This window comes from Synchiropus splendidus, chromosome 2 (assembly GCF_027744825.2).
Source record: "Synchiropus splendidus isolate RoL2022-P1 chromosome 2, RoL_Sspl_1.0, whole genome shotgun sequence".
NCBI classification, from domain to species: Eukaryota; Metazoa; Chordata; class Actinopteri; order Syngnathiformes; family Callionymidae; genus Synchiropus; species Synchiropus splendidus.
Genome location: NC_071335.1, coordinates 21,775,720 through 22,034,294, shown reverse-complemented (window position 1 = coordinate 22,034,294; position 258,575 = coordinate 21,775,720). Strand labels below are relative to the sequence as shown.

At 42.6% G+C, this 258,575-nt stretch overlaps 22 protein-coding genes across 37 annotated transcripts; 12 read left to right on the top strand and 10 right to left on the bottom strand.

The window, feature by feature from the left end:
* Positions 1–11,173: 11,173 nt before the first annotated feature.
* On the top strand, positions 11,174–38,489 carry fbxo41 (F-box protein 41). The gene is made up of 14 exons (XM_053856387.1): positions 11,174–11,667; positions 19,378–20,157; positions 20,272–20,501; positions 26,832–27,039; positions 29,747–29,820; positions 32,244–32,632; positions 33,468–33,706; positions 33,768–33,883; positions 33,950–34,102; positions 34,170–34,265; positions 34,338–34,456; positions 34,728–34,886; positions 35,000–35,115; positions 35,323–38,489. Exons 2-14 carry the CDS (start codon positions 19,609–19,611, stop codon positions 35,383–35,385), a joined length of 2,511 nt encoding a protein of 836 aa, XP_053712362.1. The 5' UTR covers positions 11,174–11,667; positions 19,378–19,608; the 3' UTR covers positions 35,386–38,489.
* An 809-nt stretch (positions 38,490–39,298) lies between these two features.
* On the bottom strand, positions 39,299–51,086 carry smox (spermine oxidase). 2 transcript variants are annotated; one of them, XM_053856389.1, is made up of 7 exons: positions 50,962–51,024; positions 47,287–47,516; positions 45,308–45,534; positions 44,662–44,835; positions 43,396–44,113; positions 41,544–41,704; positions 39,299–40,821 (listed from the first exon to the last, which is right to left on the bottom strand). In XM_053856389.1, the coding sequence occupies exons 2-7, from the start codon at positions 47,486–47,488 to the stop codon at positions 40,675–40,677; spliced, it is 1,629 nt and encodes a 542-aa protein (XP_053712364.1). In that variant the 5' UTR covers positions 47,489–47,516; positions 50,962–51,024; the 3' UTR covers positions 39,299–40,674. The 2 variants fall into 2 exon arrangements, with proteins under 2 accessions (XP_053712364.1, XP_053712363.1); XM_053856388.1 differs by having other exon boundaries at positions 39,300–40,821; positions 50,953–51,086.
* Positions 51,087–59,840: 8,754 nt separating this feature from the next.
* On the top strand, positions 59,841–78,074 carry rnf24 (ring finger protein 24). The gene is made up of 6 exons (XM_053855950.1): positions 59,841–60,150; positions 68,605–68,754; positions 70,372–70,414; positions 71,656–71,697; positions 74,749–74,828; positions 75,436–78,074. Exons 2-6 carry the CDS (start codon positions 68,612–68,614, stop codon positions 75,575–75,577), a joined length of 450 nt encoding a protein of 149 aa, XP_053711925.1. The 5' UTR covers positions 59,841–60,150; positions 68,605–68,611; the 3' UTR covers positions 75,578–78,074.
* Positions 78,075–81,807: 3,733 nt separating this feature from the next.
* ccdc86 (coiled-coil domain containing 86) lies at positions 81,808–84,571 on the bottom strand. Its single transcript, XM_053857099.1, has 4 exons — positions 84,001–84,571; positions 83,522–83,651; positions 83,371–83,445; positions 81,808–82,128 (listed from the first exon to the last, which is right to left on the bottom strand). The coding sequence occupies exons 1-4, from the start codon at positions 84,483–84,485 to the stop codon at positions 81,955–81,957; spliced, it is 864 nt and encodes a 287-aa protein (XP_053713074.1). The 5' UTR covers positions 84,486–84,571; the 3' UTR covers positions 81,808–81,954.
* A 595-nt stretch (positions 84,572–85,166) lies between these two features.
* On the top strand, positions 85,167–89,797 carry glb1 (galactosidase, beta 1). Its single transcript, XM_053857459.1, has 16 exons — positions 85,167–85,325; positions 85,901–86,070; positions 86,203–86,353; positions 86,494–86,554; positions 86,615–86,709; positions 86,774–86,954; positions 87,078–87,136; positions 87,219–87,340; positions 87,412–87,452; positions 87,529–87,641; positions 88,058–88,132; positions 88,206–88,295; positions 88,353–88,466; positions 88,531–88,662; positions 88,894–89,127; positions 89,292–89,797. The coding sequence occupies exons 1-16, from the start codon at positions 85,263–85,265 to the stop codon at positions 89,541–89,543; spliced, it is 1,953 nt and encodes a 650-aa protein (XP_053713434.1). The 5' UTR covers positions 85,167–85,262; the 3' UTR covers positions 89,544–89,797.
* A 217-nt stretch (positions 89,798–90,014) lies between these two features.
* Positions 90,015–93,861, top strand: cldnd1b (claudin domain containing 1b). 2 transcript variants are annotated; one of them, XM_053857460.1, is made up of 5 exons: positions 90,015–90,107; positions 90,335–90,804; positions 91,226–91,333; positions 91,446–91,583; positions 93,042–93,861. In XM_053857460.1, the coding sequence occupies exons 2-5, from the start codon at positions 90,522–90,524 to the stop codon at positions 93,260–93,262; spliced, it is 750 nt and encodes a 249-aa protein (XP_053713435.1). In that variant the 5' UTR covers positions 90,015–90,107; positions 90,335–90,521; the 3' UTR covers positions 93,263–93,861. The 2 variants fall into 2 exon arrangements, with proteins under 2 accessions (XP_053713435.1, XP_053713437.1); XM_053857462.1 differs by having other exon boundaries at positions 90,335–90,777; positions 93,042–93,859.
* Positions 93,862–94,260: 399 nt separating this feature from the next.
* On the bottom strand, positions 94,261–100,155 carry acy3.2 (aspartoacylase (aminocyclase) 3, tandem duplicate 2). Of its 2 annotated transcripts, none has more exons than XM_053856607.1 (7): positions 98,596–98,856; positions 96,596–96,824; positions 96,340–96,532; positions 95,722–95,812; positions 95,101–95,208; positions 94,916–95,028; positions 94,261–94,840 (listed from the first exon to the last, which is right to left on the bottom strand). In XM_053856607.1, exons 2-7 carry the CDS (start codon positions 96,820–96,822, stop codon positions 94,649–94,651), a joined length of 924 nt encoding a protein of 307 aa, XP_053712582.1. In that variant the 5' UTR covers positions 96,823–96,824; positions 98,596–98,856; the 3' UTR covers positions 94,261–94,648. The 2 variants fall into 2 exon arrangements, with proteins under 2 accessions (XP_053712582.1, XP_053712581.1); XM_053856606.1 differs by lacking the exon at positions 98,596–98,856 and adding an exon at positions 99,847–100,155 and having other exon boundaries at positions 94,308–94,840.
* Positions 100,156–100,580: 425 nt separating this feature from the next.
* On the bottom strand, positions 100,581–102,952 carry si:ch211-145b13.6 (erythroblast NAD(P)(+)--arginine ADP-ribosyltransferase). 2 transcript variants are annotated; one of them, XM_053856827.1, is made up of 4 exons: positions 102,894–102,952; positions 102,659–102,747; positions 101,484–102,154; positions 100,581–101,405 (listed from the first exon to the last, which is right to left on the bottom strand). In XM_053856827.1, exons 2-4 carry the CDS (start codon positions 102,737–102,739, stop codon positions 101,333–101,335), a joined length of 825 nt encoding a protein of 274 aa, XP_053712802.1. In that variant the 5' UTR covers positions 102,740–102,747; positions 102,894–102,952; the 3' UTR covers positions 100,581–101,332. The 2 variants fall into 2 exon arrangements, with proteins under 2 accessions (XP_053712802.1, XP_053712801.1); XM_053856826.1 differs by having other exon boundaries at positions 102,659–102,908.
* Positions 102,953–103,767: 815 nt separating this feature from the next.
* On the top strand, positions 103,768–111,077 carry primpol (primase and polymerase (DNA-directed)). Of its 2 annotated transcripts, none has more exons than XM_053855477.1 (15): positions 103,768–103,836; positions 104,118–104,309; positions 105,586–105,680; positions 105,760–105,898; positions 106,246–106,393; positions 106,543–106,615; positions 106,675–106,790; positions 106,861–107,023; positions 107,086–107,180; positions 108,087–108,173; positions 108,249–108,306; positions 108,735–108,811; positions 108,879–108,925; positions 108,990–109,202; positions 110,505–111,077. In XM_053855477.1, exons 2-14 carry the CDS (start codon positions 104,136–104,138, stop codon positions 109,197–109,199), a joined length of 1,482 nt encoding a protein of 493 aa, XP_053711452.1. In that variant the 5' UTR covers positions 103,768–103,836; positions 104,118–104,135; the 3' UTR covers positions 109,200–109,202; positions 110,505–111,077. The 2 variants fall into 2 exon arrangements, with proteins under 2 accessions (XP_053711452.1, XP_053711451.1); XM_053855476.1 differs by having other exon boundaries at positions 108,249–108,357; positions 110,505–111,075.
* Positions 109,273–151,335, bottom strand: acsl1a (acyl-CoA synthetase long chain family member 1a). Of its 8 annotated transcripts, none has more exons than XM_053855467.1 (21): positions 151,088–151,335; positions 117,122–117,334; positions 116,078–116,192; positions 115,950–116,014; positions 115,429–115,530; positions 115,160–115,259; positions 114,905–115,080; positions 114,750–114,782; positions 114,405–114,456; positions 114,266–114,339; positions 113,128–113,205; positions 112,593–112,727; positions 112,384–112,518; positions 111,859–111,954; positions 111,709–111,781; positions 111,543–111,631; positions 110,575–110,691; positions 110,370–110,513; positions 110,206–110,307; positions 110,076–110,147; positions 109,273–109,895 (listed from the first exon to the last, which is right to left on the bottom strand). In XM_053855467.1, exons 1-21 carry the CDS (start codon positions 151,145–151,147, stop codon positions 109,755–109,757), a joined length of 2,172 nt encoding a protein of 723 aa, XP_053711442.1. In that variant the 5' UTR covers positions 151,148–151,335; the 3' UTR covers positions 109,273–109,754. The 8 variants fall into 8 exon arrangements, with proteins under 8 accessions (XP_053711442.1, XP_053711444.1, XP_053711449.1 ...); XM_053855469.1 differs by lacking the exon at positions 113,128–113,205 and adding an exon at positions 112,964–113,041; XM_053855474.1 differs by having other exon boundaries at positions 151,002–151,134.
* helt (helt bHLH transcription factor) lies at positions 132,294–133,843 on the top strand. Its single transcript, XM_053855479.1, has 4 exons — positions 132,294–132,456; positions 132,955–133,059; positions 133,142–133,238; positions 133,395–133,843. The coding sequence occupies exons 1-4, from the start codon at positions 132,430–132,432 to the stop codon at positions 133,841–133,843; spliced, it is 678 nt and encodes a 225-aa protein (XP_053711454.1). The 5' UTR covers positions 132,294–132,429.
* A 3,810-nt stretch (positions 151,336–155,145) lies between the features above and the next one.
* On the top strand, positions 155,146–157,881 carry slc25a4 (solute carrier family 25 member 4). The gene is made up of 4 exons (XM_053857853.1): positions 155,146–155,341; positions 156,325–156,811; positions 156,874–157,014; positions 157,441–157,881. Exons 1-4 carry the CDS (start codon positions 155,231–155,233, stop codon positions 157,596–157,598), a joined length of 897 nt encoding a protein of 298 aa, XP_053713828.1. The 5' UTR covers positions 155,146–155,230; the 3' UTR covers positions 157,599–157,881.
* On the bottom strand, positions 157,445–162,935 carry cfap97 (cilia and flagella associated protein 97). 2 transcript variants are annotated; one of them, XM_053857851.1, is made up of 5 exons: positions 162,274–162,703; positions 161,280–162,109; positions 160,932–161,212; positions 158,830–158,989; positions 157,445–158,343 (listed from the first exon to the last, which is right to left on the bottom strand). In XM_053857851.1, exons 1-5 carry the CDS (start codon positions 162,318–162,320, stop codon positions 158,201–158,203), a joined length of 1,461 nt encoding a protein of 486 aa, XP_053713826.1. In that variant the 5' UTR covers positions 162,321–162,703; the 3' UTR covers positions 157,445–158,200. The 2 variants fall into 2 exon arrangements, with proteins under 2 accessions (XP_053713826.1, XP_053713827.1); XM_053857852.1 differs by lacking the exon at positions 162,274–162,703 and adding an exon at positions 162,793–162,935 and having other exon boundaries at positions 157,447–158,343.
* A 985-nt stretch (positions 162,936–163,920) lies between these two features.
* Positions 163,921–166,914, bottom strand: ufsp2 (ufm1-specific peptidase 2). The gene is made up of 12 exons (XM_053857024.1): positions 166,830–166,914; positions 166,580–166,667; positions 166,069–166,234; positions 165,939–166,002; positions 165,697–165,851; positions 165,437–165,629; positions 165,208–165,354; positions 164,976–165,140; positions 164,788–164,912; positions 164,644–164,720; positions 164,260–164,384; positions 163,921–164,189 (listed from the first exon to the last, which is right to left on the bottom strand). Exons 1-12 carry the CDS (start codon positions 166,830–166,832, stop codon positions 164,103–164,105), a joined length of 1,395 nt encoding a protein of 464 aa, XP_053712999.1. The 5' UTR covers positions 166,833–166,914; the 3' UTR covers positions 163,921–164,102.
* A 3,336-nt stretch (positions 166,915–170,250) lies between these two features.
* On the top strand, positions 170,251–180,640 carry gucy1a1 (guanylate cyclase 1 soluble subunit alpha 1). Its single transcript, XM_053855121.1, has 8 exons — positions 170,251–170,664; positions 170,746–170,804; positions 173,101–173,186; positions 173,253–173,947; positions 175,868–176,353; positions 177,050–177,193; positions 177,891–178,045; positions 179,580–180,640. Exons 1-8 carry the CDS (start codon positions 170,407–170,409, stop codon positions 179,710–179,712), a joined length of 2,016 nt encoding a protein of 671 aa, XP_053711096.1. The 5' UTR covers positions 170,251–170,406; the 3' UTR covers positions 179,713–180,640.
* Positions 180,641–181,279: 639 nt separating this feature from the next.
* gucy1b1 (guanylate cyclase 1 soluble subunit beta 1) lies at positions 181,280–195,566 on the top strand. Of its 2 annotated transcripts, XM_053855122.1 has the most exons (13): positions 181,280–181,411; positions 181,650–181,723; positions 184,401–184,501; positions 185,521–185,639; positions 186,722–186,919; positions 188,042–188,272; positions 188,359–188,475; positions 188,991–189,124; positions 189,804–190,001; positions 191,094–191,331; positions 192,481–192,621; positions 194,553–194,707; positions 194,778–195,566. In XM_053855122.1, exons 1-13 carry the CDS (start codon positions 181,409–181,411, stop codon positions 194,899–194,901), a joined length of 1,833 nt encoding a protein of 610 aa, XP_053711097.1. In that variant the 5' UTR covers positions 181,280–181,408; the 3' UTR covers positions 194,902–195,566. The 2 variants fall into 2 exon arrangements, with proteins under 2 accessions (XP_053711097.1, XP_053711098.1); XM_053855123.1 differs by lacking the exons at positions 194,553–194,707; positions 194,778–195,566 and adding an exon at positions 194,271–194,537.
* Positions 195,567–198,748: 3,182 nt separating this feature from the next.
* Positions 198,749–199,526, top strand: fabp2 (fatty acid binding protein 2, intestinal). The gene is made up of 3 exons (XM_053855125.1): positions 198,749–198,959; positions 199,151–199,258; positions 199,369–199,526. The coding sequence occupies exons 1-3, from the start codon at positions 198,795–198,797 to the stop codon at positions 199,417–199,419; spliced, it is 324 nt and encodes a 107-aa protein (XP_053711100.1). The 5' UTR covers positions 198,749–198,794; the 3' UTR covers positions 199,420–199,526.
* Positions 199,527–199,873: 347 nt separating this feature from the next.
* usp53b (ubiquitin specific peptidase 53b) lies at positions 199,874–221,736 on the bottom strand. 2 transcript variants are annotated; one of them, XM_053855119.1, is made up of 17 exons: positions 221,363–221,736; positions 218,377–218,552; positions 217,630–217,790; positions 217,473–217,565; positions 216,496–216,630; positions 216,163–216,276; positions 214,889–214,971; positions 214,404–214,509; positions 212,861–213,007; positions 212,398–212,547; positions 212,156–212,324; positions 209,525–209,635; positions 208,264–208,975; positions 207,966–208,027; positions 204,819–204,897; positions 203,922–204,754; positions 199,874–203,418 (listed from the first exon to the last, which is right to left on the bottom strand). In XM_053855119.1, the coding sequence occupies exons 2-17, from the start codon at positions 218,438–218,440 to the stop codon at positions 203,342–203,344; spliced, it is 3,096 nt and encodes a 1,031-aa protein (XP_053711094.1). In that variant the 5' UTR covers positions 218,441–218,552; positions 221,363–221,736; the 3' UTR covers positions 199,874–203,341. The 2 variants fall into 2 exon arrangements, with proteins under 2 accessions (XP_053711094.1, XP_053711095.1); XM_053855120.1 differs by having other exon boundaries at positions 221,466–221,736.
* Positions 221,737–223,289: 1,553 nt separating this feature from the next.
* Positions 223,290–230,579, bottom strand: myoz2b (myozenin 2b). The gene is made up of 6 exons (XM_053856781.1): positions 230,444–230,579; positions 229,651–229,763; positions 228,390–228,556; positions 228,204–228,297; positions 225,710–225,872; positions 223,290–225,643 (listed from the first exon to the last, which is right to left on the bottom strand). Exons 2-6 carry the CDS (start codon positions 229,730–229,732, stop codon positions 225,418–225,420), a joined length of 732 nt encoding a protein of 243 aa, XP_053712756.1. The 5' UTR covers positions 229,733–229,763; positions 230,444–230,579; the 3' UTR covers positions 223,290–225,417.
* Positions 230,580–231,283: 704 nt separating this feature from the next.
* synpo2b (synaptopodin 2b) lies at positions 231,284–242,796 on the bottom strand. The gene is made up of 4 exons (XM_053856753.1): positions 242,730–242,796; positions 239,096–239,683; positions 236,442–237,691; positions 231,284–233,205 (listed from the first exon to the last, which is right to left on the bottom strand). Exons 2-4 carry the CDS (start codon positions 239,658–239,660, stop codon positions 232,693–232,695), a joined length of 2,328 nt encoding a protein of 775 aa, XP_053712728.1. The 5' UTR covers positions 239,661–239,683; positions 242,730–242,796; the 3' UTR covers positions 231,284–232,692.
* Positions 242,797–244,657: 1,861 nt separating this feature from the next.
* LOC128754376 (solute carrier family 22 member 7-like) lies at positions 244,658–248,492 on the top strand. Its single transcript, XM_053856951.1, has 10 exons — positions 244,658–245,032; positions 245,103–245,206; positions 245,915–246,069; positions 246,513–246,681; positions 246,743–246,866; positions 246,937–247,046; positions 247,418–247,632; positions 247,708–247,816; positions 247,887–248,093; positions 248,408–248,492. The coding sequence occupies exons 1-10, from the start codon at positions 244,658–244,660 to the stop codon at positions 248,457–248,459; spliced, it is 1,620 nt and encodes a 539-aa protein (XP_053712926.1). The 3' UTR covers positions 248,460–248,492.
* An 838-nt stretch (positions 248,493–249,330) lies between these two features.
* Positions 249,331–257,622, top strand: LOC128753523 (solute carrier family 22 member 7-like). The gene is given in 18 exon segments (XM_053855307.1): positions 249,331–249,705; positions 249,772–249,875; positions 250,180–250,334; positions 251,093–251,261; positions 251,330–251,453; positions 251,527–251,636; positions 251,776–251,990; positions 252,293–252,401; positions 252,489–252,695; positions 254,404–254,794; positions 254,913–255,016; positions 255,075–255,229; positions 255,298–255,466; positions 256,349–256,490; positions 256,542–256,651; positions 256,719–256,933; positions 257,013–257,121; positions 257,412–257,622. Coding segments are annotated over 18 exon segments (3,174 nt in total).
* Positions 257,623–258,575: the final 953 nt, after the last annotated feature.

Genomic DNA, 258,575 nt, shown 5'->3' with positions numbered 1-258,575 from the left:
ACAAGGTTCGTGTCTGTAGACTTGTTGGTGACAGGGAAGGCCACGCTTTGTCATGTAAAACTCACTAGTTCTCCTTGTTCTCCAAGCATTGGAATAACTGCCGTAATCTCCGGACTATAAGCCGCTACTTTTTTCTCATGGTCTGAACCATGCAGCTTAAACATTGACGCAGCTAATATATGGGTTTTTAAAAGAGTGTCGTGCTGGTGTTTTATTGACCTGAAAGCGCTCAAAATGCGTTGTTTTTGCCCGCGTGTCTCCACCCACAGAGCCGATCTCCTGGAGGACCGGAGACAAGAAGCAGCAGCTGAGACCGGCTGTGGTGTCAGAACGTCGGGCATTTTGAGCTCTTTAATGTCAATAAAAGATGTGAGAAGTTCATGATTCAAGTTCAGAACATTGCCCAGTTTGTTTCATGATTCAGTCTCCAGGCTGGAGTCCGTTTTCAAAACTAGTCTCGAAGTGATACTCATGCATTTTTAAGAGCCACTGGCCTTTCTACGGTGCAGACAGCACCACTGCACCTGCGGCTTATGTATGAAGAAGATCTGTTTTCCTTCCTAGTGGGCGTAGCCTATATTGTGGTGCAATCTATCGTCCGGAATTTAGGGTGCTTACTTCTGCTGAGGTCCCACAGGGGTCTGCACACACTCCTCTATTCTTCTATCTCTACACAAACTCTCCTGTGTGTGTGGTATTTTTATATTTATCATTGCTTATCTCTGTTACCTTAAAGTAGGATATTATGTTTTTGGAATCCTGAATCTGAGTTCATTTTGAGCTCAATCATTTCTTTGTATCTTGGTGTCATGAAGAGCGTCATGAAGCAAAAATGTGCGCTCTTTCGCTTTCAACACGCATTCTGTGACCTTGTTCTGATTTTATGCAAAAGTAGATCCTTGAAGTTACCTTTTTATGTGGCATCCTCGTTGATGGTGACATATTTTCGAATCATTTCCGTTTCTAAAATCACTTATTAAAACCTGGAGGTGCCTAGAAATGACAGATATTCCCAGTCTCCTTGTTGTGAACACATGAATGAGGTGAAACTCGTTCCAAGGCTGGAGCTTTAAATAGTCAGCGGCTCTTTCTTGCCATGTTTGATTGAAAGGGATATTAATTATGCCAGAGAACAGAGAAGGTAATGATCACCTGACCACGGTTTCATTTCAAATTTTGCCCAAAAAAAACCTGGTTCCTCCTTCATGTCCGTCTTTGCCAAACACTCATTTTTAGTTGCCACAGTGTCGTACAGTGACCAATGAGGCCGACTGGTCTCTAAGTGATGCATCATTTATTTAACATGATAAGTTTGACAAATTTGACGCCATCATCTTTGCAACTTATTTTTCCGCTCATATATGAAACATATTTCTTGAGTTAATGAGCTCTGAAGTCAGCCAACTCTACGGAGGGGATGGTGGTGAACCCATGAAGGACAAGAGAATGAATATTTATTGCATATTGTGAAACAAAATGAAGCAGAAATCTGTCAGTAAACGTGTGAAGGCCTGAGCTAAAGCTACGTCGTGAATAGCCTAACATGCCAAGACCTCAAGAAAGTGAAAAAAATAAAATCCTATCGCTGTATGGTGGACCAGTGTGTCATGAAGAACAGCAGAACACTCGCAGTGGTTTGCTGGAGTCCTGAGAGAGGCTTAAAAATAAGAGTCCCAGTGACCCCCCCCCACCGCTCTCACCCTCCTGATTGCCTACTGACTTCCTAATGTAGTGGTAATGGCAGGTTGTGGCTTCTAACTGCTGATCAACTGCGAGTTCCCCGGTGGCGACAGTGGAGAGGAGCCATGCTGAGGTCTCACAACAGCAAGTCTGTTTGCAGGAGGATCCCTCCCATGTATTCCTTTGAAAGCTTTAAATCAGTTGTCTCTGATCTCAAGCCTGTTGAGAGTTTAGAAAACTGAGGAGACATGTTTAGCCCCCCTCTTTCTCTCCCCCTCCTTCCTTCCCCTCGGTCTCATTCTTGCCACTTTAAATGCTTCTTTCATATGTATGAGTCAGATCATCGGCGCACATTTAAAAATGAAACCACTTTCTCCGCCGTTAATTCCCTTGTCTCGTCGTCACATGAATTAACATTTAGGCGGGGGATTGGTAAATGTTAAAGAGGCGCAGTGGAGACCAAATATGATGGGAAAAAAAAGAATTTTGATGACCTTGACATCCTTTTTAGTGCTGAAAACTGGAGACAGTGATGGTCTCCAAAAGCCTGGTCCACTCATAGTGCTAAAAAAAAAAGGCCGATTTTTTTGACAGGTGAAGGATGTCACTGGTTTGCTGCATTTGCAACATTGCTTTTTGTATAAAAATCTCTTTTAAAAGTTCCAAACGAAACATAAACACATCATACAGTAGCAAAAAACAACAACTGTGGTTTGATAAATAATTTTCCATTTCATTTGGACAAGGCTAAAAATAGCTGGCTTTATCAGCATGAAAAAATATATTTATTGCCCCTTAAATCAAGTAATTTAACTAAGTTCTGTTTCCATATTTAATTGAATTACAGTCTCCCAGCAAAACATCTCACAGATAAGAAGATTGAAAAGACATATTGAAGCATTGGAGACCTCTTAACAAAATAAACCGACAGATTCACTGACCGGAGCTGCACATCACGCAATAAAACAAAATCACTTTTTATTCATGTTATTCTCCTCAGAAACAAAGAACAGAATTAGCGCAAAAACTGAAAAAAAAATCTCCATTTTGGGTACATTTTTGTTTCAATTCAAAGCAGCAGCACAGAGGAAAAGAGAGGGATTGTCAGCCTTGTTGTCATTAGTCACCGCTGGGACGCCGTCAGTCAAAGCTGCGGCGGCAGAGGGTCAACTTCCTGTTGACAAGATGTGTTTACAGCATCAGCATTGGACTCCCGCCATCTGTGTATATGTTCTTTAACACCTCTCGTCGCTCGGCAGGATTGATGCGTCCCGTATGTGTTAACCATTAACCGCCATGTTTGGGGGACACTCATAGTGACAGGATGACACACGTCTCCGCGCCTGTCGCAGGTTCTTTTTTCAACTCGCCTAAATGTTTCCTCAATGGCAGGACGCTGCGAGTAACCATTAACTCACTGAGCTGAGGGAGAGGGAACACAGTGTGGCCCCCCCCCAAAATCTCAGGCTGGAGAAATATTAACCTGATCTCAGCTGGGGCTCTTCCTCCATCCAGCCACAGATAAATGCAGAGACACTGATCCTTCCATCACCATCAGCTTCTTCTTCCTCCTACTCATCCTCTCTCTCTGTGTTTGTGTCTCTCTTGGCACCGCAGACGACGGCGTCTTGTAAAGGAGGCAGAGATTGATATGGAGAAAAGGTAGATGTGCTGCTTCCTGGCTGTGTGCGAGAAAAGGGGGTTATTTATGCTCTTTAAGGTTTATTTTTTTCACAGGAGTCAATGCTACTGCAATTTCAAAAAGTACACTGTGGAACCTGTACGACACCGCGTGACCGAGCCACTCGTAAGAGACCGGGACGGGGGCCATTCATTTTCCCGGGGGGCCACACCAGACAAGGATCTAGCCCCAGAGTTTACCTTGTAAATAACTTATTAATCATCTTATAATAATCTTATTTATCTGTCTATCTGTCTACCTGTCAAACAATTAGATAAGAAAAATGGCAAAGATAAGAAAAAATAAGAAGATATGTGTGCTTAAAAATTAATATGCTCAGAAAAAAATAAGGAAATAATAAGTTAGAACCTTCTATATGGAATATCAAGATATCAGGACACAATATTATGAAGGAGATAAAATAAATTTCAATCTGAACCAATAAATACAAGACAAATCCATTACAAAATTTGATTTTTGTCTGGAAAAAAAAACAATATTCTAATACAATATTGCAATGAGGCCATGAACAGAGATCAAATGTATGAGATGACATTTTGCATTTTGAATTTTATTTATTTTATTTAAAATGCATTTACAGATCAACATCCAACATCTTCAACAGCTGAGTCACAAACAATTCAGCAGAACATGAGGTGTTTTATGACTCAGCTTGCATCCATGCATGAGACACTTTTGACAAATGAACTTGTATTTTATTTCCCTGGTTGTCTATCTTGCTATCTAGATTCCTGGATTCAGGTTTAACTTGGGATCAACAAAGTAAAGCTGTCTTTCGTTGACATTTCCAAAAGGTTTTTAGTGAAATCCTCTTTATCCGTTTTGATGATATAAGCTCACTGGCAGAGGAAACAGCTATCATTATATCACTATACATTGTCATATATTTTCAATGTTCTCCAAAAAAATCAGATAAAGTCAGGTATTCTGTCAAAGAAAGCAAGTGCTCTTCTGTGACACGCAACAGCAGGAGTCAGAATGCGAATTCTGAAGTATTATATTTGTCAAAGAAGGACAGATTTCCGTTATTGATCCCCAGCTGGGAAAATGCCTATAGGAAGGCGCCGCTTCTGGACGCCTTCATGAGCACTTCAGCTTATACAAGCTCTTCAGCGTCAGTAGCTCTCAGCGAGCACTACAGTTAAAACTAGCATATTGATACTTTAGGCTCCAGCAAGACAAGCTAGCACTCCACCGTGGTCGGCAATTATCTAATGTAGCCCCATCTGCGCAGCGAGTGCTTCAGATGAAATTAACTCTTGTAATTACAACAGCCAGTTTGGCTTTGTTAGCGCCAGCATGAGTTTTCCATTCCAACAGTCGAAAACGTATGTTTGCAAGAACAATGGAGTGTCTTCGTATTCATCCAAGACATAATAATGACTACAAGGAAATGCTGACCCCTCAAGGTTAGGCATCCCTGTTGTTCGACCTTCACTGGCTTAAACTTCCTCTGACATTTGAGTTGGGTTTTCTCAAAATGATTTTCATGGTCGAAATTTCACTCTCCTTGGCGTCTTTCATTGTATTTCCAGCAAATACTTTTGTTTTCATTATACTCAGAGCAAGTTTTTTGTTTACCATGGAATTTGTTCCTTCACTCGCGCGCATTTAAATGCTGCTAAAATACACGATAGGGGGCGCTGTCCTGGATTTCCAACGTGCTGGACTCTTCCACACGTGTAAAAGCCACATCATCAGTGCTCATAAGTCTATAACGTTTTAATTCTGTTCTGTGTCACAGCAGCATCAGCAAAGATACTGAAGACATCAAAGACAGCCAAAAAACATCAAAGGACACCAAACAACATGGGAGACAGAATCACCCATTAGTGCGTGCTGTTACAGCATAATGCTTCTCTAAAGCTTTATTGACGGTACTCTGTGACATCATCAACAAGCGACAATCCGGATTCATTGTCTTGAGAAAATCCCTCCGTAAACCAAAGAAGAAGCGCTAGACCGAACCTTTACTGTCAATAATAGCAGCAGATTCAACAGAACTCCAATTTCATTATTCAGGTATCAAATATTGAAATGAGATTAATCGCGATTAATTTTCTAACCTCTAATTAATCAATAAAACCTTATTGAAAATGCACGCAAAGTATTTTGGAAATTTGAAATCAATTGAAGAATGAAGTAGAGATGGCAGTACTACAACGTAAGCAAGACGGTTCAGGGATAATCTTGCTGGCCAAGTTCAAAGGTCCCTCACTAGACTACTGAACAATGCTGTATATTGTTACCCCACCTTGCTTTGAGCTGCAAACAGGCCTGTTAGATGATCTGTGTTGTAAAGTATCGGCCTTGTTTGTGTACTCTGTCCCGCCTTCACTCACATTGTCATCAGTGGTTGCTGAGACTCTTGAGTCTTCTGTTTGGTTAACCACAGTTCAGTTCCTGGATTGGACCTTCGAATAGCTTTTCTGAATCATCGGAATTTAAATACACGGATGAAGAGTGTCGACCCTGAGCTGCGTTTGTCACGGGTCAAACATCCCTTTGGCTGTGAGTGTTCTCCACCAAGTTGCCATTACATCGACCCTCGGTTTCATCTGGTTTTCAGAATCAGAATCAAATTTATTGCCATGGTCAGTGGGGGGCCCACCAACTAGGAAAGTGTTTTGGAATAAAATAAAATAAAATAAAATAACAAGGCTGTTCACAAATTCAACAGTCTGACGGCCGGGGGGAAGAAGCCGGGAGGTGACGGAAGGTTCTGGTTTGGATGGACCGTAGCCTCCTGCCAGAGGGAAGAGGAACAAACTTCTTCTGGTTTCGATGGAAGATTCTCTGCTCGAGGAATCCAGAGTCTAGTCAATCGTTTCAGAACAAACCCTGCACAGATTCTGCTCTTCGGCAGAAATTTTGAATGATAAAAGCAGCCCGTTCTCAACCCTGAGTTTCTAGACGACGACTGAGCTGCGACCAGCCTCCCACCTGATTCCACCGCTTGTCTTTCCTCCAAACATTGTGCGAAATGTTTAGGTTCCATTCCAAAGCCCAGAGTTCCCAATAAAAAAAAGCCTTATGTTTCTGTTTACCTCCTCATCAAAGTGTCAGCTGTTTCGCCTTTCACCTCCTCATATTATCAATCCAACAAGATTTCTGATTCAGAAACGAATGAAGCCTGAAAAGCATGTTTGCACGAAGCATTGATTTTGCTGTGGCAGAGGTCTGCAAGTAAAGGCAACGGGAAACATGCGCTCAGTCCCATCTGAGGCTCTTTTCAGCGACTATATTAGCTCTCCTCTGACCTCTGCCTATTAATAACTGCAGCCTTGTGGATCATTTACATGAAAAAAGCCTAATTTAATATTAGCCGAGGACAATTTGTGGAGTCGGGATCAGAGGTCAGACTCTCAGCCTAACTGTTGAGTCTATTAACATGGAAATACACGGACCAACTAAAAGGCTGTTGTCATACCTACGGAGAACAGCCTAAATAAGTTGCTGTGAAAAATCACAAGGGCCATACTTGATAAGACATACTCGTGTTACCATGACAACGTCGATGGCTGAAGCTCAGAATGCAGAGATGTGGGTAATTGTTGTCGTTCTGATACACAGACTTGTGCTGTAAGATCTTTGTGTTGGTGTGCTCATATCAGCGCTTGTCAATCGTCTGCAACGCTCGCAGATCTGTATTTCGTTTTACGTTTCACACCTGACTCCCGGATCCACTTAACTCCTGCTCTTTGTAGAAGAATGAAATATGAAGGCTCCTCGCTTGTAATGCATCTGACTAGAAAACAGCCATTATTTCCCTTCATATCATGCTAATATCAATGCAATTTTACAACAATTTATTGCATTACGGCCCATTGACATTTTTTAAAAATAGATTTGCATAAATGAAATGAGCTGTATTTTAGTGTTTGCTGCTGAATTATGTCAAAAAGACTGTGAGCATTTTAAATGTGACGTGAATAACAACGTAATAGATGTACTGCTAATATCCCACTGAAATAATTCTGAGGCCTTTTAAAGTATCATTTTAGCACTGCAGAATTAATAATAACTTTAATTAACTATATTAAAAACAAGGTGAACGCAAAAGGTTTCCTTATAGAAATTATTGAGGTTATAATAACACTAGTTATTATTCTGTTTCGTCAGTGACAAACAAACATTTTTCATTTTAAAATTGAAATTATTCCATTTTTTTTATTTTATCTCAGCACTATTCTACCTAAAATTGATATTTTGTGCTTCATTACTTATTTATTTATTTATTTTTGCTGATGAAAACTGTAGTGCCTGACACCGTGAGAAGTGATGACTTATATTTCTCCGCATCGGAAAGCCTTATTGTTTCAGAATAGAAAGCCTTTTATTGTAATTCTATTCACGCAAGTCAAATCAATGTTGAAGATGCAGACAAACCTCAGCGTGTGCGCGTGCGCGCCTGTTTGGGACAGACAATTTAATGGTGCCCCCTGCTGTTCAAACATCCCATTACCTTCTCCTCGGTCATCTACAGACTATTGTAGGATTAAAAAAAGAAAAGATATATTCTTGAATGAGTCGTGAGGCAACAAGCGAGCGAAGACTGCGCGCACATACGAGCCGCTCAATTGATCTTTGTTACATTTCAGTCACACCTGCTGCTTGACGAGTCATTCCATCGTCGTCATGTGACTTGCCACCTGGTCCGTCCTCCTGTCGCTTTCCACCCCTCCATTTAGTTTGTCTTCCAACCTAAATTCCTAAAATAAAAGCCTTGGCCTGTTCAAAGGGCCACATTTATTGAACAGGTTCTTTTGCTGACCAATTATGTAGATGCAGAGTATGAACGTGTTTTTGTTTTCTTTCTGAGATTTAAAAAATAACATAAAATAAAATTCTTTTTTTTTTTTTAAATAGATTTTCTCCCTCCATGTACTTCCACTTCTGAGGTAATACCCAACAGTTTATTTATTATTGAATTAATGTAAAGCTTTCTAAAGTGTATGAAGTGTTTAGAACTCTTTCCAGGCAAAAATAAAAATAAAAATAAAAATACTTTAAATGACTGAAATATTGATATTGTATCTACTCATTTTATTGTCGTCTAATATTTATCTTCAATCCAAATGACATTATCATATCATATGTAGCTTTACATTACATAACTTTGACAAAAAAAACATATCATTTATAGCATGCTATTTGTCTTAGTATTTAGTCTCAAGACATTCAAGTACTTCAGAGAGTTGTATTGGCGCTAACAAACAGTTCTTGTTCAGTAAATCCATGTTTACCCGCTGGCTAACAGTTAACATGTTCATGGTCAAGTGTTGTCATGTCTCTGCGACATTTTATCTGGAAATTGAAGAGAGTATTCTCTGCACTCCACAGGTGTACTTATGCTGCCAGTCCCCAATTTGCTGTCCTCAGCCTGGAATTAATTCCAGAAAAGATGTGTCTGAGCTCATGTCACTGGGAAACAGTCGCAGTCGCTCCATCTGCGACCGCAACTGTCTGTGAAAAAATGTCTGTGTGTTGCAGAGATGCTTGTTCATTTTGTGTTGCAGCCATGTTTCCTCCTTCCTTGCCAGGTCTCTTTTGGTAAAACCACTTTAATCCCAACGAGACATTTGACCTGTTTAAATAAAGGTTATCATGATGATTGTAGATGAAATCTTTTCTTTAGAACTGATGATAATGGTGATGTCATGAAGTCAATGGCAAGTATTTTGTCCATGAAAGTCTCTGCAGCCTTTCTTCAAAACGTCCTTTGTTTTACAGTATCAATCGACTTTATTAAAATGTATCACCTCCCCCTCTTAACAAGAAAAGGAGACGTGCATCAGTCTCGCAGCGTGCTACCTGCTGCACTCATCCAGACGTGACAGCAGAAGACTGACACACAAAAGCTTTCAAAGGAGATTTAAACCAAACTGACATTCTCCCTTTGCCGGCAAAAACATTGGCAATCTTAGACCCAACACCTTTATTCATCCCTCCAATTCATATTTGTGAGGAATGAGTGACAAATGCATTGTCTGGTAATTACACAGCTCCGAACCCTCATTGTCCTGAGACTGACGAAGACGTGCTGTACTTGGGTTTTCGGCTCGAACGCGACACACTTCCAGCTGGATATTATTAGTCCCTGTTTGCTTAGCAACCACAACAAAAGTCCGATATACTCTGTGTCAGGAGGAGATTTTTTTAAATTATTATTAATGACAAAGAAGAGAGCACTAGTAACATGGCGTATGGCCCTGGTGCTACACGAGTCCAAAAATATCAGATGAAAAAGGTTTTGTTCCTAATAATCTACACGTCAGCTCACTGCCATCTACATTTCTTTTTTTATTTCGTCTTTCGCAGTCATGACCTGAGCGGTGCAGCAGGAACCAAAATGAGAGATTGATGTGGAACTTTTTAAGAGGTCTGAATGTTCTTATGCCACATTAAAATGTCAGCTGCTGATGGGAAATAAGTTTATAATAATTTGGCAATTTGCTGCCGCTGCCTTTCAGGGTAAGGTTTGAATGAATACGGTTTTAATGTGTTCCTCTACTTGGATTTCTTGGGTAAAAAGGTTGAGCATGTGTAATAACATGACATAACGGTGTAACATTCTCTAAGCTAACCTCCGAAAAATACACCAAAAAGCACATTTATTTTTAATAACTACACGCAAATTTGAGTTGGAATAAAATTGGAATGAAAACAGAGAACGCAAATTCGACGTCTGGAATTGGGACCCCATCTATTGTAGTTCTAAGGCTCGGCCAGTGAGTGGTGCTTCAACCAATATTGTGTGAAGCAGCTGCAGGAGAGCCGTGATGTTGCTCCTAAATCGTCGTCTCACTACTGAGCAGAGTTTCTTATATGAAGTCAGAAGGTCCAGCTGGAAGGTAGATTTAAGTGTAGCACTGCAAAGACTGACTGAACCATGGGTGAAAGTCATGACAGTGAACCAATAACTGATCAGTTACTCAGTGCTGCCGTGGTACAGGACTGTTCTATGTTGTGATGGAAGTAATATAGCAACTTAAAGGTGCCAATATAAAACTCTATCACATGCTCGACCGTGGCCCTCAAACTGAGGGTGATGCAAAGTCACGGTGCCACATGATACAGTTAAACACAGCAAATAAGTAAACTGGGACATAACATTAGAGAGAACAGGGAAAACTCTAACCTCTAATAACCACACGACACAGCAACACAACAACTACAGTTCTCCTTGGCTAAAAGCATTCTGGGAAATCCCCATTCCCTCTGCCACCACAACACGCTACAATATGTTGCTCCCTGCTTTATGTTGTGAGAAATATATATTCAGATTATGCTACTCATGACTCAACATATCGTGGGCTGGATTTGGACCCATGGTCTCCAGTTTGATCCCAGGCCTTGGGGGGGGAAGAAAAGCAGGAAATAAACATGTGATTTTAATGAAATAAAGTCATTAATTTCCAAGAAAAAAAGAAAGGCTGTCAGGAGCTGGATGGGTGGAGGAGGGACGTCTCAGCAGAAGTGTGGTCAGCTGCTGCCTGGTCCGACCACAGACCAGGGAAAACACATCCGCACACACGCCTGGGTCGGCACAGATGTTGTGCTGGGAGTCCTCCTGCGTCCCGGTCAGGGCCTTCGCCTCACTCCTCTCACAGGAAAACTTGGAGTCTCAACACATGTTCCACTCCACACTGATGGTTTCAACTGTCTAAGGCAACTGACTCCACAACTCACTCCCCTTTCACTCAGCCTCGTCTTCTCTGCTGCCTCCGCTTCACTTCCATCCACTTTCTGAGCCTGTTTCCTCCCTTTCTTCTCCTGCCTCCACCTACTTCCTTATTTCCCCCAGTTTCTCTTTTCCTCACATGTTCTTCTCTTTTGCTTCTCTTCATCCTTCTGCCGCTGCACAGCTCTCTGATCAAATCTTTCTCACATCCCCATTCTTCTCCTACGATCTCCTCTCTTCCTCCACTTGTTCCTCTTTTTCATCTCCCTCATCACTCCTTTTACTTTCTACCCTCCATCTCACCTTCTCTTCCTCCACCAACTTTAGTCTCCCCATCATGCGACCCCCTTTCCGCCCTGCTTCGCTCCTCTTTCACCTCCTCCAACCCCCTTCTCTCCGGTCCACAGCTCCTTTCTGAGCTCCTTCCTCCCATCCACCTATCTCCTCCTCCTCCTCTCCACCCCTCCCTCCTGTCTCACCTCCTCCTACTCCTCTCACTCCTCTGCAGGCCTGCTGCTGCAGAGTGAAGCGCCGTGACGTCACAGAGGGCTGGAGCGCCTCGTCCGTTTGGAGCCGAAAAAAATGGGGAGAAGATTTGGAGGTGAGTAACACGCACGCTTCTCTATATTCCAATCCAAACATGCGTGTCCCGCGGCCGTGCGCCTCTTTAAACCCGCGACGACGTAAACGTAGCTAATGTGCGTGAAGCTGTCGCAGTGAAAAAAGAGGCAGAAACGCAGCTCCTTCGGGAGGAAACAGCTGCCGCCGCCTTCTGCACCGTCACTCGCTGACCTCAAGCATTTTCACTCCCGAAACGCGAGGGGTCAAAGCGGCCGCGAGGATGGTCCGCTGGCTCGGCGGTCCACACCCACTTGCAGCCGGATCCATGTGCCGTGCGGCAGCGCTGCGCCTCGCTGCTTCTCTGACGCCGTTCGCTGTCAATTGATGATCAGAGGCATCGATTAGACTTGACACGCGCGCACCTGGTCAGTTCTGTGTTCGGAGCGAGTCAGACATGAGCCAGTGCAGGTGTCGTGTTGGAGAATACACATGCGCCATAACACGCCGTCCACTGGCGCTGACCGGAGGGTCTGGGTTTGTGTTGCTGGCCACCAGTGTCGTCAAAGAAGCGGTGTTTTATTCATATTTATCCCGAGGTGCAGGCGCGTGGGAATGTGTGGAGTCATCACAGGCGCACGTTTCTCATGACACTGACCTCAAGTTCCACGTAGGAGCCTTAAAAGGAGCAAAGTTGTTGTCATTGGTCAAGTGCGTGAGGGGCAAAAAAAGAAAACAAAAAGACAAAAAATGATTAAATAATGCGCAAATGAAAGAACAAAAATGGCAAAATAAGTATTTTAGATATTTCACATTGTTTGTTTATTAATTTCCTCATTTCTGCATGTATTTTACAAGACAAAAATAATTTACTCACGTTTTTATTTTGGCATTTATTTCTTAATGTATGTATTTGTTATTCTAATAATCATTTATTTATTTATTGTGTTTTTTTTCTGTTCCTCATAGACACGTGGCACAATATTGTGATGTTCATAGTGAGGCCAAGTCTCATCACAAAAGTCAACAACTCAACTTCGCAGTTGTATCAGAAGTAAAATAAACAAGCGCTGATATGAAGGGCAGTGAAATTAGTTTTTTGGTTGTTTATAAAATAAGAGATTTTAAATGTATGTTTTTGACATTAAAAGGAGCATTTTACGACAAATGAAAATAATTTTAAATGAAAGTAAAGTACAGTCAAAGAACTTGAAGTAAGACACTCCCTTGTTGTCTTGAACGCTGTTGGTTGAATGGCAAAATAAATTGGGGTCACACTGTCCTCCCTCGTCCACGACGTGAAGTCTCCTCCCAAACCTGAGCAGAAGTACAATGACTCCGTGGCATCGATTACAAACAGTTGTCGTGCAACATTGACCGAATCTTCTAAATGGTTTAAAAGCTTTCAAATATATTGGATGACATTGACATGCTGTCTCGTGTAATTGAATATTATTCCACCAGAGGATTTGTGACTGTCAGACACTGTCACACAGGACCCTCTTAGAATGATCCACACTCTTCTCTGTCGGTGACTAGACCTTCCTCTTCTCACACTGTCTGAAGGAGTGAATATAAATGTGCATTATACAAATGGCATGAAAGAAACATAGAAACAAACGCGTGTTTGTTAGCTTTTCACCTGCATTTCCCCTCCACTTATGAACCCCGCCTTCAGAAGCTCATTTATATTCTGCTATCTTATCTTCACTTGAATAATCCCTCTGAAGATGCACAGTCATGAATGGTGATGCTAATTCTGTGACACTAACCTGTGCGGCTACGTGTCCATGTAAAACACAGGCTTGACTTGGTGTTGCTGACGGTTTGCTCCACAACATCCTCCTGTGAGGAATTGTTAGTACGCATGGCAGCAGATAATTGTTTCAGTGAGACAGTGTCTGGATCAATATCAGGCGTCCAAGTCTGTCCATCAACTCCAGTCTCACTGCCACATCCTGACCTGCGGCAGTTGTGATTCTGTCGTCCTCTCGGTTGACCACGGGGTTCGAGTTGGACTGGGTTTCTTCGACTGATAACTCGTCTGTTTGGTAGCAAAGACGATGACTTCGAATGTTAAGTGACGGTCTGTTTGCTCTTAAAGGTCCAGTGAATACTCAGAACCAAAAGTGACTTTTGACAGGATGGTGTTAGTTAACAAACTATATATATGTATATATAGTGTCAACTGTCAAAAGGATATCCGGCCTTGAACACAAGGTAATATCATACAATCAATCCCATTTTTAAATGTTATTTTCTTAAATTATTCTTTACAAATTACGGTCTTATTTTTATTAGAAAAATATCAAACATGTTTCTGTTTCAAAAGCTCGCACTCTAAATGTAAGACTATTGACATTCAAAAATATTTACCTGCTGAACAGTCTGGCTCCGTGTATCTTTTAGTTTCGATTGGTTTTTCTTCATTGCGGCCCAGAATGAAGTCCATAAAATAGTTAATATAAAATAAATAATAGTAATAATAGTTAATAATAGTACTTAAAAATAGTACCCCCCCTCTTAAATTTCATTTTTATCCCTCAAAACAAGTCCTCCCTCCAATGGCATCACATACTGACAGCTGTCAAGAGGACTGTTTTGTCCCAGGGTGACTCGTAGGTCGACCTTCTGTGTTGCATATGTTGACACATTAGGCATCATCTCATCACACCGAGGCGGCAACACGTTGTGAGGGTGGAGAAATGTGGTGCAGCTCCTTTAGGTTCCAATTTTTCATCACAGCTTGATGTTACTCGGTACATACTGCATAGTATATAGTCTTGAACTTCATATTCACATCAATGAGTCCAACAAATCACTTCCCGTTTCTTGAAAGATTCATTGATTCTCCGGTATTAAACCCAGGACTCTAAATGGGAGGAGACTCAAACGTATGAACCTTGATCTGTAATTTTGGGCAGATGTTTCAGTACTGTATGAATCTGAAAGCATTTAATAGTACACATAATACATGATCTGAGGTTCTTTAAGTCTCTAGTCTGAATTAAACTATTGACAGTGTGAAAAAAATCCATTACTTCCTTCCTTATTCAGTCTTTACAGGAGCACATTTACTTCTTAACTTACTAAGATACTTCAATAGACAAGGTTGCTAATGTTGCATTGACGTTGCATCATCAGTGAGGTGATTTAAAGAGTGCATGAGCTCTTACTTGATCAAAGACGGTTTAACGTATATAAAATGATGTCTGCGTGTCTGACATTTCCATCTCCTCAGTGTGAGATGGAAAGTGTCGTGTCATCTCCTCAGACAGACTGCTCTTGAAGGAGGAGCAGCTCGCTCTGTTCGTCTTCATAGTGAAGCCTTCTGGAAAGATGTCAGGCCTCTTCAATCCGCCCGACGCGGTCAGCTGCTGTCACTCAAGGACACATTTTAGCACCAATTTATTAAGTTCACAGCGTGAGTCACATGCTGCGATCAAAAGGGTCTTTGTTTTTAGTGCCTCCTCCCCACTGGTGAGGATCAGGTCTTGGACTTGAATAAGCCCTCGGAGTCAGGATTCCAGGCCTTGCTGGATGGAGAGTGTGGCTTTGTGGATTGGCGGTGGAGATCCTCAGAATGAAAGTTAAACAGAACAGCTTGCTGGCGGAGAAAGTGTTGTGGATAATCGTGTCTCACCTCGACAAGGTCTGACGTCAGATGACTTTGTTCACGCTCGATGCTCAATATTTGAAAAACACTTGGCTCAGGAAACATTCCTGAAGTGAGAACGCTGGTGACATTGAGAGCTCAAGATCTAAATATATTTGAAGACTGACTTAGTATTTATACATATACATATGTATATCCATCCTGGTCTGAGCATTAACCACGAGCCATGATACTGAAGAGGAATCCTCCCAATAGCTTACAAACAGGAGATGGATCTCGTGTTTTGGCTGAAGAACTTGTCCCTCCCTTTTAGAAAGCTCAAAGCCAGCATGACTGACAGGGTTCACTGTCCTGCGGAGTGATACGTTAGTCGAACCTCTCCCTCACATCCAGATGGTCCTGAGTTTCAATGATTTTCAGGCGGTAACGTGTTTGTGTGAGGTTGCCTTTTGATGGACAGGTGACCTCACACCCATGAAGCTAAGGTCCTGCAACCCTGTCATGGAAATAAGTGTATGAGTGATGTGGCACGCAAGTGGGACGTTAAGATCGGTATTTGGTCAGCATTGTTTTTGGCCTGACCAAATTTATTGAGAGTCTAGTGTGCAGTGTCAACATTTATCGCACTAAGACATGAAACTCTGCTTGTGCTTCTTCTCTATTACCACCCTGCAGACGGTGACATCTGCCCGCCGAGCGTCCGTTCCACTTCCTGTCTGTTAGAATACCTCTCTTGGCAATTTTAAGCAGATGGGAATGCTGTCTGCACAATCCTCCTTCTGTAATAAGTGGGCAGTTCTCTCCACTTCTATTACTTCTCCTGCCTTCTAACAACGGTCCTGATGACTTGAGAGGATTTTCGGCGTAGCCTTCGACGCATGCCTGGGATTGTACTCCACATTTGGTTCCGTCTAGTCCCTCAGTTCCGCTTGATAGAGCAGATGGATGGTTCTTCATGGAGGATTGTCAGTTAGTCTTGACAGGATAGACACAACAGTTTCACCCGTCAGCCAAGGTGTTTCAGATGCTGTCCAGGTGAAGACTAGCTGAACATCTTGGCGGAGGAAAAGATTTGTGAGATGGATTTGCAGCTGAAGATTTAGAGCTTGTATGTGATTAGATGACAAACTCGGGCTGCAGAACAGAGACCAAGAACCTCTGTGAATGTCAGTCGTGGTTGGCATTCAGAATGCAGACCTAGTCTTTTTAAATCTTGAATTCCAAATACCTTGTTATTTCTGGGTTCCTGCCACCTAACCTTCCTTCCTGTGCTGTCCCACATGTATACTCATTTCAAATCAGGTCCACTCTAGTCACTCCTACTGAAAGCATCTTCATCTCTGTCACTACTGTCCTACAAAGCTTCTCCTTCACTATTGTTCCTACAGTCCCACTGTCACAGATCACCCCTGACAGTCGTCTCCACTTGTCTCACCCAGGCTGCAACTACGATTATTTTCGTTGTCGACTAATCCAAACCTTTGTTTTTGACCTATTTTGAATTTCTGTTTAACCTAACGTTGCTTGAATCATCTCACTGTGATACTCCGACACCATACATCGTAATCCAGGAACATGTATTAACCCTGTGAAGCATGAAGCATAAAACAGTTGACTGAGAGCTCCAGTTCTTTAAAACAGAGTTCTTTACTGGTCCTTGAGAAGAATTTAAAATCCTCAATATTCATACATGTATCTCATGTAAAATATCTGATCAACATCCACGTCAAAAGGTTTTATTTGAATAATAATGTAAGACGATGTGTTCAGTGTAGCTCCCGAGTTCTGTTCTGGTTATTATTAAGAGGAGGAGTGAGACCGACTCTTCACTACATCTACAACTTACAACAAGTTAGCTCCGTGCTAACCGACATGCTAGCTGTTAGCTCGAGGGTGTGTGGCGTCACAGACCAAACACGGAACACTCCCTCATCATTCTACCACGGTGTCGAAGGGGTTTGCTCATTCTTAAGACGTGTTATCTTCACAAACAAAACAAAGCCACACTTTTGAACACGACGACCCGTCGCCGCTCCAGAGAATGTGATAATTTCTCACTGCTTCTCAATAACAACCAGTTCTCGACGCCCGTCCTGCGGACCGTGTGTGTTTACATCAACAGCAACATGACGCATCGACGCACAGATTTTGACGTCGACGATTTTTTTTTTTTTTTGTCAACGTTATCGATGACGTCAATTAATCGTTGCAGCTCTAGTCCCACCATGCCTGCACTCTCTTCTTCAACAGATGCATGTACAGTTGAGAACCAGGCCAGAAATGTTACCTCGACCTTAGCCATCTAAAGGTTCTTGACCTCTTCGCTCCGTAACTGACTTCCAGATCTGTGACTGACCATTCTGTGTTTGTACCAGTTTAAAAGCTCAGACCAGAAAGACGCTTCCATGGTCATTCTTCATAATGGATCCATTTCCTGACTGCATTCCCTGGACAACCAGGAAATGTAAGTTGGCTGTCAGGAATATTTGAGTTGACTTAAGGTCTTGTGCCATAACCACTTAACCCCATGATCAATACAGTTCTCTCAGAGCTCTTAGCGATGAATGTCTCGCTGGAGAGGTCGCGGTTATTTCTTAGCTGTTGTCGGTTTCTGCACAACATCTACAATAGGTTAAAAATTCCTGAAGCCTCCAGGTCACCTAACTCTGCCATTGCAGTGCAGCGGAATATTAAAGAAGTTGCTAAATGTGGCAGTCAGCGTGGCCAGAGTACAGTGACGAACTTTTCACCTCACATGGCGAGTAGACTCTTTTGACTCCAGTGATATCCACTGTATTATTGTACTCCCTCTCCCTCTTCTGTCTCTCCTCTTCTGCATCGCAAAGCAGATGGATGTGTTGCTCGAATGCATGTCTTATGACACGGCTACAAAATTTCTTCCCACAATAAAAAAATTGAAAAAAAATAGAGAGACTGAACACTGCTGCATTGATGATTATATAATGTCTTCTGAATAACAGACGCTTGCATCACTTCAGCGTGTCAGTGCGACTGGTCAGGTCTTAACAAGTGGTGTATAAATACTGACATATGAAGCATTTTAGTGTCAGAATGTTTTTTTTTATATATATTTTCCGATTAGACTCAGAAGGACAAGATCATAAACAGGTACATTAGAGGGTCAGCTCATGTGGAGGAGTTTGGAGAGTAAAGCAGAGCAGATGGACATGTGGAGAAGAGAGACATGCGACATGGTGGATGAAGGACGTCCACATCCTTGAAGCAATGCGGTGATAAAAGAGGACATGAAGAGGATCCTTGTGACTCGGGAGGACGTGCAAGAGGCTGACTTGCTGTGGTTACTCCTGAAAGGAAATGCCAATTCACTCTACGTTGGTTTGTCTTTGTTGTTTAACAATCGTTTTAGACTGTCTATGGTTGCAGCACATCTTCACTCCTAATATATTGATGTTGAGAAAGTGGCCTTTTGCGTCCTGTCCTGACGCCAAAGGCGGCCTTCAGCATAGCATGTTGAAGCATTAGGTTTTCAGCGTTTCATGTAACAGAAGGACAGAGTTTGGGGTGAGGTGAAACAGGAGATGGGGTTCTTTTCCTTCTACATTAACAAGGTGTCAATTTCATCTGGATTGCTACAGAGGAAGGTAAAAGTTTTTTACTCCATTGAAATGAGCCAATGTGCACCTCGGAAGCAAAAGTCCACGCAAGTCCAAGCATGGCTTTGGAGGACCGTCTTTCCAGTTTGAATTGTTCTTGAAACTTGATTTATTGCCTAGGGAATATGGGCCTCTAAAATGTATTTTCAAATTCAGTCTTTTGCCGGTTGCTGGTCATCTGCCTCACAGTCGCACAGGTCGTAAACACCAGCATTTATTGTATTCCCAAAACTCTTAAAGTGTTGACTCAGCAAGTTGTTTTCCTCCCCGAGCTGATTATTTTCTTGCAAGTCTGTTAAAAAAAAAAAATCTCATAAATGTTGGCCCACTTCTCTGTCTTCTCTGCCGAGGATACTGTGACATGATCGGCGCAGTGTGTGTGAAATGGAGTTTTTGTGCTCTGTGAGGCTGAGTTTCTAAAAATAGTTTGAGTATGTCGGGACCTTTACTAAAAGCCTCCTTGCTTTTGTGACGAGTTACAAAAGTGTTTCCTCTGTTTCAGGTCATCATGTGGAAAGCTGCAAAAGGAGAAGGACCGGCTGACTGTTGGCAACATGTGTGACAGATGGGTGGCAGATCTCCCGCGGTCAGTGGGGCTTTATGCGCCTTTCCCCTGAAACACTGAAACCTGTTTCCACCATGAGAGGATCCTTCCGGTGCCTGGCGTCCGTGCCCTCATACTGGCACTGCTGTTGTGCCGCATAAGCGCCCGCTGCAGCAGTTGTGGCACGGAATGGCCTCTCTGGATCTGCCCTACCGCTGTCCTCGCTGTGGGGAGCACAAGCGCTTCCGAAGCCTGTCTTCTTTAAGAGCCCATTTGGAATACAACCACACCTACGAGACCCTTTACGTCCTCTCCAAATCCAATAGTGTGTGCGACGCTGCCGCGCTGCTGCCCCTAGTGGCGGAGGGTGCTTTGCTCACACCCGCCAACAACAACGACCCCTTCGAGCCCCTGCGACCCTCTGCCTTAAAGGAGCGGCACTTTCCATGTCGTGAGCTTCCATGTGCTGATGACTTGAGTCTGACCCCGGCTAATTCCAACGCTGCTGCGCGCTACATTCCAAATGTGGAGTTTCCCCTCGGGGAGTTCTTTATGAAGAAAGCCATGACGTCTGCAGACCCCGGTGCCCACGGGGGCCCCAGCACGGCCGTCGCGGTGGCAGCAAATGTCGCAGCAAGCGCAGTGGAGGCGGCTTATGAGGAGGGTTTGGCCCGACTGAAGGCCCGAGCGTTTGAGCGACTGGAGCTGGACGAACGACTGGAGAAGCTTTCTGAAGAGGTGAAATCATACACCAACCAGTCGCATGTATTCAAGTTTCCTGGGGAATTCTCTAGTCTCTAACTGGTTTGAGCTTGTGATATTCAGTTAACAATGTCTTCTCTGGCTCCGAAGGTGGAGCAGAAGATCGCGGCTCGTGTGGGCCGCCTGCAGGCCGAGCTGGAGAGGAAGAGTTCCGAGTTGGAGCGGGCCAAGCAAGAGAGCGAGCGTCTGAGTCAGGAGAAGCAGGATCTGGAGGACAAGGCCTCCGAGCTCTCCCGGCAGGTGGACGTCTCTGTGGAGATGCTGGCGAACTTGAAGCAGGACCTGGTCAACAAGGAGGCCGAGCTCACGCACAAGCAGCAGTAAGCCGTCGTGTCTGGGAGAGGCTTCTTGTGTGAAAGGACAACAGTCATTTTCTGGCCTGTTCGATAGTTCTGTCGCACCAAGGGGTTGCTGGTTTCAGTCTCACTTGGAGGCAAGTCATGTAGTGATTGTGAGTCAAGAGGAAATGCTTGTGTGTGCGGCTCACAGCAAAGTGGATCAATGTAATTGATGCACTGATAACAGTCATGCAATGCGTTGGAGCTTGGCGCCTGAATATTATGGGCTTTGACACCGCTGAATCCAGGTGAGATAGAGCATCTGAAACCAAGCCCGGTCTCATGAACGGCCTCTCTTACGATCGTGGTCTTCATCGTTGATCCAAACACACTCCTCCCCCTCACCCGATTCTCCTCTGTGATGCGATGTCAATCTCTAAGAGTCCTGCATGCGTGACCTTGTCAAAAGTCAAAGGTCGCTGCCTTTCTCTCGGTCTCCTCCCTTTATGAACCGCTGTGCAGCTTCATGAGCGGTTGAAGGTAGCGGCGCCAGGAATAGAGGCGTCAGTTGGATATAAATCACAGAGCAGTGAAGCACGATGTGGATGGATTTCAATCTGATGGCTGTTTGGATGTCTTCAAAGGGAGGCTCGGCTCACCAGCGCTCCCAGTTTACCCTTCTGGTGTTTGGATATTTCCAAGGCTTCTGCCTTTTTATTATTAAAAATGCACACACGCCTCAATCGGGGCATTAATATTAATGCTGAGTGTTGCTGCAATGAGGAGGAAGTATTTAATATTCCATTCACACTACCACTGGATGTACTGTATGTGTTCCAGTGATTCGCAAGGCTTTCCGCTCTTTATCTGCCAGGTCAGTCAGTGTTTTCTCTTTGTTATCAGACCAGGAAGGCTGCAGTTGGTGGCCCAATAAAACCTGGTTCTTATCACAGACGCACACAAAAAAGATGTTTGTGTGATAAACATAACTGTTGTGGTCCTGGTGGACAAGCTAGAGAAGCTGAAAAATGGCGGCATTTTTCTCCCAGGTTTGAGTCCCAGAGTTTGAAGCCTGGTGGGTCAGGTATTCTGCCATGTTGAAGACAAACAGTTGTGGGAAGTCGCTTTTTAAACCCTACTACTAGACTTGTGTTTACCTCTATGGAGGGATATCTCTGCGTTCGATATTTGAATACAAGAAACCAAATCGAATTTGAAAAAAAATGAAATGATTCTGAAAAATGATGTTTCGACGCCCTGTTGAATACGAAAAAAAAGTTTTCCATAGTATTTAAAAATGTTTTCAGTACAGCGTGAGAATTAATAGTTAGCAATATGAAGAAGTGTTTCGTGTTTGGTTTCAAATTGTATTTGTGAATTCAAAAGTTTTTTTCAGATTCGAAACTTTTTTTATTATACTGTACTTTTTTTCTTATTCACACCTTAATAACAGGGCATCAAAACATCATTTTTCGATTTTCTTTTTTCGAATTCAATTTGGTTCTTTTTCAAATTGTTTTTTTGTTTTCAAATCTAGATGGCAGAGATATCCCTCCATATACTTCTGCTCTGTTGCCACTCATCCCTCCGCACTCGTACGGTAAGACATGACTGGGTTTGGTTTTACCCTCACCCCTCAGGCCAGCGACGTCATGTTCCTCTAAATCTGCCATCATCCCGCTGGCAAAGTTGTGCCGCCTCCAGACCCGCACTGACTTCCTCGGCCTGTCTGAGTCTGGGGAGAAGCTGGCACTGGAACACTGGCACCATTCAGACTCTGAGGTGGAAAAAGAGCATCATACAAGCAAAATGTTTGCAGGGTGGATGACGAACTGACAGCCAGCGGCCCCGGAGCTGCTCCTGGCCTCAAACCTGCTTCCCTCTCACATTAGTGCAACTTTGCATTCTCACTTTAACAAGCTGTGCTGCAGGAGAAATGTAAAAAATGTGACTCACATAAAAGTGAGTTGCTATGCAACCAGAGGAATGGCTTGAAAGATGTATTTTCGCCAGCTGCAGCTTAATATGGCAACAGCATGCTGATCTACTTTGCGTCTCTTCTGTGGATTCTGCAAAAGCAGCATGAGTAATGAGTGACGGGGTCTTTTTCCTAGCTTCGCTCAGATTATTCTGCAGAAATATTCGATCACAATAAGCTCCATCCAGGAAGGCACTGCCACACACTGTGCCATTCGATCAATAACTGCTCCATTACCAAATTAATACTGTGTTTTTGTGATAGTACAGTTGCTCCCACACGATTCTGACGGGACTTTTTGTGGGTGGAATGATTACACATTACAGCTTGCTGATCGCACAGCAGCAAGCAAAAGTCTGATGGATGTTGAGCAGCGTCACAGTTTGAGCTTGTGAGTAGAAAACTTTTACTGAACTTCACAAATGTGTGCCATTGAAACCGATTCACATTAGAATCACGATTCTCACTTGCCAGGATTCAGAGTCAATTTAAAACGCCTCTAAATAAAAAAAAGTCTGCTGCCGACATTTTCTCGCTGCGTCGTGACGTCACTGCGCAGCCCATTCTGGAACACGTGCACAGAAATACCGAAACAAACACAGACGGGGAGGTGCGCCAGCCAGCTGGGTCTTCGCGAAAGGCTAGAGTTTGCCATCATTTCAGGTTTTACCGAATGTCCGGAAACACCGAGCTGGACGAGGCAAGTTCGCCAAACTAAGATCAAGTACGTTGACAACCCAAGTGGACGGGATCGTAGTTCAAGGCGTCGCCCGGAGACACGGATCAGTCAGTCACTGAGACAACTGCGCCACAGCTTTACCAAGAGAATAAGGGAACGGTCCCCAATTAAAAAGGCAACATGTTGAGCTAACTTTATTTTTTTAGAACCACTTATATTTTTGTTACTTAAGCAGTATGTGATATTGCTTTTATGCAGCAATTCCATCTAAGCATTTACAACCTTATAAATATGAGGGGAAAATCAAGAATATAATGTATGTAAATGTAATATGATGATCAAAAAAATAAGTCGAAAAAGTTGACTGAATCATGAGAGATCTATTTTTTTTACCCGGTTATCAAAGCAGCATCGACAGAAAATACTTCATTTTTCAAACCAGCTGATTTGGGCTGCAGGGGACATTAATGAACGCACACAGTATCCAAAGAAGCTGCAGCTCACCTCAGTAGAGTAACACAAGAGAATTTGAGGACCTACATGGTCATTCAGAATATTTCCAAAATATCATGTCAATATTTCCTAAGAATTCCACCAAAATCCCCCTCTGAGTTTTTTAGTTATTTTGATAAAGGCAGACGATCACATGACCTCCTTCCTTGCTACTGTTTCCTCCCAGTATTTTCCTTTCATTTCTGTCATCTGACTTCAGCTGTTTACTGCTGCAGTTCTTGATGTGTGTTTGGAAAGGTTTGTATGTGAAGCACAAACAAATGCGCCATGTTTCCTTCAGTCTTTTTCACTACAGAGACAAAACACTGTTCCAACGCAGGTGTGACAAACAAGCGACTCACAGCCTCTTCACCAGTTTTTTTTTCGGGTCGTGAATTTTTGAATTTATGACTCACAGTGATGACGATGAGAGGAAGCCGTCCGCAAACATTAATGTTGTCACTGCTCCTACAGCTTATCATTATCTTACCATCAAATCACGGTTCAGTCAGTCTGTGTGCAGACGAGGAACTTGTTCTCTTGCACTTTGATGCCTCATCTGCCCCTGCAGACATGTTTGTCACCTTGAGTTTCGGAGGTGAGGGCAAGCGGAAATCTGGATTGACTGCAGAGGTGTTTCACTCCCCTCTGCCGCTCAGGCACTTCTCTCTGGAACTTCCTGGATTACTCGTTGGTCGGGATGGGCGACAGCTTATCGTACCCGATATACCGCCGAACACAATCTCCACGATGACAATTCTGCATCTCACGATAAATTCAGTAAACACACGGCACATTTTCATTGGACTTGCATACGTGAACATGACGAGAGCATGACGCGCTTCCCGCTCTCCAGCTCCGCGGCATTTGACAGCCGAAACCAATTGTGGAGAGTGTGCTGGACTTTGGTTCACAATAGTTTTAAACTTGTTTTTAATATACAGAACCGTTGATAATGACACCTGTCAACTCTGCGTTTCTGGATCTGTGTTTATTTTATTAGATGGAGTGGTCTCGTCTGCTTTGGTTCACATCAACACATGCAGTCCCCTGCGTCCCCATTAGGGTTCACTGATCGCGGACACACTCTCACAGGCAGCGCTAATGCCAAAACCCGGCATCAGTTAGGGACCATCAACAAATTCTAAAGCGGTAAAAGTATTAGTGAAATCTTCAATAAGGCAATGGAAAACAACCATTTTAGGAGAGAGAATTGTGAAAAGATTTTTCATCACACAAGACAAAGGACTGACAGTTTGTATATTGATTTGGAGAATAGAATTTGACTAAATGATCATTTATTCACATTATTTCTCATATTTCTTCAATTGCATCTAGGAACTGTGTCCAGACTGGTCCATAGTTAAAGTCAACTGTTGAGAGACATGAGATACAGCTGACAGACGGCTCAATTTAACCCCTAACTGTAGTGTGTCCAACATGTATTTATGTATTTAATGTATTGGTTACGTAATCGCCAAAATTACATTTATCGCGATATTTTTTTTTTTTCCATATCGCCCATCCCTACATGTTGGGTTTTGATTGATTGTAATCCCTTTCCATCTGAATCAGTTCTCTGGATCTCTGAGACATGGAATTTTGCTGAAGGCAGACACGATGGAGGAGGCTGCGGTCATGGTAACAAATAGCGCTTCTCATTGTGAACTGGGTTGTTGGTCTGTGTGTGGTTTTGTTGACTGTCTGGTGTTCGGTTGGATTCCCAAGAAACTGGCACGGACAAGCACTCATCTGTCTGAGATGCCCTGAGAGCTGAATGATGAAAGAACGATCTGCCATCCACACACTCTCCTGTAATCTCTGCAACTCTCATGGTTGGCCCGCGAGCGCCCCCTAGAGGGCCGCTAAAAAAAATTTTGTTTTACACCTTTGGGCTGTGAGTCACTCAGTTTTAATACATGAGCCACATATGGTGGCAGTTGTCTGTCACAGAATTGACTTGACAGCTGCAAATCTGTGATAGTTAACAACAATGGAGGAGTTCTTGGAAAGAAAAATGATGGAGAAAGTGATGCCGCCCCCTCAACAGTTAAAATTGTTCATGAAAGCACCTGTTGAAGCAGTTTTGAAAATAGAACATTTTATGGCAATACTTCAAATTACACTTACTTATATCTTCGATGGAGTTTAAATAAAATATATCATATGTATGTTATGATATTTAGACATGGATTTATTATATTTATTTTATTCAGAATTGTAGTCAGTTTTATTCAGTTGTTTGTATCAAGTGTGTTTTTTTCTTTTTTTTTTCTTTAGTAAATTTGATGAATATGACTTGCACCTGCATTATACATGACTTCATTTTTCTACATTCTCGGAAAATCAATGAAAACAATCTTATTTTCATTCCCCACCTCCCAAAAACAAACAGAAAAAAACACTGAATGGAATGTAGCCAATCAAGAAGCAATAGAGAAACAATGAAGCGAAGAGGAAAATTTCAACATTGAGTAAATTGGTGACAGTAAAAAACAGTTTTTAATCATGAGAAGTAAATCTTTCCCCAATCTGCAGCCATTCTCACGCAGTCCATCTCTTCATCTCTTCATATCGGAATGCGCAACTTGAGTTCCGCTAGGTTTGTTTTGGGAGTTTTCCTTAAAAAAGCACCACGAAAACTGTCATGTTCATGTCCACCTCCATGGTGTGTTGTGGCCCCCGGTCCATACTTTGCCCAATCAACACCATAGGAGTGGTGAGCAGTAGGGATGTTACAGGCCTCTATTTACATTTTGAAGTGAAAACGCTCACCAGTACTCTGCAGGAAGATGAAAAGATAATTGTGCTAGAAACTATTTTTGTCTTTCTAACTAGCCTTTTAAGCTTTTTCAAGACGTTTTTTTTTTCACAATTTTTGCATCATTCTTGGCTGCAAAGGATTCTTTTTGTTATCCCAATATTGTAAAGATTATTAATAATTATATTACCTTGTTTGAGTAATATAATGATTGATTTATTTTCTGGGAAAAAAAGCTAATAAGCTAATAATAACAATAATTATACTAAGCTAATACTTCTCCAGTGAGACCTTGGATGAATCTAAAAGTCTGTCAAAAGATAATAATAATAAATGAATCACAAAATAATCTATCTATCTCAGTGAAATCCGTTGACCACTGAGGAGAGTGAGTGAGGAGCTGGCAGCCTGAACAGTTTCCGGCGTCGCTGACGCTGCTTGTGCCTCCCCTCTGCTCTTCAGGGAAGTGGCCCAGATCGACCAGTTCCTGCAGGAGACGGCGGCCCGTGAAGCCAACGCCAAAGTTCGGCTGCAGCAGTTCATCGAGGAGCTGCTCGACCGAGCCGACCGTGCAGAGAAGCAGCTGCAGATCATCAGCAGCTGTGGAACTACTCCAAACGGCAGCCTGGGACGCTGCAGCCTTCAGGCCACCAAGGGAAACGGGCACCAGGTGAGGAAGGCTTCTAGAACTAAGACCATTCTAGCTCCGTGTTGCTCTGAGTCGCTTCAGTAAGCAGTGACGCTCTGCTGCCGTGGCTTTCTGCGTCGCAGCAACGCCACAAAGATCTCAGACTTTACGACAAAGATGACCCGTTTTACTGAGCGAGTCTCTGAGCTGCCATGGAAACCAGCTCCCGCAGCTCCAGCAGGACTTGTGATCAGATGGATCACGCTGCAAACAAAATGGCCTTTTCCTTTTTAATTCTCTCTTTGGAAAGAGAGTGCGCCTGTGATCAGCGTTCTCCTCATGTGACCGCTTATGTAATCCCGCATGAATTATTGGGCCGTTTTTATTGGCAGCTGTTAACACGATGATGCTCTCATCAGACAGGCCACATCACCAATGACCCTAGCCTCCTCTAAATTTAGACTTCCTCTCCTCCGACTCCGTCTGCGCTGCGTCCGGGGACGGTGAATCATCAACGTGACAGGTGCCGGACTGGCAAATCACTTGGCACTTTGGACGACAGTTTGAGGGGAAACCCAACTCAGACACACACATCCACGTCAGCTCTTCATCATCTCCATCATCTCCAAAGAGACCGAATGACAGGAGTCGGAAGAAGTTGTTTGTTTGTGCTAAATCAACTCACTATTTATTCAGTCTTCCAACCAGAACCAAATCTGTGAAGTGTCTGCCTGTTAAATAACTAGTAGTCACAACTCTTCTTTCTCTTCCGGCTTCTCCCTTCAGGAGTGGCCACAGTGGATCCTCTTCCTCCATCTCACCCTGTCCTCTGCTTCCTCTTCTCTCAAACCTACAAACATCGTGTCCTCCTTCACCACCTCCATCAATCTCCTCTTTGGCCTTCCTCTCCACCTTCTGCCTGGCAGTTCCAACCTCAACATCTTCATCTACCAATGTACTGTCTCTCTCTCCTCTGTACATGTCCAAACCATCTCCATCTAGCCTCTCTGACTTTGTCTCCTAAACACCTGAGCACATGTGCTGTCCCTCTGATCCTATCCATCCTGCTCACTCCCAGAGAGAAGCTCAGCATCTTCATCTCTGCTACCTCCAGCTCTGCCTCCTGTCTTCTCCTCAGTGCCACTGTTTCCAAACCATCCAACATTGCTGGCGTCCCCACCCTTTTGGACACTTTCCCTTTCATCCTTGCCGACACCCTTTTGTCACACATCACACCTAGTATATGACAATGTTGGAAAAATCCAAGCAGAGACTGAGGTGCCATCAACTGCTTGATGCCTGTCCCAGGCTTCCAGCATGAGAGATGGTTATGGTGCCACAAACTGTCCAGAATGAATTCGAATGTGCTGAAACCAAACACTTGACTCCATTGTGATGCGGTAGTATCTTTGTTTGCGACTGAACCAGGTTGGAACGTCGGCGCCCAGAACAAATCTGCCCCAGAGAGATGGGAAACAGCTTTTTACTCCATAACATCCATCGATGAATGAGGCTTAATTAAGGCTGTAGCTCACTGCAGAACAAGCTGAATGATAATGGTCTCACTGTATCAACACCCAGAGGTGCATTCAGGAGCAACCGAATGCTAAGCTTTTAAACACTAATGGAAATGGGTTCGGGTTCAAATCCAGCTGGAGGCAGCTCTGCGTCTGTGTTAGATTCCTGTTTGTCTGCGTTTCCTCTGGTGGCTCTGGTTTCCTCCCACAGTCCAAACATGGATGTTTCTTGAGGAATTGTCTGATCGAGAGTGTGTACGTGTGTGTCCTACCTGTCGCCCTGTGTAGCTGGGATGGGCTCCACCCTCTGAAGCCCAAATAAGGCATCAATTGAAAGAAATTGAATGTGTTCAAATTCGTGGTGGGACTTTATTGACTTAACTTTGTTAGTGCAGGAGTTCCTGGTCCACTGATCACACTGATGCACAAGACAGCTAGGATGACAACAACAACAACAAACATGGAGGAATCCCTGAACAAAAGCAAACAAAAGCATCCGTTTGCTATTGTTCAGGGATGAATTATATATATTATATATTTATTATACAAACATTTTCAAGACATTAAAGGAGCTTTAGTTTGAATCAGGTTATATAAAAACTTGAATATAGCCACCATCGTGATTTATTGTGCTATTGTCAAAGTGATGCACTGTGTTTGGTGTCTCACCTTTATGTCCCTGCATGTATGTCTGATGCATTTCTGAGCCATGATTTGGTAAAATATTCATCACCTGTCTGAATCTATTTCAGTAGGTTAATTTAGGTTCCACTACTCCAGGACAAACTAGTTTGTTTTTTCTTGGTTTTTTTTTGTACAGGAAATGTGAAGTCTTTTTTTTATTATATTATATTTATTATATTATTATTTTTTTTTTTTTTATTATTATTTTTTTTTTTTTTTACAGTGAATGATTTTCCTGAGATAAGCAGAAATAAAGCTGTGGTATAAGGAGTGTTTGGATTTTATTTAGTATTGATTATAAAAAATAAAATAAAATATGATTTATAGATTTATTTATTTTTGCAAATCGATTCCACACTCATTATGTCTCTCGAGCCCCACCATCAGGATGGTAAGAGTTATACAGGGGATTTAAAAATTATTTTTTTGCAAATTGTTCTCAGATGTACGGGATGAAACTGTTAATAGATAACTTCTGGTTTTTCTTTTTTTTTAATTTCTTCCTGATTCTGAACTCTTTCTTCATGCAATTTCCCTTCTCCCTTCAGAGGAACTCCAGCATCTCTGGCAGCACCAGAGGAATGTACCAAGTGTCAGACCGTCGCTCCTCCCCCAGCACAGGGTGAGTGCCAGACTACTGCAACTGTAAAGTCAGCGAGGAGCCGCTCTCCACGATATCGTCTCCATAACTGGAAATAAAAGATAATGAGTCGGGTGTAGCATCAGCGCGCTCAGATTCTGGGGTCAGTTGTTGAGGGAGCTCTGTATGATCATGGAGAGAGACGCTGCTGGGATTTGGAGTCCGAGCGTCAGATAAATTGGTCCCACTTTATCGTGGCTCCGAGTGAAACGGCCTGGATTGAAACACAATCTGTCAGCTTTGTCAAGAGAACCAGCAGAATTGTTAACCTCTGTCTGCTGAGCTCCTCTGACCTCTGCTGTCCGGAGTGTCTGTGAGCTACAGTCAATGACAGCGTGGGGGACTGAAGGAAGGCTCTTCTGTCAGGACACATGGGTTTGTCTTCTGATGTGACGTGTGGCGATATCTTCATACCAGGACAGGCTGAGTCCTGCTTTCTTCCCCCGGAGCCCGCAACACTTGAACTCTTCCGTCAACAGTCAGGCTTTATAAATGACCTTTTGTTTCGCTTGACAACTCAAAAGTTATATTTCACTCAGACTTGTTTTAAAGAATTCCGTCAGTGTTCACCTGATAACTTGCATCAGCTGAACCGTTGGGAAAGTGTGTTTCAAGAAGTGAGCAAAGCGTCTCATCCACATTTAGACCTTGATCACGCAGCACTGTGATACGCAGAGAGCCTGCTGACAACTATTCCTGGCCTCGGGCTGGAGATGCTCTCAGACCCTCGCAGCCGTGGCTCCCAGTTGGTGTGTCAACATGGCTCCTGAGCGTGACGTCACGCTCGCCAGTGAATCACCCGTTCTCCCAGTGAGATGCCGGACTGTTCAGGTCCGCCTCATCCAATATTTACACCAAAATAAAACATTCCAGTCGATTAAATAGTAATTTATTATTACAAAAAAAGTGGTTATGAAATTGCACCTATATCTATTCTAGTCTCGTCTAGTCTAGTGTAATAACTTGAGAAATATATGTAATTTATGAAAAATATTAAATAAAAATGTTTATAATATTTTGAGTCATGTTAAACAATGTTTCCGCCTGTATTCCGTATATAAAGTATGGAAGCCTCATTTTAAGTGACCATGGAGTCACAATGTGACCTGGGATTTCCGTATCTTGTGTGTTTTAATTTTCTAAAATCAAGACCAAGTCATTTTTGGCACTCTGATTTCTTCTCTCAAACTAAATCCGTCCAAATGTCGGTTGTTGACTCCAAGTTGTGTGTGTGTGTGTGTGTGTGTGTGTGTCCTTGTATAGCTACATTTGTGGGTACCAATTCTTGGAAACACACCTTTTTGTGTTGGTTGAGCCTCATATTTGAGGTCATCATAGTTGAATTTAAGTTTGGTTTAGGTCCTAGTTAAGCTTGGCCATTTGTTTGGGTGGTTAGGTTTAGGCTGTGATTCTTGACAAAGCACTATCCCTGCGGAAACTCTGTGCCTTTGTGGGGACCTCTCAAGTTAAGCCTCAATTTGAGGATGAAGACTTAAGGCTGGTTTAGAGTCCTGGTTAGGGTCAGCCACTTGGTTTGGAGGGTTGAGTTTAGTGTCTTTAAACGACAATATGGTGTCATGATAGCGCCTCATTGTCCGTTCAGTATCATGGTTTTAACTCGACAAATTAAATCAGGCTGCGCTCAGAAAAACTTTGTTCTTTAATTCTCTTCAATCTGTCAGAGTTTACAGTGCAAACCAGGAAAATATTTTTAAACAGCTCTGGCTGCGATTGTGACTCACCCGTCAGTAGTTTTGTGGACGCTTGCCAAAGTGCCGTTGAACGCTGACACATGAGTGAATATTAATGATCTTGCATAACAGATGGATCGTCTTAAACCTTTGAGTTTTATATGCACTGACGACACTGACTCCTGAGCTTTGACTCCGACTGAGTAAGATAAGCGTCAAGTGTTGTGTGAGAAGGTCCTCCTGGATGTATTTTTCATGTGAGACATTGGTGCACGACTCATGCCGTTTCTCTGACGTAGATCTAGGATCAGATGGTATGTATCTGCATGCAGTTTTTTCTCTCTCATGCTCGCCGTTTTTTTTTTTTTTTTTAGTTCATTTACAAGTCTTGAGCGTAGGAGGTTTGAGAGAGAGAGAGAGAGAGAGAAGGATGGTTCATAGTCCTGATGGTTTGAAGCGAACACCTTCCAAGGCCAGAGATGAAGATGAGTCACAGAGGAGAGATACCGGACTCAGAAGGGTAGATGATGTGGATTAGGTAACCGTGACTGAAGGCCTTCTGAGGAAAGATGGCGCCCCCATGTGACAAATCTAGTGTCAGAGTTGCAAACTGTGAATTCCTTTTAAATAGGACACTTTAAGACTGCATTATAAATGCTTTACTTTAGAGGTAAAATATGAACGTAAAAACAAGCGTACTATCTTTGTCTGCAGGGCGTCGGGTCGGATCAAGTCGGTCTCTCAGGGTTCAGGAGGTTACGACAGTGACAGCGTGGAGATGCACCCGATGGACGAGTGTCCCGAGGCGCAGTACTACCCCATGCAGTGTCGGATGAGTGAGCCGGCGTACGAGCGCTCGCCCGGATGTGCTGGAGGCGGCTCCAGAAACTGGGGCCTCCGTAAGCAAGCCATTCAGAACTGGCAGCGGCGGCCCTACAGAAACAGCACCGAGGGCGAGGAGGGGGACGTGTCAGATGTGGGCTCGCGCACCACGGAGTCGGAGGTGGAGATGTGGGAGCAGGAGAGGAGAGCCGTGGCCGAGGTCCAGCAGTCGGCTGCCCCCCACCCTCACCACGGCAGAGCGGCCTATCGCCCGAGCGCAGGTACTGCACGCCTTCTGCTCGTGTTTGACCCGGTTTTTGTTAGTTGGTTACACTATACAGTGTCCCATTTGAAAATATATTATTATATATATTATTATAATCTACATCACAATTCTGAATTTCACCAAAGAATTTATTAAACACTGCTTCTTCAACAAGGAGTTTCTTCTATTTTTAATTTGAACTTTAGTCAATAATAATTCATTTCATTGGCAATAAGTTAATATTTTTACCAATCTATTTAAAATACTTTTACTAAATGTATATATTTGTGAATATACATCATTTTGATAATACATACATATTTGACTTAAATACATAAAATATACAATATATAATGAATATACATTTATACAGATAAACTGGAAATAATAATAATGGATATAATATCTGTACTGTCAATTATTATTTTTTACCTTTTTGTCTTTTTATTTCTCACATTCACTAGTGATTATTTTTTGTACAAATTTTTCAGATTATTGTTGATGTTTCAGATTATTGTTGATGTTGTTGACAGTGATTTCAATCACGCAATTTTTTAATTTAAAATGACTATTTATGAAAATTAATCTATATGCGGAAAGAGACGTTCAATAAATTAAATCAAAATATCGCTATGTACTTCAGTGATGAAAAGAAAAAAATATATGTGAGTTACAGTCGAAAATGCATGTAATAGATTATGGGTGAAAGTGACTTGTCTGTTGAAGTAAATGTGTGTTTTAGCACCCCTCACTGGTAGGAAATGAAACTACAGTAAACATGTTTTTTACAAGCCGCTTGCTGACAGTTTCCTGAGTGGCAAAGGTAATGTAAAAATATTTCACCCACACAGGTCGCTCAGAGGTCATCTACAACAAACCATGCCGTCATGAGAAGAGCCCGTCGAAATCTAGCGAGGTCATCAGTCCCGAGGTCCTGAAGATGCGGGCGGCTCTCTTCTGCATCTTCACGTACCTGGACACCAAAACCCTGCTGAGGACGGCAGAGGTCTGTCGGGACTGGAAGTTTGTGGCCCGTCACCCGGCTGTTTGGACCCGGGTGTTGGTGGAAAACGCCCGAATCTCCTCAAAGGTGAAGAGATGGCTCCAGCGTGAGGAAGGTTTTGTGGCTAACGCTTCTCGCCTGGTTCTAGTTCCTCAGCACTTTGTCTCAGTGGTGCACGCAGACACACTCGCTGATTCTCCAGAACCTGAAACCCCGACAGAGAGGGAAGAAGGAGAGCAAGGAGGACTATTTGAAAAGCACACGGTGAGAGACTTTCAGGACAACAATGATCAAACCCCAAGTGAATCTCTGCCGGGGTCTCTCCCTCAGTGGCTGTCTTGAGGAGGGTCTGGAGTCTTTGCTGAGGGCCACCGGCAGCAACCTTCTCATTCTGAAAGTTTCTCACTGTCCCAACCTGCTGACCGATCGCTCCCTGTGGCTGGCCAGCTGCTACTGCCGAGCGCTGCAGGCCGTCACCTACAGGTGCGTCGGCCTCCCAGGACCCGGATCTGATCTCACTCCGAGTCATGACTTTCCACATGTGTTGCAGGAGCGCCACCGATCCAGTCGGACAAGAAGTCATCTGGGCCCTTGGTGCGGGGTGCAGAGACATTATCTCACTACAGGTGGCGCCACTTCACCCATGGTACTGTGACATGGTACTGTCGCCACGATTGGCTGTTTAAAGTTGAATTGACTCTTTACTGTTGGATTCCAGCCAACAGCCTGCACGCTTCAGTAACCGATGCCTGCAGACGATTGGACGATGCTGGCCACACCTCCGCGCTCTGGGAGTGGGCGGGGCCGGGTGCGGCATCCAGGGACTGGCGTCTTTGGGTAAACACTTCAGACTCCTCAACTATTTATAAATAGTTATAAATTTCACTAAATACATTTTAATGTTGTCCAAAAGGAACTAATTTTCATATAAGTTTGAATGTATCTGCTTAGTTTTTTTCCCTTTATAGGTTGTAGCTTATTGTTTCATTGGAATTCTGTTTATTATTGTGAATTTAGAATCTTTTTTTTAATTCTGTCAGAACTGTAATGACAATATTTTTCACGTTTTATTCCGCGTTTATTTTGTATTTCTTCTCACTTCCTGCAGCCAGGAACTGCATGCGCCTGCAGGTGCTGGAGTTAGACCATGTCAGTGAAATCAACCAGGAGGTGGCAGCAGAGGTCTGCAGAGAGGGTCTGAAAGGCCTGGAGATGCTGGTCCTCACCTCCACCCCAGTGACCCCCAAAGCCTTGCTGCACTTCAACAGTGAGTCCCTGTTATTTATCCTCATGTTCTCTAAATGACTCTGAATGGATCAGCTGCCGACACATTCCCGCGTCAGAACGCCGTGAGTGCAACTGATCCTCGCATCCCCGCAGGTGTATGTCGCAACCTGAAGTCCATCGTGGTTCAGATCGGGATAGAAGACTACTTTGAGGACCCAAACAGTCCAGAAGCACGAAAGCTGTTCGACGAGATGGTGAACAAGCTTCAGGTGACGTCAGCTTTTTTCTGTCACTGTGGTGTTGGCATTCTTGAATCCAGTTCCTCAGCAGAATACGGAGCAGCAGAATCCCATGTTTTATTTCTGTCTGTGAGAGTCATAGGTTGTGTGCAGGACGTGAGGTATTAGTTCACGTCTGATAACGTAGGGTTTCGATCTCAATTGTTTCATGTGTTGACTTTATTCTCTCTATCCCAGGCTTTGAAGAAGAGACCAGGCTTTTCCAAAATCCTCCACGTGAAAGCAGACAGCCTGTGCTAACGTCTTTTGTTGACATATACATATATTGAATTTCATTCTGAAAGAAGAACTGGCTGTTCCCACAACGCTCACGTCCGCTCGGAGGAGACGCGATAAAGGGCTGACCAGCTACATTACACAGACAGGAAAGAGGGAAACCAGTGTTCTGTTCACGTGACGGAGAAAGGCAAAACTCTGGCACCTGAGACGCTTCTGTTGACTGGATCAAATGTGCTCAACTAGAGAAGCCGGAGTTCGGAGTCACGACTGTCAGTCCCGGTACCGACATGCTCATCATTCACACCCGGAATATTTCACTTGGCTCCAACGGACTGCTTTGATCCAGAACATGTCTCCGGCCCATCTGGAAGAAAGATCCTGATCACTGCGTTGTTTGTGTGCGTTCTCCCTTTGGAGACATGTTTCCCTCCACGGTGCCATTACGCAAGAAGCGCAGATGTTTGATGTTCCTGAGACGCCAGGGAGCAATGTTTTTACTATCGAGCGAGGTCTCCAGGTGCCGTTACAGTGTTTATATCGATCATGTGAATTTCATACTCGCGCATCCACAACAGTGCCATTCATAGAAGCTGATCTTCAGATATGGTGGACGGCTGCGGCGCCCCCTGCTGAGGCTTCCAGGCACCCACGACGCCCCAAGGCTTGGAAAGTGTCTCACCGCAAAGAAGCATCACCACTGTTTATAGAGCAGAAAACCCAGTGATCAGATTATCATCTTTCAACTGGGAATGAATTTCATTGCGATTATAAGTGTTTGTCAGGAAACAAAGGAGCGGACGACCGGCCCGAGGGTGGAGGACGAGTGCGTCCACTCGGTTCTGAGGAGCCCACGGAAAAGAACACTGACAAGTCGTGAGGCGAGTAGCTGAGCGAGTCCTGCCTTTGGAAGAACTTCTCAACGCTTCTCACACCCCACGTGGCACCATCTCTTGGGTCCCAGCGCGGATCCAACCCACAGCAGAATTAGCTTCTGGCACCAAACGCAACTGGGCTGCACTTGTCACACTACTCGCACCTGAGCAGTCGCTGGTTTCCTGCCACCAAAGCGTCTTCTCCTCCCCTCTCAAGTCTTTGTCTTGTTGAAGAATGATCCTGCACTGCAGTACAGCTTGGACCCACCTCTCATTCATGGCTTTCCTTCATTCCCACAAATATTTAGATTCTCACTGAAGGCATCAAAATTTTGAATGAACAAATGGAATTGTGTAGTAAGCAAAGACGTGTGTAATGACTCAAAACATGTTTTATATTTCAGATTCTTTCAAATCTGGTTACTAGTTTGCTCAGTCTTGGCTTCTCGCGATGAGCTGATTGAGGACGAGGGTTTGCAGCGCTGCCAACAAAGCTAGCTTGAGTCATCTAAAACATGAAACATATTTAGTGTTATTCTACGTTTTTTTCCTTGCTACGATTCCACACATCCTGCTTTGTATGTTTGATGTCTTCAGTCTGTATCTACAACGCGGAAAGTATTAGAAATGAAGAAAAACCGCTGACTCAGAAGGCGTGTCCAAACCTTTGGTCTGTACTGTGCGTCATGGTAAAATCCTGGCTCTCAATGGTTTACGGGCTGAGACTTGTCACCGGCACTTAGGTGTTTCACATTCAGCGTGATGCAACAAAAGTCGCTTTAAACCTTAAAGCTGAAAGCAGTAGTAACACTGTCGCACATGATCACGGGCCTAAAGTTAAATCAGTCGCTCTTTGTCGCAAAGATAGCGTGTACACATCCAGTCACAGTGAAGAAACACGGAAAATGAAAGTTCCAACATGTTATATCTAAGGGCTTGTTGGTTTGGTAGAGTTAGTGGTCCACTTGTGGAGACCACTCCCACAGACTCAGACGACTCCCCCAGAGTGAGACCACTCCCCCAGAGCCAGATCACTCCCGCAGACTCAGACCACTCCCGCAGAGTGAGACCACTGCCCCAGACTCAGACCACTCCTGCAGAGTCAGAGTGAGATCACTCCCCCTGAGGACCTACAGGTCAAACACACACCACTGGTGGCACACATCCAACTTGTGACCCCATTCATCACAGAGATCTGAACGCAAGGGTTCCTCGTCTATAGTCACCTCATCCCAGTCTGGACCTCCACGGACCCTCCTGACCGCACGCTGACTCTAGTCTCAAACGTCCCAGGCTCCATTGGATCTCTCACTTCCAATCAGCAAGGCTTTCTTGGCTGGTGTCTTTCCTTGTTCCACAAAACAAGGCACAATGTTCCCTGAGCTTTCTCTTACGGATAGCAGGCACAGTTCCGCCGGCCCCATCTAACACCCAGCTGACTTGTGGCACCATTCATACCAGATAAGTGAAACCCCAGTCTGGTGAACCCTTGCTTTCAGGCTGCCTGTGGCACCAAAAGAGCTGCCTTATCAGGGTTGTTACTAGCAACCACCCGTCCACTCTGTCTTGTCCTGCGGGTGTCGCCCATCCATGACGCCATTTGTAGCAAAGCCAGACCGGCCGGTTGCACAGGGAGTCACCTACCTGTCGAATGAAGGATCCAGGGAAGGACCTGCTGAACCAACTTGGGCCTCTATGGAGCCACTGGCTGGGGGTGGGAGGAGCCCAGCCAAGGACCAGGACACAGACATTGCTGGGGTGGGCGTCTTACCTCACAATATCGGAGCAATGGGAACCTCCATTCTCCAGTGCATTTCGAGATTATCACTACGAGAAGATGCAGTTTCCAATAATGCTGACTATCCATTTCATGACACTAGCTGCAGTTGCCACCATTCAAACAATACCCAGGACGAACTGCTCGGAGTGACGGAGGGGACGCTCGATGGACGCACTTGTAGAGTTTAGGTTGTTAGACAATCCTGCCTTTTGCTGTCCTGTACATACGGTTTGCATATAAAAAGAGGACCAACATGTGATGTGATATTATACTATGAAGTGTACAACAGCTTCAAAAGTTTACAAGTCTGTTTGAGTTTCTCTCCAAAGTTGAATGAAAGACAAGCGCAGTGAGGTTTTTGTCGGTGTCTTAGCTTCTTTATACTGAGTCCAATAGAGATGAACATACTAAGGAAGAGGGTAACAATGGTTACTCAGCTATTTATTTCTATAAAAAAAAAAAAACAAACAAACCGATGTGTAATACTGTTGGCATGTTTGTGTTGAAGCGTCAATCATTGAGTTGCCTTCATGTTCCGCTGCTGTGGCAAGATAATAGATGTTGAAGAGCTTTGGTTTGCCTGCAGAAGATTTCTCTTCTTTCATTCAGTCTGTTGTTGCACTAGTGAGAAAATACCTATATAGATATGAATATATATATATATAAATATATATTTCAGATGTTTATTATCAGAGTGTTGTTTTTAATGTCCCGCTATTTCTTTGGCAAAAAAAGATGCACTTTCTTTTGTGGTGGCGCCGGCGGAGAGGCTGGAGCAGATTCCCATTCACGGACTTTGTTGCGGGTCCACCTGTTGGTCTGTTTCGTGCACGCTGTCGCGTTTTCTGTGCAAACATTCTGTTGATGCTGATCAAGAGGAGAACCGTCTCAGTATATCATGAAGAGAGGGAGGATTTCCTCCACAAATATGGTCTAAAAGGCAAGATGTATAAACTCAGATTTATTCCATAAGACTTCATATTCATGTCTTGTTTTGAACTTCATTTCATTAAATTCAAAAAATGCTAATTTATTTAAATTAATATATTATTTCTTTAATTTATTTAATTCTTTTAAAATGTTTATATTTATCAATATTCATCACATGTGGATTTTTGGAAATTGAAATTCATTTGTCATTAAAGTAAAATATTTTATTAATAAATAAATTACAAATGAATGAAGTCCTGCGGGCTCAATCAACTTTAAATTGATTTCTTATTTTTTAATGATTGAATGAAAAAAAATATATATAATATTTGATTTTATATTCCATTACAGCCTATTCTTAATGTATATTTTCTTTGTAAATATATTTATTTTGAATATAATAATGGCATATAATAATATAATATACATGAAAATGTGCTGTATATGAGGGAAGAAATACATTTCAACATTTTGTGCCACTTTCCCAGCATGCCAGGGTCACAGAGGGGTGGAGCCTATCTCAGCTGCGATCAGAATTATACACTTGGTTTTAAAAGTGATATACACATGTCATTCATTCATTAAAGCACATTTATTTATCATGAAATGGAAGTGGAATTCTGACGTTGTGAGGGTTCGCTCTGGGATTTCCTCCCAGAAAGACTTGAAATTGTGTCCATCTCTAAGTAACAGGCAACCTGTGCCTGCCTCTCACCCTGTGTAGCTGGGATAGCTGTCTTCCATTGTGACCCTGGAGCAGCGATAAGGTGGCAGAATATAATATATACTGAATACATCATGTTTGTTTGGCCCCTTTGGAGACAAGAATCACTCATTTAAATGATTTCTTTCAACCATAAACCAACATGTAGAGCACAAATGATCATGATCTTTAAGGAACCAACACCAAAAGAGGAACAGGTGAAAATGCACAATTGAAGGGGTGAATAATGGCGGCCCACCGCTCGCCATGCGCTTCCTCTCATGTCCGATTGTACAAACGGTCCGTGTTCATTACCTCTGTACATACTCGCTGTATGAATGATTGTACTTCTGTTCATCCGAATAGTAACTGAAACATGTACCTCAGCTCTCCGAGCTCCAGCGGCCGCAGCGTCATCTCTCTGGGAGCGTCGAAGACTATTACAGAGTTCGATCGGAAGCGATCGTCCTCCTGCAACGACTGCAATAGATGGAAACCATTTTCACTCGTCATCGATTAAATTGCCAAAAAAAAATGTTTTATGGTCATTTTTTTTCCGAAGGCTGAGGAGGCACCGCTGTAGCAACAAAACTGTTTTATTCAGTTTAAACATCATTTTAGTATTGAGTTTAAAATAACAATATTAATACTTACAGAAGGCACTTACAAAAACCAAGTTAAATTACAGTTGTTATTGGAATTATCGACACGTGAACCACAGTGACATGAGACCACAGCACCATTGGCAACGTTGAACTGTACATCTGCAACAACATAAGACTGAGCTACACTACTGTACACACAGTTCCGTCGTCCTCAGCGGAGTAATGCCCTTGCTACCTGTGTAGCCACCAGAGTCACTCAAACAGATATTCAGGTTAAAAGGGGTCTCCGACCGGTCCTCAGAGGGCCGAAGTGTTTACGGACACTTGAATGGTGAGAAGCTCCTGATTGGTTGGAACAAAGACCTGCAACCACTGCGGCCCTTCAGTGGATCAGTTTGAGACCCAGTTAGAGGTTTTAGTTTACACATTAGGCTTTGTGGTGTCGTGCAAGTCCTGGTACAGTTCTATCAGGCGAGTGGCCTCCCGTTGTCCTGACAGCAAAGCACCATGGGTAGTGGAATAGTATTTTCTGTGGGTGGCTTCTCCGGCAAACAGGACCTGCAGGGGCTGAGAAGCAGATTCAGAACCAGTTTCAGTCATGATGTCATCGCAGTTGTTGTGCTCCATTCCCCTCACAGACCCTGTCCTCAGGCAGACGGCTCAGTTCGGGTCACCCTGCTCCTTCTGCCCGGTCATGTGAGCACACGCTGCGTCCCCTCCCCCGCCGCCACCTCACCTCATCAACAAAGCCTCAGGTTTCATCGTCTAGACTGCCGTGGAGGAAATAAAGACTTCCCCGCCCCAAACACCAGCTGGACTCTAGCTGCTGAGCTACACGGAGGTGACGGAACCGCTGTGTCCGCCAGATGCTGCCAGCGAGGTCAAGAACTGTCTTTAAAGGGGCCACGGGGAAGTTGGAGGAGGAGAGACGTCGCGAATGTCAACAAATGATGGGGGGGGTGTAGCCATGTTAGTGCTGCTGCAAACCATGTTGCAACTCGACCAACATCACTAAAATATAATAAAGTCTGTTTAACTTTTGATATAAAACTTGACCAACTCCAGATACTCACAACCTACCTCTCCACCCCACCTGCCTCAATCAAAGCCTTGTTCCTGGCGCTCGTGTTCCCAAACCAGTGAGTCACACAGACTGACTTGTGCGCCTATGTGAAGCTAAGCTAACACCAGTTGAGGTGAGGGGTCGCACCCTCCCCACCCATACGAGACACATATAGAACATGGGGCACGCTCAAATGACACGGCGGATCACAGACCGGGCCACTTACTGGAGCTTTGGTGCTGTCGGTGTAAGGCAGTGGCATGGACAGCCTCTCGAAGTCTCCTCCGCTGGAGCCCACCCTGGTGAAAGAGTAGGAGCCTCGGATGTAGGGGTTGCTGCCCCAGGAGGAGCGCAGGATCCTCCGAGGTTTGGGAATGTCTGGGTTTCCTAGGAGAGGAGCACAACAATCAGCACACGTGTCTCCATCTGAAGGCCCATGTGGAAGATCTCGCTGGTGATGAGGGGGGATCCAGGGTCTATCAATAACTGGGGACCATCTGTCAGTGCGCCGACACCAGCAGCTCCATATGTGATCAGGCCACAGCTGAGGGGATTAAAGCACGGTGACCTAAATGGGGATCCAGGCTCCATAGGAAGAGCTGACATCACACACAGCCTGTGTGTCGCTCTGACCTCAATCTGAGCGCAACTTTCTGGATTACCGTTGGAGGCTTCATCTTCATCTCACAGAGTAAATGGAGCTTGGACCGTGATCAGACCGGCGTCTATATCGTGGCTGACTGATGCCTTATTGATGATGGTTAAACCACTAACCTCTGCTTATCAGTTCCATCATTATTTCTGACAACATGCTGCGCAGATGTTACGTCACCCGCCCCCGCAATTGTCCGATATCACCAGTATCAAATTTAAGATCTTACATTTCAGCGACTACTACAGCAAGTGCTGGTACTACAGCTCCTGCTAATCTCGCAGCTGACCTTTAGACCAATAGATTATGTGGGAGACACAGATGAGGAGCATGACAGGTCTTTATAGACTGATCAAAGGTCACCTTCAGTCAGACCTAGTCATCTACTCCAACTCATGTCCAAACTCATGTCGTACATGATATAGCAGCAAAAACAATCCCTGCCATGAGAACGCGGCGTTTGTCAGTCGACACCGGTGTGTGACAGGTGTGGAGAGTTTGATGGACTTTGGTTCTTGATCACAGTTTTAAACTTATTTTTAATACAGGGAACCTTTGATAATGACATCTGTCCACTCTGAGTCTCTGGATCTGTGTTTATTTGTGTCCTCTGCCTTGGTTCATATCAACACAGACGCAGGTCTCCCGCTGCGCTGGTGGAACGCCATGGTGAAAATAGTTGGATATTGGACGGACCTCCACTCCGGTATTGGTGGCGACACACTCTCACAGTTAGTGCTAATGCTACAACCCAGTATCAATTAGGGACCATCAACAAATTCTGATTCCTATTAATACAGCAGACAGACGGCTCAATTTAACCCCTAAATAAAAACTGGCAGAGCAGTCTGTCAGACACCAGCGGCTTCTACCAGGGAAACACTGAATTTCTCATCTCTACACTTAGTTAACTGTTATATTTAAACATAGACAAATAATGATGTTGGAGACAAACTCAACTAACAAGTTTCAAGAGAGACTGTCACGTGTCTAACATAGAATGTAAATCTTTGTTTCATGATAATTGTCATTATTACAGATGCAATATTTATGTTGTCCGTATCGCCCATCCCTTGTGAGCAGGGACGGAACAAACTCAAGCTTTAGAAATTGCTGAGTCTTTCGTCACTTCCTGCCTGGTGACACATCAGCAGCGATGACTGCAATGAAGCGGCGCAGCCTTCCAGTGATACAACTTATCTCCAGAGCCTTAAAAGTTTTGGTGATCTGTCCTCGCCTGAAGGCAAACGGGGTTCATTTAAAACGCACTTACAGGCGAGGCTGGACCACAGACTGAAGTCTTTTGAGCAGACTTCCACTGCGCGCCTCCTGATGTCATTTTACAAGGCATGATGTAATGACTTCCAGCTTGTAAGCAGGATCACCTGAGCACCGCTCAAAGGTCAACATTGTGTTGGGTTCTGACCTGTAAATCGCCTCAGCAGCTCCGTGCAGATCTCGGCCACCGTTTCATCGTCGCAGCGCTCCATGTGGAGGGCCTCCTGCCCGCATATCCAGCCGCTCAGCATGTATCCGTAGCGCTCAGGAGGGTAAAGGACATCAAAGCTGCAGATCTTCTTGTACCACAGGTCCTCAGGGTAAACGGGCTGCTCCAGCTGGGCCTCGTCCTCCCACACGAACTGAATGCTGTTGCACTCGGGGCTCCAGAAGGGCTGGGCGAACTCCAGGAATATCTTGTCGGTGGTGCTGATGCCCAGCTTCTCGATGGCAAGCACCTTGTCCTCGGGCAGGGAGGGCGAGAACATGGCCTCGTGGTTCTGCTTCAGCAAACCCAGCGACGCCGTCACGATCACATGGTCCGCCGCGATCCACTCCTCGTCCTCACACTCCACGTAAACGGGCTGGCCCCGATGGTCGTACTGTCGACATCGGGGGTTGTCGTGGTTGTGGTTGTTCTCGTTGGTCTTCTGCTCCTGGCGGTTGGCCGAGTAGTTCCAGTGGATGCAGCGGACTGGTTTGTTAAGGCAGATGGTGCTGGACGGGATCTCCGTGGCCAGGAGCTCCACGATCTTCATGAAACCTCCAGGGATGACATAATGTGCCCCGGGGATCTCGGTCCACTCGCCGAACTCGCTGAGAGAGACCTCATCCATGCTGGGTGAGCTGCTTTCACAGCTCTCCACCTGAGACAGTGAAAACAGGACTGTGCTGGACTGAGAAGTTCCTTTCATCTTCACCAAAAATAATGTTTCAAAATAGGAAGTGGTTGCTTTTCATCACGCTGACACATCTGGTCACATGACCACCAACTGGCCCTTCTGACATGATAAAACACAACACACAACCAACTTTCAAGTGACTTGGATTACGTGTGTGATTCATTCCCTTCTTTATGGCCTCTTCTTCACGTCGGCTGCGTTTGTGCTGTAAGAGCTCTGTCATGCTACAGCCAGTAAGAATATTACTAATTTATAGATTAGATTTGATCATATTGATAAAATACATGTTGGTACGGAAGCTCTCACTAGGATTTCACAATTGAATCATTTATTTTTATACCACTGAATACATTGATGCCATTTCTTACTTTTGGATTTTGAGCATTAAACTGCATGTTTCATAAAAAGTAAGATAATTTAAGGGCACTGTGATGTCATCATAGGACTGCTGTATTTCCTCCCGGCTACCACAAAGACAGAAAAACGTCTTGGTTAAAAGTCTTGAGCCAAACCTTGAGGTATTGCTGTAGCATGGAGAGCTTGAGTTTCTTGGTGCTGTCAGAATCATCCGGATCCAACATGATCCTCTTGCGCACCACATCACGGGTGAAGATGCCGACGCTGTTCTGACTTTCTGCGCAAACAGGCTTCCCGTTCTGGAAGAACTCCTGCGTCAGCTCGTACACCTACAAGAGAGGAAAGTTCAAGTCAAGAATCACCAGGAAGAAAAAAGCAGAAGAAGGAACTGAGGGCATTGAAGGTCATCAAGACTTAAAAGAAATGCCTCTTCACCCAGCTCACTGAGGCGATTGTATAATGAAGAGAAGGGAAAGCCCAAATTCAAACAGCTTTCCCTCTGTCAGCCTTATGAATGTCAGAGTTTTGCTTTCTTTTGGTAATGATCTGATTCACACGCTGAAAATATAGACTGGGGTCTGACTTTTTATCGAGGTCAGCCAGTGATCAGATTTGGTGCAACAACCTTTTTCTTCATCTTGAAAACAGGCGTTTTACAGAATTGGGTCAGCCTTTCAAGAACACCGGTGACATACACTGCGAGAAAGTTTACAAAGCGAGTGAGACCATTCGCTCTTTCGCGGATGTCAAAACAGGATTGAGGAACTCAAGTGACCTGCAGCTGTTGCGAGTCTCCCTCACCTGATTGTAGAGGTCACTGAACTCTTCGACCAGGTCCTTGGGGATCCTCTTCCCAGCGTTGGTCTGGTAGTGAGCCACGCCATTTTTGGCGTACAGGCTGATGCGTCCGACACTCCTCTCTCCGTCAGTGGTGTCCTCGAGCAGCCCGTTGTCCTCGGCCAGGTGGTAGACTGGGTTTCCATTGGCACCATGAATCCAGGTAGCTCCTAGCTCCAACGTTGCTTTACCTACAAAAGGAAAAAAATACAGTCCATTTGAAATATCAGCTCAACCTCCTCATCAGTCCATACAAAAGACTGTTTCCATGTTCAGGTTGCTATGCTAATGTAACATGACAAGCTATGCAATCTTCGTTGTTTGCTGTCCGAACCCTACAACGCCACCCATGGGTCTGGCATGTGTACTACATCGTTTTACACACAGTTTTTTTTCTTTTAAATTATTTCTCTGAGCTAAAGTTAACATTTTCCAGTATTTACTGCAAAGAAACATGCGCCTGTATCGTAACATCGTAGCAAATAACTACAATTATTACTATTACTTGACAAAACGTGTCACATTGTGATCCTTTATGAAGCTTGAGAGTTTCTTTCAGAAAAAAATATATAATGTTTTCATTTTTGCTTGCTTGGTGCTGAAGAACTGTTTTGTTGACAGTGCGTCTCTATCTTGTTTTCAAGTGTCATGTTACATGTAACAAAAAATTCTATATTTGCTTTGAACTTTTTTTACTTTCAAAATATGGCATTTAAAAACGCTTTTCTCTTGTAATGTAATTCCTCTTGACATGAACGCTGAGGACAAATATTACTGGAGGGACGTAAAGATAATTAAGCCATTAAATCATTTTGTAATTAGAAAATAAATCTGACGCTATGAAGTTAATGATTTCAAGAATGAGGTCAACTCCATTAGACATCTGTGGTCCGATTGTCGTTGCTCCACTTAAACAGACTCCAAACGGTGAATGATTACGCAACATGAATGTATGTCCGTCGGCATTTACATAACAAACTCAATTATCGGTCAGTCTTTTATCAGCACAGCGTCCACGTGCCGCAACAGTGAGTCTGTGTCGGTGATGAGGTCAGATCTTCTCTGACGCCTCCGAGCTGATGAAATCAGCATCGGATCACCGTGATCCTGCGATGTAATAAGGCCTCAGCTGGGGAAACTGTCAACGTCACGCAAGCAAATCACAGAGAACGTAGCGCTAATCCGCCGCCCTGTTAAGTTCAGGATAAACAGGGGATGGTGAACAAAAATGCGCCAAAGCAGGCAGCTTGCTTGGAGGCGATGTTTCAAAGGCTATTTTTACGGATGCATCAGAGGAGCGCTCACAGTCCAGCAGCATGCATTCCCCCAGTGACACCACTGAGAACATTAAGCTACCATCCAACCACAGGTCACTCAAGAGACCATCCCTCCAGCTGCATGCAGTATATTGACTCCGAGGCATTTATTTCCCAGAATTTTCACCTTAAATATGTCATTCATTGAGTAATGACAAGACTAATATGTATACATTTTTGATACCGCTTCTCCTCACGTCTGCACCGGCCGGTGCTGCAGGGAAACGCTGATTTAAATGAGCAGAGAAACACGTTTGTATTGGAAAATGAGTGCGGCTAAGCATGTCATGCTCATTGCGACATGTAAGCCGCAGCTAACATGCATTTATCAGTCCAGTCGCTGCGAAAGGACAAGAGGATTGTGACGGCTGGGACACTCATTTTTGACTGTAATAAACTTAAATTCTACGGCGATAGTCTGCATTACAGTCACATGAAAATATATAGTTTCAAACTTCAGAGTCTTCAGACACCAAAAAATGATGTCCTGGACTGGAACACAATGGGAAGCTCAACAGGATCATGTGTTTTGAACACAGACACGCACCACCTTATTGCCGTGAAATATATTCAGTAATATCATAGTTAGAAACACACAGTTTGTGGAGAGCATGGTCATCATCTCACCGTGCTGAATACTGTTTACTCTCCCACCGATGTGGTCTGCCGCCTCTAGGACCGTGACATCCGTGAAGCCGTTTTTCAAGAGGAACTTGGTCGCAGCGAGTCCGGCCAAGCCGGCGCCGATCACTACTATTCGAGGCTGCGGACGAGTGCCACTACTGAGAGGATCATCAGTGCTGTCAGACGAAATTTCACAACTTTGCATGCCGTCCAAGCTACTTCTTCTCTGGAGTCTGCCGGGATAAGAAAAAAAAATCATGAGTTGATGGTGAACTGTTGCCTAAAAATGAACATACGATTCTGTGGTGGAAAGTAATTCCAAAAAAGCACATTTCTCTTCTTGTAATCAGATTAAAACGTCATGTGATCGAAAGTGCTGAGGACGTGTGTCAGCATGTCCTCTCTGCTGATGCGAGCACCAAAAGACACCTCGACATTTTGTTGTGTTCACTAAGCAAAAGCTAAAAATAGCCACTTGACACAACGAGACTGAATACTAAACATCAACAGGGATTCTGATGAATCTGACTCACTTCCTGTGCGAGAACATGTTCGGTACCCTGACCCACATCACGGTTTAAATAAATCGGTGAACTCGTGGATGTGGGTCGCCTTATGAAAATATAACAGGAAAATGTACTTTGAATTCTAAAATAGCCAGAAAAAAAGCTTAGACATTGAGCATCAGTACTGACATGATGAGAGCAAATCAGAGCAGGGGTCAAACTCAGTCACAGATAGGACCCAAGAGTCAACACAGTCTAGGGCACAACAGGACAGAGTGAACTCCCTGGAGCTGATGCTGATTTTTAATCCAATGAAAAAAACAAATCAGGTGATGTTAAACTGTTTTAGCTTTGACTCTCATGCTGTTGCACTGCATTACATATCACCTCAAAAGTTATTTTCACCCAGTATTACTGCCCCACATCAATTTTATCAGTATAAGCGGACACATTTTTAGCATTTGAAATATGATTGATCATTAGCTTGTAGTGGCAGTAGCTTGCTCACACTACACTCACAACAATGAAGAAGTAATAATAACTCTCGGAATGAGTACAATAAAGCTCCTCAGCAACAACATTCAGAGCCATTTTGAAAATAAACTATTGCAATGAAATTCCTACTGCTTTGGTTTACAATTGTTTTTCAATTTTAATGTTCAGCAGGATGTTCAAAAATATCAATACACTCAAACACGCAACTGACATTTTATGTGTACTAGATGGATACAGTACATAAATACTAGGATACACTTTTTTAGTATTAAGGTGCTAACCTCTACGATAGAAGAGAAGCCCACCAACCGCAGCTTTCAAAGGGAAGCGAAGACGATAGCCAAGCTAGAGATAACTACACAGCAGTTCACGTTTTTCCACGTATTATATTTAATATGTTTTCTATCTAATGTGAACATTTTGATGACAAATATTGCCATACATCTGTGTACTAAAAGCATCGCTCTACATCCTGATATATATAGCATCGTCACTCCTGGAACGAAACACGTCCTATTGCCAGACTCCAACCAATACACAGCGCTAATGCTTTGTTAATGATACCCTTTTTTTGTGGCAACGCTACTTTGACGGTGATGTCACTGCTACAGTTTTGTCATCTACGATTGAAGCTGAAGTGCGGTGGTAGCATCCAGTGACAGATTCCATTTCTACAAAGGTTTTTAATTCCCTGTCCTTGCATCACCTACATTTCCAACCAGAAAAACAGAAGCTCTCTTTATCCTGTCGTTTCTTGATTCTAAGAAACATCCGTAGAGGTCCTTGTCCCATGGCTTAGAGGTTACCTTCCCACCAACCCCCTCCCCAGTGACACGATAATCATTGAGCACTTTAGGTTTGTCTGTGTGTTTAATATTTGACCGTATGTGAACTTAAAGACAAAATACACAGGAGTCTCTGTTCACTGCCATTCTGAAAATATTCTCTTAATTTAGGCATACGGTGTACAAAGCCACACAGTGTTTCAGACATCAAGCATTTAGGTACACTTGCGAGGCAACATCAAGCGCTGTCTAAACACATGCAGCGGGGGAAAGTGCTTATTTAAGCACCCTAATTGAATTTAAAGTGGAGCAAATATAATTAAAATGGAGCAAAATCTTCAGATGAACCAAAGAGGCATACAATTATACAGACAGAGCAGGTGATATATGGATGCATTAACAGGAAAACAAACTGTAATTACACCTCAATATTATTATTAGCAGTTTTAACTTCTGCTTCTTAAGATACCGATGGTGTAGTAATGACATGACAGGTCACATGACTCAGTCAATGGCTTCTCCAGTTCATTCCGGTGTAGTTTCCTACAAATCCCAGGATGAGTCATGAACAGCCAACAATGCATTTCTATCGTCATCACAGATTTACGTGTGGGCCGGCCTTGGGCAGCTCAGGGTGGAGTGGAGTAAGGGGAGGGGGGGGGGTCCAACACTGACCTAGAAATGGCAATCTGCAGTGATCCTGCTGGTGATTCTTTTACAGAGCATGAATGGATGAACGCAAACATTCCATCATCTGTCTATCTACCGTCTGAATGTATTTTAAACTTGCATTTTCAGAAGGTTCACTGTGTCCTCAACCCTCGCTTGGCAACAAACCACACTAATCTAGTGGCTCCGTGCCAAACCCTCAGCATTCCTCACTGTTCAGTGGATTTTCCTCAAAGTGGGATGATGGAATGGAAAGAAAGCTTCTGCGAGATTCGTCATGCTGAAAGTGTAACTGCTCTTCAAATAACACTCAGATCTTTACACAGATAAATGGTTTGCTCGAGCTCTTTCATCTTCACCGGTGAAACAGCATCATTTCCGCACAATGGCAATGATTCTGTCGGACGTGACTTAGAGAACTAGCAGCGACGCCAGGAAAGATTTGAGGTTAATTACAGTGTGAGACTGAATCAATACCATTATATTTATTGAAAAGCTTTCTTCATTAACTAAATAAAATCATGGAAAACTAATGACTAAACTACACCTCACATATTCTTAACTGTTTACACATCAGCTGACAAATCCTATACAGCCATAGTCACTATTTGTACACGGAGAATGAACGGATATATAATGTAGTAGGAAGAAATGTTTACAAAACTGATGTTTTCACAGTTGTTTAGTGTGATTAAAAAACAACAACAGCATTATTATTAATATTATTAGATACACACTGGTGTTAGCGTGCAACGCCTCAATGGAGGATTTATTTAAAACAAGCTCATAAAAAGACTTTTGTTAGAGAGAGGCGCCGAAAAATGAGGTTGGAAAGAGAGACGCTGTGTAAGTTAAGTTGTCTGTTCAAGTTATGCTGAGGTTCGGAGGAGGAAACGAGCGCTATAAGTGCCACGTATATAACGGTGCAACGGCAGGTTTTCCTTTCAAACTTGGTGAAATAACCACATCAGTCGGTAAACAAGATGATGTGGAGCGTACAGCAAGAATACAATACACCAGTGTCACAACACACTGACAAAGCCGACTTGTGTAGAGTTTTACACACAACAACCGGACAACACAAAATAGCGGTGTAAGGAGCGCTTTGTTTACATGCAGCGCGCGCGGACAACAACCCCTCCGCCACATTTAAACCTCCTCATCACTGGATCAAACATCACTGGTTGTGTCGACGTGGCCGCTGGTGTTATTACCTGACTCACTTCTTCTTCAGTGGGGGAAGAAACCTCTCGGAGCTCCGTTCGTCTTCGTGTCGCTGCCTCTCGCACCGGCTCCGCTTTGTATTTATGCTGAGAAACCAGAAGCAGCCAGTTTGTCCCGTAGCCCCGCCCACTTGATGAATATGAATGAGGGGCTGGTGACGTCAGAGACAAGCCCACCAGTGAGTCTGCGCAGAAACTGAAGCGGCACATGTTGAGGAGGATACGAAGTGGATTGTTGTTATTTATTTATTTTTAAGAGAATTAAAACGAAAATCTTCATCTGTCATGTGGTTTTATTTCTTCACCTCCATCAGTGTAAATTAGTAAATTATAAAATACGCTTAATTATTATAATTTTTTGCTTCTTCAAGCTGCCAATTGCTAAAAACAGCATAGGGTGAATAAACAACAGATCTCAGCAGATCGGAGCATGTGAGTTTAACAGTTGATGTTTGCACCTGGGGTTGACACGAACTAATAGACTGACACTACCCGTCTACACAGACACAGAGCGCCACAGGAGGTCCTTTCTTCCTATGGCAATAAAACTCTACACTTAATCCGTGTAAAAATGTACTGTGAAATATTTTTGGAACGTTTATTTCATCTCAATATGTCTTTAATCTGTGTCTATTTTTTGCACATTGTACATATCCCACTTTCATGTCTTTATGTGCACTATGTGCATAGCCTTCTTCTCTTTGCTACATTGTTTGCTAAAGAGTATTTTGTATTTTATATTTTGTTGGTTACAGAACATCTTAAGTTACAAACAAAATTTCCCTATTGGTAAGGTTTTTCTGATTCTGATTTTGATTCTGAAAAAAAAATTGAATCTTCAGCAGGGCGAATTGGTTTGAACAGATTCTTTCAGATCAATTCTTTGAACACCTCAGATGGTCCTAAAAACTGGATTATTTTGGGACTGTGGAGGAATGTTTGTGTTGCCTGACCTCACAAATGCATGACAGTCTGTTGTAACCATTTTTAGTGCGGCACTAAAGGTTCAGCTCAGATTGTTCAGGTCATGACCATAATAGTAGTTGCCAATGCTGAAGACGACAGAGGTTTTAATCAGCCAGTAAAACACAACTGAGACTAATATCACGCAAGACTTTTAGTCTAGGTCATCGGAAATGTATGAAAATGCACTTAAAGAGAAGAGTCTAGAAATAGCTGCAGAGACCTACAAACACAGGATGGATTGTAGGGTTATTGCAAGGCACTCATGAACAAACGACCAATTTTATTTTTGCTCATCCTGTTAATGGATTTGGGATGAAACTAGTGGACCGAGAAGAGTCCACCACGAGAAGAGTCCAGTGAAAAAACAACCACACCGCTGATGTGAGGGTGGTACTGTGTTTAAAACTATTCAAGAGTGGTGAGACAGATTTCTATGACATTTTTTAACATTTTCATGATGATGATAAATAGAGGAAAACTAACAGGGAAACACAACTGCTCCTTTGAGAGAGCGGCAAAATGCAGCAGATCTCTGCAAGAGTCCAATTATAAGATTTGAGTGGATCTTATTTTGGAAGACAGCAGGTCGTTGTTGGGATGATCCCTTCACCGAAATAGGACAGGGCAAGAAGGGAGTCAATCGGGGAGATGGTGACGACTGACCCTTGGTCAAACATTTATGACATGTGAGAGGTGGGTCCCACCAATGAATGGTCTCCACCACTTCCTGTGGGGGGTGGCGGTGGGGGTGGGGGAGGCTGTAGCGGGCAGGCCAACACACCAAAGCAAACACAGCCTGTTCCTTCAAGGATTTCCTCTTGAACTTCAAACAAGCCTTGACGTCATTAATGAACAAACTGTAATACTTCGATTTGTTTTTTTTTTTTTTTGTTATGTTAAGACATTTTCTATATTTGAACCAAGAACTGACTTCACATACTCACTGTCACGTCTCTACTAGCTCTCTTTATTGTAATCTGGTGGAAATGCTTTATTAATAGACAGAATAAGACTTGTTGGTTGGATGTGTTTTGGTGGGGAAATCTCTGACATACAGTGCAGCTATACCATTTGGCATCTAGTTTAGCATCCTCGTGATGAAATCAGGACATATCACGTCATACCACCGAGATGCTATCGTATCACTCGACCATGAACCCACGCTTGGCTGCGCGTGTTTAGGCATCCTGTCTGTAAAGATCAAGAACAAGTGGAGGAACCTGGGAAGAGCTAGCGTGAGGAAAGCCAACAAAGTTCTGCACGGTGAGAGGGGAAGGCGTTCGCAGCAGGTGATGTCTCGCTCAGCCTGAGGAACTCTGACACATTTCTCCAGAATGTAGAGTACGAGTCGCAGTCCTAAGACTTGGACCGTCATCAGATCCACGATCAGCATGACTTGACTTTGTTCCACGTTTCACTTTGTCATTCCCTAAACTAAAGGTATGGCATGTGCTTCACCTATTATTCATTGTTGATGGTGTTGAAGTCCGTTTAATTCAGCGTAGTGAAGATGATCCAGTCTGCAGTGTTGCTCACACACACAGACCAGGGCCACGTTGTTGGTGGCACGAGCGAAGTAAAAAATATATATATAAGTAAAATAAATGGCGCACATATTTCTATCTACGCCACTTTATATTTTGAGGAGAATCACGGTAAAATGTATGAATTTAAAAAATACATGCACAAGAGACATACGTTGTACATGAACCAGAGACCTTGTGACACACAGGGATGTGCTTTAACCACTATACTGTGAGCCTTACAGCCTTATATATTTGTAGGTTGTAGCTCTTTTCAGCAACACAGTAAAACAATGTGGCTCTTAACCTCTGACTGGTTGGACAACCCTGCCATAAAGAAACATTATTTTTATTATTAGGTACGGGACCGTATTGCGCTTTTATATTACAGAAAACAATACCAGATTAATAACCTATTTATTGCTATTATTTCAGAAAAAAATATTGTAATTGTTTGAGACCTTTCAATGCCATTGAGACGCTCATGCTGGTTGACATTGTTGTACAGTGGCTAATGGTTTATCCATTTCAAACGGTTATGAAAGTAGGGGTTGGATAAACTGGAGCCGTTCTGATCTATAGAATATGAACTGGTCAGCCGGATGATTCAATAAACAAATCACTGGTCGTGTGTGGGTCTGGTCACATGCCCCTCTGCTGTCTTAATTACCACTCGCAGAGTGGCCCAGCTGAAAGGAGCAGCACATGCATATCCATGTGTTTGCCACATAAATAAAGCAGGGAGGAATGCCTGCGTGGGATTGGTGGAACAGTCGGAGCTGCTTGTTGATTTAACAGCACACAGAGAGACCTCACATTGTGAGTCTAGTCAGCACTGGGTTACTGTATTGTCCAGCAGTACCCACCTCCCTTTGGGGAAGAAAGTGGCTTTTATGGAGTGGTCACTTGGAGCGTAGACAGGACCCCAGTGAAGAGAGGAGTCAGTTCGCTGGCTACAACCGACCCTCGTGATCGTCGCGAGCGAGCTGAATCAATGCCTCGTCCGTCCAGCAGCAAAACCGTGAAAAACATCCAAAAGGTTCAAGTTTGTCAATGATCCTGCTGTGCTGCACAAGATTCCCAGGACTCGTCGTGACTTGGAATGAGATCTACTTCAACTGAAACGTGTTACTTTGCTTCCAACCACACGAATATATCAACTATTTTATATTGTGATGCTCCTTTATTAGTTCATGTCCTTTGACAAGTTGATAAAGCAGAGAAGATCCCTGCTGTCAATTTAAACAGCCCCTTACTCTATTTCACGACCTTTAGTGCACACTATCACGCCACTTGTTGCGCAATCTTCTTGGCCAGAAGTCTGAGGTTTCTGTTGTTGCAAACAAGGAACCCTGTCAGTGTTTTGGCCAAAACTATAACCCCCCATTCAAACCCACCTCCTCCTCCTCCTCGTCCTCCTCAAACCCCTCGTCCGCCTGCAAAAGTCATTCACGTTCACCAATCTACTTGTCATTCTTTCAATGGCAAAATTTACTTGTAGAGAAATATTACACAAACAACAAACGCTTTTTTGTTTTTTAATTCACCTCGTGGGGATGGAAAAGTCAAAGGCTGGTCTTTCTGAGCTGCTTTTCATTATCTGCCAATGGGTAACAGAAGTTCAAAAAATGTTTTGCTTGTTGATGCTGGACTATATTTACAGACGTTTTTTAAAATTTGTTTTTGAAATGACTAGCAAAATGGTTTATTGACAGTGTACTCATATAACCATAAATTGTGAGCAATGGTTTTTTTTCTGTTGCTTTTGTTTGTTTTTCAGCATCCACCCATGTATGACAGGAACCTTCTAAAATAGACCTGGTCAAAGCGAGGTCTGTGGGCCCCCTGTAGTCATTTCATTTGCTTGCTGATGTTTGACTTTATTAAAAAGCATATATATATATATATATATATATATATATATATATATATATATATATATGCTTTTTAATATATATATATATATATATATATATATATATATATATATATATATATATAACTAAGCAAATAGGTACAGGGTTGCTGCATTTGGTCAGGTCTAGGTTCAGTAACATTATGTGGTCAAAGAATGAGGTCAGCTGACTACCTGAATATACTGAACGACCAGGTTATTCCATCAAGGGATTTTTTCTTCCCTGATGGCACGGGCATATTCCAAGATGACAATGCCAGAATTCATCGGGCTCAAGTTGTGAAAGACTGGTTCAGGGAGCATGAGACGTCATTTTCACACATGGATTGGCCACCACAGAGTCCAGACCTGAACCCCGTTGAGAATCTTTGGGATGTGCTGGAGAAGGCTTTGCGCAGCAGTCAGACTCTACCATCATCAATGCAAGATTTTGGTGAAAAGCTTATCGAAACAATGCCACAGCGAATGCGTGCTGAAGGCGGTCCAACGAAATATTAGTTGACAGTGTAATTGAGAGTATGACCCTTTTTTTTGATGGCGACTTTTTTTTTTTTTTGGCCAGGCAGTGTATGCCAACTGTCATCATCAGCTAGAAAGGCACTGGGACAGCGCTCACCTTCGCCAAGCCACTTTTGATTTGACAATAAAGTTACCTACCTACCAATTATTTTCACCCAAGCTGTAATTTGGCAATATAATTGGTGTTAATTATATTACAAATGCAATTGGCTAAACTGGATTGCAGGTGGCACACACACACACTTTAGACCTGGAGCAAGACACGTGATGGCATGCAATAGAAATAGAAATAGAAAATCTCTTAGCAATTTCATCTAAATCGTTCCATTAATTTGGATGTGATAACTGGACAACAAACAGCCATGTATGTCTTCGTCTGACCTGCATGATCTGACAACAATCTTTGTACTATTACAGGAAAGCACCAAAAATAGTAGGGGAAGTCTGAGGGAAGTCATAACCACAGCATCCTATCTTATCCTGACAAAAGACAATAAGAAGTGACGGTCATACTAATCTTTATGAATGAGAACGTTGGTGTGGCTCATCCGGTGTCCCGACATGAATAGATGAAGAGGATGTTGCTTGCTGATTCATGTGCATCTACGGGAAATGTTTGGGGACAATAGGAGTGACCAAGGGTCTGAGCAGTCCTGGTGAGTGACATACATATTATTGCTTAATTTTATCTACAGACAGACAATGTATTGATTCATAAATTCATTCATTATTAATCCTAATTTTACTTTCATTGGACTTGAAAATCTCATAAATATCAATCGTTTTCTTCTTGTCTCATAGCGTAAGACCACCGCCTGCTACCTCTCACCCCGGCTCACTGGGCGAAGGGGGGGGCGGTCATAGGAGCTTGCACATCTCTAGTTTCAAAACATTCACTGCAGCTGCACAACCTTGCCATATCTAAATGTCACCTCCACTGCTGGAGACATGGATTCAGAATTAGAGTCCAGGCTTGTAAATGACTACATTGTTTAGCAGAGTGGCTGGAAGAAAGTCGAGAGAATATCAAGCAGATATGTTTCACCCTCTTGAGTCATCATTATACTGTTTGAGGTATCATGAACAGTGACAACCATAATGTAACAAAATAACTTCTATATTCAGTATCTCCCTCTCAGCTGCAAAACAATGTCCTTTTCCTTGGAGTCAGTTTGGTATGACCCTTAGAAAGAGAGTCAAGTTCAGACTTGTTTTCATCTCCATGTGAATTGTGCTGGCCTTTAAAGCTACACTACGACAACAGTCATTAAAACATTAGCCATGACAGCAGTTTTAACTCACAAAACCGTCATTTTAGAAAGGTCTCCATCTCATCTGAGATCATTTAAATTAATTTCAAGATGCGATGGTCTCTGCCGTATTCTCTATTTAGGTCACTGCCATGGTAGCATGTCTCTGTTTGAATATTAAGGACCGAACCACTTCAAATCTTCATCTGACTGCAGTGTTGTTTTATTGATTTGCTTTGCACAATTAGCCTGTGTCACTCTACTTTCCACAAAGCGTGAGTATTTTCAAACCTCAACTTTATCAGCACAAATAATGACATCTAGTGGTCGTAGTTCACAGAGCATTTTTTGGGGCGCTTGATCTATGGATATTTAACTGCAACAGAGCTTAAATATAAATCTGGTTTATCACGAAGTGAATCACATAGTCAGATAGTTGCTCACGAGGCCCATTTGGACCCCGAAAACGAGCACACGACTCGGAGAATCGCACCACTGAGCGCCGTTAGAGTCATTTAAAGGCCTTATGACGCTGACCTCGCTCAGCTCAATGTGTGATGCAGCCGCGTAACCTGTAGATGGCAGCAAACAGACAAAATGGCGACAGCTGACCAAAACCGTCACGTTATCATGAGTGAAAATATGAAGACTCCGCGGTGATAAATATTTAATTATAATTTACCAATTGCACCTTGTGTGAAACAAAATGATTCATAAACAGTGTGCGTTCGAAATATTTAAGTACACTGAGCTGATTTTAATTTAATTTAATTTTTTAAAGTTTTATTTTAGTAATGTAACCAAAAATAACACAAACTGTTGCTAAGTAACATCAACATATGATAACTTATCAACGTTAACACTGCAAAACTGAACCTGAAAAGAACCAATTCCTCAGTCATGTGGAAGGGATTTGACAGCCATACACCACACAAGTCAGTGCGTTTCGCTTAAAACATTTTATTCTCAATGCTTCCTACAACATCTAAAATAAAATTCCAATTGGATTATTTTATTTTTAATAATTTATTTTGTGTAAGTGGAACTCATTCAGTGCACCATAACTATTGGGACCAAGACAAAGGTGCTGTCTGAGAATGATTCAACATTACTGCCACTAACAGGCGCAGGAAGTGTGACATGGTGATAATAACTCTCTTCTCCGATTCTTTGGGAAGAATCCTTCCGTTCAGTGAGTACCAAGGAGGCAGCCTCCTCCTGCCATCCTATGGAAGGGAAGAAGGGCCGGTGCCAGTCATGTACCTAGTCTGCCATCCTTCAATGGCCCTTTGTGGAAGCTGCCATCCTTCCTCTTGGCCAACACCCAGCAGCCCATTCAGGAGTGTCACATGGCACCACCGCTCACGGACCATCTCACAATGGCGCCCTGTCATTCGCAGTTCATTGACATGCTCTTAAAGTGATGTGCAGTGGGGTATAGTCGTGCTCAACCGCCAGTCTCAAAGGAAATGAAGTGCCTGGCTGGGTGGCCAAAGTGTGGCTTCCTGGATACCGTATCCATATTTCTTAAGAGGAAGTGATGCAAAGAATAGTGGTGGGAGCTGGCAAAGACACTCAGGAACTGAGTTGAACACTTAAAAAAATCACTCACCAGACTGACACCATTTCAGTGAACTACTTAGCATTATGAGGCGCAAACAACTGAGACAATAATGCCAGATTTTTCAAACATTTATTTGTGGCCAAGCCCCGGCATGAGAAACAGTTGCATAGCTAGAATCCCTCTTATTCAATATTCAGGTACGTCATGCGCCTTGCTGTTCATCCTCACCCTCACCTTGCTGCACAAATCAGCGGTTTTGGACAAAATGTGAACTCACCAAACATCTGAATTAAGTTGACAATGTTCACTTTTACACACTAAATAGGCCTTAAGGATTTTGAAGATCTAAACTTTGCTCCAGTTTCTCTATTTTATTTGCAAAGCATCAGGATTTTCCCCAACTAAAACGGCATGGGTCATGAGTATGGTGGCTGAGAAGTGACTTTTGAAACACATATATAAACTCTTGGAACAACATATTGGCTAACTACTATTTTTTTCCTGAGTTTGTACATGTATTTCCAAGTTTGTAAAAGTAAATGGAATGGAAAACATATTTACGAACTGTGAAAACAAATCTACAAACTGCGAAACTGTTCTGTGGTGGTGACCCTCAACTGTTGGCTGGCAGGGGCTCCACGGTGATAAGGGGTTCGAGGGCGTATTGGTGGAGGAAAAAAATGATCATAAGCAAACGCTGTAGGTTTCCTAGAAATCGTCTGTTAACATCCGCTCTGACTGACCCCTCTCAGTTCCTTCAACCTCTTCCAGTAAGTGATCATTCTGTTGAATGGTGTGAGTCATCAGATGAGCTGAGGTGATGTGTGACCCACACCCCGAACAGATCAGAGAACCCATGAGAGGTATCTCTCCTGAGGAAGTAAGCTGTATCAATATTATGAACTGAAGGACTTTGCTCACTTGTTGAAGTTTTGTGTACTCCAACTTTCCAGGAGAACTATTTGGTGGTGGAGATTTGAGTATCTGTTGCGGGAGTTGCCAGTGATCGTGCAGTTTGACCCTTACACAACCGCAGCGGGGTCTAAATATAACCGTTCATTTGTGGGCGCACTAGCAATGGTCTACGTGACCATGTGCTCCATCCCCTCCCCTCCCCTCCCTCCCTCCTGCACTCCTCCGCCTGCATCACTCAAGACTTACAAACCTCCCGCGGCAGAACCAGCATCGCTCTCCGGGTCGCTTGGAGGAAGACGGCTGTGGGTCCCTCGGACAGAGAAGAAATCTAGACTCGGTTGCTTATTTGGACTCGGCTCCCCCCTGCCTCGGTTCTGATGAGGATCTCGTCCAACATGAGGACACCTTTCAGAAGCGGTTAAACCAAGCGATATTCACCGGCTCGTGCACTACATTCAATCCGGGTTTTTGGCTGGTTTTTGGGGCGAGACTACCCCCCTGGGAGCAGAGCTTCACGCCGGACTGGGATCGGAACTGGTGAGTAGGGTCCATCTCCGGCTGTCGGACATTAGCTGCTAACGTTATGTGATGCTTCAGTCACACGAAACGTGCGCTTTGTTTACGTTTTCGTCTTCGATTGTGCGGTTATGCAAGACGTTTTTGCGCGCAGACACGCAAGCACTGGGGCGGTTTGACCACTTGGGTCCGACGTAGAGATGAGCGGTCCCGCTAACTGACGCTATACCATCGGTTGCTACGGGTTAAGCTAGTAACGCGGCTAACTGGCGACTGGCCCACGCCCAGTCACGGTGTCCTGTCACACCCGCTGTGCCTTCACCAAACCCGCGGAACATGGTGCCTCACGGTGCCAGTGAAGTGCAGGTGATGTGTCACTAACCATTCAAATACTCACACGTGCATTCAGGTGATAGCGAGTGGACATTTCATTGATGCTTTAATGACAAGCCATGTCCGTGTACCGGTCCGGTTTGTCCTCTTCAGAAGTCTGTCATTTCATTTGTGGCCTCGTCACTGTCAAGCAGAACATTCATTGAATCAGAGCTTGTTAAACATCAGATAAGACTCTCTCACCAGAGGAAAATGGAAGTTACACAAAGTTAATGGCAACAATGAATGTCTTTTGTTTTTGTCTGAACCTGTTTAATTTATTAACGCTTGTGATTTTAGTTGGAAAAAGGTGCTAAAAATGTTGCTATAATCTGAAAAGAACTGCAGCCATGTTTCCAGGATTGTAGAACACAACACATTATTTACTTTTTATTTTAAATTAATGTTATAGCAGAAGTATTTCAATTTCAAGAATTTCCAGGAGCAGTCAGGAGAACAATCCTTAGGTTTTCTGCCCCATTTTAATGTATTTTATTTCTCAGACTGCCAGCTTTTGCTGTTCTTAATGAAGTCCAATTTGATAAGCAAAGGTATTATTGTTTTGATTACATCTATTTGTCATGTTTTTTTTTCCCCAATTGTTGAATGTATACTACCACAATATTTTTTTTTCCTATTCCACTATTCATTTCTCACCAAGCTTCTGTTTTGGTTGATGCTTGGCACTGCGATCAGAACAACCACAAAAATCTAAAAAAGTCCTTTTTTTTTGTTGAGGATGCTGGGGAATGTGCTCACCCACGTGAAATACTTTGCAGGAAAAAGAAAATATTCATGTGTAACCAATACTAAACTCGTATGAAAGAGAAACTGATAGAATGACTCAAAGCAAAACTCAAGATTAATGTCAAAAGTTTGTCAAATTGAGAGTGTCAACAGAAGTAGATGGGCGTCTTTTACAGTCTGCTGCTGCTTTTGCTTTCCTTTTGACAGTGCATTGCTAATGGATGTTGTGGCATTTGTAGAGTCCCTGTAAACTGACTTGAAGCAAGTCAGATACTCTGCTCACTCTAGCAAACTCATCAAGACTAATATTTCTCTCATAGTTTTGATAATATGTGTATCAGTTTGCTATGTTAACGTTGTGATCCTGTGACCTTCCCCTCATTTAGGAAAGTAAAGTGAATCTTTGGGCGGAAAGAAAAAGTTACAGGGCTGAGAGATGCATCAGAAAATGGGCAGTTATGATAAGAACGACATCTACTGTGAGTGTGGAAAGAGTTCGAATCATTATTTTCTTTCATTATGTCGAGGATTTGTCTTTTCAGTCAATGACACCTGGTCGCCTTTGTTCAGTAAGTTTTAATTCGCTGTCCCTAGAATACCAGTGTGTAAGTCTCGAATGTGATTCTTGTTTCTCTGTAAAAAAATAAGAGTATTTCTTTCAACTCCACAAAGAAGGTTTGCTTCTACCCAATGACACAGTGAGTGAGTTAAAGAGGCATAAGTTACTGTATTTACTGTGCATTATAATGTTCTTCTGGTGTGTTATTTAGCCATCATACAGCTGGTAGTTACATGTGTCAGGACTAAAGTGGCACTTATTTAGGAAGGTCTTCACAAAACGTAATCATACATTAACGTAATACTTTTTTTGCTTTGGAAAATTGAAAAATGTGACTATTTCCATTTCTTTGTTGTAACATACCACTGCTATGAGTCGTCCCTGCCACAGAAATTCCAACATTTGGAGAAAAACAACTTTAACCTGGTTGCCTCATGACTGCCAGTTCATTGACTGTATGGACAAGGACATGATGTCACAGCACTGTGTAAATACCAATTGTGTAATTTTCAAAAGAAGAGGAAATTACTGATCAGTGATGTGACAAAGTCAGAATGGCTCCATAGGTCCGGAAGCTCAGGTTTAGACAATGTCTCTCAAGCTTGGAAAAGTGTTGAGTAGCACAACCACTCCAGACTGCCAATCTGACCTACTTAACCTGGTTTCAAGATTAAGTTTATTTTCTAAATTATGCACTAAACACAAGCAATTAATCATTCTATATTGTGACCAACACAAAATCTGCTAACATATAAACACTTCCTCCCTGTGAGCCAGGCTTGCATATCATGAATTGATGCATGCATTGACTTGAATAACAGTCTTTATCGAACTGTAAAAAGAAAAACCTATAATCACGCTAGAATATTGGCTTCAACCCTTGTAAACATTGAATACAATTATCATTAACTGAAACAAAACCAGAGAAAGGAGCAAAGCCCTGCAGCAAATGGGAAAAAAATACTCCCAATTCTGGCCTCTGTGTTGAGGGAAACTCCGACACACTGGCCTTCTATTTCTTTCCGTGACTTGCCTGGGTTCTGTGTTAATATAGACTACAATGGAGTCCGTTTACCACACTGTTTCCACGACGACAGAGCCAGCCACGCTTGATTCTTGACACCACGGACAAAGGGAAAGTGATCAAATAAAGCTCAAACGTGAGATATGGGTCTGCCATTCCAGATAAACTTTGACTGGAGTTGAACTGCTCCTGCTTGGTCGTCAGACTGTTAGGTAGTGTTGTAGTCAAGTCTGAGACTGATCTTCAAATGAGCTGCAGTGGGTGCAGGCAGACATTGGTGAGCTTATCAGATGTCAGCTGAAACATCACCACCAGCACCAGTCTGACAAACAACAGCATGATGGCCTAAAAATGGTCTAAAACAGGGCGTCCAATTTCTCACGTTCAGGTCCCCCTCTAGCTGAAAGCCTGGTCGCTGGTCACGGCGCGATGACTCTGTGAGTGGGGTGGGTTGCCAGATTTTTCTACAGTGTTCTCTCGGATCTCACTTCAGCTCTGTGGGTTGCTTTTGTTTTTGGAATTGCAGCCTTTGCAATTGGAAGATCTGAGCCATCCTGTCTTCTATGGCGTTTCCATAGTGCCGGGGTGGTTGTGTCTGTGCCGTCACGTTTGGCTCAGTGTTGAAATGCCATTGTGAGAGCCCCTAAATATGGAATCACGGATTGGGTTTTAGTGCACTGCTGTTATCAAGGCCACCGAACTATCAAAGAGGTATGAGATATCTGCTGTCCAAGTAGGTCAGTAGGTAAACTGAATTCCAGACCTGGTGCCTCTGTTTTCAATCTGTTACCGGAGAAAAGTGACTTAACGTGGGGGTTTCATTTCAAATGTCATGCCATTATTGAAAACACAGGCATTTAGAAACGGCTAGGTTTCATCAACCGATTAGGTCAGCAAACACTTGTCACAATGACACAGATTTTCCCTCTTGGTCACGTACTTTGTTGGAGCCAGATGGTGTTGGTGTTCAGATTGTTTTCATACTGCAGTCCGACTTACTCACAGTCACATGACCATACACACCTTATTTATAGCCAGCGTGACACTGCACATTACCAACCACGAGGTGCTACTCCTGCTTGTAGTGAATTGTTCAGCCTTGCACGTGTCACTGAATGAGCGATGTAAATAACTGATCGATGCTTGGCGAAACATGAATCAGGACCTGGAACGTTCAGACTGGCTTTCTGGGCGACAGCTGTCTGTGTCAGTTGGTTCCCCTTGTTTGTGTCAGCTGGTATTACTGTCAGGGTCTACCAAGAGATGAAGGGATTTGTGAGCCAATAGAGCGCAAAAGTTAAATGCAATTACTCCCTTCAAGATACCTAATTTATTTAATTGTTGTTCATTTATTTAACTTGGATTCATAGTGAAACATGCATATAACAACACAAAGTTTATTTGTTACTCAGAACGATGCTGCTTCACTGCAAATATTTTGTTTTGACTCTGTATTAGTGTTGAAAGCATAATTTTCAAATGGCCGCTTGTCTAGCTCAAACTAGTAACCTGAACTAGTAATCTGAATCTGATGCTTTCTGGATGTTTCTCCATAGTGATGTGTTTGGATGAGTCACCAGTCTGGCCCACTTGAACTTGATCAACTATTTCCTGAATGTCTGCACGCGGGTTTGTTTCACTGTGTTGGCTCGAGTGTCAAAAGTGCAGTTGTGCTGCCAGCGGATAAATGATTCTCAACAAGTCACTCATTTGAAGCAAACAAGGCGTTAATTATTGGTGCATATAGTTGATGCGTTCTTATTTTGGTGTCCAGATCGACCGGTTTTCTTGGGCCTATTATGTCGGGCCACCATGTAACTATGGCGGTTGACTATTGATCATCTGGATCATGCCTTCCATTTGTCAAGGTTTTCACCCTCATGTTCATGGAATATGTTTCACATCAACTCTGTGTAAAGAGGAGTTCTCTGTGTGGCCTCTGAGGCCCTGGTGTTCATCCCACTCGCGCAGCGTATTAAATTTCAGATGTGAAATTCTGATGCAACTGGGGCTGCTTGTGGAAATTTCCACATCTCCTTTGGATTTCCGTCTCTTTTGGATGTCTCACAAGTGAAACAGTTGGGGCGGATGTTTGAGGCTGTACGTAGTCTGTCTTACTTTTTGGGGGAAATGAATGTTGAGTATGTTGAATAAACATATGTATAATAAAGCTGATACTAATAAATATGCAGATTTACTACACGGAGGAGCTGAAGTTTCATAGCAAAACAAAGTAGATGGGTGTCATAGAGGTCTTCTACAAGGTGCATCATGTGATCTGTACAGCTTCATGTCGGCCCTCTGTGTTTGTTCAGAAGTTGACTTGCTCTGCTTTAATCCTTCTCTGTCCGTTGGTAAATTTACGCAGGACGTTTACAGATTAATCGATTGTTCCGCCGAAAAAAGCAAAGTCCCTATTGTGGAACAATTGACCCCCGGCCACATTAGGAGTCAGGAAGTTCATCTGTCAGTCAAGGGCTGTTGCTCCGTCAATAAAGTGGACTGAAGAATTACAGTATGCAAATTCCGCAGCGACAAAGTTGGGTTAAAACGCCCAAAAACAGTCAGCAAATATAACCTAGCCTCTAGCTGGAGTGAACCTCCTTTGGTTTCCAAAACTTTTGTCTCAACTATCTATCTCTTTGCCTCATGAACTGGGGTTGATGGTGAGCACTTTCGGTCAGCTGGACATGTGATGGGTGAAGAATGGACTCACATGTCAAAGAAAAACATGCAGATACTCAACAACGGACTCTGAAGACAAACTATTATTCTATATATTTTGAGACACAGTGAACATTGTTTATTATTTTTATTGTTCAACATATCCATGTTGCTATTCACTTATTGTTGAGTTGAATCTTTTATATTTAAGAATATCTTTTATGTATCTTTTTTGTTTACTCATTTTCCTTCAATTTTCATTTTTTTAATAGAATGTTCACTTTTATATAATATACTTAATAGATCAAAGATGTAACAGAAAACCAGTGTTCCTTTTTGTTCGTATTTTGATTTAAACTTCTGTATTAATGAAAATTAACCCCAAGAAAACAATTGACAGTTGTGATCAGCTCCTTGTATAAGTACTATGTACTTATTTGGCCAACTGAGGGATGTGTTTTTAAACAGGATGAATGATTTACTGAACAGGATGTGCAAGCATCGGGGGGCTTGCGCTTCTTGATTCAACACCGATGCTGCCACTGACGGCTGCTTGTTTGAAAGGTAACTAATAACTTTCCTGTGTTTGTTTTCCCTCTTCAATTGTTAACCAGTAATAAGACAATTCACAATTATTTGACTTCCCGTGACCCACTTGTGACCCACTTGTGCCACCTCCAGTGTGTGTTGTCCCATTACCTTGATGATGATTCAGTCACTCAGCACTTCACCCACGTGACTTTAATGTGTCACGAATAATGGATTTTGGAGGGTTAAGTGGATTTACCCGTGATGTAAGTGAAAGCACATTGGAAGCAAACGTCTCATTTCTGATTTCTCAGTTTCTCTGTGTTGTAAAGTTACGCAGAAATATACAGGAGAAAATAGCAGAAAGGGGTCGGTATATTGAGAATTAAAAAAATACTTAGGTGAACTAAATAATATGAAGAAAATATGCAGCATTATTGGAAGAAAACCAGTGTGAAAAACACTGGATTTGATATTTCAAATGAAAATAGCAAATGAATTATTTAAAAGCGAGTCTTTTTTTTGTGGTTTAAAAAGCAAAATGATCATGGAGTTTGGTGAACTGTTTTTAGTTTGATTATGTAACTAGGTTCTCTCCCTTCTTGTTTTTTTTAATAGAAATCATGCACAATTACTGCAAACCAGTGCTGTTTTCGTCTGCGTCACATTTCTAACGAACAGGGAGTTCTATACATAGCTGAGTGGCTGATTACGTAATAGGCCGTGGCCTCTTGAAGATGTCGGGGAGGATGAGGTTGGAGTGAGAGAAGAGAAGATGAGATTCACAGCTGTCTGGCTGTTGAAATATTTACAGGAGAAAGACAAAATAGATAAACGCGCTGCTGTTTTGTTTTAGTGCAGCCAGTGTTTAGCACTTAAGAATTGAGATCAATTTTCACATGATTCTGGCTTTAAAGTTGGCTCCTGCTCAGATGATGACTCAGCTGTCAGGGATTTCAGTAGGAAGTGGAGAATCGGCTCAGCTTTTCATGGGTGAAGGTACCTGCCCATAATTGGCATTATCTTCTGAACCATTGTGTCGGAACCGTGCCAAAATACAAAGGCAGTGTTCTTTGATGTCTTTGCTTTTAGGAAGCTCAGAATTGGTACCTTCCTGCAGGGTGGCGTGCGACACTAAGTTGAGAGGCTCGCTCATCTGTTTGCATTTGAAGGAGTCATTTGCAATGGACACCTGCTGCTCAAGCTCCATGTCCATCAGGTGAGGTGAAGGTCAGATGACAATCCAGGCAGAGCGTTTTATTTCGATCCCATCTCCTGATGGACTGGTGGATCACATGGGAGAAAGGATAAGCTCATCCCCCGTCACCTTGGAGCGGCTGCAATGAGCCGCGAGATGGATGATATTAACCAAGTGTCAATGTGTAAAATGGCATCATGATGTGCTCATCAAAGTCACACCATGGTGTCGCTAAACTAAAGGCTTATCACAACACAAGAATAGTTATCTGCTGTAAAGGTCGTCCTTCATTTTACAGACTGTTCATGATTTGTTGCTTGTACTGTGTTCCAGATTGTTTTGTGGCTCATCTGTGCTGTAGAATATCAACATATAATATATATATACATATATATATATACATATAACATCAGCTTTTCTGGACAAGATCCAAGTTATGATCTATGCACCTTATCTTTCTTTTGTCTTTTGAACATAAAAAATATATGTATTTCCTGAAATGTGTATTTTCTGATCCAGCCTTTCATTCATTCCTTCAGTTATAAGGCTAAAAAGTGTTCTGTTCAACATTACATTTTCACCAAATGATCCGGTTACTTTGGATAGTTAAAAAGTAACTGGCCTGCTTTAAAAATATTTTTTTCTTTATTATATTATTATCATTTATTTATTGCGTTTTTTGTTAGTAGTCACTGTTTTGGAAAAACTTCATCGTGGCTTTTCACCCCCAAGATCATGAGGAATAGAAGAAGTGGTGGACACACCTCAGAAAATCCTTCCACCAGAGTGAATCCTGTCTCAGTCATGGTGGACAGAGGCATGTCCAGACTTGCCCCCACACTCAGGAGCACTTGAACAGAAGTCTTGTTGTAGGAACTAACCAGGACCATGTGCCTCATCCAGTGAAAGGTTTTATGAACCGACAGGATGTTTTGTTGTGGGAGTCATTCATCAAGTGAATAATCTTGGGTTGGGAAAGCGGATTTACACATTAGTCAGAGGGTGAATCATTGGTTTTTAGTTAACCAAGTGTTAGGATGGCTGCCTAATAACCTGTAAAAGTTAAATAGTTTAGACTGATTCTGTTAATCTTGAATGAGGACAGTATGTGCTTCAAAAGAAAGGTGCGTCCATTTTTAAGAAGTGATTGATGTTTATTTTTAATAGACCTTTTTGTTTTTCTAGTGTAAAGTAGTTGCATTTATATTGTCCCTTAGTTACTAGCCCTAAAATTACATTTGCCAAATTGTATTGTGCTTATGTTTTTTTTGGCTCAGGCGCTCTGGTTTTCTTCCCACAATTAAAAAAAAAAATCTGGAGGCCTCACGACTCCAGAGCACAAGTCAGTTGTTCCAACATGGCTGCATTTCTTGTTCCACACAGGGTATCCATGTGCTCTGGTTTGCCCGACTACAGCTTCAGGATGCCAAGTATAGGGTTCCAGAACCTTCCACTCAACATCTATATTGTGGTGTTTGGGACGGCCATCTTCGTCTTCATCCTCAGCCTCCTCTTCTGCTGCTTCTTGATACGGTAAGCTGCATGTGTTCTTCAGACATGAAGCCGATTACATAGTCATGCGACATTTCAGATGACTCTCTTGTAAAATCCACTCTTCAGAAATCGTCGATTATCCTATGCTCATCTAATATTTACTGAGATTCGTGAACACTATCAGAGAATCACTTAAAAAACACCATTATATTGTTGCTTAAAATGTTTTCAACCCACCAACTGCCCTGGCCTGATCGCCATCATGTGGTTTTACATTTGTTTGCTTCCATTCATGCAAATTAAATTCATTCAAATGAATTCAAATATATTTTTGTGTCTATACTATACTATAATATATAACTATAATACTGTCTAAGCATACCTGAAAGAGTGATTGCTTTTGTTTCCTCCTGCTTTTTTGTTTAGAGTGAAGTTACAATAGAATTTTAGCAGCTATCAAAACATAACATTTTACTTTCATGCGTGTAACTCTACATGTTGAAATGATGATGATTGTGGTGTATAAATGGAACTTCATGGATGTTCCTCTCTTTTGACTCAAATATATGAACATATAAAAATATGTTTTGAGGATGGATTATAGTGCAAGTCAAGGCGGTGCCTTCATAGGTCAAGAGGTCATGTTGATTGTTTCCTCATGAGGTCACATGGACTGCAATAGTGTTCCAAAAGCATGAAGATACCAAAGGTTAATGATGAAACAGTCCCCTCTCGCTAAAAAAAAAAAAAAAAAAAAAAAAAAAAAAAACATGAAAGATGTACACTAGAGCTCTGCCGACACGTGTGTACCATCCGTTATCATTCCCTTATCGACACGCGCAACTTTTCTCACAGTCGCAGGTCACCTGAAGGTGAATCCAAAAGTGAGTTTCATACATGATTTTCTTTTTTGAACATTAAGTAGTAGCTTGTATGAGCCATGTTGACAAACAATTCACAACAATGAAAACCAATGGGGGCCATATTCACAAGACATGGTTCAAACTGAGGTCAAGTGGACTTGCGGCGGTTCGTCCTGTTCCCTCAGAAATACAATAAGCAGACCTTGAGCAATGGCAGTCAATCCCCAATGACCCTTTGAACCCAAACCCCACACCCCTGGGAGTCTCCTCACCTGCTGACCTCTTTCCAAATGTCAGTTTCTCTGCTAGACTGTGCTGCTTGTTTTACAGATCCCTCTCACTCTGCTGCGAGAGGTTAAGGTTACTAATAATGGAGGTAAATCTCACAAATCTACAAATTTATTCTCTCTTTCTCCTTCTTTTCTACACATTTGAATGTATTGTAAACTGTGCTGCCTGCTGTCTCTGTGATATTTGTTGACATTAACTGAAGCGTTGAGACCCTTTTTTGTGACGTATTCAGCTGATGTGTAACCCGATGAATCGACTGTAGCCTAGCTGTCGCCGCTGCTTGTGTTAAGAAATGATCAGTGCTAACATTAGTCCTCCCACTTTGGTGCAGACATGCAGCCAACAAACAGGATGCATTTATTATCCACTGATTTGCAAATGACTCTGTACTTGTGTTGTTTCCTCTCCTTCACCAGGGTGTCTGAATGTCCTTAGACTCTGACATAATTGAATTGATGGCTCTTGTCTAATCGAAGAGATGTTTGTGTTTGCGTGTCCGCAGGGTACGACACCAGGCGCACAAAGAGCTCTATGCATACAAGCAAGTAAGTTCTTCACAGGATTTTTTATTCAAATTCAAACTCATTTACTGTTTCACAAACATTTAAATGTATTTGTATAAGGCACATCTATTAAGTGTTTTAAGTATGACAGGTGAAGGGGACTTTTTTTTAATTTTTTTTTCTCTTCTTTTTGCTTCTATCCCTCCCACTTGAACAAGGGCACATTCACTTAGACATTTGTTTACCTCAATGATGAAATAAAAGTAGTTTAGGACAGTGATAATAGTAATATCAGAGATATAAAGCCAAGAGATACGGAGGAAAGTAAGAATGGAATTTAGAGCTGCCCATGCAGAGTCATATATATTTGCTCACAACTTGGAAATTACTTTCTGTAGTCCATGAAGGCCTTTCATCATGGGGCTATATAGTCAATGTCCACCATCAAAGGAGATGAAATGTTTACGTCTGGATTTATTCATCAGATATGTATACTCATGATGAAAATGGTGGCAATGAAAATGATTGCAATTGCTTTAAATTTAACCAAACAAGTGGGACATTGACGCAAAAATGTTGCGATGCGCGTTGTTGTCTTCTTGAATCCTTGTGGATGTTTTGGAGTGTAACCAATTGACTTCTTGCAAGGAAGACCCATAGGGACCCTAGACAGTAGTGATGGGTAGATGAGGTATCATGAAACAGTATTGCAGGGGGGGATGAAACAGTGTCCACTAGATGGCACTCTTGGTTTAGAAATGATGTGAGATTTGATTGAATTCGTTGTTCAATTCCAAACATTTCACAGCAGACAGTGCCATCTGGTGGCCTCTGACAATCACAACACCGTTTCATGAAACCTCATCGACACTTCAATACTAAACAGGAACTCCAGTTTATAACAAAGTAATTGATGGTCGCCCTACTAAGAGATTAAATGTTTGGATTCCACAAATGATATGATGTAAAGCAGAACCAGTTTCTAATTTAGGGACCGAGTTTAAGTTGTGTATAATATAAAACGGAAGAAAAAGATAGAAAAGAAGGTCATTAAAGGTGATCAAGGTTTTTAAAAATGTTTTTTGAAAGAACTATAAGCTGGTTAGAGTGTAATTGGGATTTTTTTAACTCTTTGAGAGTGTTTTTCGAAAGGAAGAAAAGCTGCATAAGATTCAGTATAGTGTTTGAATTATGACACCCAAACACAGGTGTTACACCAGAGAACAGGACGATCACCTGTCATTTTTTAATAATGATACTAATTGATCCCTTATTCTCTGCAGGTCATTCAGAAGGAAAAAGTCAAAGAGCTAAATTTGCATGAGGTAAGCACCTATCTGTCGACGACACTTCCATATCACACATTTCTGGAAGACATCTCCGGGCAGAACGTTCTGTCATGTAATCTGATGGAGGGACACGCTGTGCTGGGTGATTCAGCCATGCGAACAATGCATCGGTGCCATTAACATCCCATCATTTTGTCCCTGTAATGTCGCTTGTTAGAAGAATGTGCCTGCACATGAGTCAGCTCTCATTAGACGAGATGAATTCTCTGAGGAAGGATTGCATGTGAGGTCAGGTGAACACAAAACCCATGGCTGTTATATAATGAAACTCAGGCGGGACATGTGATTTCTGCGTGTGTCCTTCTGTTTCAATGAGGTGCGTTTAAGCTGTACTCTCACTTCCTGTACCCCTCAAACGTGTCACCATGTCTTTTGGAAGGTTGTGTTTGGGTCACAAGTGACCTCTGCCCCCGATTACATAGCACTAAGGGCTGAATGTAGTTGGTAATGACAGTAGCTGCTGTCACATCTTTGTCGATGGAACCGTCGACCAGTCCGTGATGCTGAGCTGAGGGTGTGGAGTGGAGTCTGGACGTCGGCTATCTGATCTTCGTCCATAAACAACAGCACATTTACAACTGTCACAACAGGCCGCAGGCCTTTATTGTGTTATGTTTTTATCGAGAGCGACGGAGGGTGACGAAAGGTCCGGGTCAGTGGCGGGGAATTTTGTTTGGACAGATAGAACACCAACACGGTTCTGGTTGGATGACCTACATTTGAAGAATCCACAGTTTAGGGAAGACAACTTGTACAGATGTGTAGTCTGTCCAGTTGTTGTACATGGACTGTTTAATCCTGACCACAATCTGTTGTGCCTTGTAGTTCTCTGCAGTTATACGCTGACCATATAAAGCTGTTTATTTTCCCGGGGGGTTAGCTGGACAAATGTATGTTATGTTTGTATAATTACAATGAATTTTACTTGAAGAAAGGCAGAAAATTCTTCATGAAAAATCACGTGAGCCGTTTTAAATTGTAGTCTTCTTATCTCTATGCATTTTTTTTTTAAGTCAAGACATCATTGTGATTGAAAGGTCTATCGACCTTTAGGTAGGTGTTCCCATTCCAGAGTGGTGCTGCTGACCAAGTTCAGCCAGCATATATAAGGAAGGTTGTCCTCCCTCCGTCAGGGAAAAAGTGATGAAATTAAGAGTCAGGAAGCTTTTCCAGTTGAAAGTGTAGTGAATGTTCAATAGATGACCTGAAAAAGGACTTTCTCTCTGAAGCTAAAGCGGCGGGATATCTACTTTGAATTGATGGGAAAAGTCTTTTTCACTTTTAATAGGATCACCGAGGTAGACGTCTAAAATAGCTACCTCAAAAGGCCTGAGGCTTCACGCTGTTCCTTTCATGTCGAGGTGTCCATCCGCCTTGTTTTCTGATTTCATTTTGGAAATTGGGACTGGGTTGTAGGAAGAGGGATAAAGATGCATTCAAATCTTGTCTTAGGAAGTTTAAAAAGGTGATGCAGCGATGAATTCATCTTTTGTCACTTTGTTGCTATGGACACTTTTCTCTGTCTCTGTTTGAGGCAGAGCTTTTCATTCGTTGTCAGTGTGTAGCATAAGGCCATGTTGAAATGAGGCCACCGTAAAAGTAGCAGATGTGGAGTCTGTGTACTGTTGATGTACTTTGGATTGAACATTCAAAGTCGTAGCGTGTCTCAAACAGAAGTGGCCCAAATCAGGGGCTTGGAAAACAGTTGTATTTGACGTTGACCGAAAACCTGGAAGAAAGAGAAATTGATGCTGAAAGAAGGTGATGTTGCTTGAAGGGGAAAAACTGCATCCTGAAATATGTGTTGTACATATATTGTGATCATGGGCGGAAAGTACAGTTTAGTCATTTATTTTAATTGCAAAGTATAGAGTGCACTGGAATATTAGCCACACCCGCTAAATATAAGCAGGAAAATTGATCTTGTTCATCATAAGCCGTACCAGTCTAGAAGGTGCAGGTGCTGTAGAAAATTCAGTGGCTTTTAGAAATGCGTGAGGATCACTTCTAAACTAGTTTTGAAAACGTGGTCCAGCATGGAGACTGACTCATGAAACAAACTGGGCAATGTTCTGTACTTGAATCATGAACTCCTCAAATCCTTTATTGACATCAAAGCGCTCAAAATGTCCGTAGTTCCGACACCACAGCTGGTCTCAGCTGCTGCTTCTCATCTCCAGTCCTCCAGGAGATCGACTCTATGGACGGAGCTCCAGGCACGTGGGCGAAAACAGCGCATTTTGAGTGCTTTAAGGTTAATAAAACGCCTGTGATTTCATCACTTTGATGTAATGAGGCTCAATGTTTTGGCAGCACGGCCCTCTCTAGCCTGTAAAAATCCATTTTTTTAGGAACCTTATCGTGATCCCGGATGCCACCATGCGCATTGGAGTCCAGATAAATGAATTAGAATATGTTATGTGACTCTCACTATGGCATGTCTTCAGAAACGCGATGCAGAAGATGAGCTGTGTGACATTTTGGATGTCACCGAAACTATCACTGCAGAGATGTTGATGAAGCTACGGAAATGTTCACAGCTTTTACTCATAATCAGAAGCTTTGTCTGCGGTCGTCCATGTCCTTGTTGATCTGCAGCCCATGTCTGACTGTCGCTAGATTCTGGCGCCACGTTTCGACACAAGGTTGTGTTAAAGTGGGTTAAGGTTCGCAGCTACAGACTGGGCCTTTTGTATCCAGCTGTGATTTCATTTTCCTTGTTTAGCAGAAGATATCTGAGGTGTTGCTGACATGTGACTCATCAGGCCAAAGCAGGGACTTTCTAGAGGAATGAAATACTCTCCCTGGACACAGGGGAGGAACACATTGTGGTTCTGAAGAAGTGGATCAGGAGTTCGATAAAGAACCTCGACTTTGGAGAGCTTCCACTGAGCTACAGGATTCTCACGGTGGTTTTAAACAGCAAATATTTCACTGTAAACCAAAGTGTTTTATAATGTCATCCCTCATCTGGAATGTTAAGTCTTGCTTCCCACGATGGTGACTAAGGCTTCCACTCCCTTACAGATATGCGCCGTGTGTTTGGAAGAGTTCAAGCAGAAAGACGAGCTCGGGATTTGCCCATGCAAGCACGCCTTTCATCGGAAGTGAGTCGAAGCTTTTGTTGACTTTACCACTCGCCATCAGTGGCTAAAACTGGTGCCTAACAATGTCATGAAAAGTGAGTCTGAGCTCCGTGTGTGTGTGTGTGTGTGTGTTGGTGTCCTCATCTTCAGTGCTTAAAATGTAATGTAACTGAGAGCAAGGTGTGTAATCTGAGATACCCACGCGTGACATGATGGATTGCTCCCCCCCACACACACACACCCACCCTCACACACCCCTCATGTCACTTCAGCTGAGTTGTTTATAACAGCATGAACGCCTCCCCTGCCCTAGTTTCCCCTCCGCTCACTGGAGAAGTGGTCACTCATTGGCTCCACGGTATAAACACTGGGGTTAGTCTGGGTCCTGCTGTTTGCTGAGAAAAATATCACATTCCTAAATTTACGATTCATTAACAGTCTGACCGACTGGGAGGGTTGAACCCAAACATGAAACGTACTGTAGAGCTCCCTGCTTATTCCTGGCTGCAGTCAAAAAAAGTTCAGAGGTCACCGAACCGAAACCTTAACACATTTTTTCTAAATGAGAACTCAGCTCCACCTAAAAGAACCCAGCTCTTGTCTCATGACGTCGACTTTGATTTTCCAGGTGCCTCATCAAGTGGCTGGAGGTGAGGAAAGTCTGTCCTCTGTGCAACATGCCAGTGCTGCAGCTGGCACAACAGGCCAACAGCATGGACCCGGCGGTGCAGGTCCCGCAGCCCCTGCCGGGCATCGAGAACCTGGTGTAGCAGACTCTCTCGAGAGCACTGGGCAGGCGCTTGATGGTGCCAGGCCGCTCGTCCGACTGGAGCCGCCACCAGACCGGTAACACACCCTCATCGCTCCGCCGCTTCTCGGAAGGACAGTGACGCAGAACTTGGTCGAGAAGTTCCAGTGGTTTGAAACCAAAGCACTTTTCCCGGATGAGGAGGAAAACAAAAACACAAAGCCAAGAAATACAATACACTTCAGTCTAGTTTTCCTTTAACAAGCACTTTACGAAAAAAGAATCTAACCTTAAACGCTTGTGTAGCAGTGTTACGTATTTAAACATTAACTATGAACTCACAGCAGCTGCCGCGGGAAGGTGACACACATCGATGCACTCACACACTATAGTGTGGGGTCGTTGAATTGTCCCCGTGTTTGTGTTTATTTATTATTGTGTCGTAGCACAATGAAGGCGCCACCTACACACAGAAATCCTTTCAGCCCTGTTGCACTCATAGACTGTTCCGTAACATGAAATCCTAAATGTTCCTCTCTAGAAAGTAATACACATGTCTGACATAAACATGAGATGATTCAGTTTGTTGTCAGTCTGAAGGAGTCACAGTTGCAGCTATTTCTTTCTTGGGTGATATTTGCCGACACAATGAACAAACAGAGTCGAGATGACTCGGGCTCAATGAAGTGAGGAAGCAACCCTTTACACATGGCTTCAAGGATCTTCTCTAGTGTCTGATGGAAATCAAATTAGCATTTTAGCATTAGTATCTTCTTCTGCACATCCTCAGATCAAACCGAAAGAGCATTTTAACCAGAACAACATTCAAATTCCTCCCAGAAAGGACTCAGGTTCGCTCCCCTCTATGAGTTGCCTCAAGTTGGAGTTGAACCCATGACCTTCTAACCGTGAGGTCGAGCACTAACCATGACCCCGCCATGCAGCCTATATTATATAAATGACAGTTGCAGCTGTAATTTTCAACCAAAGTTTCTCAGATTAGCTGCTCAGACTCACCTGATTTTTTTTCCACAACAAAAACATGACCTGAATTTAGATCACCTTCATGTCTGTTTTTTTTTTCATCTTGAGTCCCCTTCATTCATGTTACAGATCTCCATTTAATATTCCAAAAAGGTCATTGAAGTGACGTTTGTAAGGTCAGAAGTCCTGAAGTACTGCTGCTCTATGTCTATCTCTTGACACATCTGTGGGATACATCACAAGTATTATCATCATTGGAAGGAAATACTGGTACACCTGCGATGCGAGACAGAAGTGCTCCTGTAAATATGTAAACACAAACACCTGGAGGTATCTTAATCTCCTGTGCAGTACATAACACATAGAGCATTGGTAATAAAAATGTAACTATTTTATATCCAAATTTACCAGAAACGCACTCGTTCCTTTGCTAAAAAAATGTTTTATATTTTACCGTGAGAACAATCCACTACTGAAACTGAGCAACCAGATTCATCTGAACTTCAGTCTTATGAGTCGAGTTCTTCCTGTTGAAGGTATGAAATTGGGTTGTAATAACATTTTTTGGCTTGTCAGAGCCTGAAGCTGTTCAATCTCGTTGTTCATCAGCCTTATACGACCCAAATGGTCGAGTCACTACTAATTCATTGTGTATAAACAGTACACAAAGTCCTTTTGTAATACATTTTGTGGCTATTCGTTCCCCACTGTTCATCTCTGCGTTCGAACCGTCTTAATTTGAGCATTGAATGTACGTTACGCAAGCGTGAGAGCACGTTGTTTTCACCAAGTGGCCACTTGTATCACGGCATCAGAACTAAAGCTGCGTGTTCATATATTGTTGACGCTATATGGAAGCCCTTTTATCTTGAGTGTTGTGTTTCAATGTTAACACTTGAATCCTCGTCCACTTTTCCACGTCGAAGTGCCAATATGAGTTCAAGTGTGTGCCAATCACGGAAGTTAAGACTCTCATTTTGGGATAAAACGGCGGATAAATGTAAGAAGCCTCGGCTATAAATGGAGTCATGATGACTTGTAGCTATTGACGTCAGTGCTGCTGTGAGAGATGATGATTAGACACAATCCTGTGGAACGTCACCACCAGCAACAGCCTTCAAGTACTCGCCCCAACTGGGAGTCGGCAGCAGCACAAAGTCCCATGGAATTTGACTCCTGATCTCCACCACTGCCTTCCCAAAGTGAACTTTCTTCCTGTCTTATTTATTTGTCGTGTCTCTGTCAAAAAATGAATTACCCCCATATACACACTTCTTTTTTTTTTAACACTGATTATGTTTGTGGAATTCCACAGACATTGTTTGTAAAACTAAGAATTCTGCAGCAGAATATTTTTGGAGATAATTGCTGTACAGTATTTGTAAGCTCTATTTTTGTATATTTGCTCTTCTAAGACAATAATGTGTGGATTTCCTTTTCCTTATTTTTGCTAATTTCATGTTGATTCATTGTAGAAAGAAATGTTGCATGTGACAGACTTGAACTGTAAATAAAGAAAAAGGTGTTGCCCTTAATGTGTTTTGATATTCTCTGTGTTTTGATGTGTATATTGAGCTGTGGAGTATAATTCACTTCATCTTGACTGTAGTTCTAACCTTGTAATCCCAACAATACCAACCTGCTGCCATCCCTCGACATGGCCAGTAGATAATCACCAGATCTTATTTGTTTTTCTTTTCTAATTCAACTGAATTTTTTTTACACACGACAGACAATGCTCCTGTTATTCACACGGGTAACACAAAATGAAAGTCTTTTAGTGCTACAAGTTCCATCCACTCCATTCATAATACATAAATAGACAATAAATCCCTTTTAAATGGAATAGATATGAAAAAATTAACATTTGTGTTGCAAAAGCCAAGAAAACCAAACCTTGGTCAGATCCCTACTGTCCAACATTTGAAGTCGTTCGTGAAAAGACAGAAAGCATTAAGATTATGAACCTTATTCAGGTCTCCATTTGTCCGCAATATTACTCCAAGATCGTTTATGAAAAATGGAAGACGAGGAACGACGAACAGGTTTAATATTTTAGATATAGATAGCTGGTGCTGGTTCAGTATAACAGCAGCACCTTGTGGCCGTTTCTCTAAGTGCAGGATGCATGTATTTAAACGTTAAAACTAACTTTAATGGAATGTCCTCATCCGTTTTCAGTACTTCAAGTGACTGACCAAAATATTTTTTCCTTTTTTTATGTTTATTTTTACCAAAATAATTCTGCCTTTGTTTATGATAGATGATGAAGTCACGAACCGTCTTTTAAAATCGAAATCTTCCCAGGTATTCGAACCTGTAGAGCCCCTGATCGATCACACCAAATTCCTTGAACCTATTTGTTACTCCAGTGGAACATCTGACGTCATTCCTACTGCCGACCGGACGAGTCGCGTTTGTGTGTTGTAGGATTTTCTCCTGCTGATGGATCGCTTGAGGAACTAGGCAGCTTCTCTCCGACTCAGTAAGATGATGACATATTTGTGAAATAAATCCAGACTACAATGTTGATGGAATTAGAGCTGAAAGACCTGTCTGTGTTATGCATTGAAAGTGGTATAAAATACATGGTTTGTGCAACAATTCACAACATCTCATGGCACACAGTATCATCTGGATCTGTCCGACCCATCCACACAACTTTTTTTTTGTGCAAGAGATTTGATTCAGACATAAATAACTTCATGGACCGCACCAGGAGTCTGTGTTGGCTCACGCAGTATATGAGAAGAGCACAAAGGCGAGGTGACACAAGACCAGGCCGCTCCAGCTGATGGTGCCAGCCTGTGTTGCTGCGCCGCTGGTGGTGCCGTTGGCCGCGGCTGTGACATTTGTTGTGACCTTGGCTGTGGTCTGGACCAGTGTGGCCTTTGCTGTAGAAGCTGCCTTGTCAGCAGTTGTGGCGACTCTGGCTGTGGAGGCCGCAGACGCAGCGGTGGAGGCAGCGGCGCTGGCTGTGGTGGCGGCTTGGGCTGTGGTGGGGGGTTGGGCCGAGGTGACGACTTGTGCCGGAGTCTCCTTCACTGACAGCGCTAGTGGACCGAGCAGATGCCGTTGAGAATGCAACTCTTATTTTGAAATCAGAACATGAAAAGTGCTCACCAATGAGTAGGAGATGAATCAGGGCCACCGACAGAAGCATTTTTAAGATTTTGGCTACAAAAAAACGAAGCAAAAGGCTGTAAGTTACACTGCAAATGTGAATTATTAGTCCAAGAATATACTAGTTACACTCCCAGATTCGTGTTTTTTGTTCCTCAAGCACAAGCAGATACCAGTATCCAATAATAGAATTTTATGATGATTTTATTTGTATTTTTTTGGAAATGCAGCACAGTTTATATTTGAGGTAACCCATTAATGCAGAAAATACTGGTAGAATCATATATCAAAGCATTCTTTAAATGTATCCATATTTAGTAAGGAGGGGAGAGTATGAGTGTACAGTTTATTCAGCGTTACATATCAAAATTGAAACATAAATAAATGTCAAGTTAAAAAAGTAAAAAGACATTGCTGGGTATGGATTAAATCCAGTAAGAAAAAAGATTGATTGATATTAATAATATTTTATGATAAACAAATTGTATACTATAAGTTTACTATGTGTTTATTTTTTAATTTAATTTTAAAAAATGATAAAGGGTCAACTTCCTCTGTAGAATGATTCTAAGCATTCTAATATTTTTTTTTAAATAATAATATTAAGAAAAAAAAAAGGAATTTTCAGTTAAAATTCTGCAAACTTACATCTGCTGGACGTGGGTCAGGTTCTGTGGCGGCTGTTCTGCTGGCGTCTTGTCTCTCTGTCGACTCACCTGGGCCTTTATACTCTCGATGACAAGTGCTGAAGATGCACCGGCCCATTCCTGTCCAAGCTGTCAGCTCCATGCTAAAAACGTTCTATTGACATTTTTCTGTCGAGCAATTACTCTTCAGACAACCAAAGCAAACAGGTTGATGACGGGAGGCTCCACAAAGGGGAGCTTTGTGTGTGACTAATTGATCGCCGAGCGGCCACTTTGGGTGTTTCCCATTAAATTTGCTTGATGATTCTGCCTTTTGTTTTTGTCGGACTCCTCTCACCTGTTGAGTGTTTAGGGAGAACACGCCTCAACCATCCTCCTTCAAGATCCAACTCCCTTCCTTTAATCTGTCTGACATCCGTCTCTCTTTACTTTTTCCGCTTGTCCCTTCGAGATCAATTTCCATTGATTTATCCCTTAAATTTCCTGTTGTGACTGGTAACATTTTTTTCACATATCAGTGCAAAACGATGAGCAAGATGTATGTTCTTCCTCTGTCTTTGGAACCATATGATCTCCTGCTATAAGCTAATATAAAAATAACGTCAAGCAGTGATGTTGTTTTTATAGAATTGAGCACCAGTCGGACAGTAAAGAACTAAATATGTAAGGGGAACAGTTGTCGCTTTATCAAAATGAAAGAGCTAAAAAACAACATGTTCAAACTGTTGTTTCACCCGGGATTTGAACCTGTCAATTCATCCATCCACGATGAACATGAAAGTAGTCCAGACAAAAAAAGATTATCAAGTTATTGGAAGCAGAAGATGAACTGTTAGGTGCCGTTTAATGTCTGCCAATATGTATATTGATTCATATTTTACAGGAGACATGCTGGCAGGCACTGTCTACACTCTTCTAGTGAAAATAAGATGAATAAAAAAGAAATAAGCAGCTCTTCCACACTCGCATCGTCCCACCCCAACACCTTTATATCCTTGTACCTTTAATGTCGATTCTTTCTTTTCTTTTTTTATTTAGATTTTTTTTTTAAGATTAACACATAATCCATCCTCATGTCTATCTATCCTTTTATTATTGATACGTGCCAAGTTAGCCGATGCTAACGCAAACATGCAAACTTACATACTGTAGATTCTCTTGACACCGTTTCTTTGCTAAATCTAACCGATGTTTGGAATGTTGTTGGAAAGAACATTGGCTCATTGAGAATGGAACATGGTGAACAGTTGACCCCCGCTGGGCATTTGCTCAGTCTCGCTCAGGTATCGATCAGTGTCATCAGTGTGCATTCAGCAGGCACCTGCTCCGTGACTCACCTCACTGATGCCACTGTGACATCAGCTCTAGGCGTGGCCACAGGTCAAACTGGCTCTGCTGTCCAATGATGGTGAGAAGGCAGCGTAATGATCATTTTAAAATCATGTAAGATAAGACAACAAAGCGTATGACTTCATCTTCTCATGCTCATTTAAGGCAACTTCCTCTGCAGTAAACAATCGACCTTTTTCATAGCGTTTATTGAAAATCACTCATAACCAGGCACAACAGCTCAAACACATCAGCGTCCCACTCTGTGGGATAATATATCTTCATGTAGTGAAGAGCTTGGTGAGATAACCTGTCTTCACGCGGACTCAGGGACGCGCTCTGTCGGCGCCTTCTTCTTCTTACTCTTGCTTTGTTTGTTGGCTGTGGGATTCTGGCTGTTGGATTTCTGCAGGATGGCCAGGGTGTCCCTCTTCTCAATCTTCCTCAGCTGCTTCTTCTTCATCCTCTTGATCTTGGACGTGTTCTTGATCTACGGATACATTCAGTCTGTCAAATTCCATCCATCACTTCAGCCTTTTTCATCCAACCAAAGCCTCCACTGACAGACTGGGGAAGCAATTCCATTTTTTTTAGTCGACTACCAGGATTTGGGCTTCAATCTTTTTCTGCTTTGAACAGATGGCGTCACATGACAGGGGTTTTTTTTTTGTGAAGATTAAATCCTGTCTTGGTTTTGCCCCAAGCAAATGAACTGCTGACCACATGTCCATCATCCGGCAGTGGGAAGACTCCCTTGTTGCTACTTAGATGAAGCCAACATCAACAATAGTTTTTATATCTGTGTCTTGATTTCTGACGCTCAGTAACCAAGACTGAAGGTGTCAGTGTTTCCTTTTGAAAACGTTCGAAAAAAAAAAGTATTTTGTTTGATGTGTGTAATGGTCACTTAATTTACATTTAGTATTAATAATATTTAAAGTAATATTCAATACTGATTCAATTTCAAATTGAAATTCCAGGAATATGACAGGGAAGTTGTTTAAATTCACATGGTGAAGGCGGATAAAAAAAGGAACCCAGCCCTAAAAACCAGTTGAATAGACATAAACTACTCTTTTATTTTGTCAGTAAATAACAGTGACATCAACCTTCCTGTTCCTCCCTCCGAAATGTATCATCGCTTCTTGGTATTATAGCTAAAGGTTAAGGTTAACTCTCTGTAGCAATACAATGCATGTGTAGAAACTACATCATCTTAGTTTAAGAATAATAATAATCACTATACTTACATGAAACACTGAGCATGAGAGCAAAACTCCTAAGAAGATATTTGGAAATAATTTGTGGTATGTGAGGTGTTTTGTTGACAGATGGATGTCGAGCTTCACTAGTAAGCAGTGACGTGTCGATGAGGTTTCATGAAACAGTGTCCTGATTTCCAGAGGCCACCAGATGGTACTGTCTGTATATTGTTTGGATTTGAACAACTAATTCAATGAAACATCACATCATTTCTAAACCAAGAGCACCATCTAGCGGCCTCTGAAAATCAGGACACAGTTTCATCAGTCCTGCAGTACTGTTTCATCATACCTCATCTACCCATTAATACTCATAAGAATAGCCTAGTATCCACACTGATCAGATGTTTAGATGCTTAACTTCCTGTTGGAGAATTCATAGGCAAGAGGGAGAAGAGAAGTCAACTAGTGCAGACAATTACCCCATGCACACCTGGGCTACATATATTGAGATGTAAACAAAGACATACCACTTGCACAATCTCAGCCTTGCGTTCATTCTCTGCTCTCCGCTTCAAGTGGAACTCTCTTCTTTTCCTCAGCTCCTATTGAAGCAGCAACAACAGGGGATGAACAAGACGGTGCCGTGATTCTGTCAAGTCAACGGTACCATCCACTGACTTCCTTCTGTCGGTCCTTTTCTGCTTTCAGCTGCATCGAGTACTGCTTCACCAGCTCCTTCTCTCGCTTGGCCTGCATCTTCTTTTCCCACGAGGAGCACAGTGGTTTGTCTCTGAGCAGCGAAGAAAACCTGGGGCCACGGAGAGATGTGTCATCACACGTGACATATTTTGAGAAAGAAAACACATCATCGTGTAATCGGAGGAGTTGGACAAATCACCACAAACCTAGTGGCACTGAGTATGTCTGAATAAAACTATTGTTCCGCTGTTCACTGCCAACATAAGGCTTTTTTGCTGAATCTGCGACTGTAGTCACTGGATACAGACGTCATCACTGCAACGTTCAGTCACATCTTCTCACGTGTCATTCGCATGGATGGTAAGATAATACGCGATCATTTAATAAATACGCGTCATTGAGATGAAATAAATTACATGGTGTTTATTCATTATTATTCAGTATAACTGCGTCATCACCTCTTCTTGTTGCGGTCCTTCCAAACTCTTCCAGATTTGGGTTTTCCCAGTGGAACAACAGGGGCTGGCTTCACTGTTTCCACACGAGCTTTCTTCTTGGGTTGTGTTTCAGGTAGAGGTTCGACAGGAGGGGTCTCTACCGGAGCAGCTGGTACGGACTCGAGGGGAGTAGCTGCAACTGTCGCCGGGGGAGAATCATCGCCTTTACCGGCCACCTCAGCTGTAGCACTTTCGGCTGGTTGTTCCTCGATCGGTCCCGGTTTCTCCTGTGTCTCTACATTCTGTTCCTCCTCGTCTTCTTTTCGCTCCTGGATGACAGACCTCCTGGTCCTCCGGCTCGGGGTCCGCACCGGGACTTCAGAGCCCAGCAGCGCAGCTGGAGTGCGCACTCTACGGCCACTGCGCGTCCGTCTCGTCTCCTCAATCTCCGGCCCCGGTTCCGAAACAACCTCTTCTTCTAAAACGGATCTCGACCGTCTCGACATAGCTGATGTTCTCAGGACATTCAACTTATTTCTCTACCCACGTGTGGCCAGCAACAAGCACACCGAGAGCTGTATTTCCGCTTTGGGCGGATGTAAACAACGCTTCAGTAATGTAGCGCCACCTACTGGATTGGTGGATACAATGTTCTAACAGCAGTGTGGGCTATTAAAAAAAACATTTTAGTCTGTATATATAAAACGGTACACACTGATCTATACTCTGCACAATAATGCACGCTATTTCACAATAAAATGCATGCATGCAACAGCAAGAGCAGCAAAATAAAGGACAACCAGAACGAATGTTTTCATTTTAGGATCACTGATCTAACGTTGTCTAAAAAGTTCAAATTTACAATTTAGGTAAGAAATGAAACACTGGTGGTTGATGTGTCTCACATAAAATGTATCCGAATATTAAGGAAATGAAATGTAGCAAAGAAGTCACGTTTAAAAATCAATTCCCAATGTATCCCAAACACAAGGTGAAATTGTGTTTGGGAATTGATTTTACAATTTAAATCTCAATAGAATACATGTTTTTTTTATAGAGGGAGTTTTGCAAAATATCCTTTAAGAATGCATCTTTAAGTCTTCATTTTCCAATGATCGCTTAGACGACAAACTTTGCGCTTAAAAAAAAAAAAAAAAAGTCACCTGACTTCACTTCCGCATCACGTGATACAGCCTCTCAAAGGCTGCAAGCAGACAATTCCTTCTATAAATGTAGCGTTTAAATCGTATATATCCCACAAAAGCCCCACCGTGGACTGAAAAATGTCTTCACTCACGAGTGGATGCAAAATTGTCATTTTGCTACAGATCCTTTTTGGGCAGTGTGTAAGTACTTCCTTATTGTTTGAAACTATTTGTGCGAACTGCTACAATATTACTTTCATCATTCAGAGTCGATTATGGGATTTGATAGTGCTTCTGCTCTCATAAAAACCTTTAGGTAAATCATTCCATACCTGCTTATAAGCTGTGATATAATGGAAATCATGTAAAGTAAAAGCGAATTTCTTGTCTTTTCAGGCCATGGTTGGTTCTGACGCATTCTGACGCATAAAAGAATACTTCCTGAAAGAACAAGTTAAACAACCCACGCATTATATTAACTTTTAGCTCAGAATTAGTATTGGGATTACTCTTTACCTTTGTTGGATATGTGGGCCATAAACTGCATGAGCATTAATTTAGCTGCAAGTTGCATTGATTCATGACATGTTGGTATTTGAAGGTAGTGTCGGCTTTCAGAGTTTCAGAGTCAATTTCACACATTGTCTGCTGATTTTTCCTAACCTATAAACAACAGCCTCTCTCTGAAGCCAGACCATCGCATGACAGTGTCATTGCAAACCACTAAGATTTGCCCGAAGATGATATTGTGAAGTTTATCATGTTATATCTTGCAGCTCTCTGATCCTCCTTCTTTCACGGTGGATTATCAAAATGACTGTTTTCGGAAGGATGGGGAGGAGTTTCGCTACATATCGGGGAGCATCCATTACAGCCGTATCCCCAGGATCTACTGGAAGGACCGGCTGCTCAAGATGTACATGGCTGGACTGAACACCATTCAGACGTAGGACTTTTTGACTTTCATCCGCTCTGTTTGTTGAGTCAGAAGCAGGAGTCGCGCAGGATGTTTGGCTTGGCCGTGAGCCGTGTAAAATCATTTATCGTAGAACAACATTGTGCATTCCATCATGAACAGGTATGTTCCCTGGAACTTCCACGAGGCGGTTCAAGGCAGCTACAAATTCACCGGAGACAGAGATATCGGACACTTCCTTCACCTCGCCAGGCAAATTGGACTGCTGGTTATCCTTCGCCCAGGCCCGTACATCTGTGCTGAGTGGGACATGGTGAGTGCAGGTGGAGAGATCTGGATTGCGTCATATGAATTTTAAATCTTTTTTTTTTCTGACAGACTCTGAAAAACAGCTAAGGTTTTGTACAATGAAGGTTGTCCCTCATGAGATAATGTTGTGTCCTGTGCCTGCAGGGTGGGCTGCCGTCATGGCTGCTCCAGAATAAAAACATTGTTCTCAGATCTTCAGATCCAGGTAAGATACAAAAAGAATGTCTTGTGAACGATTGATTCATCGCATTGATTTTACTCGCAGACTATACTGCTGCTGTGGACACATGGATGGGGAAGTTCCTTCCAATGATGAAGCCCTATCTCTACCAGAACGGAGGTCCGATCATCATGGTTCAGGTGGTCCATTTTCTCATTCATGCTGTTGTTCAGGAATTTATGTAACGGTGACAATCATCTGCAGGTGGAGAACGAATACGGCAGCTACTTCGCGTGTGACTACAACCACATGCGTCATCTCTCCAGTTTGTTTCGGACCCACCTGGGGGACGAGGTGATCCTGTTCACCACTGACGGTGCTGGGCTTGGCTTCCTCAAGTGCGGCACCATTCAGGGTCTTTATACAACTGTAGACTTTGGAGCAGGTGGGTGGTTTGACCAGTCAGAGGCTAAGAGCCACATTGTTTTACTGTGTTGCTGAGAAGAGCCACATCCTGTCTTAAGGCGTAATCTGGAGACATTTTTCTCATGTATCATTCTCCCTGAAGGTGCAAATGTGTCAGCAGCCTTTGCAGTCCAGAGACACGCTGAACCTCAAGGACCTCTGGTCAGTGGCTCATTCAGCATCTCCGCTCTTCTCCTGTTATGTGATGATGATGATGATGATGAGCGTTTTTGGGCGTCATCAGGTGAACTCTGAATACTACACTGGCTGGTTGGATCACTGGGGCTCCCGTCACGCCGTGGTCCCCACCGCAGCTGTGGTCAAGACACTGAACGAGATGCTGGCGCTGGGAGCTAATGTCAACATGTGATGACACACGCATCAGTGAGCGAATGAGCTGCGGAAAATGAATGAGTTTTGTTACACTTTGTCCTCAGGTACATGTTTATCGGAGGGACAAACTTTGGCTACTGGAATGGTGAGTAGAGCAGCACCAAAGATGTCGGTCTGGTTCTGTTTTACTCTCCATAATAAACTTGTTTTCAATCCTTGAGGTGCAAATTCACCGTTCAGCCCGCAGCCGACCAGCTATGACTACGACGCTCCGCTCACAGAGGCTGGAGACCTCACAGAGAAATACTTCGCCATCAGAGAAGTGATCAAAATGGTACAAAGACTGTTTCTGCATTGGAGCAACTAAACACCCCACTTCGCATATGTCACTATAAATACTCTGGTTATCTTGTCGCTGGACAGATTTTTCAACTTCAGTGTTTAAGGCATGTAATGTGTCGCCCCAAACTCGTTGCGCCCCCCACTCCCACATCGCAGTGCAACAGTTTGTGGCTATACATTAACTTTACATGTGTATTTGTCCCTTGCTTAAGTTGCATTTAGTGTGAACCTTTTTTTATTTTTACTTTTTTATGCCACTTTTTTGATTTATGTCTTTAAAACATTGCCATTTTAGCATTGTTTCTTACTCTTTTTCAGAGCAATTCCATCACCTCATTTTGACTATTTTATTTCCATTTAAATTTGATGCGTCACTGTGCCTGATAAGGTTTTTTTCTCTAAATACAGTATCGTAGAATACCAGACGGCCCAATACCACCTTCAACTCCAAAATATGCTTATGGAGCTGTTAAAATGAGCCAGGTAGGTTTGTTTTAAAGCACCGTATATGAAATTATATCCATCATATTTTAACGAAAACAACTGACTGTTGCAGCTTCAGACTGTGGCTGAAGCGTTGGATATTCTGTCCTACTCCGGGTCAGTGAAGAGCATGTATCCTCAGACCTTCACTGACCTCAACCAGGTGAGCTTTGATGTTTTGTATTTGTTGGCCTTTTTAAATGGTCTTTCTTCATTCAAGTTGTTCGGTTATATGTTGTACCGGACAACTCTGCCTTTTGACTGCGACGTTCCCACTCCTCTCTCCTCGCCGCTGAATGGCGTCCATGACCGTGCGTATGTGTCTGTGGATGGGGTGAGTTCGACCCTTGTCTAGTCTTTGAGTTGAGGTAGTGAGCTCAGGTGGGTTCCCTCTGCAGGTGGCTGTCGGTATTCTGGAGCGAGACAAAGCCCTGACCATCAATGTGATGGGGAAGAAGGGGAGTGAACTGGACCTGCTGGTGGAGAATATGGGTCGGATCAACTATGGAAAAAACATCAATGATTTCAAGGTTTTTATTGATTTCCCATTGCCCTAAACATGGTTGCAGCATCGACCCTTTCATGGTGGAAACCAACACACTGATGCAAAGACCAATTTATAGACTCCACAGTGCTCAGTGGGAAGATCAATGTCAGATGCAGTTCTCCAGGTCATCGCCTCCATGCTGCTGCTGTCGTCTTCTGTTGACCTCCTTTTTCTTTTACCTTATTTTTTTTTCACCTTCTGTGTTTTTGCTCAGGGTTTGGTGACCAATCTGACATTAGGGAAAGATGTCCTCAGTGGTTGGACAATTTTCAGCCTCAGTGTGGATGAAGCTGTGAGCCAAGGTCTGCTTGGACAAACCGTGTCTGGAGATGGGCAAAACCCTTCTAAATTTTCACTACCAACGTTCTACGGAGGAACTTTTACCATTCCGAGTGACATCCCAGATCTTCCTCAGGACTCCTACGTCAAGCTTCCTCAGTGGAGCAAGGTTTAGTATCATGGATGATTCACTGTTTAGATGTATCCCTGTGTACTGAAGTAGTTCATGTGTAAACGTGACAATGCCTCTCTTCTTGGATGCTTGCTGGTCATCACTGATGTTGACTCTGTGGTGTCCTCCAATCCTACTTTGCATTTTCTTTGTTTTTTTAGGGTCAGATTTGGATCAACGGCTTCAACCTGGGACGCTACTGGCCTTCAAGGGGTCCTCAAGTCACCCTGTTTGTCCCTGCCTCCATCCTCAGCACAAATGCACCCAACAATGTGACGGTCCTGGAGCTGGAAAATTCTCCATGCAGCTCTGGCCTGTGCACTGTTGAGTTCACCACCACACCCATCCTGAACGCAACGGCGCTGCCGCACCTCGCCCTGCACAGGAAACTGTTCAGAAAGTTGGATGTGTGATCGGGAAGCAGAAGAGCACAGATGCTGTCAACCTTAACTTAGAAAAGCCATTTTTTATGGGGAAACTGTGCCTCTGATATTTTTGTGATTGTATCATTTCTGCGTTTTGTCGAGGGAGCTTTATGCTTACAAAGAAAATACACAAATTTCAATGTTTCTAAACATAATCCATTTTTATCAGGAAATTACAGCATGCTTCGGGGAATTGTTGTGGGAATATTTTTTGTGCCAAGATTTTTTTGTTGCCGTCCAAAGTTGTGAATAAAAAAATATTTTTATTCTTTCCCTTTTTTTTGTTGTTTTTTGCTTTAGCGTGGTAAGATTTGAGAAATGTGTTTCTTGAAGTGCGAGTTCAGTTCTGTGAAGTATCTTACCAGTTTGACACGATGGATTAAGCTATACTTTATTGATAAAGACCAACACAGATCAATTGTGAGTTGCACTTCACATCCCGAGCGCGAGGGGCGCTAACGTATCTTTTCCATTTGGCGTTATTGACAGTAGAAGTAACCCGTTTGCACCATAGAAGAAGAGGCGGGGGCCCTACTGTGGTATTTAATCAAGGTAAGAAAGCAAATCTGACTTTATTAATTTAATTTTTTGGTCGACCACATATAAAAATGTGTGTAAGAGGATAAAATGTCGCTTTTAACTTGACCTGTTTTCGTGAACTGCTACAGCGTAGCTAAAGACTAGCTTCTGGCCTCAACGACATAGTTCGTTATGCTAAATAAAAGCCATACTACTAAACCTCTGTCGGTCATTTATGCATATTTTTTTCTTCTCTCGAGGTGTTGGACATCCATCGTTTTGTAAAATGCTCTTACCGATAACCGCCGAATGTAAATACTGTCTGGCACGACAGTAGTGAACGGAGATGCCTGAAGACGAGTCCTTTATTTGAACGGTGCAGCTCATCGTGTCAAAGCAGCAAATTTGGATTCAGTCACTTAAGGAACAAGTGAAACCACATACACCATGGTGGACAATCGCTACGCCACAGCCTTGGTCATCGGCTCGGTGTTGAGTCTGCTGGCCACCGTCTACCTCTCCGTGGCTGTGGGGACCCCCCACTGGTACCAGTACGACAGCCCGCCGGCCAAGCAGAGCAACAACGTCTCCGAGATCAGAGAGGAGTTTGCCAACAAGGAGCTGGATGAGAAAAGCTACATCGAAACCATGTTCCGACACCGCGGGACCCTCGGGCTGTGGTGGCGGTGCATCGTGATACCAGGCCAGTCGCACTGGTTCAAAGAGCCAGGTCTCACACATCTTTCGACCCTTGACTTCTCACACGGCTGTTCTAGAAACTGTAGCCTAGATTCAGTTGATCATTCCAGCATCCAGCTTCTCCGTACTTTGTTAAAATTGACATATTGTTTCCATTTAAACCGGATCCACGACGTAAACAGAAAAAGACAAACATTTGGAATGAGAATTAACAGCATGAAGTAATTTTTTAGTGCTATTTTTGTGCCTTTCAGATGCGTTTCAACTCAAGGATTAAGACTTAACTACAGTGACATATTATAGCAGTATGCTCTTTGAAGAATGTGTTTAGATGGATGTGTGCAGATAGATGTGTAGACCCTTCTGTTTCTCAAATGTGAAGTGTACTTTCCATAATATTTATTTTAAAACCATTATTCGTAAACCCTGTCTTTTTTTTTAACCATCTCTAGATCCTAAGATGGAGACACATTGTGTGAGCTTCACTCTCCCGCAGCAGTTTGCCACGAAATATAAGCAACCTGGAAACCACAACAGAGAAGAGGACCTGCTACGAACGTGTAAATATATACTTTCTTTCAATATATTTAGCAGGAAATATAAATGTAATTCTCCTCTAATGCGATTGGGTTTGAGTGTCTCAGTGAAACCTGTGGTGTGTTCTGTTTTCAGACTTGTGGCAGTGTCAGTTCCTGCTGCCGCTGGTGTCCCTGGCTCTGGTGTTCCTCAGTGGTCTGGTTGGAGTCTGTGCTTGCCTGTGCCGCAGCTTCACCCCCACTCTGGCTGTGGGAGTGTTGCACCTTCTGGCAGGTAAGACTGTAAATTACAGAGCTTTGACACCATAAACAACACTTGGAGGTTTTGTGTGATTCTGGTTCGGTGTCTGCCTTGAAATGATGATGTTTGGTGAAACAACCATCAAAAGATTAAAAACTTTGAAGATGTTTTTCTTCTGAACTGATTTTGTGGATGCTGTGTTTTAAAGTTGGCTGATAAGCAAGCAAGGTTTGTGAATATTTACTTGTATGAAATATTTTAAGCATGTAGTGGTAGTTGCAGTAGTAAGAGTTGGTCCTGTAGACTTAGAAGTGTGTAACCATAGCTGGATTATTTTATTCTATTGTTCTGATCCTGGAAACAAGATGGCAACTCTGAAGGTTTCAAATTGTGAATATTTATTATTTATAATTCAGAGATGAGACTTGTTGGTTTCAATCCTCTCTAGGGATGAGCGAGAACTTCTCCTACACAATATAGCATCAAAAACATTCTCCACGATGACAATTCTGCATCAATTCTCACTCGGCGTATTGGATTTCCATGGACATGACAAGACCGCAATGGCGCGTCACGCTCTCCAGCTCTGCGGCGTTTGACAGCTGACAGTTGTGGAGAGTGTGGTGGACTTTGGTTCACGGTCGTAGTTTTAAACTTATTTTTAATACAGGGAACCTTTGATAATGACACTGGTCGACTCTGAGTCTCTGGATCGATGTTTATTTTATTAGATGGAGTGGTCCTCATAGGTTCTCTGACGCGGTCGTCTGCCTTGGTTCACATCAACACATGCAGGTCTCTCGCTGCGCCGGCGCCTCACCGAAATACCCTGGTGAAAATGGTTGGCTTTTGGACGGACCTCCACTCCGGTGTTGGCGGTGGCGTCCTCTTCCACAGCCACTGACAGAGCTTATGCTGCAACCCAGCGTCAGTTAGGGACCATCAACAAATTCAGATTCATATTAATGAAATCTTCAAACGTGCCAATGAAAAACATTTGAGGAGACAGTTTTTCATCATGATTTTTCTTCAGTAGCATCTGGAAAATGTGTGGGTTCATAGTTAAAGTCAAGGCAAAGTCTATGTGAGATACATGGGGGACAGCAGACAGACGGCTCAATGGCAGAGCAGTCTGTCAGCAGTCTGTCTCTATCATCTCTACACTTAGTAACTACTATATTTAAACATAAACCAATGATGATGTTGGAGACAAACTCCAGTAATAAGTTTCATCATAAAACGGTTTCAAGAGAGACTGTAATGTGTCAATGCATGGAATAGGATGAAAATGTGTTGAATTATTGTTATCACCGAAATGACATTTTTTTTTCCCTATCACCATCCCTACTCCTCTCCTCTACCTGTTATCTCTACTGTTCCTCTCCAACCCATCTGGCCTCCCTGACTCGCCATGTGTTTTCCCTCTGCTGCACTCATTTCTAACCGTTGCCATGTATGGAGACTCAAGGCCTTCTGTGTTTGGCTCATCAGGTCTGTGCACTCTGGGCACTGTCTGCTGCTTCCTGGCCGGTGTGGACCTGCTTCACCAGGACCTGGTGCCGCCAGAGGGGCTGGAGTTCCCACTGGGCTGGTCACTCTACCTCGCCCTCATCTCCTTCCCCTTGCAGATGATGGCCGCCGCCTTGTTTCTGTGGGCGGCCAGAAGCCACAGCAAGAGCTACACTCGCATAACAGCATACAGAGTCGCTTAACCACAAACACTGTGCGTTCAGAAGAGCAGAATCACATTCTCACTACGGAGGATTGCAATAACATACTTTATATTGTAGCATTATTCTCACAACTCGGAGGGAAGGGTCTAAATGTCTAATCGGTTGCAGTAAGAGTCGGCCTTTTTATTTGTTGCCTTTTATTCATCACCTGCCTTTTGCTTTTTTATTGCACTTTCCTCTTGGTTGATTAAGTTTCACCAAATCATTTTTAGCAGTGTGAGTCATAGTGAGTCCCTGCATAGACACTTATGCAGCTTTGTCTTGCATGCCTTTAAAACGTGGTATCTTCTGTCCCTGTGTACATTTTGAGATGCGTGGCCACTTTCTCCTCCTCTATAGGTCGTGTTTGGTTCTTAAAAAAGCAATCAATTTGATGCCACTCATGCAAAACTGTGATGAGTTTTTAGGTCGACTGCTGCCGCTGAAAATGTTTGCAGCATTAATATTGCAGGTGGCGCTGCTTCTGAGTTGAGCTGAAGACAGGTCATTGAAAATGTGTTGGGGTTTTTTTTTATCTCAAGAAACATTGGCATACTTGAGGTTAACTTTTTATAAGCATCTCCAGCATGTTGTACTTCTGTAATAAAAACAAAAGTAGAAATGAAAATGCAGTTGTTTTTGATAGAGAATGTTCTTCTGATCAACTTGCTCTTATATAGGGATTTCTGTCATAGTTTCCCCACCAACCAGATACTTTCATCCTTTTTGGTCTCAAAAATATCTTAATTTCCCCTGATTCTCCCCTTACTTATTATAATTATTTAAAACAATTGTGTTCCTGAGAATGTTTTTTTCCACTCATATTACCACTCCTATTCACCATTATATTTGTTCACAAACTCTGTGCTGTCGTTGCCTTCATGTGCATCTTTTTTTCTGATGCAACAAAGCGACTCACAAGTCAAGTCAAATACGGCTTTTAATTTTCTTATTTTCACCCAATAATGATAAAATCTATAGATCTGAACTAGCAGTTGTTTTTCCATTTCATTACTGTTGCTTATGATATCACTCATTCCTGAAATAAAATTTAGATTAGATGGCCTTTATTAGTTCCTGTGAAAATCAAATCTTATTTCTAATTAGACAAATGACAAAAGAAAAAGAGGCCAAACCTTCACAGATTTATTCCTGTTATTGCATAGATCGGCTACAGCTGTGCGTCAAAAGTAATGAAATGAAATAGAATTGCACCTGTGATCAATAGTGGTTCCTGAGTTTACATTATAGCTTGGTCAGGTAAGACCAGGTGGCACTGAAGAGGTAGGTACCGCAGGTGGAACTCACTGGCAGGCTGACGCTTACATCTTCACCTGGCTTCACAGTGGTGGAGTCGCCTGATGTTTAACCATCTACACACATTCTTCACACTTGCACTCGCACAGCTGGGAAAGACACTGAGAGCTTCTGAGCCAGTGTGAAGGCCACTTTCTTCTCATAGTAGGCACATTCGTTGACAAAGAAGGGGTAGATCGGCTCGCCCTCGTAGGTCACCGTCTCCCCGGCGAAGGACTTGAAGATGGGGTCGCCGGCCTGCAGCAGCTTGAAGTCATTGTCCTGCAGAGAGATGGTTCAGATCTTGATACACAAGGGGAAGCAAAAGCGGGTTCACTGGATGCTTGTGTGTCCCACCTGTAGCTGAGGGTGAACAGCAGCTGTGATCTCTTGAGTCTCTGGGTCTCTGGGGTAATCCACGGCGCCGTCATGAACGTAGACTTCCACCTCACCTGCTTCAAAAGTGGTCCCTGGGGTGAAGGTCGGAGGTCATGAGGAACTTTTAATAAACAAGTGAAGTGCGCTAATGCTAGAGATCAGACCAGCGTTGAAACTCTGAAGCCATTCAAGCGTGAGGTCCACAGCTTCTTTCATCGCAGCGTAGATGTCCGCTCTGATGACACCGTTGGGTTGAGGCCCGACTTCTATCGCTGCACAGAACAAGACGACGGCCTATACTGAGTCACAGAGTCACGTGTTCGTCTCTGTTTGTACAATGTTTGGCAGTAACACAAGAAAAAGCACCATGTCAAGACAGATACCCCCATGTCCCTATGCACACACACAGTCTTGTACTTTAATCCTTGTTAGGACTTCTGGAGGGTTTTCATTGACATAATCCTCCCCCTGCTTCTCAACCTAACCAACCAAAGCAAATGGCTAACCTTAACCAGGACTCTGAACCAAGCACGACGAGTTCAGTTATTCTGAAGTTTGACCCCAAACTTTGGGCTTGTTAGGACCAGCAAAACTGAGGTGAAAAGGAGGTGTTTTTCCCCAAATTGGTCCAAACAAAAATGGATGAACCAAACAAGATGCAAACTAGTGAAAGTGTTCATAGTAGTTGCAGTAGCTGAAGCACTAGTGGCACAGTCCTAGTATTAGGGTTGCTGTTTCATATCCTCTATATAAAGAGTCACATCCAAAACTGCAGTGAAACTTACAGATGCCGTGTTTGCCCACCGACTCCAGCGAATAGGACTCGGTGGTGGAAGGAATCTGAATGATTCTCAGCGGTCCTGAGGTAGTTTTACTCTACAAAACAAACGCAGAATATGTTAATGACTTATTCTTTTCCACAATCCATGCACTTCAATTCATGGATAAAACCCTTATGAGCATAGTTTGTAGGTGGTTTTGACTTTCAAAATTGATAATACTATTAGTCCAAAATAAATGACAAACAAAAGTTACAATTCGGTGGTCAGCGATTCATATAAGTTTATGTAACATTTTCCAGAAACATTAATATGCATTTTTTTGTCTTTACTTTTTCTCACTACACTCAGTTTTTAAAATCCTAGTAAGAATAACTAGTAAGTGCTCCGTAGCACCACTGCCATCTGGTGTCCTGTCAGGTCATTGCACACGGACAATTGACATTTAGATGATCTAGTTCTAAAATATGTGTAGGACGGTGATGGTTGTTTACAAATAAGACAGAGTTTGGATACAAATGAGAGGCGCGAGAGAGGTATGTGCTGTATCGGCCTTTTGTAGAAGAATTTGCTGCTCGCTTCATTCAAATTAACTTGATAAAATAGACCAAAAAAACATCTCACCTGAATGTATTTACCGATGTGCAGCGCGATCACATCGCCATGATTCATGATGGCGGTTAGACCCATGTTGGCAGTGGTGTTGTGTAGGTCACAAACCAGGTCCATAGCTTCTGGACTGCCCTTTGGTCCCACCAGGCGGTTCAGCTCCTGAGCCCTCTTCAGCTCATAGGGGCTGGACTCTGAAGTAGGAGCGCTGGAACGTAGAACACACACTTCACCGTTTCCGTCCAGGCGCTCCAGAGCTTTTCAGTCTCACCTCAGCAACGACTTGGTGAAGCAGCGGTTGAGGTCCGTGTCGATGTATCTCCGACAGGCGTCCACAGCTCGGGGGTTTGACAAAATGGGGGTCACAGAAACAGAGCCCGTCTTCTCCACCTTCTTGTTCTGGAGTTCTCTGATGATGGAGATCCCAGACATCTCGTTGCCGTGCGTGCCGCCACAGATGGCGGCTCGGGTCAGCGGCTGGAATGTGACAGGCTCCATTGCTGATAGACAGAGAGAGGGTGGATGAAGGGTGGTCTCCTCCAACCTGTCTGAGATCAGGAGTTTAAATACATCCTGTTCACGTAGAGCTGGTCATCCTGCTGCGTTAAACACAGACCAGGAAGTTAGAAGCAATGTGTAACTAGGTGTCAGTCTGCTGAGGACAAGAGAGAAGGGCAAAGGTCAACCATTTTATTCAGGAATGAATCATCAAATCCGACCCAGTTGAACATCAACTATTTCTACCAGTCGCTGATGTTTCTCTTGCTCCTCCTCACTTGACCCCATTCACTCATCATTTGTGCTACAGATATTGTCATGTCAAATGTGCCTTTATTTTCATGTACTATTTTATAGTTAAATACTAGCATACTACAGCTACGTCTATGTCATAAAACACCTTGAAATGTACTTGTGCTGCAAAACCAGTTGTAAGCACAAACACTACCTTCCACTTTGCTGCTATTATTACAACAAATAATTGTTTAGTTTGAATTGACTCTCCTGCATAAGAAAGCTATAAGTTTAACTGCCAAAGTGACTGACAGGTTTGACATTGTTGGCTAACAATCGGATCGCCAAACTTGTTTGACATGTCTATTTTCACACATTCTATAAGTTGGAAGCGACGTGTCTGCCATGTTTGTCAGCTGCTTCATGTCAAGTTCGGTCCAGTGGAGGCTTTCACACTGGTCTGGCTGAGTTACTGAATCCACTGACTTTTGCCCCAAAAGATCTATCCTTGAGTCAACACATGGCAGCAGGCTCCCGGATGAACACTAGGATAGCTGGATGTGGTCTAGATGAGCAAGCAGGTATTTTAAATATCTGCAGGCATCGTCCTTGTACCGTGAAACAGCCCCGAGCAACTGTCGAACCAGTTTGAATGAAGGAGTACAATGGGGTCCAAGATAGATTGATGTAATGTTGTTCAGTTTATATTAGTGTTTAAGAAAAGATGCAGCATAAATGTGAAATTTTTAGACATTTTTTGTGCTTTAATGTGATGGTTAATTTGACTTTCTAAATATGTGTTCAGGGAGTATGTAAAAGGGCTTCAGAACTGAAGGAAATTTATCTATGGACTGATAATAAAGGAACCATCTCAGACATTAAAATATTTAATTGAAATAAATAAAGGTGAAGGTTGAGAAGAAAAAAAACTAATGTTTTTTCATAGCTGTAGACAGTTAATGCTACAAATAAAAGCAGAAATTTAGTCTATAACAATGAAAAACAAACAAAAAAAAGTGTGTTGGAACGTCTTCAGATCCATTTCTGAGTGATAAATAATGGTGTGATTTGTAAAGCAATAATAAAGGGAGGTTGAAAATGACATGAGGAGAGCACCGTCCTACATGGTCAGTTTCATGGTTTGACTTATGAGGGCTGGATAAATTGAGGCCAAGGGCTCCAGTGCAGAGGGTCATTAAAGTGAAACCCAAGATGTTCTTCATGCCGTAAACAAGAGTTTAAGAAATCCATCCATGTTGGGCCCTGGCAACTGTCTCCTCAGCCACAAATCATCCCTTCACTCTGCACTCTAGACACGGACTGGTTCTCCAGTCAGAGTGAGGCGCGCTGATCCTGGTGGAAGCTACAGCTTCCTTCCATGCGCCACACTTGGACCACATCTGCTTCAAATACTTGACAACAAATGCCGAGTGAACATCTCCTGTGTCCCGCGCATACACAACCCGATCCAGACAAAGTCCGGCACAAACACGACTGTTGTCAAACAAGAACAGCGGAACATTGCTCCAGTTGTCTTACCCTCCAGCGGTGAGGCAGAATTGACCTTTGAACTGCAGCAACCCGAGAGCTCCCCTACAACTCTGTGATCCAGCACATGGAGTAAAACATGTGGAGATGTGTTGCGTGCCTTTATGGTCACCGCCCAACCTCCTCAGGTTGTTCCGGTTGGAATCCAACACACACCTCGCTCTTCAAGTGGGATCAGCGGACCAGCTGTAGGCTCGAGTTGTGACTCCGCAGTGACGGATACAAAGACAAGTAAACAACGTTCAAGTAACCCACACTGGACCCCCAGCCCCCACTCTCCAAAAAAAAAAAAAAAGATTCTCTCCACAGCCACGTAACCATGTGACAGAGCTGCATCATGTAAAGTGTGTGGGAGGAGTTGGCTTGGGACGTTTTTTGTCTTTGGGCCTTACATTGTGTCTGCCAGTCGGCTTCAGTCTTCAATCATAGCAACATAATAACTGTTATTTTCAGACACTATATAAGGAGGTCATATCTCTATATCTTATCTGTCTCTGCTTGTAAAACAAGGCACTGACTAAATTCAGGTGGGGCTTCCTGTCGCCTTTGGTTCGACTGGACTATGCAAGCGGGTGACGGACCGGACCGGACCGGACCGGACTGGACTGGACCGGACCTAAAATTGATCAATATTCATGGCCCCCACCTGTTGGCTTGTAAACACAATATCTCCAAAACAAACACATAGGTGGAGCTGGTTGGAACTGACCTTCACCTTTATGAGTTCATTTGCATTTAAGAATGCTCTATACTGTAGTTCTCCTATTGATTTTCATTGACCACATGACCCGTTGTGTGACAAAACATACAATCGAATATCGCTGTAATAAATAATTGTTCATGCAGTGACAGAATTCATTCATGGTTTGGAGGGGTTCTTACTTCTTCGAGTTTGAAGGATACTACTGCCACCTGCTGCCCGGTTGTGCTCACTACACTTTAGATACGTAAACGACTGGTTCATAAAATACGTGTCGCACGACGTTTTAGGTTTTAAAGGAAATTATAGGCCGAGATCTGCTACTTCTGCTCATGGTAATTCACCTTGTAACTATCAAACATGGCATTTAATATAATGGTGTGTGTTTCGCTTCAGTTTCCATTCACTTTTGCTGAAGTTCTCAATCGCGAACCGAACTCTCACAGACACAGAGAGCCTGAAAAAACAGCAGCCCTGCAGCTCATAGTAATGCGAACATCAGCATGGATCGACGTGAATGTACCACATTAACAGTTTCTTACCTGACGCTCCTTCGCCGCTCCCTGAGGAGACGCGCTGAGCCCCATGTAGGCGGGTAATCCTCTCAGCTCAGCGGTGACCAGCGCTGCTAACCTCGCTCGCTGCTCACCGTCTCGCTTTCCAAGGTATTCTGTCCGAAACGAGTCTTTCTCGTTTGTGCTTCACCTGGCGGTTGGTATTCATTTCACACTGTCACCGCGCTGCGCTGTGGTGGACGCTGCCTCAAACCAAATGTTGTTGGTGAATGAAGGTGCAGCCATGTTGGAGGAGTTGCTCTGCTCTCAGCTCTCCTTTATGACACGGTGTGTTTGTACACGTTAGACCATGTGGGAAACCGGTACTGTCAACATCTCTTAAGTTTGTCACTTAGACGAGAGAACAAAGGGACAGTCTGACATTGACGCACACTCATAATTGACATAGTTTACGTCCTGGAGAGCAACAACAACTACAACTGTTATTTTCTTTTAACCTTTAATTATTGTTTAAATTAATTTATTATTGGTCCTTCTATAGGACCAATAATAAATGGTCCTATAGAAGGACCATTATATATATATATATATATATATATATATATATATATATATATATATATATATATATATATATATATATATAATGGTATAAGAATATTTGCCACAGGAAGCCATATTTTTCAATTACAATGAATTTGGTATATTATTATTAGTCAAATGATGGACCCATACATACATTTCAACTACGAAATATAGTTTATTTTGCAATAAATCACAATAACACACACACATAACATACTCACAATAAATCACGATGGTGGCTATATTCAAGTTTTTATACAACCTTATTAAAACTAAAGCTCGTTTAATGTCTTGAAAATATTTGTATAAGAATTTCAATTTTACAAGAATTTCAAGTCCATTCAGAGTGGTGGAAACCCTGGCCATTGTTTAGTGAAAAAAATTCCTGAACAAAAGCAAACAGCTGCTATATCAATGCTCTTTCATTTTGAAAATGGTTGTCAACACTCATAAACAGTCAATTAAATTTCATGTGTCTTTTCAACAGATCGGGAAAGAAATAATTCCATTTTTATTTCATTTTTCCACATTTATATATCAATTTAAAAGTAATGAATCTGTACATTATTTTTCAGAAAAATGTAGCTGCTTCACTCAAATATATTCACGTTTTAAACATATTGTAATTAAAGTTTGCAGTATAACCGCGTCTATCTTTACGTCCAGTGTCTAACACTGTATCATAATTCAACAATGCAACAATAAAGGCACAATTCTGGATCGAGAACCTAATGAACGGTCCCAAAACATACTGTATATTCAGAGAATATATTGTGAATTAAATGTTGAAAGACATTTGTTTTAAGGAAGAGAACAGCAATGTGAAGCTACAGAGAGACATTCTTGAGGTCTGGACGTGCCTCAGTTGGCCACACTATACCTGTACAGGTAGGTCATAGACGTGGTTCGACTTTGCCATCACTGTCACTCAGGTGGAATTTAAAAGCTGTGCAGCCAGCAGGAGAGAAAGAAGCCAGAGGGTGGAGACCTCCACTGCAGCGCTGGAAACAAAAACACGGAAAGATTAAGGCCTTTGGGTCCTCACACTGTCATGTTTAGGTTTTCTTTGCAGGTCTTACCCTGAGGTGAAGTAGCAGTTATGTGTGGTGGCGAGTTTGGAATGTTGAAGGACAATGTGTGTTTCCTCATCCACCTTCTCCTCTGCCGCAGTGAACTCCTCGGTGGGAGATATGAGAGCATCGTCTCCACACGTCGGGCAGATGTCCTGCAGGCTGGCCGAGAAACAGGTGGTGATGTTGAAGTAGACATCGTCGCCAATGTCTTCCTTCATCGACAGGTCCGTCCGAACCACGGTGAATCGCCCGAATCTGACCTTGGACCCTGTCTTGGCTCGGACCTGAGAGTCACTGATCATGTACACATTTTTACAAGTCTTTGGCTTCAACAGGTGGATAGCGTCCATCAGGAGGAAGTGAATGGACTTAAACTGGAAATCCTGCTGGTAGACGCTGGAGTTCACTCCCAGCTTCTCCACGGCATCGTTGAACCTCTTGGTGAATTTCTCGTCGACATGAAAGTAGGCCCACAGAGCCGCGGCGTGCTCCTTCAGCCCACCTGGGATGGGCTTTGCCAGGCTGGTGTTCCACGCTGTGAAGAAGTCCTGGTTGGCCTGCAGTTCCTTCTCCAATAATCCGGAGGAGATAAACTTTTTCATGGCTTTCTCACGACATCCCTGGTACAGGTCGTCCACCGCGTGTGGAGATAGATCCATCTGCTTGACAGCAGCCACCTTGAGTTCAGAGTAGGGCAAGAGATACTGTAATGCAAGGGATGTACTGTGCAGAATACATTTCCTACACATCACTAAAGTGCAAACCAGACATCACCAACATGCTGCCCACAGAAGTGAGTAGCCCACAAATTCAAATTTTCATGTCATAACCATCTTCTTATGTTTGATTATGATTGTTTTGTTGTTACACCATTGGTAAAACTCAGCAATGAGACCAGTATTTGAGAGGAATATCATTTATCATCCATTGTTTATCGTGACTGAACTGAGGGTAGTAGAGAAGCTCGCGGTTGCTAAAAGGTTGGTGACCTCTGGTGTAAACACTGGAGACTGACCACAGAAAATGAAGTCCACTCACTATTCTGAAACACATCTTAAGAGGAGGTTTGTGAATGAGGGTACTGGTTGTAATAGCTATACTGTTTTAGTCTAACAGGGTCTATCTGATAACATCATGGTGTTAAATCACATGTACTGAATTAGAAGAGGCTTCACACTTACTCTGTCAAGAGTTGTGGTGAGGAGAAGCACAACAGCCACCAGTGAACACGTCATCTTGGAAATTCGGACAGTTTCCTTCATCCGAGTATCTGAAGAGAAGTTGCAAAACAAATCACACATTTTTGTTCTGGACGCTCAAGCGCCGGCTTGTTTGGAATTCTTGCGGTTTCGCAAATAATCTTCAGTTGAATTTGAGCATTAATCACGCGCTCTGTACAAACAGCTGGATTCCTACCTGACCCCAGAGTTGTCTGCTACGCCCAGGGTGGGATCTGTTTCATGCTGCAGTGAGTTATCGGGCCCAGCAAATGATTCGCCTTTCCTGGGGAAGGAAACCTGGGCCCCTGGGGAAATCCCAGTCCTGTTGTTTGTCCTGCTACTGATTCTGTTTCACTGAGATCCAGCCCAACAATAAAAGCAAATCAAGAAGAGAGACACTGGTTTATTTGACTGTGAAATTGTCCATTTTTTTTTTTTTTTTTTTTGACAGACTTGAATTTCTTTCCCATTTTACTCAAAGGGCGTTGGGTCAATGACATCGCTGAAGCTGGGAATTGTGTTTTTATAACAGTTACCCAACACCACAGTGTCATCACCTGGCTGCTCCAAAACAACTGGTTTGTTTCTGACATTTACTTTAGAAATAAATTAACAGATATTTAACAGGGGAAGGATTTACAGTGCTGTTTCCTGTCTGTGGCACAGGGCCTCCATTCAAATGCCTCCGCAAACACAGGAAGTTAGTTCTCTGCAAAGAAAAAATTGAATTTTAAATTTGGAGGATTAGTCATTGGATTAATTCTGTTGTATTTTTTCCACAAAAGACCTGAAAATGTATAAGTCCATGAATAAGTTCACTAACAACTTAAATAGGTAAATAAATACAAGTAAATAAAGCGGTTTGGAGGTAAATTGACTTTAAATACACAGTTCATTTTACTGTTGCTTCCTTTGTGGTTTTCAGTAAATATGAAAACGCAACGTTAAGTTCTATAGAACTTTTTAAGTTGGATGTAAAATAAGGACCTTAGTTTGAAACCTTACCGGAAGTAAAATATCAATGTCTTCCGGGTTAAGCCAGACGCGCCAAAAGCGAAAACAAACAGTGACGTCAGCGAGTCCAGAGAGTCGAGTCGTCGTCGGAAGCGTTTTAATTTTTATTCTTAAAGCTCCTGCGGGTAAGTTATTGTTCAACTGAATTCAACTGATGCCAAATTGGTCTGCCTCCCAGACAGAAGGATTTTAGTCCAAGAACATGAATCACAATATTACTTTTTTTCGAAGACTGTTATAGAAAGTAGACAGAATTTAGTGTATGATATTGTGTCACCAGATGCATGTTATTACTTCCACAAAGTTCAGTGGTCTTTTATTCTGTATTATTTCACTTTTACATCTATGTATTTGTGTGTTTGGGAGTGACAGCAAGTCCACTTGTCTTTTACATTTTTATACCCAGGTCAGGCTGCAAGTGAGGATGGAGAGCTGGAGAGACCGACTGAAAAGGGTTGAGCAGCTCGCAGAGTGCTTCCAGCAGAAGCCTCTATCGAGCCGGTACCGACCTCGACTCTGGCTGTGCCAACCTTCCTCTGTGTGGAAACTTTTCCCTCGACAAAGTCTGGCTATCAGCTTCGCTCAGAGCTGCAAAGAGGTATCGTAAATTGTTATATTAATAAATGAAAATATGTCAAGTTATATCCACTGCAAAAACATCCACAAAATGCTATGTGATGGGTTACTCTTCATTATTTGTTTTTCAAAATTTGAAACATTTGTTTCTTAAAAAATTTTTGCTATACAGGCCTGTGTAAATACATGTATAATATCTGTATATAATGTGTTTCATGGTCGTACGATGAGGGCAAACCACCCAGAAAAGCTATTTCTCCGTCACCCTGTTGGTAGCTTGACTCTTAAATCAAAGCATAATGATTACAATATTCCAGGGCTGTACACTTATTACATTGGGTGGCTGCACTTGTACTAGCTAGCTAAACATTTCTGTAGCACAAAGACAAGAATTTTGGAGCACACACTGGTGCATGGTTTAAGACAGGGGCCACCTACCGTGACCCGCAGGGCTGCCGTTGGTTCGGTACACACTTAAACAATGGATGACAAATGATATTCCTCTCAAATACGTATCTCATTGGTGAGTTTTCACAATAATTACCAACAGTGTAACAAAAAAAATCTAGCAAAATTGAACATAATAAAATGGTTATTACATGAAAATAAAAGTTATTATTATTGTTTTTTTAACAGCCTGTGGGCTAGTCCCTTGGACCTGGTGCCCGTGGGCACCATGTTGGTGCCCCCTGGTTGAAGATGTTTATTACTCAAACTGTATTTGTAACTGATCATTAAAGCAGCTATGTGTAGTTTAAGAATATTTGCTTTTAGCGGCACCGCTGGTAAGTGAGTGTAATTGCAAGCTGTCGCGAGGGTGGGTCGCCGGTGCCGCCGCCCATCCTACGTTAATTTGTTGATGAGGAAAGACTGTGACAAAACAGCAAAAAATGTAACCACAGACGGCAATATACACAACACTGCCCAGCTTATATTTGCAATGGGAACATCTATCATTCAACATCAGGAATCGAACTCCGTCATGCAGTCAGTGAGGAGCGGCAGGATCGAGTGAGAGGCGCCACTCTCAGAACAGTTATATAGTTAGTTATATATTCCAAGGGTGCGTTTAACAGAGAACTGGAGGCTTTGACTATGGGATTTTTGACTGTTGAAACTGAAACCTGTCATCTCAGGAAATATGAAAATAATGTATTTATGTTTAAATGTTATGCATTCTTTCTTTAAAAAAAGCTGTGTGGAATTTTCTTTTCGATTTGGAAATAGAAAAGTAGTTGTCTTCACGTTTAATATCTTTCCACTGTTTTGCGATGACTCATGTGCCTCTTCCTCCTCAGTCTGTCCATGTTTTTGCACTTGAAAAGGAAAACACCTCTGCGGGTCAGAGGATCTTCCTGGTCACCAGTTACAGTGAGCTGTGGCATTACTACCGGTCAGTTACAACAGCAGCGTGTTCCTCTCAAAGAACGTTTCCTTCCTCATGGCTGTGCTTTGTGTTTCTTGGACCTCAGGACGTTCAGGCGGTCCCTGATGCACTGCTATGAGGTGATACCAGAGGGCGCTGTTTGTAAACTTTACTTTGACTTGGAGTTTCACAAACCGTCCAACAAAGATGCCGATGGGATTCAAATGGTGTCATTACTCATTCAGGTATCATGACAACACACTGGCTGAGAGTAGATGATCACCTTACTGTAGTTTATGTGGGCTTCTGTTTGGTTTACGGTTAAAATACAAAAGAAAATAAAGGTGCTGTATAGTGAATCACTCCAATGCTAAATGTTACAGAAATACAAGAGTTTGATCTTCTGCTTCTGCGAGCTTCTTCTTTTTTGTGTATTTATTTTAAATGTCAGAAAACGGATACTTTTGAGCCTCCAAAATCTGCTGGGGAAAATGATATTTTAAAAATAAACCACCATATCAAACCTTCAAGTCATCATGCATGGAAACGTCATGTTCCGGTTTGGACAACAGTGTGCTTTGACCTTTGGCAGTATGTTTGTGAGAAGCTGAAGACCATCTATGGGCTGGAATGTTCTGCCAGAGATGTCCTGAATCTTGACTCCAGCACTGAGGAGAAGTTCAGTCGGCACCTCATCTTCAATCTGCACGGCGCAGTTTTCAAAGACAATACACACGTTGGTATGTTTTGAGGCAAGCAAGCATCTGAATCGGCTTCTTTGAAGACGTTTCCATTCCGTCTAAACATCTTATCTCAAGGGTTTATATAATGTAAGATTAAATATATAAAAGTATAAATGATTTATTGAACCAAATTTATTCCCCCTCAGGCGGCTTCATTCATGCCATTCTGCAACAAGTCTTGAGTGACGGCAGAGTGGAAGGGTCAGCGGCTGCAAACAGGTTTGACTCAGATCCAGTGCTGCCTTTGTGTCCCCTTACAAACCAAGCTGCTCCAGCAGGAGCGATGAGCTCGCACCTTCGCAGGCTCCAGACAATAAGAGGCAAAAACAGGACGACTTGAGCTTCCTGCTGGTGAAGAATAAAGACGCTCGCGACGCTCTCTTCGTGGATCTCGGTGAGAAGAACCATCATCAATTATTGAAACTCAGCCGTCACGTTGATCCACGGGACTGTCTGATACACAGGCGTCTACACCAAGAATAGAAACTTCCGCTTGTATCGCTCATCAAAAGTGGGGAAGAACGCAGCGTTCGCTCTGGCTGAAGACAACAGGTTCATTCCCAAAGCCCAGAAGGGGATTTCAGCAGAGGAGAGCCTGTTTCTGTCATCTTTGGTCTGCAACATCAGGTGGGTCCATCAGTATCAGCATGGCTAAGGAACGGCTGGGGTAATAACACGTGTGTGTTCAGCTTCACAGGTCAGAGAATTCTGACCTGGGACGTTGAAGAGAGGAGGGAGGGGAAGACGATGAGGCCTGACCCTAAGAAGACAAATCCAAGTGACGGTATGATGAACTATTGGACTTCACAATGGAGGTTGCCACTGCAGCTCAGCCATCCTCCACTCCCAGAGAAAACCTGAGCATCTTCAGCTCTGCTGCTTCTGTCTCTGCTTCTAGTCTCAGTGTTAAGAGCTACTGCCTCTGAACCAGAGGTCTTTCAGCTCCGGTGTGGTGCGGTTTGAATACACCTGCTCAAACAGCCCATTTATGCTGACGTACAGATCCTTCTGCTGTCAGTTTTCTGTACGTTTCCACAAAGCTTACTGCCCAAATGCAGCAGTACCACTGGAAGCCGTAGGGGGCCAATGTTGCTATTACTACCCCCGTTACAGTAGCTCTAATGACACAGGAAGAAAACATAACACCGGCGGAAATTCGCCGTCCTCCAGAGGCCATATATTATATAACAGCCTTGCCGACCAGAGCCTCCTACAACTCTGCATCCTTTTCCTCTTTTGTGCAAGAGCCACATGATCAGTTCTTCTTCCACTGTTGTCATGTGGAGTTCGTCATAAACCTTTGACTCTGGGCTGCTCCCCCTGGTGGATATATCTGTGAACAGCAATACCAGTGCAAGGAACACATGGAAGCATGTGATCAGTGACACAATGTTGTTTGAAACAGTCGTCTCCACCATCATCTCTGTCTGTAACCCAGATTGTCTCCACGTACTCAGCTTGGATCCCTGCATCCTCCCTGTCATTCGCACACAAGCATCCTGTCCTGCGTTTATCGACTTCATTTCTGCTTCTTTCCTCCACCTTTCCATCTCCTCCCTCACTACAAATCACTGTGTCATCAGCAAACATCATAGTCCTTGGATACTCCTGTTGTAAATACTATCACGAAAAATATCAAATGGTTTGGTATCAACTTTGTTTCTTGTATATTTGGCTGGTAAATTCACAGATTTGCTGAGTGGCTGTGTGTCGTCTCCTCATCAAGAAGTGGACGACTTCGTCCTCACTCTGGTGAATAAAGACGGGATCCAAGGAAGTGAGTTTGAAACCTCTGATGCTAAATGAAGGGAGATTTTGTCGAAGACTAATCTAAAATCATTTTCACGCCCAGATATCCGGCGATGGAACTACTTTGCTGTGGAGCAGCTGCTTGTCTATGACATCGGCAGGTATCGCTGGTGTGAAAACGTCGGGCGCTTCCACAAGAGCAACAACATCATGTACGGCTTCCCAACCACAAATATCACCAAAGTTTTATCGCAGTACAAAATATTACGCCCCAAATATGCCGACCAAATATTTAACAGCCAGTGTGTTGCAGCATCATAACACAAGCAGATGCCATTTATGTAAATAACTGGTGTAAAAAAAGTGGTTCACTAGAAAGTGCTACACATTGAGAAAGTGTAAAAAATGTAATTAAAAACAAATATAAAAGACAAGAAAAAGAAAAATTACTCAAACAATTTATTTTAATAATTAAAAATAAAAGCAAATCCATTCCCTCCGGAGGCATTTGCAAATACATGATATTAAGTATATATATATATAGTATATATAAATAAATAATGTTATTAAAGAACCGTGTGTGTTTCAGGATCATTGTGGATCTGAAGAAGGAAGTTTGGTACCAGAAGTGTCACGACCCGGACTGCAGGAACTTCCGATCCTCAAGTGTGTTTTGTCTTCAAGTCAAATGATCCGTCTGAGGTCACTGACCTCTGAGCCCCTCTCTGCCCAGGTTACCCGCTGCCACAGGAGATCAGTGTGGGCTTCCTCCTGAGCCTGGTCAGTGGTCCACTCTCCTCCAGCTCAGCAGCAGCAGCAGCTTCTCACAGTTGTCCCTCCGTAGGATGAGGAGGACCAGGCCTATCTGATGGATGATGCTGGCAACATCGAGCCCAGTCAGAATCCAGGTGTCGGGCCGGAGAAGACTGACGACGGCTGGGGGGAGCAGCAGGATGACCTCGACTGTCTGGAGAGTCTCAACAGCTTTGAGCAAGATGACGGGATTTCTGACCAACTCCTGCTGGGATGTATGGCGGATTTTGACGCCCACTAGCAGGTGATCTCTTTACTTGTCTTTTAAACATCAACCCAAAAACGCTGGTCAACAAAGACGGTCCAGACGCTTCTTATCAGAGTTTATTAAGCTCAGTCAGAGCGCGACACCCAACCAAATTTCACGTTGGCTTATTTAAAATTCCCAAATAACAAAACAACACTAATATCACAGACGTCCTGCATGATCGGTAAAACAAGTCCTGTTTCCTGGCTCTTCAGGTACAAAGTGGTTCAATAAAAACACCCTCACGCTTCCAATCCAGCTTTGAAACAAGGGAATGCGGGACATAAAAATGGGACGTGACATTGCAGGTTTTAGCAAATACAATATTTACAGTAGGAGTATCACTTAAATATTAACTTAAATACACAACCAGAGCTTTAAAGAGCCAAAACTGGCGAGTCGGGTGTGAGACTCCAGGAGCTGTGGCGACACCTTCGGTTTATTGGCTGTATTTGAATGAATACAGCTGAATGGACTTGGTTTCGGGGGTCGTGGTTCATTACTCTGATGGAGGGGGGCGCCGTTGTGATGTTGGATCAGTGGTTGAAGTCACATTTTAATTTTGGCGTACAGTTCATCGATCTGCTCTCGGAAGCGGTTGAGCAGCTCGGACCGTTTGGCTTTCAGGGTAGGGGTGAGCAGGCCGTTCTGGACCGTGAACATTTCAGGGTGTAGCGCGATCTCTCGCACCTGTGAGGCACAGAGACATGAGACTTCAGCAGGGTTGGGGGTGACTCTGATGCTTCGTCGTCAGTAGGTGTGTCCAGGAGATCCTCTGCCTTCACCCTATGTTGCTGGGACGCGGGTTTGTGTTCACGTTTGAGGAGTCCTCCCCAAAAATATCAAAAACCCTCGGCCTTACTTTCTCACCTGCTCGAAAGACCTGAGTCCCGCCTCTTTGCCCAGCTGCAGAATGTCCTCCAGGATGTTGCTCTTCACCTCCTGCAACCCATCAGCATCAGCCAGCTCTCCACGTGCAGCACATGTTTTTCAGCCTCACCTTGTTCTTGCAGAGTTCAGTGTACGACCCTTCAATGCCTCTTTTCTTCGCCCAAATGGGCAGGAAGTCTGGATCGGGAACGACGACTCCCACCAGACAGGCCTGCGCACACCACACAACACAGTGTCAGAGCTGAGGAGACAAAATCCCTTGCAAATGGCCACCTTTAAGCTGTCGCCGTGAACAAAGATCTGGGCCACGGGGTCGCTGCGGTTGTAGATGGTTTCGATCTTCTCGGGGGCGATGTACTCTCCCTGCGCCAGCTTGAAGATGTGCTTCTTCCTGTCGATGATTTTCAGAGCACCGTTCTGTGGAAACACGAGCGGCGTCAGCCGCTGTCCACCGACTCTGCAGTCCAGTTCCACTCACAGGAAGCCACTTTCCAACGTCGCCAGTGTGCAGCCAGCCGTCCTTGTCCAGCGCTTCAGCAGTCCTCTCGGGGTCACCCAGGTACCCCTGAAACACATTTGGTCCTTTGACACAAACCTGGGGGTGAGAGAGTCATTAGTTATGCTGCAGCTTGCTGAGAGTGTGAAACTACCACCCTGATTTAGTAACTTTCAATTAAAAAAACAAAACAAAACATATATATATATATATATATATATATATATATATATATATATATATATATATATATATATATATATATTTACCATGGCAATGGTTGTCACCTTTGAAATAGTTCCTTTTACTTTAATTTCTTCACAAAACTGTTTTAACATTTTACGTTTTGTCTTCATGAGTTGACTTGCTTTTAAAAAAAAATCCACAATTTTTATTTATTTAAATATGTCAGCACAAATGTTAATTTTCTTGTATTCATAATATTTTGGTGCAATTCCTCCCCAAAATACTTTCAAGTTTTAGTTTTGCTTAAAAACTGTGACAGTGTTTGTATTTTTGTTGACTTAAATAATGTACATTTTTCAGTTATAAATACAAAAATATCCACATTGTGCTTCTTTCATTGTGTTTTAAAGGCACCAACACTTGTAGACATGGCAACAATATTAAATGAGAGTTTAACCCCCCCATGAACCTGGTTCACCAGTGATGGGTAGATGAGGTATCATGAAACAGTACTACAGGGTTGATAAAACTGCGTCCTAATGTTCAGAGGCCACTAGATGGCGCTGTATGTTTAGAAATGATGTGAGGCTTCATTGAATTAGTTGTTCAAGTCCAAACATTTTACAGCAGACAGCGCCATCTGGTGGCCTTTGAAAATCAGGACACTGTTTCATGAAGCCTCAACCCTACAATACTGTGTCACAAAGCCTCATCCACCCTTCACTACTGTGATATTTAGGGGCTTCCCTCCGTCACATTCTCACCTCTCCCTCTCCGTTGGCAGCCAGGTAGTTCATTTCTGCCACGTCCACCAGTTTGATGAGGTTGCAGGGCAGCGGTGGCCCCACGTGACCTTCAAAGAGAGAGACAAACATTCACGTCATCCCCACGATACCGCGAGCGAGGAGTCACACGTCGCCGCGTTGTTACCGGCGGTCCAGTCTCCAGGCAGCGACATGGAGCATCCAGCTGTACATTCCGTCTGACCGTAACCTTCGTAGAACTGAGCAGAGGCAGGCGTGGTGAGGCGGGAGTCACCACTGAGGCGCGACCGTGTGTGTGTGTGTGTGTGTGAATCACCTGACAGCCCAGAGCCGCTCGCAGGAAGGTGAGGATGGTGGGCGACACCGGGGCTGCTCCAGTGATCATCAGTCTGACCCGTCCCCCGAGGCTCGCCTGCAGGGACAGGAAGCAGCTCAGCACTAGGGCTGGAGGAATGACTGGCAGACAGGAAGACAGACAGGATGACAAACTGATGGGCAGAGAGACAGGAGGATGGATCAACGGATGGAAGGATGGGAAGACAGACAAACAAACTGGCAGACAGTTGGACGGACGGACTGGAAGATGGATGGACAGATGAAGGGACAGAAAGATGGACAAGGGGACGGGACAATGGACAGACAGAAAGACTGGTGGATGAATGGACAGACAGATGGGACAACGATCTGACTGACTGTAAGGCAGATGGACAGACAGACGAGAAGACAAACATGGAGACGATAAACAGAAGGTCGGGTGGATAAAGGGAAACATTCTTTATGTTTCAAATCACAGTTTACTTCAATGACACCAGGGGATTTAGCTTTTTTTTCCATTTGGTACCTGCACTTTCTTGAAGATGAGTTTGTCCCACAAGCTGTCCTGTCTCACCACGCCGCTCCGAAGCTCCGCCTCCTTCCTCCTGAAGGCAAAGTCCAGGACCCACCTCTTGAGCGGCGTGTTGGCTTGACTGAACACCTGAGGAGGAGGTCACATCAGGCAGGTCACCTGACCACTCTCAGTTGGAGGAGGAGGAGGAGGGGGGGCCTCACCTTATCAAACATGCGGTTGAGCAGCCGTGGCACCACAGGAAAGACGGTGGGCTGCAGCGTCTTCAGGTCGTCCATCAGCAGACGGATGTCTCCCTGGAAGTAGCCGATCCGAGCTCCGTGGATGAGCATCACGCCCTGAAGAGTTGTGGATTAACTTTAACAGTGTGACGTCAGTAGGTTGCTGTCATCAACATACACAGTGTCAAGGAAACACATTTCGTCAAGCATGACAGTGTTTTGATGTTAAAGAACATGCATCAGCACACAACTCTACTTCACTATTGAAGGTCATTTTTATGTTTTTCTATCCTCAACTGTTACCAATGTTTGGAACCCCTATATTGCGGTGTGACCGGCAGAGGTTCACGTACCTGCACCACCCTGTCAAACATGTGAGCGAGCGGCAGATAGGAAATATGAACGTCATGGAGGCTCAGCATGCAGTGCACCTGCAGAGGTGAACACACACACACGCACACGCACACACACACACACACACACATGCAGAGAGGCGGTCAGACACACTGCACGGTACCTCCACGACTCTCTCAAACATGTGGGCCAGGGGGAGGAAGGAGATGAGCACGTCGTCAGTGCTGGCCGACAGGGTGTTCTGGACGCACCCGGGAGGAAATCAGAGTGCAGTTACACAAAAAAAAGAGAAGGGAAAATGTGAAAGACCTTTTGCTCAGGAATGATGCGTTCAGGTTCTGCAGGAATCAGACAGTTTTCCAGTGCAGCTGAATTGTATGCGTGAAAAGTTCCGACAGTCCCTGAACACACCACCTGATAGCCATCGCTGGCTTTTCTGGCACAAGAAATGGGTCTTGATCAAAGGCGATTGTATTCAAATGTATCTGTGTAGTTTTTTCAGTTCGCCTCCTTCATCACCACAAATTCAGTGTTTTTTCTTTTTGAGCTGTTCAATCCCTCTGGCTCCTGGACCGTAGAGGAAGAGCAACAGAAGCTGACAGGTAGCGAGGAGCCGTTTCTGACTGTTATATTGAACTTTGTAGACAACTGAAGAGCTGCACTTTTGATCACTGGTGTGAGCCCAGACTAACTTAGCCACAATGCTAACAGTCGCTAACATGGAGGTAATGCTGTCTCTTTAAACTAACTAAACTAAATCTTATCTTCTCGTGAGAACTACGGATCAGAACGTCCTGAGTGAGGGAAGTTGAAGACAAATCTGTAGTTCATCGACACACAACTTCTCCATTGTAAACAAGGTTATTACACATTGTTTACTTTCGCTGCGTAGCTGAAGCTCACGCGGCAGCCTCACATCACCTAGTCCGCTCATAGTGCAGCGACTGGCTACATGCTAGCTTAGTCCAGCTATTAGCCACATTATCCAGGTCGTGTAGTTCGACTAAGAGAAATTCCAGTTACACTCCAGTAGTGGGTCGAGCCGTTTACATGCATTTTAAAAGTCCATACTTAGTCGGACTAATGCAATAATTTGGTTTTCTGGGCCATCATGTGACCAGCAGCTGAGGAAAATGGGTCTCAATCCTGGCTAGCAACAGCACCAAACACACCTGTGCCACTGCTGCGGCACCTTATTAGCCACGAATCCCCAGGCTACAGGGTCACGCCAGCGTGAGTGACTTATAAAGAGGCCTGAGCCAGGAGGAGCCTCGGCTGGAGCTACAGAGGATTGTCTTCACCTGGGTGACTTTCAGGAAGGCTGCCGTGTTGGCGATGACGTTTCCGTGTGTTAGCATGGCACCTTTGGGGCTCCCTGAAAGGAGGTTGAGCAGAAACATCAGGAGCCGTTCAGCTCCTCGAACACGTCTCACCCGTTACCTGTGGTGCCGGACGTGAAGCAGATCAGCGCCATGTCCTCGGGTTTAGGCGGCTGAAACCAAAGACTCAACATTAGCACCGAGGTTTGGCGAAGTGCTGACACAGCAGAACAGTTAGAAGAGTTAGCGCTCCATTTTGTTTTTTATTTTTTGTTGTTTCTACCGATCCCTAAAGCTTAGCGTCATCCAGAATAAGCATCAAGCTCTGTCACATCGGAAGACAACACTTGTGAGGGGACTTGAATTAAGTTTATGAAAACAGACAGCGCCATTTAGGCTTCTACTGTTGTTCCACACTCTGGCTGAGGGATGAGGGATCAAGGATTGAAGCTTGTGTGTGACTCACCAAGGGGGTCTGGTGGTAGGCTGCACCGATGGCCTGAAAACAGATGAACAGAAGAAGTCAGCCATTTTTCCCGTAAAGATAAACCCTCAAGTTAAACTGTAGGCAGTGCATCGCAGGGTTCAGGAGTCAGCAGAGCCTCCCGGGATCCGCCTCACCTCAAAGTCCTTCAGGCTGAGGACGTCCACCCCACACTCTTTCCCTCGAGCCACCAGCTCGCTGTCAAACGTCTCCATGACAACAATGGTCTTCACCATCTTCCCGTTTTCACGGACACAGTCCAGAATCATCCCGGCTTTTTGGGCCACGTCGCAGAAGACCGTGGTGATTTGGGCTGTAAGGCACGACAGTGGTTCAAACAGACGTCAACACCACCACGTGGTCATAATGGTGTATCCAGTGGGTGAGTCCACCTTTGTTGACGATGTAGGCGATGGCTTCGTCCCCGAGGGTGTCGTACAGTGGGACCGCCACTAGGGAGTAGGTGTAGCAGGCCAGTTCACAAATGGTCCACTGCAGGGGAAAATATGGTTCAACTTCAACTAGAAATACCTTCGGGTCAAATGTGCATTCATCCAATTTCTTGTTTTCAATTCTAGTTCTCAAAGTCAGCATGAAAATGGATCATTCCATCGTATTCCAAGCACCAAGAGCAGTCCACAACAACAAGGCTGAGTCAAACCTCTGGTCTGTTCTGAGAGAAGATTCCGATGAACTTGTCCCCGGACTGAGAGTGTCCCCGATGGAGGAGAGCAGATCCCACATGCTCTGCTCTGTCAGCCACCTGTGAGCACGAGATCACTCTGTCGTCAAACACTCCACTGAAGTGTCGCATTGTGGACGATTTTGAGGGTCAATTTGTTGATTTAATTTTTTTTTTGAAATATTTTCCGCCATCTCATAAACAAGTGCCTTCTTTTCAGCATGAATCTCACCACCATCTATATCCTGCCCATCTAATGTAAACATACCAAATGAAAATTTAACCACTTATTTTCAATACTTTAATTTTTAATTTCCATTTTTTTGATGATGGAAAACCAACACATTCATCAGGTATTTTTATCTTGGAATTTCACTCAACAAATGACCTATTGCTCCTTACGTTTTCCAAGAACACAAAGAAAAAAAAAAAGATACAAAAGATATGAAACATAACGGCAAATGTATTTGATGTCAAAAAACAAACTTCACAGGTCCTACCTCCTGGTACGTCTGCCATTCATACGGCTGGTTTGGTTTTCTCGACCCTAAACATGGTCCGTTGTCTGCACACGACAGGAAGTTGGGTTTTCATGATCAGAAAAACAAATGTGAAAAGTGAGTCCAACCTGACACGCGCAGCCCCCGCTGGAAAACCTGGTACATGGTCCGGGCGTCGCTGTAGTAGTAGGTCATCAGCTCGTCGCTGTCCGTCAGAACCGACCTCCGAACATGGCCCTCGCCCTGCAGGACCAACCACAGCAGCACTGAGGACGTGGAGCGTGGTGAGGCACCACAGCAGGCCTCCGCTCTGCCTCGGGTGGATGTTCACAATAAAGACATTTGGAAACAGCATCCCGCAGACAACAAGCAGTCATGTCCCGACATTCCACAGCTTGTAACCGATACTTATCTCATTCTGTCTCAGAGCTACTCTGGATAAATACACCAAAGAATTACCTGCAAAAAAATTGTGAACTAAGATGGTTTAAAATGACGACCACTCCTTTCTATTTTCATAAGAAAGAAAATAAGAAAATAAATAGTGTTGTGAAAGGAATTATTTTCATACTAATTTACAATTTAATTTTGAAATATAGCTGATAAAAATTAGAAATTTTATTAAAAAAAACATTTGAAATGTATTTTTTATTAAATTTCTTCATTTTATCAATTTTATTTATAATATATTTTAATGCATTTTACTGGTAAAGTTGTTGTATAATTAACAACAAATAAATCAGCCTAAATACATAGTGAAATAAAGGTTAGATCACTATATATATATATATATATATAGATTGTTGTTAATTATATTCATTTTAAAAATGAATTGAATTTTTCACATCGTAATCACAGTTATTTTTAGCCAATTTCTTTCTACTATAGTACCAGTAAAATGTATTAAAATAATATAAATAAAACAATAAATTACATACATTTCAAATTTATCTCCCACAATTACATGCATTTACGTGAAGCATATTAATAATCATTTTTATGTTTAAGAATGAAGCGTTTTCAAAATATAATATTTCAATAATTTGAAAAAAAAAACAAAAAAACTTTAAGATGCAGTTTATATCACATGGACGTTCAATAAATGCTCAGAGACCATCAAGTCAGAGTCTGTGGTTATGAAACGCATGGTCAGATAGATCTCTCTGACTCACTGGAATTTCCTGGGACTGCAGGCTGAGGTCGCAGGGAGGTTTGAGGGCTCTGGGTCGGGTGGTCAGCCAGTAGGTGGTGAGGGCGGCGAAAGCCCCCATCCCCAGCAGCGTGTTGGTGGGCAGCCCGCGCACATACTGCCGCAGCTCCTCCAGCTCTGGAATACGCAGCTGCCTCAGGACTTCCTGAGCCTGCATGACTGTCAAAGACGGACCCTGAGAGAGACGGCAGAGAGACCCACTTCAGCTCCAACACGTGGAACAGTTCGCTTCCCGCTCCCACAGTGAGGTTTGTGTTGACTCAGCAGGACGTCCTTTCATTTATGCGAGAGACAGTTGTTTGCTTTAGTTGTAAACTGTTTAAAACAGCGAGACTGAAGAGGCGGCGGATGGTGCCGTCTCCCTCTGGGCTCTGCTGCAGGGAACTCTGCTCCTCTGTATCAACCAAGCTTCACTTCACACCTCCTCACTTTGCTTCAAGCTTTTGGGGCTCAAGTCACCCACACCTCAACTGATAATGCAAGGTCAGCAGATTCAGGCCGGTTCTCGCAACTGTGGACCCTGCACTGAACCTGGTCCTGGTCTGCCTATGATGCAACATAACACAGGTCAGATCCAGAGTAAGGCTTCACTCTGGTGAAGGAACCACAGTCCTCCTACAATGAGAACAAAACACCCCCTGAAACACTGATGGGTAGAACTCTGGGAGGAAATCAGAGTACACCAAATCATCACAAAACACTTTACTTACTTTTGAAATGTGTTTGCTAACTAGCTTTAGCAACAACGAATTATCAACAAACAAAACTGTACTTCTAGTGTCACACCACTCGGGATGTTTCTGATAGTGGCACATTCATTCACGTCCAAAATGATAACGCAGTCATAACTTGTGATTTGACAGTTTAATTTGTACTTTTTTTGGGGGCGGAAATCCAAATATTTACGCGACAAACGGCGCTGTAAAAAGACACCACCTCACGGAGGAAAAACAAAGGTGACATTCAGGACACTTTCCAATGACAAACATTTGAATACCTGCCTAAAGTTCATGTCTTCATCACTGAAGATCAGGGGTCAGTAAAAAAAAAAAGGTTTGGTGTGAAAACTCCCCCTGAAAACGGCATCGGTGCAACAAAAGTGGCAGTTACTGAAGACATGAATGAGCTTTGTGTGCTTTTAAAGTCAGCCACTTTGAAGCTAGACGCTGTAAAAGATCACAGGCCTGAAGAATCATCCGTGGTTAACCCAACAAAGTGTTTGATCGTTGGCATGGCAACCGAAGAGTAAGGGTTTAACTGGGACACCATAGTTGATGTAGGTCAATATTTTAGTATTTCAAAAACCACAGAGGCCAGTTTCATTTATTTTATATTTATTTGTTTATATTTTCATTTATTTGCTATAATTTGATGTATATAATCAGTTCATGTTTAACATATTTTTAATCTGAAATAAGGTGCTTTTTGTATTCTTGATACTGTTTCAGTGAAAGTCTGACCACCACAAAGCCTTGTTTGATACATTGTTCAGACAGACACTAATCCAACTGAGATTACAATGTTTAAAAATGTATTTTTAGCCTTGAGTGTTTTGATTTTGACTGCCACACAAACAAAACATCAGTGTTTTGCCTTTTATAATATTTTTTTAAAATGTATTATTTTTTTGACCCGTAACAGTTTGAGCCATCTCAGCTGGAGTGTAGCACAGGCAAATCCATCAACAATAATAATAAAAGAAAAAAAATGAAAATAAAGGGGGACAAATGCGGCCCTTTGACTGTATTTATGTGGTCCTCCTAGAGTCAGAGTGAAACTATACAACTGACATTGTCTGACATTTTTGTCTTGTGCATTGTTTTTTGTTCATTATGATGCTACTGAAACTTTCTCCTTTGATTATTTTTCTTAATTGTTCGTCTTTTTTTTTTTGACTATTTGAGGAGTATTTCTTGTCTCTTAAAAACATCAGAATCGAAAGTATATTTTGAAATGTATGAGACACATTTAAAATCTTGAATATGGTTTAAATTAAATGTGGTTTTAATGTGGTTTACATTAAATAAAACACAACAAACCAGCATTTCTGTGCATTTTTAAAGTGTAATTACATAATTTCATCATTAAATTTCTCTTTATCCTCCTTTCTTTGCATTTGACGGCCATGTCACGGTCACAATATATAACCTGGACCCTTAGGAAATTCAACTGCCCACCACTGGTTTAGAAGAAAGGCAATATAAAATATTTATTTTTAATACACATAAAACACATGCAGATGAAATGAAAGCTGCGGCGAAGTAGAATATATTAATAACTAATTTCAATAAAGTCAAAAATATCATAAACAAATATGTCACAACTATACTAACATTAACATACTGACTCACAAAAAAGGGAACTTGACTAAGGACAAACAGAAGTGAGAGGCCGCACCAGGGTTAGTGTGAAAGGCAGCAGGTCTGGTCGGGCTTTAACTATTCCAGCAAATATATGAAGAGGGAAACAGTCAGCACATCCCTGAAGTGACCTGCAGTCACGTGAAGCACCACGCTGCTGCAGCAGGTAAAAACCACTCCTCAGACGACAGACTACAGACTTGCTTTCTTCCAACTCCAGGTTGGTTTCAGTCAACACGCCACGCTGCACTCGCATGACCCCAGAGAGGTAAGGCGACACCGTGCACGGAGGAACAAGAGGAAACAATCGCCTTCTCACCCGCTGCTATAATTAACCGTGAGCCCATGACAGAAGAAGCTGCTGCCAAATGGGACAAAAGTGTCAAACAAGCCACTTCTGTTTCCCGGGATTTTGACCACTTGGTTACTAAACAAGCAAAAAGATGACTTTAAAGTCTTAAAACCAACAGCTGTCAAGGACAACAGTGGCGACAAGGATCGTGTCAATAGTACTGAAGAGACAACACACCAGACAGTAGGAACTGCAATTATAAAATCCTAAATACTCACACGTCCTTGAGGTGAATGAAGCAGCAGGTGAATACAGGCTGTGTGTGTGTCTGTGAGAGAGTCAGGCCAAGAGAGCTGCAGGCGCTAACAGAAGGGGACTGGGTGACTTCTAATAGACCTCTGCAGTTCCCACAACTATGTATAGAAGAACCCGCCCCTTCCAAACAGAAACACAAGCACGAGGCTGCCGAGGCCAGGGAAGACAGAATGGACAGGTTGATAATATTCCACCCAGGTGAAAGTTCGAGCTCTGGAAAAAATGAATTTGTGCAATGGCTGCAACAGGTTCGGTCCAAAAGGTTCTTAGAATAAACCGCTTCAAACTCCTAAACCACTGCTGTAATCCAATAATGGAATGTTGGTACAATTAAGCGCAGAATTGTTGGAAAGTACTGTGTTCACTGTCGTGTTTGTGATTGAAAAGTAAACCAAGAAAAGAGTGTTCTTTAAATGTTCTCACTCAATATGCATGTCCTTGTGTTCTGCCGCATGTTGAGGGTGCCCTTTGGATTACAAAAGACAACCAGTCCAATGAAAACATCACAAGATTTGGGGGAGAAAATGATGACACTGACGCAAAACGGCACTGAAACATTTCCCCGTCCCTCAGTTTGGGAGGAAAAAGTTTAGTAACTCGATAATAACCCGCAACAGAAGCAGTATTTACAACACATGAAACATTTATATAAATTCGTCACGAAAATATTGATGCGTTCCAGCTGTGCTCGGAGCTGGGGAATTTACAGTTTATTTTACATATTTTTCTATTTACATATTTATCACCCAATGTAGGAGTTTCCAAGTGAGAAAATGGGACAATCCTCACCAACCTAAGTGTGCCATCCAAGATGGCTTCCGCAATTGTAAACAGGAAGTAGACGTGAAGTCAATTCAATACAGCAAAATAAATAAACACATGTTGTGAATTTGTGTTTCCTCTTCAACCCACGGGATTTTTAGTTGTTGTTTAGTTGTGTTTGAGTGGTATTCAGAGCGTGCATTTATCAAGAAGTTGCTTATATCTGAACAAGGCACGGGTGGTCATCACTGTCTTCTTCTCCAAATGGTCAGATTCCCAGGTCCGACTTCCTACTTCCAAGGTCACAGGAACACAGCATTTGCTCAGGCTGTCACTTGTTGATGATGTCACACTGAACACGGTTCATAGCTGTCAATACAGAGCAGTCAACAGGGCTTTACTCGACACCTGTGCAGTAATAGTTAAGCTCAGGGGTTCTTCACCTTTTTGATCTTAAGGCCCACCTTATCCAGAACAAGTGGGTCTGGAGCCCATTTAAAGAATAGAACAGATTCATTACTGTGATTTCTGATTTCAGATGGACTGATTTCATTTGTGTTCAATAACAATACAACACCTTGTGAAATGACATGAAACCATGTGATCAGTGAAGTCCAAACAGCAGCAGAACTAGGTGCAAGTCACGTTCTGCTGAGAAAATTGGAAAAACTGAAGGTCATGAATAAAGTTCTGAATAAAATAAATATACAAAAAAATGTCTAAATATTGTAAAATATTTTCTTTTTCATAAATAAACTCCAAAGAAGATAAGTGTAAATGAAAGTATTGCCATAAAATATTTCAATTAATTTTAAAAACTGCTCCAACAGGTGAACAGTTCTTACTGTTGGGGGCGCCATCATTTTCTTCATTGACCCGATTCAGCCTCTTACAGCAGGATCGGGTCAATGAAAAACTCAGCCATTTAGACTCTAGGTTTAGTGCTGACTAGGGATGGGAGATATGGACCAAAAAAAGATCGAGATAAATGTTGTAATTTCAGCAATAACGATAATTATCACGACAAATACATTTTCATTCCATTCCAACTTCCAATTGTGTTGGACATTACAGTCTCTCATGAAATGTTTTATTATAAAACTTATAAGTGGAGTTTGTCTCCAACATCATCATCTGTTTATGTTTAAATATAATATTTTTATAATACAAATGTAGAGATGAGAAATTCAGTGTTTCACGTCTCTGGTAGAAGCATAGTTTGACGGCTGCGGTAGTCTGAACTTACTTAACTTAAAACGTATATCGTAGAATGAGATGAGGTGATGCTACGGTAGGAACTTACAGTCAGAGATACACACACTGTCTACATCCAGAGGGGACGGGATGTGGTACATGGAGTTAAGTTTACTCAATATGAAGCCCAGAAGTATGTTGATATCGCACGTCTCAGTTCTGTGCTTCACTTCTTTTAACTGTTTCATGAGTGACGTCCTCATACGCGCGTCTCTCAGAACATCCGCTGGCATGGCTTGCCCACGCATTTTCACCTCTTCAAACCTGGCCCTCTTTCAAAAAGCTCTGGACGGCATCATGGCTGCCAACAAACAAAGAACAAACCCGAGAACACGGCGCCAAGACAGCTGCAGCTCATCACAGAAGTCGATTGTTGCTCTTGGAAAAAGAAAGGACAAATGTGGGGCGAGAATCGGACCATTTAACGTGGACTCCGTTTGAGACCTTAAACTGAGAGTGAATAAACTTTTTATAAGATTTCAATCTCAAGATTATTGCACTGCACTCACTCACAACAGCCGCTCAGGACCGCACGTCTCAAGATGTTGTGAACGGCTGACAGCACACCCCCCGCCTGACAGTTGTAGAGGGCACACAAGGGTCAGCGGTTTAGAATAGGGGTGGGGTCATTCACTTGTTTGAATCGGCACATATTTATTTTACATTTTTTGGCAGCATTACAGTGCAAGTGTGTGTTTTCCAGCAGCAACAGCAGCCGCCGGTGTCATGCCTAGCTGTCAATCGGCACGTACACCCTCCATACTTGGCCTGGCAGAGAAGCAGACCAATGGCAGAGTTGCTTCACCGGTCACCCCACACTCCTACCCACACGCACACAAGACAGCAGCGAACAGGAGGCAGCATCGAGCAACTGGCTTGTGTAATGATGAGCAGCATGTCTAGCTCTGCCTCTGACAGTTGTGATGGAGGGAAAAAGGAAGTTGAAACCACCAGACTTTCCAACTGAAGCTTGTTGTACAACAAGTAACACAAGCCGCAGACAAACACCACTCTTTAGCTGTCAGGCAAATAGAACAATGAAGGTATTGAGGAATCATTTGAAGGAGAGATAAATGACAAGATCAAATTTCAGACAAGAATGGAGCTACACTCTCAGAACTGTGATAGAAATGGTGGCTGCTTTCTATGTTCAGTAGAATCCACGACTGTGGAAGATTATCTCTCAGTAAGCACCAGTGAAAATCAAAGTTAGAAGTGAAAGGTTTGGCCTCAGACCTCCAGTGCAGACACCCTGCTAGCTAAAAACCAGCTCCACATTTATTTTGTATTATCATGCATTTATAGCACTTGAAATAGCAGGGACAGCAATGAGCTAAACCGGGCAGCAGGTGGCAGTAGTGCTCCAGAAAGCGCCTGCACTGCACACACAGGAGAAGCAAGCAAGGAACTCCACCACCATGAAGCTTCAAATCACTAGCGGCTCCAGGATGGGAGCACCACCAGCAGATGTTTACTTTCAAAGTTTGAGCAGACGTGGCATTGTAGTTTTCAAAGTGGGAGAATATAGTTGCAGGTTGACTTCTCTCAGCCTTCATTCACGTCCGCGAGCTAACGGTTGCTAACTGTGGCTACTGGCTCATAACTAAACAACCATCATTTATTGCGCAGCAAGCTAAACACGAGTGCTAACCACGAGTGCTAACCACGGCTAATAAGAAAAGAGCCAATATTAATGTGACACCAGGCAGACGAAACATCAGAAATCCATTCAATATAGTGTCCCGTAGTAGCTCGACACTGAGCATCAACACCTGGACGTATTGAATAACTCGGCGATGTTAACAACCATGTTTGCCTTCAGTGTGTTGTCCTTGAGCAGGAACTTCTGAATCATCTAGTGCCAGCACCTACAGCCCCCGTTTGAAGCCCCCATGTCGGAGAATACAGCATCAGTCTGTTCTCCTAAAATAGAACGTGTCCCGGGAAGAACTCACAACTGTTGTGTTGAACTGGCTCCCTCATTTGTATCTGATGAGTGGCGATGACCCCTGAATTCACAATTACTATGTCGACCTCTTTGGACTCCTGGGCGACGGATGAAGGGATGACATGGTGAGCCATTGAGAACTAGAGCTGCGGCGCTAATTGGGACAAAGATCGCAGGCCGGTAGTGGCTGCCTCAACGCGGCACCTTGCGTACGCGTCTCTAACCGAGGTCACCCACCTCACCGGACGCAGGAGCTGACCTGGCACAAGACGTCGGCTGGCGTGGCGGCGGGTTCCGAGCTGCTCAATGAAACTGTATATTCCAGTCACAGGGCAACAGAAATGTAAGGGGGGGGAGGAAGCTGGGGGAGGGTATTAGTGAAGTGGAGCAAAGGTCACGCACCCTTCACAAACGCAGCATCACGGAACATGACAAGTGTCACGGCGCTCGCTCTCTCATTGGGTTACTGACAGATCTGACAGAAAGAGTCCAGAGAACAGACGCAAGCGAAGGACACCCCATAACAGGAAGCAGTTATCAACCCCAGCGCACAATGAGCTCTCAACTCTGTCGCAGCAGAACGCTCATTCGTGATTTTCATTAGATTATTGCTCGAGTGGCTCTCCTGTAGCTACTGGCCTCAACTGGCTCCTCTCTGAGCCGGGAATAAGAGGCCTGAAGAGACAGTCAGGAGCACAACGGACTCAAAATAGAAAGCTTTGTCGCAACCACTCACTTGAGCAATATTGTGTGCAATATCCTGAAAAGTTTTTTTTTCCGAATCGCATCAAACCTTTACTTATTTATTTATTCTTTAGATTACAACAGTGAACCCGAGTCACAAGGCTGCTATTCTTAAAACTTATTTGAGTTTTCTTCTTTTAACCCGCTCTGAAATCTTGTAAACAGACACCTAACTTCCAGTTGGACTTCAGAATGGTATGAGGTGAAGCGCAGCTCACTTTGTGGGACTCACATGAGCACGCTCAGAACTACTGATGTCAGTAGGACTGTAATCTTCAAACTTAATAAGCTGAAACATAGTCATGGCCGAGGACGTGGATGAAGAGGAAGTTGTGAGCAATATCTTCATTCTGAGAGATTTGTCTGCGTTTTTTGAGGAAGGATGTGAACTGGGTGATGAAGAAGAGAAAGGTGATTCTTGGGACAGAGTGCAGCCATGTTCATTTGAACCATGTTGTTCATCCTCGAATGGTGACGGGTTATGGAAATTTATAGATCTAAATGAACAGGATACGGCACTAAGTTTGCTCTCTATGACAATACAGTTCAAACTTATTAGAGGAGTGTGTCTAGTCAAGCACTCGATGGGCCAACTCAAAGTTACACAGAACAAAACTCGCTTTTGGAGCCAGTCACAGTATGATAATTAGAATCATGCAACAAGCATCAGACTGTGTGAATATGAACTTTTAAAACAGTTGCCTCCGGCCATTTCTCCTCAACACAGGCCTCATTCTGGGATGGATAAGCTTTAATGTCAGCGTTCAGTGCTTCACTCAACACGCCATCACCATCGAGTCAGAAGTGGACTCACCTAAACCTAAACTAGTAATGACATCATCCTTCAGAACAGCTGCTCATATTTTAAGGAGAATGAGTATCCAGACACATTCCACAGAAAGTGGGAAGAGGAAAGACTCCCTAAACTCTGCCGGTACCAAGCACACAAACGATCCTGGGAAAGAAATCGAGCAACATCTGTTAGTGTAGTTTATGTTCACGCACGTAAGCTGACAAACACGTCGACAGCGGGTATGAGAGAAGCCGTATGGCCTGATGAAAATCTAGCATTCCAGTTTTTACTGCAGTACTCTTCACAACCTCCAGTCCAGGTCAACTATCTTTCATGTTCAAAACAAGAAATAATTTGGGGGACTGTACATAGTTTCAGAGAAGAAAACTGCCATCGATGATACAATTTTGTTACACGTTTTTCAAGCTGTATTTTTTAAGAACTTTTGTCATTCAAGTGGTTCGGGAGTACCAGTAGATCACAGAGAACACATGAAACATTTACAGCCACAAAAAGATAAACCTTGTGCACGAATATGGCTGAGATGTCGCTTGTTGATAATGTCACACTGTGCATTGCTTGGCTACACAAGGCTTTACAGGGCACCAAAGCAGTCATCATTTGCACTTTGCAGGACTGAGACGAACCCATAGTGTAACATTACTTGCGCAGCGATGAAGGTTAGAAGTTCTGAAAGTCTCCACTGAAACTCAGGATGAAGCTCCTGTATTGCAGGACTTCCTGAAAACAGAATTCCCCACCAATGACGGCAAAAGACAAGGAAAACCGAAAACTCTATGAGAGTATCTGGCAGGTGACTGAGCTCCTAATAACATCTCAAAGAAGATGACAGACGCCCATGCAAGCCAGCGCTCTCCTTTCCTCTCCTGAACTTCACAGCTTTAGCCAATGGGAGAACAGCAAAATAGACAAAAATAGAAAGCTGCTTGAAGAGATTAGATTTTCCATCCTCAACACTACACGACCAAGACACAAGCTAGACGTGGGTCGGTTCCTAGCTGAAGTGATCAGCCCAAGAAGCACCTACTGTTCAAGTGACAGATCAGAGTCATTTCATGATAGAACATTAGGTGAAGATGGAATTTCCAGGTCATTCACATCACTGACAGATGCCTCAACCTGTTTCTGAGTCAGACTAGGGCAACCGCTGGATGACACTACCGTTTAAATGAGGGATTTATGACAAGTCAGTAAACTAAGTCAGTAAACTAAAACCTGGCAGATCACTGTACACTGTTCACCAAATGAATCCGCCTCAAAGACAGCACCATGCATTTGAAGAATGAAATCATTATTTATATTATGTATCACTTTCCAGACGCAATTGTTTTGAAGCATCAGATCCTGCAATCCTCGCTGCTACTTGAGAGCAATGGTGAGTGTTTGATGTCAACTTGTTTATACTTCTATTGTTGGTTGGAGGACGAGCTTTCGCGCACGTCGCTTGGTGGTTTAGGAAGTGACACATGATATCTACTTTCGAGACCAGATCAGCAACACCCGGCTCCTGGAGGACTGACATCATCCAAACATACGTTTGTAAATAAATAAATAAATAAATGCGTTGCCTAGCAACTGTGGTCCCAGACAGACTCAAGTCTATTCCACGCTGAAAACAACAAATCTTCACGGAAGGACCCTGTTGCTACTGGGACATGAACCGAAATCAAACAGTGACACAGAGTGAAAGTGATGGATACTGAAAGGGTTCGCTTGTTCACACTGACGACCTTTTTTGGGGGCTTTTCCGGGTCGGACAGATGGATAAACAGGTTGCGCTGCCATTGTTCTTGTCAATAACAGTTTTAATCTTGGAATATAAAACAAAGCGGCCAACAAGGAACAATGTCCAACAGAAAAAGAGTGGAGTAGCATCACTGACACGGCTCAGTGTATGACAGCCGCGCGTTCACATGTATGAAATATGAAGTCAAAAGGAGCAGCGGAATGACATTTGGGGCGAAAGATGGCGAACGACAGCTCGACTACAGGGTTGAGCAACAAGTCAAAGCCGAGTTGACGACGCGCGGAGAGGAAAGCGGCAGCGACCGTGAAGGTAAAGCGAATGATGTGTGGAAAGAGAGGAGAAAAACAAACCTGGACTCGATGTGTGACTCTTGTCGGTGAAAAAGCAGAAGATGCAGTGGTGAGTTCCGCCGGAGCCGCTCAGCCTATCAAAGGGGGCGTTACAAAAGCCAGAGGGTTGGAATCAGAGTGCTGGATGCTGATTGGCTGCTCACCGGTAGCAATAACAACAGGGCAAGGCTTCCTGACTTGAATGATGTGAGGAGAGTGAGGGCGGAATAAATGAACAAAATCGTGAATAGAATAAAAAAAAATGAATCAAACACACGCGTTCGAATCCACAAATATATTAACTAAGCAAAGATTATATGAGACTCATTCTATTTTGTCATTCTACAAATACAAAAGTGTGAGAAAGTCACTATTGTTTTAGGTTTTCTGACCTTCGTGTGGTAAATTTTCACGCGATTTTGCAATTTTCGTTGTTTATTTGGAAGTAATAAAGCTGTTATTAAAACCAGTCAGCTATATTTTCTTGGTGGATGATTTTTGTATTTTGGTATCAATCATTTATCACTTTTCACAAGATCCTTCAGTTACAGAACAACTATTGAACTGTGTTTAAAACAGAACGCCAACATGATGAATGAACTGGTACGTGATTCAATGACTTTATTTCAAGACACCACTGGGGGGCGCGCTGTTTTAATAAAGTGCCGAGATTCTTATCAGAGAGCGCTATCTATGGGCCACAGTTGTTAAGACACTCCCTCCGGGTCCCACCACACTCACTGCATCCAAGCCTCATTCTAAACAAGACACATTGACACGTTATTTAAAGTTAAATCCCAAGTTTCAACACATGAACCCCACAGTTATCTTATCATAAAACTCCCACAACAAAATCTCAAGAAGGCTTTGTCTATATCAGGCGTGTCCAAAGTTGGCCCCGGGGTCGTCTGTGACCCTTGATCAAATTTCTGCTGACTGCAGCCTCTGTCATAAAGTCATAAAATGGTATACGTTATGTTGTGCAAGACTCGAAAATATGTGTCAATTAGCTATCTTTTTGAATATTGTGTTTGGTTAGTGAAGTGAAATTACATATGAGGATGTGAAAAGATTTGTAAAATACATCAGTTGCATTTAATTCATATAGTATTGTGGAACAGCTGGCCTCCATTTCTCCAACTCAGGGCATATTTATAAAATGTAGATAAAGAAAAGAATCTGAAATTCTATCAGCTGAACTATGTTTTCTATTCATTATTTTTATGTATGTCTGTTTGTAGTAGTTGACAAAGATCAGACTCAGGAAGGATGGTCATCCATCACAGATCCACTGCAGAGACTATTTTCCATACAGACAGGAGTCAGTGGAGTTGGTCTGACTTTTCATGAAAACGCTTCATTTAAAAGGTTGTGATGGCAGATAGATGGTAGAATAATGCAGACCTTGTTCCAGGTGGATGACCTTGAATGACCCTCACCCTCCTTTCTTTATTGCACTTGGTGTCATTCATTTGGCAACTGGAATGGATGGAGTGGAAACTACTACTATCTAGTAATAAAATAAAATAAAACAATAGTTGTTTTGTTGATACAGTCGGTGTAACAGGAACAACACATTAAAGTGAAGAGCAGAATAACGGTAAATAACGGTATCACAACAGCAGCCAGCTTTAACCACACGAGAGCGCTGTTGCCAATCGTTTTTTTTTTTCGATTTTATTTTGTTACCTCAGCATGAACATGAGAAATATCATAATGTGCGCTTGTCATATTTGTGTAACATGGCTGCATCTGCTCCAAAAACTAAGCATTTGTGCTTCAAACATTTTAGCTTAAATAGTAGTAGTAGTATAGTAGTGTTAAAACTATTTATAATAGTATATATAGTTTAGTTTCATGTGTGCATAAAGCGTGCAGTTGTTTAATCTGCATAAAATGAGGGAGTTGTTCTAGCTAAGAAATCAGATCGGTGAATTTCAGGGATGCGGGTTGGCTGACAAGCCCTTGCCCTTGGGCAAAGCATTCACTCTGGACTGATGCTGAGGCTCCCTATGTATCAATCAGTCTTTAAATCGAGTTGGTGACGGGGGTCAGTGTGGTTGTCTGGACTGAGCCGAGGGGTTCTGAATGAAGACCGTGTGAAATGTTGCAGTTCAGGCTCAGGGTGGCGCCCCAAGCCAAAGGATTGTGTCTGTGATCCTCAGGGGTCACCACGGGTCAAAGCACAGACCCAGACGACACACACGGACTAAACTAGCAAGTAGACTTCATTTCAGGCTTTAATAAAATGCCAAAAATAATATGTATAGAATGCTAGAATACACTGTGATTGAAGTGTATGATAATAGTTACCATGAAGTATCATATGCTGTATAATGAACATGATTTATCAAGTATGAAAACAAATTTACTTGAAAGCTACATACATAAATACAAATAATTATTTGTTAATTGAGAGAAAAATATCAATCAAAATGACATATATATAAAATATATTACATCTCACATATACATTGGAAATCAATGTGTGGTAGTACAAACAGTTTTTATTTTTATTTCTGTCGTTTTTGTTATTGTGTGCACTTAATGAATTGAGTGGCATGTGCTTCTGTCACAACTGTTCTGATGAGTTCATTTACTACGCAGGAAATACTGTAGTACACGTCTTAACCTGTAATGCAGCTTGAAGTTGTGAAACAACTATATAAAAGTTAGAGACAAAGAACTCGTGAAAAACTGCATCAAAATCTAATAGTGACTCAATCGGGATGTTATACAGGCTACAGTCATCAAATGAAAACATACTGTAAATATTTATATTGCTTGTTCAAATTTAATAATGGAAAATAAATATCTTGTTGATTGTTAAAATCAGACGTACGTGCGTTAAATCAGGCAGCGTCAGTAACTCGGACATGAAAAAATGCACACTGAAGCAAAGATGTAGTTGGAGAAATAAAATAAATAATAAATAAACCGGCATTGAGCAGGACGAAGGACGTCGTGACGCATAGCTTTGGGAACGTACTGACGCAGGGCTTCTTAAATTGTCTGCCAGCAAGAGCTCCGAGTGTTTAATCCAGTTTTTTTAAGCGAGCACACACAAAAGTCCTTGCTTATTTGAAAGGGCGAAGACATAAAAAGTGTTAAAACGGCACAGTCATGTAATTGGATTTTATGCCCTCGTCCCTCTCGCTTGCGCTTTTCTCTCCATGGTGCACCAAACTCTCTCCAAACGCTTCTGATGTCTGGTGGACCTTTTCTTTCACCATCTTTGCAGCCGTCCACACCGCGCGCAGGATCAAATATAACCACGCACAGTGAAACTGTCGAGATTAAAAGGTTTTCAAAGCAAAATAAAAGAAAGAGCCGAGCAGCAAAGTGTTTTGGCGCATGGGAGCAGCGCGAATGTGTGAGAAGGAGCGCACACAATAAACCTGTTGTTACAACCTTGCTGTGAAAATATGTTTGAAGAAAACAGCCGATTGTTGTATGAAATGTATTCAAGTATAAAATAATGCCCTTTGTTTGGGGGTAAAAACTTGAGGATACAAAAGTCCCCTGTGGCATTTACTAGCAGCCTTTGTGCACTTTGCGCTTTGGCGTCTCCACTTGGCGCATTACCCAGGCCCCTTTAAACGCGATTGTTTCTTTCTTTCTAATGACATTTACCGGATCAAAACATGCTGTTAATTCGATCAGAAAGCTTCACCCTTCATAACAATAGCAGTATAATTTCTCCCAAAGTTTGTTAAGTTGACCGAAATTAGGCAAATGAATAGGGGTCTCCAGGCTATCCATCTTGCAGGTGACGGGAATAATGCGCGCTCACACCAGCTGCATTCTTCTTTATTTCTCCCTTTCTTTCACAGCATTATTAAAATTTAGGCCAATGAAACTATTCACTGGACTGAATAGACATTTTCTTATAGGATAATAGGATACAAATTGAGCCTCTCCAAAGAGTCTCCAGTGGTGGGTGAACCTCGTGTGCCAGAGGCTGCAGGAGACGCTGGCCGTGACGCGGACGACGCCCGTGTGCCAGCGCTAATCACACACCTGCCGGGGACTCGCACAAAAAAAAATATAAAGCATTTAAACAAAAAGCTTGCCATCCCTCATAAAGATGGACGTGTCAGCAAGTCGTGTGAGAAACGCCGAGAACAAACGGGGGGACTCCGTCTCCAAAAGGTCTCCCCTGAACTCGGCGGAACAGCCTATTAAAGGCTTACTTAATTACTCTAATGGCACTGGACAGGCCTTCAGACTTGGACCGGGCTCGGATGAGAGTTAAGATCGCTTGCTGGGATTTGTAAACAGGCGATCGTGTGAGAAACGCGACTTGGAAGAAAGAGCGTTTTCTTTGTTTTCGGTGCGCACAGTGCGCCACGGCGGATCATCCGAGCCCACGCTCACTTCTTATTTCCCGCCTGGGTTTGTTACTATGCAAATAATATTCCACCAAGTAATCACGTGTCTTTTGAACAGCCACGTGGATTAACAAAGCAGGTTTGCCCCCCTGCGAGCCCCTGGCTTTACGTTTTCTACTATTTTGTAACTGATCCTTAACGCACACATTTGGCCAATGCCGTGCCTCTAATCCCACGGAATAATTTACACTGAATGCCCCAGTCCCCTGGATGAGCCCTTTATAAGAGCGCAGGCTTCACCTCCAATTCCAGTCTTCTCAATCCCAGACCTGAACACCTCAGTCCGACCGAGGGCAACTTGAAGCAACTCGTAGATGGCATCGAAGATGAAGGACCGGAAGGTACGCGCTTCAAGTGCGCACAGAGGATTTATTTCTTGGCACTGGGATCTTTTTAAACTTTTTGATCGACTTTTAGACAAAACCTTACTTTCACCACAGGATTAAATTTCAACTCAAGGAATGTCTGATCCAGCATTCAGTGGCCTTTAGTTTGAAATGTATTTTGGCGTGCAAAAGAAAGGCGCAAAGCTTTTATGCAATGGTTATATAAATTGGCGCGAATTTAGACAAATTTTAGGGTTCATTTCGGCTCGTGATACAAGTAAATACAACTATTAATAGGCTTGTGGTCAGTCATCTGATATTTAGTCGACGTTGCGGTTTCTCTTGAGATCAGTAGCGCGCTTGTCCGTAGCGCGCTTTTCCGTTGCGCGCTCAGGAGCAGCCGCGCAGCGCGCAAGTCTGGCGCCTTCTTGTGATCCACTTTCTTTGGATTCTTGCGTAGAACACTTGCTTTCAATGTTGGGCTGTGCACTCACGACTCTCTTTTCTAAACAGAGAACTCCAATCTCGCACAAAGTCATCGAAAAAAGAAGACGGGACCGGATCAATCGCTGCCTCAACGAGCTGGGAAAAACCGTCCCAATGGCGCTCGCCAAACAGGTACTTATTCCGCATATAAAACAGCTCCTAAAATAGTTTTAGTGTGAAGGTTTATGGACGTGTGTGTCTGATGTCATCTCAGAACTCGGGCAAACTGGAGAAAGCAGAGATCCTGGAGATGACGGTTCAGTATCTCCGCGCGCTCCACTCCGCTGATTTCCCCAGAGGAAGAGAAAAAGGTGAACAGTTTTGAATATGACTTTGGTTCTAACATTTAAAATTGTGTCGAGAAACGCTGTGTTCGAGTGTTTAAGATAAACAGCTACTCGAGAGTCTCATCTTTACGCACAGCTCTGGCGCGTGCATTCATTTAACCACATGTTCGTCTTGTTTAGGAGAACTTCTGGCAGAGTTCGCCAACTACTTCCACTACGGCTACCACGAGTGTATGAAGAACCTGGTCCACTATCTGACCACCGAGGACCGAGCGGAAACCAAAGACATCAAATACGCGCGCATCCTGGCCTTTCTGCAGTCCAAATCCCGAGCGGTCACCGAGCCGGTGTTCGGCTCAGTTGGGACCATCCCAGACGCGTCTGACTACTTGTCGCAGTTGCACTCGTCTCCGGAGCACCAGAGCCACAGCCCCAGCGAAGCCGTGTTCCAGCAGAGTCCAGCGGGACACTTTCCGTGGCACAATCCGGCGCACTACCCCGCGGTGCCGCAGCCGCACAGCGGCTACCTGTCACCGGTGCAGGGACTTGACCACCACCACTACTTCAACTTCATCGGTCACACGCACGCCAACACTTTTAGCTTGCACAGCGCGCAGCATGCCATGTAGACAGCTCCATATTATTTATATAACAATGTTGTAAAGAGACTTTGTACATGATGTAAATAAATATTTGTGAGGAACTTTTACTTTGTCCCATTTGCATGCTAATCTCCTGCAGCTGTTACTATATTTACTTACTTGTTTATTACTTCTCCAGCGAAGACGCAACCTCGGGTTCATGCATTATTATAGAGGTACTTTAGTTATATGTATTAGTGGTCATTTAACAGGGTTTTGTCGCAGTAATCTTACTACTATCAACTAAATACATTTGTTCTGCATAGAAACTCTAACAGTGAGTAAAGAAAATACCCCGGGTAAAACAAACTAGCAAAAACGACCAAAAAACACAATGTTTCTGAATTTGCTAAATATCAGAATTATTGCCACATTTTTACCTTATTTTCTGTTTAAACAATATCAACTGCTGTTTCAACTTTTCCCACATCATTTTTCCTGCCATAACTTGTCATAGTTATGAAAGTATTCTACTGCTGCAAAACTTATGATCTTCTGCTTTACTGTGGCTAGTACTATTCAAACTACATCCCAAAAACTACTATTTTATCAGGGCCACAACTACAGCTGCAAATACTCCCACTACTACAACACCACCTTCTTAACACCGCCGCTCTTGCACAACCTTTAGTTGATGGCTCCACCCTTTTTCCCTAAAGTTCAAATAGCATAGCAAAAAAAAGTTGCAGGATGGTGAAGATAAATGTTACTTTAAACATGGCATGTTGAAGTACAAATGAAACTTGTGAACAGGAACATAAATGTCTCATGAAGAGCAGAACATAGCACAAATATTATATTGGAATAATAATATTACATTAGACAACATGATTCCTCAAGGGACAGAAGGGGGAAAGGGCATCCTCACTTATTGGCTCGACTTTGTTTGAGGAAAAAAAGGTAAAATGCAAGTCTTGTAAAATGGACTGCACAAGCGCTGGATGATTTCATTCCCACTTCATACAACTGCACACTGCGATTTCATCAATATTTCCATCTAAAAAAAGTATCTCCGTGTTGTGTGGCTGCAGCAAACTTTATGATCCAACAGAGGAGCTCTCTTGAGCTGTCACCTCCCCAACTCTGTATCACTCATTCAAAACAGTTCACACTTGAAACACAATCACATTAAAAGAGATGGGATGCAAGGAGGAGAAGAGAAATAAATAAATAAATATACATGATAACTAAGAAAAATTGATCAAATAAGTACATGTTTTTTATTATGATGTAAGAAATAGTTTCCGGGGTGAGTGTGCACGCGTTGTTTTGTTCCAGAGCTCCTCAGAAGGGTGGAAACTGATGCTGAGTCTGAGTGCGCTGACTCTGAGAGTTAAAGGTGGGGAATGTTTGTGTGACCGGAGTTAAAACAATGACTGCTGATATATTCCTCAGTGTCGGGATGTGGAGTGTCAGAAATAACACGGAGAGAGATGGATGTCGCAGTCAGCCATGCTTGTTTACGTTCGCCCCATACAGAGTTGGGGTGATGCTGCACTAGTGACTTCTGCTTTTCAGTTCCGTCTATTCTACATTTAAATATTCCGAATTTTGCCAGCTATGAATGGATTCTGAATGGTTCACGTCCGACCTTTGGTGGCAATATTTGTGGGCTAATGCGAGTGTTTGGCGTCGCACATGACTTCAACAAGGTAAGGGTGAACATGACGTCCGAATTAGGGTTCACTGATCGCGGACACACTCTCACAGGCAGCGCTAATGCTACAACCCGGCATCAGTTAGGGACCATCAACAAATTCTAAAGCGGTATTAGTGAAATCTTCCATAAGGCAATGAAAACAACCATTTTAGGAGAGAGAATTGTGAAAAGGTTTTTCACCACACAAGACAGAGGACTGACAGTTTGTATAACGATTATAAGAATAGAATATGACTAAATGATCATTTATTCACATTATTTCTAATATTTCTTCAATAGCATCTAGGAAATGTGTCCAGACTGGTCCATAGTTAAAGTCAACTGTTGAGAGACACGAGATACAGCAGACAGACGGCTCAATTTAACCTACACTTAGTTATTATTTAATTTTTAAACAACATTAACATTAACAAATAATGATGATTATCAGACACAAACCCCACTGATAAGGTTCATCATAAAACAGTTTCAAGAGAGACTGTAGTGTCCAACACATGGAATAGAAGGAAAATGTATTTATCGTGAGAAGTATCGCTATCGTTGAAATGAAACTTTTTTTTGGTCCCATCCCTACTGAAATGACAGTAAAGGAGTTGTGTTATTAGTTGTGATGGAAACTATGCGATTTCCTAGAGGGACTGGAGATTGATCTTTAACAAAGGTATGATTGAGTATCTGGAAAAACACGACACTTTTCACTTAAATTCCCACCACTTCTATCTGAGATAAAAGTGCTTGGGGATACAAAGCAGACTTGTTCAATGGCGTCATGTCTTAACCAATCTTGTCTTAACTCATTTGCTCCTGTCTTTATTTCCCCTCAGAAGAATCAGTGTAGTAAGAAGCAATGGCAGCAGCCTTGTGCCTCATTGTGAGGCGACTGAATGCGCTTCATCCTTCAGTGGTTACGAACAAAAATAATCAACACCATGAAATTCAAGTTTCTCCTCAAGAAGCCACTGAAATGCTTTGTATTTCCCGAAATAAGAAACAAACCGCCCGTCCTTCTCCCCGTCATTATTTAATTCTTTCTATCTGCTGATGTCACCGAACAGCGGCAGCGCTGAGGTGTCCGTGTTGTGACAGCCACTCTCAGACGTGACGGACGGAGAGATGGTTTCTGGGTGGCTGGGTCTGCGTCGCATGTGTGGATAAACCCGCATTAATCGCCTGGCTGAATGGATAAACCACATTAAGAAGTCTGCGGCCTGAAAAAGACGAGCAACAAGGGAGCAAATCAGTGAAATGAAAGACAGTGTCCATGCAGACGGGGAGGCACAATATGATAAAAGAGGACGGAATACTTGGATCTGCACGGATCCCATATTGGTTTAAATCCTGAATCCAAAGTTCAGCCGGGAAATAAAAGACTCATGTGCAGCCAGATGAAAAAAGATTTAGCCAGAGCACATCACATGAATAATAATAAATTGAACAGGGCTGGAAAATAAAAGCCTGAGCGAGCATTTATTGTGATGTAAACTTGAGCGACAAAGCTTGAACTTAAGAATGTTTGTCTTTCACGTTACTGACACACACTGCACAGCAACAATCCAGGTTCAGAAGAATCATTCACTGACTAAGACTATTTCCCGGACAGGTTTTAATCTGGAGGATTATCTGAATGATATGAAATTATGCTCTTTAATTTCAGGGGTTAAATGATTTTTATTGGATTTCACTTGGATTTACAAGTGGACAAAGACTTCATCGTGAAGTACTAGCGTAGCTGCAGGAAAATAAATAGACCTTTAAAGTCATGAGACTTGAATCTTAAATTATGGCGCTACAGTGAAATGGCAACCCATTCTCACTGCTAAGGCGACACACACTACTGTCAAGTGGAGTTTTGCCTCTAATGTTGATGCAAAAGGCGACGTTCCAAGTTGCATGTTGACGCATATCTGTTTCAATGGAGTCACCTCATGCGGTGCTACACATTTGAGGTGCTATACATACCAAGTGAAATGAATATTTGAAGAGAACAGAGCGCCACCCCATGGCTTAACTTTAACCCCTTCAAACCCACTGTCTTCCTTTTATCTGAGGTGCTGTCCACAGTATCGGGAAAAACAGGAGAAGGTGAAGTTCCCTTGAAAACAGTTGCTATGGGACGCATGTTGTTTGGAGGAAGAATGTGTTTAAAAAATGTGTTAAAAAAACGGGAATGTGCCGATGAAATATGACCAACGCCTACCATTTTCACACTCAAAACCAAACAAGGATAGAGCTAACACTTGAGCTGCAACAGCCCAAAAGCCCAAGTCCATCACAAGGTTCAATCCCTCCCTTGGCGATCGAGCCCAAACAAAATGTGTTGAAACTTGAGTTGCTGTATCGGCGCCGCGCCGCCTCTGAGGTGATCAGATTAAAGAGAGCACCTCCCTTGTCACTGAAACAAACGTCCTTGGCGAAGACCTAGTTTTCGAATGTGTGTCAGCGTGCATACGTTAGCAAGCATGTGCCAGTGTGTGTCGCGCAGAGGGAGGAAGAAAGACAGGCTGTTACAGTTTCTTTTTGGGGCCAAGCCAAAGATGACACAAGCTGTGAGAGAAACCGTCAGTCCGGCACAGACCTCACTCTTCTCACCTCGACGTCTGCAGATTAGAGATGGAGAGATCATGGCAGAGGAGGGGGGGTAGAGAGAAACCCAGCTTGAAACGGGACAGAGATCATTCCCACAGCAGATAGCACTATCTCACAGGGTTTAAAGGGCCCCCTCCATGTACACCTCCCCCGCTCCCTCCCGCTCCTCTTTAATAATGCCAAAACTTGGCAGGCAACCCGACCCATGAGCAACAGTTTCCCATCACAGAGAGCCGACTGCCTTGGCACCAGCCACGTCAGGAGAATGACGGGCACAGTGAGAGGAGAGCAGACATGAATGGAGTCTGTCAGGAGGGACACAACAACCATCTTCGGATTAAATCTCAAGGGAGCTCAACCTGTGGAGGCCAAATCTAAGATACACCGAGACATACTGAACAGATGAGCGGAGAAAAGAGGCCAAACAAGTGGCCGTACAGTTTATTTTTCTCCCTCGCTCATTGTCTCTGCCCCCTGCCAACAGACAGGGGCTTCACCTTTCTGCACTTGGCAAACACTCCACCAGCTCACCAGCAATCCAAATGCAATGGCATCAGATTATGCAAATCCACCGAGATTTGCCCATTCAGCTCCGACTCCATTTAAGAGCAAGATTTTAAAGCAAAAAAATGAGAGGACTGAAAAAAAGGAGCTGCAGAAGGAGCGACGGCGGGTCAGAGGAAGCTGATATTGGATGAATACTGTACAAAATATCCCACTGTGGACCGTCCACTCTGCTTTCAGCGCCTGTAAACAAACATCCGCGCCCAGTCATTGTTTCTCTGATGTTAATCTGAGGAAGAAGCAGCCGATCACAGCATGGGAATGTGCCAGATCCATGTAAGGTCGCCTACAAACTGCAGCCGCCCGAAACCCGCCTCCACTACTGAGACAGTCCCGGATACATCAGGACTTTCTATTGTAACACAAGAAAATCACATAACTGGGCAGTCATTTGGTTAGTGGGAAACTATCACTGACCATGAAGAACAGCTTCAAGTTTATATTCAAATATTCAACCATCCCTGCTTTCAATTTAATATAGAATTTGTCATTATCCAGACCAATTAACATTTGTATTTAAAGTAAAGTTTGGGTAAATGATACACTCCAGGAATCGATTTTTCTTTTGTTAATTTCACCACTTAATAGCCAACATTACATAGTTATAACTCATATTGAGCGTTTCTAAATAAAAAATAAAAAATAACAATTTTTTTCTTCATTATTATTTTTTCTTATTTTTAGTTTTTAGTTCATGGAATAAATGGATGTTACATACAGTGATTTTTTTTTTGTATTTTGTCCTCATATATTATGACTTGCAGTAATATACAATAGCGGAAATAGGTTCGACACAATCTGAAATATTACAAATGAGAGAAAAATATTAATAAACTAATAATTATATTAAATACATACTTTGTGTGTTTCAAAAGGTGTGGTGGCATTATATAAACACAGAAAATTATTATATTATTATTAGTAATATTTATTTATTGTTCACAAAAGAAATGAGCAAATCTCTGTTTTGTAAAAAAACAAAACAAAACAAAACAAAAAACACATCAAAGTCAATAAAACGTGTTCAAAGATAAACAGCACATCACTAAATTCATATTTAGAAGTCCTGACATTAGCACACAGTATGGGGATAATGTCTCTCTACCACTGTATCACGCGGCCCCAAAGCATCGTCCTTGCACAGTATATACTCGGAATATAACGAACTAGTCCAGAAAATACAACATAAAATGTCATATTACATTTAAGCTTGATATGTTTGATATGTGTGAGTGTCGATACCAACAGCTACTTCCCTCACTGTAGCATTTATCACACTTCAGTCCTATTCTAAAGCTCAAGTACCTAGTAGCTAGTGTGAACTGAAAGAAGACACAGTCACCAGATTCTTTGTTATTCATGGGAAAAGAAGAGCAGGTTTGTTAACTTGCACAATTAAGGCATCATTTGCCAAGAGAGAGTGCGCTCCTCTGGTCGCCTTTGTTTTTGGGGACAAAAGGTTGAAAAGGCGTGTTTGAGGTTGCTGCTGTGAGTTTTTTCGGAGGGTGGGATTGGTGAACTGGCGTGCCACAACAAGGACCACTTTTGTCAAGAGCACAGACAGTGTGACATCACAACGTGCCGGGGATAAATCAGGTAATTTTGCATGGTGGCTGCACAAAGAGTGCCATGCATCGCAGTTCCTGTGGGCGGATATAAAGGGGGTGGGCTATCACACCGTGTGAGGAGTTTCACAGGGAGCCTCCGGAATCTGGGTCTTTTTGTTCTAGTATAATGCCATTAAATTTGACAACATCAATAAATTATTCAGATTTCAATCAGAGGTTAGACAGTAGACAGTTAAATGTTCCTGTATGTCATTTTTCTTCAGTATTTAATGCTGGAAGTGTTGAAGTCAAACTATGTTTTGTAGTGAGTGGTAATTTTACTGTTAAATGTCTGTAATAATTTGGTTTCTCTCCAGATGGAAGGAACTTAATTGAGTTTTCAGCGTTATAGACTGTGTTCCGTCTGCTTTATTTTGAGGTTAAATTGTGTCGGGTTGCAAAAGATGTACTGGAGATACTGTGTTTTTTTCCAGCAAGATCTGTAGTCATTGATGCAAGGGGACGATTATTTTCCAGGAGAACGTAGTCAGCGCGGGGAGCAGTTTTTGACAGCTGCACTGAGAGAAACCCACCGTGTCTGAAAACTCATCCAGAGACGCACAGCTTGATGTAACAAGACTCGGTGCCTTGGTAGGAACCATTGAGAGTCTCTTTTTTAACTCTTAGCACAGCTTGAGGAATCATTTCACAACATGCAAGTTCAATTCTGCAAGCATGTTTACGTCACCAACTATCAAATTCATCGCAAGATGTTTCATCGCTCAGGTGTTCTACATTACAGCCATCCGGTGTGATGTGGTGTTCCCCACAAACCCTGAAGCCAAGGGGTCAGTTGGGAGCGACAATTAAGTTGCTCAGAAAACCAACAGCTCTTTGAAGAAACGTGAACCCACAGTGGACGTGCTACTATGGAGCCTCTGGACGCTCAGAAGAGACTTGGATAACAAGCTGTCCAGGTTCAGGGGAGTCTTTCAGTGGGTCCGATTCACTGTGTAGATGAATTAGAGCAGAGTGTAGTGCTGAATCTCGGTCTGTGGGACTCAAGGTTCTTTCGAACGAAGCCATCTAGAATTCATCAGCCGTCGGAAAATGACTCAAGATGAATGCAAGTTTAGCTAATAAATACTGAATCTAGGAGGGCCACCGGAGCAGTCGGCCACACTGAACACTCTTCCGCGAGGATGGGCATCGAGAACTGGTTCCTATTCAGAGCCAGTTCCAAATGGTCAGATTCTCTGGAATCTTAAAGCAATGTTAATTCTGGTTCCTCTTACTGGTTCCTGAGTGTGAAGTCCGACTTTACTTGCTGCCGTTCACAGAGCCACGTCACCGCCGCTGGCTGCAGTTGATCGCAGTTATGGAGGAGTTTGAGCGGCGATGGGTTAACTGGCTAACTGTTGTTGGAAATTGATTTGTTTTTAATAATCTTACACACTTGCTGCGACTGAGCTTGTTTTTACAGTGAAGTAGTGAAGTGTCCCCAGTCTGTCTCCTCAGGAAGCAGGTGTGGTTGTCCTGCACCGATGAGAACCAAACTCGGGCGCGACACTGGACGCATCATTTTAGATGTCATGTTTATATTGCTATTCAAATAAGACCGTGAAAGCACAATGAGCAGATACATTACATGAGATGCAAACATGTACATTGATGTTTTAAACTGCTCACACGGACCAATAAAGACCGGTTCAGGTCTCACAAGGTTCATGTCTATTTCAGATAGACAGACAGACAGACGACTCTTTCCTGTTTCTCTGATCCACTGAGCTAAAATGACAATTACTCAGGTTCCCATGTCATTTGTGCAACACAAGAAGTTTCTCTTTGATCCTGGTTTGACTCTTTAAAAACCCACAATAGTTACAACACAGTTTCACTGAGTAGTATCATGAATGGAGTTGCTATAATCTAAAACAATACCCAAATCTATTGATACTAATTGACCTTGTTTTCTACCTTTTCCCACGTGAGAATCAATAAGGAACCGAATCATTTGGCAGTATCGATAACGGAATCGTAAAAAAAAATCTTATCAATTTGCAACCCCACTCTTCTGTCAATACAGAAGAATCAAGTGGTCCAGGTTGGCGGGTCACCCCAAAACCTGCGTCGGTCTCAGAAAGCCCCACGTCATTCCTCTAAGCGTTTCACAACGAAGGCTGCTGTGGCATCACCCTCTCTCTCTCTCTTGAGTTCCCAGCTTCAAATACATCTTCAGTTCAACAGCTTCTGATTTCCAGCTTTTCTTCGTAAAGACAAGGACCTTTTCAGCTTCAATCACCCGCGTTCACGTGTGAACTTCTTAAAGACGCTGGCAGGACGGCTCACTCTGCCCGCGAGCTTTTCCCCAGCATCACGCTTGACTGGTGAGGAGAACGTATCAAACCGGACAAGGTGAATCAGAAGAATGTGACACGATGGCCGCGAGTGTATGAAGTGGTCAGCCGGTCCCAGCCGAGGCACCTGACAAACTTGACGCCCCGGTCGACTCTTTGGACCAGAATGAAAGGGTAAATAAAAAGCAGAGGTCCTAATACGCTCTGCGTGCGCTTGGCTGGACTCATGAGGGGCCAGCGTGGTGTGTTCAGCCTTTTGTCCGGCGGGCTGATGGCCACTCCTCTGTCTTTAGCTGCGTCCCAGGCCAGTGCAGGGCCACAGAGGGTGCGCCCCGGGTCCCCACAGGTCGCACACTGAGGTCACTCTCTGAGTAACCAATCCAGAGGAAGAGAAAGGCAGAAAATTGATTGGCAGCTCCCGATAGTCAACACTCCACTCAGTCTCCAGTGACTGAATGAATTTGAAAGAAACTGAATTAAAGCGATTGAATCTGAATGAAGAGCAGACGTATAAATGTTTACGTGTGATTGTCGATAGTGTGACCTATTTTTTTTGCTGGTAAAAAGGGCTGGGGCACTCGCTACAGGGCGAATACAGACGTTCACACGCCGGCTGTGTGAGAAAACAGCAGTGGAAACAATAAAAGCGCTTCCTCGGACAGAACCGGAGTCGCTCGGACATCATGCTCGCGGGTGAAGCGGTCACAGCCTTCCTGACCCTGCCGTGACCGTCCCTGCAGGGTGCCCATGTCCCAACACCATCATCAAGTCCAAGGCAACAAACGCAAAAGGAGAGAAGCAAAAAAACAAAAAAATATCAACTCTGATCCCTTACTTGTTTCCAGGAATAGTTTTTGGATTAAATTCTTCATTATTTCAAGTTGATAAGTTGAAATATTGCCACTATTACTACATTTTAATATTAGCTTCCATCAAAAGAGTCAAATAATAATAAGAACATGTTACGTAACACAATATTACTGTATATTCTTCAAGATTTATGCATTTCCTATTTAAAACAACAAAATTCAAGGACAAATGTGGCTGACAACGATAGCAGAATAGAGGAATAAGCTGTGGTGAACGGATGAATCGAAGATCAGCGTTTATTGAGACGATATTGTTGGGACAAACAAGTAAAAAACTAAATGTTTTAAAAATAATAGAATAAACATATTCAATCCAAATAATCATAATAATAAAAAATAAAACAAACAATTAGAATAATACTCGAATAAAATAAGAAGGGTTGGCGTCACTTTTACAGGAAATTTGAAAGTAGATCAAATTTCAAAATATTTTGAAAATATGTAAAATAAATTTGTAGATATGGAAAAATAATAAAATATTTTAAAATCTGGTGTTCAAGACAAACATGGTAAATGGATTACTCTGTTCTATTAAATAAATAAAAATATATTTATAATATTTTATTGCGTTTTATTTATATGACTAAAAGAAACTACTCAACAAGTACACAAATCGGACTGTAAACTACAATTTTATTTTTAAAGAAACAGATTTCATAAATATAAAAATGAAATCTACTCATGTCTAATAGTGATTAAGATATAGAAGTGGACTCCAACGTACCTACATGTGATGTCTGTCATGTCAGCTAGCAGAGAGGGAATAAACAAAACCTCTATGAATCAGATAAGAGCGATAAATAAAAGACTCAAGCCAATTGAGTCTTTCTAATGGAATATTAATATTAGAGGTGGGACCCAACTCAGACAATGTATCTATAACTGGTTTTATAACACATGAACTGCAATGAATCACATTTCGGTTTTTGATACCAGAATGATCAAGTTAAGTCTGTGGCTTTGACGTCAGGCTGGAAGTGCTTCAGAGATGAGCGAGTGAGAATGAGTCGTCGGCACAGAGCCAACATTCAGAGAAGTGTTTTCACAGGCGACATTTGTAGCCATTAGCAAAACAAACAGGGGCGTCGTGAGAGCAACATTGTGCTATCTGCTGCGGAGTTGGCACCGGGCTCTGCCTCCGTGCCAACTTTGGGGTCCATTCAAAATAATATCAGTACCGCGACCGTCTTTAAAACAGCGGATTCATAAACACAACAGACCTTTATTTAAATCTTAAGAAACACAATCGTTTTTGTCAGTTGAATCGTTCGAAATTAAAATAATTCCCAATTCACTCTTAAGAAAATAAGAGTTGGCAAACGGCAAGACAATAAGACAATAAAAAGTTTTCCCGTCTGAGATCCAGCAGCAGAAAGAGGAATAGAAGGATTAAAAACCAGCAGAGAACAAGACTCCGCTTGTGAGAAGAAGACACCCACAGATAACTTTCTGAATGGCTGCTTACGCTTCTCCCTTTCTCCTCCCATCATAAGATAGAGGGAGAGAAAAAGGACTAACAAGACGCACATTTTACATTGAAAACTGTTATTGTTCGCCTCCTAATCTGGCCCACCATCTGAGAGGAGGCCTGCGCTAAAGAGCGGGGGGCATTGATAGGAGGACCAGAGCCAACTCAGGGATCGGGGAGGAGAGGAGAGTGGGTGGGGGGGACGTTGGCTTTTAGGAGGGGATCAGTTGGGAAATGTAGAATGGATGTTTCTTTTTCTCTTTGGGGGGAACTTTGGATTTGACTGTTGTTTGTATCTGTCTTTCAGCGCCTGATCCCCGTGGGCCTGGACAGAGTGATGCTTCTCTATATGTTTGTGGGCCAGAGTGTGTGAGGCGAGCGAGAGAGTGACGGTGGGATCTACCCCTCTCCTTTCCTACAGCTGCAGCTCAGCGGATTAGCCGTCATCCACAAGGCAACATTACACAAGTAGCCTTTGAACAAAAGTCATGGATACTATTAATGATATGGTAATCCGTAATGGAGCTACCTCCCAGTAGTGATTATACCGACATGGGAAGAATGTCCGAGAGTTTTGGACGCAACTAGCCAAACAACACTGTGACCATTGTTGGCAGGTCTGGTCTGAGGCCTGCACCTTCATCCACTGGCACCAGCCAGCTAACAATCCCTTCCTGCGACACACACACACACACACACAAACTGCCCCCTGCTTTCTTAACACCCGTCCCTCCACCCCGATCACCCTATGAATAAAAATGAAAACACAAAAATGGATGCGGCGAAAGAGAGGGAGGGGAAAGGGGTGGGAGCGGAGGAGAGAAAAACAAAGTGTCTTGGCCAGGATCAGCCAGGGATTTCTTCCTATGTGGTTCCCACACACGGACTCGGGGCTGGATTCCCCCTGTCGCTCTCTCGACCGGGTTCTTCCTCCTGGACCACACAAACACTGAATGATTAGTCTCAAGAGTTTAGTCAGTGCCCTCTTTTGTGTGCGTAAATGTTCACTGTTGGGCCGCAGCGGGGGGAGTTCCACACCCCGGGAATTTCACCAGTTATTCTGGAAATGATTGATACAGAACCCGGGCGCCAAATGCACAGTGCAACCGGGTTTACTCCTCTGCAACTGAGGTTTACAGTAACATGCCGGTAGCTAAACTACATTCCTATTTTATCAAGTAGTTCAAACCCTTACTGGGTTTGAGGACAAACTGTAAGTTTAGCCAATGGGATGAAATGTTTTTAAAAGATGTGTTTACAACAACACGCAGTGAAACGTATCAGCTCACATCAGCTCCTCCAGTCGCTGTTCTCCCAACTACGGTGGCCTCATGTGGACATAAGGATCACACACCTATCGCCTATAATTTTTCTTTCTGCAGAGTAAATGAATGTAAAAATAAAAATGTGGAATAACTAAATATGTTTCTTATATTAGATGAGTGAAAGAACTTCAAACAGAGCTTAATGATGTGGGCCATAGTGGGGAAATTCAACGTGTCACAGCAGCCAATGACAACGGACACTGACGCATATCAAAGACATTAGAGATACACATCAGCAAAAAAAGTGAAGTCACAAACTACCAAACAACACAAGACAAATAAATACCCATATTACAAAAACATATAGTGAAAGTAAATAAATCAAGTAAAAAATATATAAGAAATATAAGTGATAACATATAAGTAAAGATAAGTAAATAGATAATGACAAAATATTTAATAATACAATAAGTACAATAAATAAAAACAATCAACAATGGTCATCAATCACTCCAACATAACCAAGGCAAAGAAGAATCTAAAACATAAAACATGTTTTGAGTCACTACACGGTTCTTTGTTTACTACATAATTCCATATGTGTTCAGTCATAGTTTTGATGCCTTCAGTGAGTATCTACAATGTAAACAGCTGTGGAAATAAAGGCATTGACTGAGATGTGGGTCCAGGCTCTTGGCCTCTACTGTATATACATTGACTTACTACTGAGTTAAAGTAGAATAATGAGCATAAATAGAAGCTAAAGCTGCTGTTTATTAGCTGTGTGTTTTTCCAACAATACCTGCAAGGTTTTCCCAACACTGCACATAGGAATTACAATCATAATTTTATACAGCTTATTCCCTTATGGCGTTGCATATGACCTCTCCAAGCTACTTTGGGGAGAGACGGGGGACACCCTGAACAGGTCGCCAGCCTATCACGGAGCCCACAGAGACAAACAACTACCCGCACACACATGCAGCTACGGACAATTTAGAGTACTGATTCACTGTTTTTGGACTGTGGGAGGAAGCTGGAGCGGTCAGACTAAACTAACACAAGCACGGGGAGAACATACATAATATGTATAACATACTGTAATAAGAACATAATTTGATTTAGAATTCTATTCAAAAAGACAGCTGTTGATGCAGCACTACAGAGGCAGAGGGAAAGAATTCAATTCTAAATGTTCATCGAAAAAAACCCATCAGATTTGCCTCTCTTGCCAAGGGCCTGATGTATAAAAAAACATTGTAACTTTTGAAGCAAATAAGTAACAAACAATAAGAAAGGCTTAATGTAAAATAAATACATTGTATTCCCTTCAATGGACAATGAACAGATCAAACCCTCAATGGAAACTTCACTTGTTAAATGGCGGAATGTTGCCTTCTAACCTGACAGACTGCTCCTCATTTCATCGACTACATGTCTAGGAAATAAGTATCTGGGCTGCTGAAAGCTGCGGTCTTCAACAACTGAACTGAGCTGCTCGTCCAAAACAATAAACTCCGTTGACATTGGTTTTGGCTGCGGTTCACTCCGGTTTACTTTCGCTGGCAGGTTAGCCTCCTAATAGCACTTGAAGTCGGTGCAGTGATTTGAGGCCAATACTGGTCATTTTGATCGGCTGATAAATGCCCATGTTGGCACCGAAAATTCGGCCGGCCGATCAATCGTCCGGCACATGCCCTAAAAGCAAACCAAACAAACTGACAGAAGTGGACTAACTAGCTCAGTTGGAGACATCTGATGACATCACGTTGACTTTCTTTAGTTTGGTCCCATGAGTGTAAACCAGCTAAAGAGGGTTGGGTCAGAAGCCCCGAAGGATTCTTACAAAAACATTTAAAGCGTCACTTCTCCACCATTAGGGCACCTCTGGAGCCGTCCCCAATGCAAAGCCCGGGCACTTTCTTGACTGCTATGTCAAAGTTGAAGACAGAGGGCGACAAGGAGAATAAAAATACCACACAGGCGCTGACACCGGGATCAATCCGATTGGAATGATTTAGCATTTGGAGATTTTGAATGAAAATGAGAGCGCTAGACGGTGGAGCAGTTTGATGAGTGAGATCTCTAAGTCTCCCGAGGCCTTCGGGCTCCTTTCTCTCTTCCTTCACTGCAAGAAGAAAAGTCTTCTTTCTCCCTTTTCATTTCTTTTTCCTCACTGTTGGTATTACAAAATCCCTATTCACAACAACCCTTGTCACCTGTCAGCTAAGCCCGGCTGGTTTTCTAGGTCTTTATCCGTGACACATACGCGCACACCAACTGACTCCCAGCCCCCACCTCCGCCCCATTTATGCACATATCCCCTACATTCATTGATACACAGACAGCAACGTAAATCCCAAGCGCACACACAAACACGCACGCCCACCCACCCATGCTTACGCCCCAAAACCGCATGTCTGAGAGCTGCTACTGAAGCAGTTTAAAATTCATTACCCTGTTCACACTAACAATCGTTTTCGCCAAGATGGGCCCTTCGACCCGGCTTGACTCAGGAGCCACGCAGCTGCGTCACCAGCGATTCTGACCCACCACTCCCTCAGACTTAAAAGATTGATCGAGATTGAGCGATGAGATAAGAGCTAGATAAGGGTTTTAGAAAAGAGCTAGAAAAGAGATTTAGAATGTAAGAGCGATATTACATAATAACAAAATACATACATACATCATTTTTTTTTACTCTTTATTGGTAGCATAAGGGGAAAATACAGAAAATGCCTTCATTATACTCAAAGCATTTCAAATGTATTTATATATATATAATACCAATACTACTACTAATATATACGTATATAATAATAATAATAATAATAATAATAATAATGACTGTCTTTAATTTTAAATTATTATGTAATATTTATATAATACAATGTATTTTAATTTATTGGTAGTATGAGGGGCAAATATATATATATATATATATATATATATATATATATATATATATATTTTATTTTATTTTTTCTTCTCATTATTGGTAGTAGTAGCAATATAAAGGGAAAATCTGAAAATACTTTTAGCATTTCAAATACTTATCTCCTATATATCTACCAAGGATTCATTTAGTCTTGGTTGTCCATTCCAAATGTTCTCAGTGTCACTGACCATTGTTGACCAGTGAGAGCAGCAGCTGGACAAACCCTAGATTAAGCCAGTGTCCACCAAGAGGAAAAAGAGGCGGCCGGTGAATAAGGCCGGCGCAGGGTGTTAAACTGATGGCCGTGGAGAGCCGTCAGGGTCAGAGAGGAGGGTGGTCATCCGGCCGGGTCACTCGGCCGAGGCCCAGCGTGTCCGCAGCAGCCGTCGCTCATTAACCCATTGACAGGAGCTCTGGACACAGAAAGGTCATAGGGGTCTCTTCGGTCATCAAATCAAGATGGACGCACAAGTCGCGACTTATCCCTCGGTCAAGGGATCATTGGCACATTGTTGGACACACAAACACGCACGGATCAAAACCAATTGATTTATCAAACACGTTCTGGCTTCTCCTGGATAATCTACTTTTCGGGTTTTCAGATAATCTCAAATCAAGCTTCAGTGGAGTATGAAGACATCGGCCTGAAACCCACTGACAGTTATGGGCTGTAGGAGCAAACACAGACTGAAAGACGGTTGACAGCAAAACTGTATATTCTAGTGGTGCCACTAGCAGTATCATAGAAAATGAATATGTATTTCCTAATAGTTTTAATAATCATCTTTAGGGGTTGTTCTCAGTCCTCCATGTTGATTCATGTTTGCAATAAACATTCACAATTCCACAATTGGATTTCCATTTTCTCAGCGATACTTCAGTCGATTAATGAGCGTTGTTGAGACAGTGCCGTGGAAACAACTTGGAACATTCTGGATCAAACTAGAGGCCATTCTACAAACAGTAGCAAAAACATATTAAATAATGCACTAAGACATTTTATGAATGAAATGATTTTTTTCAACCTAGCCATAGAAGAAATGGAATTTTATTCTTCCAGAATCTTTCTGTTATGTAAGAAAGCAACATACTACAGCAGCCAAGAACTTATCTTTCCACCTCATCATTAGTTCTGCATATTTCTGGGCTTGCAAAAATACAACTTTTAATCATGATTAAGTAAATAACAAAGTCAATTTCTATAATACATGTTGCGTTCTGCTTGTGACTGACTGGTGGTGGGACAAACTTATCTGAGCAGTCAGTGTGAAACAGCCACATAGAACATGTGCAGTTATATATTTTAATGCCAATAAGTTGCACCTGAACATAAGTCGCAGGACCAGTGATACTTTGAAAAACAAAAAAAACCCAAACAAACTGTGACTTATAGTCCGGAAAATACAGCACATAAATAGACATTATATTGTTTGTTGGCAGGTAGAATATCAGTCATCATTGCTATTGACTACCTGTGTAAATCAATACTGCCCCACTGTGTCTTATCTCCAGCACCAACAGCTTTTTACTGAGACACAATTAAACAATTCTAAGGAGTTTTGATGCGACAGATAGATCAAACGTTTCAAAGCCAATTCTTCTTCTGACCCAAAAGACCAACTCAGTGTATAAAACTTATAGTCAACTTCATCTTTAGGCAGACAATTCAATGTACAACACATTCCAAACTTTGTATCAAAGAGAGGCATGGGTATCCCAAAGCACAGTTAAAATACCACTACTGCTCTACTTAATCACACTGGTACAAGTTCCCACTACAAACAAGTCATTTGATGCAAGTTCAGACCCAAAAAAACACCCAGAATACGTGCGTTTCAAGTGCCCTCAGTCTGAGTCACGTGGGCGTGTTTGTGTTGGAGACTACAGGTTACCTCCCCTTCCAGCGAGCAGGACCAACTCCAAGCGATATTCCCAACTTCATCCAGAAGAAGTTGGAGGTAAGTTTCGGGAGACACACCTCAGTGGTCCTCAGGTCCAGGCGACTCTCCGCGGCGACAGTCTCAACCGTCACCTGCATCCGTCTCGTCAGCGGTGGTTAGCTCCGTTAGCTCGAATGCTAATGTCCATCCTCGACTTTTAAAACTACGAACAACACTGCGTATGACCGCGATGAAACGAACGTAAACTCCGAATAGAGAGTGACGACGGCCATAAAACACTTTCTTAAATTGTGATTCGCGATCCGCCGATCGGTGCTTCGCAACTTCAACGCACTTCCGGGTCGTCACGTGATGAAATAACTGCACGATAGTCATTTTTTATTTAAATAAAAACATAAAAAAGGTCAATGACAATCGTATAAATGGAATTTATGAAATTCAGGTTTACAGTTTCTCTTATAAGTTAATAATTTTCAAACAAGGATTTGTCCATGAAGCACCCTAAACTATAACTAATACTAGACTGAAAATGTGATCTGAGTCACTTCAGTTTCTTGTTTCCTAGCCTATTATGAGATCATTGGACTGGAGGAAGAGAACTTCTTTCCCTCTCTAGAGCTCATAAAGGATCCTTTTAACAAGTGACAAAAGTCACCACCTTCTGGATGGGATGACCACCAGTGCACCCAGAAATTCACGAGACTCCAAGTGGAGTGAAAATGGAGCAGGTTCTTTTTTGTCAGACAAGATAAATGGAGGCTGCTCACTTCTGTGTGTGTGAGAGAGAGGACCCTCATGTTGCGTGTGTTCATCCATGGTCAGAATGGGTCACCATTCATCTGTGACTGAATCAGCGTTGCAATTTCTCAAACCACAAGGTTTGACTGTCACTTTATCGATCTCACATCCTGCCAACTTGCATGTGATGAACTGTCACCTTTGTGAGACGGTTAAAAGTTGGTGGTGATCCCCACCAACTGACCTATTTCTCCTGGACTCTTTCTCATGAACCTCTTTTCTCTGAAGGTCTCCCCCACTGCCTCCGCGTCCACCTCTCTGCAGGCCCTTCTGATTGGTCATGGAGACTTTAAACTCTGTGTGTGCGTGTGTTGGCGCTGCCCAGGCTGCTGGTGACTTTTTACCTTCGACCTTTGACTCACATTGTCTCCGGCATTAAACAAGTGGGACTGGCAGACAAATTTTTCTCAGAGAGAGGAGACGCTGGAGTAAGCCGCTTCCTCCTGCGATTCCTCTCCAGAGGGCGCTCAGACGGCTGGGTCTGACGCCGCAGGATTTTTGTCTGGAGAGTCACTGGGTAGCAGCTTCTTTTTGTAGGGATCAAAATACCTTCTTTACCATCCATTACTCCCTTCATTTCAAAGTCAAAGTCACAGTCAAAGGCTGGGAATTTAGCTTGGCATCGTCGCTGTCAGAGCTGGTCATTCGATATAATGGAGCTGCCTTAAGATTGTACTGAGTTTGAGTGGGTTTGCAACGGGTTACGTGGTGGCTCTTCATCTCCTGCGCTGGGTGGCTGTCTGTCTGTATGTGCACAGTGATGTGGACCCAGGCCTCACACTCTGAGTAGCTGGAAAAGACACCAGCAACCAAATATGAATTAGAAACATCACTTTTAGCTAACTATTCAAGCAAATAGTCAGTTCTCCTTCAGGGGGCGCAGTTTGACCTACTCGACTTGCTGTTTTCTCCAGATTTCAGTGCTTCTGAAATAGAAACGCTTCTTAGCTCGACATATTTCATCGCTGCCATAGATAGATTTTCATGAAACATATACATCACATGATAGGTGGAAATGTCACTTTTATTTGAATAAATGTTGATTAGTTGAAATATTGATAATTGGGGTATTTATTTATTAGTTACTTCTATTATTGTTGTTTATTTTTATTTATTTATTTGTTTTAAATATAATAATAATAATAAATATTATTATTAGTAGTAGTAGTATTATGTTTTGTTCTTTATTCCTCACTGACCTTGGCAATAAAGCTGATTCTGATTCTCTATGTGTTGGTGAAGAATTGAATTCAACAGCTTTTTCTTTGCCTTTCTTTTCTGAACAAATTAGTTCTTTAATAAACACTACTATTTTGTCAAGATTTTCCCCCCAGCTCAATGCTGATTATATCTCCGCTCTCCAGTTGGAAGGTCTGGATGAAACCTCGAGTCCCACGGGTGCTTCCATGCTGGCCAACCTCCACCTCAGTAACTGTGGCTTTAACCCCGTCTGACTTCAGTAATCTGCAAGATTTAGGCGGCTCGGAGATTGACAGTCGGGGATCAGAGGAATAAAAAGATGGTGGTCACAGTTTGGTCTTATCTGATAATATCAGTCACTGTAGTGGTGTTGACGCGGCAACGCCTTTGTCTGTGTGTGTGTTAGCATGGAGGGGGGGTGCGCTAACTGTCTGACACCTGCAGCTCTTCATACTCAAAATGCAAATCCAACAATCACGCCCCCTCCGTGACCCCTCCCGAAAACTTAGACACCCGGAGCAAAGCAAAAAACTTCCCTGTAGCAGATAAAAATGGGACTGTAAGTTTGAAACATAATAATAATACTTTTTCAAAGGTAACGTTGACAAAAATGTTGATATTGAGATTTTATTTTGCTTTAAATACAAATGAAGACACTGAATTAAATGAATGAATTTGGAATCCAGGTTTGACTTTATTATAGTGAGAAGTGCTTCACAGGTCAAAACAAAACACATTGTGAGTCATTGTAAATTTATTAATTAATAAAATTAAATATTTCAGTCAAGAACGAAACAATTGTTGTAAAAGTCATTATAATTGGAATAATACAGCAACAAGGACATAATTCGGTCAAGAAAATGCTCAGGATAAAAAAAAACAGATAAAAATAGTTGAACTAACAAATGAATAATATATCAAAAATATATTTCAATATATTTTTGATATTAATTCATTAAGGAGAAGCAGGTGCAACTCAGTTTTGGTCCAGCGTTTGTCTGAATCCACTTCCACCTCATAGGTTCAGCGCCACTTGGTGACCTCTGACCTCCTGGGTGGGGGCTACTTAAGACTATTTCACTGTGAAGAACAAGTAAAGTGCTGCATTATTTGTATTGTTGTGTAAAAAGGGAGGAGTACATTCGGGGATGCACCTGTTTCACTGGGGCACCACCTCTCAAGCGTGCCGGTCGGGACAACTCAAGTTTCAGGGAACGCCTGCCACCTGCTGGACGGTCTGAAGAACGTTTTGTGGTAAGTCAGGGAGCCTCAGTATGTAAGTGGGTTTGACTTGTGTTTTAAAACAGTCAAGTTTGTAGTGTTTTAACGGTATAATGCAGGGCTTTGTTCATGTTTTTGTATTCATCAGGCCTCACATTTGAAGATCTTGTTATCGCAACTGCAGGGAAATCCCCCAGAGAACCATTATTGTTATTGTTATTATGTTCTGTCCATTATTGCACGTTGTCCCAAAGCACTTTCCTAGTTGTTGGGATCCTCACTGAGTTTGGCAAGAAAGCTGATTCTGATATGTTTATGTGGCGCTATCTAGTGGTCATCATGTGCCACTATAGACAGATAATCGAGCGAGATCCATCGAATTTTGTGCGTCTTTATGCGTGCAGCAGGTGCGAAAAATAATGTTTCTGAGTGAGAACTGAGTGATTTGACTTTTTTTCAAATGATTTCATTGGGTTTTAAAAAGTACTTGAATATGCCCCAATAAAAGTTGCAAAAAAAGTACCACACTTTGTTTATTGTAAATGCATTTAGATTTGATTTCGATTTTTAAATCATCTACTTCAATGTCATGGTTATTAATGCGACTATAACTTCGAAAAGGGGGGGACTACTTCTCCCATTAACGACAAAGAAGGCGAGTAGAAAGATGGTATGGGCTCATATCAAGAGAGTTTTTTTTGAAGAATGACTAAAGATCAGTGTTGACATTGATGAAACAGTGTCCTTTAAATGCCCCCCATCTTGGCCCTCACTTCTCAAACATGGCGAGCAACTTGAACTCTGACCTCGGATATTTACTCAGCCTCGTTTACCAATTTGACGGGCGGCAAATCCATCACTTAAAATTCTCGCGATAAGGAGCTGCCATATATATATATAAGCGCGCCGGAGGGGAGGAATCGTCCACTTGGACCGGCGTTGGGTTTCCCGGAGGACCTCGGTGAAGTTTGGAGAGAGTCTGACCAAAGAATCTTCCAGCCATGTCGGACGCGGTGATCAGTTTCATGAAGGACTTCTTGGCCGGTGGAATCGCCGCTGCCATCTCCAAAACAGCAGTGGCTCCCATTGAGAGAGTCAAACTGCTGCTGCAGGTAAAAACCACCTGAGGCGGAATGAGACCAGCGCTCGCGCTTGACTTCGTTTAAGAGTAAAACAAGTGAATAAATGGGGAAAAAAAAGTTTTTGGATTATGGACGTGCTTCTTTGTCATTTGGAAACGTCATTTAAATTCACGTCGATCCAATATAAAGTGGAGGTGGTTTTTACGCACGGAAGTGCGCTGCGCTTCTCATCGAATATTCCCCTTTCAAAAAGTAATTGTCATGTTTGATTTGTTATTGAACGTTGTATTTAAAAGAGTAAAACAGACTCCAGTGAAAGCGAATAGCTAAATTTAACTCAAAGTGTGTAACCTAATACAGAGCAGATACTCGAGTGACGCCGTCGTGAGTGGACTGGCCGGACATTTTACGCGTGACTCCTCTCAGCGGGGCCACAGGGTTTTGCGTTTTAAATAAAGTTTTGTGCAACCTCTGCTACGAATTAGAAATGTGAAATCTTGTACATCATCATATAAAACAGAAACAAAAGATAAATGGTACATGAGCAGGAAAATGAATTATATTTCGTCATATTTTGGAGCTAGCTGAAATGTCTTGATGTTTTGAAAATGTACTATTAATGAAATATGAAATATTTTATATAAAACTAGTGTTTCTTGAATCAAATTCCCCTTTTATACAAAAATAAATCGAGAAACAATTGCAACCAGATGTTTCCAAGCCAGTTCTAGTGCGTCATTGTGGCACCAACTTGCTCACCTGTGCAGTCGCTGGTGGATGACTGAGCTCCGTGACGCCAGAGAAGGAGGCTGGCAACTCCTGTGTGAAATTGATTAAAGAAGTCTCTCTTCAAAATATTAGCAGAAAATGACAAACTGTTTGCTCCCCGTGAGATTTAATGTTCACCAATTCTGTTCTTTTATGAGTCAGAGACTCACAGCCTGAACAGTGAAGCGAGTAAAGTAGCAGGTAGAAATGCACTTCATGAAGAGTCCACTGTCCTCACCTTGCAGGTCCAACATGCCAGCAAACAGATCACAGCTGACATGCAGTACAAGGGCATCATCGACTGCGTGGTCAGGATCCCCAAGGAGCAGGGCTTCATCTCCTTCTGGAGGGGAAACCTGGCCAACGTGATCCGCTACTTCCCCACCCAAGCTCTCAACTTCGCCTTCAAAGACAAGTACAAGAAGATCTTCCTGGGTGGAGTGGACCAGAAGACGCAGTTCTGGCGCTACTTCGCCGGCAACCTGGCGTCCGGCGGCGCCGCCGGTGCCACGTCGCTCTGCTTCGTCTACCCGCTGGACTTCGCCAGAACCAGGCTCGCTGCCGACATCGGCAAAGGTGCGGCCGAGAGAGAGTTCACCGGCCTGGGTAACTGCATCACCAAGATCTTCAAAACCGACGGCATCCGGGGCCTGTACCTGGGATTCAACGTGTCAGTGCAGGGCATCATCATCTACAGAGCGGCCTACTTCGGATGCTTCGACACCGCCAAAGGTCCGCGCGGGCGCACGTGGACGTGACTGGTGGCGGTTGACCTCAATGATCTTTCTCAACAGGTATGCTCCCTGACCCCAAGAACACCCACATCGTCGTCAGCTGGATGATCGCGCAGACCGTCACAGCGGCGGCGGGTCTGGTCTCATACCCCTTCGACACCGTCAGACGTCGCATGATGATGCAATCCGGTCGTAAAGGAGGTGAGCGCCCACCTGAGACCTTCCAGAGCGAGCGCTTCACGAAGCACCGCACAAAATTAGAAGGACTATTGAAGGACTTATTGAAAGAGCCAGTACTTAATAACGCACGACGCCCTCGTTAATTCCACATTTACGCGTCTAACGCACACTGCAAAAGCCGCCGTTTAACATGACACAATCTATAATAAATAATCAAAACAAATGACTAAGTTATGCACACACACACACACACACACACACACACACACACACATATATATATATATATATATATATATATATATATATATATATATAGTTGTTTTGTCAGTTGTAAACATACGAAATGTAGTCTCAAATTGAAATACAAGAAAATGAGAATAAACACAAACATTAATAAGCACAACGTACCAGTGTAACATGTCTTCTCCTCCACACTCTCCACAGCTGACATCATGTACAAGGGAACAATCGACTGCTGGAGGAAAATCCTGAAGGACGAGGGGTCAAAAGCCTTCTTTAAGGGCGCATGGTCCAACGTGATCAGAGGCATGGGCGGTGCCTTTGTGTTGGTCCTGTACGACGAGATCAAGAAGTACACATAAGTCCCAGTGATCTCTGCTGGTCCGCTAGGAAACCCTTCACGTTGTCTTAAGTCATTGTCATAGTGGGTCACAACCTGTGATGCATTGAACCGCTGTGGGGAAGCCTGGCACATTTGCTCCAGGTAACACGTTCCCTCGGAGCTTTGTGTCCAGCCGCCTGGGGCTGGCACCACCACACGTTTGTCAGTATGGTGGGTCAGGATTTTCAAGGATCAAAGGTTGTGACCATCCTTCCTCTATATCCATATCTCATGCTCTGTTTTATTAACAATAAAGATTCATTATTTAACTCTTCTGGACCTTTTTCTTTCTTGTAGTCTTTCACTACTGACTTTAAAATGATGCAATTGCAGGAAAAGAAGCAACTTTATTCAAGAAAAGCACTATATTTTACAATCAGAATTTTAAGTACAAACACAAGTTTCATTACAGTGGCAAAGTTGTTTTAAATTCATCTAATATTTGCATGTGTTTCGACTTGATATTAGAACATCTTGGATTTCTTCTTTTATCTAACAGCCGATCTGTTGATCCCTATCTTTGTGTCACTAAGGAAATAAATAAGCATGACACGTCTCCCGGTACAGGAGGAGGATGCAGCGTCACTGCCAGGCAGGAAGAGGCCGGGGGTGGCTGGCTTTCTTTGGTTTGTGAGCTGACGTGGTTCGGGTAGCGGCGTTGGAGTTGACTGAAGCTGGACTGGCATCATGGGGCGAGGCACTGGTGGTGCGCTGACCCCTGTTGGCTGGAATCGAACAAACCAATTACACCCACATTTTCTTATTAGGGCTGTCAGGATTTACATGTTAACACATCATTCTAACACATAAGTCCATTATTTATTCAAATTTCAGTGTGCTGCGGCAATGTTACACTGTACAAGGTTCCCAGAAAACGTAAAAGTGACAAACTATTCTTCTACTTTAGCATGTTTTCCACTCTATTACTTGTCCCCGCATAATGCTATAGACCTTGAACATACGCCTGCAATGGTCATTATAGTTCACGAAAACAAAACGTGAATTTCAAGTGTCAAATATGCCTTCACATATGCCTTCAAATTCAAAGGATTTATGACACAAATAGACACACAATTTGTGGACCTGTTACCAGAGAACTATGCGACATTTAAGTCTGAGGAGCAAACAGGAATTTAGTAATAAAACATGAACAAACTAATGCCTGGGTCTCATTGTTCTCAACTCAACTCTGCATCAGAAGGTCAACTCACCGGACCACATTCTGCTAGATGCCAGCTCCTGTTTTTCCATGTACGAGTAGCCAAACGGACCTCCACCTCGGTATCCAGTTTTGCGATGGTAGTCGGCGAGTTGTTCGGATCGCTTCAAACCACGCGTGGGCTTCACGGCCTCCAGTCTCTTCAGAAAGGCCTAGGGTGGACACAAATATGAGGCTTTGAGTCAGCATTGTTTTGTAAAGTTCAGTTTGGAGGAGAGAAAAAAAGTCACTTTTTTGGATAATGTGCAAGTGAAGATCTTCTAATACAAATGCTGAAAGGTAATGGTCACATATATGGTAGTATTTAAATTAAATTCTTCAACTAAAATGAATGCTGGACCATGTTTGTCACCACAGCACCAACACTTTGCTCTCCAGACAACAGGGAACCTTTGTAAGTGCGAGAGTTCCTGGTCCACTGATCACACTGATGCACAAGACACGTGGCAGCTAGGATGATAACAACAACAACAAATCCGCTGAGAATATGTTACTTGGACTTATGGAACGCAAGTTTCATTTTAAGACAACTCTTTTCAAGACATTAAAAGAGCTTTAGTTTAAATAAGGTAATATAAAAACTTGAATATAGCCACCATTGAGATTTATTGTGCTAAACTGATGCAAAATAAACAACATTTTGTTGTTTAAATGTATGTATGGGTCCATCATTTGATTCAGTAACATACCAAATTCATTCAAATTGAAAAATGTGGCTTCTTGTGGCAAATATTCTGATACCATTCAACTGCGATTAATTGAGATTAAAAAATCTCTAATTAATTTCTATAATCCAGTCCCACTCCTTGTTGTAACTTGAAATCACAGCATGAGTTTCAGAGAGGTTGTTTCTGAATGATATAGAGCTCCTCAGTGGTCAGACTGCAGAGGGACAAAGTGGCCCATGTGTGTGACGGTGGGCTGAAACACAGATCACACGGCATATTCAATTACTGCGCTCTAAGAATAGAGAGGGTGAAAAGCATCCAAAAAGAAGGCTCATGCTTCCAGACAGAGAGAGAGAGAGAGAGAGAGAGAGAGAGAGAGAACACGGTGAGTCCCACAAAGGTCATGAGGGATGCCACTCAGACACATCCAAGCCCTTCATATGAAGAAATAGATTTCTGTTCTGGTAAAATCTGGTGCTGGATTTGACACAGCAGGGCAACACACGGCACTCCACACAGCTGCCGTATGTGCTGAGCAGGCTGCCAAACATCGACATCGGCTGAACTTTCTAACGTTGTTGCGCAGAGGCACTGCAGCGCGACACCCACCTGCTGCCATCCGTCCACATTCAGACGGGTCTGGTGCGCTCATGCTGACTCATCAAACGTGAATATAATCCACTCGCAAAAACTTGCATCTGCCATAGGGGCAAACTCCTGAGCCGATCCCAAGGACATTATATCAGTGTTCAGTGTTTGTATGTTTGTGTGCTCCAGGGCCTGAACGTGTGTGTCAGTTCTCATCCATTCATGCCATTGATATCAGAAGGTTTAAAGGCAAGACACAATATTTTGCTGCTATCTTTACCACTTAAACCCAAGAAGCTTCATTGGTTTTGGTTAAAGATCTTAACCTGAAGACGCCAACTGGACACAGGTTAAGAGCTAATTCAGAATCCAGCCGCCTGAGAACAACCCTTCACCAGCCAGCTAAGTTTGATGGAAAGGTTGGGTATCATGAGAACATTTTTAGGAGGTCAGTAGAAAAAGCAGTGTTGCAATAGCTCCGATAGACTACTGTTTTCTCTGCCCAGAAGTGTAGCTTTCATTGTTGATCGCTTATTATCTACACATAAAATGCATTACTTATGTAATTTATCATTATCTATTTACTTATCTTTACTTATATTTTATTTAATGACAGACAGATGCATCAGTAACACGTGGATATTTATACAAATATAAATATGAAAATGGTGTTTTCATTCACAAGTGTACATGATATTGCAGAAAAGTTGACTTGTGCATTGCTGAGTGGATAAGTCAGGGTTTGTGACATTTTTCAAATCTCAGAACAGCAACAAAATGGCATCAAATCCATAAAAATGACATTTACAATGTTTAAAATTGGAAGCTCATAACTCACCAGGTTCTCTCTTTCAATGCGCTTCTGCTCCCTCTGTCTGTTCAAGGCGCTGTGCGAAGGTCGGACGTAGGTAGCGCCGTTGCCAAAGTGGGATCGCTGCCCTGCAGCACTTCCCGGCCTGGACCTGGGAGAGATGCGACACAGCTCCTGCAGGAGTCGCTGGTTTTCTCGATCGATGCGCCGCACCTCATCGTTACTGAAGGAGAAGTTCTTCCTGGTGTTTGGACGGGGGAGTCTCAAAAGCAGTTGGTCTTGGAACTGACATTCCGAGCTGAAGGAAGCTGGATGAGGACAGCATGATGGTTAATATAACACAAAACAATGATGAAAGAATAAAGGGGGACTTACAGTCGTCGTCATCTAAATGCGATTCATCCTCCTGATGGATGTGACTGAGGCTACTCGATGGTGCACTGTCTTGTTGCTGGACTTCTTCAACGCCTGGGTCTTTCATGCCTTTATGGCTCTGGTCCTGAGACTGAAGAGGACTGACGCAGGGCGAGGAGAGAGGGCTCACATCTGTTACTGAATCCTCTGAATTGTCTGAGCTCGTCTGGTGCTGCTCCTCCTTTTTCAGATTGAATGTTCCAAGACCATTTGATGCTCTTGTCGGGCTGCCAGCAGCACGGTTGTCTGAGTGAGAGCTGTCTGACTTCACGTCTGCATCGCTCGAAGAGGACGAAGAGCTTAGCTGCCGTTGTCTTCTTACAAACTTCTTTGGAGATCTTTTACTCCTCCGATTTGAGTATTTTAAAGGAGTCTTTTCTTGTTCAGACTCAGTTGAGTTGCCACTGAAAGCACCATGAGCATTCGATTCCTTGGCTAGAAAAGCCATCAACCTTAAAGTTGACTTAGTGGACGGAACATTGTCGCCGCGTTCGAAGTCATCATCAACTATTTTACGTGGGGTGGTTTTAACCGAGGAAACAGAGCTAGCCTCCTCTTTAGTTGAGTTTTTCTCGCTTCCTGCTCCACTGCTGTGGTCACCTTTTCCATGCTTTCCTTTCTCTCTATTCGGTGATGCTGATATTCCATTCGTTGGCGTCGTCGCTGCAGGTTTTGAGTCAGTCTTGTTCCAATCACCTTTTTCAGTATCACTGTCAAAAAAGGAGTGATCCACCTCTTCTCTTAATTCAGAGGGGCTGAACATGGCCACCTTGAGATGTGACGAACAAAACCTAAAAGTGAGAAGACATTAGATGACTTCAATTGGGTTTTCCCTTTCAAAAATCATCCAGTCAGAATGTTTTTATTTGTCCATTTTTTTACCTAAATTTTTTCTTTAATACCCCCCAAAATGTTAATATCTCCACCTTACAATTCTGTAATTCGGTCTTTTTACCTCACACTTGAAGTCCTGTAGTGCAAGTTGTACTTTTGAAAAGTCATGGCTAATCTGTCTTCAGTTCCAATCCTTCCTTTAGATTTAGTGGTTATCTCCCACAACAAAACTGAAACTGCGTACTGTAATTTATTTACTCTGTGATGCACTGTAATCCATCCAAACTGTGCTGTTTTATGTCCTCAATTTGATGTCTTTCATCACTTCATAGCTCCACTTTATTATAATAGTACTACAACTTTGATCAGAAAGATTATATGTAGATGTGGAACCTTATGAAATTGTGATTTAATTGGAAAAACGTGACGTGATTTCATCGTAGGCCAATATGACTGCAGTATCAAACAGATTCTATTCGACGTAACGAAAACAGTGTAACAATATATCTCATATAAATGTCAGAGTATATAAAAAAGTGAAGAGTTGAAAGGCTTAAAGTTAGCTTTTGGTCAGAATCACGTAGCTTTCTGTGCTAATTCGCAAACGAACACCGTAAACAAAACAAAAAATAATGCTCACTTGTTTCCAGAACGTTCTCTGGTGTACGTAAGAAGCCACCTTACAGTTGTTCCACTGACACTGAGTCGATGAACGGCACGACGCAATGCAAAAACAAACCATCGAGCTAATGTGGCCACAAGCTACGACTGCGTTGGAGCGCTGTAACTAGGCAACTACGTCACTTCCTAGCAACGCTCGCGTCTCCCGCGACTCTCGAAAATCAAGTCTCGGATGACGTTAGGAGAAAAGATCTATATGATCTTAATATAATATAACACTTTTCAGCTATTAGAAATGTAAAGTGACACGTAGAAAACGGAATTCATGAAAAAACATACAGGAAAATATAAAATAATGTATAGACATTATTAAGTTGAAATAAGTCATAAAATCTTAAAATCGAAAAATGTATTCTGGCAATATTTATGTAAATAACAATTTAATATATTCACCACATCAAAACCAGGAATCAGCTTGAAATAAACTTTAAACACTGAATAATTATTTTTTTTATTACCAAAGATTATTCGTTTGTCTCCAGAAAATATGGGTGAATGGGTAAATTTGATTTTAAAAATTGTTATAATAAATAGCATTTCACATTCACACATTCATACATGCTGTCATTACTTTCACATAAAGTTTTCATTGCAGTGAAATGAGGCCCATAATGTAAAGCCAGGTCAACATAATCTCTCATGTAAAGCACCATCATTCAAGTGCTCAGTTAGAGCAACATAACAGGGCTATAACTCTCACCAAGGAATAGACAAAGTCATGTTTTTTTTTTTTCTCCCGGAGACACCAGTGTTCCCCTCTGGGCCGTGGCTGAGTAAGAGGATTATCCAGAGACGCGTCCCCTGAAATCACAATTGGTCACGGCTTGTCTGCTAATAACATAGTTAGACACAAAAGTGTAACCCGCTGATTAAATCTAAAGTTTCGGACAATAACGGCGAGAGGGAAGATGTCTCATAAACCTGTGTCTCGTCTCATTGTATTCACACGAAGATGTGTGATGCTCAGGGGAGAGTTTAAGAGTTCGAACAAGGCAGGTACGACAAACACGAGCTTTATTTAATTCACAAATTTGGTTTGAATAGTGTGTTTCCATGTGGCTGAAGTGGAGGAATAAACACAGACTGCATTGATAGTTTGTTTCATTTATTAAATAAATTGGATTTTTTTAGGAATTGAATTTTAAGGGGAGCAATGAGGACATCTTCTGTTGAATTAATATGTCAGTGTTAATGCATTTAAACTCTCATTGCTTATTTGACTTGTATGTACACAATAAAGAAGTTCATTAAGCGATCGATGAATGAGTCTCATAAGACCCTCGGCCTTTGTGGCAAACAGAGATTATAATAAGCAGTTTGATCCCAGAAGTCGGGCCCTTTCCAGCCGCACCAGCCCTGGAAAACAAGACAAGAGCAAGTCAACAACCACAGCAACAAGGTGCGGCTGCGCCTCAGTAGGACCTACCTTGTCTGTAATGACCTGCAGGTCTTCAGCTCCAGTGTAGTGAGGATCCAGGATGAGGAAACGGATCTGACCCGTGACTTCACTCCAGGCCACGCCCAGGATAGTGTGTGCTAAAACCCCTCCTCCTGTTCAGGAAAAAACATTTTTATTTACAGCCATTTGAAGGGCAGAATACACAGAATACAAATAGACAACATTCATGAGCATTCCTGGGTAAAATATTGCCAGGCCAAATAAAAACATACAAAACACTATACAAAAAAACATGTATCCAGAATCCAAGGTAAAAAAGCTGACAAGTGTAATCTGCAGAACAACGTTTAATGATACACTTATTTTCCATCAACTCTCAGCAGAGCAGCTGTACAGGAAATTGGCTCTCACCTATCATCACCGGCGTTCCTTCTGTGAGGAAGTGGTTGGCCAGTTCTCGGCCTTTTGAAGCCAATTCCGAGCCCTGACTGAAGATGCAAACGTTTCATTGAAAAAAACGCAACTATTTAATTCTGATCTAAATAAACAGCTCACCTCACAAACATAATCTTCGACGTGACCCCAAAGAGCTGGTTGAGAACAGCTTGCACCTCAAAGGAGCCGATCCACTGGCGTGAGCCGACAAAGGCTTTCGGTTTGTCACCAACATCTACCAGAGCCTGGGGAAGGAGCCAACATTTGTCACTGTGATCGGCAAAGACAAGAGAAACTCTGATGCAAACCTGCTGGATTTCTCTGTGAGTGGGCACGGCGTGATCCACATGGCCTTGCTGTTGAAACCAGGAGCAGATGGTCTGGAGGGAGCGATAAGCACAGCCCCAGCCGTTGTCGTCCATGCGGTCCTGCATGTAGTGGTGATAACTGTAGACGCCCTGGACCAGGTATAGCTGGAACACAAGGTCCTGCAAGTCAGAAGAGCTGCCGAAATGCACATAAAGAACACGTTGCCAATACCTTTCCACTATCCAGGTTTGGATGCACCAGAGCCGAATGAGGGTTGCGGAGGTACCCGTCTCTGAAGGGCTCGTTCGCAAAGCGGTAAACATTAGCCCTCCTGAAAAATGGCCAGTCTTCAGGGAGTCCAAAACGCTGGTGCAGTTCCTGAAAGGCAATGAGAGAAGATTTGACTTTCCACCACTGGCCTAATAATGGAACAACAGACAGGGATAGGTCAGGATCTCACCCGTCTCTGAGTCTCCAGTTGGCTATCTGGCACTTCTCCTGGATACACCACAGTGACCAAACCATGAGGGTCGGGGAGGAGGAAGTGGAGCGGTTCAGGGACCAAAACAGAGTTTCCCTTCATGTGCTGCAGGGTCACTTTCTCCATCTCACACAACTGGGTGATGAGTGCCTCCAACAGGCGGGAACATGCTCTGCAGTAGAAGAACAGCCGCTTGTAACAGAGAACTTCGTGAAACATTACAGGTTCACACCACACACCTGTCTATAGTGTCAGTAGCTGTGAAAGTCACGACACAATCCATGGGAAGATTTGCACACAAAAAGTGGGACTTCCGGACGTCTTTGCTAATGACGGGGGTCGGACTGGGGCCGGACCTCGTCATCTCCATCATCAGCTGAAGGTCTATTACTCGCTAAATAACAAGAAAAATGGCCAATAATTCAGTTAATAGTAAAATAGAGCTACAGGGCAACGTTTCGCAAATGGACTGGGAACATACCACAGTGGCAGTCTTTTTGTTTTTCTTCCTTGCAGCTCTTTTGTCCACTTCATTTTCACCTGATCTATAAAAGCAACAATACATTCTGGGTGAAACCACCGAAGAGAAGACACTGTGCGTGAAAACTCACTGTGTCCACTGAAGCAAATCAACAAGCAAGTTGTTGGGCGTCAGGTCTTTCGGAGTGACAGCGCAGCCTCTGTTTGGCCAAATGACAACAGGACTATTTTGAAGTGTGAAAACACAGAACTGAGATTTCACTTCAGAGCGCAGCCTGCCAAAGGTCCTGGGGATCACTGTCCGAGAGAAAAAAAAACAGATTTAGTAAAACTGTCGATCTTTCATGACAAATTTTAATTTAATAAAGTGTCGTTTTTGTGTGGTTCAGTGAGCTAATTTCTCTAGTAATTGATGAGAGGCATGTTGGTGTATATAATTTTGGAAACTTCTGTATACCACTTGTGATGAAAATTGCCCTTCAAATATTTTACGGTATGGTATAATATTATGGTTATAATATGGTAATTATATTTAACGCCTGCTTCTCCGATATTCCATGACTGACACACGCATCGACTCTATTCCTGGCTGCACAGTAATGAGGCTGCAGTCTTAACATCTGTCAGGAGGAGCAAGCGAACCGTCTGTGCTGTCCAGAAGACATTTAAACTCAAGTGGTCCTCTGACTCGGAGGATTCCTGCGGTGTCGTCAGGAAGCGACTCAACAACCTGCAACAGAGAGATGACGCTTCATAAGTTTATTGGTATTTATTTACAAACTTATGAGTTTGGCATGTCAGACTTTCATGGTTCTGCCACGACTCGTAGACCGGAAGCACCCGAACAATGTTTACAATGATAATATTCACTTTAAACGGACATTAAACCTACCATTTTGCAGCAACGTTGTACTAAGCAAAGCGAGAAGCTAATGCTAAACTAGCCGTCATGTCCACCGGAGGAAGAAGAATTCAACGTGTCTCTGAATGCGTCACCTGATTGGCCCACGCTGTCCACGCCCACGTCGCCATGGCAATAAGAGAACAGTTCTAATTAATATTTTATTTACATTTTTATAAACTTTTAATGCAAACCGGAGTCCGCAGTTTTCAAAGAGGCAACAAAATGTAATACAGCGTCACTAAAATATCAAATATAAAAAACGAATTTTTCAATAAATAAAACCTTTTTTCTATATTAGTACCAGAATGTATAATAATATTTTAATTCATTCGCAAAATTTTTCGACAGAATAGCCGGGAAATATTTTTAGAAAATGTTACAACAGAACTAACCGTAGCATGTAGCAATCTATTTAAGCCAGAGGGAGGCGCTATTGTCAACCTCATCTTTGTGATTTCCCCCCTCTTTAAATATGATTCAAAATAATTCAGTGAAATATATCGTTTCAACATACTTACATGCAGTGAAATTATTAGAGGAAGGACGTTATAGGTTAAAAGATGGATAAATTCTTAAATGAAAATAATGGGTTCACCACTTCTACTCCGAACTGCTACTAAATATCTAAATTTATAGCAATTATTTTCAATGAACTGAAAATCTGATAATAAAAACACAGTATCAAATGCAGACGTGGTTCGTCAGGAATGTGGCAGCTGAAATACCCATCAATTTACCTCACAAGTGGCTTTTCCAGTCAGTGACATCGGCGGACCCTGGCTGTGGCCCCTTCTATACACTGGGATGGAGCGAAGCATGCGACATCCGATTACTCCAGCATCACTGCTCATGTCATACTTGTTACGCAACATCGCCAGTTACACGTATATGCTACTTACATTTTTGAAAAATCAGTTACATTGGGACTCCATTGCATGGCAATAACCCACTCACCAGCACAGACTGAATGAACATGTGCACGTTCTTACATCGAGGAAACAGAGAGTTAGAGAGTAAATAAAGGCGCAGCCTCAGGCCATTCAGACTGGTGGAGCCACGACTGCGGCTACTGCTCGCTATTAATGATGTAGAGCGTGATCATTACTGAAATTACATGGCTGCATCCTGAGAAGCGGCCGAGAAAATATACTTACTGTGTCACCGACTAGTTGAGGAGTCAGTGTGTATTTTTAGCGACACATTTTATAGCACTAGATTTTGCGTTTAAATCCGAGTTTTATTTCCTAAAAACTGCAGCGCCAGGGTGTTTATCTGTCTGCACACTACTGCCGCCTGTGCTGACTTTGCTTATTGCGACCAACACTATTTAAAATTCTACCAAAGATTTCGGATTAGGCAGTAATATTGCCAAAAAATCCACATCATCCATCATTCCACAATTGGAGCATGTAGTACTTGCCCTTTGGGAAATTCCATTCGGAGCCACTTCATCACTGCTTACATGTCTATCCTCTCAAAGTGGTCTGACCCTCTTGACATTGTCATACACTTGTGTGTTGCCAGGTTTTCAGATGGCTCAATCAATAAATATCTTCTCCAGCCATTGACAGTGGCAAAACCCAGAGGGAGATATTAGTGGGTTGTATATACTAGGATGGAATGAAGCATGCTATATCTGATTATTCCAGCATCATTGAGCATGTCACACTTATTATGCAACGTTTGCCGTAACATTACGTTTTTAAACCTAGAGCTACATTTCATCAGGTTTCTCATAAATGAAGCTCATGAATATCCACTGCAATTTTACCAGGTACATGCATTTTATTTATTCATTTTTAATGAATATTTAATAAAAAAAATAGAACACCTTTCGTGTCTAGATAGAATATTAACAAAGCTGAACATTTTTGTTTTAGAAGGTCATATTGAAAGCAGAAGTAGGTGACAGACCACAGACATAGTACTGTACATCTATTTTGGGACTGGATGCCCAGTTACCTTAAATATTAATATAATGGCTTTGGTATCACAAATGTACAGTATTTATTATCAGTTTTATTTTTAATTTGCCTACTTTTAAAATGTATTATTATTATTACTATGTCGCATTCTTCATAAAATAGACTTTGACTTTTGTATTGACCTAAGAATAAAGTACTGTGGATAAATATATAAATAAATATATAAATAAATAAATAAATTCTTTCCTACGTTACTCTTCGGGATCATATATTCCCATAAAAGACTTTTTTAACATGTGACTGAGCAGCATATTAACCTGTTGTGGATCATTACAAACTGCTGAGCATCTTGTTAAGCCTGAAGAGATATTGCAAGCAGAGGTTCACGCTAAAAAACGTCAAACTATATTCAAAACACATAAATTGACGGGATGGAATGTCTGCATGCAAAACTTCTCTCAGGCTTGAGAACTATATGAATTACCTCCATCAAGGTTGGTCATGTTTTTCGGGATCGGTTTATCTGTTTTTCAATGTGTGTCCAAAATAACATGCCAAGTCATAGATGGATTTGGATGAAGTTTTCAGGAACAAATGATTCAACTTTGAGAGTGATCTGGATCACCGTCTGGATCCAGGATTTTTTAAAGGATTCTTGGGATTTGTCATTGGGAGATAATGTTGGGGGTGGACTGAAGCTGCTTGGCAGAGGTTTGCACCGTCTGAGTGCTTTTTCTCGTTCACATCTTTTTCCTCCAAAATTCCATGTCAACAAACATGCTATCGTTCTCCTTTAAGCAAACCTGCTGTCTTGCTAAGTCACATTTTTAGTGGGACTTTGAACCAGTTGAAGCTTCTTTAAATATTCAGTTTGCCCAAATGGGGATGAATATCTTAAAGTGGTTTTCAGCTGTAGTAACCCCTTCACTAGTAAACAAGGCCGCGTGGGCTACGATTGTGGAGTGTTTGTTATAAGTGCCACGCATGGTTCTCATCCCTGCTGCTTCACACCGAGACTGGACGGCCTCCATGGGGACCGGCGGCCGTAGATGGCTGAAGCCATGAAGATGCTCAGGTCTGAGGACCTGGTGGCCACGCACCAGAGGAGCATTTCATATCAAGCAGGGATGCTATTGAGCTGCATGGCTCAATATGACATAGAAGATGGAGAAAAAAAGAGAGCAGCAGTGACATCATAATTGCACACACTGAGAGCAAACCAGGCTAAAAACAGACCAGGGGGAGGTTACATAACAGCAGCTGAGTCGGACTCCAACAGGACAATAACATGACATACAAACGGCAAATATGAAATCTGGGCTAGATTCTCTGACCAGAGGCCGATTTAAAAAAAAGTCATGTCGGGATTGCATGAGACAAGTCTGCTGGAAATAATCTCGCCTCGGTGATTGGCTGGTTGGATTCACCAGCGCCACTTGCGCAGGCTGCTGCTCGCCTCCCCCCCACTCGCTCATTGGCTTCGGTAACGATAGTTCCGAACCATCACTCGCAGGATCCAGACACTATTTCACCAAGTCGCCAGGATCCAGTGGTGTTTTGGAGCGGACAGGCGCGCCAGATGATGGCAACCACGCGACCCGAGTCTGACATTAGATAAAAATATCTGCTGTTAAAAATACATGAGATCGAAGAAGGAGGGGAAAATGTTCTGCACAAAGCTGAAAGAACTTCAGATATCCGGCGGAGAGTGCCCGTTTTCCGGCAGGAGCAGCCAGCGCGCGGACTGCGAGGCCCCCTGTGGAGCCGCCGGATTGTTGCCCATCTCTGCCGACGTGCGCGGACAGATCGGTGAGGATCGACCTCGTCACAGAAGCCACAGAAGCAAAGTTAACCTGCACACGCTCGGAGAGAGCATCCGCAAAATCGCGTGCCCTGAGGTGAGTCCAAGTCAGTGTTCGCGAGACGCGATCACCGGATGAACATTGGGGGTTTTGAAATGATGCGCCACTTTGTTGCAGTTTCACAGGCTGCACAGCGCGCTTCACAGGCTGATGGTTCGGAACACGGATCCTGAAAGGTGTGTGTCGGTAACGTGCGTCTGATCCTTACCACAGCTGTACGACTACACACACAAAAAGAATAAACCGGCTGGTTTTCCCGCATCCAAGTGAGCTTTTCCAAAGTCTGGTCCGGGGGCCAATTACGGCCGACAATCAAATTTCATGTGGCCTACAGTTGCTGCCTAAAAAATGCCCTGCAATTCTAAAACTGTGTTGTAAAAAAATCTCATCACGTCAAGTAAACATGACAGAAATTTCAAAACCCTTTTTAAATGTATGTTTTTCAAGATCAAGAAAACAGAAAATAACATTTCAATTGCGATTAAAATAATAGTGTTCTACTGAATGTATTTGTGGTTTGAATGAGTTAGATATGGCTGCTTTCTACACATTTTTCTGAGAAACATGACTCATACTTGCTTTTCAGAAACACATACCGACATAGAAGTGACATGCTTAATCAGAGTGGAAAACTCTTGTGTGGTGGGAACCTGGTGTTGGTCCTTTAGGTCGGTCTTAGCTTCCTGTTTCAAACTATTTAATGTGATCTAAGGCTAAAACTGTAAAAATTAAAAATGAAATTCTAAATGGATTTGACGGATGAAAGTAACAACTAAAATTCATTCAGATTCTCAGTTTGCAGACAGAGACATTACCTCATATCTGAATACTCACCAGATGAGCAGCCATCTGGAGAGGCTCTACACCAGGTCTCAGTCAGATGTTACCTGCTTATCTTGTCTGTGATTTATGGCCATGAACGTTTGGAAACCCTTTGTAGAGACAGAGGAGAAACTGGGTACTCTATAAGTGGATCGTATTTAGTCCCCCACTAGATGTCACTGGACTCTACCATCTTGAAACCTCATTGTTAAAAGCCATTGGATCTCATCTACTCAGAGCTGGACAATGAAAATTCCATATACTGTGACTTATGGGAGGGTCTTTGATTGAACTTAAATTTTGCAACAAAAATATTATGAAGCAAAGAGTTAATAGCAAATAAATGTATAAATACACGTGACGTTATATGAATAAAATGTCAAAATCATGGAGTACTGAATTTTATGTGTTTCTTCTGAGGAACAAGAAATACTCCTAAAATTAGCATGACTCAATAGAAGAATGTAATGTATTAATTCTATATAACTATCCTCTTCAATGGGGAAAGACAGCAGACATGCAATGAAAAAATGAAGATAAAAACGAGGTGTTATTTTTAGAATTCAAATACTATTGAATGATTTGAAAAGAATGAATACTTTTATAGTTTAACTCTGATCTCACAAACGCCAGATACAATGTGGCTCCAAACTTGACAAAATCTGTCATGTTAAAAAGGAACTAAAGGAACGCGCCATGATTTTCTGTCTAAAAATATCCATGGCTTATAAAACATTCGCAGGGTCATGGATTATTAATAACTCCTATAATGGATTCTGGCAGTTTTTGGGCACCAAAATAAAATAGTTTCTCACGAACTCATGTGGTAAATGTATTTAAATTCAAATATTTGATTAACAGGTTGACTGACCTATGTTACTGCAATGATGAACATGCTGGTTTAGAGGACTAGCGATGGAAGGGAACTTCACTTCCACAGCGACAGGACTTTATGCATCATAAGAGGAACATCAATAATATAATTCTTAACAATATATACTTAAGTAACAAGAACCCAAGTTGACCTAAAAAGATATAAAAAAATATTTCATTTCATATGCACTTAATTTGAATATAAATCAACAACTATTGACTAGACATTCAATATAAAAAGGCAATATATTTCAAAGTATATTTTCAGTAGGAACAAGAAAAACACGAAAAAAATGGCCAATGAAATGTTAGTCTTGAAACAACAACATGCTGAAGTGGTAGCGGTGACCAAAATAGAAAGAACAATAAAGGAAGAAAAATTACAACATATAAGTTATAGTTTTAGTCTAACGTCAAAAGGGCCACAAAAATACAGGCATCGGGCCGCATGTGGCACCCGGGCCGCACTTTGTCCAGGTCCGCTCTATGGTCATAGGAACCAGAAGAACTGAAGAGATTGCCACGGAGGTGAATTACTCATAGGTCGATTTGCAATGCGCTGCGTGTAAACCAGGAGAACTTTATCAAGCTACTCTCTGCATGTACCGCAGTCATATGTAACCTGAAAATATAAATTCTGATATGTTTCTACATGATGAATATGAGGGAATGTTGTTGACAAATAGTTTTTCAAAATGGTGGCATGATCCTCTCATCTTTGTGAGATGATCAGACAGTTTCTCGCGTTTGACTGGCGGTTGTTGTTGTTCCTCACAGTGTAGCTTGTCGCACGGATGGTCCGAGCTGCAACGAAGACCCAGAGCATTTAGCGGAGCTGATGAACTCGCATTCGAAGAGGACAGGTACGGTTCAGTCTTTTCCAGTGAGGTGAGTCGCCAACGACAGCTCACGGTGTTGCCTCTCGGCAGGAATCTCCACGGAAGCTCTGAAAATCTCTCTGGGCGAGGAACTCTTTGACATGTGCTACGAGGAGGACGGACACATTCTGAAGGTGGTGGGGGGAGCTCTCCACGACTTCCTAAACAGCTTCAATGTCTTGTTGAAACAGAGCAGCGCACAGCGGGATTGTGTAAACCAAGCATCTGTGCTGTGCTTAGACAAAGATCCGGGTCTGCTCACTGTCTACTTCTTCAACCCACACCTGACCACGAAGCTCTTCTTCCCCGGGGTAATCCGAGCAGCTGCTCGCCTGCTGTATCACACCACCGTGGATGTGTTGATGGATCCCCCGAACGCTAAAGACAGCATCCTTCAGTCCAGCCCCCAGCCAAGTCTGCTCTACACCGTCATCGTCAAGGATGCCAAGAGCTTGAGTCCCAGTCCCCTCCGAGCCACGACAGCTGGGACTCTTCCGACCTCCCTCTTCTCCACCATCTTTCCTTTCCATCTCATCCTGGACCAGGACTTGGCTCTCGTTCAAATTGGACACGGGCTAAGGAAGAGACTGACCAGGAAGGATGGAATGAGGCGATCAGCTACTTTTCAAGAACACTTCTCCATTGTGTCCCCTCAGATTAAAGTCACCTTTCAGAGCATCCTGACCATGCTGAACACCCAGTTCATCATCCGGATCAGGCACACGGCCTCAGACAACGCTGGGAAGGTATGTTATGCACTGACTAGCTCACCAAGGCCCAGTCCATGCATAGCAAACCAAAACCTACCTACCTACCTATCTATCTATTCATCCATCTATCCATCTATCCCTATATAAAAGATACAAAAACGTGATTTGTTGGTTTAAGAAGACAAAATTACGCTCACACAAGCAACCGTTAGCATGGTTGCTAAGCTAGTCCATCCCTATATATATATATATATATATATATATATATATATATATATATATATATATATATATATATATATATATATATATATATATATATATATATATATATATATGAAAACATGATTTGTTGGTTTAAGGAGACAACATTCCCCCCACGTTCGCAACCGCTAGCATGGTTGCTAAACTAGTCAGGGCTCACTCTGGTGATCAAAGGCGCGACTCTTTAGTTACACCGCATCTATCATTCTTGTGATACAAAGAAAACACAATCTCCAGAATAATCGGAAACATGAAGAACTATTTTTGGGCCGACTCACATGAGGCATAATGGATCTGTACTACTGTGGAAATATAAAAACATAATCATTGCTGCATGACCCAAGATTTGACTTCTAAAGATAAAACATTTAGATCAAGTTCATAAGATAATGTGGCTGTTTATTTGAACAGCTGTGTGGTAAGCAAGGTTGGTAAAGATCCATTTTGTCACAACATCTTGTCATACATTTAAATGTATACAGTGTTTCATAAAGTCAGGATTTCCACATTATACTAGCCTTTTTTTGCAAGAACAGAAGTAATAGAAATGAATTGACTGAGCTATGCTGCACACACACACTCTGACAGGCAAGCAATAGTTATACAACTGCTGTCATATCTGTAAATATTTTGGGCCTGAATTTAACAAAACCGACTCAGAGATGACGCTGGGAGTGTGCTGTGGCTTGTTTAAGAGCATGAAGTGTTTCACGTTATCTGTTTTGGCTGGGTGAGACCTGTGTCATATGAACCATACCGATCATGTCTGTCATCTCCGCCAGACCCTCATGAGGTCCAAAATACCTCACAGTTGGAGAGGAGTTGGTATTAATGATAATAATGAGGCAGATATACACTTAGAAAATGTGCTTTATACGCATCAAAATCTCGTTGTTATCAACAGTCAAGCTTGTCAGAGCACAAGCGGTGTGCGCCCGGCCCGAGGTGGAGATCAACAATATACCCCCGGCTGAGATCAGAAGCAAATGTCAAACCATTTCATCCGTCACAGGCAGAACCGAGCTATTTCTGTGAGGTGTATCGCAGAAACTGGCGAGCGAAAAGTGTGTGAGTTGTAACGACTGATGGCCATCACGCTCGCGGCGATGAAAGAGACCAAACATAGAGACACAGAACCAGGTGGCGGGCATCAGCCTTAGGACGTTCACAAGATCGGTCACATGTTTACTACACAAAGTGACTTACTTATTGGCAATAATAGTCAATGAATCTTGTGATTCTTATCCTTGGTTCTAAAATATTACTAGCATTTATGTCTTGGTCAAGATTTGCTTTTCTCGAACTCTTAAGATAATTCGACGCTTTATTTATGAAGTCTATACTGGAAATATTTCAATGAACTCTGGGTTCTGGAGGAGGTGGTGTTTGTTTTTATAGGATTTCATGATTCACCCACTAAATAAGTCGCTAATAGCAAAAGCAGCTTGGTTTATTTGCAGAGACATTTGTAGCCACTTCCACCTCAAACACAACAAAAATAATTCTGGCTTAAATAGAATTAAGAGCCATCTGTCCTGACACTGTGTTTCCCACAATTTGTGATGTGTTTTCTCCCAGGTCAGTGACAACAGAAACATTATCAATAAATCATACAATACTTTCCGAGGTAATTTTTGGTGGGGAAATTTAACAGTAATCGAACTTAGTGTCTTGTTCTTTATGTTCCTTCAGCCCATGGATCTTAAAGGTCAAATGATCTACGTCTCGGAGTCTAACGTCATCTTGTTCCTGGGTTCCCCCTGTGTGGACAAACTCGAGGAGCTGACCGGCCACGGGCTCTACCTGTCGGACATCCCGGTTCACAACGCGCTGCGAGACGTGGTCCTGGTCGGGGAGCAGGCCAAAGCGCAGGACGGTCTGAAGAAGCGGCTCGGGAAGGCTAAAGCCGCCTTGGAGCACGCTCACCACGCCCTGGAGGAGGAGAAGAAGAAGACCGTGGACCTGCTCTTCTCCATCTTCCCCGGGACGGTGGCTCAGCAGCTGTGGCAGGGTCAAACCGTCCAGGCGAAGAAGTTTGACCGGGTCACCATGCTGTTTTCGGATCTGGTGGGCTTCACCGCCGTCTGCTCCATCTGCACACCAATGCAAGTGATCACCATGCTCAATGAGCTCTACACCCGCTTTGACCACGAGTGTGGAGAGCTGGATGTCTACAAGGTCAGTGGCCGATCCACGTCTATGTGGGAACTGACTCCATCACGACACGCCTTAATCTACCTGTGAGGCAGGAAGAATTGAAATTCTGCGAGTGAATCTTGTTGATGTTTTGCTTTCATGTTTGACTGCTGTGGAAAGGAGAGGCACGCTTTAATCCCGTCTGCACATCAATAATTCAGCCCTCTGTGTGGCACACGCTTGAGTAAATTCCATGACATACAGCTAGCAAGTTCTGAGTGAGCGCACATCTACATCCATGTCGCCACGTATCTCCCTGATCTGTGGCTGGAAGCCGTAGCGTAATCAAAGTGCCACTGGAGCACAACAGACGGGAGCGCGCATGACAAATATCTCGTAAAACACAAGGAAGTACCTTCAGGACGCTGTTTCCATTCCACGTGTGCCTGCCTAAAAATAGTCGCTGCCGCTGAGTGCTCTCTGCAGATTTACATGCGGGCACAGTCGGAGATTGCTCTCCAAAATGGAGCTGTTTTAGGAGTTAAACTCCGCCATATCTCCGACGGCCGAAGCGAAATGTGACATTTCATTGGCAGTTTTGATTCATCCGTTTTATTGAAACCAAAATACCACAACTGTAGCGATAGAACAAGATTACAATATCGGCAGCCCAAAAATCCATTAGGTGTAAATGGTATCTGCAGAGGAACGGCAGTTTAACTGGCATCACTGTCGCAGGTGGAGACGATCGGAGATGCCTACTGTGTAGCCGGAGGGTTACACAAGGAGAGCGAGACTCACGCGCTGCAGATTGCACTGATGGCCTTAAAAATGATGGAGCTCTCCGACGAAGTCATGACCCCAACTGGAGAACCAATACAGGTGAGGAATCAGGTCTGTTATCATGAGTGAAAACTGACTCTGACTAACCTTGGCTAAAACAGTGAAACATATAATTGTAATACATAACAAAGTATCCTTCTAATTTCAAGAAACATATATTTATTTTACTCACAAAGCTGCATTTGCTGAGATTTATTGCCGTTCCAAGCTGCTGTGTTCCGTTTTTGGGTGACCACTTTTCCCTATTTTCCTCTTTTGAAGAGCTAAAAATGTCCAGGATTTTTGCTCTTTGTATGTCTCCATCATATTTCTGTTATGTATGATAGGTTTTTAATCAGTGCTCCGCTGTTTCACGTGCACTTTATTACAGAGAGCGGTGGTAAGTGGGCGGGACAAAGAATAGACAGATACCGAGGTGGGCGAAATGTATTTAGGAGGCCCTCGTGAAGTCACAGTTTCTTTTCTCTTCTTTTTTTGCGGCTGTCAGATTCCTTTCATGAGTAATGCTCATTTGAACAGCATTTATTAACCCTCAAAATAAAAAAAATAAAAAGACACTGGAAATATACCTTGTACTCAGGTGTGTATTTTTATGGTTTTACTCACAGTTATTTTATTCACCACTTAAAATGACCTTCCATTATTCATGATTTATAGTGAGAATTTTAGTTTACATTAAAGATTCGGCCCCTAACAATAATATATAAAATTACGCTCTATTTTTCGTCTCTTCCAGATGCGGATTGGTCTTCATACTGGTTCCGTGCTGGCCGGTGTTGTCGGAGTCAAAATGCCTCGCTACTGCCTTTTCGGGAACAACGTCACGTTAGCAAACAAGTTCGAGTCCTGCAGTCAACCACGGAAAATCAACATTAGCCCCACAACTCACAGGTGATGCATTATTGCAGTGTTTTTCCAGCCTTTTTTACGACGCAGCACACTTTGTTTGATGAAAAAAATCCCAGGTCGCAACATCAAAAGAACCTCGGCCAAAGCAGAATTGTGTCGAAAGTCTTCATCAAAATCCCTTTTAATTTGTGGAAATCTTTAGCTGCTGATACTCGCCTATTTTGGAATGGTATTTGCAGAAAAAATTGTAGAAAATATATTTGTTTAAAACTGTCTCACGAGAGAGGAGGGCAATATGGCAAAGTATATCATGATATATCAGTATATCATTTATTTATTTATTTTAAATAACTGTTTCAAGTTGATCACAATCTCACGTGTAGTTTTGAGACTAACAAGTCTAGCAAGTTTCTGGTCACGTTTCCAGACAAATGTTTTACATTCTTTGCCTCAGATCGCATCATGATAACATGATTATTCACATTTTGGAGCACATTTGTTTGGTTCTGCATTTTTAGCTCACTTTTAAACCATAGTCTACGAGTGTCAATAAAGTTAGCCGACATCACGGTAGCCGTTAGCGCTGCGGTGCAGACGGTGATCTGCGGGACTGACAAGGAACACTCCATCTTTCTGTTGTGAAGGTGTGTGGTCAAGTTAGAGGCGCATCAGGTTTAATAACAACTCAAACTTGCACATTTGACTGGCTTCTTCGTTGCGAGTGTGTGAAGGAAGAGGAGCGCTGCAGCGACTGATGAACGAACCAACACATCAGCATAGATCTATAGTGTATAGAATGTGACCGAATCCATCTGATCTCCTCAAGTTGGTCGACAACACGTTCTAATTGTTCATAATTTAATGTCATCATATCGCCCACCTCTGTCTCCGGACAACTGAGGTGAAACCGGATCATTTCTCACGGGACACGATTGAAAACACAGCATTAAGAGACAGTTTTCCCTGCCTTGCTATTACTTTTTCAGCTTTAATTTGAGCTGGATCATCATGATCTATTTACCACAAGTGAATAGATTCACTAACCGATTGAACTCTTGGCTGTGCTTTATTTGTTTTTTTTTTTTAAAAAGCTCATGTTCAAAGAGCTGAGGTGATGCGACCCCTGCTTGTGGTTTGTGTTAGCATGTTTCAGCTGCTGTACTCTCTGATATACACATATCCACTCTCTGCCAATCGGACATGTTTTCCATCAGCTCCCAAAATTCTTTGTTTCCAGCTTCAACTTTCCTTTTCTGAAAACCTTTGTGTATTTAATATTCTCGTACTGACAGTGCCACAGATGACTTTCTGTGTTAGAGGCCCCGGGCCAGACCTTGGACATGCCTGCTTTAACCCTTTGATGCGGCGCCTTCTACAGTGCCCTATTTAAAAGCTGAATGTCAAAATGAGACACTGCGGTGGACACTAGTGCGTAACGCTTCTCAGTGTATAAACACTGAGCATCAGTGGCATCCTCTCTCTGGGACGGCTAAGAAAACAAACCCTCAACACAACTCTAAAGATAAAAGGCCACTTCCTCTGATGTCTTACCATTTGTTTTACTTGTGCTCCCCAGATTACTGAAGGATCGTCCAGAGTTTGTCTTCATTCCCAGGAGCAGAGAGGAGCTTCCGGCCAACTTCCCAGAAGACATCCCTGGTGTTTGCTATTTTCTAGAGCCGTCCATCAAAAGTTCCCAGCTGAAATGAAGCTCTTCTGAAAACAGAACAGTTGTGCAAAACATGACGTGACATAGTGAACACAGTGAAAAATCTTCAATGTTTCGGGTTGTTCTGGTGGCCATGGTGTCTACAGGTTGTAGCTCGTGTCTTGTATCAAGTTCCCATTTGTATGGTCCATTTGTTTTCCAGAAGGTGAGTGTTGGTCGTCCAAACAGGGCAGTTTAGTGACAACATCTTTACATATGACAGTTCACATCTGTGAGGAGGAACATGAACATTTGTACATGTGTAATAAATGTAGCTATGTAGCGGAAACAGAAGGAGAGTGACAAACCTGAGATACCCAACACTTCCATTAGAAGAAATCGTGCTGAGCAGTTCAGGTGCCTTATGGGAAATCACAAGCTGATCACTGATCTTCAACATTTATACGTCACAGCTCCTTTAGATTTTCTATTGAAACCACCAGCAACATTTTTTAGTGCGTGGTTCAGTGATCTTGTTTCATAGAGACAGATAGGTGAAGTGTATTTTTATGGTTTTTCACTGTACACATTTATAATATATTTATAATATTGTTTTCTGAGCACTTGTTTCCCGCACAGTGGGAGTGTACGATGAATGTCCCGCGATCACTCACGATGATGTGCCGTCATCATTCATGTAATCAAATAATAAAAGGATTTCAGTGACTGGACTGATTTTTAAAGTTTGCAACACCATTCTAACCAAAACCTGCTGCAGTCTTCCCACTTATGTATCTGCTACTTAGGTATTTTTGCTTTCCCTCTTCTCAGTAATCTCAGAGAAAAATAGCTTGTGCTTAAAATTCTTCTTAAGTTTTTCTTCCAGTTTCTGTCGCAAGCATCTCTGCTACCGCACTAACACTCTTCTCTACAGCTGAAGATGTTTTGTAAACTTTGACTGATACTGGCTCTTATTTACCTGCTGCCATTAAAACTACCATTATGCTGCTCCATAAAGTACATGTGAGTTTACTTGTTTGTTTGGTGTTTTGGTGCCATCAGAAAGATCACACATAGTCACGCCGACCCTCCTCATGTCCCCATATACAGCATCCACGAACATCATAGTTTGTCCTTCTCTCCTGCTTTTCCCTGGGCTTCTCCACCTTCATCGTCCTGGTTGCACTCTTCCTCAACTCCTCTCCTCTACTCCTTTGACTATTTGTCCTGCCTCCCTCTCTTGCAGGGAGCTGCAAGTATTTAATTACAGGAGTAATTACAGGAGCAGAAATACTTCCAAGAGGCACTACCATTGAAGAGCACAAAGTTCAAAACTTGAATTTTAATATTAAAAATATCTTCACATGAATATATACAAAATTAGCATTGCTATTCTACTGTTTGAATTACATGACCAGCCGGTTATATAATCAATTTAACTCATGTGTGTATCTGTTCTAAACGCACATTTATTTTCAAGTTTATTTTTCTGTATTTACTCAGATACAATATGAGAATAACGCTCCAATGAACGCTTTTTGTGTTCAGATGCTCCATCTTTCTTTGCTCCGATTGGTTGTCACGATGCAACGTCATATACTTTCTCGCACACTATTGGTCAGCAGTGATGTCAATCCCAGAAGCAGTGGGCTCGGTGCATGAAGGCAGAGGCTGACAGCATCTGCAACATACGATGACGGTCGAGTTAGAACCGCTCTTTACCGCTTAAAACGAGGACACGGGAGTCAGCAATCGACATGGTATGTATTTGTGAATGCCATTCTCCTTGTATTTCTCCTGTTTTGTTGGGGTCAACGACGTGAAGTGTTGCTTTGAGGGGTTAGCGGAACACCGCTGTTACACAATATTACCCTCAGCAGTAGTGTTTCTCCTGCAGAACAGGTGGATTCATGGTCATGAACACCATCATCCAAGGCCGTACATCTTAACGTACACAGCATTTTTCATGTCTGACGATTTGGGGGTCTTTATTTCCAGTATGGATTCGTGAATCACGCCTTGGAGCTGCTGGTTTTGAGGAATTACGGTCCGGAAGTGTGGGAAGACATAAAGTGAGTTCCTGGCTTCTTGTGTTTACACCTGTTGTGAAATAGACCAATATATTAATATCACATATGTGTTGTCATGAAATATGGGCTGTCTCAGATTTTGATAATGTAAATGCTGTATAAACGTTGTTACTACAATATGTTGTTACAAACAATACTATTAATACAATAACACAATGCATGTGCATTTGCTGATTTATTTTCTTTTTTTCCTTTTCACACAGCTCCTCTGCATATAGATACATACTATACTATATATATATATATATTGCTTGAACAGGTGGTGCTTTCTACTGACGCACCTGACTTGGTTGTTGGATTTTATCCACTGAAATTCTATTTATTTTTTTTATAAACTTAAGACTCAATAATAACAGTGTTGAATACAGGAGTGAGCATTTTTTTGGTTTTAAGAGTCCTGAATCAACAGGTGTTGGAGACATGTCTATTTAAGTCTTTGATTGTGTGTTCGGGGAGACACAAGAACTGATGTGGACTTGGAGAGCTCTTCTGAAAAACAAGGTTGTTGACAGGTGTCGCAGCCAAGAAAAACTGTCAGTAAAACAAGTTAATGTAACAACTCCGAAATGCTTTGTATAGCAGAAATTAAACACAGAAATCCCTTGACCACTGACCATGGTTGCATGGTGTTTTAAAAGAGTTTTAAGCTTTTAAAACTCTCTTAAAAAAAAGAGTTGAAAAAATCCATAAAGAAATCTTGGTCCATATTAATAGTAGTCAGATGAAGCTTCCGAGATAATGTGGTTCATTATTTGGTTATTCTCACAGTACGAAGAAAGAAGGCGTTGACCATGTGTTTGAATTGAATTTTACACTGAAATTAGCGAGTTTGCTTCAACGCAGAAACCTGTCGACGCACGTTCTTTGCTAATTTGGCGGCTCCAGGATGGTGACCGCGGTGAACCATGCGTTGATTCTGGTCTCAGAACGTCTCCTCTGTGCTTTTGGCACATTGCTCCTACTGACTGTTGAATTATTGATGTTGAACTGTAAGGATTCAAGACATCACACTGCCACCTCTTGTCACGGAGGTTACATGCCGTTCTCTTCACACTCGGCAGCATGTAAACCAGTGTTGGTAAAGAACTGAATTATAAATGATATTATATTGGCCATTTCCACCACCGACTGATAATGTTGATTATTATTTATTAGTTTTTTCTGTATATTGGTGCAACTCACCACTGATGTTTGGCGTGTCATATATTAGATTTACATTTTTGTGGGTATGTTATACCCCAGACATCAATCATGGGTGGCAACATATGGGTTCTGCCATTTTTTAACGGTATCAGACGTCATCAGTCGGGGGCAGAAATGCTTGGTCGCCCTCCTTCGAAAAAAGTTGAGGTAACCTTTTAGCTTACCATGACCTTTCTCAGCACGAGAAAGCGGTCGCTGACAGGACACCATGGACTACTCCCTCCTCTGCTCTGTAACAGGGATGAAACTAGCGTACCGTCTTGTATCACTGATCACCGTCTCACTGCAGCCCTGTGTGAACAAGTACACATATGCTATGTTTACACCGACGTTTGCATGTGAAAGAAGCAAGTTCTGCTTCCAGAATTGTTGTCAGATTTGACAACGACTCCAGTGTAAATTAATTTTCTATTTTCCATTATATATCTGGCTAGTTTTTCCCTCCATTTTTTGTTTTCAAGTTACTCATATGTTTGCTGCAAGGCTGGCGCCACCTCTGTGTTCACACCCACAACCAGGATCCATGAATGAATCTGGGTTGCTAACCTTGTGTGAGGAAAGTGTCACATACCAATCGATGTTTTCCTTTGTGGCCTACTTCTGCTATTGCGTTCAATAAACAAATCTGTGACTCAGCATCTCTGTCATGATGCGCCTGTATCACAGAACCCTAGTTCAGTAATGTGGATTATTAAACAGCTTCTCAGATATTATTGCAGTTTATGATTTAATAAAGTGATTTGTGTCAGACTCCAGCCCTGGTGAATCAGTGATAAGCAATGGGAAGCATTTTTCTCCTGCACTCACTGAACAGAACGCCAAGCCAAGGTCAATTTCAATGAAACGCTGCCTGATGATAACAAAACACAAGAACATGATGATGAAATATTTGGCTTATTTTTGGTCAACATTAATCTTCGCTGACCCAGACGTGACCCGTCTGAAAAACAGCGTGTAAAAGACACGACGGCAGCTGCCCTGCATTAATGTTATCAAAGTAGCTGAGGAAATTCAACTGGCGGTGCTTACATGCTCAATATATCATGTGTTTTTAAACACAGCCGAGTGGTTCACGCACAGTGTTCTGCTATTTTTGTGAAACTCCCCTCACAGGTTTGTTGATCCAGCTGTTTTGTGTTCTGGTGTGTGGCGGCTATCTGGACAGGGCTGTAGATCATGTTCGCTTTTTCAAGTAATGAGAAGTTAATTATCTGTGCAACGAACAATAGAACGGCTGGAGGAACTGTCGCTGATTCAGTCGTGATTGAATTAGCTCCAACGTTGTAATTTCCAAAGCCGAGCTTCTTAAAAGCCCCCTTGAGTCACGGCGCCATAAATCAGGATGTATTTTCGACGGTGACTCCACGTTGGTAAAATGGCTTCCTCCAGCAATTTTCCAGGCTTTGAAGCGGGCAGCTTTCCACTTTCATGACTCACAACTTGACTTGGTTTACAGGAGGGAGGCTCAGCTGGACATCGAGGGTCAGTTTCTTGTCAGGATCATATACGATGATGCCAAGACGTACGACCTTGTCGCAGCTGCCAGTAAAGTCCTCAGTAAGTGGGAGAACATTTATGAATTCATGGGAACATTTTTATGGAAGTTTTTTTTTTTTCAAAACATAAGTGCTGTTTATGGATTAAAATCTTTTGTCTCAATTAATCGCACTGAAGCCGAGTTAACTTGCGATTAATGTCAAATTAATCATTTTGTATGTGCTCTGAATATTAATGTCATAGGAAGATGTTATCAACACAATAATGGTTTGCTCATGCCAACATTTGTTCACTCCAACAACCCAACATGACAGGAGAACATTCTTTAGAATCACCTCAGAGGCACTGAAGAGGCTCTACAACAGGAACTTACATTTCCTAAGGGGCCAGTATTGGCCAATATTGTGACCATAGAAAGGAGGGTAAGAGAAAATTTAAAATAAAAATCAAATGATGACGTCATGTGTGATAATGAAATGACACTTAAAAATGCACAGAAAATGTTGGCTTGTTGTGTTTTATTTAATTTAAACCACGATTCTTGATGTGCCTCATACGTTTCAAAATCGACTTTCAATTCTTATGTATTGTAAAGGACAAGAAATACTTAAAATAGCCAATGGAAAAGATGAACAATAAAGAAAAACAAGCAAACGAGAAACTTATGTTTCAGTTGCATCATAATGAACAAAAAATAATACACAAAACCAAAATGTCAGAGACTACAACAATGCCAGTTCTATAATTTTACTTTGACACCAGGAGGGCCACATAAGTACAGTCAAAGGGCCGCATTTGGCCCCCGGGCCGAACTTTGCACAGGTATGCTCTACAACATGCTAAAAGCATAACAGTGTTGGCATTAACGTTAATTCTTCAAATCTTCCTTTATGTTTCATTGAGAACAGATAAAATGATTGATTAATTTACCATTAATCATGAGTTAACTCCAATATAGTGCGATTAAAAATTTGAATCTATTAACTGGCGTAACCACATTTTTTAAAACTCACTCATGATTCAAAGTAAAAGTGCAACCGAGGTTTTTGTTATTTCATCTTGGTCTTCTTTGTAAACAGAGATCAACGCGGGCGACATCCTGCAGATGTTCGGGAAGATGTTTTTCGAGTTTTGCCAGGAGTCTGGATATGACACCATCTTACGAGTGCTGGGCTCCAATGTTCGCGAGTTCCTGCAGGTGTGCTTTTTCCCTTTCTAAGTAAATACTGTATGTAATGTGTTCTTCTGCTGCCATTTTTGTTGAGGTCAAAACGTGTGCAAGTTCAAGACTAGCATGCGACCAGGAACATAGCAGTTATCTTTTTCAGAAATTCAGAAATTGAAGTGTGGAAATCTTGATAGTTAAGATAATCTAAATTTGTTTTGATCGACTCAAAGACTTCATAAATCGACTTGATTAGTTGTATCACATTTTTTATCACATTCATTTAGCGTAATTTCTGGACTATAAGCTGCTACTTTTTTTTTAATATATGGATTTTTACTGGCTAAAGAGCGTCATGCTGCCAAAAATATTGAGCCTTGTCACATCAAACCAATGAAATCACAGGCGTTTTATGGACCTTAAAGCGCTAAAAATGCGCGGTTTTCGCTCGCGTGTCTGGAGCTCCGTTCATAGAGTCAATCTCCTGGAGGACTGGAGATAAGAAGCAGCAGCTGAGACCGGTTGTGGTGTTGGAACTTCAGACATTTTGAGCGCTTTAATGTCAATAAAAGATGTAAGGAGTTGATGATTCAAGTTCAGAACATTGCCCAGTTTGTTTCATGAGTCAGTCTCCATGCTGGACCCCGTTTTCAAAACTAGAAGTGATCCTTTTTAGAACCACTGACCTTTCCATGGCGCAGACAGCACCACTGCGGCCACAGCTTATAGACCGCTTATGTACAGAAAAGATCAATTTTCCTTCTGAAAAGTGGGTACAGCGAATATGCTGGTGCACTGTATAGTTTGGAATTTACTATAATTTTATGTTGCTTTTAATTGTATGTGTTTTAAGAACACACTACAGCCTTTAACAAATCTATTAAAAAAGCATCTTGATTTAAATGAGAAAAATCCTTGGATCTGATCGTCAACGATGTCAGTGAATTATTTTGCTGTCCTAACTTGACCATCTGATCTGTGTAAGTCTAGTGGAGTATGACAAATATTATTTGGTTTATTTGATTCTTAATGGTTACTAATGTGTGATGCTGCTGGGATTAATTCAAATTTGAGGCATGATGCATAATTCATTCCCTGCTCTCTTTCATTTTTAGAATCTGGATGCTCTGCATGACCACCTGGGCACCATCTATCCGGGGATGAGGGCCCCCTCCTTCCGCTGCACCGATGCAGAGAAGGGAAACAACTTGATCCTTCACTACTACTCGGAGAGAGAGGGGCTTCAAGACATCGTCATCGGCATCATTAAAACGGTCGCTCAGCAGATACACGGCACCGAGATCGAGATGAAGGTCTGACCTCCTGTGTTTTGGGGAATGCCAGACAAATACACTGTAGACTGATGGAATTTATAGCGACACATTATTTTGGTTGGAGCTGACACAGTTATAGAAATGAAGTGAAGTGAGGTGATGTAGTGATAAAATGAGGTAGGCTTTGTGCTAAACCATGTTTTTAGATTTTCACATTGACAGTGTATCATTCAGATGTCAATAATGGTGATATTAAAACTTCATTTCTGTAGCACCGTTCAGCTCTTCAGAGAGTGTTTCACGGAATGAATATAAACAAGAACATGCTAAGAATACAGCGTCTACACATGAAGCATGAACGTGGTGCATATAAATCAATGCATAGATGTAAAGCTAGCTAGGGTATTGAACAAGGGGCCAAGGTGGCCAACGGGAGGATCAGATGGTTGGTGAGGGAAGGACCAATGCTTCTATTTTGGACTTGTTCAGCTGAAGGAAATTGTTCATTCAGTATCATGCAGATGAAAACAAAGGGGACCTAAAATAGAACCCTGTGGAACACCACGAGATCTTAGAGAGTTAAAATGGAAGTTTCACTGCTGTTCGCTGCTATGAGGAGGTGTGTGGTCACTTTTAGAAACACCGTTGTCTGAGCTGTGTCTTGAGCTAAAACCAGACTGAAAAGTGAGTTTGTTTGCATAAAATCCCAAAACAACTTTTGCTCAGAAGTGGTCTAAAACGATCAAGATCATCGGTGTCAAAATGGCTTTTTTAAAAGTGGTTGGAATGTTGCATTTTTAAAGGCTGAATGGTCTGATTTACAACTGGTAAAATATTGGGCCCAAAACCATCTAAAATGTATTTTAAGAAACGTGTGGGAAAGTTGTCGTGGCTGCATGTGGTTGGTTGATTTGGGAGATTTATTCTTGATGAATTGTTAGGTTTCAGAGAGCTTTAGGTCAGGTTGTGATGGAATGTGGTCAAATAAGAATGAGATAAAAAAAAGACAAATGAATCTGGATTATTATCAGAATTCTTCTCAGGTCTGTAGTTTTTCATTTGAAATGACAAGCAGGTTTATGATATATTTTAACATGTGTTTTGATATTTCTAACCCTGAATCTTCTATGTTTCATGTCTTTGGTTCTACTTCTTATGAAGATGATCCAGCCCAAGAGTGAGGAGTGTGACCACATCAAGTTCCTGATCGAAGAGAAGGACTCCGAGGAAGAGGCCTTCTACGAGGACCTGGATGGATTCGAGGAGAACGGCACGCAGGAGACTCGGATCAGCCCCTACACCTTCTGCAAGGCCTTTCCCTTTCACCTCATGTTTGATAAAGACCTAATGCTCACCCAGTGCGGGAACGCCATCTGTCGCGTGCTACCTCAGGTGTTCATCTCTTTCCTTGGGCTGAATTGTCACAGCTATTGAAACCACAACTGTAGCTCTAAAGTATCATTCGGGTCCTTCCACAGCTCCAGCCTGGCTCCTGCATCCTGCCCTCCGTCTTCTCCCTGGTCCGTCCTCATATCGACTTCAGCTTTCATGGAATCCTGTCCCACATTAACACCGTCTTTGTGCTGCGCAGCATGGTAAGTGCAACTGGTATGGACAGATGGATTAGATGGTTTTCGATAGATCCCTAGACCACCTGAAAAGTTGGGCTGTCGAAAACTAAAGGCAGCTCCCTGAACTCTGATGCGTTCAGGCTCCATAGTTTCCATCAACTTCACCCACTCTGTGACAGTATGGTGCTTTCAAATCAGGAAAGTAGTTTGAGATATATGTTATTTGTTAGGTACAACTAAAATGATTATTGTCAGTTGTAGTAGTGTTTTATATAGTAGAGTTGGGATCTGCTATGACAGCTACAATTTATGGTTATGAGTTAACCTTTTTTTTAACTGTGGGAGGAAACCTGAGTGAACACAAGAGACCCCACCTATATTTTGATAAAATAATAATAAATAAAGTCAGATGAACTTGTTCTTTTGCTACATGGATGAGGGCATAGTAGCCAGTACAAGCTGTGATTTTAGAAGAACCAAAATTGTGCAAATTTGAGGAGGAGCGAGAGACATTCCTGAACACTGTCTAATCCTGGAAGGAGGGTCTGCTGAACGTGGAGACTGTGGAGAACGAGGACGAGCTGACGGGGGTGGAGATCAGCTGCCTCAGACTGAAGGGACAGATGATTTATTTGCCAGAGGCAGAGAACATCCTGTTTCTCTGCTCCCCCAGGTGAGTCTGCTACTGTGCTGCCGAAATACGCCGAACCGAATACTTCATTACTCATTCATTCATCAGCTACTTCATTATTCACATGTTCTCCTTGTGGAAAAAAAGGCGGTTTGGGAGGTGAATGGTTGAAAATACATGACTAATAATTCTGGTGCAGGAATGGATGCACTCACTTCTAGCACTTGTTATTCAGGATTTCACGCAGTAACCGCAGTTTTTAGAGTCACGGTCAAAATTACAGCCCCACATAGTGGCACTAATAAATGTGAAGCAAATCTGGCAGCCATTTGTATGTTTGTGAAGAGTTGCACTTTTGACCTTGTGTAGTCTTGTGTAGTTGTTCATGTGTTTATATGAAATTAGCTTGGTACTTCAGTAAGACTGTGGACACTCCAGAAGGTTGTTTTGACTTGTTGATACTCCTGTGGGAGGAAAAATTTGCTGTTGTAGTTTGAAAATGAAAAGTTTATTTCACATAATTAGGTGTGACTCAAGCAATAAGCCTTGTAAATTCAGGTCACATTTTGAATTAATATATTTTAGTGGGAAACATTTACCATTAACAAAGGTTACTAGTATTATTATTATTATCATTATGTGTTGTATGACTATCATTTTATTCACCTGACTGTCTGAAAGTAAAAGAAATAAGTCTGATTCGATCCCATTCTTCTCCCAGTGTTATGAACCTGGATGATCTCACAAGAAGGGGCCTGTACCTGAGCGACATCCCTTTGCACGACGCCACGCGTGACCTGGTGTTGCTGGGCGAGCAGTTCCGCGAGGAGTACAAACTGACCCAGGAGTTGGAAATCCTCACTGACCGTCTGCAGCACACACTTCGAGCCTTGGAGGACGAGAAGAAGAAGACTGACAGGTCTGAGCATTTTTAAACGTCATTTGAGTCTGTGCAGTCGGAAGACTTCAGTCATCAGAAAACAAACATATCCACTTTTTACTATATATTATTTTAAACTGTTATACCACCTGCTGAAATTTTCCTGATATTTTTGGTGCGCTGTATTTTGTTTATCCAGATAAACCTGATTTGCAATAGTAGTTATAAAAGGTGGCCTGTATTTGCTGATATTTTAATCGGTATCCAACGTAATTCCTTATGTATTTGTGAAACCGAGAGCAGCAATAGGTCACCATTCTTTCACTTTCTTCCTTTGAACCCCCCCAACCCCCGGTGGGTTCGCAGGGAGGCCGGCGGTCACGACAATCTTGACAAGAAAAACAACACATTTGCATCGCTGCTGTGCTGTAAGTGCCTGCAGCCATTTACGTGTCAGCGCTCAGTTGCGCTCAGTTTTGTCACGTGAAAAAATTCATAGGTTTGGGATGAATTATTGTGGCGCTTCGAGAATAAAAATGAGGTCTGCTCTTGGTATTTCCTTCAGTAACAACCCTCCCTGGCTGAAAAGTAGCTGACAGCTGGAGCGTATCTGGGCAGTTTATTGTCGCCTATAACTGGAACGCTGCAGTGGCTGTATCCTCTTCTGAAATGACTCCGCCATCGCACACCTGTGTTATTATCTTTTGTGTTTTCCCTCTCTGTATTCTGTTCTCGCCTCAGGCTGCGAGCAGTGATTCAAATTCTGGTAGCTGCTCCCAGTAATTATTACAGCTGTAGCCGATGTAATATGTATATTCTTGTCCTCTGGAAAAACTATTCCTTGGTGTTTGGGCTTTTGAGTTCCCAGACACCGTCATGTACGTTTCATCAGTCCTCAAATTGTGTGCATCGCAGGAGATATTTTGAGACAGCCATGATTTTCCGGTTGCCATAGAAACACCACACTCCCAAACCCAGCTTAGCCTGTACAGAGCGATGACCAAAAGGTGCTCGGGGGAGGAATAGAAATCCTCATCCCCAAAAGATTGTTCCCCACGGTGGCTGCACCTGCATTTCATTCTCTCATTTTAATGGGATGTATCACCAGCGTTCTCCCTCCTCCTCTTCCAGGCTGCTCTATTCCGTCCTGCCGCCATCTGTTGCCAACGAGCTGCGCCACAAACGGCCGGTTCCAGCCAAACGCTACGACAACGTGACCATCCTGTTCAGCGGCATCGTGGGCTTCAACGCCTTCTGCAGCAAGCACGCCTCTGCCGAGGGAGCCATCAAGATAGTCAACCTGCTCAACGATGTTTACACCCGCTTCGACATCTTGACAGACTCACGGAAGAACCCTTATGTATACAAGGTTAGCAGCCAGAATACTGTCAGGACAATCGCGTGTTCGCCTGCGCGGACGGAGGCTCTGACAAATACACAGCACCATCGCCAGCGTCAGCAGTTTTAGGGATGCTGATATATATTTCACGCTAACATACAGACAAGAATATAAGCGATAATTTATATCACCAGTTGCGACTTTTCTCCGTTGCGAGAGTGGCGAGCGCAACATGGTCTTCTTCAGGAACAATTTTATGGAGCTCCCGTGGCAGATTTACACGCAGAGCTTTCAGGCAAGAATGCACTTCGAGATGTCAAACAGACCTCGGCCCATCCAGTGAATCAGCCACATCCATCGGGTCAACAAAAGCAGTAATATTTACTCTAAAAGGCTGAATGGCCTGGTGGTCCCAGGGTTTCAGCAGATCTTTAAGGAGGCCCCCGCATGCCTGAAACGCTGATGTAAGTGTTTAACTGTTTATCTCGGGGTGTTTCAGTTTATTTCTGGCTGCTTTGTGTATTTAAAGAAAAACTCAGTTTGATGCATAGATTCACACGACGTCACATGTGCCGTTACGGCAGCTGACACGTTCCTGTTGAAGCCGTAAACATTTCATGACAAATTGCAGGGGGAACGCTCCAAGATGATGGTTCATCAATGTCTCTCCATACTGGACAGACATTATCGTTGTGTGTGACTCAGTAGCCATCCACTGTCCATGTTTTCCTGAGGGATTAGAGGGGGCACAAGGGTTGCATCAGTAGCTATTGGGCGCAGACTTCTGATTCCACTGAGAAACTACTGAGTTGTTCCCAGGCTTACGAAAAGACATCATGTCTGTGACGTGCCTCAGGGCCTGCTCACAGTTGGACATGTCCATTCGGAGAGTGAAAAGTGCCACTCTCTAAGCAAGGGTCCAGAAACCATGCTGAGAAATGGTACTTGGGCTGGTAGAATCTTCTTGCTTCGGTCACTAACCAAGTCTGGGGCCATTGGGGAGCGTCCCATTGACCCTTGGTACTATGTTCTCCAAGCCAAACAGGAACCAGATGACTTGTGCTCGTCCACTGGCGTCATGTTGGCTGGAAGGAGACGACGGGCAGTTCCATTTATAGAACGAAGAAACAGCAGACTGTTTTAAAGTGTTTGTGTGACTGAGTCCGGCATTTCCTACAGGTGGAGACGGTGGGCGACAAGTACATGACGGTGAGCGGGCTGCCGGAGCCGTGCACGCATCACGCCAAGTCTATCTGTCACCTGGCACTGGACATGCTGGAGATCGCAGGCCAAGTGAAGGTGGACGATGAGCCAGTGCAGGTCAGTCAGGGTCTGCTCTGAGGTTTAGCTTAGACTGTGCTTCATACGTCACATGCGTCTCTTCAACAAGTCATAGTGACACTCAAGAAGACGGTTAAATTTATATAGACAACCAGGATCGTCAGAATGAGGACATAAATATGGAAATATAAATGTAAGTTAAAATAAACATATCCACTTTTATTTCTGTTGAGTTTTCATCCTTTATTTTTATTTAGGAGTCGTGACATTCTCTAGTTATTAATTTAAAAATAGAAAAAAACGTGACTAGATGTTATTATTTTATATTTTATTTAAATATAAGTCACAAAGAACTATGGACCGAACATGAATATGACATGAAGGCATTTGAAAGGCACTTTAGTTCAAAAATATTTTGAAATATTTTTTTATTTGAAATATAAAGAAAAATGAGAAAAAAAGTAAAGTCCTAAAATAAAGAACTTTGTCATGTTTCCAGTAGAACTAGTGATTTTAAAAATAATTTCATACTTCTGTTTGCATAAAAACAGTTCAATTGCTAAATCTACTCTGTGTATGAGGCTCAGATTCGGGGTGTTTAAGATAATATTTGTGATGAATATACAGTACAATATAATCCATATGAATGTGACTGGTGATACACGCTTGTGATTCGTGTTTCAGTCAATGGTCACGTTATGAGCAGCAAGTGGGATGAAGAGCAGCAGACTTTTGTTTGACTGACTGCTGCGGATTGTTATTGTATTCACGGCTGTGGAGACCTTTGCGTTGGAAAGCCACGTCTGCTTAACAAAGAGCTGTTTATTTTTGGGACATGGCATCAACTGAAGACGAGCGAGGTTTAGTTTCGCAGAAACAGACTCAAATCATCTCACGACCCCGGAGCTAAAAATAGACCCTCGTTTGTCTCAGGCGGCGACAACAACGAGCTCCTCGGCTCCGCATTTCTGAAGGTTTCTGCAGACGATCTTGCGTGAACTCAAAGCTCGAGGATCCTTTTGTGATATTCAGTGATATTCTGGAGCCGGAAAGCTTCCAACCACCCACCGAATGTTGCACCTTTCTACGCACTCTGCGTCTTGTTTGTGCCAAGACTTAAAGCTGCAGAAGGTGGTGTTTCATCCCCGGCTCTCTCTGAGCTCCGACTTGGATTAAACGTTTCTTCCTTTCTCTTTAGTAGATGTGCTACTATTTAATGGTTTATTTTAAAACTGCGCCCCGTTTCTCAGCGAGAACCTCACGACGGCAGCTCACTGGAAGTGGGCATGACAACAGGAACGTCCAATTGGAGCGCGTCCAATTCCCTCCAGACAGACTTGCGTCAGTGACTTACAATACGTGCGCTACTGGCGTTTCTGAGAGCATCACGATATACACTTCTGCTTCCTTGTCTCCGCAATGCCTGCGTTCTTCCACTGGAGGGCACAGAGCAGTCACGACCACTTGCGGCTCTCATTTCACTCAGCTGCCGATGAGTAAAATTGAGCAGAAACACCGAAATAGCGTAAATAAGTTGTACAATTCCTTTGAATATTTCCTTTTTCAGAGTGACACCAGCCCCACCAGCCCCTGGTCAAATATCAGTAGCCATTATGGACCCGGATTAGAAACGGTTGCCGCCTCTGCCTTGGTTCTGAAGTGTAGGTCTATGTCTGGTTGTCTTCTAGAATTCCAGCCTGAGATGGTTCACATCTACCAGGATGAGGATCAGAACCCTTAGCTGTGTCAGGGAGCAGAAAACGGACCCATGAGACAGAGCATGAAGCTCAAACACTGGTCTTGGCTTTGTGCTAAAAAGCAACCGCTTATGTTGCGGGGGCAGCAGGTGGAGCAAAGAGGCCCAGCCTACCCTCTACACAGACAGAAGCCCACCAGTCCATTTTCCTAACTTCTGGTAGTGGAATGAAACAAAGATAACAGCGGAACAAATGTCACGTCTCATTTTCCAGATCACGATCGGGATCCACACCGGGGAGGTGGTGACCGGGGTGATCGGGCAGAGGATGCCCAGATACTGCCTGTTTGGGAACACAGTCAACCTCACCAGCCGTACTGAAACCACGGGTGAAAAGGGGAAAATTAATGTGTCGGAATACACGTACCGGTAAGAGTGTCCTTCACCTCAATTGGAGTTAAAATGAGGCAGGAATTTTGAAAGTCTCTTTGTGTCTCAGGTGTTTGCAGTCAGCCGAGAACGCTGACCCACAGTTTCACTTGGAATTCCGAGGTCCCGTAACCATGAAAGGAAAGAAGGACCCGATGAAGGTGTGGTTTCTGTCCAGGAAACCCACTGACTGAGTCCTGCAACGGGGCTCCGGAGACAGAAGGACAGGAAGACGCCTCCGTCTTGCTACAGCTGCGTACAGTAGATATTTTTAATATGAAGAATAGATGTTTATTTGAACTTGATTCTCCACTCCATCATGAGCTTAACGTTTCATACATGGAGCGTAAACAGTGCGCCACGAGTGTATTGTTTCACTAGAAATATATTTTGGACAAATTCTAGTTGTACGTCACATGAAATATTATCATTTGAGTGACTGTCCTTCCAGTTATTGGTGAGTCGTATCAGTGGTATTGTTATATAACAGTTACATTTCTGTTTTAAAGTTATAAATTGAAGCAATAAAATATTATAGAAACATCCTGAGTGCGATTGTTGAGCAGGGAGACATTTATTAAGACTTAAATATTATTATTATAATTATTATTATTATTAGATGCCACTTTTAATATTGAAATGACATTATTTATATATCCTAATATTGCCAGTGTTTGCTTTAAATGTGAAAATTCTAGACTTCTTAAATTTATATTCTAAAAGATTCTCACATTTTCATCACAGTTTTGTTTGTTTCTCACATTTGTTTGTTGACCACACATTTATATTTAACTGCAAGGTAAAAACAGAGCTGCTGGTCTTGTTTGCTTTTGTTTGAACAGTTAAAATAAAAGAATAAAGCAACGATCTGTGGTCAGTGTGTTGTGTTGAATAGGAGTCGAGAATGAGTTCTACACTAAAAAGTGTGTAACGTCTGCCCCCTGGTGGTAAAACCACTTTACTGTTGCATTTTTGACGTTTGAAATTATTCTATATTTAAAACAATTTCGGTTAGCAAGCTAAGGACAAAACAAACATTATAATGAGGACCGAGCTGCGTAAGCTACGTAGCTCGCTCACATTACCACGTCGCAACTTCGAAGTTCGGATTTTTTTCTCTGTCTATTAGAACACTTATCACAATCGAATCTTTATGAGCTGCAACTTAAATCCATTTTTATCAGGATTCTTGGATGCGTTTGTCCCAAGTTCAGTGAAACCTTATCAACCGAGTGACAGTGGAAAGGTCTTAGCGATAAGAGATAACGGTGAGTGGAGATGAAGTGGAGTTCAGACGCTGCTGGTGAGGAACCTTTTATGAAGCTTGTTAAAGGTGGATGGCCGCTGAGAATAAACAGAGATACGGTTTATTGGCCATCCAGGATAAGTTGAAGTCGTCCCAAGATCTTCGGTTAGCGTGGGCTTTTTGACTTCTCCAGAATGGTCACTGTGTCCAGAGACAACACAAAGATGGCTTTCTCAAGTGCGCGTCATTCGCCGGACTCAAGTGGTGCGATTCATCTGCCAGTCGAACCCGTCCACGACCTGCCCAGGTCTCAACATTGGCGCAGGAAAAACCAGACATCTGCCGCAACTGTTACATGAAAGTGCTATTAGGGAAATAAACAGCGTAAACGCAAGGTGACACCAAAGATGGCTGCCAACAAGTAAGCCATCTGTTTAGCATTAACTTATATCTTATCCAAGTGGTTGGCTATTATCAACGGCACGGAGGACGAGTTCAACTTTGCACACGACTGGCGATAAGAGCCGGGTGACAGCAGTGCCATGTATGAGTTGGCACATGGTTAAACTCTCACTTTTGTCTTGGCTTGTGTTTCCAGTCAAGACTTCTCTAGCGTAAACTGATCAATCCCACACGACTTTGAAAACACATGAATAGTATGAAAAGGTTTCAGTCATGCAAGAGCCACAGCCGCCAAACACAACAACATATACAGGGGGTGGACAAAATAATGGAAACACCTTAAAGCCATTATTTTGTCTCCATTATTTTGTCCAACCCCTGTATGTATGAATTTCTCTGGGAGATGAATAAAGTATATATCTTATCTAGGGTTCCATTTTCACAGGAAAAAAAAACAAAACTTTTTTTTTTCTGTCTCAGCTCCAAAATAATAACAAAATATATATAAATATACATATATTTATTTATTCACTTATTTTCAGCTAAAAAAAAAGAACAATTCAGGTGGTGTGTGTGTGTGTATATATATATATATATATATATATATGTATGTATGTATGAATTTATCTGGGAGATGAATGATGTATTTATCTTATCTAGGGTTCCATTTTCACAGAAAAAAAAAAAAAAAAAATAATAATAATATGTATATTTTCCGGTGGGGGAAATTTTTTTTCTCCAAAATAATAACAAAATATATATAAATATACATATTATGTATGTATGAATTTCTCTGGGAGATGAATGATGTCTTATCTAGGGTTCCATTTTCACAGAAAAAAAGCTTCTTTGTTTTTTCACAGGGAAAAAATATACATATATATGTAGGTGTTTATTTTTGCCAATAGAAGGGAAAAAAAGAAAATGGAAACCTTATTTGTTATTATCCCACTATTGATTGACACACTCGTCCCACAAGCTTGTGCACTTCTCCACATGTGTCGTGATCCTAATATCAGCAGCAACGCCTTGAGTCAACAACACAGTGAAAGAAGCAGGAAGCACTTCAGCTCATTTAATCGTCGGCTCAATCCCTGGCTGCCCCTGGGACGATCACTTCCACCAATGGAGCGGGGCGACTCACCTGCCGAGACGTCCGAGGCGTAGCGCCACATCAGCATTGATTGACGGGCAGATAAGAGGCGCGGCGGAGCTTTATATGTGGCAGCGTGCGCTCGCAGAAGCACTCCTCGCAGCAGAGTCCTCCACCTGACCTCCACCATGACCTTCAACGGCACCTGGAAGATTGACCGCAATGAGAACTACGAGAAGTTCATGGAGCAAATGGGCAAGTGGAAACTGATCTGACAGAATATTTGTCACACAAATCTTTAATAATAATGTGAACATTACAAAGTTAGGGTTTCATGTCTTTGCATGCATGAGATGTTGTCTGTGGAATTATAGGTGAACATGCTTCATATTAAATAAGGAACTTCCTTTACAGCCTTTTGTCTGAGCCTTGTCTTTACGTCACACTCTGTTTCTAAACTTCATCCCTTTATCTCAGTCCTTTTCCAGTGTTTTTATCCTTCCTTCCATCCTATTCTCTTCTCTTGAACCTCCTTTCCATCTCGCTCTTCCTCTGACACATGTTCTAACCTCCAGCTCTTCTTCTCTTTTATCCTTTATGCATTTGTTTTTCCTTCAGTTCCATGACCCCTTTTTCCCAGCAGATTCACAATTGTCTTTCCTACAGTCAGTAGCTGTTCCTCGGTTCGCCAGGTGGTGACGTGTTCAGGGTTGGTAGTTTGAGTCCAGGATCAGAAGCGATTGTAATCCCAAGTGACCCACAATAAATCAACAGACATCAGATGAAAATGCAGAACTACTAGAGGAACCGGTGAAAGAGAGAAGATCAGGGACTCAATTTCGAAATATAGTCAACCATAACAGGAATCTCGTGGATGATATGAAAAGGAGGTCACACTTTAAGTGAGGGAACCTATAGTACTGTAAATAAACTTCTTATTTGTATGTGTATCAGCAGCATATTAGCCTGTGAGTCATTAATATAAAATACATGTGTACTATGATGTCACAATGATTTTGACCTCGATGCTATTTACCAGGATATTTTCCATCCAAATAATGAATCATAAATTTATTGAGATGTGGACTGAGTTCTGTGATGCCACAATGAATTTGAGCCCCCAACGCTATTGACCAAAAATGATGTAATTTGCATGTAATTACTGAATAATAAATGTATTGTGATGTGGCGAGGAAAAGTAAGAGGTGACGTTCATGTATGGCTCCAATGAGTAATGTGATTACCGAGTATTGACCGTAAATAAGCGAGATATGAGGCGGATGAAGCAACAAAGCTTGTGAATTAATGGCAGCGTCTGGGACTCTGTTCTGTGGGCAGGGATCAACATGGTGAAGAGGAAGTTGGCAGCTCACGACAACCTGAAGATCATCCTTGAACAAACCGGAGACAAGTTCCACGTGAAGGAGAGCAGCAACTTCCGCACCCTGGAACTGGACTTCACTCTGGGAGTCACCTTCGACTACAGCCTGGCCGACGGAACCGAGCTCTCCGTGAGTGGCACCGTCCCGTCTTCTCAACACAAGCTCACACTTGGCCTGATTCTGATTCCTATCAAGTTAGACTTTGGTCTTGTGACAGTTGCTGATCAAACACTTGTGAGACCGTTGACCCGAGTGGGGTTGCTGTCTTATCACGGCATTATCGCGCTTGTATATCAGTCCACCAACTTGGTCCTCCACAGGGCGCCTGGAATATGGAAGGAGACACGCTGAAGGGGGTTTTCACCCGCAAGGACAACAACAAGCAACTGACCACAACAAGAATCATTCAGGGAGACGAGCTTGTTCAGGTGAGTCGCAGAAACGGACCACATTACCGGTGTCATATTCACACTGACCCCATGAGGAGCCGCAACTTTTTTGCTTTATGATCATCAGTATTTGTATTTTTCTTGGACAGAGCTACAGCTACGAAGGAGTGGACGCCAAGAGGATCTTCAAGAGAGGTTGAAGACAAGATCCAGCTGACAGTATTGCCTAAAAGTGACCAACTCATTGCACTGAACTCCTCTACAAGATTATGAAACACCGGCGCTAATAAAGATTTTTTACACCTTGTATCCCCTCTGTGTCCGTTCAGTGGCCTGTGTGCTGCGATTTACCTCCAGGAGAATCCAATATCAGGTTCCCAGCAGGAACCCAGTCATCGGTAGAACACATTTGCATCGCTGCTGTCTCTAAAAAAGAGCTGAGTCAATACGTTTTCCTTTTCCTTTCCTCACCTCTGGACACCAACCTTGGATCACGGCCGACAGATTAAGTGGCCCTTTTCTTTAGAGCCTCAGCCTGAGTGGGTCGGAAGTCGAGCGGAGGCCAAGGTTCTGTCTCCATCCCCTGACTAGACACGAGCAATAAATACAGGTAAAAAAAACAACAACGCACGGAAAAGACAAACACGCGTCGGATGAGTGATACAATAATCAGACTTTATTCAACAATAAATAAAAATAAATATATATTATGTACAAAAATATAAAGTGCAGACAGATTTGACATGTTCCTGTACTCACATAAGGATCCAATGGAGCACCGTCATCTCAATTCCACTCATGAACCACAGGGATCATATGTACAAGGCCAGAAACTTATCAGAGGAAGAGAGGAAGAGGAAGAAAGAGAGAGAGAGAGAGAGACACCTTGTGGAAGAACTCGAATGATGACGAGGTAAAAAAGGCGCAAGAGGGAACCGATGGCATCTGTGAGGTTATGTGACACAAACTCCATTTTACATATTTTGTACACATGCAACAGAAGAAAAGGTTTATTTTACAGCTGATTTCCATCACACTGAGTCGCCAAGAGGGTTGAAGCTGCTTGATCAGACATGTCAGTGCTGCATATTGAGAGTTTAGCTTGACATCAATCCGGGGTTTCATTCATCCGCTTCGATGTGGTCTCACGAGAGTCAGAAAGGCACTCTTGATACGATGGAGCCTCCAGAAAAAAACAACAGTATTTACAGCAACAGGTGTGAAGATGGGGGAACACAACACTCTTTCCTCCACTCCACATCCCAAAAATAAAAACAGCCCCAGGGCCTTCGCTGCTAAGCTAGAACCCGCACAAACAAGCCTGTGGTGAGATGTGACGGACTGGCATGCTGTCCAGGGTGTCCCCCCCTAAAAAAGACTTGGCTGGCTTGTCAAGCTACAAAAAAAATCTAGTAGCATGCTAAGCTAACCGTGGAGGCGGACCAGTTCGAGACTCCATGTAAACCACTCAGACACTTGAAGAACAATAAATGCACTGAAGGAAGACCATACAAGGGATTCTGCATCATCGCCGTGTGCGCATCATGTGACCAACACATGTGACATCTGAGCTGCTGTTGACATAGAGGAAGAAGCACAAGAAATAGGTCCTTGAATCACTCGACTTGGTTTAAGACGTTACCCTCGGCCATTTGTGAGAGACGGTAAAACAACAGGACAGAAGAAGAAAATGAGCACTTGGCGACAGAAAAGGGGGGAAAAAAAAGGCGTCAGAATTTTTAGAAATACAGAACAAGGCAGGATAAATAAAACAAATGTACACAAGTCTCATTTGTGGAAAAAAATAAAATATCATTTCTATTATATTACTTGAATTAAGGACTTGGCCTGTGTTAAATTTATAATGCCGGTAGTCTTGAAACAATTACAGTTTTGTTGTCAGTAGAAAAATAAACAAAGGAGGAGATCATTTGAAACGAATGCATAACGTGTGTAGCTTAGGTCTGAAACAGTTGCATAAACAGGAAGAAAAAAATAGTATTCCTAAATTGACTTTAAATATGAATTATTACATCTGCTGTATATATATGTATATATATAAATCCCAATCAAATATTGAATTACTGGTTTTGTTCATGCTCATGCAGCCGCTGTACAAGCAGCTATCAGACGAGGTGAAAGGCCACATGCAACGAGTCATTCTGCACGCTCAGGCGGAAAACACCAAGAGGGAGACGTGAAATACAAGGGTGGTCTGTGAGGTGCAAACCAGGAGTGACACCGACTCATAAACCTGAAGGCGGGTCCTTTTCTATAGAAGGATTGAGGCTCATGCAAAACGTAATCTGTACATAGACGTGTGAGCGGTGCTTCGAAAAAAAACCTGCCGCGAGTGGAGGCGACACAGTGGAGAGGGGGACATAGTGGAGGGGCCTTTTCATGTCTAACTGGTGCTGGAGTCGCCGACAAACCTTTTTGTAAGAGTGAGTTCAGAGTCTGGGCCAAAAGCTTGGACCACATCCAGAAAAATAGTCATACTGGGTCAGTCTCACTGAAACAGGCACCACTTTATAAACCCCCAGAGAAGCCTTCACTTTACAGTAAAGGTCACATCTTAATACTGCATTCACAAGACATCAGAGTGCTGCTATAAAGCTGTTATGAATCTTCATCATCATGTCATTTAAAGCCTTAAAATGCATAATGATGTCATATGAATGTAGTAATAATGCATTATAGATGAGGTTTTTAAGTCAAATGTAAAGGAAACTATTTATCCAGCGCATATTCGACTGTGAAACAGAGACACAATCAACTGTAGTGAGGTTAAAAAGCAGCACTCCTCATACGCCTCATTCTTGAGGTGAGAAGCTCCGCCCACTCCAATCTTATTTCAATGGATCAAAACCTGTTGGATTAAATGGAGCAACAGGTAATTCCAGAAGCCTTTGGCTCCGCTTCCTCTTCACCAGAACATACAGGCAGTGCCGCAACGCCAACGCAAACTTTCCCTCACGACAGAACATAGACACGTTCCCACTTCTCAAGCAGGGTGTGTCCCACTGAGGCAGTGCAAGGTACAGACACGTGACACGACAGCGACAGTAACACGGCGACGCTCATCGTCTCAGGGATGTAAAATGATTCTGGGGAAAGTGTCGGCTGGGAAATGGTCCTGATCCCGATCTGAGCCATTGTTACAACCAAAATAATTCCTTTGGATGTGGTTCAGAACTTTTAGAAATTATTAGCGAGAAACAAAAGAACCGATATCAAATGATTTTGAATTCATTAAATTCATCATTTGAGCCCTGAAGTGCTCTTTTTTCAAATCTCAGACACATATTCCTTAGGCTGTTTGACTTTAAATGAGAAATACTAAACACTACATTGACCCAAAAAAGAACCCCTGAATCGTCTGAGTAAAATAGTTTCGTATGTCTCGTCCACTTGTTTTTAAATGTTTTTCCCGAATATATTTGCCGGAAACTCCAAACCAGATACCTGGAAATGAAAAAGCCTCTTGATGGATGATGGTAAGAACCCGCTCAACAAAAACAACAGACGCACGACAGATGTGTTCCGATGGGCCGCCGCTCTCTGGTTATGACGCTACAGCGGAAAATGATTCACATTCTAATAACTCATTTTCAAATCCCGACGTGTGCAATTGAATATGCTACATGAAACCAGAGTCTGATGGTGCAAATTCTCAGACCCCTGGTTTGGTAAAGCACAGAATGACATCATATCCTGTGTAATAAACTCTACAAATGAATAACAAATTTCCTTGTCTCTTAAAATATATAAATATTCTCCAATGCCTGTACAATCTTTCTTAAATCATCTCTTCAGCAGCACTTGAAATCTAAAAATGCAAACTCAAAACTGCCCTCAAGATGGCTGAAAAAAAAAAAAAAAAAAAAGGTCTCCCTGGAGAACTTCTGCGACGGGACAGTGTGAAGACAAGTTGATAATCCATCTCAACAAAACAACGCGACATTCTCCCGGACCGTTTCCACTAAAGTGACAAGCTTGCATAAATAAAGTCCACCCGGGGTGGAAGTGGCACGCTTCAGAACATTTTTTCCATTCTGTAAACTCTTTGGCATCCAGTGTTCCTCCTCGACTGACCCGAGTCCATCTATGTAAACTCACCGCTCATAAAAAACCCCGCTCGTCGAGTCCTTTGGCCGTCACTGGGTTCCATTTTGCAGTGGGTTTATTGCTATTATGGCCTGTAAAGAGAACACATACCATCATTTTTGTTTGGTTTAGGAAGTGACATGTCATAAAATCAACAACACGCAGACATTTGGAGATTTAATGAAGGAACAATATACATGTATGTTCCTTCTTTCAAATATACTGACATGGCAGCAGGGAGAAAGCTGAGGTCACATCTCAAAAACTTCCTGGTATTTTCTTCAAAAATATATTATCCAAACAGATTTTTTCTATATTTCCGCCGTTTCACCCCCTAATTTTGGTGTTTCCCAACAAGGGGGATGCAACAGAATTTGGGGCTACAGTTGAGTGTGTTGTGCTCTGGCCCCATCTGGTGGTGGGGTCCAGACGCGCAAAAACCAAACAATTTTTAATGCACATTTGGGTCCAGACAATTTCACTCAATAACGTGAGAGACAAAAAGATCTTCAAGGTTCCTGGTGTGGCTCAAAGAGGAACCGATAAAATCTATCTGCGTAGTGAAGGCCATTCACGGTGCCGTTGATTTACTTACTTGTTTCTGTTTTGGATTTGGGTGCATCTTGTGTGCGCGTCTCTGCAGCGAGGGTGTGGCTGGTGTCTCTGCGTTCAGTCGCTCCGGACGGCCGCGGCACGGTGGCGGAGAGGACGAGGGGCCTCTGGTTATGGTACTTCAGACGGTACGTTTCCGTCATACAGTTGTCCACGGTGAAGTACGTCGTGAGGGAAACCTCTTGCGGTGGCGGCGCTTGTTCCACCCGGCACGGCCTCTCTTCACTCTCACACGACGAAGGGGTGCTCCTCTCCGGGTCGGAGCCCGACTTGGAGCTGCCGTCCGAGAAGATCTGAAGGCCGGAACTGTCGGGCTTCCTGTGCGGACTGACGAAAGAGGCGGCGGAGAGATGCAGGCCGGGTGGGTACGGTTCCTGAAGCATCCTGGGGCGAAAGGTGGCATGGCTTGCTTCACCTTGGTGAGAAGCGACCCGCTGGGTGGGTCGGAGATGCGGGGACCCTGACGTGCCGAGCTGACGCTGAGTGTTTACTGGTTGAGGCTCATTAGTTACGTTGCCGTGAGGAGTGTGGTACGGCAGGTTGGCGTGAGGACAATCGGAGGCGGCGGCCTCGCTGTTGCTGGAGCGGTACGAGCAGTCTCTGTCCTCGGGCTCTGAGAGAGCCAGATCGTCGGAGCTGTTCCATTCTGAGCTGCTGGTTTTAGTGAAATGCCTCAGGGCTGTACTTTCCGCCGCGTGCCCTCTACAGTTAGTCAACTCCGGCTGCTCGCTCGGCCTGCTCTCCGAACCGCAGTCCCTCTCCGACGCCGCTGCTGCTGCTTTTTTGGAGGAGCCGAGAGTGTACTTCAGCTTTCGCCTACAAGAGACGTTGGTCAGCGACAATCGCCACAAGAGTTTGCTCTCCTCTGACGTCACTTTACCTGGAACACGGGCTACACTTGAGATGCGAGTGCGAACCTTGCTCGTGGTTCTTTCCCTGAGTTTTGGCTGGATGTTTACCTGGAAGATGGAACACAGGTCAACACAGCTCCTCACACGTCTCATGCCCATCCTGACTACAAGCTTTTTGAATGTTTTTTTTTTTCATTAATTTGAAGATAATTGATAAAGGAAATTGAACACAAATATACAGCAACAGCAACACACTAACTAAAAAAAAAATAATACAATGACTCGTCTGTTATCAGTCCATTGAACGGCCACAGTCCACAACTTTATTTAAACAGCAAAAATATTTGGAATATGATCAGCTGTCAATGGTTTCACTAAAGTTCGGCAGTCATTCTCTGATCGTGTCTAATGTTTGAGAGAATTTTATATGATGCCACTCCTCTTTCTTCCTAAAAAAAGCACTCTAATCCTAATGATCCAGCATCTTTCATATTTGAAATTTGAGAACTTCCCTCCTTCTTTGAAACTCCTCATTAACGCCAGGTCGCAGAAAAGTTTTCCATGTCGATGTAGCAGTGCGAGGATGTAACTTAAAGTGAGTGTATCCATATAACGGGGTGATCCCACCCTCCTGTCCCAACTGGGAGGCACTGAATTGAGTAAGCAATACTGCAACTGTGGCAAGGAAACAAAAGTGAGGAACGAGAGGCAGAAACCTCACGAGAACCAGAACTCGTATCCAGTCAAGCAAAACAAGTCACCACTATATACACACACCTTATTATTTAAAAAAGTGAATCGATGTCTTACCAAATCCTAAAATAGACTGCTGCTGCCACCCAGTGTTGACTGGGATTATCATCGTAAGCGTTGTAGCCCTGACCGATCAATCTATTCATCCGAAAATGGGGAATTCCTGCATGTTAACTTGCATTGAATCTTGATTCAAGCCGTTTTATTTAGTCTGAATGTGGTTGTCTGTCAGTGACCCTGGCGTCCTTCGGCGCCCACCCACTGTGGCTGGCACAGGCTTCAGTGGAAGTCACTGCCAGTGAAAGAGAAAGATGTGAGTATAAAAGAATAAAAGTATCTCTGCTGGAAACAGCTGCTTTAATGGGGACAGAAGGATGCACTCCTTTCCACGGAATAACTTCCAGGGTTCTGCGCAGAGGCTTAGACTGATGAGAAAACTTTCTGTTTTCTCTCAAACATCTCATGTTCTGATTGCTTTCTGAGAAGTCAGAGATTAATATCAGAGTTCTTCTCATCCTCCCACCACAGACTTCAACAACAAAAGCACCGATATTTCCAGTGAACACAAGGTGGCATCAGCAGCTCTGTAATCTTCTTCCACTTCCTCACAGCTGAACCAACCTCTGCTCACTCTAACCCTGGCCGGGTTTTAAATGCCTTCTCTTTAAAAATAGACGCGCTATTTTCCCCTTTGCTCTTCAGCCGGGGGTCCGCGCAAGGATTACAGCTTGGGCTATCAGACGGAAACACTTGTTATAGATATGAGTGGGACACTATGAAACACTACTGTTTTAAAAAAACATTGTCAGGAGACTTGTCCAGCTGTGCCTTCTGAGGCAGCGATGTGGGATTATCACCAGATTAAAGCCTGTGCAGCGCTGACCGGGTGAGGAGGTTACAGAAGCCAAACTCGATATCATCCAAGAGAGTCACAAATTAAATTTAGCTACAGAAGCTTTCTTCATGAGGACTGGAGCAAACGGTTAAAATCAGGGTTGAATTAGATTCCAATGACTAAAGAGAAGCCCATCACAGCTACTTTAGAGTCGCTCTCCGTTCCTGTCATGAGGCACCACAGTTGGGTTTTCTGCAAGCTGCGTCTCCATCAACGGCAGATTAAAAAGGACACAAAACAATTCAATAATAATATAAAAAAACAGACTACATAAAGCAGCAGAATATGCAACTGAAATGAAAAAAATCTCAAATAAAGTTGCAGTTGGACTGAGGTTGCGTCAAATACCATGAGAGACTTTGCGTGTGGACGTTGAAAGCTGATTATCCAAGGTCCAATTTTACAGATTTGCTCGGGCCCTGATTATTCAAAACCAACAAACTTAGCCCGGCTAGAATTTTCTCCTGCTGCTGAGTATTATTAGATGACAAATTTCAAGACAGTCAGCCCAGTTAGAGGTATTTCAGTCTGCTACTTTTGTTTAACAGTAAGAATACAGGAAGTAAACGTCATCCAAGCCTCATCTGAATTGTGATATTAGTAACCTAGGGATGGATTTACTCATAAAGATAGACAAACGAAAATGCAGGGAGACATATCTCAGGTTTTCAAAGTGCAGGTAAAAACCTCCCAATGAGGCTTCACACATTTTGCATCAATGAAACAGTCCTTACTTAAATAGCTCAGCCTTTCAACAGCTGCCTGATGAATAGAACCAGTTCATTTTAAACTTGCTGAGGTTATTAAGAGATGAGGATGAGGAAAAAAAGAAACACATGGATATGTACTTAGTACCTTAGTGATCTCTTCTCACTCAGAAACATAAAAGAGCAGACATGAACAGTTTTTTACCAGCACGTGATGGAAAAGTTGTACAGGATTTAATGCAGCCAGTTGGATTGTTTTTTGGACTCACACGACGCTGCCAAGAAAGTTTTGTTGCATGCAGCAGAAGTCTCCATATAGGAAGCATTTTTCAAATGAGGATGTTGGCGGCATGACTTTTCCCAACAAGGGTGGCGATTTGGCCACTAAGAACATTCATATTCATTGATACATAACACAATTTTAGTTCTGATCATAACGTTGTGAAAGTAACTTTAAATCATGTGATCACAGATACAATACAGACAACTGCATATGAAATCTCTCACCAACTTTAGTTCAGAGTCTGAGTAACCGCAAATATAAATACTGAGACTTTGGTGTACAAAAAATATGTTTCAAACAATGAATATGAACGTCCTTCTTCTCTCGACTGTCCTTTCTTTATGTATGCTGAGCGCCCCTAGTGGCCAGGTGGTGAATCGATTCAGAGGACAAGCAGAAACGATAGTGATCAGTAATTATAATTAATATTCAAATCAGCCACTGTCAAAATGCTTCTTAAAAGGTACATGAATAAGTAAATGTGCTGTTATTGTCTTCAAAATATTTAACCACCCACCACCAAGTCTGACGTACTTACCATTTAGCGACGGTGATGACATCACACTTGACTTTGCCTCGCTTCCCTTTTGAGGTACCTGGCTGGAAAAAATGGAATTTTTATGATACATTTTATTTTGTCATCACTCAATTACTGCCAGAGATCAGCTCTATCTGTGACATTGAGTAAATATCCGGATTGGAATGAATTCATTTGAGCCATGTTTGTTTCAATCGAGGCTGCATCACTGTCAACAGAAACTTCAGTGACTTTGTTCCTCTGCTTTTCAGCAACATTGGGAGGTATATTGTGGAGGTCTAACAAACATGTTTCTCACCTCTGAGTCGGAACCTCTGGAGTTGTTCGCGGGTCTTTAACAGCAAAGCCATCGACTCCGGGTGAGTCAGGATTCGTGGAGCCGCTGCTGAGTCGATCGCTGCTCTCGTAGCCCGACTCCGTCCTCTGGATGGTCCAGGTGTCACTCCGCAGTAAAGATTTCGGACAACCTTTGAGCCTGGTTCCTCGCTGCTGGTTGGTTTTGCTTTCTGACTCGACCGAGCTGTGACTCTCAGTCTCGTGCCGCTGCTCATCCTCATAAATGGTCATCAGACACTTCTGCTTCCAGTCTTCTCGGGTCCGTACGTTCCCTCGTTCCCGGCTTCTATCGGCGTGGACCCTTTCCTGAGGACAAGCCTTGTTGTGTCGCGGGCTGTCCAGTTGCTGCTGCCGCCGCTCCAGTTCGTTCAGCACCGTGTCTACATTCAAGACCTCACGGACGGGTCTCCAAGTGGACTTGGATTTACTCCGGCTGGAGCCGCTCCCGCTGCTCTCCCACTGATCGGACGAGCTATCCTGGTCGTAGCGACTCTGAGACATGTTCTTCTTGCTGTGCCCACCAGCTGAGGTACTGGACTGCCCTCGGGCCTCCTGAGCGCCTCTGCTTGAATGGTTCACCGCTTTTTCAGCGCGAGGGTAAATTTTCGACTTCTGCTCCACCGCATACCTCGGCCCGTTCTCTGGAGGAGACGACGACCTGCCATGCGCAGCATCTGCAGTGGGGGAGACCGAAATAAAAACTTCAGAAAACAGACTTCATCAAGCAGCTGATTTAATCCACAAAACTCCTCATCTTCATGTGTTACTTCATTCAGTTTCATTGCTTTGCTTTCTTTACTCTCAAGTGTGTATATTTACCCTGTGCTGAGACTCTATTTTCCTCCCTAAAATCATATGGCTAAGTATGGCCAGCCATATTCATCAAGCATCATGTGAAACTGAGAGCATTTTCTAATTTTATTTAGTTTTATTTACATAAATAATGTTGAATATTTCATTTACTTTTTATCCTATGCATCACTTCTTCTTCTTCTTATGATTTGGATTTTTTCTTGTTTATATATTTGTTTATTTATTATTTAGATGGCCAAACTATGAATGTACAAAACATGTTCTACTTTTGTACTTTTTTTTTTGTACCAATTCTATAAAAAACAATAACATTAAGGGTCATTTCTTTAAATATTTTTTCGAATGATCTGTCTCTTCTTTATTCAATCCATAGTCATCACATCATAACAGTAGAAGGAAACAAATCGAACCTCTGTGATCGTTTCTTCTGTGGCCTCTATCCTTTTTAGACGTATCACCGGATCTCAAGTTCTCCATGAAGGGTTCGTGGAGCTGCTTTGGACTGCCCAGAGGATTCTTCACTGAGGAAGAAACACAAACACAGAAACTGTTGAATATTTGATATCCAGCCCAAACCAGCCCTCGGATGGATGAGCGGTGCAAACAATGGGGAAGGCGACTCATGATGATTTTGTATGACAGACGTCCATGTTGGGAAATATCCACAAGTCAACCACTTATTTTAGTTCAGTGATGCACAAAAACGTTCATCAGCAACAACAGCGAACAAACACTCACGTCTCATGGAGTATTTTACGTCAGAGGACAGAGCTGCAGATTGACTTTAACTGAGCTCTTGCATAATTTATCATTATTTAATTTTAGTTATCCATGAATTTAAAAGTCTTATCCAGCTCAAGGTTTTATTTCCTCTGGTGTGACCCCTCCCCAAAAGTTTGACCAGGATCCTGAATGCAAAAAACTGGGACTGACTCTTCTTCAGGTGCTGACATTTACGTATACATATTTTATTATATGTAACATTTATTTAAATTGCTATTATTTATAAGGAGCTCATTTTACATTTTTTGAGAATGCTGGATGAAAGTAACCTCCATACCATAACACTTATATACCATACAAATATTCTGTACGATGCCCAATAACGCAGTACTAAATAAGATACAGTGAGAAGGTGAAATAAAGAGCAATATCGTGACAACTAAAAAGTCATGAAGGTAGGAGTGCAAAAGGCCTTTCCAGTCAGGGTAAATTGCCAAGTGCTATGAGACGCTGAGGCGGCAAAAGACTGACATTGTTGCAAGTCCTCTGCGGACAACTGAGCTACAGTATCCTCCAGGCAAAGCCATTTCGTAACAAGACAGCACTTTCAGATAAGATGAGCGAGCGAAACTATCATCACAGACGGGTCAGAATGAAGAGTCAAAAAGTACACAGTAAGGGAAAGCACCTGAGATCAACAGGACAATGACGTTCAGTTCAGATGTTAGTTTGCCAACTACCGAGTCTTTCATGAGAATGAGCTGGGATAGTCAATTCAGACGCTACTGGGGACAAACAGTGAGTAAGATGGCGCATCACAGACATCTAGATTGTGTTGACATTTTAGTTATTCCAGCAAAAAGCATTCAGACAACGCTGCACTCAGAAGTCCAGTCATCAAGCAACACCCTCCTTCACAGCAGATCCCGCAGCCACTCAGACTCAAATGACTACTAAGAGCAGACAGTCGTCTCCATTCACCACTTGAGCGAAACAAAACAGAAGAATATAATCCAGCTAAAAATCACTTACACTTAGTTTCGCTGAAACAGGAGTCCAATCCCATGCCAGTCAATGTGTTGAACCGTCCCATTAAATAGAAACAATCCATTTAAAGTCACAAAGCTTCATTGTCCGCAGAAACAAAGCAGATAAATAACTGGGGGGAAACATCAGAAACAGCTATGGCAGCAGCGAGGACGAGTCGTGTGCTTTACCACAGGAGCAGGGATTAGGGAGGGAGGCGTGGGTGGTAATCTGTGTGCAACAGAGGCATCATCCCCATGTTAAGTTCAAGCCAGCTCACAGGGCACTGCAATCATTTCGCCTGTGATTTAACAGAACTCTCTCTCCAAAAAAAATCATACCGTAATTTGCTAGAGAAATCGCCCCTGTCATGGATACCAGCTTTGTTTTTTGTTTTTTTCATTGGTGAAATTTGATTCACAAAATACCCTGCATAGAGAATAGCTATTAAACCCTCTGACAGATCAGAGATACACTTCACTTCAATTATATTTTTGGGCCTTAGTGCATCAATGTACGACTCCAGTTTGAGACAGCACCAGCATCACAAAAAAAGCACCACCACAATAGGTTTTTACTAGTTTTAGCCACAAAAAAAGTATTGAATTAAAATCACAGAATCAGACCTGCACGCTTGTCTCGCCAGCATTTAAGAGGATATTTTCCAACAAGCAGGGATTAAAAAAATGTCAACAATCACAAAAAATTCAACGAGGCCGTGGAAAAATACCAGGACACTTTTTTTTAACAAAACATGAAATTCAATTTAAAAAACTCCTCCTAATAACCTTCCCAGAACAACCACCGGAAGGGAACAGAGTTTAGGAGGGTCAGTGACAAAGAGTCGCTGACTCTTCCGAATGCTAATGTAAATTACATAACATTCGGATGACACCTTTATCCGAAGCGACTTTATAATGAGGTAGGCATGCGAAAGCAAAGACCTTCCCGCAGGGTTTTCCACGTATCCACGGCATCTGAGCAGATGTCTAGATGAAGTTCACCACACTTGGATGCTCACCAGCTATTTTGCAACTGGCAGGCAGTGGAAACATCAGCTTGTGCTTTAAAACAGGGAATACTACCAGACAAGGGAGGAAAAAAAAATCAAATGCAAAACATTTTTTCACACCTCTAAATCCCCATTACTATTATTCCTTTTATTAAGGCCCAGGTGATCTAATCCAATCTAATCTAATCTAAGATAAATAACATTTTGAAAACCCTATTGACAAGGATTTGGTCGCTCGATCGCAGAAATGCGATGCTTTTTTAACATAAATATGTCTGACCTGTCGCATCACCGTTGACTTGGGCTTTGTAGCGCGGACACATGGTGGTTTGCCTCGGTGCATCTTCATTGGACACTGGTGTCCCCTCAGGATTGGTGTAAAACAAAAGCAGGGGCTGAAAGTGTCCTCTGATGCACTTGGAAGCCACGTCTTTCCACTTGGAGCCGATCTGTGAGAAACACCGCCGGTGATCAGACTTCAGGACTGTCGCGCACCAAACACAGACGCGCAGAAGTGAGTACCTCTTTCACTGTGGCGTCATCGAAAAACATCCACTTTGAAGATTTGGTGTGATACGCAAACGCTGAGTAATGTTTACTTGAAAAGCAGATCATCCCCACCAGATGAAGCTCGCTGCGTTTGGCATTTTCATCAGTGACTCTGTTAAAGAGCTGAAAGGCAGACAAGGTTGAGACATTTGGAGATTATTGCAAACGGCTTTTTGGCTTTCACAGGGCTGGGGCAGCTTCATGTCGGCACAAAAGTTCATTTAAAGCAGCAGTGAGAGAACAACATCAGCACTACCATAAAAACATGATGTAATCAAACAAAGTCAAATGCTGATTTTTTTTATATATATATAATTTCCTCTGAAACTCATTAAATATTGACTGTCTAAAACGTAATGACCACAGTAGCCAAATAGTAAATTCCGCTGCAGCTGAAGGTGACATTAAAACGGGGAATACTGAGGAGAGAACGTACCCCACACAAATTTAAGCGAGGTGCGAGGGACCGAATCACGTCGTCGGTCAGATCCGACTGCTCGGCGTCCCACACAAACCCTATTGTGACAATCTCAGGACAGTTCATGAGCACGCGGCGGATCTTGATGCTCTGACCACAGTCGCTCTGCAAACACAAAGAGGAGTGGACTGAAAATTCAAGGAAGGTCAACAACTCAACAATGGAAGTTGCCATACAAAATGACATTTTAGGATGAAGTATTTCATTTGTAATGTGACATTTGAAATGTGAACGTGTTTGAATGTTGAATAAGAAATTGAAATTTGCATTGAAAACTGACTAAATACAGTATTTACTTTTGAATCTTCACTTCAAAATAAATACACAAACAAAACAATCCATGCTGGACAGTGTTTCTTGTCTCATCCTTTTTTTTTTTTTTTTTTTATAATTATAAATGGTGTAATTTCAGAGGGAAATAAAATGTGTTCCGCACGTTCTATTTTCAGAATGGGGCTAAATCCCCCCTGAACAAATCCCACCACTGGGAGAATAGCATGTAAAACTTCAGTATTATTAGGGTGTGATTATTGAGTGTGAAGGAAAGGTCCTGAACTGCACAATGTGTATCTCGGTTTGCTACTGCTGCTGCTTTCACGCCATGATTTAGGATATTAAGCTAAAAAACATTATAAGGTTAAAAAAACAACAACAACAACTTATAAATCACTGAGTTAAAATGACCTTTGGTCGCGCCACTGTTACCGAGTTGTGAAAATAGGCATCCATAAAGAGCCACACACTATATATATACAAAATAAAAAATAAACTAACACATGATGACGCATAGTTGAGAGTTGACCAGACAAAACTTCCTTGCTAAAACAGTGACACTAAAGTTTTATTGTATTATTTATAGCTGTATTTATCTATCATTTATATAAAAAAATATATAAGATAATGGCTCATATCTTGCACACATACTGTACTTCATACTTGCAAATATAACTTTAAATAAGGTGTATACATTTTTTGACGTTGAAATCCCTTCATGTTTAAAGGAAAGGTCAGAATTTTTTTAGCCCGTAGTTTGACCACACAGGCATCTGATGAAACCCATCGTGAAACTTGCCACTTGAGAGCAGCAGACGGGCATCTGCTTAAGAGTCAAAAAGCCTACGTCACTGTTCCTGGAAGAACAATTTGTCTCTGGAACAGTGAACGGCGTTTTGCGCAAAACTTGAGCCCGCTGAAGAGCGACACGGCAGCAGCGGCAGCAAATACAGATGTGAGAATAACAGCCGATAAGCCGTCCCTTCTATTTTTAACACCAGTCTGGCACCGACTCCTTCCTGTTGCTGTGAGTACAGTCTGAGCCAAAAGCACAGGCTGTACTCTTAATAGTCAGAAAAATCACTTTTGTGTCCCACTTTGTGTGAACACGAGAGCGGCTCGGCTGACTTCCTCAATGTTTAATTCATGTGGCCCGTTATGAGTCGGAGCGATTTGTTGAAGGGGGGCTGCATTAAAAAGCGGAGCCATTAAACATTTAATCACATACAGGGCAGCTCCTCAAATCCCCCGTGTTGTTTGCTGCCTGCAGCAACTCTCCGAACATGTCCGCTCGCAGACGCTCGCTCTTCCCCAGCATGCGGTCGACCTGTTGGCTGCACACAAACACAGAGAGAGAGGAGGGTAGCCAAAGTTCTGCGTGACGTAATGTGCAAGCACAAATACAGCACAATTCAGACTGGACTTTGAAATGCACCTCTCATGTAACGCTCGAAAGAAATAGGGGAGAGTTACGACTTTCACGCCGCATCAATAATGAACACTGAGCTGAAATGTTTCAACAGTGGCAGAGGACTGGAGACGCACACATCAGATCTAATTAGAAGTGGTCTATATCATCGCAGCTGACTGCAACAGTGTGTCTGACTGCAGAAGAGACACTTCGGATGAGGACAGCCGGAGCGGAGTGTCTGTTGGCTGTTTAACTGGTGGACACAGGAAGTACCAGAGTGGCAGGAGAGGGAAGCTGCTCACCATAAAGCAGTCGTTGACACATAATGAACAAACTCAGTGAAGGGGTGAGGGTCCGAGGAGGCGCCGCAGCAGCGGCAGACGAACTGCGGGGAGACAGAATGAATCCTTCTTTAGTCAGTCAAAAGCAGTGAATAAAAGTGTAAAGCTGTGTAAATCCATACTCAACTCATGCACTATAGCAAGTTTAAAGCAGTGCAGTCAAACAATTACAAATGAAATTCATAATAATTTTGATAAATAATAACTTTTTTCAATTTTTTTTGGACAGGTGAATGTTAACCGTTTCATCTACACATTGAGTTGTTGGCAGCTATGTTCAGATTTTCCCTTTACTGATGCAGACACCTACCATCTACCTACCCAGATACACCACATAAAATATGAGAAGATTATTGTCTATACATACGATTGATGTAATTCTAATGATCAGGACCATCAGCGGAATGCTTCAAAAGTTGAGCTATAAAATTCTTAATTCAAGAAACCTTTGCTCCAAAAGATGAATTCATTTTGTTATTCAGATTTTAGAGATTGGAACGCACCACACAGAATTCTACTGTAGCTAGTTTCTGCACTACATCTGCTCAAGCACTGGCAATAAAAAGAGGTCTTGTGTACTAGGGATGTCCGATATTGACATGCCGATATGGGCCAAAGCCTTGAATTCTGACACAGATAAAAAAAACAATACAGATATTTGCTACTCATTTCAGGCCACACAAATGTGCTTTCAAGAAATTAAACAATTTTCCATACATTGCTTTTCATTATTGGAAAACAGACAACACAGAGCTACTTGACAAATATGACATTACATTATTACCTTAATATTTATCACAATCACGTACCCATCCTGCAGTTTTTGAGTTTCAATTGACCTTTCGGAGCTGCAAATTCAGCTCAAATTTTAAAACATTTTTAATCGATGGAAGTTTTTTTTTGCAGATAACAAGAGGGATATTTCAAATGTATTTTGCGAACACTACTTGAAATCTGACACACAGGAAAGGAATAATACGCAAACTAAAAATAAACAGCACTTATTTTGGTCTGAGTTTAAATTTGTACTTGACCCTATTTTGCATCACCATCAGCGCAGACTATTTTAGTTTGACTGATCGCTGCAAACGTCTCATCGCCTGAGCGGCTTCATTTAAAGCTGCAGTGTTTCTTAAGTTTCTCTTAAGTTTCTTAATGTTAAATGTAATATTTAGGTCAGGATTGAAATGAATTAAAGCGCTAAAGCCACGACATTTGTAACGGGTGTCTGGTACCTGCTCGTAAAGCATCATGGCAAACTTCTGATGAGTGATACAAGACTTGGATGAACAAGCGTCGGTCGCTGCGTCGGAGACGATGTGCAGATGAATCCTCTCCAGGATGTTTTCCTGAGGTGCGAGGGACAGATGGAGAAGGTCAACTCCGGTGACTGAGGAGCTCAATGTGAGGCAAAAAACAACAACAAACATTTCACTAGGAAGGGCACGTGTACCTACAATTTAGCTGAAGTTGAGGTTGTTCTTAACACCACAACTCTATCAGGGTATTTATAATAAAAAAACTTGGAACTGGATAATATATTTAATTAAAAGACAGTGTGGACATACAAAACACTCCGCTGCATCATCCATCAGGCCCAGTTGGAAGCGCTGCTCATCTTTGAAAGTCTCAGCGAGGGCGTTGCGCAGGCTGTCGGAGGGGAGGACACGCTCCCGACTCTGCTGGAACTGGCTGAATATACTCTGGGAATACACACATCACACACAGCCTTGTAGAAATTAAACAACAACTTCATGTCATTAAACAGAGACATTAACCAGAGCGTTCTTTTTCAATATCCAAAGTGAGTTGTTATTGTAGGGGGAAAGTTCCCAAATGCATTCTCAGATGCTTGTTCATGCCTGGATATGTGCTCAGAGACAAAACAAACAAACAGTATGTCTGTAGAGAAGTTTCAAATTTGGGTGAGATTATTAAGAAAATAAAGCCTGGGGGGTTATCAAAAAAAAATAAAAATACAGACATGGAAAGAATAATGTTATCAGAGTGGGAACTACAAGTGAGAACAAATGTGACACAGAGGAGACGGATGACTCTGTTTTCCACAGTTAAAAAAAGTTCATTTTTTTAAACTTGGCCTGAACTTGACCCAGGACTAACTGATTTTTTAAATATTTATTTTTTTAAATATTTATAGCCATCATATATATATATATATATATATATATATATATATATATATATATATATATATATATGAAGTTAGTTAGTTAGTTAGAGAATTAATTCATTACAATAAAAACATTAAATTAATTTAATTTAACAGTTTTCTCTCCAGACAACAGGGAACCTTTGTAAGTGCAGGAGTTCCTGGTCCACTGATCACACTGGAGGAATCCCTGAACAAAAGCAAACAAAAGAATCTGTTTGCTTTTGTTCAGGGATATTTTTCACTACACAATGGCCAGGGTTTCCACTACTCTGAATGGACTTGAGATTCTTATAAAATTGAAATTACATACATATGAAGTGATAATATAAATTCTCATGAATATAATATAATATTCACTGGCTCGACCTTTACCTTGAGTGCGCAGAAAATGCAGGAGTCGCCGAGACAAAAGTGACCAGACAGATGCCGCAAACTCCTCCTGAAAATGTCGAGCTGCCAGAGAACCTGCAGGAGACCGAGGAAACCATGAGGGACAGGACTTGATGGTGGAGCAGAAGTTGGTCCACACCTGAACAGCACTGTTTAGGAAGCAGCTGTTCTGCCCCGGTTCATTCAGGAGACCCTTGGTGAGGGCGAGAGACAACATGCTTCCCGGCTGGTAGGACTTCTTCATTCCTCCTCCGGGTTTCTTAAACATCTTCACCCAGGCCATAGAGCTAGAGCTGACAGCTACAAACAGGAAAGCACTTTAGTACAAGCATCGCCTCCACCTTCACACCCCTACTCATCCTCTTCATGCCCTCATTCATCACATCCATGGACATAGCTGGTTCCTTTCACCATTTAATACAGTTCATTACTTTCACCGTTTCAATCGCAGTGCGTCGAAGACAGTGCCATCTGGTGGTGGATTTACGAATTGTACTTTCCCTTTCATACAGGTGCGTTCACATCCAAATGAGATGTTTTTATTCAGGACCTAATGGCCTCAACTCAATTATCAGAGCCAGTTTTACCTCCACAGCTTCCATGATGTCAAGTGTAACACATTATTCATTTTAGATAGCACTTTGAGCTGCATTAAAAAATAAAGTGTTCAATTATTTGGCTTCAGCACCTGCTCCTGTCTGCAAAAATATGGCCGTAAAACTTCCCTAGAACAATGTAAAACAACATTTCTGAATTTCATCCCAATATTTCCCGTGTGGGCAGTTTAAGCAGCACTGGATCAAACTTCCTCTTGGACCCAGTTTCCATTACATCACTAATCCAAATGACTGATTTGGTCAGATGCCAGACAAATTATATCATCTACCTTCTCCTGAATGTGGGGTGGACTTGCTGGAGCTGGACATGCTGGGTGGCGGAGGTCCGGCCATGGGCTGCGTCCATCTTACCCCCACGCACCTCCAGAGCGGTTAGTGGAACGCATGGCGTGGACCAGCCGGGGGGCCGCGGAGACGCCAGCGGCTGCTCAACATTGAACGTCAGCTGAGAAGAATGAACATGAAATAATAAGAGAATGACCATGTGATTCATCCAGTTTGGAGCAGGTGCAAATCATTTTAAAAATGAAGAATAAAAATTAAGGCACGGTAACATTTTTTTCGGCCCACAACCTAAAAATAAATTTTAACGGTTTTGTAAACTCCAAGTTCACTTTACTTTTTTTGGTGTCAATGGGGGCAGGAGCCCAAACCACTGACATTGCTAGTGCTCGCAGCACAACCCACTACACCACCATGCTGCCCTGAATTGTAAGGTTTTAATTTTGCAGGTTGTTCTCAAGAAAATTACAAGTTACAATTGTAGCTTCAGATACGGATGCAAATATAACTAATGGCGACCGGGTTTTTGGGTTTAACTTTACTGTAAACAGTTTGTCTCCTTCTAAACCTGGTGCGCCAACCAAATATGCTCTTGTTTCAGGGCTCAAGCGTATAAAGCATATGTCAAACCCACAGTCCAGGGGCTAAATCAAGTCCACCAAGGGATTTTTTTAGGCCCAGATAAGCTTAATATTGGATCCAAATTTCAGTTCTTTTGACATTTTTTTACATTTTAACAAGCTGTTCTCCAGCAACTGAAGATTATTAATGTCAACAATTAATCAGGAAATTGATTCAGATGGAAGGGATGTCAATGGAAGATAGAAACACTGCAGACTGTAATGTCCTGCAATAAACGGTTTTACTTTCAGTCAGCATCTTGGACTGCAGGGTTTCGCGCAGTGCTATATGGTTAAGGCAACCGCCTTGATGAAAACTGTTCTTTCCGCCTTGACTTCATTGAAAAAAAAAAAAAAAAGATAATAATAACAATGACAGATGTTGCTGTTAATGAGAATACACAAAGCAGAAAGATGTACCTGATCTTAAGCATACAACAAACTAAAAAGGGCTGATTTCTAAAAGCCACTTCAGTGTAGAATAGGTAGCTTCATCTTGAAGTAATGATCATGTGATCATGAATACACAACACATATGTGGTAGCTGCAGGAACCCAAACCATCCCAGATCTTCAAGTGCAGTAGCTACACAGGAAATCCTGAGTACTAGTTGGTGTATTTGTCTTTCACTAAGTCAATAAGAGCTGCCTGAGTTGTCGCGAGTGATGATGAGTGAACTTCTCTGATTTGTGTTTTTAAGTAGTGCGGTTATATGATTGTGTTGTGACAAGATATCCATTATCACTGACCGAAAGAAATGTCAGCAATGGACAGGGACGGTGAATAATGCTGTTCAACCTTCCACTGTTAATGAAATCAATGAAAGTGGAGATGTTGATGGGCCGTTTAATGATGATTCAGATTTAGATCCAGATCCACTCAGTCTACCATCAATAACAGACACAAATGAGGAGACTGTTGTGATACATAGGTCATTATAGTAGTAAACCACTGATGGAAAAAAACAGTCAAGTCGAGTGCATGCAGTTCTGTTTCTGAGTGTGTAAAGCAAAACTAGGCAGGAATACATGTCATTTTCAGCCATTGCTTTTGTCCACATTTGGAGCTCTTTCTTCATAGGCTGTTGGAGACCAATCAGATCATTCGTTGCAGAGTGCCAGGAATAAGAGGTGGGTTTTTTTCTATTTAACCGATAACCCACTAAAGTCTTATCTCCTGCACTTCCAGGGCTAAAATGAAGTGAACGTTTTTACTTTAAAGTCCCGGCTGAATTTGAGATCACGATTAAAAGAGTTATCGAGAGTCACTCACGGTTGATGTAGAACAATGCAGATAGGTGGCGCTGTAATGCAACAACCCCTACATGGAAACGGACTTCAGTACGGTCAGTCAACAATGTTGTGCTGTTATTACAAGTCACACTTAGCTACAAAACAAGAGAACAGACACCTTATCCGGGCGAAATGTAGGGGTCGGAATTCCAGGGGAGGGGCACCTAACACTCATCGAGAACCCTGTATTTGTGTCACAACATTCAGAATTCCATACTTTCTTCACACCTAAACAATGTCCAATGAACAACGCATTGCAGGCACATTTTGTCTTGACAAAAGATTGCAGGATCCAGATGGTAATCCACAACTTGTTTAAATCATTCTAAAATTGAAGCATCTGGTTCTTGACTTATAAGCCAAAACACTTCCTGTTTAATGTAAAAATGCATGAAGACAAAGGGAGAAAAAGTTTAGTGCAGGAGCAAACAAGAACAGAAAATCTAACTAAAACTAAAAGTAACTTTTATGAGATATTTATCTAAAAAATGTGTGGGTGGCATTGGAGGCCAGTTACATTATTCTGCATCTGGTTCGTGACAGTAAAATAATGTACTTAGTTGAGTTTAATTAATAACTAACATATAATAATAATAATAATAATAATAATAATAATAATAATAAACACTTTTCAAGCCAGGGAACTAAACCTTTCAGCTGAAAAAAATAAAAAGAAAATAAAAGTAGTTAACCTCTGAAGACAGTAGTTTCTTGAGTAAATCGTCATTTATGAGGAGTGAAGAATAGAAGTGTAAGACTTCTACAAATTCACACGGACGTCCTCTCCACACTCTCTGGGTTCAACATTAACTCCGGTCGCTGGTGTTCGTCCATGTTTGCAGTCACATGTGTTGTTGCAGCACCGCGACACCACATGATGTACACAGGCCCGTACGGCCGGACACCAGCGTCCGTGTCGGCCGGTGGGGTTCATGAAGAGGACACACATTGATCTCCGTGTGTTTCAAAACAAACCCGGGCTTGCTAGCACTAGCAGCGCCCCGCTAACAGAAACCAGTCCGCAGCCTGTGGCCAAACAAACGCCGCTGATACACACTCACCTCGCCGGGGAGCGGACACTTGACTCCTCCGATGAAGGAGCACGGAGCTCCAGCTGTCAATGCGCAAAATCCAAGCCCAAAAAAAAAAAAAAACCAAACAAACCTGGCTAGAAGAAGCGACTGCAGAAGGAGCCGAGCAACACTGTCATAGTGCAGCAGACCGACCACACGCGCTCCGCCAGGCACGAGCGCTCTCACCGCGTCCTCATTGCGGGAAGATTCCTCCCTTTTTTGGGCGAACGAGGCCAGTGATGGTCAGAGCCAGAATGTCCGACGAGGATTAGTGATATTTGGAGACTTGAGAGGTCAAACTCCGCCCCCAGTGTTGCCAGAGGAGCACTGCAGGCTCCCTCTCTGCGTGGTGGAGCCGAGGAGAAGAGGTCAGACTTCCAACTTGTCATGATGATGATGAGAGAAGACATCACATGACCGCACTGGTTTCATAATCGTGCTGCAATGTAGGGGAAACATGTCGGCTCTTTATGAAGCCTTGGAAATGTCACGGAACACGCAGCTATGCTGTTTACTTCCAGGAGAACTAGAGCAGGATGGCTATAAAACAGGACAGAATTCCTGTGGTAAAACTTAAAATATCATACATTCAAACATTTGATCTTCAACTCTATGGTGTGAATAAAGGAAAAAAAAAAACCATCTCATTAAATATGGAGCAGAAAAAATTCAAGTTTATTTTTTAAGATTCACTTAAGTTTCACTTTTATTTAAAGGGGGAAATATACATGGAAAGCAAGTAAATAGAAGTGGTTTAAAATGTAATTTGTTTTAAATATTGTTTAAAATAATATAATAAAACGTAAATAAGGGATGATGTACAAAATGATGTGTGGTGGTGAATCTGAATAAATGAAATAAATGAAGAAAAAAACCCAGAAAACACTGGTAATGACAGTTGCTTTACACAGAGCTCCCCAGGGGACATGAAAATAAAGAGTATTGTTTTGCTAAATGTCATCAAAAAAAGTAATTTAAGTAGCTCAGCAATTAAAAAAAAAACACGCATAAAAATGAAGCTATGGAAAGAAAAAACAACGACAACAATTATATAAATTGTAGATAGCCTTCACACTCACATACAATGATTTCAATAATCATGTCACAAATTGTATTGATTAATTTATTAAATGCTCCATATTGACAGTGGAAGCTATTTATTTTTTAGTTTCTCCCAAAATAAGCAATGTTAAAGTTAATACTTTTCAGTTGTTTGTTGAGTGAATTTATGATTGATAACAAAATACAAGTTAAATAAATAATAGCGGACTATTGCAAGCAATATTATAGATTTAAAAAATCATAGTCTGCAAAAATATAAATGTATATGAACATAAATGACGCACTTTGAACTGCCGTAAAAGTTATTCACCCTGTACTGGATTACGTTTAAACAAAAAGAAGTGCAATAGATCTCTCTATGAGAATAATTCAAATGAAATGGTCCTTGTCTGGCTAGTGGCTGGTGCTGGGCATAAATGTAAAGCTTGAAATAAAAATTAACCGCAGAGAGTGGACAGAAGATTATAAATGTGTTTTAGAAAATATTTGAAAACCATTAAAAAGTATTGATATCCCACAAGATGTGTGCGATAAACTGGTCAAATCCCGGTTTAAAATCCCTTGAGCGACACTTAAAATTAGCCATGGAATGGATATGATATAATAATGTTGTAATAATAATGACGCCGAACAATTATTTTTATCAATGGTCACTGATCCTGAGCAGCAGGAAACAGGACATCAAACACAATGTGGGGCAGATGGAGATCCTGGCAGGGGAAGTCCTGCAGCTTTTCATAAGAGTAGACATGACGCTGAACAAGGTTGATTCAAACCTGAGTCAGCAAAAATGGCAGATCTCTTGTTCTTCGCCACAGACTGTTTTATTTATAACATACACGGTTAAAACACATGGACAAAGGAACATAACTTGCTGAGTCACGAACCACCACCATTTATTGGATTATGACTCTATTCTCGTCGGGAGCTGAAAGACTCTATTGGGCGACTCATTCTTCAGTCCATATTGAAGAGACGCTCCGGTTGTCTATCTGCAGAGAGACCGTTTCAGCAGCCATTAAAGTCTTAGCATTTTTACAATCTCACGCCTAAAAATAATCTCCACACAGATGAACACAAAATGCTTTGCATCCAAAAATACTTCCTGGTGCTCTCATTTTTTTCTCTGTAGTTGCTTTGCGTGATGGACAGATCAAAAGAATGAGTCCCTTCTTGTCTTGCTCATGTCCAGGTGTGATCCTCTTCCTCCCCACTCGTAATAAAATGTGATACGGTTTCAGTCCACTGTGAGGACGTCGCATGCCTCTCTGTTATAAGACACTTCTGGACGTCATCCCCTCCTAAAATACATACCTGCTGGCAAATGCTCATGTGCATTGAGATTGCAGATTGCTACTTTTTAAAAATCTGCCTCCACCATTGTTTGCATTTACCTGTCTAATAACAAGATATGTAAACAATCGATTACAGTGAGCTTTTTTTGGGGCAGAAACCAGGGGATAATGTCTGGACCCAAGAGTCCTCCTCACAATCTGCGGTTTCTTCACTTGCATGCAAGAACTGGAACCTCACTGCCACCTGATGGCGCACTCAGCTAAATGGTTTGCCAAAAAAAAGGCTGTAAAGGAGCTGCTTGAAGGAGGTCTGCACAATGCTTTTCTGGCAGCATCTTAAAATGTTTTCTTCTTGACATTAGTTTTCCTGGAGTGAATTCCTACCTGCTGAAGACCATGGATACAAGTGGCTGGAATTACAGTGGTAGCTCGGTTCTCGACCACAATCCGTTCCAGACGGCCGTTCGAGAAGCAATTTGTTTGAAATCTGAATCGATTTTTCTCATTACAATTAATGGAAATAGAAATAATGCGTTCCGAGCATGTGGGAGGGGTTGCCGAGTGAGTGAGGTCTCTCCAGAAGTGAAGAGGTGCCCGGTGCGTGTCCAGCTCTGAATGTGCGCTTCTGTGCAGTTTGGCTGTGACAAAGTCATTAACCAAGTCACGCTCTGTCCCAGACTAGCCTCATCCCTGTCCCAGCTCCAGCCCACAACAGGACATCAAACCCTGGAGTGAGCGCTCCAGCACCTCCCCTGTGACACTCTACCACGGTCCAGTGCGGAGACAGGAAAGGTTTTACACCTCAATATGAAGAAAAAACAGTCAGTAAATGTAGCTAATGGGACACGTCTGCATACAGAGGCTGCGTTGTACAGAATAACAAAGCGCGTCGTGGGTCAGCTGATCGGTCCGCGCATGTTATGTTTTTTTCCGGCTTTTTTCGGGGGCGCTCCAATTTGGTCGAAGTCCGAGACGTTCCTAAACCGAGGTACCACTGTACTTCTGGTTCTGAAGTGCAACTGGATCTTTCCTTTGAGATAAGGTCATTTGGGAGCGACTCAACATAGAACCAATGCTCCTCCTAATTTGTAGAAGCCAATACATGTGGCCTAGATGGCTAACCTCGACAACTGCACCTGGGAGGAGGCCCAGGGACTGACCCAGAGGTTGGTTGACCTGGTAACAGAAGAACTCTTTGGATTCCTGCATTTACCCGCCATCACCTGGAACATGTCGCTGGTCTACACTGTAAACAAAGTCGCTTCCAACGTTGAAGCTGGAATATTTACTTTATTTATTTTTTCTTCCATACGTAAACAGCAACACACATTTTACACCCATGGCCAATTCACTTTTATGAGTATTTGAGCTGCTTATTTTAGATGCCTTTCGTTTGAAATTCCACTTGTCCTGGCAGCGTAACATTCAACATGAAGTACACAGCTTCGGACGTCATCGTCTGTGAAACAATTACTGCTGCTTTACCAGTTTACATGATGAGCTGTCAATAAATAACTTCCCTGCTGTTTATTTACATTCTGTTACTCCATAGACTTTCACCTGCTGGTGCTTCTGCAGCTAAACAGGACAGTGAGAGTGAAAACTGGACGTCCACCGGAGCAGAAAAGTCAGAAGTTCAGATGTGATTATGCAAGTGTAACTCGCGAAAACTACTGTTTTGTACTCCTACAGGTCATCTGACTCGGGAACTTCGGCAGGCTCTAGGGTGATGGTGGGCAGGATCAGGTGGGTGCTCTCGGATATCCAGCCTTGGGCCGTCCGGTTGAAGGTGGGTCGCTTGATCCCAGTGTCTTGTAGTTCTGGGTACCGTGGTGGGCTCAGGTCGATGGTGGGTAGTTTAAACGTGATGGCTCTGGGAGCTTTGTCGAAGCCCCCGTATGGAGTCGCAACACTGCAGTTTTTTATGAATGAAAAAGTTTATCAAAATGAGTTTTACAGAGTTTACTCCTCGTCTCACCGATTGAAGCACTTGTACTCCGGCAGTTCCGGTCTCGGATCCATGACAGGCATCCTCATTTTAATGGTGTCGGCCAGGTCGGGGTCACGGAGGAGCACCTCTTCCCACGGTGAGTGGTAGGATTTAGACACAGAGGAGGGATTTGTTATCTGTGGAGTCGTGTCTTTAAACAGACAAAAACAAAGATGGGCATGAAAGAAGCTTTTCTGGTGTCTGTCTGCAACGTTAGAGCTTGCTTGGTTTGAAGATTCTAAGCTTGCGATATTAAATGGACATGGCTTCGAGCAAGGCAGAGCAAGCTGTCAATCATCACCATTTTTGAGCTCAAAATAGCACATACCTGGAGCCTTTGCTCATCATATAATGTGAGCGACACCATCAGCAAGTATTTCCAAGTGAGCCATGAGTCACCTTGTCTATTTAGATGCCCATTGTTTTGGATATATATATATATATACAACCAAACCAAAGATACACACAGACTTTCTGATGTCACGTCCATCACTGGATACAACTATTAATCCATATCTATCATGGCACAGCCAAAACTACTACATGCCACTGTAGATGTTTCATCAAAATATGACACACATGTCACGCACAGGCATCAGAAAAATGTAAGATATTTAGAAGAAAAGGACTGAGGAGGTGCAAACCTCCACCAAGGAGCTAATTTCCACACAGTATTAAAGCCTTATATTGATTTAACATCAATAAATAAATGCTTTTTTGCTTCATTAAGACAACAGCTGATTTGGACTGTAGGTGGCAGCAGAATTGATCAACAAACACAGTAAACAAAGAAGAAAATAAGCCCAGCTCACGCTGTAGTGCTAGTCTCCACCGTGAATGACACATTTGTAAAAATAATAATAATTTACATTGAGAACTGAAAATGTGCAGTTACATTTGTTTAGTAAAATGAAAGCTGGTTATTTTTTACCCAGGAAGATGTCAGTGTTGTTCAACATTTCTTGAAAAATTAATCAAAATCCATTCATTATTTATTCGTAACAGAAAGGCCACTACATGACATCTGTAGTAAAGATAATAATAAAAATGAGAAAATATTTGTAGATATATTTGCAAAATGAAAGATGTAACAAAATGAATGAGTAAAAAATAATAATAATAAAAAAAGAGATTAATGTCTACTTTGCTCATGGGTGCAGTACAGAGTGCAGCAAAGGGCCAGATTTGGCCCCCCAGATTCATAATCCATTGGTCACCAGTAGATTAAACTATCAGCCAAACTTTTCCCTCGTCAATTAAATTTTTGTTTATTTATTTATGCATATTCAGACTTATTCTTATATATTACATGTTTCTTTTGCTTCTATGATGCACCTCCACTTTCGGGAGCGACAGCGAAACTACTTTTTTGTCACAACAAAACCTACATTTTGAATCTAAAAAATATACACCACAGCTTTTATTGCTTTTCAAAAGAGTACGATCATAAAGACCCTAACAAGCCTATCTTTATTCTGAACATACTAGAAAACAATAACAAAACAACCTCTCATTAACTTACTTCTGATTCGACGCCATCATTCTCCGTTGCTGTTCCGACAAAGATGCTACACTTGTTGTGTCTGACACATATTTTTTATGTCATGCTTTTCAAATCCTGTGATGTAACAGGTCAGACTCTAGTTTATGTCTGCACACTATCTGGTGATTTTACATGACTCGGTTACGTAATAAGAAGCTTTTAACCGTCCAGCACTACGGCTTATTTATAAAATGTTCAAAGAATAAACTTTCTCTATTAAAAAGGAAGCCAGATGTTCCAACAGATGTAAGTAAGCTTTCAATAATATGCCGTGCCTCTGCTTTGATTCTGCTTTCGGTTGGAATTCATTTCATAAATGCTTTTTAACATGGGAAGAAATGATGTGATAATAAAGGTTGAATGTTTGTTCAAAACAAATAAACCCGCAGGAGCGACCAAACCCGCTTTCAACATGATAAAATATATAATAAAAATATATAAAACATGCTGGATAGCACCTTTAAAGTATGCATAATGTAAATAAATAAATAATCATCATAATAATGAATAGATTTACATTTTAATATGTGAAATGTGTTTGTTACATGAAAGACTATCTCAAAGGTGAATAATATAAATACATTTTTTTATTTGAACAGTTAATCTCAAGCATCATGTTTATTTCATTATTTTATTTATTAGTTGTTTAATTTAATTATTACTATTAATACATTTCATTATGATTAACTCCTATTGTAATCATTCATTAAAAAAAAAAAAAAAACTTGACTATGTTTTGAAGGTGAATATTAGGATTTTAAGTTGATTTGTAGTTTTAACATGGTCATGCAGTTGCAAGACCATAAGTGTTTAAGAGTGTCACTTATTCTGGTTATAAATTTGGGCGAGCTAATATTAATAAAAGCAATAAAAGGTAACATTAATAAAATAGCTGACTCTATCTCCTCTGCATCCATGACTCACAGCTGTATCTGTTACCTGGATTCGTGCTGCTTTGGCTCGTCGTGCTGTCATTGGCCTCCGTCTCCACCTTTATCTCGACAGTGTGTGTGCTATCATTCAGAATGTCGCTCTGCAGTAGAAAACAAGCACTTCAAAGTCTGGACACACAGCAGCTGATCACTGCAAGTGGATCGTCAGTGCAGTCCCAAATAACTGACTCACATTTAGCCGTGCATTTGCCTCGTTCTGTATGCTCTCAAACGTGTATTTGTCCGATCGTTTCTGTCGCATTTTGAACAGTCTGGACCCTCGATTGGAGAGCAGAGATAGCTCCTCCAGCATGATGTCTTTGGGAGTGCTCAGCTTCTTCCCCAGGTCCATCACGTACCCTGTCGGAGAAATGGAGGGATTTGAACTGGAATTTTCATGACCCCCCCCCTTTACTCGAGAACACAACTTCTTTGAACACTGCTTTGAACAAATGCAGAATTAAAATGGACATCAGGAGGAAAAAATACTGGTTAAGAAGATTTATTGAGCCACATATAGATTACAACAAAGATGAATCGGAACACGGGATCGGATGGTCACTGTGAAGACTATCTTTAAGTTAAAAAAAAAAGTGGAAACATTATTCCAAAATAATTTTAATACTTTCTATGTATTTTGTGGGGCATCACAAAAGGTCAATTACTAGCCAAACATAAGTAATAGAATTATTAATGCATTAAATGTGACTCAAAATAAAGAGGAGAAAAGAAACGAAAGACCTAGATCCCTCAGAAGTTTATAACTAAATAGGGAAGACTAATAAATAAAAATAAGTTTCACTCTGACCTCACAAGAGCCACATAAACACAGGCAAATGGTCCAGGCCACACTTTGCCCAGGTCTGATGTAGACAGACTCAAAACAGAAGCAAAAAGCTGTTTCGAATTAACATTTTCTTGGGAACAATTTTTCTCATACTTAACAGAACTTTGTCCTGCAAACAGTTGGGATGATAATCTGTCAACTGTTTTCTTTCAGCTTTAAATGATAAAAGTCCCAGTCAAACTGAAGTTTTTCTCTTTTTAAACACAGCCCTTTAGAAACACGTGACAGCATCTGTCATGTATTCTCGACACCATAAAAATAAAAATACCAGAAACTTTCTCAGTCTTGCTAATGTGCTCCAAAGCACAGCAGAGATCCATTCGGACCGCTCCTGATCCGACTCCACGCACCGGTTTGTAGCTGCAGCTGTCTTGGACCTTCACTCTATCCAAACAGCCAAATAGTTGGCAGGACTTCCCTCCCATCCCCTCCAACCCGCCCAGAAATAGGCCTTTGAAAAGGACGGACGGCGATGGATCAGTCCCCAACGGCACTAAATCATCTCATTAGCTTATTTATGGCAGGCGGCTGAGAGCAGCCCTGACATTTTGAACTCCTATCACAATAGACGTTCCCTTGTGTTTGTCCAGCAGCGCTCAGAACTGACCGTTGCTGCCTTGAACCTCCTGACAAATGGCTGCTGCCCGTTTCTTCCTTTCGCCCGTGGACATGGTGCAGAACTGGGACATCCTGGCTTCAGTTGACTTTGAGAAAATACGTCTGCGACAAAAACAAACACATCGACACGACAAAAACGTGATTCTTTTTCAGCTCACTTTTGTCCAGAGTAAACGCTCTATTTAAGAAATGTTGCAGACAAATCATGTGGCAATAGCAAGAGATGCTCAGTGAAATTTAATTTATTGAAACATTGAATTATAGTATTCAACGCAACATCATAAGATAAGTAAAACAAGATAAAATATAAAATACATTAAGATCAGATGAGATTTGAGGATTGGAATATACAAAATAAAACACACACAAAAAAAAAAATTCTCCCTTTAAATTTGCATTTGAGTCTTTTACATGAGCCAGTTATGTAATTATCCCTCCCACAGTTATTACACATGGCAGATCCAAAATCCTCCCCCTTCAGACCAAAAACATACAGTTGCTGTGTTTAAAATAAAAATCCATTTAAATTCCCCTAAAAAAAAAAAAAAAAAACAACTAAATAACTTGAAGGTCAAAGGTGAGAATGGTGCCTGGTAACTGATTCTTGATCACCACAAAGTTGTTGCTGCATATTTCGACTATTATTGTTCTTATAATCAATATAATATTACTAGAAAACAGATAAAGATAAAGGTCAAATAATTATTTTCATTATTTAAATGTAAAAACAACATATTGCAGTGAAATTTGGAGACACTGGCGACGATGAGTCCGGACCGTACCTGTGAAGGAGCCCCGGTGCGAGTCCTGCAGAGGCGGCGCGGAGGCGCAGAGGTCAACCTTGCGAGGGCAGCGCGATGGTCCCCGATCTTCACACTCCTGGACACTAAAGCCAAACTGTGTGTGTCTCTGTGTCTGTTGTCGCTGGTATGCAGCTTGCATCAATAGGCTAAATTTAACCTGCCAAACACTCAAAGTCACACTCAAACACCACAGGACAAGGATAGCTGGAGAGACGGAGGGAGGCGAGAGAGAGAGAGAGAGAGAGAGAGAGAGGATGGACAGTACACTGGACATGTGCTCTCCCTCACACACTGCTTTTATTGGCTCCAAATCTTTTAAGCACAAAGGGTTAAACCGTAAAGGCAACAAGTTCAAGACCGCAGTGACAAACTATTGTTGTCTTTGTTGCCGTATTTGGATACCGAGAGTTTAAAGAACCTTTTTTATATTCAACACCTGGGAATCCTCAGTCATTTGCATTCAATTGAAGAAAAAAATCAGGCATAAAAACTCCAAATTAAAGAAGGAAAACTAAAAGTAATAGGTTTACAATGTGCATGTTACAATTCTCTGTCCAGATTAATGAAAAACAATCTTAGGTTGCATGACAGATGTGGCCCACAGGCCTTTAGTTTAATGTGAAATACCCCAAATCTGTCACACGGAAGCAATTGTTTCTAGGTTTCGTACAATTTATTTATTTATTTATTTTTTATCAGTCACTTCTAATAAGAAATTAGCAGGAGCAGAACTATAATCAAAACAATAAAACAAAACAAAAAAGACAGTCAGCGAGACTTTTTTAATCTTCAACGTGCAAAAGTACAAGTTTTGTGCTGATCACGTGAATGTTCACATAAAAGACACTCAAGCAAACGAAGCCTTCACTTCAGTTCAGCTCAACGTTTCAGAAATAGCAGAATAGATTGCAGCTGAACCATATGACCCGGTGTTCACCATCCATCTATACACTTTCATCAGTCATATTTGTATTCCATCTCTACTGCCCTCGTGATTTTACTTTGGTCCGCACCCTGTTTTTTTACTTGAGTTCCTGAAGTTTGTAGTTTAATTCCTAATTTATAAACATATTCAGATTGAAACTAAAGCTTTTTTTTATCCCCAAACTACAGCTCAACTTCATTTTCACTTCATTTCATTTCAATCTACCAGTTGTCATTGTTTTCCTCTCAATCTTTCACTGACAAATTCAGTTTGTAGCAGTAAAGTTGAGCATTTGTGAACAAAAGTTGTCAAAGTAATCTGCAATCATGGAACAAAAAAGTGAAACACACGTGCATATTGTGTTAAAAACACAACAAAATGACAACAAATTGACAGTTCACTGCCATTAATTCCACTACTATTAACCGCCAAACTATTAAACTAAACGCAGGTTAATTGTGCGTGTATTTGGTGAGCACTTTGGTGAATCTTTTTGTGACACTGCAAACAGACCAGTCTTTTGTGGTGCAGTAATACAGACTTTTGTGTGGTGCAGCAGCACCCAGGGCAACACTGGTTGTTCCAGCTCAGGGGTGGGCAAACAGTCTCATTGTAGGGGCAGTAAAAAATGACTAAGGGGCGGGGCCAGGAGCAGCGTGTGAGGTAATAAGAATGGCACGTGAAAGCTGTTACATAAATGGCTCAGAGTGTTAAGGTGAAAATTCAGTCCATGAGTTGTTAACCAAATCAGAGCAAATAGATTTTGTTGTCGTCACGACACTCTTTACACACTTTCATGCTTCTTCCAAGTGACCTTGGAAAGTGCAAGGGTGGCCAGAACTCAATTTGGCGTCGCTTGTCTCGATCGTTGCATCTGATTGGTCGCAGGTTTCCGTTGTCAAGAAACTCAAAAAGTCAGTCAGTCTGCTGCGGGCGGGACTAGAGTCAAAGGTAAGTCAACATGGTGGATCGAAGTGCATTAAAAGCAAAAACAGATTTAGATGTCACGACTCTGGGTCCATCAGATCCATCAGATCCAGCAGACCCTACATTGAATTTACATGTAAATTATTGACATTTGACAGATGTGACTCGATTTAGGTGTAATTGAAAATGTATGGTCAGATTTAACGCAGTCCAAAGGTAATGCATCAGGTGGGCAAATGTGCCTGGAAAGTTTGAAGAAGATTTGAAGAACTTAATCTTGTCCAAAAAAGATTTGGTGGAATGATTCAAATCTTTCCAAAATTCTGCATCAATGAAGTAACGCTCCCCTCACTGGTGAACATCTGTGTATTTGGTTCTAACTTCTCTGGAATGCGGTGTGAAGTGGCGTGTAGTGTGACCCCTGTCTTGTGAAAGCATAACTGGACCGACCAGCTGACCTCAGAGGCTGCGCCGGTCTAAATGGAGGCCCATAGAACGCTGGTTTCTCAGGTGAACACGTCCTGCTGCTGGCTGCGGCCTGGAACATTGGTGCTGCACGATAGTGACCTTTAGCAACAGGTGCTGGATCAAGAGACACCCTGCGCTTCCATTCTTCCGGCGGTTCTGGCAGAGATCGGCGGAGCCCTAAAGCTTTGACATTCGAGGCAACAGATGACGGGAGGCTCTGGAACAAAAAGGCCTCGTCCACCGAGCCAAGGGGGCTTCTGGACGCTGCCTCCCAAGGGGTCGGCGGCTTCATGTAGGCTTCCTGGTAAGATGTTTGCCTCTGCGGAGGTGGAGAGGAGAGCTGGGATCCAGGTTGACTCATGCCGCAGGGAACGGAATTCAAGCGCCTCGTCCGACTGCACGGATGACTTCTACCAAATACCTGAAAGAAATCCACACTCCTCAATGTAGGCACTGAAAAAATGCTCTGTTACTTTCGTGCTCGGGGCCTAATGTTGTTCTTTCAGTCAGTACAGAAGGCTAGTGACTATAGGAAAGTAAGGACATAAAGTGAGACCAGTGGCTCTTGGCTAAGCTCATGCCACATCTTAAATTCCATCCTTCTCAAGCTACTGGACCTGGGAAAGAAGCTCATCATCAACCTGGACTTCGGTTTTACAAGGAATTATTATGCTCCTCTCTTATACCTGCTGGTGTCGTATTTATTTTTTTATTTTTATTTATTTATTTTCACAATTTGCTGCGATTCTAAGTAGCAATGCAATATGATATGATCAGACTAATCCCCTGAGGACACATTCAGTCAGTAGACTGGACTACATGCAAATACTATATTACATTGGTTCATATCCTATGTCCCAGCATTGTGCATTGACTTTAAATTCAGAAACCAAATAGTACATTGCAAAGCTAAATATGTTGTGAAAAGAAGAAGAATAAAACAGGTGTGAAAACAGAGACAGAAAAAGAAGGCCAAGTGCCCAGAGGGTTCCAGAAGAAAAGCTCGGGCGGATGAGTTGGTTTACCTGTTTATGTCTAGAATGCTTGCTAGCATGCTCACGCAAATATCAGTTGTGAAGCACTATTTCATTTCAATGACATTTGTAAATGAGCTGGTAACGATAGTGATAGATATTTAAATGAAACACTAATGAAAATGCTACAAATCAGTCTCTTGTTTCAACATTGTTAGGTTGCTATGTTTTCAACCGCGTTTTCGTGGCTTGTCCACGTTCAAAACAACTTATGTGATAGGGGACAAGGAGGTTTGCACTCACTGAGTGCTTTTCCGGTTTTGACATCACATTCTCAAGATAGAAAACCACTTCCTGTGTGACTGTAAGAGCATATTCGATATATCCTGGGAACCTTGACAAGCAGTTATTTTCAGTCAGGCCACTTAAAGTGCAACTGTTGTCAAAAGAATTATGGCTCCAAGAGGTGATGCTGGTACCATGAAGTCACTGAAGAAAAAGGGAAACATCTGCCATCATTATTATTATGTTGTTTTTTTAATAATTTTTTTTTTTTCTGGTCAAGACCAGCCACAAAGACGTTGAAGGCATAATGTAGTGTTTGAAAGTAGAGCACAGAGACAGTGAAAAAGCTTTTCAGAAAGGAAGGACACAGAAAAGGAGGTACACAAGAGGAAGACAGGAAAAATTTAATGTTTGTAAACACACATTTAACACTGGGATGAACACAAACAAGTTTCAGAGAAGTGTTTGGATAAATGCATAACCAAAGTATCCTAACACAGAATATGGGCTACACCACTACTGGCCAGATCTCACAGCTGTAGAAAATGGAACCACATCTATAAGGCGTTAAAGTTGTTTCGATCAAATCTGGAATGAGACCAAAGGAATTTAGAGTTTATCATGAAAAGAAAAGTGCAAAAACAGAGTCTCACAAAATCGGGCAGTGATCAAACCATTCTGTAAAATTGTCTGTTACTACAAAGCGTGTATCCATTTTCCAATGTGTGCAGGTGTATTGTTGAGGAGCATGGTGGCTGAATATTTTATAGCTCACTTTCAAAAACAACAAACTCATTTCCAGACAACAGCAACATCCATCGACCCTTTAAATGATTGATAACCAGCACCAATTTAAATTCCTTAATTATGTAAGCTATCCTCTACTTCTGTCAAGTCAAACATAGAAATCAAAATGAAAGTAAATATAAATTGCACATAAGCTCCTCCTGAGATTTTTTTCACTTTTAAATTATCGCGGCCACAGACATCATGTTTACGATATAGCAATAATATTTACAAAATCCCAACCGAAAATCTAAAGATCTGGTGCAACTTCCAAGTCAAACGCTCCCAGTGGAGATTAAAATCAAACCTCATCTTGTTTATAATAACTTCTTCAGATGGGATGCACATTAGCATCAGTGCTAGCATGTCGCTGCACACAGTGCAAAAAGATCCTCATTTGCCCCGATTCCTTCGCCTACCATAAAAACCATGGGACACCACTGACCACTATTAAATGAATACGTCATCTGTTACCAGGGTTAAAAACACCAAACATACTTCTAAATTCCAGGTGGTCACTCCTGATCTCAGGCCCTGTGTCAGGTTCAGCTCATTCAAGTATTTCTGATCCAAAAATACATATTTATATAGAGGTTTATAGAGAAACCTGCCACCAATCTTCCCCCTTTATTTGACATGTTATCGAAGGCAACGCCTCTCATTCAAACTAGTTGACCACAGCAACAGGCCTCCACTGTTTAGCGTTGGCTATTGGCTTTTTAGCGGAAAATTTGGGGCGGGGAGCCATTTGACGCGCCCCTCTGGCAATGAGCGCGGCAGGGGAGAAAGCCAAAGCAATGCTGTCGTCAACGGACGAGTGCTGCGAGGACGTGCTGGCCGGACGCACGCCTGGCCCTTGTGTGTGGGGGCTAGACGGCGTCGACGCCTCACCCAAGTGTTTTCCGTTCACAAGAGGCTCATCTGCCCCGGTGGCCTGGTCGCCCAGAGAAGCTTGGGAACACTTGGACGACTTAACTGACTTCTTTGGTTTATTTTCAGAGCCCGTGTTAGGGGAATCAGTAAATCTCTGCTTAATGCTTTTGGTGACTTCAAACTTTGATTTAGGTGGTGGTTTGGGACTGGGGTTCGTGCCCTTGGTCATTACGTCATATTTGAAGAGGGCGGAGTCCAACTGATATGGCTGGTGCTTCATTATATCTAGTGCATTAATCTGCTTTGGGGGCTTTTCTTTAGGTTTGCTTTTGGGGCTGGAGGAGGAGGCTTGCTTGGCAGCAGAGGGAGGGTAGAAAGGAGAAAGGAGGGGATTATAAGATAATGGAGGCGGGGCACGGACGTTGGACGAGTACCTCCAGGAGTGTGGCAGGGATGATGTTGGGGATGGGGATCTGGGTTTTGTGTGGCCTTCATCACCTGCAACAACAAACTTCTCCATTCTGGACTGTCTCTTTGCAAACAACTGTGCACCCTTCCCTGTCAAGCCGTGACCACTAGCTGCTCGACTTCCTTCTACCTCAGAACTTTGACCCCTTAGAGAAGTCACAGCGGGTGCTTGGGAGAATGACTTCACTGGTTGGGGTGGGCATGAGGCAACCGAGTTTGGAGCGCTCTCTGATCTACCCTTTGCTGTGGACGGTGGAGGGTTGATACTCACAGGGGAGCGCGACGGCTGTTGACTCCAGCTATTTGTAGATGGCTCAAGATGAGGCTGAGACGAGCTGTTGACACGCTCCCAACCCGGGGCAGGTGCTTGTTCTTGATCTGGCGCCCAGCTTTTAGAAGTTTTCAGGAGTTGAGCCAGATCTTGCTGCTCTGAGTAGGGCGTGCCCATCTGGCAATATGGAGGCAGCGACCCGGGACTCCGTGGAGGAATATAGGGCTCGTCGTCGGCGTTCTTCGTCCAGGGTGGGCAGGATGGATTAAAAGCAGGCTTTGGGGCAACAGGAGGGGGATTCTTCAGTTTCACTGTTCTGGGTTGCATGAAGTTGCAAGCCTCAGCTCCCAGACTGAAGCAGTCCTCCTCTGGCTCAATATACGACCTTCTGTCGCCTTTGTTCTGCAGTTTAGGCTCTGTTTCTCGTTTCACCGCTTGCTTGTGAGTCGCTTTCCTCTTGGACTCTGGAAGGATGCCCGTCTTAATCGCCGGAACAGATATTCGCTCGTCTCTTGAAGCAATGATGTCACCAGTTGGGGACCAAACCTGTGGGCTTGTACTTATTGGCACTCGTATCTTAAATCTTGGCTCAGGTCTCTTGGTGACTGGGGCAATATGACTTGGCAAGAAGGGAGCAGGTGCCCTGACTTGAAATCCAAGGAATGGCTTGGCAGTTCGGTTGGGCACCAAAGATTTCGGAGTACTGTGTCGGGCGTCACTGTAATTGCTCTGATTGGAGTGCACAAACATCTCCTCTTTGTCATAGGTATCTTGTGGGGGACAGTCGTGTTGTCTCAGCGGTTCGGCGGGAAGCGTTCTACTCCTGAGCTCCTCCTGCTCCGAGTCAAGTGCATCCAAGCGCTTTCGGCGGCGGTCGAACATCAACACCCCTTTGCCTCTTGTCTCCGGCAGGGCATCCATCCTCCTGACACTTTCCCAACTCCGACTTCTGTGGCACGTCTGCTGGTAAAGAGAGTATTCTTCCTCTAGCTCCGAATCACTTGTGACGAAGCTGTACGCAGCGGCTCTCACTTCCTCGGCTTCTTCTTGGATTTGGTCTTCACAGTCAAACCGGTCTTCGCCGGTGCCGTAGCTCACCAGGGTGTATTTCTTGACCCTTTGCCTGCGTTTCTCAAACAACAGCGCTCCTTTGTTTTGAGGATTTGGCGCATTGGTTAGCAGACGGGCTATCCGCTTACATTTGGACTTTGTTTCCTTGACATTCTTTTCTGATTGACTGGTGTTGAAGCCTAGAACAAACAAAGAGGATCAAGATCGCACACTAATGATTTACAAAAAAAGAAATAATTGTGTTTACTTACTTCTCTGCAGTGCTCATAAACAAAGTTTTATGACTAAGAACATGGATTGTACCTGCTTGTGTCTGGCTTGAAACACTTCACTAAGTTAACAAGTGAGTTGAGGCACAATAATATAAGGGTTCTAGTGGTTGAGAGTAAAACCAACCAATGAGCTTCATGCGTGAGGTCTGCTCTGCCATGTGTGACTCACCCTAAATTTGGTTGTGAGTGAAAATACAATTTATTTTCAAATGAAAATATCTAGGTGTAACATTAAATATGTGTATAAAAAGTGCTGATTAAGCATTAACAGTCGTGTTATCTGGCACACAGTCCAAATGTGTGTGAAAGTAAAGCGCGCACAAAGAAAAACACCTTGCAGCAGCACAAGACATACAAAAAGAAAAAATGCATATTAAAGATAAAAAGAAAAATTTTTAAAAATATAAATCGAATACGAAGAAATATAAAGAAAAGGAATGAAAGACCGTTAAATGCAAGGAAACATACGCATAAAGATTTTGAAAAACTTTTACAAAAATGTATATGTGCTGTTTGTGGTCGATTTAGATTGGCAGAATGTAAACAAAGTGATAATGACAGTCAATATTTGATGCATTTAAAAAGCATGTCAAAGTTCATGCATTCAGTGAGTGGTCTGCAAAAATGGAATATACATTCCACACGTGTGTCCATGTGTTTCATCGAGTGTGACGCGTAATGACAAAAGGTGCAGCCAACTAACACGGCAGCTGAAATTGAGAAGCATCAATATTTTTAAACAGAAACAGCATGTTCAATGTGGAAATGATGCTCTTGCACTTGAATAAATTGGATTTTTTTGGGAGAAACCTAACATCAAAACTCATCCAGCTGGTTGAAGCAAGCGCACTAATAAAAGCATCATATTTACTTTCACCCTACTCGGGCTGGTAACAGTGAGTGGGAGGAAAAGTTGGGAACTCACTTTCCATTACACTGCTATGACTGGATAAGGGGGATCAGGTAACAGGCCGGGAAGGAAACATATGCTCACGTCTGTCAACTCTCTTTCTGCCAGCCTCATCATATGCTCATGTTTTATTCTTATCCTGCAGCTCTGACCAATAAAGCCCAGAGAATTTTGCCTGTAAGTCGACCCAAAATAGGCTCAGCTTCCCAGTTTGAATTTAATCATTGGAATAGTATTTCACAAGCGCAAACTTTAAATGAAAAAAAAAAAATCTAGTAAAACGTGGATTATGACCGCAGAGGCTGAAATATCCTCTACGCTCTTTCAGTTCAGAAATCAGCATCATGCGACATGGACACCCAACTTGCTGTGGAAACAAGGAGTGAGGATTGAAGACTTACGTGTGCACCTTGCCCTCTCCCTGTCCCGTCTGTAAAGATCTGTGTCAGACTCCGAGTTCCTCTTCTCTGCATGCTCAGCACCCCCGCCTGAGATTCCAAAGAAGACAGGAGCAGGAGGTGCTTCACTGCTCCCTCCTTCCTCAGAAGATCCACTGCTCCTGTTAGACGAAGCTGCTCCAAGTCGTGCAGTAGTCGGGGTCAAGGCCGGGGTCGAATCACTGGCTGCCCCAAAAGAGGAGGACGATGACTGAGAGTGAGGTCGTGTTTCTTGACCGGCGGGAGACTCAGAGTCATGGCTCTCTCCGTCCGGAGTTGAGGGTGGAGAACCCCTCGTGCACTCTGACTCCCCTCTGTACATCACATCGTCCTCCTCTCCACTTTTGTCGTGTGAGGGGCTTTGATCATCTTCTGATTCTCTACCTGGTGACCCTGAATGCTTTGCCCTGTGCAGAGGCTGTTGGTCTCTGGGGAACTCTGTGAAATCATCATGTCCCATGTCTTCGGATCCATCTGAACCAGACCATGGGACCAAGTGATCAGAGAGTTCTTCTGCTTCTGGTTCCATTCTGAGGGTGCCACTCAGGAGTCCTTTGAAAAGATAAAAGGACAAAGAAGTCTAACTTGCATGTTGAAAGACTGGGCTAAAGGTGCCTTCGGTGCCTGCAGGCCAAGGTGAATGACCGTGTATTGACATCAACCCAAACTCGGCAGCTCTTCAAGATGGAGGTGAAGCTACATACAGCGAAGGCAAGCGTGGAGTTAAAGCTTTTTTCACTGCCAACTCAGTCTCCAACACCAGCGACCTTGTTTTCAGCAACTTGTTCCAGGTTACTGCTCTAGATGGAATGGTATGTAGCAGTGCTACCAGAGCGGCGTTCACACCGGAGAGCAAGTAAAACAATTGGATGGCTGTTTTGTGAATTCATGTTTATATTGAGAAGTTTCTTCATTCTGCTGCCCTCGTCCATCAGAGCCGCCAGAGCGGCAACATTTCCATTTAAGAACTAAATATCGCTGAGTAGTCATAGACTTAAGAAATGAAATTGCACATCAGAGCGGTGACCTTTGACCACTGAGCAGTGTGAGGAGTTTTTATCCACCTACAGAAATAATCATAATATAATAATAATATTTGTTTGTGCTTCATGAATGTTTGTAATACTTTTTATAACTATTATTTTTTATCATTATTATTATTATCTATAATAATGACAATAATAATAATAACAATAATAATAATAATAATATTGCTGTTATTATTATTGTGTTTTAGATTAATTTAAAAATGAAAATATTTGGCATTTTTATATACATATATAGATATTTGTCTCTTGAAAGACTATAATGGTAGACGCACTAAAATCACCCAAACACACTTATACACGCATATACAAACATGTTCTCACCAAAGCTGCTAATGAATGTTCATCAGAAAAGAAGACTCATTAACAAACCAAAGGGCAAAAAAACGTGCACAGAAAAAAAAACCCCCAACATCTGTTATATCAAGCAGTGCATTTAAATTCAAAAACCTAACATCTCTGTACTGATACTTCAAAAACAACCATGCCCGCACAGTTAATAATAGCTGTAGAGTTAGCATTAGCATTAGCATAACTAAAGCAGATTTATACGGAGCCCTGGAAGTGACATGCATGTGTTTATTTTTTTTGCATGACTTTTTTTTTTTTGCCCGAGATAACAACTATCTCGAGATAATTTTTATCTCGTGATAATGTGTATCTCGAGATAACAGTTATTTCAAGATCATTTTATATGAAGATACAATCGTAAATGTTAGCGCCTGCGTAGCTGCCTCTCTGGCAAAGCATTTTGTATATGTCCTCCTGGAACCACTATGTCTCCCATGGCTTCGTCACTGTTCGTCAACGTTGTCAGTCACTGTTTGCAAGTCTGTGCGCTTTTAACACCCTGATCAAGTGCCTTCTACTCAAAATAATACCATATGTGGCTATGCTACACGTATTACGCGTCCCTGGAAGCGACATGCATGACTTTATTTTTGTTATCCCGAGATAAAAATTTTCTCGAGATACGAATTATCTTGAGATAACTATTATCTCGGGGGAAAAAATAATAAAGTCATGCATGTCACATGTGGCATTATTTTGAGTAGAAGCCACTTGACCAGAGTGTGAAAAGCGCACAGACTTTGCTGTCGGCAATATTCTGACTTGCAGACAGCGAATGACAACGTTAACAAACAGTTACGAAGCCATGGGAGACAAAGTGGTTCCAGGAAGTTATCGTTTCTTGAGATAAAAATGATCTCGAGATAACTGTTATCTAGGGCTAAAACAAAATAAAGCCATGCATGTCACATCCAAAAAAATAAACACATGCATGTCACTTCCAGGGCGCCGTAGATTTACGCCCAAAGAAGGGCTTATTTTTTCCAGAGGGTGGCGCTAGTTGTGTGTGAAAGTATAGATTACACACGGCTTTGCAAGTCAGGTATTTGAGCAGAAATGCTAAAAAATGTTTCAAATACCTGACTTATTTTTATTATTTTTATAGCACTATTATTATTATTATTTGGGGGGAAAACTACACATATTGCCACATGAGAAGATCAGCTGACATCAGAGAACTCCACTAGTTTTCACTTCACTTAATCTGACATGTAAAGAAGAAAGAAGTTCAGGTGTTGAGACAGTCACATGACCAATGCGTATTCATCTGACGGAGGCGAGCAACAAATGCTGACGAGAAATGATTTGCAGTGGCGACCTCTACTGGCGATGTTGGGGTCAGTTACCGTTGAATTCTATGCTACCCTCCATTCCACTATTTTCCATCACCATGCTCTCGTTTGAGCTTCTTTTTTTTTCCCAATTAAGGTGACATTTTCTACAGTTTGCCAGTCGCCATGCCGACCGTGTGTCAGCTCCTTGGTAAGTGTGTTCAGCGTGGCCCTGAAGCACGACCCCGTGGAGCGGCAGCTCCAGGGGAGCAGACGTTTCCATGCCATTACCTAATAAGTCTGCAGTCTGATGACCTCAAGTCACCTCATCATCGAACCGCCCTCAGCTGTCGGACATGGATTTATGATTTAAGGAAATAGTGTCAACAACAAAATCATTTTTCCGAGGAGCATCATCATTAATAAAACCAACAGCAAGTAAACACTGACTGTGTTATTGGAGGATGGAAAAGTGTTCTATTTTTTAGGATATTATATTTTTGTTGTATTTTATTTATTCGTTTTTTTTTAAATTATATTAGTAAAACACAGCCTTGTTTCATCAATAATCAACTCCAAAATAAGACATTTGTGATAGACCACATGTGGGTTTGATATTTCATATAATTTCGTCGAAAATGTTTCTTATATTATTTTTATTTAATAATGTGGTAAAATAAAATGCTTGTATAGAGCACATTTAAAATCTCTAAGGGAAAAATAAATAAAAAAAAAAAACTTAAATAATAATAATAAAAAAATATATTATTAGTGTTATGAAACTACAGAAGTTACACATCAATATTTTACTTTTCCAAAACAGAAGGAAATGTAGACAAATGTTTCCCTTCTGTCAACAAGTTCAGTTTTGTCCTAAAACTGGGTGACTTCCATATAAATAAATCAAATACATAAAAACTCACAACTCACCATTAAAACCAGGGTACGAAGAGAAGAACTTAACTCACATCTTCATCATCACACCAGTATCTCACACATCACATCAAGTACTCTCTGTTGTACTTCCTCCATTCAAGTATTTATAGAGACCCACACGCCCCCTTCATCTCCGCCAGCATCCCTCAGGAGGAGCAGGTGACGCTTCATCAACCTTCACTCTGGTTTGTGTTTTAAATGCGCCAGCATGATGCAGAAGGATTAAAATTATTATTATTAAATACAATCAATACATCATGAGCATGTCCTTTAGACATGTATTTTAAATCTAAAGTTCACTCTGTGTAGTTCCTTTACAGTAAACAGATGAGGCCAGCAGCTGTGTCAGGACGTCCATATATGGACATGCACATCAGTCAAGCCTCAGAAATGGGACTTCTGGAGCATGATCAAAAGGATGGAGGAGTATATGAATTATTAGCAGGCATTATCGTTTTAGTTGGACGGTAAGTTCATGTTAATACTGCAATATTCTATGGTAATGAAGTATCCTCATTCTAATAATGAAGGCCATATATAGCATTTTAAAGTGTGACTTATCTAAAGATGTTTTTGTCCAGTTTTATTTTAAACCCCACTAGTAAACTAAGTTTAATCAACAATAAAAATACATTGTTTGATAAAATGATGAAATGTTCTTTTTTCCCCTTGGTTCATAAAAATATATCAGTGAAATCAAATTCAAGTAGAAGTGCTGACTCAGCAGGGTCACAAATGGTTAACGTTCTTGGAAAGTTCTTGCCAGACAGAAACATCAGACAGATGCAGTTAATGTTCAACAGCTTGTGAAATACAGTATAATAATTAGTTGACCCAAAAACATATTTAGTAGAGGCGGATGTGCGTACGCTGAAACGTTTGACGTCATTGAGATCAAGTCAAAACTTAGACTAGTCGTGACTGAGACCGAAAAAAATAAAAAATAAATGACCCCACCTCAGCACGCCACAGTGTGGAAGAGCCTGCCGGCGACCGCAGAGTCCAGTCGAGTGATGGGCAGATGAGGTATCATGAAACAGTACGACAGGGTGGATGAAACAGTGTCCCAATTTCCAGATGCCACTAGATGGCACTCTTGGTTTAGAAATGATGTGAGGTTTCAGTGAATTAGTTGTTTCAGTCCAAACATTTTGCAGCAGACAGCGCCATCTGGTGGCCTCTGAAAATCAGGACACTGTTTCATGAAACCTCATTGACCCATCACCTGTCCAGTCCATCTTGTTGTGCAGATCCTTACTCTTGAAGGTGTTGAGCCAACCAAGTTCCTCACCAAGCTCCTATATTCCTGCTCTTCAGCATCTCCAATACGCCCCAGGGTGGTCTTGTCATCTGCAAACTTTTGTTTGAGAAGCTCTTCTAAGGAGCTCCAGTGGTGCTGACCACAGTGTGTGATGAGATGTTCATCAGCCTCAAACACCCGTCCCGACATGAGATCCAAGTTACCACGTTTCGTTCGCTCCTTCCACACCTCCTTCTCTCCATCCTGGTCCTTGCTTTGAGGCCTGTGATGGTTTCACACCTCCCCATATGTCCAAGTTGTCCTCCCTCATCTTCTGCCTTTAGAAGTGCTTCTCACAGGCAGCGTTTCACCTCCTGCTGAGCTGCATTCCTGCTCTTTGTCCTGAAACCTTTCTTCATGTTGTGAAGAAGGGTCACCACTGACGTGTTGTTTTAGATAACACACACACACATTCTTTTATTTGTTACTATCCCACTTTGTTAAATCTCACACACCAGTCTTGCCCACATTGTGACCAAAGTGATTGGTCGGAGCAGGCCCCGCCCCCCGGGTCTGTCGGCGCCTCCTCGCTCAGGTGTGACAGGTTTTTGCGGGAAGAAACCAGAGCAAGCAAACCAAGCGTGGCAGCTATTCTCCCGAGCTCCGTGGCTTTTCCCCCAAAATGAACTACGACAAATTAATCTCGGAGATTAACGGATTTGGAAGATTCCAAATAGCATTAATTTTGATTCAGTTTTTCTCTCGCATCACGATGCCGTGCCACTTTTTGCTCAATAATTTCATGGCAGCGACTCCTGCTCACCACTGTGACATCAATCTGCTGGAAAACTACACAGAATTTCTTAACCTGACCCTGGATCAGAAAGAGGCTGCTGCTATTCCCACTGAGCTCGATGGAAGCCGGAGCTCATGCAGGATGTTTTCCAAGCCTCAGTTTCACATCTCCCACAACAGCAGCAGCAACGCTCCGACCGCTGCGTGTCAGAATGGCTGGGTATACGACAACAGCACCTTTGAATCAACTTTGGTCACAGAGGTAAGGCTCCTTCACGTGTTCCCGTGTAAAGCTGCAAAAGAGCTTGATCCCTAAACTTCTAACTCAACAGTGGGACCTTGTGTGTGACAAGAAAGCCATGAACAAGGCAACCGCCACCCTTTTCTTCATTGGCGTCATGTGTGGAGCCCCTTTATTTGGGTTTTTAAGCGACAGGTAAGAGTGTCATTCATCACAACAGTTTGTACTAGGAGTTTGAATGGTCTTCCTCAGGGCACTCCAGTTTCCTCCCACCGTCCAAAACACACGTGTCCCGCCAAAAGTCCTCCTCTTGCCATGTGTAGATGAGAGGTGGTGAGCTGGTAACACCGGTCTACAGCATCCAGGGAAGAAGCTGGAGACAGGGTTTTTTAACACTTTCAAAATGCTAATTTTGAAAATATTTTGACTTGATATACTGAACAAGAAATTGTAACTGGATTGCATTGATGTTTCAACGCTTGACAGCATATTAAACCCACTTCTGAAGGCAGGAATTAAATTGATCATTTGAAATAATCCTCAATGCAAGGGGGAAACAACTTTTTATGTAAAAGGTGAGAGAATTTGAGGTCAATGTGCACAATGAAAGCTTGGCACAGTGGCTGTGAAGTGAGGTGTGAACACAGGTTGAATGTATTTAAACATTAACCAGGAATATCATGACAATTCATGAAGATTCATTCATTCATTTTTGACCGAGATCACAGTGACCATACAATGACCATGAGGCGGGGGGACACCCTGGAAAGGCCACCGGTTCAGTCGTACAGAGAGAGAACCACTTTTTAAAAAAATATATATTTTTAAACTGGGAGGATCCTGGCGTGTCAGGAGGAAAGCGTAACAAGCCCATGGATGAACTTCCCCGACTTGTGTGAGCAGGTTTGGCCGGCGACCGCTGCTGTTGGTGTCCTATTTGTCCTCCATGACGTTTGCCGTCCTCAGCGCCTTCTCCTCCTCCTACGTCATGTTCGTGATCATGAGGTTTTTCACCGGCATGTGCTTGGCAGGAATCAGCATCATCTCAATCGTTTTAAGTATGTCAGCAAATTATTACAGAGTAATTGAAATAATGAAAACTCGTTTCCAAAAAGCTTCTGACCACTGAGGAGCTGTAGACGAAGAAGTAACAATGGTGGCCATGTTTTTGCTGGTGGACAGGCAATATTTATTTTTTCCGCTTTTTGCTTGAAAATAAATTTCTCCACCAAACAAGGTGATTTATTTAATAAAGTTTTTTTAGATTGATTTATTTCCGTATCTCATTTTTTGTCTCCACTTCATGGTAGTTTCTCAAACTATTAAAAGACCATTGTATATTGTTAAATAATAATAATAATTCAACTTATTTTGCAGACAGAGCCTCATGGGCGGAGCTAAAGAAGGTTGTGACTCATCATTCTGCTCAGACGCTGGCGATCAGATTGTCTTATGACTTGATATGTGTTTTGACCTGACTGACTCTGATGATGGATTGCAGATGTCGAGTGGTGCAGCATAGAACGGAGAACATTTTCAGCCATAATCTGCAGTCTGGACTGGACCATTGGAAACTGGATCCTTGTTGCAATTGCATACTGCGTGAATGAGTGGCGCCCCCTCATTTTGGCAGTGACCTCACCTTTAATATTGTCTGTCATTGCGTGGAGGTATAGAGTTCTAATGCATCCCTCCAAATCCCTCCGACCACTATATATATTTTTTTCCTAGGTGGCTCCCAGAGTCTGCTCGGTGGCTTGTGGCCAACGGGAGAGTGGATGAAGCCCATCATTACATCATGCAATGTGCTAAAATGAACGACAGGTTAAAGAACGTGGCTTCCATCACTCCCATGGTACATTTTGACCCTCGACCATACACTGACCGGTGTGGAGAAGTTAAGGCCACGCTGCTTGGATTTGCAGATGCTGGTGGAGTCTGTTGAAGTTCAAAGAGGCGACAGGACGTACACCACCGTGGACCTGTTTAGAACCACAAACATAAGAAGGCTTGCCATTTGCTCTGGCATTGTTTGGTGAGTTTAAACAGTTCAATAATTTATTGTTTTGGAAATGAACTATTTCGCCTGGTGAATTGGGATTCATGGATCTTTTTTAAAGCATTTCCTGTCAGGGACCTCCTCCACCTTCACTATGAAGGCACTCGGAGAGCGCACACCTCCGCCAAGCAGCCTCAGTCCCCCCATTGACTTAACTATTATTATAGTGCTGTAGAGCAATACAAGAAGTTGCTGGCATATGCTACATAAATGTAAATTTCTCCTGCGAATAACATCATACAGAACAAAACTTTTAGCTTGTACAGTCATACAAAACTCACAATTAAACACTGCAATGTATTTGTTGTGACAGTAGTTGAAATGTGATTTCCTTTTTGTTCTTAAAGGTTTGGCGTGGCATTCACCTATTACGGGATCAGTCTGAATATCAGCGGTTTTGGCCTGAATATCTACCTCACTCAGTTTTTATTTGCATCTATTGAAATGCCAATGAAGGTCGGCATTTATTTCCTCCTAGAGAAAGTCGGTCGCAGGTCCAGTGAGGCGGGGGCCCTGTTGTTGACCGGCCTGTGTCTCCTGATCAACATGTTTGTCACAAAAGGTGAACTTAAGATGCCCTCAAACATGATCGAGTCATTTCCCGAAAACAAACAAAAAAAGCTTTTACCATTCACAGACTACGGGGCCATTCGTACGTCGGTGGCGGTCATCGGAAAAGCATTGTCGGAAGCATCATTCACCATCATTTTCCTGTACACGACTGAACTCTATCCAACAGTCGTGCGGTGAGTTGTGTGATATCTCCAACTGGAGGAGCTCAGCTTCATGTTGCGCTCTGTTCGATCTTCTGTCCAGTCAGAATGGCGTCGGCTACACGTCTTTCATTGCGCGTCTCGGCGTCTCCGTGTCTCCACTTGTCATGCTTTTGGAAGATGTTTGGCACCTCCTCCCGTCGTTGATTTACTGCGCAGGTGCAGTGGGCTCTGGTTTGGTCACTTTGCTCCTCAGAGAAACTCATAACACCCCATTGCCACAATTCATCGAGGACATAGAGAAACCGAGGTAAACAACACATTGACTCATTCAGCCATGTTTGACCCCTGTGGTGCCCTAAGTTCAGCTACTATCATTCTTGACACAACACACCGAAGCCTTTTGACTATTCAGGTAAATTAATGGTGTTTCATAACAACAGCAACAACAGTTTTACTTGTTGGTCACCACTTTGTCAGGGAGTCATTTTTAATAAGTACCCAATGTTAAAGAATAATCCTGGTGTCCAACCACAAGTCCACTGTAAACTTGTTTTGTTGAGCAGTTTGTGATCACTCAGGGTGTGAATGTCAACACCTCACTGGAGTCTACTGTCCTCCCAGGTCTGACTCGGGGAGTCCAAGAAGAAACACCCAGGAACCTCAAGTCCTTTGATCAGAATACTTCTGTTTCAATAAAGGATTTCATTGGAAAAATATTGGATTTATGCTTCACTGTTTAGGTGCATGAGTCACTGTAACAAGACGATCATGGGTTCAAGTCTGAGCCACCATTGGTTTGTTTGTCACAGCACGGCAACTGACGTCTCCCAGTAAGTCAGGAAGATCCCTGCCAACCTGGAATACTGACGGGTGGACGGTGGATATGAGGTGGCACTTTCCTCCACATTGGAGAGCACAGAACAGAAGTTCTTCAGGATTAAGAAAATGAATTTAAGTTTTAGATTGTCAACTGCTAAAAACACTGATCATAATAATAATATAATGACACTCATGATAATAGCATAATGGCTGCAACCTAGTCATTTCATTACAATGTCTCATAAGAAGATGAATGGTAGAGGAAGTTCAAAGCGTAGAAGAGTGACGCATCCTTCCTTCATCTGTCCGTGGTCCAGACTCGCCTCAAAGACTCGCCTTCTTTTTCATCCATGGTCAACCGATCTATTTGGGGGAGGCTCACCGTGGCCACTGGAGATCTTCCATGTGACACATTTTTGAACAAACCATGTGGATTAACATGTAACAAATAAGAGCAGTCCAACTCCAAGCAGTTATGAAAAAGAGTGAGAACTAGCTTGTGACCTACTGGCTGAAGAGAAGGACCCCACTTCACAAATACGTGTTATGCATTGAGAATCAATGAACATTGGGTAACATTTGAAATGTCAAAGCTGCCCATTAACCAGCTGCATTTACAAATCAGCAACAGAGCAGCGTCCAACGTCCAAACCAGCAGAGCAACTGGAGTTGACTTATCCTTTGAAGGTGCTCCAAACCAAGGCGTTGTTGCACTCACGTTCAGGATGAAGTTCGACAACCTGCTCGCAGAAGTCAACGGCTTCGGCAAATACCAGTTCAGGACCGTGCTGCTGTTGGTCATCGCTCGCCTGACGTTGCCTTTCCACTTCCTGCTGAACAGCTTCATCACGCTGGTTCCTCCTCATCGCTGCAACATCGACAGTCTGGATGACGTTTTTACCAATTTGACAAACTGGCAACAACTTGCTGTCAGCATTCCCACCCAGAATGATGGCGCTGTGAGCTCCTGCCTGATGTTTCCTCAGCCTCAGTACCAGCTGCTGCTCAACACCTCAAACTTCACCGAGACTCAGACGGTTCCGTGCAGCGACGGATGGGTTTACAATTACACAGTCGTCAAACCAACACTGGCTTCAGAGGTGAGTGTGAGGTGGATTCCAACCCTACATAACCCTTGTACCAATGTTCTCCATTCTTCCCTGCAGTGGGATCTGGTGTGTGAGAATAGAGGACTCAATAAAGCCAGTGCCACTATTTTCTTTGTTGGGGTCACAACTGGAGCGGCTGTGTTTGGCTATGTCAGCGACAGGTGACCCACTATTGTCCCACATTAACAGCATTTGTTTCGTATTACAGTCGGAATTGCTGGGTTTAACATGGGGAGCCAAATCATTTGGAAAATGTGTTGCTTCCTGGAATTTGGACTTGTCTTCTTGTGGGCAAAATGGGTTCAGTCTCAGACCAGGGGTCAATAATTCACAGTCCATTGACTTACTAAATCCATCCAACCACTCCGTTAGTGTTTGAGGGGGGAGATAGAAAACACTTCCTTGTAACTTAAGGCACATTTCGACAACTTGTGTAACCATCTAACTTGTTTTATTGCCTGGCAGGTTTGGACGGAAGGCGATGCTCTTGGTTTCTTACCTGATGACCGCCTTCTTCGGGTTTGCGAGTGCTTTCTCGCATAATTATGCCATGTTCGCTGTCTTGAGGTTCTTCACTGGACTCGGGACCTCGGGTATCAGCATCATCACCGTTGTGCTAAGTATGCTAATCCCCACTCCCTTGCTGGTTTGGATGGAGCAATCCGGGTTTGAACATTTGTTCCAGAAGCTTTGTGCTACTAGCCATTTCGGGATCCACCCACCTAGACCGTGCACAGATCAATGCTTTGTTGAACAAGCACAACCCCAAAGTTACAGGACCAAGAGTAAAGCATTACACAATTCTAAGGAAGCATTGTTTACACGCACATAACAGTCAGAGGCTGAGCTCGATTTAAGACCCTCAGTCCAACTACTGCCGTTGTCTAGTCATGGTTTGATGAGGTTTCACGAAACACTGTCCTTATTTTCAGTGGCCACCAGACGGCGCTGTCTGCTGTACAATGTTTGGACTTGAGCAATGAAACCTCACAGTGTTTCAAAGCCAAGAGCGCCATCTTGGGTCTCTAAAAATTAGGGCATTGTTTCACCAACCCTGCAATACTGTTTCATGATGCCTTATCTACCCATCACTAGCGTTGCCCAAATAGACATGTTACATAATGACTTGAATTATTGAAAACCATCTCCTCACTTACGATGGGTTGTGCTGTGACCAAAGCTGATGTAAGTTATCCTGTGAAAACGTTACGGACAGTCTAACCTGCTACGGGTTGCCAGATAAAAACAACTGTTTGTGTTGTGTTAATAAGGACTGCTGTTCATGGTTCATTGGTTTGGTGACTTGTTTGCACAATGCTCTTGGTTTTATTTAAAAGTGAAAGGATTTTTTTTTTTTACATTGAATATGTCCCCTCAGCCATTGAATGGGTGGACATCAAAAACCGGACCCTGCTTGGCGTTCTCCTGAGCACGGACTGGTCTCTCGGCATGACCATTCTCCCTGCAGTTGCCTACCTGGCGAGTGACTGGAGATACTTAACAGCTGCAGTCACCAGCCCCTTGATACCTGCGATACTTTCCTGGTGGTGAGTAAGCTTGTATTCAGAGTCAGTCATTTTCCTACCAATAACACGACGATTTTCACTGCTCCCAGGTGGCTCCCCGAATCTGCCAGGTGGCTGCTAAGCAACGGAAAAGTGGACAGAGCCCATTTTTACCTGCACCAGTGTGCAAAAGTCAACAAAAGAGAACAATTCTGCGCCGACTTGAAACCAGAGGTGCATCATTCGCCGTGATCTTCTCAAAAGCAAAACTTTTCACACTGATTTTTTTTTTTGTTTTACTTTGCAGCTGTTGCTCAAAGTTGTAGCTGTAGAGAATGAAAACAGAAAATATTCTTACTTGGACCTTTTTAGGACCCCCAGAATGAGGAGACTGACTGTGCTATCTGGACTGATGTGGTAATGTTTTGATGTTTATTTGCAAAATATATTGTTCAGTTTTGTTCAAAGTTCCACTTCAGAATGAGTTTTACTATATTTCCGTACTGATATTCCCCTTTCGAGGATCACTCCCATCCTGCCCTTCATCACCTTCCAGGTTCGGCTTGGCCTCCTCCTACTATGGAATTAGCTTGAACATCGCAGGGCTGGGCACGAATGTTTACCTCACACAGTTCCTCTACGGTGTGATTGAAATCCCGGCGAAACTGTTCGTGCTCTTCACCTTAAATAAAATCGGTCGCAGAAAGAACGAGACCGGCGCACTCCTGCTGACCGGGCTGTGCATTTTCTGCAGCATGTTCATTCCCACAGGTAAAAGATGACAACACATTCATTCCAAAACATGTGCAACAGAAATATTACGTTATATTCCTGGCTACTCCAAAGATACTGTTTTTGATTCCTCAAAAATGAAAGGTCAGTCTTGTGGCAGGTGGTCATAATGTTAGGGTCAACATTATTTTTGGCGAAGAAAGCCAGTAAGACAAACCAAGAGAGAAAGGTTTGTGCACCACTGTTGTATGCAGATGATTATGTAAAGTCATGTCCTCCACCACTTGATGGCATTGTTGGACATCGCCTCAAAAATTATTTGTTTTGATTTTGTGTTTCAGAAATGGGGCAGTATCGGATGACTCTGGGAGCTTTGGGCAAAATGTTTTCCGAGGCATCATTCACTGTTGTGTTCCTGTACACGACAGAACTTTATCCGACTGTGATGAGGTTAGTGGATCTGTGACACTACTGTTGCACATTAGTAACTTGTTCACAAGGACTGAAATAAATCCATCACTTCAATATGTGAAACAGACAAAACGGACTTGGCTTCTGCTCCTTTGTCGCCCGTGTGGGCGTTGCCGTGGCCCCTCTCATCCTGCTTCTTGAAGAAGTGTGGCGCTACTTGCCCAGTTGCATCTTCACTCTGGTGGCTCTCACGGCTGCGCTGTGTGCTTCTCTTCTGCCGGAGACGAACAACATTCGACTGCCAGAGACGATTGAAGATGTGGAGCTGAGAAGGTAAAGAACTGGGAGTTTGGAATGCTGTGTCATGTGACAATCACTCAATTCTGTTGTTCTGTTGTTGCAGAAGATCTTTCTCCACCACTGATGAAAAATCTGCTCAATAAACGGCCCTGTTAAATAAAGCTATGGTGTCTTTCGCTGCTTTCCCAGGTTTTGATGACAACCGAGAATGTCTGCGTGACATGAAAATCACAATATTAATTTGCTTGTTGAATAACACTGTACAGTGGTACCTCGGTTCTCGACTACGATCTGTTCCAGACGGCCGTTCGAGAAGCGATTTGTTCGAAATCTGAATCTGTTTTTCCCATTACAATGAATGGAAAAAGAAATAATGCGTTCCAAGCCTTAAAATAGTCTTTTGTAGGAGTGAATGTAGAGTGTCTGCTGCAGGTGGCTGTTCCTCTATGTGTGTGGCCGCTGCATGTGGGAGGGGTTGCCGAGTGAGTGACGTCTCTCCAGAAGTGAAGAGGTGCCCGGTGCGTGTCCAGCTCTGAATGTGCGCTTCTGTGCAGTTTGGCTGTGACAAAGTCATAAACCAAGTCACGCTCTGTCCCAGACTCGCCTCATCCCTGTCCCAGCTCCAGCCCACAACAGGACATCAAACCCTGGAGTGAGCGCTCCAGCACCTCCCCTGTGACACTCTACCACGGTCCAGTGTGGAGACAGGAAAGGTTTTACACCTCAATATGGAGAAAAAACTGTCAGTAAATGTAGCTAACGGGACACGTCTGCATACAGAGGCTGCGTTATTCACAATAACAAAGCGCGTCGTGGGTCAGCTGATCGGTCCACGCACGTTATGGTTTTTTATGTTTTTTGAGTTCTGAATTTTCGTTTGAAATCCGATGCAAAAAAATCTAGAAATTTTTGTTCGAATTCCGAGACATTTGAAAACCGAGGCACCACTGTATTTGGCTTAGTTACAAGATATACATAAAAAAAGCCCCCAATTACTTAAGTTATGATACTCTTAGCTGTTGTCATATCTTTGTGATGTTTAATGCTGCTGTACTAGAAGCTTGAGATGTGAGCATCAACATTTATTGAAAATTAAATGTACGTTTTTGTCACAATAAACAAAGTCTCAACGTTAGTCTCACTTTTACGAGGAAATATATCAATGACAAAGACGTTACGGACGTTGAAAAGACTGTCTTGCGTCATTCATACACAGATGAGGCGTGTTCACGTTTTAGTATCAACTTTTTTTAATCCTCAGCTCCGCATAGTGAGCCAGTACCTGGGATTTTGTAATTGCTCAGGAAATAATACGGATAATCCTCAAGATTTTGGATCTAGAGTGAGTGAAGCTCCGTTACGAGATTAAAATCGTAGTCGATACGTGATAAAATTCGTAATATTACGACTTTGTGTGTGTTTGGCCTAATCCTCCGTCGTACAAACACAAAAAAAAATCCTAGTTTTTAGTCATTTAAATTATAGATGATGGTAGAACGATGGACTGAAAACAATGTATATTTGGAGTTGATTTTTATTATACATAGAATATTCCTTCATTTCATTTGGACACGATCTGAGCTGAGTCATTATCCTTTACACAACAACAAGTGGAGAAAGACCAAGTGTCCAAGTGTTGGTTTAGTGGTTAAGAAATGTAAAACATTCACCTGTTTGATAATCCACTTGCTTGACACGAAAGGTTCTCATGTTCAGTCGCAGACTCTGGGTTGAACTGCAGAAGCAGTGCAGCAGGCAGCATGAAGTTTGAGGACATCATAACCGACATTAATGGATTTGGAAGGTTCCAGAAGATGATCATTGTCATCAGCTTCATCGGCCGCTTCACTCTCCCGTGCCACTTCATGGTGAACAACTTCATCTCAGCTGTTCCTTCTCACCACTGCGACCTGGATGATGGAGGCACTTTAGAGAATCTGACTCTGGCTCAGAAGCTGAGGGTCAGTATTCCAGTGGAGGACGACGGCTCTCTGAGCTCGTGTCAGATGTTTGCAGAACCACAGTTCCACCTTCTGGGCAACTGGTCCAACTCCTCTCAGCTGTCCACCGTGTCCTGCAGGAGAGGATGGGTGTACGACAACAGCACCTTCAAATCCACCATTACCTCTCAGGTGAGAATTTCTAGATGTAGAAAAGGATCCAAAACACGGGGGTGACACAAGGCTTGAAACAGGTCATTTGTGTTTGGTAGTAAATAAATTATCTTGTGTGTGTTGTGTTGTTGGAAAGTGGGATTTGGTGTGCGACAACAAAGGAAAGAACAAGGCGACGGCCACCATCTTCTTCGTGGGCGTGATGTTTGGAGCTTTGACATTTGGCAGTTTGAGCGACAGGTTAGAAGCAGTCGGCCATCCATTTGTCCACTTGTTGACCCCCGACCTTCTCCGGCAGGTTTGGTCGCAGAATCATGCTGCTGGTGTCGTACGTTTCCGCGATCATCTTCGGAATCGCGTCTTCTTTTTCCACGACCTACGTCATGTTCGCAGTGCTGAGGTTCTTCACAGGGTTCTGCATCACCGGCATCGTCATCGTCACCTATGTTCTAAGTGCTGAGCATTTCTCTGACTGGTTCTGCTGCTGGAGGTTTCTGATCCAGCTGCTATGTTTGGCGCAGGTGTTGAGTGGGTGGACATCGAACACAGGAAGATCGTGGGAGTCATCGACAGCCTGTCTTGGTCTTTTGGAAACACCATGTTGGCAGCCATTGCATACATGGTGAATGACTGGAGATGGCTGGTCATCGCCATCAGCTCTCCTCTCATTTTGGGGATTCTGACCTGGAGGTATGAGTCACCCCTTCACCATGGTTTGGGTTAGGCCTAACCCTAACCACTCACTGATTCACCTGTCTGTCCTGCCCTCACTCATGAACTAGACACTTCAACAGGTCATTCTCCAGCCTCTTCCAGTTGCTACACAGCAATGAAAAAACCATAGACTCTGCCACCATCTAGTGTTGGGTCCAGTAGTGTCGTCGCCATACTATATTCATCACAACAGGAATGGTGGAATAATGAACCATGTGACGCTACACATCCTTCTCCTCCATATTGTGTAATGAGTCTCACCCATGCAAATAACTGTTAGTGGACGGCCACCAGTCTGCGCCGTTCTTCCGTCACCTCACTCCCAAAATTCACTCAACAACCAGCCATTTCTGCCTGTTTTCGCGAACTGAAAAATTTCTCTCAAGCGGTTGTATCGACCCTTCATCGTGGAAACATGCTCTGAAGGCAGATACACTCAGCCGCCAGTCAAGTTTAAAACAGTCAGTCAATCAGCAGGGGGTCGGATTTGAGGGAACATCAACACCACAGTGATGCAGCCCTTGGAGAGTTGGAGACCCCTGCGACTGCTACGATAAGATTCTCTTCTTGTCCTGTGCATTATTTTCCCTCACACCGTATGTCGCCATACAACCTGGGCTTTTTGTTCCTTTAGTTTTTAGTTCTGAAATGAGGATCTACATTGACTTTGGCTTCTGTTGCCCTGACAGCATGTGGTGTGAACGTACAGTTAGAGGCACTGATCCTCATGATAGTGCCACTAGTGCCAGATAGTCTGTAGTAAGCAGTGATGAGATCCTGAGTCCATTGAACCGAACCAGTCATCGATCAACCACTGCAACATTTATGTCGATGTGAAAAACATGTCTTATAAACCAGGTGGATGCCAGAGTCTGCACGGTGGCTCATCGCTAACGGAAAGCTGGAAGACGCTAAAACACACTTGCACAGATGCGCCAAAATGAACGGAACAGACAATAAAACACACAGCCTAGATATTAAGGTGAGGATATGTTGAACTGTGGACAAAGGTAAGAAGTTTCCTTACTGTCTGCACCTTCCAATCCTGCAGACGCTTTCAACTGTCGTGGTGACGGCGAAGAAAGATCAAACGTACACCTACCTTGACCTGATTCGTACGCCCAAAATGAGGATATTGGTTTTACAGACTGGTATAGTTTGGTGAGTAGGTCTTTGCTGAAGTGAAAGTGGGACACTTCAGATCAGTGAATCCTGCCTTTCGCTCCAGGTTCTGTGTAGCAACAGCCTTCTACGGAATCAGCTTCAACATCAGCGGCTTTGGCCTCAACGTCTACCTCACTCATTTCACGTATGCTGTCGTTGAGCTCCCAGCCAAAGTGTCAGTTGTCTTCTTGTTGGATCGAATCGGCAGGAGAGGCACAGAAGTGGGATCTTTGCTGATGGTGGGAATCTGTTTAGGAATCAACATACTGGTCCCGAGAGGTGAGTCGTGAGTTCATTTTTTCATGTCAGTCTTTTGTTTTTCAATGTGATGTTTCCTTGTTGGTGCGTTCAATTGCAGACCAAGTGGTGGTCAGGACTGTAGTTGCAGTGACTGGAAAGGCTTTTTCTTCAGCCTCCTTCGCTACGATTGTCCTCTACAGCTCCGAGCTGTATCCCACTGTTGTCAGGTATCAAGCTGCACTTTGATAAACACTTGTGATGGGCAGATGAGACATCATGAAACAGTATTGCAGGGTCAATGAAACAGCGTCCTAATGTTCAGAGGCCACTAGATGGCGCTCTTGGTTTAGGAATTATGTGAGCTTTCATTCAATTAGTTGTTCAAGTCCAAACATTTAACAGCAGACAGCGCCATCTGGTGGTCGCTAAAAAAACAGGACACTGTTTCATGAAACCTCATCGACCATCACTTAATAAACACCCTTCATGCCACATTTTAAGATGTATTTTCTGGCAGGCAAAACGGGATGGGCTACAACTCCTTCATGGCTCGACTGGGTGTCGCGGTCGCTCCCCTTATTCTGCTGCTGGATGAGGCGTGGAGACACCTCCCGCAGGTCGTCCTCTTCTCCGTGGCCATCTTGGGGGCAGCCGTGGCCCGGACGCTGAGAGAGACGCGCGACCAATGTCTGCCCGAAACCATTGAGGACGTCGAACAGCAGCGGTGAAAACAAATAACCCAAATGGGATATTCGTCTGCGAGATCATGAAAATTCATCTCATCTGCCGTGTAGTCACAACTGCATAACTACTGTAGCAGTTTAATGCAAACACAATGTAAAGACCACCCTGTTATTTTATATCCAAATGTGATTTTTTTTTTACTTTGTCTAGAATTAGAAAGTTCAGTAGGTATGTTGTTGTTCTAAAGACCTAATAAAGCCAAATACCATCACCATTACTGCCAAACGTCCAATTTCCAAGATGGACAGCACAGAGTGTGTGGACATTTCGGAGCAGTCTGGAGTCACAGGTACGAGTCAAAGCAACACAAAAACTTTTGAGTAGTGATGGGTCAGTGAGGTTTCATGACACAGTGTCCTGATTCTCAGAGGCCACCAGATGGCGCTGTCTGCTGTAAAATGTTTGGACTTGAACAACTCATAAAAACCTCACATCATTTCTAAACCAAGAGCGCCATCTAGTGGCCTCTGAGAATGGGGACAGCGTTTCATCAACCACGCAATACTGTTCCTTGACATGTCATCTCCCCATCATTACTTTTGAGCCTGCAGTTGATCGCAGCAAATAGCGTTTCTTTGACGTCTACGAAAATACAACAACCGTATTGAGTACTGCAGTAGTTGGAACAGGCAGCCTCTTATGCAACACCAGCGAGAAATCTACAACTTCCTGCTGCAGTGCGCATCAATGTTCTTCCAACATCCAAGTCCACTGAGTAAGAGTGAAGGCGACGTCAATGAAATTGAACTGAAGTGCGTGGTTCTGCCTCTGTTAGCGAAAGCTCAGCCTTCTTTTGACATGTAGTGGGGGACGATAGTATTGGCTTCAGTAGGAAGATGTTGAATCAGAAACCATACAGAGAGTAACAGGATGGAGAGGCATTTTCTTGGCAAAACTAGAGCACTTAAGTTGATGCTTATTGACTTGAGGGACTCAC

What these genes read in the sequence shown, in the direction of transcription:
- gucy1b1 (XM_053855122.1), top strand. An exon ending in ATGTTCGCGAGTTCCTGCAG is followed by an intron (nt 185,640 to 186,721) that starts GTGTGCTTTTTC and finishes TTTCATTTTTAG; the next exon opens with AATCTGGATGCTCTGCATGA. An exon ending in GCACCGAGATCGAGATGAAG is followed by an intron (nt 186,920 to 188,041) that starts GTCTGACCTCCT and finishes CTTCTTATGAAG; the next exon opens with ATGATCCAGCCCAAGAGTGA.
- fabp2 (XM_053855125.1), top strand. Translation starts at nt 198,795, where the DNA reads ATGGTGAAGAGGAAGTTGGCAGCTCACGACAACCTGAAGATCATCCTT. An exon ending in CCGACGGAACCGAGCTCTCC is followed by an intron (nt 198,960 to 199,150) that starts GTGAGTGGCACC and finishes GGTCCTCCACAG; the next exon opens with GGCGCCTGGAATATGGAAGG. An exon ending in AGGGAGACGAGCTTGTTCAG is followed by an intron (nt 199,259 to 199,368) that starts GTGAGTCGCAGA and finishes TTTCTTGGACAG; the next exon opens with AGCTACAGCTACGAAGGAGT.
- ufsp2 (XM_053857024.1), bottom strand. An exon ending in ACAAAAAGACTGCCACTGTG is followed by an intron (nt 165,852 to 165,938) that starts GTATGTTCCCAG and finishes CTTGTTATTTAG; the next exon opens with CGAGTAATAGACCTTCAGCT. An exon ending in TCGAAGATTATGTTTGTGAG is followed by an intron (nt 164,721 to 164,787) that starts GTGAGCTGTTTA and finishes TTGCATCTTCAG; the next exon opens with TCAGGGCTCGGAATTGGCTT.
- ccdc86 (XM_053857099.1), bottom strand. Translation starts at nt 84,485, where the DNA reads ATGTCGAGACGGTCGAGATCCGTTTTAGAAGAAGAGGTTGTTTCGGAA. An exon ending in AAGGACCGCAACAAGAAGAG is followed by an intron (nt 83,652 to 84,000) that starts GTGATGACGCAG and finishes CCGTGGCCCCAG; the next exon opens with GTTTTCTTCGCTGCTCAGAG. An exon ending in AGGCTGAGATTGTGCAAGTG is followed by an intron (nt 82,129 to 83,370) that starts GTATGTCTTTGT and finishes ATGTATCCGTAG; the next exon opens with ATCAAGAACACGTCCAAGAT.
- myoz2b (XM_053856781.1), bottom strand. Translation starts at nt 229,732, where the DNA reads ATGTCCCAGTTCTGCACCATGTCCACGGGCGAAAGGAAGAAACGGGCA. An exon ending in GGAGGTTCAAGGCAGCAACG is followed by an intron (nt 228,557 to 229,650) that starts GTCAGTTCTGAG and finishes TTTCTCCGACAG; the next exon opens with GGTACGTGATGGACCTGGGG. An exon ending in CCAAAGCAGCACGAATCCAG is followed by an intron (nt 225,873 to 228,203) that starts GTAACAGATACA and finishes GTCTGTTTAAAG; the next exon opens with ACACGACTCCACAGATAACA.
- fbxo41 (XM_053856387.1), top strand. Translation starts at nt 19,609, where the DNA reads ATGGCCTCTCTGGATCTGCCCTACCGCTGTCCTCGCTGTGGGGAGCAC. An exon ending in CCAAGGGAAACGGGCACCAG is followed by an intron (nt 27,040 to 29,746) that starts GTGAGGAAGGCT and finishes TTCTCCCTTCAG; the next exon opens with AGGAACTCCAGCATCTCTGG. An exon ending in CCAGGGACTGGCGTCTTTGG is followed by an intron (nt 34,457 to 34,727) that starts GTAAACACTTCA and finishes CACTTCCTGCAG; the next exon opens with CCAGGAACTGCATGCGCCTG.
- glb1 (XM_053857459.1), top strand. Translation starts at nt 85,263, where the DNA reads ATGTCTTCACTCACGAGTGGATGCAAAATTGTCATTTTGCTACAGATC. An exon ending in GTCCGATCATCATGGTTCAG is followed by an intron (nt 86,710 to 86,773) that starts GTGGTCCATTTT and finishes AATCATCTGCAG; the next exon opens with GTGGAGAACGAATACGGCAG. An exon ending in CTGGGAGCTAATGTCAACAT is followed by an intron (nt 87,341 to 87,411) that starts GTGATGACACAC and finishes CTTTGTCCTCAG; the next exon opens with GTACATGTTTATCGGAGGGA.
- LOC128754376 (XM_053856951.1), top strand. Translation starts at nt 244,658, where the DNA reads ATGAACTACGACAAATTAATCTCGGAGATTAACGGATTTGGAAGATTC. An exon ending in AATCAACTTTGGTCACAGAG is followed by an intron (nt 245,033 to 245,102) that starts GTAAGGCTCCTT and finishes CTAACTCAACAG; the next exon opens with TGGGACCTTGTGTGTGACAA. An exon ending in CAACATGTTTGTCACAAAAG is followed by an intron (nt 247,633 to 247,707) that starts GTGAACTTAAGA and finishes TACCATTCACAG; the next exon opens with ACTACGGGGCCATTCGTACG.
- cfap97 (XM_053857851.1), bottom strand. Translation starts at nt 162,320, where the DNA reads ATGACTTTTCAAAAGTACAACTTGCACTACAGGACTTCAAGTGTGAG. An exon ending in TACAGGACTTCAAGTGTGAG is followed by an intron (nt 162,110 to 162,273) that starts GTAAAAAGACCG and finishes TCTCACTTTTAG; the next exon opens with GTTTTGTTCGTCACATCTCA. An exon ending in ATCTAGCAGAATGTGGTCCG is followed by an intron (nt 158,344 to 158,829) that starts GTGAGTTGACCT and finishes GTTCGATTCCAG; the next exon opens with CCAACAGGGGTCAGCGCACC.
- helt (XM_053855479.1), top strand. Translation starts at nt 132,430, where the DNA reads ATGGCATCGAAGATGAAGGACCGGAAG. An exon ending in CGAAGATGAAGGACCGGAAG is followed by an intron (nt 132,457 to 132,954) that starts GTACGCGCTTCA and finishes TTTTCTAAACAG; the next exon opens with AGAACTCCAATCTCGCACAA. An exon ending in CAATGGCGCTCGCCAAACAG is followed by an intron (nt 133,060 to 133,141) that starts GTACTTATTCCG and finishes ATGTCATCTCAG; the next exon opens with AACTCGGGCAAACTGGAGAA.
- synpo2b (XM_053856753.1), bottom strand. Translation starts at nt 239,660, where the DNA reads ATGGAACCAGAAGCAGAAGAACTCTCTGATCACTTGGTCCCATGGTCT. An exon ending in GGAGAGGGCAAGGTGCACAC is followed by an intron (nt 237,692 to 239,095) that starts GTAAGTCTTCAA and finishes TGTTTGTTCTAG; the next exon opens with GCTTCAACACCAGTCAATCA. An exon ending in AACAGCCGTCGCGCTCCCCT is followed by an intron (nt 233,206 to 236,441) that starts GTGAGTATCAAC and finishes GATTTCTTTCAG; the next exon opens with GTATTTGGTAGAAGTCATCC.
- smox (XM_053856388.1), bottom strand. Translation starts at nt 47,488, where the DNA reads ATGCAAAGTTGTGAAATTTCGTCTGACAGCACTGATGATCCTCTCAGT. An exon ending in AGTAAACAGTATTCAGCACG is followed by an intron (nt 45,535 to 47,286) that starts GTGAGATGATGA and finishes TTCCTTTTGTAG; the next exon opens with GTAAAGCAACGTTGGAGCTA. An exon ending in TGCTACAGCAATACCTCAAG is followed by an intron (nt 44,114 to 44,661) that starts GTTTGGCTCAAG and finishes TCACTGTCTCAG; the next exon opens with GTGGAGAGCTGTGAAAGCAG.
- acy3.2 (XM_053856606.1), bottom strand. Translation starts at nt 96,822, where the DNA reads ATGGAGCCTGTCACATTCCAGCCGCTGACCCGAGCCGCCATCTGTGGC. An exon ending in TTCACCAAGTCGTTGCTGAG is followed by an intron (nt 96,533 to 96,595) that starts GTGAGACTGAAA and finishes TCTACGTTCCAG; the next exon opens with CGCTCCTACTTCAGAGTCCA. An exon ending in GGTGGGCAAACACGGCATCT is followed by an intron (nt 95,209 to 95,721) that starts GTAAGTTTCACT and finishes TGTTCTGTGCAG; the next exon opens with CGATAGAAGTCGGGCCTCAA.
- gucy1a1 (XM_053855121.1), top strand. Translation starts at nt 170,407, where the DNA reads ATGAGATCGAAGAAGGAGGGGAAAATGTTCTGCACAAAGCTGAAAGAA. An exon ending in CCTCAGACAACGCTGGGAAG is followed by an intron (nt 173,948 to 175,867) that starts GTATGTTATGCA and finishes ATGTTCCTTCAG; the next exon opens with CCCATGGATCTTAAAGGTCA. An exon ending in ATTAGCCCCACAACTCACAG is followed by an intron (nt 178,046 to 179,579) that starts GTGATGCATTAT and finishes TGTGCTCCCCAG; the next exon opens with ATTACTGAAGGATCGTCCAG.
- si:ch211-145b13.6 (XM_053856826.1), bottom strand. Translation starts at nt 102,778, where the DNA reads ATGTGTGATTTGTTTTGCAACTTCTCTTCAGATACTCGGATGAAGGAA. An exon ending in TCACCACAACTCTTGACAGA is followed by an intron (nt 102,155 to 102,658) that starts GTAAGTGTGAAG and finishes TCTGAACTCAAG; the next exon opens with GTGGCTGCTGTCAAGCAGAT. An exon ending in AACTGCTACTTCACCTCAGG is followed by an intron (nt 101,406 to 101,483) that starts GTAAGACCTGCA and finishes TTTTGTTTCCAG; the next exon opens with CGCTGCAGTGGAGGTCTCCA.
- cldnd1b (XM_053857460.1), top strand. Translation starts at nt 90,522, where the DNA reads ATGGTGGACAATCGCTACGCCACAGCCTTGGTCATCGGCTCGGTGTTG. An exon ending in GCACTGGTTCAAAGAGCCAG is followed by an intron (nt 90,805 to 91,225) that starts GTCTCACACATC and finishes AACCATCTCTAG; the next exon opens with ATCCTAAGATGGAGACACAT. An exon ending in AGTGTTGCACCTTCTGGCAG is followed by an intron (nt 91,584 to 93,041) that starts GTAAGACTGTAA and finishes TTGGCTCATCAG; the next exon opens with GTCTGTGCACTCTGGGCACT.
- primpol (XM_053855476.1), top strand. Translation starts at nt 104,136, where the DNA reads ATGGAGAGCTGGAGAGACCGACTGAAAAGGGTTGAGCAGCTCGCAGAG. An exon ending in TCGCTCAGAGCTGCAAAGAG is followed by an intron (nt 104,310 to 105,585) that starts GTATCGTAAATT and finishes CTTCCTCCTCAG; the next exon opens with TCTGTCCATGTTTTTGCACT. An exon ending in CAAAGACAATACACACGTTG is followed by an intron (nt 106,394 to 106,542) that starts GTATGTTTTGAG and finishes ATTCCCCCTCAG; the next exon opens with GCGGCTTCATTCATGCCATT.
- acsl1a (XM_053855467.1), bottom strand. Translation starts at nt 151,147, where the DNA reads ATGCAGGTGACGGTTGAGACTGTCGCCGCGGAGAGTCGCCTGGACCTG. An exon ending in TCTCTCAGAACAGACCAGAG is followed by an intron (nt 115,260 to 115,428) that starts GTTTGACTCAGC and finishes TTTCCCCTGCAG; the next exon opens with TGGACCATTTGTGAACTGGC. An exon ending in TGTTTGAGAGAGTCGTGGAG is followed by an intron (nt 112,728 to 113,127) that starts GTACCGTGCAGT and finishes ACAACTCTTCAG; the next exon opens with GGCGTGATGCTCATCCACGG.
- slc25a4 (XM_053857853.1), top strand. Translation starts at nt 155,231, where the DNA reads ATGTCGGACGCGGTGATCAGTTTCATGAAGGACTTCTTGGCCGGTGGA. An exon ending in ATGCTTCGACACCGCCAAAG is followed by an intron (nt 156,812 to 156,873) that starts GTCCGCGCGGGC and finishes CTTTCTCAACAG; the next exon opens with GTATGCTCCCTGACCCCAAG. An exon ending in GCAATCCGGTCGTAAAGGAG is followed by an intron (nt 157,015 to 157,440) that starts GTGAGCGCCCAC and finishes CACTCTCCACAG; the next exon opens with CTGACATCATGTACAAGGGA.
- rnf24 (XM_053855950.1), top strand. Translation starts at nt 68,612, where the DNA reads ATGTGCTCTGGTTTGCCCGACTACAGCTTCAGGATGCCAAGTATAGGG. An exon ending in TTCTGCTGCTTCTTGATACG is followed by an intron (nt 68,755 to 70,371) that starts GTAAGCTGCATG and finishes GCGTGTCCGCAG; the next exon opens with GGTACGACACCAGGCGCACA. An exon ending in AAGCACGCCTTTCATCGGAA is followed by an intron (nt 74,829 to 75,435) that starts GTGAGTCGAAGC and finishes TTGATTTTCCAG; the next exon opens with GTGCCTCATCAAGTGGCTGG.
- usp53b (XM_053855119.1), bottom strand. Translation starts at nt 218,440, where the DNA reads ATGGCCGGACCTCCGCCACCCAGCATGTCCAGCTCCAGCAAGTCCACC. An exon ending in GGGATTTGAGGAGCTGCCCT is followed by an intron (nt 213,008 to 214,403) that starts GTATGTGATTAA and finishes TTGTGTTTGCAG; the next exon opens with AGCGACTGTGGTCAGAGCAT. An exon ending in ATGACGCCACAGTGAAAGAG is followed by an intron (nt 212,325 to 212,397) that starts GTACTCACTTCT and finishes TGTTTCTCACAG; the next exon opens with ATCGGCTCCAAGTGGAAAGA.